Source organism: Pongo pygmaeus, chromosome 15 (assembly GCF_028885625.2).
Source record: "Pongo pygmaeus isolate AG05252 chromosome 15, NHGRI_mPonPyg2-v2.0_pri, whole genome shotgun sequence".
Classification (NCBI taxonomy): Eukaryota; Metazoa; Chordata; class Mammalia; order Primates; family Hominidae; genus Pongo; species Pongo pygmaeus.
This window is the reverse complement of record NC_072388.2, coordinates 73,343,244-73,583,662: the sequence shown is the minus strand read 5'-3', so window position 1 is coordinate 73,583,662 and position 240,419 is coordinate 73,343,244. Positions and strand designations below refer to the sequence as shown.

General features: G+C 49.1%; 3 protein-coding genes and 1 pseudogene across 6 annotated transcripts; 2 read left to right on the top strand and 2 right to left on the bottom strand.

Annotated features, from left to right (window-relative positions):
* Positions 1-40,555: 40,555 nt before the first annotated feature.
* On the top strand, positions 40,556-152,261 carry LTBP2 (latent transforming growth factor beta binding protein 2). Of its 2 annotated transcripts, XM_054447892.2 has the most exons (36): positions 40,556-41,779; positions 49,164-49,234; positions 66,635-66,899; positions 96,626-96,816; positions 99,299-99,469; positions 99,968-100,174; positions 101,006-101,292; positions 102,366-102,468; positions 116,307-116,381; positions 119,483-119,605; positions 122,908-123,072; positions 123,330-123,545; positions 124,660-124,679; positions 125,918-125,957; positions 126,807-126,908; positions 129,112-129,240; positions 129,999-130,127; positions 135,090-135,209; positions 140,697-140,816; positions 141,847-141,969; positions 142,201-142,326; positions 142,700-142,825; positions 143,109-143,231; positions 143,332-143,457; positions 143,925-144,047; positions 144,709-144,840; positions 145,174-145,299; positions 145,806-145,949; positions 146,830-147,021; positions 147,143-147,226; positions 147,951-148,079; positions 148,401-148,538; positions 148,622-148,789; positions 149,076-149,357; positions 150,413-150,562; positions 150,974-152,261. In XM_054447892.2, exons 1-36 carry the CDS (start codon positions 40,650-40,652, stop codon positions 151,117-151,119), a joined length of 6,102 nt encoding a protein of 2,033 aa, XP_054303867.2. In that variant the 5' UTR covers positions 40,556-40,649; the 3' UTR covers positions 151,120-152,261. The 2 variants fall into 2 exon arrangements, with proteins under 2 accessions (XP_054303867.2, XP_054303869.2); XM_054447894.2 differs by lacking the exon at positions 142,700-142,825 and having other exon boundaries at positions 40,573-41,779.
* A 3,105-nt stretch (positions 152,262-155,366) lies between these two features.
* ISCA2 (iron-sulfur cluster assembly 2) lies at positions 155,367-158,297 on the bottom strand. The gene is made up of 4 exons (XM_054447898.2): positions 158,150-158,297; positions 157,843-157,945; positions 157,605-157,720; positions 155,367-157,172 (listed from the first exon to the last, which is right to left on the bottom strand). Exons 1-4 carry the CDS (start codon positions 158,218-158,220, stop codon positions 156,998-157,000), a joined length of 465 nt encoding a protein of 154 aa, XP_054303873.1. The 5' UTR covers positions 158,221-158,297; the 3' UTR covers positions 155,367-156,997.
* Positions 157,816-171,986, top strand: NPC2 (NPC intracellular cholesterol transporter 2). 3 transcript variants are annotated; one of them, XM_054447897.2, is made up of 6 exons: positions 157,816-157,964; positions 158,666-158,810; positions 165,526-165,633; positions 167,378-167,550; positions 171,160-171,237; positions 171,644-171,986. In XM_054447897.2, the coding sequence occupies exons 2-6, from the start codon at positions 158,729-158,731 to the stop codon at positions 171,656-171,658; spliced, it is 456 nt and encodes a 151-aa protein (XP_054303872.1). In that variant the 5' UTR covers positions 157,816-157,964; positions 158,666-158,728; the 3' UTR covers positions 171,659-171,986. The 3 variants fall into 3 exon arrangements, with proteins under 3 accessions (XP_054303872.1, XP_054303871.1, XP_054303870.1); XM_054447896.2 differs by lacking the exon at positions 157,816-157,964 and adding an exon at positions 158,431-158,476; XM_054447895.1 differs by lacking the exons at positions 157,816-157,964; positions 171,644-171,986 and adding an exon at positions 158,441-158,476 and having other exon boundaries at positions 171,160-171,339.
* LOC129013177 (ras-related protein Rap-1A-like) lies at positions 167,972-170,731 on the bottom strand (annotated as a pseudogene).
* Positions 171,987-240,419: the final 68,433 nt, after the last annotated feature.

Genomic DNA, 240,419 nt, shown 5'->3' with positions numbered 1-240,419 from the left:
AAGCTTCTCCAGTGTTTGCCCTAAAATCTCAATCCATTTTAAGTGACAGAAAGTGACAGAAAACACCCCAGAGGAAAATACTGGGGCCTAAGGGAGTAATCTCAGAACTCTTGTAATAATAATAATAATAATAATAATAATAGCAGCCAACATCTAATACATGCTTACTCTGTGCCAGGCCCTATTCTAAGCACTTTGTCTGTGTTAATTCATTTAATATTCACATCATTCTATAAGCTGAAGACAATCATTATTCCCATTTTACAGATGAAGAAACTGAAGTACAGAGAAGTAAGTCGCCCAGGATTACATGTCCAGTGGATGAATGTAGGTGTCAAATTGGCTCTGACATGTTTTCTCACACAAGCTCAAAGGAGGTGGAGTTAGGGGCAGGACAGACAAGTCTGGAGAACACTGGTAAGAGAGTTGCTAGTGTTCTCTTCATCCTCCAACCCAGGGAGACATTGTGTTGGTCTGTGACTTCTGGGACCCCAGGGAGCCAGTCTGGCCAGCACTTCTTTGTCCAGTCCTGCTGCCTGGTGCCTCCTGAGGTTTCTGTTTCCCAATCAGGGTACGGGGTCCATTTTCCACCTCCCTCTCCAGGGCAGGAGGCATCCTCCATCTCTCAATCCAAATAAGCTGGGGGAGATGCCTCAGGGAGTTGGCCAGGCTCCAGGCCCCTGATGGGAAGTAGAAGAAGACACTTACTAAAGGGCAAGATCTGGCCAAGACCTGTGGACTACCAGGAGCCCCATTAAACTTCAAAGCTGAGCGCTGAGGCCGAGCCCATCACTTGACTGGTAACTCAGGAGCTGGTTGGACAGACCAGCTCACCGTGGTGGGCCTCTGTCTTGCAGAGAAGCAACCATGTGGATAGTGACAGGCCACAGGCCTCTTCCAGCTGTTGCTTCCAGGGCTGAGCCAGAGGCCACTTTCTGTGGGCACAGCCCATTTTTACTAAGATGAAAGTTTCTAGGAGGCTTACCTGACCGGGCCAGAGGCCCAAGGACGGCGGCTGTGAAGCACCACCAGCTCTCGGTGAACATGGTCTGAACCATCTCAGCTCGTGCCTGCCTTTGTTCCTTTACTTGTTCTGTGCACTCTGCAAGGAATGAGGCCCATCCCGTCCTTCCTCCCTGCTACCTCCCCATCCTTCAAACCTGGCTCGTGCCAGAGGATGTGAGGATTAAATAAGAGAACTCATGAAAAGTGCCAGTACTGTGTCTGACACATACTAAGTGTAAAAAAAAAAATTAGTAGTTAGCAATAGTAAACCACTATCCACAGTTGTCTTTCGTTATGTTGTGGATTTGAATTTGGAAGATCTGGTTTCAAATTTCTGACTTGTCACTGCCTAGGTGCATACTCTGCATAAATTGCTTAGTCGCTCTTAACTTTAACTGGGAAATGGTGATTCTAACAACGTACAAGTGTACCCGACAGAGGGCACGTAAAGCTCAAATGAGACAATGGATGTGAATAGTGTTTTGTAAATCACAAAACATCCTCTCAATTCCAACATTGCCTCTCCCACGTCCACTGGTACTGACCTTGGCCTGACCTGGGTATAGCTAAATTCCTTTGCTCTTCCATTCAGCAAAGATAAACCAAGAATTTTTTCAGAAGAAACTTTGATTTAAAAAATTAAAGGACTAAACTAAAGGAAAATGCAAAAGAAGAGGAGCGATTGGGCTTTTGGAATACTGATGTCTCCTTCTATTAAGTCCAACCTCAGGGGCCAAACTCACTGTCAGTTATGGCCATAGTTACCATTTGCTCTCCCTCCTCAGTCTTGCCAGGGTCTTCCTGACATGGATTCAGGGTTGAGGGGCACTGAGGAAAAGAAGAACCCAGAACAATTCTGAGCCACCCTCCTCCATTACACACACACACCCCGGATGTGGCTAAAACTTACAGACCTTAAAATATTATGTGCCCAAGCCTCACAGCAAGTCCAGCTACCAGAGGCCAGTTTTCTGAGAAGCTAATGAGGCTTACACTGAGGGCCCCTCACCTACAGGAGTTCCTTCCAAGGTCTTATATGTTTTTCAAAGTCAAAGTATTTGCTAAGGTAAAAACAAACAAACAAACAAAAAAAACAAACTATAGCTAGGTGTGGTGGTATGCACCTGTAGTCTCAGCACTTGGGAGGCTGAGGCAGGTGGATCATTTGAGCCCAGGAGTTTGAGGCAGTAGTGCACTATGATCACACCTGTGAATAGCCACCACACTCCAGCCTGGGCAACATAGCAAGACCCTGTCTCCTCCCAAAAAAATTTAACTGTAGTCAGTCTCCACCCTGATTTCTTCTCTGTCACACCTCCCTTCATGTCAGGCTGTGGTGAGGTGGCTGTGGCATTTGGGAGTATGACTAAAGGAATTTGAGTTGGGAATCTACTCAGTTGGGCCTTCTGTAATATGTTCATTTGGTTATGTTGGGAAAACATTCCGTTGGGTTGTATGTAATATGCCTATGTCATGTAGTATATTTATTGCTAGCTGTCCTGATTATAAATGGCTTGCAGAAATAATTCCACCATACACTGTGCTGATTCACCTGACACAGTGGCAGGTGCAGGATCAGCAGCTGTCACACTGGGACCAGAAGTATGAAGACAGGAGAGGAAAAACAAGAGTTGAAATGTATGGAGCCAGGTGGGGTGTGGTGGCTCCTGCCTGTAATCCCAGCACTTTGGGAGGCTGAGGCGGGCAGATCACTTGAGCCCAGGAGTTCGAGACCAGCCTGGGCAACATGGTGAAACCCTGTCTTTACAAAAATACAAAAATTAGATGGGCGTGGTGGCAGGCGCCTGTAATCCCAGCTACTCATGAGGCTGAGGTGGGAGGATCACCTGTCACCTGAGCTTGGGAGGTTGAGGCTGCAGTGAGCTGTGCTTGTGCCACTGCACTCCAGCCTGGGTGACAGAGCGAGACCCTGTATAAAAAAAAAAAAAGTATGGAGCTAGAAGCTAGTCTCTGAAAAAGTCTCTCAGTTCTCAGATGCTCAAAGCCTACTGAGGTCTTCTGTTGTCTAAAGCTTACATAATTTTGGGATCCCTTTAAAAAAAAAACAAAAACAAAATTAGGTATGAAGGAAAATTTTATTTGAAATAAGAAAAAAAAAATCGCAACAAATCCTAAAACTTAAAAAGCTGGCAAATACCACAAACATCATAAAGTCTAGACAAATAATCCAGACCTGCATCTTGGATGTGCCCTATTGGCCGCCTGTGTGTCTGCCTCACCAGTCCACCATTTCATGGGAGGAGAGATGCTAAAGAATCAGCTTCAGGATGACTGGAGTTTCCAGGAATAGAGAAGAATAACAATAATGAAATATGAATTTTATGCCCTTGTTTTGGCCTCCCTGTGCAGGTTCCTGGAGGGAGGACACAGTCCCGAAGGCAGCAGCTCAGACAGTTTCCTGAGTTGAGAGCCGAGAACTACATGCCAGGGGCCATCTGGGGTTCCCATGGTGCTGGCCTTTGCCATGTTCAAATACAAGGAGCACAGATTTCCTGAGTTAGAAGGCTATCTTGTTGTGACTAATTCCTTAGAAACTTGGGAGGACTTGCCTTGGCCCGAGGGCAGCTCTGCAGGAAGACAGGGTCACACAGCTTAGGAGACACCTCCTAATGTTTAGCATTTCCCAGTGTCTTAAGATGTTTTCCCCAAAAGCAGAACCCGCAAACAAGGATTTGTGTGAAAGTGGTGATTTTTTCCCAAATCTTCCCAGGAGTAGGGGAAGGGGACTGAAAAGAGGAGGCCAAGCAAGGATACAATGTCAAGCAAAAGGCCGTGAAGGGTAAGTGGCTCAGTCTGCAGGAGCTCTGGAGATGGAGGAGATATTTCTACCTCCACACTCAGAGTCACTGGTCAGGGGCTGCCTGTGGGGGCTCAGGGACGAAACCTCCCCGGCACTGGCCTGCCCTCCATGCTGGTGGCCAAAGCAGGTTCCAACAGCCTGAGGGCAGCCCGCTGACAAACAGGCAGGTGTGGGCTGTTGGGAGTGAACCATGTGTCCTGAAGTGATAGGGGAACGGAAGACATGGGGGCAGCGTGCTGACTGCGTCTGCTATCCTCCTGCCCTGTCTGCTCCTAACTGCTTTGGTTGTATGGTCCTCATTAGTGGCTTGTTTTGACTAGGAGTTATCCTGTAATGATTATCTCATTGAATCCTCAAAGTAGCACTGTTAGCACCCCCATTTTATGGGTGAAGAAACTGAAGCCCAGAGGCAGCTGCTGTGACCTGCCTGAGATCTCCCTCAGCTGCAAGCTGCTCTCTTCAGTCTTCCTGAAAGTTACTCCAGGTCTCAGCACCCTGTTTGTTTCTTGCACGAGCGGAGGCTCCCTGTCTGGTTTGTTCGCCATTCACACTCACTGCCTAACACAGCATCAGGCACGTATGAAAAAGATGCTCAATGCATAAAGGAACCTAGAACCAAGAGCTTAGCCTCCACACTAAATGCCAAACCTCCTGGGATCATGCCTTACGGTATGGTGCCACAGTGATATCCCCTCAGTGCCGCCCAGTGCTGGGGACCACAAGGTGCCTGTGGATCCTGGAATGAGTGCCTGCCGGAAAGGGAAAGCCCCCGAGCAGAGACGCGAGAGTGCCAGGGAGATGGGTCCCAGCTGCATTCCGACAGCAGCCTCCTTCACATCTGCAGAAGCGTTTGTGAAATTGTCCTCTAAATGATTCCAGTCTCCTGGGAATGGCAACATTCTATTTTTGGATGGTTTTTGGTGTGTCCCTCAAGTCCCCCCTAAAAGTTGTATAGCATTCACAGCCTGTGTCCAAGTTTAGAATTAATTTGTGAGATTGCTAGTGACCTCTGGAATGTGCCACAAATGGTCCCGAAATCCTGCCTGAGAGCTCAGAGAGCTGTGGACAGACCCAAAAAGGAAAATAAGACAACTGGATATAGAGCCCGTATCAATTGGATAAAGTATTTAGACTGTATACAAGCCAAAGAAAAAGCACATTTGCCTTTGGAGGCTGTCTGGGGCCCTGCAGGGGTTGAAAGGGAAGGGCTGCTCCTAGCTCTCTGGAGAGCAGTGGAGGATACAAAACATGCTCCATCCTGTCCTGCCTAGCCTTCACCTGGGCCCGTGTCCTTGGGGGTAACTGTGACCATGGTACCCAGCTGTGCTGCCTCTTCCTGGTGCTGGAGAGGGCTGGGTCCAGGCCAGGAAGGAGAGAAGGTCCCACTGAATGAAACCTAAAGCTGAGTAGGGGCTGGGGCAGAGCTGCTCTTGCAGGCTTGGGAGCTCCAGGCTGGTTGCCACCTGCCCTCCCCAACTCAAACTAAATATCCAGCCCTGCGGGTAAGTGAGCAGTTCTTGGCCTCATGCTGCCCAGGCCTCTCTGGCTTGAAATCACCTTCCTTCATGGAACTGGGGCTGCCGTCTGCCCTTGGACTGTTCTTCCTGTTCTTCACCCCAGGGGTTCAAGCTGATTGGCAGACTTATCCAAGCATGAAGGGTAGGGGCACTGGCCTTGGGCAGCAGCCAGGAAAAGGGAGGGAGGGAGAGGCACAGACCAAGGACAGACATGGAGTCAGAGAACGCCTGAGAGCAAGAGACAGTAAGACAGGCAGTGATATGAAGACGGAGGGAGAGGGAGGCAGGGAAAAGAGGTATATCCTCCAAGAATGGAAGAGAAGGAGTGCTTCATTGCCTAGAGGGAGGGGAAGAAGGAGAAGGCGACAGCTGAGCAGACTGGGCTCTTAGCTGGGGCTCCCACAGTGTCTGAGCTGCCTCGCCCATCTGCATTTTTCAGTGGAAGGCATGTGTTCTCCAAGGTGGGCCTTAGGTGCTGGAGCGGGGGCTTTCAACATCCCCACATCTGCTTCCCATCTGCATCCCCACTCATGGCGGATTTACATCCCAAGGCTTTCTTGCCAGAGCCACAATCCATTCAAAACAAACCGTGGTTTTTCATTTGTAGCTGCAAATCCATGGAGTCATCTTCAGCTCTCTTGGGTTGCCTGAGGCCCCACAGGACTCCCGGCGGTGCCAGTGTGGAATCAGGATGGAGAGCCAATGGCAGAGGAAGGAGAAGGGAGTCTGGGGGGAAGAAAGAGGCCCTCTGGCTGTGACCTGCAGAGAACTTGAGTCCTTGCTGAAGGGCTTTGGGAGGCACCCCAAGTCCACTGGATCTCCCAGGCCCTTCCCCCGAGGCTGCACCTGGCGTGCTGTCGGCATGGCCAATTGGTCCTTCCTGTATCTGAGAAGTGGGGTGCTGAGGCAGAGCCACAACCGGCCACGTCATTGCAAGATGTGCAATGGCCTTGAAAATGGCATTTGTATTTTTATTTATTTATTTATTTTTTTTTTTAGACTGAGTCTCGCTCTGTCACCCAGGCTGGAGAGCAGTGGCATGATCTCGGCTCACTGCAACCTCTACCTCCTGGGTTCAAGCAACTCTTCTGCCTCAGCCTGCCGAGTAGCCGGGATTACAGGCACGTGCCACCATACCCACGTAATTTTTTATGTTTTTGGTAGAGATGGGGTTTTACTATGTTGGCCAGGCTGGTCTCAAACTCCTGACCTCAAGTGATCCACCCCCCTTGGCCTCCCAAAGTGCTGGGATTACAGGCGTGAGCCACCGCACCGACATGGCCACCACACCTGGCCATGTGTTTTTTAAAAAAGTTTTAAAAAGCTAATAAATGGGTTCGATAAAACAACCCAGGCCCAAACTCCAGTTTTTTATGTAAACACAAGGCTGAGAGACTTGACGACATCTGTCTCCCTCCTGCCACTCTGCCATGGTGACTGCCCCATCTTCCCTTCCCTGGGCTCAGGACCTATCCCCTCCAGGGTTATTTTGACCCTTCTGCCACTCCATCCCAGGCCTTTTACTACCTCTCCTCATTAGTCTATTCATTTATTTATTCATTCACTTACTATTTTCACCACCCATTCAATAATTCATTTATTCAACCACTCATTTCTTCATTCAGTGTTTATTGAGCATTGTGCTAGGCTTACGGCAAATAAGAGGCAAATCTAGTGAATGAAAGGTAGCTTGAGGGGAGAGAACAGCACAAGCAACATCGTGAGTCAACGTATAATTAAGGGGCTTACGCAGTACATTCCCTAGGATTTTGGAAAAGGGAAATGGAAATCTTCCCAAAGGAAGTGGGAGTTTGGTGTCTCCCCGTCTGCTCTGAGGACATGGCTCTCTAACAGAACATAGAGGTGGGAGAACTCAAACATCCTTGAGTCTACTCTGAAGCCGCTCAGGCCTGGAGTTACAGGAAGACGTGAGAGGCAGGAGATGAGGTAATAAAAAGGGGACCCTCCGCAGTGTGAGCTTCGGTGGGACTCCTGAGGTTGGGGGTAGCATTCTGCTGGCCATCTGAAACCACGCATCAGCCCCTCAGGCCTCTGGAGAGGAGGAGGCCAGACCACGAGGCAAAACAGAGAGCTGGGGATTCAGCCAGACTTGCCTGGGAAGAAGAGGCTTGGGCAGAAGAGTATGGGAGGGAAGCCAGGTAAGCAGGAGGGAGAGGCTCCAGCTCTGTGGAGGATGGGGCAGGAATCTCCTTGAGAGGAAGTAAGGGGGTGGCCCGAGGTGGGCAGTGGGGTGGTGGTGGTGTGTATGTTAGGGGAAGGCAGGAAACTGAGAAGTACTAGAGCAAGACCAGGGGCTCAGGACACAGGCACAGTGGGGGAATCAGGACAAGCTCCTGCTTCCTGCTCAGCTGTCAGCTTTCTGAGGGATTGAAGTAAGCTCAGAACTCTCTCAGTAACAAGTAGTAGAAGGGAATTGACTGTCTCGTGTAACTGAGAAGTCAAGCCTGGGATGAACTTCGGCCCATTCTTGATTCAGGGGCTTGTACAACCCATCAGGACTTTCCCCTCCACTCCCGGCTCTGCCTTCAGGGGTGTTGGCTTTATTCTCAAGCCACAAGCTCTTAGCTCACTGGTTTTACCATGAAAAGCCCCAGCTGCAAAATTCTCTCTAGGGCTGATTAGGTCATGTGTCCTTGCCTGAACCAATCACTGTGGCTAGGGCAATACAGTTATTTGATTGACCAACGCATGAATCACATGATACCAGGGTGTGGGTCTACAGAGGAAAATGGATACTTACGCCAAGAGGGGTGAATGGTTTTGCTAGATGACAAAAATGTAGCTGTTCCTATCCCCCTGTACTGTCTTAAAAAGTAGTGTAGTCTGTGGCCGGGCACATTGGCTCACGCCTGTAATCCCAGCACTTTGGGAGGCCGAGGCGGGCGGATCATGAGGTCAGGAGATTGAGACCATCCTGGCTAACACGGTGAAACCCCATCTTTACTAAAAATACAAAAAAAAATTAGCTGGGCATGGTGGCAGGCACCTGTAGTCCCAGCTACTTAGGAGGCTGAGGCAGGAGAATGGTGTGAACCCAGGAGGCGGAGCTTGCAGTGAGCTGAGATGGTGCCACTGCACTCCAGCCTGGGCAACAGAGTGAGACTCCATCTCAAAAAAAAAAAAAAAAAGTAGTGTAGTCTGTTATATGGTTAGATTATTTTTATTCCAGAAGAATGTATGCTCTGTGAGAGCAGTGATGTCACTTTTGTTCACTGCTGAGATCCCAGGACTCACTCACAACAGTGTGTACTATAATGTAGACTCCTAACTAATGGTTATTAAATGTTTACATGTACCACGGGCTGTTCTAAGCAATCTATATATGTAAACTCAGTAATTACACAAATCCATGGCCAGGACTGTCATTATCACCTGCACTTTACTGATGGGGAAACTGAGGCACAAGGTGGTTACACAGTAAGTAGCTATAAGGATTTAGACCAAGGCATCTGGCTGCAGCACACCCACTCTTAAGCACGATCTCATACTGCTTGGTAGATGTGCCAAGTCCATGAGTCGGACTTTCAGGGCAAGCCAATTTTCCAGCCTACAGTTTCCACGGATACAGTTTCCTTTGTCTTTAGGTTAAAAGTTTCTCCAGCTTTCCTCGAGGCTCACAGAACAGTGGAGGTGAGTGATTCTGTTGTTTTTTGTTTGTTATTATTTTTTAAATACAGGGTCTTTCTCTGTCGCCCAGGCTGGAGTGCAATGGCATGATCTTGGCTCACTGCAATCTCTGCCTCCTGGGCTCAAGCGATTCTCCTGCCTCAGCCTTCTGAGTAGCTGGGACTACAGGTGCATGCCACCATGCCCAGCTATTTATTTATTTATTTATTTTTGTATTTTTAGTAGAGATGGGGTTTCACTATGTTGGCAAGGCTGGTCTCCAACTCCTGACCTCAGGTGATCCACCTGCCTCAGCCTCTCAAACTGCTGGGATTACAGGTGTGAGCTACCATGTCCAGCTGGAGGTGAGTGATTCTATGGGGCATCTGAACATGCGTTCTTCCTCCCAGCTGAGAATTGAATTAGATACAGCTTCTTAGTTGGGGAATCACAGGAAGGCTGAGTTTATACATACAGCCTACTTTTTCATTCTCCCATTCATTCATTCAAACTATATGGAACAAGATGGGTCTGAAACATATTGTGGTACCAGAGAATAAGGAAGTACTCAGAAAATGATGGGCATGTTGAAAGGACACAACAGCCAACTTGTAGGAGCTCCCAGTGGCTGGAACAGTTTAAGCAAGAACATAAAATAACGATAACATTGAATTATAACCCCTGGGATACAATAAATACCTGAGAGCCCCTACTGAAATAAGCAATTGAATTAAAAAAATGGGGAAGAAGTAACAACTCTTCTTGGCAGAAGAATTTCAATTAATAAATGTAGAAGAAAGGAGGGAAATACAGAATCACCACTACGCAGACACAATAGTAATAATTGTCGGCCAGTAACAAAAAACAAAAACAAAAAAAAAGTTGTCGATAAGATCCACCAGTGATGGCCACCAAAATCAGTGGGAGAATCAGGATATTTGCACAGTCCCAAATTATCTTCCCCAATATACTTATTAACTAAAGAGGGAAGTATAGTAGTAATTTTAGAGTGGAGAAACAGTGGAGAAATCCGGCAGATATGAACTTAACTAAGAGATCAAGATTAACATCACCAGGAATAAGATACGTTGACATTACGTATCCCCTGAGATGATGCCTTGAGGTCACAGCATCACCTCTATTCTGTGTGTAACCTCAATCTAATCACAAGAAGACAGCAGACATACCCAAGTTGAAAGATAGACTACAAAATAACTGAGGGGTACTCATTAAAAGAGTCAAGGTCATGAAAGACAAGGATAGACTAGAGAGCTGCCATAGGTTAGAGGAGACCAAGGAGACCCAACAACTAAATACCTTGAGCGATCTGAGAGCAGAAAAGGGACATGGGGAAAACAGAGGAAATTAGAAAAGGCCCTGTAGTTTGGTTAATGATACCTATGTTAATTTCCCATGTTAATTTCGTAATTGTACTCTGGTTATGTAAACTGTTAGTATTAGTGGTTCACATACATCACTGTACTATTTTTGCAACTTTCCTCTAAGTCTATAATTATTTCAAAATGAAATGTTAAAACATGTATTTATTGGGCACCTAATTACCACCAAGCATCTGGGATACAAAAGCTTAGTTGTACAAAGATCACCATGACAAGGTTCACTCCTGCTTTCAAGTAGCAGTGTTTCTCAAACTTTAATGTGCATTCAAATCACTGGGGTTCTTGTTAATATACAGATTGTGATCTGATATGTCTGTGATGGGCCCCCAGATTCTGTGTTTCTAACAAGCTCCTGGTTGACGCTGATGCTGTGGGCCCACGGACCACACATTGAGTAACAATGGCTTGAAGTGCAGTAGGAGAGCAAAACATGCACACACGTGGCCACGATAAAAGAAAGTGAGCTGTGTGGTGACAGCTGAGAACATATGTGACAGGAGCCCCAGGCTTCTCACATGGGATCCTGAGCAGAGAGGAATCCTTCAGGCTTTGCGTGCCTTCTGGCCTCAGCCTGGTTCTCGAAAGTGTTGGCCAGTTCTTTCCAGGCTACCTCTGGCTGCAGACTTGCTGGGCCAGGCCAGGCTGGGGCTAAGTGTAAAGGGACAGGTGCAGAGTAACTGATGCACTCAGAAATTCCACCAGTGCTTGTGAGAGCCAGGCGTGGGCTTGGGGTGCACACATGTTCTATCTCAGACCTCAGCTGGTCAACACCAGCCCAGCTTTCCCTGGAACAATCCCTCTGACCAGCTCTCAGGCAAGAAATGCTTGTGTGATGTATTGCTCCCCAGGGCTCTCTGGGATCCAAGAATGTACACAAACAGAGCCAGTCAACCCAGACAGTGCATTATTTCTACTGATAAACATATGTGTTCTTACAAATATGCTCACAAAATTGCCGAACTGTGCTCAGCACCCAACTAGTAGCTTCAGCCACATTCTGCCTAGTGATACCGTTTTGTTCGGATTCTCAGGCCTCCTAAGTGTACCTGTGACGTCCCTTCCCCAGCAAGTCTCAGCTTGGCAAGCTCTCATAACACCTCACCCTCACAGCATCTCAATCCATGCAAAGTCATTCTAGACTTTAAGTCCAGGGAGGCCATACTGTGGGCCGCTGGGACCCGAACAGATAGAATCTTCTCAATTTAATTCTGCTTCATGGAGAGGTTTGTAACACATATTCACACAGGGGACTGTGCAGGAAGATGTGTGTGTTCACCAACAGGTAGCAGGTGGCATCTGGGAGTCTGGTTGACAGATTTGTAATCCACAGCCGAGCAAGTGAGCTTTGAAAGATGGGGCCTGGAGAAGGTTGCTGAATCTTTTTTTTTTTTTGGCAGAGTCTTGCTGTATCACCCAGGCTGGAGTGCAGTGGTGCAATCTCGGTTCACTGCAACCTCCACTTCCCGAATTCAAGTGATTCTCCCATCTCAGCCTCCCAAGCAGCTGGTATTACAGGCATGCACCACAACACCCAGCTAAATTTTGTATTTTTAGTAAAGATGGGGTTTCATTATGTTGGCCAGGCTGGTCTCAAACTCAGGTGACCTCAGGTGATCCGCCTGCCTCAGCCTCCCAAAGTGCTGGGATTACAGGTGTGAGCCACCACGCCCAGCTGGTTGCTGAACCTTTAAGGGCACTTGCCACGTGCCAGGTGTGTCTCATTTGGCCCTCGCAGACATGCCTTTGGCGGGTGGTGGGCCGGAAAACTCTAACATGGCTGTCAACTGGGACCCTGCCTAGCCTGGAATTTAATTCTTCCCCAGCCCCCAATATTTTTGTGGCTTAAGTGAAGTTGAAGCTTCTCTCTAAGATTTCTGTGAACTCCTACAGACTTGTGGGTCCTTGAGCCCCTCTGCATCCATACGTGCTGGGGCAACCCTACTGTGGTCACAGCAAACCAAACACAACTTCCTCTAAGCAAATCTTGTGATCAGTATGGAGATGGCAGGGAGTTGATCTAACCCTGGCCCTATCCCCAGGGCCTCCCAGGAGATCTATTGCTGTCCTTCTCCTCTATTTTGATGCTAGAGACCCAGTGCAGACCCCACAGGTTCCTGATAAGCTCTGAGTCCTTTCTTGGACTGACAAGTTGGCCAAATGACACTGCTTCAGAGGAGAAGCAATCCCTCATGTTCCAAAGATGAGAGCTCTCCTGATGTCCCATTTTTGGGTCCCATGAGACTTCAGGATCATCTTCCAGCCTAAAATTGATCTCTGTTTTGCTTCACTTATCTTGTCCTTCTTTCAAGTCCAATAGAGCCCATTCCCTCCAGGGAACTTCCCCCAACTCCCCCAGCACACAAGGACATCTTCTTTCTTTGACCCTCTGTGTCCTATTGTCAAACCCATCATGGGAGGCAGGAAAGGAAAGAGGTTACTGGTGCAGGTTCTGAACTTAGCTGTCTGGGTTCAAATCCCACTCCCGCCATCTGGGTGTTGTGTGACCACAAGCAAATTATTTAGTACTTCCAGGCCTTAGTTTCATTGTCTTTAAAAGAGAGATAGTAACAATAATTCCTATCTCATGGGGTTGTTATAAAGATTAAAAGAGATAATGCGTGTAAAGCTATATAGACTAAAATCTGGCATGCAGTAGCTGCTCAATAAATATTACTTATCAATAGCTATTGATATCAACCATTCAATTAGTACTTAATTTCATACTGCTTTATTCCAAGGGTATCAGGGATGACTTGCTGATGTGAACACAGGAAGAGATCTCTTAATGATAATTGCAGCAACAATGCATGTCATGCCAGGCACTGGGTTACAGGCTTACTCACATTATCTCCGGGCTTGAAGAACCATCAGTTAACCAATGAAATAGTGTGGAAATTGTAGCATGTTATGAGGGTCATTTGGTGTTCTTTCTGTTTGTTTTTTGTTGTTGTTGTTGTTGTTTTTGTTTGTTTTTCGAGACAAAGTCTCACTTTGTTGCCCAGGCTGGAATGCAGTGGTGCAATCTCAGCTCACTGCAACCTCCATCTCCTGGGTTCAAGCGATTCTCTGCCGCAGCCTCCCGGGTAGCTGGGATTACAGGTGCCTGCCACCACACCCAGCTAAATTTTTTTGTATTTTTAGTAGAGACGGGGTTTCACCATCTTGGCCAGGCTGGTCTTGGACTCCTGACCTCATGATTCACCCGCCTTGGCCTCCCAAAGTGCTGGGATTACAGGCGTGAGCCACTGCGCCTGGCCGTGAGGCGTGTATTTCATTTGAAATGAAGCGCAAGTGCAAATACAGGGTTTTAATTTATTGGGGTGTTTTGGGTTTTGTTTGTTTGTTTGTTTTGTTTTGGCCTGTGTAAATGGGGACTAGGAGAACTGGAGGGTACAGATTTGCCAAGGTTTTTTCCAGACTTGTGCAGTAGGAAAAGTGTTCTGATTATTTCCTGAGCAAGATCTGAAAATCTGTCAGATGGAGGATCAGCAGGGCTATCCTGAAAACCTTCCATTTAGGATCCAGGTTGTTTAGTCAAATCTCTCCATTAGACCTAAATGGGGCCTGGAAGCAAGAGGCCTGTCTGGTTGTCAGCTGGTTGTACTCACCATGCCTGTCTCCTTTATTTAAATTGTTAAAAGCAAAGGCAAGCTTGACTCCTAGCTCTCTATTCCTTACAAGCTATGTGACCTGGACAAGTTGCTTAACCTCTCTGAACATCTGTTCCCTTATTTGTGAAATGAGGACGATAATGCTTGTCTAATACTTGAGTCCCCTTGAGGATTAAACAAAATAACATATATCAAGAGCATAGCACAGTGTCTGATACTTGGCACACCAATAGCTATTATTATTTTCCTCATCTTGGGACATGAAAACTGCCTCATAAGCTGCTCTCTTCCCAGAGTATTTGCTTTTTATATTATTTTGTTCTGTCCTCTTCTAAGTTTCCTAGATAAACTTCTTTTGACAAATTCTGCCTTGGCTGAACTTTGGGAAAATGAGCATGTCCATCCCTAGAACAGTGATTGGAGGCTGCCCTTTGAGCTCAGCCACCATGGTGGTAGCTGGAAATCTGGGGAAACTGAGGCAGACAGTGATGCAAAACTGAGGACAGGGCCGCTTGGGATGGTGAGAAACAGCTCAGATTTTGTTCTCTTCTCACATGGGGGTATTAACCTATGTTCTTGACTCCCCAACAAATTATAAGCCCCTGAGGCACTCTGCCTCAGTTCCTGTGCCTATAAAATAGGAATAATAATGCTATCAACTTCGTAGGGTTGCTATGGGGATTAAATGAGATAATAAACATATGTGCTTAGCACCAAAGCTTGGCAAATAGTGTGTGCCCAACAAATACTAGCTTTTACCATTTTACGTGTCCACGATGCCTAACATCGCTGGGCACACAGTGAGGTTCCCGAATCCTGGACTCCACCCCTCAGAGTTGGTGCTCTTCTGCCCTGACTCCCTGCAGTCCACCTGAATTCAGCCCCACCTTGTTGATTCCATCGGGAGGTGACATTGAAAGCCGCAGATGCCATCTGTTGGGGATTCTGAATTGTTTCTGGCCCTTATCAGCAGTGTAAGGGGGGGCAGGTTGCAGACAGCTTAATGAGGAAAACAGGAGCTTAGTGGCTGCCAGAGGGCAACAGAGCGCCAGAGCACCAGCCCTTCCTCTGGAGGAGACACTGTCTGCCCAGGCTCTTGGCTGACGTGCGTCGTGAGATCTGACTTCCTCTCTCTGTTTTCTTTTCAATACAGAATAACTTTCCCTACCTCAGGCCCTCACCACCCACTCTCTGGCCCAGCCTCTACCTTGGAAACAGGGTTGAAACATTTGGGAGCTGCCCCATTCATCAAGCATCCCATTTGGATCATTCAACGATCCCCAGTACTTCCCCACTTCCCCCTTTTCTATCTCTTGTCCCATGAGGAATATCCATGGCAAACTCAATAAGAACTAAGATCTTTACCTTCATTTTCTCATTCAATCATTTCTACAGTCCTATGACATAGCTCTTATCCATCCCATTTTTGCAGAAGCAGGAGCAGAGTCTCAGAGGTTCAGATGTTTGCCAAAGGTCACACGGCTAGAATAGGGAGCAGCTAGACTTGAATTCAGGCCTTCTGGCACCTGCTCCCTTGTTCCTCTGTACCTGCCTTCCCCTGGGGGAGGATGGCAGGATGGCAAGTGCCCAGTGCTCACAGAGCAGTGTGCTAGATGAGGGGCAGAAGATAGACGAGAGAAGAAGGGAGGCTGCTGTTGCATAGTTTGCCTTAGGACAGCCTTGACTGATGAAACCACCTTCCAAGCTCCAAGAGATTTCTGTCTCCGTAGCTGCTCCTGATCCGGCCTAGAGACAATTGCCTCTGCCTTCTTTATCTCTGAAGCCTTCCCCCCAGCCCCACCTACTTGGCTTTTGACTCCTTGCAGGGTTGCAAAGGGGCCTGCAATGCCTGCACTGCCTGTCTCCTGCTGGGGGGCTCTGGGTTCAGCTGCTGTCTCTAAGCTGGTGGCTGCTTTTGGCTTCTGCTCCAGGAGCTGCAGACAGGCCAGCAGGGGGTCTCCAGAGAGGCCAGACCCTGGAGTTAGTTAAATGAGGACCAGCTGGGTTGAAGCAGGAACGTTTTAGCCTTCCTGAGGCAGGTGGAGCCTCAGCCTCAGACCCCTGCCATGCAAGCCCTTTTCCCATCACCCACTCTCTACTCTACTTCTTGGGGCTGAAGTTGTTGATATATTTCAGGCCCTACCGCCCCAGACCCTTCCCCCTGCAGCCCTGCCTAGAGGGCCAGCTGACTGCTCTCCTGTCCTGCCTGTCTGCCCTGGTAGTTGCCTTTCAAGCTGGGTAGTAGCTGTAGATATCAGGAGGTGCTGCTGTTCTCCAGGGCTTGGGAAAATATCCTACACTTGACCTTTCCCCCCGGTGGGGAGAGGAATGTTGAGGCCAGAGCTGAGTGGGATCTGCTGTCCTGGCAGGCAGCCTGCCTGCGCCTCTGGATGAATGATGGGGATGGGCTAAGAGGGTCAGAGACTCTCCCAGCACAGGCAGAAAAGACTGAGGGCCCCAGACTGGGCCAAGCTCTCATCTTTGGGGTCCATTCCCCATGCCAGAGCCCTGGGCTGGCTCTCGAGGCTGTCCCCATCCTTCCTGAAACACTGAGCTGTGCTCAGTGTCCTCAGAGTCTGTCACCGCATCACACTCTCTCCAGGGAGGCTGGGTTAGCTGCCCAGAGTTAACAGAGGGGGCACTGGGAGGGGGCGATTGTTGATTCTCAGTCTTCACATCTGAAAATGGCAATAGGGCTGGATTCGTGGTTTTCAAGCTGTATTCGGACAAGCCCCAACGTTCCTCCAGATGCCTCAGAGGCTATAAGGCAAAGGGAAGTATGTGTGTTGGGGTGTTTGGGGAGAGATCAAGGGTGGGCCCCTTTCCAGCCACAGGAGCTCCCCAGTGTCCTGTTCACATCTTGGATCTGACTCCTGAACCCCTGGCAGTCTGGTCCCTGAATCCCTGCCCCTGCATCCCACACTACTCTGCTTGCCTTGCCTGTGAGTTCCTCCAGCACAAGAGCCTTCCTACCTCCAGGATTCTTATGACACCTCCTGACCGTCCTCCTCTATACCTCCTTTCTGAGTTCTGCGCACCCTTCAGATCTCAGCTCCAATGTCATTCCTTTGGGGATACCTTCCCCAAATCCCCTCCCAAGTCTGTATTAGGTCATCTAGCTGCATACGTCTCTTTCTTAGCTCTACTTCAATTGCAACTCACTATTGATCTACTTATCTAATTATTTTCCCAGTGTCTGTCTCCACCACTACACTGTATGCTCACAAGGGCTGGAATCAGGTCTGGATTGCATGCTGCTGTATCCCCTAGCACAGCACCTGGGACAGAGTTGGCATTCGGTAAATATTTGTTGAATGCTGAAACACTGCACAAAGGTTTTGCTGAAGAAAAAAAAAAAAAAGGTTGAAAACCACTGGCCTAGAGGCTCTCTCAGTCCCCTTCCAATTCCATTTTTTTGTTTGTTTGTTTGAGACAGAGTCTTACTCAGTTGCCCAGGCTGGAGTGCAGTGGTGTGATCTTGGCTCACTGCAACCTCTGCCTCATGGGTTCACGCTCTTCTCCTGCCTCAGTCTCCCGAGTAGCTGGGATTACAGGTGTGTGCCACCATGCCCGGTTAATTTTTGTTTTTAGTAGAGATGGGGTTTCACCATGTTGGCCAGGCTGGTCTCGAACTTCTGGTCTCAAGACATCCATTTGCCTTGACCTCCCAAATTGTTGGGATTACAGGCGTGAGCCACTGCGCCCCGCTCCCTTCCAATTCTGCATCCACATCCTTAAAATTTGGATGCAATTACCTTCACCACCAAAATATTTCTGGCCCTCCCCGTTAAAACTTTACCTGGCTTTTTCTTAATTTCCATGGTGTTCAGAAGGGAGTGATGTAAACAGTAATGGGAAGAAAAATAAAGGAACTCCAAGAAAGGCAGGGTATTAGCCCCCTCCACCCACTAGAGAAGCAGATGGGGGTGGGGAAGACAGCCGTGTGCTGGAAGAAGAGGACAGGGCCCAGCACTCAGACCTCCTCTGAGTCTCAGGGGGTTTGTTTGTCTCAGGGCACACCTGCCCCACGTCCATTGAGCTGCCTGGCAGGGGAGGAGTTCGCTGCCACTTAGGCTCCAGTGACCATAGCTCTCAGGCCAGCTGTTTCCTTGCCTTTGAATTAGTGGCTGACCCTGTGTTGTCCCCTGCCTGTTCCAAGCAGTCTGGGAAACTTCCAAGCATGTCTTTTACAGGCCAGATGTGTGTCCACTGGCTGTGAATTCGTGTATGGAGAACAGGTGGGTGGTAATTATTCTAGCAGGAGCTGAGCATGACTGGAAGCTAAGGAGACAATTCTATGGAGCTGTCAAGAACAGAAACAACATTCTTTTCCTGAGCTTGCTTTTATAGGGGGAGAGGGAGATGCAATCCAGGGCTGCGGCAGGAGCCTTGGCCCCTACGGCAGGTTCTGCAGCGTCCTGGAAATTCCCGTCCCCCACCCCATCCATCCCCTGCCTCTCTCAATTGACATACCATGTGTAGAGAACATCTGCTGTGCACATATGCCTAGCACTTCTTCCCTTCCTTGAGTAACAGAAACTCAGTTCTCCTTTGGGAAACTCAAACTCCCCAATTCCATGCATTCCTGGTGGGGCTGCCAGCCATGGGACTCTCCCAACCCTCCATTCTCAAAGGGTGAGCATAGACCCAAGATCTGTCAGACTCTTTCCTGGGGAATTTGAATCTGAGTTGGAGACACTACCCATAATGGAAGGCAGTTGCTTTAGAATCATCCAAAGCCAGACAGCTCATGAGTTCCTGCCACCCAGACCCCCAAAGCTGCCCTGGTCCCTTCTCAGGCCTGAGTGTTGAAGGCCTCCTTCAGTACCATGTATCTTTCCAACAAATTCTCTTTTGCCACTTATGTTTGCCAGAGCCGGCTTCTGTAGCTTGCAGCCAAAGCTGATGTGTATCCCATACGCTTGTATCCCAGCCTTCTTTTTCAGCCCTTTCTCTTTCTCATTTTCTACCTGAAAATCCATTTTTACTTTCCACACCCTGAAAACCTTTATGCCCCCTAACCTTTTTCCCCTGTCAAGACCACTTAGGAAAGAGTCTATACCCAATTTTTTTTTTCTTTTTTTTTGGGAGGGGGTCTCACTCTGTCACCAGGCTGGAGTGCAGTGCCACGTCTCAGCTCACTGCAACCTCTGACTCCTGCGTTCAGGCAGTTCTCCTGCCTCGGCCTCCCGAGTAGCTGGGAGGCGCCTGCCACCACACCCAGCTAATTTTTGTATTTTTAGTAGAGATGGGGTTTCACCATGTTGGCCAGGATGGTCTTGATCCCCTGACCTCATTATCCACCTGCCTTGGCCTCCCAAAGTGCTGGGATTACAGGTGTGAGCCACTGTGCCGGGTCTATACCCATTCTTTATATTTCAGAGTAAATGAAAACATTCTCTCTGCTCTTCTCTCGGGCAGATACATTTCTAAGTGCTGACAGAGTGCCTTAGCATCTTGTTTCAGAAATCAGAAGTATTCATGAAGAGGTGGGAGAGAGATTTCAGGGGACAGAGTAGACTCCCTAAAACGCCCTGCCATGAACCCTGACCCCTTCTCCTCTGCACTTATCCATCACTTGGATGCAGTGGGAATTGCCTTGTCCCAGACCTTGTCTGTTGGGCAGCTGTTTATATCGGTTCTCTGGGAATTATCCCCTGATACTCATTAAGTTTTGTTCCCACTGGAGTTACCTGCCTCAAGCTGTAAGATAATGATTCCGTGCAACTAAGCACCTCCAGTGTGTGTAAGGTTTTCAGTCAGATGTCTGAGATACAGCTGTTCATGTTTGCAGTCTTGTTGAGCAAACAGAGCCAAACCCACCACGTTGACTACATGAACTGAATGCTGTGGGAGAGCTGAGACCATGGCCCTAGGATTGCAAAGCAGGGAGGGCTGGAGTCCACCTAGCCTGTCTCTCTCAGCTGGTGTATAAATTGGAGTTCTTTTTTTTTTTTTTTTTTTTGAGACAGTCTCACTCTGTCACCCAGGCTGGAGTGCAGTGGCACAATCTTACCTCACTGCAACCTCTGCCGCCTGGGTTCAAGTGATTCTCCTGCCTCAGCCTCCTGAGTAGCTGGGACTACAGGTGCCCACCACAATGCCCGGCTAATTTCTTTTGTATTTCTAACAGAGATGATGTTTCACCATGTTGGCCAAGCTGGTCTCAAATTCCTGATCTCAGGTGATCTACCCCTCTTGGCCTCCCAAAGTGCTGGGATTACAGGTGGGAGCCACTGTGCCCGGCTAGAGTTCTTTTCTTACAAGCAACAAGGATTCTAATTTTTATTTTTTGTTATTTATTAATTTATTTTTTGAGACAGGGCCTCACTCTGTCACCCAGGCTGGACCGTGTGCCGAGATCATGGCTCATGGCAGACTTCAACTCCCACACTTGAGCAATTCTCCAGCCTCAGCTTCCCAAGTAGCTGAGACCACAGTTATGTGCTAGGACGCCTGGATAGTATTTTGATTTTTTGTAGAGATGGAATCTCACCATCTTGCCAAGGCTGATCTCAAACTCCTGGGCCCAGTGATCCCCCAACCTTGGCCTCCCAAAGTGCTGGGATTACAGGTGTGAGCCACTGCACCTGGCCAGGACTCTCATTTGTGCATTAAAAAAGAGTAAGGTTACCACAAAGATTTTAGGAGCAAACAGAATAGAAATAAGAACTGAACAAGTAGATAGGAAGAAGGCCAGGAATCTAGGCAGTAATGAGGCTCCCAGCCCCAGGAACTTTTTGGGGAGCTGCAATTGGATGGTTTAGTTATAACTGTGTGTCTCTGCTTCAGGGTCAAATCATGGGAGAGAATCTGATTGGGCCAGTTTGGGTTGTTTGCCCCATTGCAAATATTGCAATTGGCTGTTCCATCAGACAGCCTAGAAAAGGGAAGAGCAGTTCCCTAAAGGAAAATGGATGCTGGTAGGAGAATAAGAGAGGAAGGATGCTGGGCAGACAGAGCCCGTGATAGTCACAGGCTGGAGGGTGCCATCCTGTCTGCGGGGTGCACTATTCCCCTGTGCTGTTCCCATAGCAACCATAGGCCGAGCAAAAGGCTGGAACCAATGAAAATCACTGGGTGCAAAGAGGGTTCAGTCCTCTTGTGTTATAGGTGGATAAACTGAGGCCCCAAGGGGAGAGGCCACTTGTCTGTGGTCACAGCCTTAGGTTTTCACTTGCAGCCAATGTTGATACTGAACCAGGAGTGCACAGGGTCAAACTGGATCCACAGGCTCTGCTTCTGGTAGGAATTTTCTGTACCAGAGGTGGGGTGGGGGTGAGGGTCCATATGGAAGCCACTGGGAGGGGCCACCCTGCCTGTGAAAGGTTAATGCAGATGTTCTGTAAATATTTATCCACCTGCGTTGGGCCCACTGGAGCTGGGAGGCAGAGTCAGCATCCCTCCACTTCTAACACCATGCCCAGGATGCAGGCAGAAAGGCCACTCTCGAGTCCCTGGATCCTGGACCTCGGAGAGGAAAAACTACCTGCTGGGGTGATCTGCCCCCTGCATGCACACAAAAGACAGCCCCTGCTGTCTGTCTAGAGCTGTGTCTAGCTCCTGGCTCCAGTGAGGCTTTGTGAGTGATCCTTGGGGCTCCCAAAGTGACCCTCCTCCTGGGTCTCAGGACAGTCCACTGCAGAAGTCACCAGGCTCAGGCCTCCTTCCAGCCCCCGGCTCTCCCCTGCCAGGCCTAGCCAGATCTTCCCAGTCCCAGACAAGCCCTGCCTTAGTGTTTACAGTCTGTGAATACTTGTGGCCATTTCTGCTGCCCTGATGGGGCAGGATGGACTCGCCCATTCTGTCTGCCCTTTTAAGTCAGTCAACTGTCCAGCCTTTGGCTCAGTCCAGCTGTTCTCCTCAGGGCCGGTGCCTGCAGCTGACAACCCCTCTGGGGCCTCCTCCCTCCCCAGGGTTGGCAGGGTGCCTCTGTAGCCCCTTGGCTTTCTCTCCCCCATGCCACAGTCCCTTGGCATCTTTCTAATCCCCTTTCCCCCAGGAGGTCTTGTTTCAGCCTCATCTGATCAGCCCTCACCTCCCAGCCCCTTCTCCTGGCTGTTCCAGCCTCTAGCTTGAGATTCCAGGGGATGGGGAGGGGACAGGCCCTGTTTCCACCACGCTCGGTCTTTTCCCGTCCAGCTGGCATGGGGAGGATCTTCCCTTGCTGGCCTTCACACGCTGTGCCGTTTCCGTCTGCTTCCAGCTCATTAGTGCAGGTATGATGGGAGCCAGACTTGTCTCTTGCCCAACACTGACCTCACGGCTCCTGCTCAGCGACCCCTTCCCGTTCCCTGCCCCAGCTCCCAGTGCTTCCCACCCAGTCTGGAACACTTGGATACAGCACACAGTGTGCAGCCTCCTCCCTACACCTGGCCCCTCCACAGGTTCTCGTTCTCTTTCTCTTTCTCTCTCTCTCTCTCTCTCTCAGATTTTCCCTGGCCTGGTTCCCTTTCAGGGTCTGGAAATTGGGAGGCCTTTCTGCCTGGGCAGCCTGTGGATCTAGCCAAACCTTCCTCAGCCAACCCCAAGCCAGGGTGAAAGTCCACTGGCAGGTTTTGTTGGGGCGAGCTAAAGAGGTAATGAACCCCCAGGGCTGGACGGGACCCCCTCAATCATCTTAGCCCTTCCAGTGTCTTCTGGGAAACATCACAACCATCCCAGATTGCTGAGCATTTACCAGTTTTCTAGGACAACTGACTTCCCCACTTCGCCTTACCTTTAATAAGAAGAAACGTCACATGAACCGTTTTTTGTTTTGTTTTGTTTTGTTTTGAGACAGGGTCTCACTCTGTTGCCCAGGCTGGGGTGCAGTGGTGCAATCTCAGCTCACTGCAACCTCCGCCTCCCCTGCTTAAGCGATCCCTACCACCTCAGCCTCCCGAATAGCTGGGACTACAGGGCATGCACCACCATGCTCAGCTAATTTTTTGTATTTTTGGTGGAGACAGGGTCTTGCTGTGTTGTAAAGGCTGGTCTCAAACTCCTGAGCTCAAGTGATCCACCTGCTTCAGCCTTCCAAAGTGCTGGGATTATAGGTGTGAGCCACTGCACCTGGCCACAAACCTTTTTTAATGTGTAGAATCTCTTGCTGCCCTCACTCCCTGCACAAACTCACCCACCCAGCCTGTGTTGCACTGACTTATTTTCCACTGCAGTTTTTGTCAACTCCCCTTTTCTTGTGCTCAGTGTGAAGAATACCGCTCACTGTCCTCTATATGGGACAAACAAGCAAACGAAGAAAACGCCTTGGTATAGGTGAAGACCTAACGGAGCCTGCCCTTGGCCTCCTTTTTCTCTGGGCTGAGGGGTTTCAAAGCCTTTCTTCTGGGGACATATAAACTGCCCACCCTGCTGCTCCTTCATGCCTTGCCCTCTTGGTTTGCCCTTCGTTATCCCCACCTCTGTTAAGGACTCCGGCAGCTGAGCCTGTACCTCTAGCCCAGGTGGGCATTGAAATGCACATGTGGGTTGTGAAATCACCATAGTGAGTCACAACTGGCATTAAAAACAAAACAGGGCCAGGCATGGTGGCTCACGTCTGTAATCCCAGCACTTTGGGAGGCCAAGGCAGGTGGATCACCTGAGGTCAGAAGTTCAAGACCAGCCTGGCCAACGTGGTGAAAACCCGTCTCTACTAAAAATACAAAAATTAGCTGGGTGTGGTGGTGGGTGCCTGTAATCCCAGCTACTAGGGAGGCTGAGGCAGGAGAATTACTTGAACCTGGGAGGCAGAAGTTGCAGTGAGCTGAGGTGGTGCCATTGCACTCTAGCCTGGGCAACAAGAGCGAAACTCTGTCTCAAAAAAAAAAAAAAAAAAGTAATTAGCATGAGTTGTGGTTAAAAGGTTTGAAAGCTACTGCTCCCAGCTGACATGTGCTGCTGGTACCATTTGGTGTGGAAGTGGGGACACAGTCATCTGTGAGCCTGATGGGCCCCAGTGTTTCCTTAGATTCAGGCATGTGGAAGAAAAGACCAGAGAAGGCAAAACCTGGGACACTCTGTCTCCTGGAACCCAGGGAAGCAATATGGGCTATGGGATGGTTGTTGGTGGAATGGGGGCTGGAGGTGGAAGGGCTGCAGGTCAGATGGTCCCCGGAGTTCCTTTTGGCTCTGAGGTTCTGCTGAGGCCCACTTCACACTACCTTTACCTTTCCCCTCCCACATGCTGGGAGAGTAACCCGAGGTCCCTTGGTTCTGACTCCTCCTGCCATGAAATATAATATTAGGAAGCAGTGTAGTTCTAATTCCTTGTCACATGGGATGTCCCCTGTGGCTGGGCATGCAGCAGTTCGGAGATCAAGATTGCCATCTGTACAATGGGAAGCACGTACTGTTGCTGTCACCTCCTCCTTCCTCCCCAGCTGGAGTTCTTGTACAGAGACAAGAAAGAAAGATGTGTGACTTGACTTCATGAGGCAGGCTCAAACCATGCACTTGGCTCTTCTTCCTTCAGCTCTGTTACCTAGCCTGGCTGGCATTTTCCTTGCAGTTTTGGGGCAGTTTCCTCGTATTAATGAATGAGCAGAATGAATGACTACAAGCTCTGTGAGGGGGCCTGGCACATAGAAGATGCCCAAGAAATGTTGGCTGGGAGAATGGATTGCCTCTTGTGTGTCCTTTTTGGTGACCAGGCAGCACCATAGCTTGTCAGACCCACTCTGGGAGTTGTCAAGGATTCCTTCCCCTTTGCCATGGGTTCAAAGTTCATGTTGGGACAATGCCAGCTGACACAGACCTGACCATCAGCAGCTCAAGCAGTACAGAAGCTCCACACAGCTTTCAAGTTTTTTGTTTTTTAAAAACAGAGTCTTGCTATGTTGACCAGTTCTCAAACTCCTGGGCTCAAGCAATCCTTTCACCTTAGCCTCCCGAGTAGCTGGGACTACAGGTGCACACCACCATGCCTGGCTAGATATTTGTGCTTTATATCCTCCTCCTCTTCCTATCTCAGGAACCCTCCACACAGTTACCATGAACCTCATCTTGTAGCCTCTCCTTCCCACGTCTTATCCTTGGGGAAATGTTGTGTGAGGGTGAGGCAGAGATGCAAAGACAGCTGGCCCCACATATTTAAAAAGGAGGACCAGTCCTCCCGTGCCATCTCCCTTGCCCTTCAGTCTCTTTCTCCTGGTCTGCCAGGATTACTCAGTCCTCTCCACTGACTTTGGGAAAACCTGCTGTTGTGTGATCACCGACCCCTGGGCTAGCTCATTACTCAAGGGAGCCATCAAAGGTTGAAGGACCCCTACCCAACAACAGTGAGGTCCCTGGGGCTTCAGGAGGCTGGGACATTCTGCCTTCCCACAGGTCAAGCTCTCAATGCCTGAGATGAGGAGCCCAAGGCCACGGGTGGAGAAGAGGTCTTGGGCAAAGAGAAGTCATGAAATCTTAGGAAAACCCTGGGTCTTTCACAGACTCATACTCCTTAAAGATCTTCCTTCCATGTAGAAATCCCTTCTACAATGCCTCATCCAGGCTCTCTTTGAATACTACCAGTGTCAGAGAGCTCATGCATTACTCAGCAGTGGGATCTGTCCTGCCGTTGGAGAGCTCCAGGTGCTGCATTTACTAGAGCGGAAATCTGTATTTCCATGTTTTTTGCTGTTCCTAGTCCTGAATCTGAAACTCTATTGTGAACTCCACTGTGATAAATAAAGTACTAGTGCGATCTTGGTTCACTGCAACCTCCGCTTCCCAGGTTCAAGTGATTCTTGTGCCTCAGCCTTCCAAGTAGCTGGGATTACAGGTGTACACCACTATGCCTGGCTAATTTTTGCATTTTTAGAAGAGACAGGGTTTTGCCATGTTGCCCAGGCTGGTCTCGAATTCCTGGGGTCAAGCATCAGCCTGCCTTCACCTCCCAAAGTGCTGGGATTGTAGGGGTGAGCCATCACGCCTGGTTAATGGAAACTATTAAGTTTCCATTTTATGTGACACCTCGGTAGCTTTGCCTAGAGTTGGCCACAGTTTTCTTCTTTAAAACATCTCTTTCATTGGGTTCTATGGCACTTCCCCTTTCCACTTTGGACTTTTCCTCATTATCTCCTTTTCAGGATATTCTCCTTTCCCCAACCTTGAAGTACAAAACTCCTGTCTCTTTTTTTTTTTTTTTTTTTTTTGAGACATAGTTTCACTCTTGTCACTCAGGCTGGAGTGCAATGGCACGATCTCAGCTCACTGCAACCTCTGCCTCCCAGGTTCAAGCCATTCTCCTGCCTCAGCCTCCCAGGTAGCTGGGATTACAGGTGTGCACCACCACACCCTGCTAATTTTTGTATTTTTTTTTTTTTAGTAGAGACAGGGTTTTGCCATGGTGGCCAGGCTGGTCTGGAACTCCTGACCTCAGGTGATCCATCTGCCTCGGCCTCCCAAAGTGCTGAGATTACAGGCATAAGCCAACTCCTCGCCTGCCCAAAATTCTTTTTTTTAAATTTTTTGAGACAGAGTTTCGCTTTTGTTGCCCAGGCTGGAGTGCAATAGCTCTATCTTGGCTCACTGCAACCTCCGCCTCCTGGGTTCAAGCAATTTTCCTGCCTCAGCGTCCCAAGTAGCTGGGATTACAGGCATGTGCCACCACGCCCAGCTAATTTTGTATTTTTAGTAGAGATGGGGTTTCTCCACGTTGGTCAGGCTGTTCTCCTGACCTCAGGTGATCTGCCTGCCTTGGCCTCCCAAAGCGCTAGGATTACAGGCATAAGCCACCACACCTGGCCCAAAACTCTTAACTCTTAAAAAAAATTATAGAGGCATATATTGTATATCATATAATTTACCATTTTCAAGTGCATAATTCAATTTTTAGTAAATTTACCAAGTTTTACAACCATCACTGTAAATCAATATTAGAACATTTTATCATCCCAATAAGATGTGATGCCCATTTACTGTTACCCCTCTCCCTTAAATACACTTTCTCTCTCTCTCTCTCTTTTGGAGACAGAGTCTCTCTGTGTTGCTTAGGCTGGATTTGAACTCCTGGGCTCAAATGATACTCTTGCCTCAGCCTCCTGAATAGCTGAGACTACAGGTGTGCACCACACCCAGCTAATTTTTAATTTTTTTTGTAGAGATAGGATCTTGCCAGAACCTTTTGTAGAGACAGAGTCTTGCTATGTTGCCCAGGCTGGTCTTGAACTCCGGGCCTCAAGTGATCCTCCCCGCTCAGCCTCCCAAAGTGCTGGTATTACAGACATGAGCCACCGCACCTGGCTTCTGAGCCCTGGATTCTATCCCAGATGGCACTAGACCTTTAAGGAGGTTGTATTGTTAGTTTATTTTGAACCAGTGGCTACCTAGGCTCTCCCTATTCACTGCTGAATAGTTTGCACCACTGTCTCCCCCAAATTTGGGTCATTTCTTTTTTCTTTTTTGAGATGGAGTCTCTCTCTGTCGCCCAGGCTGGAGTACAATGGCGTGATCCTGGCTCACTGCAACCTCCGCCTCCCGGGTTCAAGTGATTCTCCCGCCTCAGCCTCCTGAGTAGCTGGGGGTCTCGAACTCCTGACCTCATGTGATCCACCCACCTCAGCCTCCCAAAGTGCTGGGATTACAGGCTTGAGCCACCGCGCCTGGCCCAAAGCAAGTATCTCTTATCCTTAAGTTAATTATTTATTTATCTGGACCAAGATGTAAGACTTTTTTACTTATCTCTATTAAATTTCTAGATAAGATCAGTTTATATTTTGCTTCTATCATCCAGTTTTATCATTTATTCTTCTAGTTCTATGTCATGTGAAAATTTTATAAAAATTATTTTTCTTTTCTTTTTCTTTTTTTTTTTGAGATGGAGTTTTGCTCTTCTTGCCCAGGCTGGAGTGCAATGGCGTGATCTCGGCTCACCGCAACCTCCGCCTCCCAGGTTCAAGCAATTCTTCTGACTCAGCCTCCCGAGTAGCCGGGATTACAGGCAAGCATTACCACACCTGGCTAATTTTTTTGTATTTTTAGTAGAGACAGGGTTTCTCCATGCTGGTCAGGCTGGTCTGGAACTCCCAACCTCAGGTGATCTGCCCGCCTCAGCCTCCCAAAGTGCTGGGATTACAGGTGTGGGCCACCGCGCCCGGCCTGAAAATTATTTTTCTGATCTCAAATTGTGAGAAGTTTTGTGTAGGTTACATCCCTGTCTCATGCATGTTTATAGATCTCAATGACCTCCATTCATTCATCAATGTGGGGAATGGTTGTTTAAACATCTACATGTATGCCTAATTGCATTACCATGAGCTCCACATTTTCTCAGCCTATCCACATTGAATATCATTTCCATTTCATTTGAATATCATTAAAAATAGGACAACATTTCTCTGGTCAGGAACCCCATTGAAAAAGGAACTGGGACTGGGTGCTGTGGCTGACGTTTGTAATCCTAGCACTTTGGGAGGCCAAGGCGGGAGGACTGCTTAAGACCTGGAGTTTGAGACCAGCCCTGGGTAACATGGCAAGACCCTGTCTCTACAAAAAATACAAAAATTAGCCGAGCGTGGTGGCACGCACCTGTAGTCCCAGCTGCTTGGGAGGCTGAGGTGGGAGGATCGCTTGAGCCTGGGAGGCAGAGGTTGCAATGAACCAAGATTGGGCCACATCAGTCTAGTAGAGTGAGACTCTGTCTTAAAAAAAAAAAAAAAGAAACGGGGTTGAATGGGGTGTGGTTTAGTTTGTGTGAACCTGGCTCTGGTAATCACAGCTTTGCCTTCTCTTCCTCAGCCTTTTCACCTTCTCCTGGCTGAGACATGCCCAGCCTTCCAGCCCCAGCTCAGACAGCATCTTCTCTAGGACCTTCCCTGACCATCCTATGCTCCCAGCCTGGATTAGGTACCCTGTCCTTGTATTCACATTGTACCCTGATCTTATCTCGCTCACAGCACTTACCATGATATGTACTGTCTGCTTTTCCTACTATACTGGCAGCTGCTTGAGGGTAGGGACCGTCCTTAGCCTTATTCTTCTTGGCAACTCTGATGCCTGACAAAGGGATACTCAAGAAATAATGGCTGAAATGCACCAGGCACTCCTCAGGTATCTGTTTGATGTCAAGCGCATAAGGCTTCTCTATCTATGAAGGAAAGCTATGAGGGAGGCTGAAGAGCAGGTGGGCTTCGAGATGTATATTGTGACACCTGGCATGATATAACTTCAACATGAGCTTGTGGGATCAGAGAAGAACCTGAGGCCCAGCAAGAATGAGTGACTGGGGACAACAGCCTGACTGAGGCTGAGTCCCCAGAGGAACCCGGGGGGTCCAAAGGGAGTAGGAACTTCAGAGAGGGTTTAGAAAAGTGGAGGTAGCTGGGGCAAGGAAGAGACACAGTATGGCTGGTGGGTCATGGCGGCAGGAGCCCAGGGGCCAGGCCAGACCTGCTGCACTGGCAGCTCCTCACTTTCTAGCAAAGAGGAGCCACAGGGGGATGCAGTTCTGGGAAGCAGGACTGGGCATTGTTTTAAGCATGGCAAATACCTGTCTGGCATCTGTATGGCTTTATGTTTAGATGTTTATTTTTGGGTGGCTTTAGTGGGGGTTGATGAGATTAAGATCATGCTGCTTCCTCCTTACCCAAGTGACTCCTCCCTGTTAACCAGAAGACATCAGTTTCAGAATTCCAGGTAATAGTCTGCCCCCTCTGGGGCCAGCTGGTGGCTTGGATGTGGGGAAAAGATTCTTTTTCCCTTTTCTTTTTTTTTTTTTGAAACTGAGTTTTGCTCTTGTTTTTCCCAGGCTGGAGTGCAATGGTGTGATCTCAGCTCACTGCAACCTCCACCTCCCGGATTCAAGTGATTCTCCTGCCTCAGCCTCCTGAGTAGCTGGGATTACAGGTGCACGCCACCATGCCCAGCTAATTTTTTGTATTTTTAGTAGAGACAGGGTTTTGCCATGTTGGCCAGGCTGGTCTCAAACTTCTGACCTCAGGTGATCCACCCGCCTTGGCCTCCCAAAGTGCTGGGATTACAGGCATGAGCCACCGCGCCTGGCCAGATTCCTTTTTCTGAGCGAAGGAGCTCGTTAGAGCTAAGCTCCACATGTATTGGCCCCAGCATTCCCCTCCAGCCTCCTCCCTTTCCATAACTTCTTTCTATGGCAACTTCAGCCATACAGGCTTCTTGCAATCCTTCCAGTCACTCAGGCTTTGCACGTTCACTGCCTTTGCCTTGGCATGCCCCACCCTTCCCCATATGCTGAACTGCTTCTTAGACTTTAAGATTTAAGTCAGAGGCTGGGCACAGTGACTCACATTTATATTCCCAGTACTTTGGGAGGCCAAGGTGGGTGGATCACTTGAGCTCAGGAGTTTGAGACAAGCCTGGGTAACATGGTGAAACCCTGTCTCTATAAAAAAGACAAAAAGTAGCCAGGCATGGTGGTGTGTGCCTGTGGTTCCAGCTACTTGGGAGGTTGAGGTGGGAGGATCGTTTGAGCCCGGGAGGCAGAGGTTGCAGTGAGCCAAGATTGCGCCACTGCACTCCAGCCTGGGTGAAAGTAAGACCCTGTCTCCAGAAAAAAAAAAAAAAAGGTTTAAGTCAGAGACCAGGCGTGGTGGCTCATGCCTGTAATCCTAGAGCTTTGGGAGGCCGAGGAGGGTGGATTACTTGAGCTCAGGAGTTCAGAACCAGCCCAGGGAACATGGTGAAACCCTGTCTCTACAAAAAATACAAAAATTAGCTGAGTGTGCTGGTGCATGCCAGTAGTCCCAGCTGCTTGGGAGGCTGAGGTGGGAGGATCTCTTGAGCCTTGGAGTTTGAGGCTGCAGTGAACTGTGATTGTGCCACTGCACTCCAGCCTGGATGACACAGCAAAACCCTGTCTCAAAAAAGATTTAAGTCAGAGTCATGACTTTCTGAGAAATGTTCCCCAACCAAGCCCCTCCTCGCACAATTAGCAGTTTTTCAGTGAGTCCAAAAGACTGTGTCAATTCCCCTATGGAAACACTTAACATCATGAAGGGAGCGAAGTTGTCCCTGTGCCTAGCACAGTGCCTGACACATATTAGGTGCTCAAAAAATGTCTGTGGAATGGGAGGGCATCATGATCCCAGCCAAACAGGCTGAATTTTAGAAACGGGTGCTTGGAAGCATCTCAGGCAGTGAAAGGAATTCCAGGCTTCACAAAATAGCGTGCCTGAGGATACCAATACACAACCTGAGACGGAGGTTGCGGGTGGGAAGTCTCAGCAGCCAGGCAGGGGTGGATAGTGTGTGTGTGAGTTGCGGGGGGCACTCCATGGAGCAGTGGCTTCATCAGAAATGGGGACTGTTTCCCTTCAACCATCATGGACCCTTCCCTGTTTCTTCTTGTCAGCCAGAGGAGGGAAGCTGCTGACAACTCATCTCCAATATGCCCTCTGGGACCCTCGAGCCACCCCTCTCCACCAGCAGCTTAGGCACGTGCACTCACCATCAGAGATGTTCCCAAGCCCCGAGGCCCTGCCCTGACATGCATAGTGACTCTTGGCTTCCCTGGCCCAGATGGCCAGATAGCTCCCAGCTTCTTGCAGCAGCTGAAAGGGTTGAAAGGCCTGGGAGTCAGGAGGCCCTGGTTCAAGTGCTGGCCAATAACCAGTCACATGACCTTGGGCCAGCATCTCTCCCTCTTTGGGCTTCAGTTTCCCCTGCTGTAAATTGAAGAAATGGGATGGCCTATCTCGGGGAGTCCCCTCCACATGCACATTCTGTGGACCCTGCAGTTCCTTGGATCCACATGCTCTCCTTATCTGTCTGCTCCTCAAATCAAAATCTTAGTGTTGACAGGGAATTTGTAAAAATCTTCTTTTTGTAGATGAGGAATCTGAGGCCCAGGGAGGGGAAGGGGTGTGATCAGAAAGATGTACTAAGGGCAGACGCAGAATTCCAACCGGAGTCTGTGCTCCCAGACATGATCTGACTTTGGTTTTAACAACTGCTTGGAATGGAAGAATTCTTTGCACCAAAGCTGCCCATGTGCCTAGCATAGGTTCACATAGGGTATGGCTGGTGCCTCTTCAGCCTTCTGTAGGCAATCAGTTCAGGGTCCATACCTTTTGATCCTGTAGCAGGAGCCAACCAACCTAGACCAAGCCCTGGTGGGGAGACCTGAGCTCTAGCCTTCTCTGTGTAACTGACTAGCTGTGTGACCCTGGGCAAGTCACTCCACCTCTCTGGCTTTATTGCTTTGTGGTTATACGAGCTCCATTGGGCTATAAGCTCTAGGGAACATGGACTTATCTGTTTTAATCCCAGGGCTTGGCTTTCAAAGTAAAGTTTCTTAGTTGAAATTTCAGAGAGAATCTCATTTGTTCAGCAACCAATGATGTCTGTATTTAAGTCAGCCCACAGAAATCTTAGGTCACTGACTGGCCAGTGAAAGGGCTGCCTGTGGGTTAGGTGCTCATCTTTGGTTCAATCCATTGTGGCCTGGAGTGTTATGTCACTGATAAGTACAGTTGCTTTTTCTAGGCATTGTTTAGAAAGGTATCTATTGGATCTCTATTTTCTTGGTGAGGAAACTGGCTCGATGAGTCACTTAGCCCAGGCCACATAACTGGTAAATGATGGTGCTGAGGTTAGAACCACAAAGCCCCATGTTCTTCCCACTACTGCAGGACCCATAGCTATGGACTAGTCATGCAGAGCAGAGTGCAGTACGTTGAGGGCTACAGGGATTTGGTGGAAGCAGCAAACTTTCCAGATGGAGGGAGGTGCCCAGGAAGTCTTCATGGAAGAGGTGGCCTTTAAAATGGGAGTTTAAACAAACAGGCAGGGGTGGTGAAGAACATTCCAGATCAAGGAAATAATGTCAGCCAAGGTGTTTGTGTGAGGGGATGGGGGAGAGGAAACTGGGCAGGATTCTGAGAGGGTGAGACTGTGCGGAGTGTCAGCATACATGGCTGGGAGGGTTATGAGACAAGCTTGTGTGTCAAACCCAGTAAGAAGTTTGGGATTGATTTGTGAAGTAGTGGGGATCCATTGAAGGTTGTTGAGCAGGTGAGTGACTTGATCAGAATTGGGCTGCCAGAAAATGTATGGTTAGTTCCCTATAAGTCTGTTCCTCCTGGGAGGCACAGGCTGTTTCACCTTTGCTGTTGTCTTCAGTCAGAGATGGGGAGGAACGGAGCAGAGCTGAGGAGATGCTGCTGGCACCACCACCGTTAGGCGGAGGACCAGAGCGGGAGTAAGAAGAGAGTGGGCAGGGCCAGGCCTTCACGGCAGGTCATCGGGGGTGAAGAGGAGGAGGAGGAGCTGGAGACAACTTTCCTCCCTCCCTTGGCCATCAGCCTCCTCTGGCCTGAGGTCTGGTCTGGTGAGGCAGAGTACAGAGCATGCTTGTGCTGTCTGTGTGAGTTCCTGAGGAGTGAGATCTTTAATTTTTGTCTGCTGAGCCCTGATGGGCGAGAGGCCAGCTGTGTTACAACCTCTGGGGGCCCCTGGGCCAAGGCACTCAGACCACAGTGGACGGAAACAAGGAATGAGTCATTCAGACTAGGACTAGCCAGGGCCCACTGGGATCTGCCGCACCTCGCCTGCCCCCTCAGCCTGGTGTCTGTGCCCTTTCCTGGGGATTTGCCAAGTCTGGGTCTGTTCCTGAGGGACTGGGGCCCTAGAGAAGGTATTGGGGGCACCAGGGCAAACATCATTGAGCCCCCACTCTCCATGGATGATCCAGGGAAAACGGACTCAGGGGATGATGGCAGAAGGCATCCTCTTCCTCTCTTTGTCTTGACAATGGAGAGTGAGAGGGAGCTGGCTTGCAGGCCTCCCTTGGGAGAGCTTGTTTTAGGAAAGACCCTACTGTAGACCTTCCTCTCTGCTCCTGCAACCCTCATCCCTCAGGGTGTGAGGAGAGTTACTATGACCCAGCTCAAGGCCAAGGTGGGCACAGGCTGGAAGATGCCAGCGACAGCCAAGGGAAACTGCTTCTTGTCCTTTTTTGTCCTCAAATTCCTGCACAGCCATTCTAGAAGCCTAGATAGGCCTGCACAATCTCCCAGCCCACAGGGTTTTCTTCCTGGGGATTTTGAAAGAATAATCCAGGTACATGAGCTCTCCCCATCTGGGTAACTCTCTCCACCTCCAGCAGAGCATATGAAGTCCCCTTGGTCTCACTGGGAGGAATTACAGGGAGGAGGTCTTCCAGCTGCTCACACTGTTGTCCTGCTCAGGTCTTCAGAGACTGTGCTTGAGGAGAAGTTATGCTTCAGGCCCCCCCGGGGGTTTAGAAGATTCCTCCACCCCTCCACCCCTAGCCAGGGACTGAAGGAATTTGTGCAGGTAAATAGGAAATGACATCTCAGCTTATAGTGAAAGGCACCGAGCTTTCAAATCAGCCCACCCATGCGCCAGAGACTGGAAATGAAGGGAAGCAAAGTGAACTAAGTGATTTGAAAGAGCTGCCCATTTCCCATCATTGCAGGACACCCTGGCGTGAGTGCAGTGTGCTGCAGGGAAAACAGCATGGACTTTGGAGTTGTTCAGACTTTTTAGTTGAATCCTGGCTCAACTCCTAGCTGTGTGGCCTTGAGCAAGCGACTACCCCTCTGGGCTTGTGAAATGGGAATGGCAACACCTCTACCACACAGAGCTAAATAGACACTGTATGTATGTCATTTCTCTTTCCCAAAGAGAAAAGCTACGAGTTGAGATGAGCTCTATTCAGCAACTGCAGACTACTTGATGGAGGTCGGGTGAGTGTGGCTGTGAATTCCTTCCTTCTCCTCTGTGGGTGCGAATCAGATTCACCGCCCTGACTCAGAGTGGACCCCTAGCTGGTAAACAGGCCTGAGGAGAATGGGGGATGCTTGGTGGGGGCTGACCTGTGACCACAGTCCCATGCAGCCATTAGCACCCCCACCACACCACAAACAGCTGTGCATGCTTCCAGCTCTGAGAAAAATGCAGCTGTAGGTGGTCTCCCTTCCCCTGGAAGCTGGCATTGGTTTAGCATCTGGGACCAGACAAACCAGGAGTGAATCCCAGCGCAGCCACCTACTCGCTTGTGACTGTGGATGAGTCATTTACTTCCCCGAGCCTTCATTTCCTCATCTGCTATGTGGGGAAATAATAGCGCTTCCTTCATCAATAGCGCTTCTCATTAAATGAGAAAGTGACTATAAGATGACTTGGCACAGTGCCTGGTATCTTTTGAGTGCTCAAGAAATATCAAGGCTGGATATGGTGGCTCACGCCTGTAATCCCAACACTTTAGGAGGCCGAGATGGGCGGATCACTTGAGTCCAGGAGTTCAAGACCAGCCTGGGCAAAATGGCAAAACCCCATCTCTACAAAAAATACAAATTAGCCAGGCTTGGTGGCGTGCACCTATAGTCCCAGCTACTTGGGGGGCTGAAGCTGGACGATTGCTTGAACCCAGGAGGTGGATGCTGCGGTGAGCCGAGATCGTGCCACTGCACTCCAGCCTGGGTGACAGAGTGAGACCCCATCTCAAACAAACAAACAAACAAACAATAAATGAAATATCAGTTGGTAAATGGAGGAGTAGTAATTGACACCTGCCCCTAGCCCCATGACAGGGTAAACAGGGCTGGCTAGCTAGTTTGTCCTGAAGAGAAAAATGGCAAGAAGAGCATCATTATCTCAACTTTCAGATAAGAAAGTAGAAGCCAAGTGAAGCTCAGAACTGTGCTGCATTCACAGAAGACGGAAATGAGCTCAGAACTGCGCTCCGCTCACGGAAGAGGGAAATGAGCTCAGAACTGCGCTCCATTCACAGAAGACAGAAATGTTCACCACATGTTTGTGGGAGGGCCTTTCCAGCACACTCTGAAATACAGGCCAGCTCACCTTACCTTTGCAGGAACATCCATACCATGGCTATCACCAGCAGCCAGCATGTCATGCCCACTTGGAGGAGACAGGCACCGGCAGACCGGGGCAGGGTGGTTGTGAATTCTTGAGGGGGTGCCAGGTCATGGCACCTAAGGTGGAATGGTTCTGGCAGCCTTTGCGGGCCTTAACAACCTCACACAGGAGGGAGTCGGCACCTCTCTGTATGGCCTGCACCTTCCAAACTGGAGGCTGAGGCTGCGCAGTGCTGGGGTCCCAGCTGCCCAGTGTCTGGAGCAGAACATCCAAGCCCATGAGCGGCTCCCATCTGGAAGGCTGGGGGCCCAATCAAACTTTCCTTCAGTGATTCTGCCCTCTGATTAACCAGGAAATGTGTTATTTGTTCTGAGCAGGGGAACAAGCTCTCCTGGGGAGAGGAATTCAGGGCTGGAGGTCCAGTTACTTCCAAGCAAGAAAAATCCCTGGAATTCTGTCAGGAGTCTAGGTCTCAGCAAAGGGGGCCGAAATGTGGCCCTCATTTTTGGTCCTTATTTACCAAATTAGCTCAGGTTCTGGTAGACCTCTGGCTGCCAACATTATTCCAGCGAGACATGGAAAAGCAGTGAGTATGCCCTGGGAGTCCAGGAGACTGCTGTCCCTTGCATGGGGCATGTGTCTGGGCAAACCTTTCCCTGCTGGAATCTCTTTATCAACCCTTTAGACTCTCTCTGCAGGGTTTTCCAGAGATGATTTTCCTCTCCAGACCCAAGAGATGGGTGAGTAGGCTTAGCAGCGATCTAATGAGGGAGAAAGCTTTAATCAGGGGGTGGGGAAGTGACACACGGTGAGTCAGGGGCCATGCTGAAAACAGCTTCCCTTCTTTCACTGGGCCAAGAGGATTGAGGGTGGCAGAAAGTTCTGATAACTCCACATCTCCAGGGAATTAAACAGTGGGCTGGCAGGCAGGGAAGAGGGCATTTGGGGATATGCCCTAGAGCTCCTTTGGTGGTGATAGTGGTGGGGTGGTTGGAAAGGTCATGATTCAATTGTGAAGAGGGCACCAGGCTTACAAGCCCGGGGTGGAGGCAAGGCGGTGTAACCTTAAAAGCTTGGGCTCAGATGGAAAATGATCCAGGTTTGAATCCTGCCTCTGCTATTTATCAGCTGTGCCATCTTGGGCAAGCCAGTAGCCATTGCCAGCCTCAGTTTCCTCCTTTGTATGCGTGGAAATCATAATGCCTCCTTTGGTTGGTTAAATCAGCCAATTGATGTAACATGCTTAGCATGGCGTTTGGACTGAAGTAGGCTCTATCGATTTTGACAGGTTAAAAAAAAAAAGCAAAACTCAAGTGTCTGTGGGATTGGAGATTCTGAAGAGCTGCAATCAGTCCCAGCAGTTACAGGGTAAGGGAGATATGGGCAGTAAGTAGGTGGCAGGACAGAGTATGGCGCTGGGATGGGGTAGAAGATGCCAGTCTTTGGAGTAGATGAACCGGGTTATGGTCCCCAGGCGAACAGGGTGGGAACGTCCAAGGACCACTTGTACTCACTGAGGAGTGGAAGGGGCGCCTGATGGTGAGGGAAAGTTTGTCTGCGTGAAGGTTTTGGCGGAGGCGAAGTGTGAGGGATGAATGGGCGGCAGACTTCCAGAAATGCAGACGGAGGAGATGGAGCAGTAATAATGACTTGGACACACAGGAGGAAAAAATAGCTCAGGGACGAAGATGATGCCAAGGTTTCTGGCTTTCAGAGGCCCACGGGGATCTGAGGTGGGTCTTGAGAGATCTAGAGGGGAGCATCTGAAGGAAGTGGGTAGGTGCCGGTGAGAGAAGGGAGCCCAGAACTACAAAGGTGGGTGGATATCTGGGCAAGGAGAGGTAAGTGTGGACCTGGGGCTTCCACAGCTGTGAAGGAGCAGCATCCCAGGAACAGAACGCAGCATTCTGGGAACTAAGGGGCATTCATGGTCAAATGCAAGGGGTAGGGTTCAAGGAGATCTTTAGAGCCAGCCCCAAAGGCAGCAAGCACATGAACCTGGATCAGGAGCTGCCACCCAGAATTCAGTTCCTCTCTCTTAAAATGGGTCTAATGATACCAGCCCTCCCCACTTGATGGGATTACTGTGTCCTTCATTCAGTTAGCTATCCATTTCACACATACTTCTTGGCTGTTCTAGGTTCTGCAGAAACAGTGGTGAGCAATGCAGACAAGATATCTATTGCTTTAGAGATATCATTGTGGTTTGGGAAGTCAGACAAGAAATGATTTTATAGGTTGTTGAATAGGACTTTTCCTCTGCTCTTGGAATATCTGCTGAAGCCACAAAGAACAATGAAGGCTAAATATTCTTGCATTCTGAAGAGAAGTGCTAGACACCTTACTAAAGGCAGAACAGGTTCAACAACAATCAAACTACATCCCTCAATTCCAGTCTACAAATGAAAGGGATTGAAGAAAGTCACTGAAGCATAACACTGCTGCATTTGTGGGCAGGGCTGAGATTTCCCCTGAGGGAACTCCCCAACTCAAACCAAATGAAGGGAGCTCCCAGAGAGAACCAGTCATCTGCAAGAAGAGGAGGCTCTGTCCCTATAACTGTCCCCCCACTGACGCTGACTATGTTGCTGGATGTTGCAGGCACCTCGGTGCATTAAACTACAGCAAGATAGTTCATGGGAGAACCCAACATATGTGTTTAGGAATTGAGGACGTACATAAATGAAGAGACTTGTGTGCACTTCTTGTCTGGAGAATTCTGATCGTGGAGCCTCGCTGGAGTGGCCTGTGTGGCAAGGTGAGAAGTGGGCAGGGTGAGGAGCGGCCAACCCACCATTGTTTTGCTTGGCATAGGTGGGACAGTCCTATGACAGACAGAGGATGCAGGGGTCTGCGAGAGGTTGGCCAGAGAGTAATTTGCTATGGCAACTCAGGGTGGAGGTCCTGTAGAGAACCTCCCAAAAACCCACATATGTGCCCATGAAAAAGCCAGCGCTTGGCACCTGCCAACCAAGGGTACCTGTCACATAAGACTTGGCTACTTTTCCTCTAACACCTGTCCCCCAGCCTTGACAAAGAGGAGCCACAGCAGAAAAGCGAGGTCAGGAAAACAGACCACACCCCACTCTCGCCACTGCAGGATCTCTAGCAAAGGGACAGGGGAGAGGAGGACTATTAAATGGGATGTGATATTGATTAACTTGGATGAGATTTTGATCTGGACAGGAGCAGACGTTTTGTGCCTGAAAATGGGTCTTAATTATATTAATAGAACAGTTCTCGTGTCTGGTAGGGATGACCTCTCAAGCCAAGGACTCTGCCTGAGATGTCATTAAGGGTGGGAAAGGGAAATTTACCATAATATGGTTGAAGGTAGTAGTGGAGTAGTTTCCGGATAGTCCCTCTTTAGGTTCAGCCCATTAAAAAAGTCAGTTACACGAACAAACATATCAATAACAAGATGATGTCAACTGTTTCATGAAGATGAAACAGGGTGGTGTGTTAGAGAGTCATGACTGGGGTGAGGGAGGGCTGCTCTAGATTGGAGGTCAGGGATGGCTACTCCAGGAGCTGATATTTAATCTGAGAGGAGCAGTGATGAGGAACTACCCTCTAACATCCTGGAGAGGAACCTTCCAGTAGAGGGAAGGGGGCATTCACTTGGCTTGTTCAAGGAGCAGAGAGAGGGCCAAGGCAGCACAGTGTGGTGGGTGAGGGAGAGCAAGAGGCCAGATGAAATCAGAGCGGGGGCAGCCAGCTAGGGTTTGTAGGCCAAGGCCAGGGGTCGAGGCTTTATTTCAACAGTAGGTATTACCTGGGCCTGTCTTTTGTGTGGTGTGGGAGGTTGTGAACTGGTGCCCACCAGCCAGCTCCTTCACTCTGCCTCTCTGGAAGGTAGGCTGTACAAATGTGCCAGGGGCAGCCCTGTTGATCCAAGCCTTTAGGCTGCAGGGAGGGGGCATGGGTGAGAATGGTGTGCTGATTACTGGGGACACGCAGACGGTGGCAGTCAGCATTCCCACACCCCTGCCTGCCTCCCTGCTAACACAAGATGTGAATGCACACACTGGGTCAATCAGGGGTCACCGAATCCCCCTCTGGGAAATTCCCGAGAGAGTGAAGGGCTGGGGTGGGATTCCGGGAATGGACTCAGCCAGAGGCCGGAGGCCTAGATTCCACTCCGCTCTTTCACATGCGCTGTCTCCTTGAGTGACTTACTCAAGAGGCTCCGTGTCTTTGCCTCTGTGAAAAAGAGGACCCCTTGGCCGGGCGTGGTGGCTCACGCCTTTAATCCCAGCACTTTGGGAGGCCGAGGCAGGCAGATCACCTGAGGTCGGGAGTTCGAGACCAGCCTGACCAACATGGAGAAACCCCGTCTGTACTAAAAAATAAAATAAAATAAAATACAAAATTAGTCGGACTTGGTGGCGCATGCCTGTAATCCCAGCTACTAGGGAGGCTGAGGCAGGGGAATCGCTTGAACCCGGGAGGCGGAGGTTGCGGGGAGCTGAGATCGCGCCATTGCCCTCCAGCCTGGGCCACAAGAGCGAAACTCTGTCTCAAAAAAAAAAAAAAAGAAAGAAAAGAAAAAGAGGACCCCTCTTCTAGCTGCAGCCATCACCGCGCCAGGTTTAGGCGTGACCTTCACGCCAGTGGAAGGGGATTGAGATCCAGAGCATAGGCGGCGGCGCCAGGGCTGTGCAGCCACGGAGCGCCGGGGCCGCCAGCTCCGCCAGGGGGCGCGCCCGGGACCTCCCTGCGCTCCGCGCGCCGCGCCCCGCCCCGCGTCACCCCCGCTCAGGCCGGCCCTGCGGAGGGCGCCCCCAGCGGCCAGGGCGCAAGCGGAGGGGGCGGTGGCCCTGTTCCCCTACGCGGGCCTCGGCGCCCCTCCCGGCCTCCTTCAGACCTGCGAGGCTGCAGCATGGGTCACCCGATCCAAAGACGGTCCCTGAAGCGAGGGGCGGGAGAACGATTCGGGGCAGGTCTGCAGTTCGAACTTGCCCAGGGCAGGAGAAAGGCGGCCCGGTGTCCCGGTCGTGGCAGGCGCCATCTGCCCGACCAGCGCCCGGGTCAGCCCCGCGCCGCCCCCTGCTCCTCACGGGTTAATCCCCCTCGCCGCCCGCTCGCCGCCCGCTCGCTTCCCGGTGCCAAAGTGGGTGTTGCTGGAATTCCTCGCTCCCTCTCCCGTAATGAGGGGGCTGAGCTGTCCCTCCGAGGAGGGGGCCTGGTGTGGATAAAAGAGACGAAAAAGCCGGGGGAGGTTTCCAAAAATAAAACCGTCCGGGTCTCCTTCAGACGGCTGCAGGCACGGGGAGGAGGCGCGAAGGTGCAGCAGCAGTGCGAGCCCAGCTGGAGTAGGAGCGCGGACTCGAGGCTTGGGGCGCGCAGCCCCGGTTCCGCCGAGAGCCGGGCCCCCAGTCGGCCGCTTCAGGGCCCCGTAGACTCAGAGAAGCGGGCCGCCGGGCGGGGCCGGGAGAACAGCCCGCGGGCGTCCAGCGTGCCGACCACAAAGCTCTTCGCGGTGCCCTCGCGCACCACTCTCCAGCCTCCCCACGCCATGAGGCCGCGGACCAAAGCCCGCAGCCTGGGGCGCGCCCTGCGGAACCCCTGGAGAGGCTTCCTGCCGCTCACCCTGGCTCTCTTCGTGGGCGCTGGTCATGCCCAAAGGGACCCCGTAGGAAGATACGAGCCGGCTGGCGGAGACGCGAATCGACTGCGGCGCCCTGGGGGCAGCTACCCGGCAGCGGCTGCAGCCAAGGTGTACAGTCTGTTCCGGGAGCAGGACGCGCCTGTCGCGGGCTTGCAGCCCGTGGAGCGGGCCCAGCCGGGCTGGGGGAGCCCCAGGAGGCCCACCGAGGCGGAGGCCAGAAGGCCTTCCCGCGCGCCGCAGTCGCGGCGTGTCCAGCCACCTGCGCAGACCCGGAGAAGCACTCCCCTGGGCCAGCAGCAACCAGCACCACGGGCCCGGGCCGCGCCGGCTCTCCCACGCCTGGGGACCCCACAGCGGTCTGGGGCTGCGCCCCCAACCCCGCCGCGAGGGCGGCTCACGGGGTGAGCATGGGAGAGGGAAGTTTGGAGGGTGCAGAGGGGAGCCAGGGCTCATTTGTGGAGAGGCGTGCAGGCGAGAGGAGAGGGCGCCGCACTCATGCCCTCGTCCCTCTGTCTTTAATACTTTGGGAAACAGCCCCGAGGTTCCAAAGTCGGGACTGGAAGATTTGATCCTCTTTCGAAGAGTTGAAGGCAAAGATAGATCATCATCCTCATCCTTTCTTACCAACTCGCCCGGAGCCCCGACGTTAAATCCTTTCGCAAGGCGCCTCTCCACTCGCCCGCGCTCCTCCTGCCTGCAACTAACGGGCTCTTGTAGACGCTTGCAGCGCTGCCGGGATCCGAGAGGCAGCGGGGAGAGGGCAGTGGGGTGGGCGCTCCAGGCTCTCGAGGCCCAGGGGAGGTTGAGCCGGCTCAGGGCGCGGGTTGGCGGAGGTGTCGGGGGCCCCATGGAGAGAAGGTAGATGCGTCTCCAGGAGGGGAGCTGGCAGCGAAGCTGGTGCGTCGGGACAAGTGTCGTGGGGCGTGGGTCGGCCTGCGCACGCTGAGGGCTGGATGCGGGCGTGGGCGTGAGCTCTGGGCACTTTGGGCGGGAAGCGTGTCCCGATGAGGCTGCGTCACAGTGGGCGCGTGGAGAATTGGATCAGTGTGCTCTCGTGCATCTAGGTGTAAGCGCAACTTGGGTGCGTTGCAGGGCTAAGCCACCCCACAACACTGCAATTTACTTTTTTGCTCCCCCTGGGCACCACCCCCTGCCCGCCGCGGGCGCCGTCGCAGAGTGAGAAGACGCCCCAGTAATCCCCATCCCCAATCGGATCATCATGGCTGCGGGCGCGCTCCGCCTTGCCTGGGTATGACAGGTGCCTCTGGAATGGAGGGCACTGAGCCCAGGGCAGTGAGGGGCTGGGTGGGGGCACCATCGGGAAGTCTGGGAAGGGCTTTGGCAGCCTCTCTTTGCCTGGGCCCGATTTGCCAGTTGGGTTTAGTCCTGGGGAACAGCATGAAAGACACTTGTACCCCGAGTCCTACTCCAAGGACCTTGCGCTTCGCAGCCTTGGCGCTCTCTGTTTTCCTTGGCTGGAGCGCTTTTCTCATATTTCAGCAGGATTCATGCTCTGTCTCTTTCAGATTTCTGCTCAGAGTGGCCTTTGGCCACCCTGCCCCATCCTCTTTCTCCTTTCACCCTGCTTTATGTTTCTTCATAGTACTTATTCTATCTGATATGTTCTATTCCTATTTGTGTGTTTATGGCCTGGCCTCCCAGCCCACACTAATGCAAGCTCTATGCAAACAGGGACTTCGTTGTGTCCATTTCTGTGTCTCTTGTGCCTAGAATAGTGCCTGCACTGGTTGGTATTCTCTAGGTATCTGTTGAATGAGTGGATGAACTCCCTGCTGCCCATGGAAGGCCCAGCTTCAAGCAGGCAAAGAGTAGACCCATGCACTGCCAAGTCGCTTACACATAGGATCATTCAACAAGTATTAGTGGAAAGCACCTGCTGTGTTTCAGCGTTTTCCTTTCCTGATCTGTGCAAGTGAATGCGTGCTTCCAAGGATCCTGCGTGCAGAGCATGGGAAAGGGGATGGAGGCCCAGAGTCCAAGGCATTGTTCCTGCTGGGAGAGCAACCCAATGACTTAATATCACGTTGAAGAAATGAACAGATGCTTTCTAGTACTGGAAGCTTCCTGTTAAGTGCAAAGGAGTGGGGCAGCTGTAGCTGAAGAGCTGAGTAGAGGGGACCTGTGACCTGGGGCCCCTAGGGCTCTGTGGGCAGCATGTGGGGAAGCAGAGGGAGGTGGCAGGAGGGGGGCCTGGAGGTGAGGGTGGCGTGCAGGTGTAGCACTGCCCAAGGACAAGGGCTTTTTACTGTTGGCACTGGCCCAGGGGTAGCACTGCAGCTCTGGTGTAGGGGAACCCAGAGGCATAGCTTGGGCTGGAGCAGGGAGGAGCTTGTACTGCAGGCATTTAGGTGCAGGTGAGGTGCGGGGGAAGGTGGGGAAGTGGAGCATGGGGGCTGGAGGATGCACTATTAGAAGTCATGAAATAAAGCAAATTGTCACTACAACAAGGCTGGTGGATGTGAACAGGCATGTGAAGACATGGGCTGGGTGCCACCTGCTGTACACAGGTGCACACATCACATGACACACTGGTCAGGCTCCTCCCCCACATTGTCTTCTGCAGCTTTGATAAAGAGTGGGTTCCCTGACACTCCAGTCAGCCACTCCATGTCAGCTGGGGAGGACCTGAGGGATCATCTTGTTTATTCTCTTCCTCCACCCTGGTCCATTGTGGCTAATGGCTTCTAGGCAGGCTGATCAGGTTGGCCATTCATTGCCTTGTGAGCTGCAGACAGCCAGGGACCAAGTGCCACCTGCTGGTGAATCTTGGAACTGCACCACTGCTACTGGAGCTTCTTCATTCATTCAACAAATATTTTGGAAGGACTTCTATACCCAGGCCCTATACTGGATCCTGAGGATATAGCAGTGACCAAGACAGGCAGACTCTGTCCTCATGGAACTTTCAATGTAGAAAAGATTTATTGCACATAACAAAGACTTATTAAGTTTGTGCCAGGCTTGATGCTAGGTATCTGGGATACAGCAGTGACGAGAGTGGACACCGTCCCTACACTAATGAAATTTACAGTCTACAGGGTTTCTTTTTCATTTCATTTCATTTCTTTTCTTTTCTTTATTCTTTCTTTTTTCTTTTTTTCTTTCTTTCTTTTTTTTTTTTTTTTTTTTTTTTTGAGATAGAGTCTCTTGCCCTGTCACCCAGGCTGGAGTGACATGATTTCGGTTCACTGCAACCTCCACCCCCGAGGCTCAAGCCTCCCGAGTAACTGGGATTATGGGCACGCATCACCACACCCGGCTAATTTTTTGTATTTTTAGTAGAGATGGGGTTTCGCCATGTTGGCCAGGCTGGTCTCAAACTCCTGAGCTTAAGCACTACACCCGCCTTGGCCTCCCAAAGTGCTGGGATTACAGGTGTGAGCCACCACGCCTGGCCTCTACAGGGTTTTTTGAACCGCCTCACAGCATACCACCTGTATAATATTTTTCTCTACCTCTCCCTCTTGTTCTGTTATTATTTTTCTTTAACTTTATATTCTGTTAAAATAACAGGATTTTGTGTTTTATCTGTTTTAAAGTATATTATGAAGTTTTATAAATGCACTAAAAGGTATTGAAAATAATATAACTGTATAGTCTAGTTTTATCCAACCTTAATATTTTGGCATATTTTGATTCCAGTTTTTTAGTTGAAATTTCCTCTATAAATTTGCCTCCTTCCCTCCCCAGAGTTAACCACTACCCTGAATTTAATTAATTCCAATAGATGTTTTTACAATATTACTATAGATACATGTATCCACAAAATATACAATGTTGTTTTGCATATTTTAAACTTAGACAAGTGATACCATATTTCATTATTCTTCTGCAATTTGTTTTTCCCCTCCTCATTAGATTTTTGAGATTTAACCATGTTAATATAATTAGCCCAAGTTTATTCATTTTAACTGTTGCATATTATTCCTTTGTCTGAATATTACCACAGTTTATCCACCCTCCTGTTTTTGGACATTTAGATGAATTACATTTTTTTGCTATTACAGACAGTGCTTGACTCATTTTTCTCCATAAATAAATTCATAACTGAAAGGAAACTTTGTATCATTATCATAAGTTGAAAGCAGTACCACTTGTTATAAAGAGAAGGTAACTGTAGGAAAATTGAAATGAAAACAAAATGTTCTTAAGTTCTAGTCAGACATCATTCATTATCTTAGGAAGCTCAACTCTGTGGCAAGTTCCCTCTATTGGAAGGGGGGACTAGCGTGTGTTGAGGGGAGGATGTGGTCTTTTTCACTGACATAATTAGGTTAGAAGGATCACCAAAAAGAGAATCACTTTCTCACCGTGTAACTCAGATTGTTGAATGTTGTGATCTGTAAACCTAAAATGCCTTTCCTACCATCAGTGTGGCTCATCCCACTTTTTGTGAAACTCCAGATTAAATGAAACAAAGAAGTATCAATTGTATACCACGTGTTGGGCACTGTGTTAGACTCTAGAGGCACAAGGAGAAATAAGAAATAAACCTTGAGGTACCCAAGACCGAGATACAACCAATGACCTGAGACAGGCAGTACTAAATGATCCTAGCAGATGCAGATGGAGAATGAGGGAAGGCTGGGTAGATGTCGGAGGAAGTTGGTTTTTTTTGTTTTGTTTTGTTTTTTGAGATGGAGTCTCGGTCTGTCGCCAAACTGTAGTGCAGTGGCACAATCTCTACTCACTGCAACCTCCACCTCCAGGCAAGCGATTCTCCTGCCTCAACCTCCTGAGTGAGTAGCTGGGACTACAGGTGCTTACCACCATGCCTAGCTAATTTTTAGTAGAGACGGGGTTTCACCATGTTGGCCAGGATGGTCTCGATTTCCTGATCTCGTGATCTGCCTGCCTCAGACTCCTAAAGTGCTGGGATTACAGGTGTGAGCCACCTTGCCTGGCCCAGGGGAGGTTTTATACAAAGAAGGCAATATCTGATCTGGGAGTCTTGGAGTATGCAAAGGATTTTAATCAGTAGACCAGAGAGGGAAGGCATTCTAGGCAGAGAGAGCAGCCCAGGCAAAGGCATCGAAGTGAAATCCATAGGGCAACTGGGGAGCAACAAACCTTGTATCCTTGGAGGAGCAAAGCCTTGGCTGTGGATGGTTGTGGAGACAAGGTGGGGGTGATGGGGGCAATTAGACTGCACAGGCAAGTAGGCACATGGGTGCCAGGGGGCCTTGTAGAGGCCGGTGGAGAGCTGTGGGAGGTTTTTAACAAAGGGCTAGTGTGATCAGATTTGGCCCAGGTGGAATAACAGCTCTCCCAGACTCTAGCCAGATGTTTTCCCTACAGTGATGCTGGATACTGGGCTAATGTGTGCTGAGTGGTATCAACTGGAAGACTGGACTCAGATGATCTCTGAGAGGTACCTTCTAGGGAGTCAGAGCGATTGAATTGTATATCCCAGCTGTTCAGGCTCATTTACTCTCTCTGCTAGCCGGAGCCCACTGAACTGACAATTCCCAGCTGGTCACCTCCCGGGGCCTGCACCCAAAACTTTAATATTGGCCTGTAGGGATCCTCAGAGTCTCTCCTTGGGGACCTGAATCTCTCTCGAGTGCCCTACCAGCCCCAGCCTGGCCTCTCTGCCTGGCAGCCTTTGATTCTGGCCAATCCTCATGTGGCCCTACATCCCTTAGGGCCTACTCTGCGCAGGCAGAGCAAGGCTGGCCCCTGCCCTCCCACAGTCAGCTGCAAAGCCATCCTGAGGGCAGCTGGGGTGACGGCTGGCTCAGCGGGCCTCCTTGGGCTGGGCTCCATGCCATGACTTCCCAGCCAGGCAGGCTCCTGTGACCGTGCTGTCTGGGTTCCCACAGGCCCTAATTCTTAGAAAATTCCCAGGGCACAGAATCTGTTTCCTCTCAGAGCCCTCCTAGCCCCACGAGAGGTCTTGTCACCACCACAAGGGGTGGTGACATACAAGTGGGTACGTACTTTCCCCTTCCACTGGGGCGCACCCCCAGAAACTCTGGGTCTGACAAGCAGCCCTTTCCCCGACCCCCACGACATGGGCCCTGATGCAGCCAGGAAGCTGCTAAAGGTGGTCGTCCAGAGAGGCTTTGAGGTGGCCCGAGTGGCACAACTCTTGGCTGGTGGGACATTCTGGGAGCTCCCTGGGAGGGAGGCAGTGCCCACAACTTTGGGCCAAAGGGCCAGGAATGGGCCTCCGCTTTTTCAAGCTGCAGGAATTTATTTTGAATTCTTCATAAGACTCCAAAAACCACATAAGCTTTGGGGTCCACTCAAATGTCAAACAAACTCCTAAGTGGGACCAGATGTCGCCATGCTGGCCACAGGGATCACAGGAGCGGCCGCCCTGCTCTGTCCTTCGCCTGTCCAGCCTCGGCACTTCTCCCTCCCCTCTTACCCTCCAGTTCCAGTGCCCAGTGATGATTTCTGATGATAAGGATGGAAGCCAGAGCCCGGCCCAGCCTGCCAAGGAGTCAGTCCCTAGAGATCTCCAGGAGAAGCCCTTCTAGGGAGACGCCCTGGTCTAGGCATGTGGGTCTTTAGCTGCAGAGTCAGGGCCGGGTGGAAACTGCTGGTGCTGCTGGAGTGCGCCAGACACCTGGAAGCAAAGTTTGGGGAGCTAAGTGAGTGCCCCAGCACTGTAGGTCAGCGTCTCATGGGGGTGGCCTCAGAGCCAACATCAAGGAGTAGCTGAAGGTCTGGGCGCAGTGGCTCACACCTATAATCCCAGCACTTTGGGAGGCCAAGGTGGGCGGATCACCTAAGGTCAGGAGTTTGAGACCACCCTGGCCAACATGGTGAAACCCCGTCTCTATTAAGAATATTTTTAAAATCAACCAAGCATGGTGGCAGGACCGAGGTTGCCATGAGCCAAGATCACGACATTGCACTCCAGCCTGGGCCATATAGTGAGACTCAAAAAAAAAAAAAAAAAAGGAGTAGCCGAGGGAAGAACACTATTTCCCTATAGAGTAAGTCCTGTTTGCCTCTCAAATAAAAATTGTGCCTCCAAATAAAAATTGTGCAGAGGCAGCTTAACCCACATCCCCAGCCCCATCCTCCTACCAGCTTGCCATCTCATAAGCACCTCTTAACCAGGCATTCTAGAGCCCTGTTCCTTCAGTGCCTACCCAGGGCTCAGCCTTCCCACGCATCAGACTGCCGGGGACTGAGACTCCTCAGTGTGCATTCGTTGGCAGGTAACACCTCGTATGACCTTGAGACTGTTTTATGTGTGTCTTCCAGCTTCCCTTGGATCATCAGCATTTGTAGGGCAAGGACCATGGTGTTTTGTTTTGTTTTGTTTTGTTTTGTTTTGTTTTTTTGGTGAGAGGCAATGTAGAGTTGGAGCATGGCTTAGAGCTGGGCCAACCCAGGTTTGAATCAGGCTCTGGCACTTACCTGCTGTGTGGAATTGGCAAGTCACTGAACCTCTCTGAACTGGCTTGTTTATTAGCTTTAGGATCACTGTCATTGTTGCCCCAGTGGACTGCCTTCTTCACGTCAAATGTTAAATATTCTCACCTCATTTAACCATCATAACAACCCAATTAAGCAGCTATTGTTATCTCCATTGTACAGATGGAGAGAGTGAGGTTTCCCAGGGACGTGCAAAGAATGGCAGAGTCAGGATTCAAACTTAGATTTGCATATAGAATAAGGACAGCCTTCCCAGCCTCTCCGTGTTCCTCCAGGCCCTGCCTGTAGAAGGTGGGACTGTCGGAGGGGCTGTGAATAGTCCCCAGCTCTGAGCATCTTTGTGTTGACTCTGTTTTGGTGACCCCACAGGAGGAACGTCTGCGGGGGACAGTGCTGCCCAGGATGGACAACAGCAAACAGCACCAACCACTGTATCAAACGTGAGTGCCTCCACCAGTAGCAGACACTCTGCTGTATCAAACATGAAGTGCCATTCCCCACCCTACTCCCGGGGCAGGTCAAGCTTAGGGACGCCAGAACCTGGAGCAGAAGCATCTTTCCTAGTCTGCATCCTGAAGATGCAGCCCCTCTTTAAAATGGAGGCAATATCCAGTGGAAGGGAGGAGGTTAAAAAATGCCTCCAGCTGGGGCTGGGAGTGGTGGCTCATGCCTGTAATCCCAGTACTTTGGGAGGCAAAGGTGGGTGGATCACTGGAGGTCGAGAGTTGGAGACCAGCCTGGTCAAGATGGCAAAACCCTGTCTCTTCTAAAAATACAAAATTAGCCAGGCGTGGTGATGGGCGCCTGTAATCCCAGCTACTCGGGAGGCTGAGGCAGGAGAATCGCTTGAACCTAGGAGGCAGAGTTTGCCGTGAGCCAAGATCGCACCACTGCACTCCAGACTGGGCGACAGAGCGAGACTCCTTCTCAAAAAGAAAAAAAAATGCCTCCATCTGGACACAGCTTCTCAAATCAAATCACTGCTTGTATTTTCAAAGCTTCCTGCATTCCCTCCTGCTGTCCTACTGTGTTGGCCCCACTCACACTGCCGGCAGGGTCTCAGGAGCCTGCATGCACCTGTGTTTTGCAGAACATGCTTGGCCCAGAGCCTCTGCATCCCATATTTTCAAGGGCACCATTCATGTAGCATGTGATGATAATCCATCTCTGCCCTGGCCTCTGTTAGCCACTCTACCAGGATGGTCAGATGACACTGTGACCCGTGCCTGGAGCCGTCTCCCCTTGGACTGCTCTGATGCCTGGCAGGCTGGCTCGAAGGAGAGAAAACCATCTTATTTTGTGGAAACCAAGGAGTGAGTTGGGAAGAGCTAGAGCCTCCACACCTGAGCCTCTTCCACTGATGGTATCAGGAGCATTAACAACAACAAGAGCCAGTACCTTCATAGCACTCACTTTGTGCAGGGTGCACTTTAAACATCCTCTGTGGCGGGTGGATGAGGAACGTGAAGCACAATCAGGTAACTTGTCCAAGGTCCTGTAGTCAGGAAGTGCAGAGCTAGGATTTGAATCCAGACAACCTGACTCCAGGGTCCCTCTTCTTAATACCTGTACCCTACTGCCAGGTATCTTACCTTCATTTCTGGGCCTCACTTTCTGCGTCTGTGAACTGGAGGTGATGGTACTATTGCTGTCACTGCTACTGCTACTATTAGCTAACAACTGAGTATGTACTAGTGCCCCACATTGTGCTAAGCTCTTCACATGCATTATCTTAGTTCGACCTGTCAATCATCTTATGAAGTAGGTGTATGCTTATCATCGTGGCTTACAGATGAGGAAACTGAGGCTCGGGTTGCTTGGGAAACACGGCCAAGCTCCGCTGCTGCAAGTGCTGAGCTCGGGCTGGATCCGGGCAGACTGACTCCAGAACTCCAGGCTCCGATCTCCTGGGCTTCATTCACTCCTGACACCAGCGGGGGCTGGGCATTCCAGAGTGTGGAATCCCCACAGACCATAGCAGATATGGGAGTTTGAGGGAGCCCCTTGGATCTTTCTCCTTCCTCCCACCGGCCCCTCTTGGGTCCACATCAGCTCCCCAGGAACTCCACCTGTCTATCCTTCAGGTGACTGCCCCTGTCTCTGCCAGTCCCCAGCCTGGCTGCAAAGCCTCAGTCTCAACAGCTCCCTTCCTTCAAGGACCAGCCCCAGGCCCTTCTCGGTAGGAGGGCTTCACAGTTAATAGTCCAGGTGTGTGAAAAAACGTATGATGTTCCCAGCATGATGGATGCCTTCATCTGGGAACATCATACGTTGTTCTATGATAACGTATGATAACATGGTTGTCCTAACACCCCACTTGATGAGATGCGATGGGGTTGCTCCTATTCCCGCGAGGCTGGAGATGTGGGTTCACCAAGCTCTTGGCTTCTGCCTCAGGCCTCGTGGCCCTGACCCTCTGCCTGTTTGAAGATGCAGCTCAGGCAGAATCTTGGGTCCCTCCTAGGACCTCCAAATAACAGAACCAGAGCCAAAAACTCAAAAACAAACAACGAAGCAGATCTGCTTGAACACCCTTTCCTTTTCAGGGAATGTGGATGCCTGAGGGCGCTCAGAGGTCAGGCCCTCAGTGGTCAGGGGCACCGGTGGGGGAGAAACACTTGTCCCTCATTATTTTTATTTATTTATTTAATTAATTAATTAATTTATTTTTTGTAGAGACAAGGTTTTACCATGTTGGCTAGGCTGGTCTCGAACTCCTGGCCTCAAGTGATCCTCCTACCTCACCCTGCCAAAGTGCTGGGCTTACAGGTGTGAGCCACCACGCCCAGCCCCTCATAATTTTAAAAAAGAAAGTGAGCCTCAGAGAGGTGGTGACTTGCTCAAGTCCACACAGCTTATTGGAAAAGAACCTGAGACTCAAAATCAGCTCTGAGCAACTCCTCTGGGTAGAGAAGCCAGGGATGTGGGCGGCCAGGTGGCTTTATGCTAAGTAGAAGCTCTGGGGCTGGGGCCTGGCACTGTTATTTTTTTAACAGCATCCCAGGTGATTCTAGGTGTGGTCAAAAATCACTGAGCAGAGTTGGGGGTCAGTCATAGGAAGATCTGCCTTGGGGGCCCTCCTCAAACTTGAATGTTCCCCCAACCCTCTGGGAATCACATCAAAGAGAAGATTCTGATTCAGCAGATCTGGGGTGGGCCGGATATTCTATGTTCTAACCAGCTCCCAGGAACGCTGACGCTGCTGGCCCAGGGACCACACTTTGAGTAGCAGGGCCTTCCAGGACTCAGGAGGCCTGGGCAGGAGGGATTGGGACTTGGAAGTGGGGAAGAGGGGAAGAGGGTTGGTATGTTTGAGAGAGCTTAGCCTTTGCTGGGAGGCAGCATTGGCTGACGGAGAATGTTGCTGAGGTTTGAGCTGAAGCTGCAGTGGATGGCTTCATAGGGGGTGGGCTTTTCCCCAGCTGCCTGAGGGGTCTGGGCATAGGTCTCACTTGGGCCCTCCAGCCCTGGAGGTTCTCAGTTTCCTAACTTGCTAGTGATGTTCCAGTGTTATTCTCTGCCAAACTGGAGTTTCAACCCTAGAAACTCAAGGTTGAGTGAGTTTGCATACTGTTACAGTACCAGCGCATGTGTGTGGGGGCATCCTTGTGCCCCAGTGGGTGCTGCACCAGGATGCTGAAGTAGGATGCTGCCAGTACCTTCTCCCCTGGTATTTCTCTCCCTGGCCCTCTCACCCTGCTGCCCCCGGTCACCAACCCTGACCCAGGCATGCAGGCCAGCAGCTCTCCTGGAGGGGGTTGCCAGTGGGCAACAGCCTCTCCCACTTGAAGTTGGCTCGCCCGCTGTAGGGCTGTGTGTTCATTAACTGGTCCCTGTGCTGTTTGCTTGTTGCTATTTGGCTGCTAATAAGCCTAATGAGAACCACGCAGGCGGGCGGTGGGGTGTTGGCACTGGATGGCTTCACCCAGAGCTCCGCAGAAGGTGGGGCTCTTGGCTCCACACCCCGTCAGCTGGCTCTCCCCGACGCCTGTGGCTCCGCACCTCCCTCCCCACTCCCAACAGCTGCCCTCCTGGCTGGGGCAGAGACTGCCAATGTCGGGGAATGTTCATGATTCTGTCCTAGCAGTTTCACACATGAGGGGATGCCTTCCTGGGCTGGTGAGAGATGGGGGCCGACATCCCCCACTGCCAAGAGTAAGGTCTAGTGCCAGAACCACGGGGAGACTCAGTCTCTCTCGGATATCTGCGGGCCCAACCCACTGCCCATGCTCGGAGAGTGCTCACTCCTGCTCAGTTGCCCTCTCTTGCCTCTGGCAGAATCAATCCCAGGTCACTGTCACACACCAGTCCATCTCCCGGGCCTGCCCTCCTTCCACCCTGTTCTGCAGGTGCCCATTGCTGGAAGTCCAGCCCCTCCTTCCACCTTGCGGGGGGGCTAGAGCTGGGCCGCCGTCTCCTCCTCCAGTCTTGGCATCTGCCTTTCCTTCTGTAGCTTTGCCAGCTCTCTCTCGGGACTTATGTGTTTATGTATTTGTGGAGGCAGCTGACTGCGGCCTGCCGGGCCCTGCCCAGCAGAGGGGAAGAACTGGAGGGTGTGGAGTGACAGTGTCCTGTTTATAGTTGCAGCTTTTGGAAGACTGTCCATTCTTCCCAGACTGGCTCCCGCCCAACCCCACCCCAACTGGGGAAGGGGATTTGAATACTCCCTAGACTTCTCATTTTATCTCAGCCTGGACGCACAGGGGCTGGGGCTGCTTTGGGGAGGACAGAAGAGAATCCCTGCAGTTGTCGAGGAGGGGGCAGGCAAGTTACTCTCCCACTCCTGCCCCCAGCAGCAAGGCTCGAGATTAAGAGCATGTACTTTGGATTCTGGCACCAAATCCCTGGAGACGTGTTTGAGTCCCAGCTCTGTGTCCTGGGGCAAGTGACTGGCCCTTTTCTAGCCACAGGGCCTTGTCCATAAAATGGGCATAACAATCTATATAGAGTTGGTTTTGGGGATGAATGATATGAACGCGATAGCTCTTACTGTGCGCCAGGTACCATTCTAAGCACTTCATATTGTTAATTTTTAATCCTCACAACAGCCCTATAAGCTAGACTGGATTTTTATCCCCATTTACAAATGAGGTTGGCTTTCTGTCCGAGTCATGCCGCTGAGACTCATCAGAGCCCAGACATGAATCCAGGTAGCCTGGTTCCAGAGTGCAAGGGCTTAGCTCTGTGCTTTCTGATAAATGAGTAAATGTGTGTAGACAGCCTGGCGCAGGCTAAGTTTAGCTGGTATTTTAATGCTAGATCAGGAGACCGTGCTGGACTGCCTGGGTTTAAATGTCAGCTCTCAGCTCCACCACGTGGCTGAGGGGCTATGGGCAGGCTGCTTAAAGTCTTTATGTCTCGGTTTCCTCTTCTGTAAACTGGGATCAGCATTGGGCCCTGTCTCCCAGAGTTGTAAGGAACAAACGAGGTCACTTAGGTCAGATGTCTAGTTCAAGGCCTGGCATGTGCGATGCACTCTATACATGTTTGGCCTTGATTTTGAGGGCAGGGACTGTGTCTTACCACCCTCTGCAGGCAGCACGCTGGGTACAAGGTAAAAGGTCCGTAAGTGTATACTGAATAATACAGGGCCTATCCCAGCCCTGTGCTGAGAGAGCCCTTTCTGCTGCCCAAGTTCTATCAGCCCTTCCAGAAACTCGCCACGGTGTTCGGGGGATCCTGGGGATGGAGACGCTGGAGTGGGCCTGAGCATTTCTCTGCGTGTATCACGTGGGCAATGGAATGGCATTTCCCTAAGTCCCCATCTCAGTCCTACGAGAACCCTGGCTCTCCTGATCTGAGCTCCTCCTTGGCTTCCCTGAGGGAGCCTGTTTGCCCCATTCATGCCAACCACATCCCAAAGTGGAAGACTGTGGCAAGGTGGCTAAGAGCCCCAGCTTTGGAGTCAGACTCCCTGAGTTCAAACCCTTGCTCTATCACTTACTAGCATGGTGATCTTGGGCAAGTTGTTGATGGTTCTGCCTCAGTTTCTCCATATGTCAGATGGGGACGAGAGTAGTACCTAGTGTAGTTATAAGAATGAGATGTTTATGTGAGGTAATACATGTAAAGCGGTGAGTGCAGCACCTTGCTGTGGGAAATGCTTAACAAGCCTTAGGAAAAGGAGTAAGGGCAAGGGTAGGATTTTCATCTTCACTGACTGGTTAGCACCCACCAGGAGCCAGGAAAGTCTCATCTCCAGATGAACCATCCAGTGGGGACTCCGAAGTTGGCAGGGAGTGGTGGAGAGGAAGGTGGGAGGTGGTGGAAGGGAATAATTATATGACCTCAGTGGAACCCAGCTGATATGTAGGGTGCACTCTCATCAAGAGACCCTGTCCATTTCTTACTCCTGCATGGGGGTACCCTTCCTGGGGAGATCTTCCTGGGGAGCAGGTTACCCTGAGGCTCTTTGTCCAACAAGGTGATTAGGAGATGTCCTTGACTGGGAGCTTCCTGAAGCCAGGTGCTGTGTCCTGCTGACACCAGTGGAGTGCCTGGCCTTCTCTCCACACCTGTGTCCTTTGTACGTGCTTGGGACCTGTTTATCAAAGAGCTGAGTGGGGAAATGATGGCATGGGTGGCTGGAAGTTTCCTCCCTCCATCCCCAGCTGCCTCTTCTCAGTCTCCTTCGCTGGCTTCGCCCTCTCTACCTGACATCTTAATGTTGGGCTTCCCCAGGACTTTCCCCAGACCTTCCAAATCCCTCACCCCAAAGAGGGGGGCCATAGGAGCCAAGCAGAGCATGAACTGCCCCTGGGTATTGAGTGCCAGCAGGCACTGTGCCCAACAATTGATATGCAATATTAACAGTAATGCCTGGGGCTCACTCTGCCTGGATGTGCCAAATGCTGCCATCTTCCTTCAAACCCTCATGGTGTTCTCTGTCCTGGTCCCCTCTTGTGTCCCTGGCTGCTGCTTCTCCTCTGCTCACTACTAAACTGTGGGTTTCCCAGGACTTAGTCTGGGATCTTCTTCTTTTTTTGTCTTTGCATTGCTCCCGGAATGATCTGCTGCCTTCTCATGGATGTAAACATCGTCTCTGGGCCAATGACGCCCAGATTCATATGAATCCTCTGCCAGGCCTCTCGTCTGACCTTCAGTCTTTCGCATCTGCTGCCTGCTCAACATCTGCGCTTGATGCCTCCCAGACATCCTCATCCCAACTTGTCTAAAATGAACTCGTGACTTCCCTTCCTCTGAGCTAACTCCCCCGTGCAGGTCTTACTCACTCTGTTAACTGGCACCCTCATCGACCTGACTGCTCCAGCCAGCCACCCAGGGGCTACAGGGACACCTTCCTCTCACTCAGGCTTTGACATCAACCCATTACCAAGCCCTGTTTGTTTTACTTCCTCAGTCCCTCGTGGACCTGCCTGCTTCCCTGCTGCCTCTCTGGGCCAGGGCCCTGTCACGGCTCTCCTGGGTGACACCGCAGCCTGCTGCCCGCTCTCCCTGCCGGCCTCAACACATCCCACCTGAACCTTCCTGCGGCGGCATCTCCACACTCACCCAGCTCCCTGAGTGCAGCCTGGGCCGCTGGCCTCTAGGGCAGGTGCACACGCTGCTGCCTCTGTGTCTGCTCCCCGTCATCTCTCTGTGTGGCCGGCCCTTGTCATCTACCCAGTCTCTGTTTTGAGGTGTCCTCCTCAGAGGGGCTGCCCTGGCCACTCTTGCTTGAGTGGCCCCCACCGGCCTTGTTCTTCTGGATCTTGGGCCCTCGACTGTCTCCTCCATCCCTCACGTACCAAGTTCTGCTCCACTTCTTTGTTTTTTCTATTTTTATTTATTTATTTATTTATTTTTGAAACAGAGTCTGGCTCTGTCACCCAGGCTGGAGTGCAGTGGCGCAATCTCGGCTCACTGTAACCTCGGCCTCCTAGGTTCAAGCAGTTCTCCTCCCTCAGCCTCTCAAGTAGCTGGGATTACAGGTGTGTGCTACCACGCCTGACTAATTTTTGTATTTTTGTAGAGACGTTTCATCATCTTGGCCAGGCTGGTCTTGAACTCCTGACCTCAGGTGATCCGCCCGCCTCGGCCTCCCAAAGTGCTGGGATTACAGGCATGAGCCACCATGCCTATCCTGCTCCACTTCTTTGTTTACCTATTGAGTGACAGTCCCTCTGACTAAATTATAAGCCCCAAAAGGACAGTCTCTCTTGTTTGCCATCCTGGCAAATTGTGCATTTGAATACATTACTATTTTTTAGAGAAGAACACTGAGGCTCACAGAGGTGATGAAACTGGCCCCAGGTGAGGTCCCACAGTCAGAACTCAAACATGGGTCTCCGACTGCAGGGCCACACTGTCCTTCATGCCCCTGCCCTGGCCTCTCTGATTTGTCAGTGTTTGGGGTGGTGTTTTCATCCTTCCCAACCATCCTGGGCCTGGGTGCGGGGCTGGTGCTGTTGTGGGAGGGTGGCTGGCTCCACTCCAGCCTAGAACTGTCTCCCCTGGAAGCTGCTTCTCTGGAAGACTCATCCCCAGGGACCCCTCCCAGCCTGTCTCACCTCTGGGGCCCCTCTGGCACTGAGGCTTCCTCCCAGACAAGCCTTGGGACTGCGGGGATGGACAAGCAACTCTTCTCTGCTTTGGGGCAGCAGCTGGAGAGGAGCCTAGGCCTCTCAGCCCTGGCGGTGAGCCAGGCCCAGAGTCTTCCTCCTCTTGCCTGCTGGAGCCAGTGGGATTGGGGCTGCTCTCTGCCCCAGCCCCTGGCCCCGCGGCTCCCCGGCCCCCACCTGGCCCAGCGTTGCAGCGTTTGTTAATGCAATTAACAGGGCGGTCCATGCTGAAGGGCTGGGGGCCAAGGTCTGACTCACACCTCCCCTTCCTCCCCTCCAGCCGCCAAACGGTAGAGGCCCGCTTGGTCTGCCAGACAGCGTCTGCAGAGAGCAAGTGAGGGGCCAAGAACGGCATCTTTCTCTCATTAGGAGCTTTTATGCGAACACAACTGCTATTTTGGAGCTGGGCACTTGGCCGGCCCCGGAGCCCCAGTGCAGTTTCCAGCCGTCCTGAGCCGTGGCCCCGGCACAGCTGTGTGGGAGCTGGGTGAGCCCCTGAGGCCCTGACTTCTCCCACAGCCTGGGGGCTCGGGCCCTCAGTCAGGGCCTGGGAGACACAGCCCCTGGGCAGAGCGTGAGAGTGGAGAGAGCGATTCTGAGGTGGATTCCAAAGGTGGATTCCGAGGGTGCGTGTGAGCCAGACAGGGATTCCCTGGGCTAGAGGATCTCTGACATCTGGGTCCCTCTCCTTCCTGTGGAAACCAGAAGTCAAGGTTGTGGAGAAACAGCTCAGGGCCACAGGTGGACCCCCCAGTAAGCAGATTGCAGGGGCAAACTGAGGTCTCCAGGTGAGGGTCCCAAGTCGGATGCCTAGAGGGGACTGAGGTAAATACTGTGGATGAGGTGCAAACTGTCCTGTCTGCGAAGGCCTCTAGCTGTGAAAGGGGACAGGGCCCTGGCCTGAGGAGGGGATCGGGTGGCTCAGTGGATAGGGTCTTAGCATCCCACTGGCACAGATTTTAGGGAAAATGGAGGTTTAACCTGGGAAGCAGCTGAGCTTCAGGAATGGGGGGCTGGGCCCAGAGTCTGGAGTTGAAGTTCCTGCCCCAGACCAGAGCAGGTGGCACTGGAAGCCACCGAGGAAGGGAGAGGCTAGAGGGGCCCACCCTGAAGTTGGTGCCTCCTCTATCTAACGGGTCATAGATGGAGGGCGAAGGTGTCTCTGGGGCCCAGGAGAGAGAGCCGATGACAAACGCCTTGCGCGGGGGGTAGGGTGGCAGTGGGGAGGGGCCTGGCTATATTTGACACCTAGAAAGCAGTCCCCACCCAGCACCACAGCCCTTGGTTGTTCATCTCTGTAACCAGGGCCTGAACCCTGGAGACGTGTTTGAGTCCCAGCTCTGTGTCGTGGGGCAAGCGACTGGCCCTTTTCTAGCCACAGGGCCTCATCCATAAAATGGGCATAACAATCTATATAGAGTTGGTTTTGGGGATGAATGATATGAACTCGATAGCTCTTACTGTGCACCATGTACCATTCTAAGCACTTCATATTGTTAATTTTTAATCCTCACAACAACCCTATAAGCTAGATTGGATTTTTATCCTGAGGGCCTGAGTTGACATTGCCCTTTCCTGGGGAAAGGGTCATAGCAGAGAAGCTCAGAGTCCATCTTGCCTCTAGGGGAGTGGTTTGTTTTGTTGTTGTTTTAAGCTTTGCTGTGCTGGCCAGTGGAACTTCCTGTGATGATGGAAATGTTCTATATCTTGCTGTCCAGTGTGGTAGCTGTGAGCCACATGTGGTTATCGAGCACTTGAAATATGGCTTGTGAGACTGAAGGAACTGAATTTTAAATTTTATTTAATCTGAATCCATTTAAATTTAAATAACCACATACAGTTCGTGGCTGCAGTGTAAGACTCTCTTGAACAGCACAGCTTTAGAGAGTACAAAGCACACCCACGTCCAGGTGCTCTGCTGAGACTCACAACAGCTCTTTGAGGCGGGAATTATCAGCCCCATATTGTGGATGAGGCCACTGGCACACTAGTGGAGACATCTCAGTGAGACGACATGTGTCCAGGGTCATGCAGCTGAGATGTAGCAGAGCTGGGGTCAAACCAAACCAATCCTCCTGCCCCCCCACCCCATGTTCTTGCTACTACTCAGCAGCTAATGAGCAGGGGCTCTGAGCAGATGGTAGGAGCAGCCTACATGGGGTGGTCGCGGGGGGGTGCTGTTTCTAGAATCTCTCCCAGGCCTGCCCATTCTGAGTTTGGTCCCTTCCCAAAAGTAGGGGTTTTGTGTGGAAAATCTGAGCAAACCTCTGTTGACTATTCTGGGGTGGAGTGAAGGGAGAAGGGGCTCACCTAGGAACATGGGGGGATGGGGGATTAGGGGAACAATGCCTTTTATTTATTGCTTTTAAAGCAATTTCAGGAGTTTTCTTCCTCTTTTGGCGTCCTGCTGACTCCACAGAGCCAAACACCCAAAGCTGGGACTTTCCACCTCTCTAATGCTCAGTGAAGAGCGGGCCAGGGGTGTGTGGAAAAGAAAGGGTCCCGGAGGAGCCCAAATTATGAATGGCTAAAGACTGGCATTGGCAAGCGAGCATGAGGAGGCTTCGTCAGTGTAGTCTTCCGGTTGTCCGAGGGTACTGTCCCAGGGGCTGGGGGGTATTCCGTCTTCTGCAGATCAACTCCTGCAGGCTAAATGTGGACATCGCGGTATCATGCTTGATAAATGGACCAATAATCAAGTGGAGATTCATTAGAACCACATAATCCATACTAGGTGGATTTCTCAAGTATAAGGCCTGGTCTGTTGCCCAGGCTGGAGTGCACTGGCACCATCATGGCTCACTGCAGCCTCAAACTCCTGAGCCCAAGCGATCCCTCCCACCTCAGCCTCACAAGTAGCTAAGACTAGAGGTGTGCACCATCACACCCAGCTAATTTTTAAAGTTTTTTTGTAGAGATGGGGTCCCACTATGTTGCCCAGGCTGGGCAATCCCTGGACTGAGGCAGTCCTCCGGCCTCAGCCTCCTAAAGTGCTGGGATTACAGGCGTGAGCCACCGCACCTGCCTCTAGGATCTCTACTGTTGAGGAAAAATTGGAGGCATCAAACTCCAAGGGCAAAACATGAAGACTCACTGGCCCACCGTGGATGGAGGTTTTCTCTCTTAAAATTCCCACAGCACCGCATGGAACTGCCTCTCCTGGGACCTCAGCATTTCCTTCTTTGCTCTAAGCAATAGCCTCTGCCACTGGAGATTCTGAGATGGCCGATTTCCTTTTGAATATTTAAGTTTTGAAATCGTGCTCATTTGGCATAGGAATGTTTCACTTCAGTCTCCTTTAAACAAAAGGACACACGACCACGATTGCCCCTCCCTCCCAAAGGGTCACTGGACTTCATGCACCAGTAATGTTTCCAAAAATATCTTAAGTACCAACATACAGTGGCCAGCTTTTCATTTTTCCAAGTGAGGCCATCAGGAAAAAACAAAAAACTAATTACCACTTGTCATCACCTTTAATTAAAAAGAACACTTTAACTCCAAAAATGTAGAAACGACATTATCTCAAAAGACACTCTTTAGATGGGAAAAATATAGCCTATGAAAAAGAAACAACCCAGGAAAGTGTTTCTTTTCCTGACTTTATGGTAGACCAGTAGAAACTGTCAGAACAGTCCTGTTCATAGACAGGCACTGGAAGCCACCATCATGGACCATTTAGGGGTGACTTTTGGGGGAGTGGAGAGAGAGGAGAGGAGTCTACATACTCCAATCCCGTAATGCAAACACTCAGCTCAAAACACAATGCTTGATTTCCGTGAGGAAGCCGGGTAGTTCCAGGCATCTTGCTGAGATTTGTGAAAACAAGAGAGGATGTGAGTGAAGCCAGCTAGAGCTGGTTCTAAACCTCCAAAAACCTGAAACTTGTTGGAGGCTCTGCCTCAGCAGATCGGGCCTCTGCACAGCATCCTACATGGTTACCTTCCTGAGGTGATTTTTCCCATCAACACGTCTGGCTGGTTTGGAAGCCTTTTAGAACTTGATTTACTAGGCTATTATATACTAAATGCTATTTCCACAGTTCCCCGCTAACCACTCATTTCCAATGAGCTGTTTGTTCATTGTACCAACCAAAGTTTGCCAGCCCTAACCCTCACTGAGGACCTAATTCCCTGCTTGGAAAATGGTTTCTAGGAATGTGGGAACCCCCACTGGCCAGGGCTTCTTCCTCTGCAGGGCCCAGTCTTGTTCACGTTTCTGCCCTTGGCACCCAGTCTGATCAAGATAAGGTGCTCACTAAATGTTTTCGGAATGTATTATTAGCAAGCGAGGCAGAACCAGAGTTAAGTGTGTCGTGGCGAGCCGTAGGGGCTTGGCTTACAGGGGTTGGGGTCTTGGATTTCTAGACAGTGAAAGATCTTATTTTATATATATATTTAATTTCAATAGCTTTTGGAGTACAAATGGTTTTTGGTTACATGGATAAATTGTTTAGTGGTGAAGTCTAAGATTTTAGTGCACCCATCACTGGAGTAGTGTACATTTTACCCAATATGTAGTTTTTTATTCCACAACCCTTCCCACTCTTTCCCTTCTGAGTCTCTAAAGTCCATTGTATCACTCTGTATGCCTTTTCATACCCATAGCTTAGCTCCCACTTGTAAGTGATGACGTGTATTTGGTTTTCCATTCCTGAGCTACTTCACTTAGAATAATGGCCTCCAGCTCCATCCAAGTTGCTGCAAAAAGACATTATTTCATTCTTTTCTATGAGTGAGTAATATTCCATGGTGTATATATATCACATTTTCTTTTTCTTTTTTTGAGGCGGAGTCTCACTTTGTCGCCCAGGCTGCAGTGCAGTAGCACGATCTCGGCTTACTCCTGGGTTTAAGCGGTTCTCCTGCCTCAGCCTCCCGAGTAGCTGGGATTACAGGCACCTGCCACCACCCCTGGTTAATTTTTTATATTTTTAGTAGAGATGGGGTTTCACCACATTTTCTTTATCTGCTCATTGGTTGATGGGCACTTAAGTTGGTTCCAAATCTTTGCAATCGTGAATTGTGCTGCGATAGACATACACGTGCGGGTGTCTTTTTGATAGAATGACTTCTTTGCCTTTACTCAGTAGTGGGATTGCTGGATTGAATGGTTGACCTACTTTTGGTTCTTTGAGAAATCTCCGTACTGTTTTCCATAGGGGTGGTACTAATTTATATTCCCACCAGTAGTGTATAAGTGTTCCCTTTTCACCATGTCTGTGCCAACATCGATTGTTTTGTGACTTTTTGGTAATGGCCATTCTGGCTGGGATAAGGTGGTATCTCATTGTGATTTTAATTTGCATTTCCCTGATGATGAGTGATGTTGAACATTTTTTTATATATTTGTTGGCCATTTGTATGAAGGATCTTATTGTTAATGTGAAGGATGGGCTGTTCTCAGGGCTCAGGAGGGGAAGGATGGAAGCTAGACTGTTTTCAAAAGGCCATCCTCAGGGCAAGGACCACACACTCAGAGGTGGAAGCTGCATGACCTTCCTCTCACCCACGCCAGGCTTTGGGTCTCTGTGGCAGAGAGGTGTGGGTCCATGTGGGAGATCACTCAGGCCTTCCCATTCTATTCCCTCCCTAAAAAAACCCCAAGGCCGAGACCTGCCCTGGGCACATCTGCTTCCTCCATGTTCACTAGCACTGGCGTGGCTGCTGGGCTGGCCCCAGCTGACCATGTTTCCAGTGGTGGTGGTGACAGGGGCCTGGCAGGTGGTCAGGTGGGGACTAAGTATGCTTGGGCAGATGGAGGGGTGGCCAGGCCAAAATCCTGCCGTGGTGGCAGTTTGTGTTTGGGGAAGTGCTCTGGGTTACAATTCTCTAACATGGTTTTACCTAGAGGCCTGAAGCCTGCCAGGAAGAGGTGCCTGGGCATGAAGAAAAATGCTCTGGCCTCAGAGCCCAACTTGTGGTTGGAATGCTATTAAAACCTGTTATTTCCCACACTCTCTGCTGATAGACTGGTCTTGAGTGCCCTTGGTGCACAATGTCCAATTTTTTCATCCTTTGTGTCTCTGGTCAGCATCACCTCCTCCAAGAAGCCTTCCCTGACTTTCCCTACTCCCTGCCTCAGCCTGGGTTAGAGCCTGGGTTAGAGGGTCCAGCTGACATAGCACTTGTCATATAACCTGTGTGTTCTACTTTCCGTGTCAGACAGTGTGCTGGAGACACTATCACAAGCTTCACACCCAGTGAGTGCTCTACGAATGCTCATTAGATAAGCCCATGAGCTGACATGCATCCTCTATCATTATTTAAAAATTCTGTGTGGGCTTTGGAAGGGTGTGTGGTCCTGGGGTCTCCACTGTCAGGGCCAATTGGGATGTGCAGTTTCTCAGGGCAGGGTTCCCAGGGGTGCATTTGGTGGCTGACTTGAAGCCAACAGATCCCGTTTGTTTCCTTATCAGCTCTGGGCCAAGGCTCAGAGACAGTAGAGAGGAAGAGGAAGAACCATGCCCACCCTTCTGGGAGTCAGTGGGGGTGGAAAGAGCCTGGGCTTCTCAGTCACACAGAACTGGATTTGAATCCTGGCTCCACCATGAACTAGCTGGGTGACCTCAGGCAAGTCTCTTAACCTCTCTGAGCTTCAGCAGCATTATCTGTAAAATGGGAATCATAGTCACACCTGCTGCATAGACTTGTTGAGAGGCTTCAGTGAGAGTGCGTATGCAGAGCATGGTGCCAGGCCTGTTGTCACACTCATCAGATAGTGCTGCCATAATAAAAATAATAATAATTGTGTTATTGTTAGGCATATGTTAGGAGCTAAAGTTACAAAGAGGTGTAAGAGACAGTCACTACACTTCAAGGGGCTTACTATATGAGTCAGGAATTGAGACACATGCATAAAAAAACTAATGGCAGCAGCCTTGCGCGGTGGCTCACGCCTGTAATCCCAGCACTTTGGGAGGCCGAGGCAGGCGGATCACCTGAGGTCGGGAGTTTCAGACCAGCCTGACCAACATGGAGAAACTCTGTCTCTGCTAAAAATACAAAATTAGCAGGGCATGGTGGCAGGCGCCTGTAATCCCAGCTACTCAGGAGGCTGAGGCAGGAGAATCACTTGAATCTGGGAGGCGGAGGTTGTGGTGAGCCGAGATCGCGCCATTGCATCCAGCCTGGGCAACAAGAGTGAAACTCCGTCTCACAACAAAAACCCAAAAAACAAAAACAACAACAACAAAAACTAATGGCAGTATGCAGGGCATGCCCAGTGAATGGCAAACATGACAAGTGTTTTTCCTGTTAATCAAAGGAAGGAGCAGCTGCTGAGAGGTGGGTGTCCAGCATGGGGAAGTGGGTCTTGAGGGAACAGAAGGAGCCAGGTAAATGGAGAGCAAGTGGGAAAGAAGAGAGGACATAGCACATGCAAAGACAGAGAGAAGACAGAGCAGAGGCTACCTGGGGCCACAGCCAGCAGGCCAGCTCGGCTGGAGCACGTTGGCTTAGAGGAGTGTTAGAGGGGATGAGACCAGGAGGGTCTTCAGTGCTTGTCTATGGACTTGAATCCTGAAGACATCAGGGAGCCATTGAAGGTCTCTGTGACATGGGCCAGGTGGAATTTTGGAGGTGTTTATCCCGGCCAGCCCCTGGTTTGGATTCTGGTACTCTTCTCAGAAAGGAGAGTTCATCTCACAAAACCCAGGCACCTGCTCTGGGTAGCTGTGCCTGGTAGTTTCACAGGTGCCCTTAGGATCCCTGAGATGACAGGGTCTGTGTATCTGCCTCCTCTTCCTCACTGACCTTGCCTACACCCCCTCCGCCACCAGACCCTGGCCTCCCTGGGTCTCTGGCGGCTCCTCGAGTACACCACGTTCCTTCCAGCCTCCAGAGCCTGGTCTTTGCCTCGCCCTCCGCTTGGGAGACTGCCCGGGTCTTTGGGGGTTCACTTCCTTTGCACGCTCCTATCTCTCTCTGCAGAGAGGTGCCCTGGCTGCCCCATCTGAGTCTCCTGGTTGGGCCTGGACCCCTGCATCACCTGGGTTGTCTTCACAGCCCTTGAAACTGCCTGAGGCCACATCATGCTATTGTTTTCTTGCTTCCTGTTGGTGTCCTTTACTCGACTGCAAGCCCCAGGCGGACAAGGACTTTGTCCCAATGCCTGGGATTCACTAGGGCTCAACAGCTATTTGATGAATGAATGAGCGACAGATGGATGAAGCGTTGGGTTTCGAGTGTGCGGTGTGAGCCAGACCATGCTTCCGGGGCTCACATATGTTCCCCAGTGGAGGTCCTGGCGGGGGAGGGGCAGGACTCCATATCCCAGTGTGTGCCTCTGCGTGGAGTGTTCCCTTGGCCATTAATCACGGGATGTGGCTCTGGACTTTGCAAGGGGATGAAGGACAGTGAAGAGAGGAGTCAGCCTGGGGAGCTGGTGGCTAATGCTGTATAGGGCTAACCAGGAGGAGGGCCTGGTTTCAGTTCCACCTTGCCTCCGGCTGGACCCACAGCCCAGGAGGCAGAATCCAGAGAGAGCCTGAGCCCTGAATGGAGGCCCCACAGAGCGGGGCACTTACCTGGCCGGCAGTGGCTGTGGTGCCGGCAGCTGTGTTCTGGCCACCGTGCTTTCTCTGGCCACAGTCGGGAGTTCTGCCTTGCTAAGGAGGGCGGGAGATGGAGAACAATGGGAAGGAGAGGAGAGATTGTCGAGCTGAAGATGCCTTTGAAGGACCCTTAGAGTCCTCCAACCTCCTTAGTTCACCTCTCCCGTGATTTAGGCGCAAATAGAGGCTCAGTGAAGCCAAGACCATGCAGCTCACAAGTGACAGGAAAACCCCAGCAACTCAAACCGCTTGAATTTCAGGCCAGTGTTGGGCCCTTTCCCACAAAAGAGACTGATTCATTCATTCATTCACTCCATGTTTACTGAGAATCTACTCTGTGGCAATCCCTATTCTAAGTTCCGGGGCCGCTGTCTGTCCTCAGGGGGCTTCCAGTCTGGTGGGAGTGAACATTTCAGTATAGACACAGTGTCAGGCAGTACACTTCCTCTTCAGGGTGTGCTGTGGGACGTGGTGGTGTGAGCCACTCTGCAGCTGGCCATATAGTCTTTGGTTGTCCAAAGATCAGAGGTGAACAAGTCCTGGGGGTCTGTGGATGGAGGTGGGAGAGACATGGGTCAGGGAGCCCCCTGAGGCCAGGAGAGTGGCTTCCTGCTTGAGCGACAGGGTTGCAGCACTCGGGAGGGTCCTTCTGACTGGAGGGTGTGGGCAGCTGTGGTCTCAGCACCCTATGGCCACTGCTGTCACCTCTCTCCCTGTGTCCTCAGCCGTTTGTGAGCCACCGTGCCAGAACCGGGGCTCCTGCAGCCGCCCTCAGCTCTGTGTCTGCCGCTCTGGTTTCCGTGGAGCCCGCTGTGAGGAGGTCATTCCCGATGAGGAATTTGACCCCCAGAACTCCAGGCTGGCACCTCGACACTGGGCCGAGCGTTCACCCAACCTGCGCAGGAGCAGTGCGGCCGGAGAGGGCACCTTGGCCAGAGCACAGCCGCCAGCACAACAGTCGCCGCCCGCACCACAGTCGCCACCAGCTGGGTAAGTCCCCTTCTCCATGGGGCTCGGGGTCTGGGGCTCAGTCTCTTTTTGGAGGGGCTTCTTCCTTTGGACCGTTTGGTGAAGGCTGGTGGAGAAGGCTGCAGAGTCCTCCCTTCTCTCCTCCCCACCCTCCTCGGCTTTCCCTGGCATGGCCAGAGATATGAGCAGGAGAGTTAGTGTTGGGGCTGGCATGGGCTTTGCCAGCCTGGGGTGGAAAGAGGAGTAGGGAAGCGAAGTCTTTGCCCTTGAGTGCCTGAAAGAAAGCTGAGGAGGGCGTGTACCTGGGACCACGGCTTCTTGGTTCACAGCCTGGCTTTGCCATTTCCCAGGTGGGCCACCCTAGGCGAGTCACTTACCTCTCTGTGCCTCGGATTCTGCATCAGTAAAGTGGGACAATGATAATACCTGTGTTATGAATTGTCATAAAGATTAAATTAGTCAATATAAAGAAAGTGTTTAGAACAGTGCCGGGCACATATGGAAGCTCTTTATACATGTTCTCCCACACCCCATCCTGACCTCCTCCTCCTCTGCCTGTGGTCCCTGTGATGTAGGAAGGACTCCTCTGCCAGAAGAAGACCCTTCGGTTTCCTCAGCACCCAGCTTCAGCCTCTCTCCTTGGGAGAAGAAGGAGCATGTGGGAGAAGGGAGTAGAAAGAAAAATGAACAAGGGGAGTGTTCATGGGCAGGATTCCCTGGCCTGCTTGCCAGCCCATCTGGCTAGACTTTTTCTAGCTCAGGACAGGAAATCTGAACTTTATAAACGAGTCCATTTCTAGGGGACTGTGTTTTCCTTTTCGTTTTTCAGGTTAGTTTTTCCGTTCGCTTCCTGCTTAAGAAGTTCTTTCTGAAATGTTGCAACCTTGCCTTGCTGAACTAAAGGGAAAGAGGATTTGCTCTTTCAGAGCCCAGGAGAACCAGGGAGAGGAGGCTGACCTTGAGGTTAGGTTCCAGCAGGAAAGGTTAGGAGAGACTGGCTGAGTTGGAGGGAGAGCAAAGAAAGGAGGTTAAGGGTGTCCAGGGACTCTGAGAGCGGGTGAGGTCAGGCAGACCAGGATCTTGGTGAGCTGGGTTCCAGGGCCCTGGGCACCCAGCAGATGTTTTTCAAGGGCAGCTAGGAGCAGGAAGAAAGAAAGGATGGACTCAGGTCAAAGGCCTAGGGAACTCCAAGGTCAAGAGCAAAAGAGCCAAACCCTGCAGCCAAGGCCCAGGGGTGCTGTGGCAGAAACAAGGAGCAGAGCTAAGGGGTCCCAGGTGGATAACAGTGAGGGCCTGGGATTGGCAGTGAGCAGGTGGGCAGTGCCAGTGCCTTGTTCTGATCGGTCCTGGCTGAGGGTCCTAGGTGGTAAGCCTGGTGTAAGGCACCTGGAGGAATACTAGAGGTGCCAGTTCAAGGGCCAGCCAGGGCCGGGGTGGGCACAGAGTCCTTCCAGCGGAGCTTCCCCTATCTCTTTTGGCTTGTGGGATTCATTTATTTATGATGCACTGATCCCATGTGGGTGTGTGCTAGGAGCGGGAGTTGCTGGGCGAGTCACTCTGCCTCTCACACTCTTGAGTCTTGAGTCAGAGCCGTTTGAAGTCCCCTACTGCATCTTCCCACCTGTCTGACTCCTCCCCATTCTTCAAGGTGAATCACATTCACTAGGCTCTCTGGCCCCCACAGCACTTACTCTCTGGCATGCATCCTGTGCATCTGCGCCCTGCACCCCCAGCCGCTTGTAGACCCAACGGCCTGTGCTCTGGATTTCTCTACAGCCCCCCTGCATAGTGCCTGGCCCATCAAAAATGCTCAGTGCATATTTGCTCTGACAACTACAACTGTCCAAACTACAGTTAGCCTAACAAAAGGGCCCACTTGGCCCCCTCAGCCTGTACCTGCAGCCAAGGGCACCACCCCATGTGTTGCTCAAAGGGCAGGAGGAGGTGAGGCCCCTGCTGGTTCCCATGGTGGGTTCTCCATCTTTCCCTAGCGCAGCACTTTTCACCCTGCCTTCAAATGGTCTGTCCATTTGCTCACTGGACTGGAAGCTACCCGGGAGCTCACAGGGACTGTGTCCTGCTCATTCACCAATGTGTCCCTGGTACCTAACACCATGCCTGGCACACTTCTGTGCTCAATCAGTGTAAGTTACATGGATAAATAAATGAGGCTAGGTGATGGGGAGAAGGGAGGCTGCAAGGCCAGGAGGATGGGCAGTGTGAGCCTTCCATCCCCCAGTGAAGGTTTCCTGTGTGTGACAGGCAGTGGAGGGCCGAGGTCCTGGGTGAGGTCTCTGGCCCACAGCAGGGCTGTCCTCTTTGAATTTCACAGGCTCCCTGGCCAGGGGCTACTGTGATGTTCTTAATGAGCTGCAGCCTCCAGGCCAGCCTAGTCTCTCTGTGCCCTGGGTCCTCAATGCCATGAAATCTGGGAGTGCCCTACTGTTGGCCCAGCTGCTGGCCCAGCTGTGTTTTGCTTTAGGAGGCCAAATCCTGCTTGCCTGGTGGTGTCAGACATTTCCTGTAACCTTGGCCAGGTTTCTCAAGCAGTCGCTGGCCTCTCTCCTGATAGCAACTTGGACAGGCCCTGTGTGTCCAGATAGAGGTGGTGACATGACACAGGGGGCATTCTAGGAGTTGGGGAGGGAAATGTCTGGGGAGGGGAACACTGCAGGGATTGGTGATGGCCAGAGGCCCTCTTTAGGAGAGCAGGCAGAGACCGAGAGACTTGTGTCCTGGAGGAAGACCAGAGGGAGAGGCCAGGAGTATCTCAGGCAGCAGGCAGGGTGCCCTACAGAGGGCCAGATGTGGACTGATGCTGTCCAGCTGTTGTCTGGGCTGGCTGGAGGGGCCTGGAGACTCCCTTGAGCCTCATGTCCTGGCTTCTTCCCCAGGGCTGGGCAGAGTGCCTGCCTCACCTGGAGATCAAAAGCTAGGCAGCTGGGAAGGGCCTGGGGAGATGGGGAGAGGGCTGGTTACAGGAACCTGCAACCAGCAGGCTTTGGAAAGCAGTGATTCAGACCAGCACTTCTCAAACTGAAACCAGTAGGTGAGTCACCTGGGAACTCGTCAACATGCAGGTTCTGATTCGGCAGGTCTGGGATGAGCAGCTCTAATGTGGTCCCACAGGATGCTGATGCTACTGGGCCACGGACCATATTTTGAGTAGTGAGGGTTAGAGCCCGGGCTTTGGTGCGTTCTAATTCTGGATTTAGCACTCACCAGCTGTGTGTCAACAGGCACTCATCCTAACCTCTCTGAGCCAATAGTGTCCACCTGATAGGATGACAGGAAAGATTAAATGAGACCATGTGAGTAGAACACTTAGTGTTGTGCCTGATATGAGTTAGTGTTCAATACACGATAGCTGTCAATGGGCAGGATCTCTTTGCTGTGAGGACTTGGGTGGATGGGAGAAGGTGGCAACGAGCAGAGAGAGGAAACTGGAGTGTGTGTGTGTGTGTGTGTGCGTGTGCATGTACACAGAACAGGTGTAGACCTGTTCTGGGAAGAAATCAGAGCCCAGACTCAGCCTCAGTGGTCAGCAGGTCCAGTAGTGGCTTTGGCTGGCTTGGGATACAGTTATTCCACCAGGACCATTGTCACCAGCCCTAGGGAAGAGGAGGTTAAGGGGAGGTGTCAAGAATGGGAGGGACCTCCGCTGGGTTTGCTCTATACCTGAGGACCTAGAGGCTGAGCCCTGGAGACATCCTACACAGGCTTGAGAAGAATCACTTGAACCCAGGAGGTGGAAGTTGCAGTGAGCTGAGATGGCACCGTTGCACTCCAGCTGGGGTGACAAGAGTGAAACTCCATCTCAAAAAAAACAACAACAACAACCCTAAGCAGGCTTGGTCACAACATGGGCAACAAAGGGCCTGAAGGCAGTGCTGAGCCCTGAGTGGGGTGGCTGGGGTGTGTCTGGGGAGCTGTGACTCCGTGGTGGTGGCTTCCAGCAGGCTGCTCCTGCCTGGTCGCTCCCTCTCTGGATCTCTTCTTCTCTGCACACCCCACCTCTTTATCCACTCTGTTCATTTTCGACGGCTGCCATGACACACAATCGCAAAATTAGCAGGTTAAAACAACACACATTTATTTCTTCAGTTGTATAGGTCACACATCTGAAACAGGTCTCACCAGGCTGAAATCAAGGTGTCAGCAGGCTCCTGGGGCTCTAGGGGGGCTCGGTTTCCTCGCTCATTCAGGTTATCTGCAGAATTCAGTCCCTTGCAGTTGTAAGACTGAGGCCGCATTTCCTTGCTAGCTGTCACTTGAGGGCCGTATCAGGAGCTGCTCTCATTCCTTGGCTTGAGGCCACCTTCCTCCATCTTCAAAGCCAGCAGCAGCAGGTGGACTCCGTGTTTGGATCTCCCCTCTGCCTGCCTCTTTGGCTGTCTGTCTCCCTGACTCACTCTCTTGCCTCCCTCTTCTACTTTTAGGGGCCCATGTCATGACCCTGGGCCCACCGAGATAATCCAGGACCATCTCTCTATTTTAAGGTCAACTGATTAGCAACCTTAACTCTATTGGTAACCCTAATTTCCTTTTGCCATTTAATATAACATATTCAAATGCATAACCCCAGGGACGGAGATCATGGGGGCCAACCACACCCACTCACTACAGCACATTCCAACTGGGACCCTTGTCGAAAGTGGAAGAGCTCCCTCTTATCAAGGGCTTGCCACAAGGGTGGCCCTACGTGATCTGGCCCCAAAGCCTTTCTGACATCCCCAGTGTCCACCCTCACCACTCACAGACTGTGTTCATCCTGCTTCTGCTCCGCCAGCTGACTGTATCTTCCTCAAACATGCTGGAGATGCTCCCACCTCAGGGCCTTGGCACTTGCTATCCCCCTCCCTGGAGGTCTGGAATTATTATTACTTTTGTTTTGAGACAGGATCTCACTCTGTCACCCAGGCTGGAGTGTAGTGTCACAGCTCACTGCAGCCTCGACCTCCTGGGCTCAAGCAATCCTCCCATCTCAGCCTCCCAACTAGCTGAGACTACAGGTATGCAACACCATACCTGGCTAATTTTTATATTTTTTTATAGACGCGGTTTCACCATGTTGCCCAGGCTGGTCTCCAACTCCTGGGTTCAAGCGATCCTCCCGCCTTGGCCTAAGTGCTGGGATTACAGGTGTGAGCCACTGCACCTGGCCCCTGTGTTAGTTTTCTAAGGCTTCCATAACAAACTGAGTGGCTTAAAACAGCAGAAATTTATGCTCTTATAGCTCAGGAGCTGGAAGTCCAAAAATCAAGGTGGCAGGACTGGTTCCCTCTGAGACTCTGAGGGAGAAGGTTCTGTGCCTCTCTGCTAGCATATCTGTTGGCAATCCTTGGCCTTCCTTGGCTTGTAGCTGCATGACCTTGACCCCGCCTCAGTTGTCACGTGGCCTTCTTCCTTGTGTGTGTCTGTGTGTCTCTGTGTTGTCTTCTTCCTATAAGGGTTCAGTCATTGGATTTAGGGTTCTCCCTAATCCAGTGTGACCTCATCTAAACCTAACTACATCTACAAAGACTCTATTTCCAAATGAGGTCACATTCATAGGTCCGGGGTTAGGACTCACGTCTTCGTGGAGACACAATTCAGCCCGCATCAAAACACTCTTCCCCTCACACTCCCGTGGCTTCTTCTCCCCTTTCCTTTGTAGTGGGGCCCTCTCTGTCCACCACATCTAAAACCACGCCCTCCACACCCTCCCCACCTCCTACCTGGCTGTTTTTCTCTGCAACACTAACGTCTTAGGTATTTTACCTATTTATTTGAATTCTTCTTCTTCTTACCCCAAGAAAGTGTCAGATGTGGGAGGACAGGGGTTTTTCTCTCTTTTCTTGGCTGATATCTCTTCAGCACCTCGAGCATGACTCAGCCCGTTGTAGCATTGAGTAAATACATGCCCAGAGTAGGGTTGAGTCAATTAGCTGTCTACACCCATTTTGCTTTACGTCTACAATTGGCTGTCTACACCCATTTTATTTTACATCTCACAGCTCCCTACAACAGGTGGCCAGTGTTGCCATTCCGTTGGTGAGGAGAGGCTCAGAGAGGGGAGGTAGCCTGTCCCTACCCCTTCCTAGCCTGGTGTCTCCAGCACCTGTCATCTGCCTGCACTAATCTCTCTGAGTTTTTTTTGTCTGTGGGGAGACAGGGAAGGGCCAGGGCACCAGGGCAGCTCTTGTTGGAGGTCCAACCTCAGGTGGTGAGTGCCAGGACTGCTGGGCGCATGTGGCAGCATGTGCCTGCATGTGGGTAGTCACCCGGGCAGAGGCTTCCTACCTCAGAGCAGAACCCTGCCTTGCCTCGGCCTCCACGGCTCCACAGGGGCCCTGATGGCACTTTTTGGCATGACCTTTAACCTACTGATGCTGAGAGTGATTGGTATGACCTTTAACCTACTGCTACTGAGAGTGAGCCCACGAGTTTCCCGTGGCAGTGCTGCCCACCTCCACCCAAGACCTTGACTAACTTTCCTGTTGGGAGCACAGGGACTCTGCTCCCAAGTAGGTGGTCTCTCTAAGTCCGAGGGAACGGAGGGAACTATCAAAAGATTGCTGCCCCAGAGCCACTGCCGGGGAGACCCAGGCAGCCCTTCCTAGGGGCAAAGGTGAGGGGAAGGCAGCACCCCCTGGTTGACAAAATGGCAAGGGATTTTCCCAGTGACGAGGCAGAATCAGAAACTAGGTGCTGGGGCCGGGTGCAGTGGCTCATGCCTGTAATCCCAGCACTTTGGGAGGCAGAGGTGGGTGGATCACCTGAGGTCAGGAGTTCGAGACCAGCCTGGCCAACGTGGCGAAACCACTTCTCCACTAAAAATACAAAAAATTAGCCAGGCATGGTGGCAGGCGCCTGTAATCCCAGCTACTTGGGAGGCTGAGACAGGAGAATCGCTTGAACCCGGGGGGCAGAGGTTGCAGTGAGCCAAGATCACGACATTGCACTCCAGTCTGGGCAACAGGGGCGAAACTCTGTCTCAAAAACAAACAAACAAAAAACCTAGGTGCCAGGAACAGGGTGGCTGGGAACAGACATCCAGCCTGGGGACCTCAGTGTGGCAGCTTGTAAATTGTGTCCCCTTCCCCCAGTGCCAGCAGCAAAGGGGTGGGGGTCAGGGAGGACACAGGACAAGGCTCCCTGCAGGGCTGCTGTGGACGGGTCTCCTGATGATATCATGAACCTAGAGGCGGGTTCAGGCTTGGCTGGCAGGAAGGAGGCCGTGTGGCACTGTTATGGGGGAGTGCAGACTAGTTCCTGACTGGGGCAGTGCTGGGCGCCCTGAGGATTGGAGTCTGGTGGCTGGAGGAGGGGACATGAGGAGGGTGCCTGGTGGCCCAGTGTGTGTGTCAAGGGAGCCCGGGGCAGGGGGGTTAAATTTGGTGTTAGGCAGAATGTAAATCCTGATGCCCTCACAAACTTTGCAAACCCCTTTACCTCCCTGAAACTCAATTTCTTTGACCTTGATGTGGGAAAATGAATGCCCATCTTCTACGATGGTTGGGAGAATTTACTGAAATAATGTAGCATGATTCGCGGGGTGTCTGCCACACAGTCGGTCCAATAAACCTGAAATCTCTTGGCCTACCTGCCTACTCCATGTGCTTATGACAAATCAGTGTGGAACACCTCATTTGCCAGGATGAGTTTTTCTGCACCCCACTGTCTGGGCTTATAGCTGGGGAAACTGAGGCAGGATGCAGGTTGGCCACTAGGTTGTGGGCCCGCCTGAAGGCCTGCCCTGGCCTTCTGAGCCTGGCTTCTGCTCCAGCCCCTCCCACTGCTGCCACGCTCCCCTCTGGGCTTCTGTGTGCTGCTGCAGGCCTTCTGCTTGTTCCTTTGGGCTACGTGGCCCCCTCTTTGTCTTTCTTCCTTCTCATTCAAGTCCCTTGGACCCAAGATTGTTCTCTGATTCAGCTGTGACGTGCCAGGAGACCAACGTGTGCTTGGAGACCTTGGGAAAATCTTCTGCCCTTCCTGGGCTTGTTCCCACATTTGTAAATCATAGGGCTAGTGTGCATCTCTTCTAAACTCAAGAGCTAATGGTCAGCTGGGCGCGGTGGCTCATGCCTGTAATCCCAGCACTTTGGGAGGCTGAGGCAGGCGGATCACTGGAGATCAGGAGTGCAAGACCAGCCTGATCAATATGGAAACCCCGTTCCTACTAAAGATACAAAAATTAGTTGGGCGTGGTGGTGGACGTCTGTAATCCCAGCTACTTGGGAGGCTGAGGTGGGAGAATGGCTTGAACCTGGAGGGTAGAGGTTGCAGTGAGCTGAGATTGCGCCACTGTACTCCAGCATGGGCAACAGAGTGAGACTCTTGTTTCAAGAAAAAAAAAAAGAGCTAATGGTCTAGGATTCCGGCCAGCCTGGCCATTTTCCATCCCTAATGGTGAAATGTGCTCATTCTCCCCTTTGCCTGTTTCCAAAGTTGTGACAAGAACATGTGAGCCTCTCACCAGGGCAGACCTTCGCTGTCCCTGACACCTTGGCAAGCCTGCAGAGAGCTAAGCAGCCTGCATCTTCTGTGCTGTGTCACCCATTTCCTCATGGCCACTGAGTTCTGTTTCTCTGTGGGGTTAACTCAAACCTACAAATTTGTGGTGGCCTCCGAGGGTTGAGCCCTTCTCTCTTTCTTTTCTTTTTTTAGCCTTTTTTCTTTCTTTTTCCTGACCTGTTTGTATAACTCTGATTCCCAAAATTGCTCCTTGGGTTTTTCTGGAATTCCCCCAACACTTAGGACCTTGAAAACTATTTTGAATAGACTCGGAATCAGTAAACGCAATTTTGGTCTCTTAGTTACTAACTGGCCTTGTGACCTTGGGCAAGCCACTTAACATCACTAAGCATTAATGTCCCTATCTGTAAAATGAGAGGGTTAATTCTCCCCTCACTGGGATGTTGTGAGAATTAACGAAGACGTGTGTGAAAGATTGCTTTGTGAGTTTTAACATGCCTTGCAAATGCTTGTTATTACTTTTTAGCTGTCCTGACACTGGGCTTGGGTATTTGCTCATGCCTGGTATATGTACAGAAGCCACTTTTAGGAAGAAGCTCCTTAATGAGGCCCTTGAGGAAATAGTTTAGAGGAAATCTTTTAATTTTAAGCTTAGGGAAGGACATTCCCTGTTGTGTCCATCTTAACACAACAACAGGGGACGTCCTTCCATCATATCATACTCTCTGTGACAGGTACCCCAAGAGTTGTACAGTGTACAGCCTATGCAGCTGTATGTGCCAGGACGAAGACCTGGCTTCTTCCCAAGAGGGAGATGTCTCCCATTTTTCCAATATTTAATATTTTCAAACCTCAACTTGAGAGTCCTTTCCTCTGGCTCACTTTTTATTTCCACAGTACTTTCTATTTTCCACTTTCTAACATAGCATATAATTTACTTATTTATTACATTTGTATATAATCCATTTTTCCCAGTTACTATATTCCTCAAGAGCAGGGATCTTTGTTTTGTTCACTGACATATCCCAAGCTCCTAGAATGGTGCCCAGCATATAGCAGGCCCTCACTAACTAAATATCCACTGAATGGACAACCCGTCCTAATGCATCTTCTGTTGCTTACTAGAGCAGAGAGATGGTCTCGGGGCCATTTCCTTCTGAGCTGATGCTCAGGCCATCCGCTAGCTTGTCACTGACATGGAGGGGCTCTCCCAGCCCTCCCAACAGGTGGTGCTTCCTCACCCTGTGCCCCTTGGCCTTGGGAGTCTGAAGCCAGGCAAACTGAGGGCAATGCCTCTCCCCCTGAGGGCAGGGAGAGTGGGCTTGACAGACACTCAGGAGTGCTGAGAGTCTGGACAGGGGGTTGTGGCAGCTGTAAAGGAATCTCCTCCTGGTTTCTTCCATCTCTTGGGCCTTAGAAGAGCCCCCATGACTCCCCTTCCCTGGGGCTGTGGGTTTGGAAGAGGGATGGCTCAGAGGGGTTAGGAAGAAGGGAATGCTCACTGTAGGCCTCCAGCCAGATCCAATGGAAGAGATTTTATTTTCCCAAGTCTGAGGATGCAGAAGCCCTGCTCATGCTTTTTGAGGAGAGTGGGAAGAGACCTTTGTCTCAGCCAAGAACTTCCTTCACCACCCACGCCCTGTCTCCCTGCTGTTGCGGAGGGTAAGTTCTAGAAATGTGGATGGGCCACACTAAGGTTTGTGGAGGGTCCCTTGGCACTCAACCTCTGCCAGCCCCAGTGCATCCCTGCCCAGCAGAGACTACTTGGAGTGGCCAGATGGGTCTGAAGCACTGTGTTCCAGCCAGGCAGAGGAGGGACGCCTGCTGTTCTGCATTGGACCTTTCAGCTGTTGGACACAACACCAGGGGTTTTCCTTCACATTACGGTGTCTCTGTGACAGGTAACCCAAGAGTTGTGCAGTGCACAGCCTGTGCAGCTATATGTGGTGATACTAGACCTGGCTTCTTTCTGGGAAGAAGAGAGATGTCTTCTAGTTCCCTTGCAAAGCGTATTGCTTCAAGGCAGTCCTTTCCAGCTGGGTTTGGCTGTTGAGGTCCCTTCGAGGTTCCCCTGAAAGGGGGATGGATCTCTGGGCCTTTGCAGTGTTAACGTGCATCTCTCCAACCCACACAAATACCTGAGACCCATGGAGGTCAGGCCCTGAGCAGGCCATGGCTGGCCTTGGGGGGTACAGGTGTGGGATGATAAAAAGACTCCGGCTCTGGGCAGATGTAGCCCAGAGCACACGGTCTAGCTACGCTTTGATCCAGAGCCTAGAAGTCCCAGGAGAGGTTGTGAGGAAGGTGGGGGCCAGTGTGCCTTCCTTCTTCTGCATGGTAAAGCCGGCAACGTCTTCCTTTTCTCGTGCTGGGCGCAGAGCAGACATCTCTGGGTTGGTGAGGATGCCGAGCTCAGGCCTCTGAGTGCTCAGGGGAGGAGGCCCCTCCTTCTCCCCACATGGGGCACTGCACAGATTCAAGGGAAATGGTGTCTGCTTTCTACACACTTCCTCCTACCTTCCCCCTTCTCCCATTTGAGCCTGAAGGCGGACATCTGGCCCAAGAAGATCTCAAACTCTCTGATGACAACCTACTGACTCCCTTTTTTAGTATTCTTCCAGAGCTGAGGAATATATGGACCGCATCCTGGGTTTAGTTTCAGGAGAGGACTCCTCCCAGCCCCGTCCCAGGTGCAGCCCTTAACAAATCTCTGAGATAGGAGCTATTCACCTTCTGTCCTCCCAGAGCCTACAATTCGGTGATGGGGAAAGCTACATCTTCCAGTTCATCATCATCATCTTCATCATCAGTAGGATTTATTGCACCCTGCTATGTTTCAGGCATTGTGCTAGATTCCTACCCTATTCTTTTCCTCCTTGCTGTCCCCACTTTAGAGTCACCAGTTCAGTGACATGCAGGACATGGATGTTGTACAAATGTCTTTTGGTCAATTGTGTCGTGTCCAAATAGTGGAGTATAAATGGCATAGCACAGGGACCAGCACCCAGGAGCACAGGGGCGCAGAGGTTCCCCAGAGCTCATCATGGCCTTAGTGGTGTGCTTAGAATTATGGTTACCATGGTAGAAGTTTGGGTTAAGATTGACTAGTACTAAGGTTGTGGTTAGGGTGACATTCTATTTAACAATACGGTAGTGGTTTTAGAGGAATAACTTTAGCAGTGCAGCATTAGGGTGAGGTTTTAATCTTAGGGTTGTGGTCAGGGTTGGGTTAGGGTTATGCTAAAGTAACATTTAGGACTGTGGGTGTTTTCGATTGTATGTGTGGTTGTTGCTTTAAGCCACCATTGATGGAGCCTCATTGAATAAGCTGACAGTTTACGGGCACCACCTAATTTAATACTGGGGACAGCTCAGCACAGTGGCTAAGAGCATGGGCCACAAGTCAGACAGATCCTGGTTCCACTTGACTCGGTTACTCCCCAGTCGTGCTATCAAGTGTGTTCTTTCACCTCCCCAAGTCTCAGTGTGAAAGACTGATGATACCAATACTGGCTGCGCAGAGCTGTGGTCAGAATAACACAAAGGAATGTGGATAAAGTGCCGGGTCACATAGGTAAGTGCTCAGTACTCGATAGCAAATACTTTTTCTTGTCTGGGTCAGTTAGAGTTCCAGCAGGAAAGGGATGGCACACTCGATGTATTTATTTACAAAAGCACCGGCAGGGTCAAGAGAAAACAATGAAGAATGGTGGAGTATCCCAGGGTAGCTATGTAGGCAAGCCCTCACCCTCCAGGTCTAAAGGGGCAACGGACCAGCAGTCATAAGAACCCAGGGTAGCTCAGGCTATAGGAGAGGGCCATGGACAGGGCTGTGGCCTCTGGTGGAGGAATGCAGCCACTGCTCACCCTCAGTACCTGTCACGAGGGAGCTGGGAGGATCTGCACCTCTACTCACCCTTCTCCTGCCCTCTGACCTCCTGCCGGAGTTCCCCACTGACGGAACTGGACCAGAAGGCAGAGGGCAAAGGAATCTCCCAGGACCCAGAGTGCGATGGAGAGGAATCCAGGGGTGAGTGGAAGATCTTCAGCACATTTGCCAGTCCTTGCCGTGACCTTGTGAGGAGGGTATTCCCATGACTCCCACTTTGCAATGAGGACACTGAGGGTAAGGGCGATTCCAGCCTAGCTCTGCTCGACTTCAGAACTTGTGATTATAGTCATTGTGCGAACCAGCCTCCAGGGCATGTGAGCATAGGCAAGTGCGGGAACATCCAGCTTGGCTTGGAAACTGCAGAGTACTGGGTTAGGCAAGGTATCCAGCGTCTTTTCAGAAAACTACAGAAGTCAGTGAGAGCCTGGAGTAGCATTCAGCCTCATTAAAATGTTAATGTATACAGTTTCCAGCACCAGACTTAAAAAAAATAGTGACAATAAACATTTCAAGCTTGTAGCTATGTTCATAGCATCTAGCCGACTTAAATCCTGTAGGATTTTTGTTTGAAAGGAAGAGGCTGGGAGCAATGAAGCAAGAAAAGAGAGGAAAGACTGGCAAAGCTCTTTTTCAGATGGCCCAGGGAAGGTTCGCCCCATCTGGCTGCTTTTTACAGAATTGGCTGCTCACTCAGTGAGGGTCTCCCTCTAGGGGGATATGTGTGTGTATGTGTGTGTGTGTGGCGGGGTGTGGGTGGAAGCTGTGGAGAGAACATGCCTCAAAAGTCATAATGGAGATTTTTTCAGGCTCTGTGAATTCTCCTTTTGAGCTCAAGGTTTTCAAATATGTATCAGGTTTCACCTCTTGTCCAGGACATAAAGGAAGTTTCTGATTTATGGGTCCAGTAGTTTTTCCAGTTACTCCATCTTTAAATCTGCCATCAGTTAATTAATTTGCCACTGTCAGAAAAGGCACTGTGAGCTTCCCAGGTGAAAATAACTTTAGCAAAGTATGATCACAGTTTAAAAAAAAAAAAAAAAGGGAGGGACTCTGAAACATACACTTGTTTCCACTTGTGAAATTAACTGAATCAGTGTCTCGGCACTCCTCTTCCTCCCCCTGTCATGGTGCATGCACACACACACACTCACACTCTTACACACACACACACACACACACACATATACACCACCTCTGCAGAACGGCTAAAGGGGAAGATTTAAACCTGGCAGGATAATTTCCCAGAAAAGGATTAGAAGGGGAAAATAGGTTAACTGCAAAGTCATCTGATGACTGTGTTGTATGAGGCTGCTTGGGACCCAGAGGGGTGTGTCTGTCTGTCTGTGTCTATCTGTCTGCAGATGACACAGGGAAGATTGCTAAATGATTCCCAATAATGAAATGTGAAAACACATAGTTCCTTTGCTAGCCACATAGCTGTGGTTTTGTGTCTGTGATTCATGGTGGAAGTGAGTAGCTGCAACAGGCATTCTGTGGGTTTTTTTTCTCCTTATTTCTCCTAAAAAAATATTTGTGAAAGGTCTAAAGGGAAGTGGAGTACTTTTTGACAAGAAAAAAAATCCCTGTTCCTTGCAAAACAAAGATTACAGATGAAAACTTCTGGAGCTACCACATTTCTGCTTCCAGATGTCGCCTACGCTGCATTTTCCTCCTGGAGCCTCAGCCCTGCCCACAATATGACATGTCCACCCGTGAGTGCCCGCAGCAGAGGCCGCTTGAGGGAGTCTGCATCTGCAGGGGGCTGGTGGTATCCTCTCAAGACCCCAGCCAGGCCACGCCCTTCCAGGGGAGAAAAATTAATTCCACATTTCTTTCTTTTTTGATGTTCTTGGGACAAGGTCAGAGGCTCCACAAAATGCAGTAGCGTGTGAGGGCAGAATTGTGAAATAATTTATGTCTTAAACCTGGGTTTGAATCTCAGCTCCACCACTTAGCTATGTAGCCTACAGTGAGTGATTTAACCTTGTGAGCCTCAGTATTCTCATCTGTAGGCTGGGGATGATCATTGCTACCTTATGGAATTGTCAGAAGGATTGACTAATCCACGTAAGTGCATCTGGCACCTTTTTGGTCCTCTATAAATGACACCCACTCTTTTTTGGTGGGGAGGGGGATGGAGTCTCGCTCTGTCATCCAGGCTGGAGTGCAGTGGCATGACCTCGGCTCACTGCAACCTCTGCCTCCCAGGTTCAAGCAATTCTCCTGCCTCAGCCTCCCAAGTAACTGGAATTACAGGCACCCGCCACCATGACCAGCTAATTTTTGTATTTTTAGTAGAGACGGGGTTTCGCTATGTTGGCCAGGCTGGTATCGAACTCCTGACCTCAAGTGATCCGCCCATGTCAGCCTCCCAAAGGGCTGGGATTGCAGGCATGAGCCACCGTGCCCACTCTTTTTTTTTTTTTTTAATAAAGAAAGGTGATTTATTTGGTTCATGGTTCTGTACATTTTTTCAAAGTCTCACCGTGCCCACTCTTACTTGTCCCCTGCCTCGGGGGTTATCTGAGCCTTTCAGAAATGCAGCGGCAGTCATCAGAAACTTTGAGAGTTTGCCCAGAGCACTTGAAGGTGTTTCCAGACCTGGGAGGTTTCTGGTCACAGCCAAGGGTGAGCAGCAGGGTGGGGAAGGGAATCTCATCCCCCAGAGGCAGACAGAGCTCAGCCTGAAGACCCTGGCCCAGCACTTACTTCCCTGCTGGGGATGACCCGGGCAGGTTAACAGGCTCCCTGTACTTCAGTTTTCTCTTCTGTAAAATGGGGACACTAGTTCCTCTATCATAGGGTTGCTGTACTAATCAAGTAAATAAAAAAAATAAAATGCCTTAGCAGAGGCCTGGCACATCATAGGTTGACAGGTTTGGGCTGCTAGATTGCTAAATGGAAGCTTTCCAGGTTGGGGCCCTAGTTCCCATAGAAATCTCCTTTTGTTTATGGCCCCGGGGTAAATTTCCAGCCCCTGTGAGAGCGGAAAGGGCAGGCTGGGACTTTGGCCAGCTCCCGAAAGTGTATCTTTGACCCAGGTCCCTAGCTGCCTTAGTCTGCAGTGGGCTTGTCGGGGCAGGCCCACGAGTGGGGTAAACACATCTGGAGTCAGGCCTGTGTTTGCTGTTCAATAAGCCAGACCTGCTAAGCTTGTGCATGTGCATGTGTGGGGGCGCGTCATGGAGGGTGGAAGGGTCCCGAAAGGCCATGAGCTGAGAACTCAAGGGTTCAGGAGGTGAGCATCTCATGGCCAGTTAGTGGTGGTGAGATGTTTGTATACCAGGTTTGCTGTGGCTTTGGGAAGGGGTCCTAGCTCAATCCCCTCAGCCTAGATGTCTCTCCTCCTCTTCCTCCAGCCCCTACTCCAATCTCCTGTAGCACTTGCCAGGTCCCTAGGCCCTGCCTTGTATTTTCATTCCCTTTTCATGGCTGCAGCTCTGCAGCCTCTTCTGGTTTTCATACACTTCTTTGTACTTAATGCATCACCATGGCAGCTTGTGGAGGGAGTTTGGCTGCAGTGATGGGAGGGGTGAGATGAGCTTTAGAGCCTGGCAGTCCTGAGCTTTAGGATTGTGGGTTTTGCCGTTCATGAGATATGTGAGCTCGGGCCAGCTACCTTCCTCCTTCATGCCGCAATTTCTCATGGGTCGTAGTGGGGCAGAGACACCTATGTCTTAGGTTCTTGTTAGGGGACCTTTATAAGTTCGTGTGTGTTTGGTGCCTGGTGCTCAGACCGTGTTTAGTAAGTATAGCAATTATTTCATCAAGACAGGTTGTGTGGGGAGGACTCTGACCCCCCAGCAGATACCCAGAGGAAGAGATCCCAGTGGACAAATCTCATTACAGTCTGATCTCTGCCCCTCAGCACAGCTGGCTTCTGTCATTGGACCTGGGAGGAGTAACCCGCTTTTGGCATGAGCAGATGCCCTGTTCTAATAGCCAGGGGAAACCCAGGCCTTGATCTGAGCTCCAGCAGCACGTCTGTACACAACTTTAGTCCTTCAGTTCAACATTCCCAGTGTCTGCCCACCCAAGGAACCTGTGCTAAGAGGGGGTCTCCTGCAATTAGACCCCATAACACATTCCAAGTGGTAAGCCAGGAATAAATAACCTTCTCCTGTGTGAATCTCATACTTCCTATTAATCGTTCTTCCATTCATTCAGGCCAGTTGGAAGAAAGGATGCTGAAAAGAGGGATGTTCTCTGAGTCAGGCAACTGACAAGGATTTTGTTCAGACTTGGCCACCCTTCTTTCCCTCCCTCCCTCCCTCCCTCCCTCCCTGCTTCCCTCCTTCCCTCCTTCCCTCCATCTCTATCTTCATTCCAGGCACTAGATGACTTGGACCCATGCCTCGCCTCTAAGAGCTCACATCCAGCGGTTTGACATGCTCAAGCAGCTAAAGCACACCCAGCCCTTGGGAAGCTTTTGCAAGTGCTCTAGGAGACAAGCAGGGGAGCATCCCTGGGCAGTGTGGGTAATAGGGGTAGGTAGGGGGCCTCCAAGGGGAGTTTTCCATGACTATTTTTAACCTTGTTACTTTCTGGTGAAAACACTTTTTTCAAGGCTTCCTTTTCAAGCATGAGGTTCATAGGATGAGGCCCAGGCTGTTGGCCTTCTATACTCAGTCCTGAAGCATAGTTCTCAAGGTGGTGCAAAGATTCGTGGTATAGGCTCTGGAACTAGAGTATCTGCAGAATGCCTGTGTTTGATTCCTAGTCATTGACTATGTGACCTTAAGTAAGTTACCTAGCTTCTTTATGCCTCATCTGGAAAAAGGGGATAATAATAATACCTACTTCCTAATTTTAATGGTGGTTAACTGAATTAATATATGTAAAGTGCTTAGCACGGTGCCTGGCATATGATTAGCACTATGTAACTGTTGGCTATTATTATTCTCATCCTTGACTCCTCCTATTTCTCTTTAGTCAGACAGGCCTAGTTATCCCTGAACACCATGCCAGCACATTCCTGAATATGTCCCTTTATGCTTGTGGCTCTGTCTGCGCTCCGCACCCCTTCCTCCGGCTCATGTCTCCCACCCTCTGGAAAGCATTCCCCAGTGATCCAGCCCCACGGCCGCGCTGGAACATGTTGGCTGAACAGCTTACCTGGCCATAAGACTCCTGGCTTCTGCCCCTCTCCTCCTTCTCCGCTCTGGGATTGTTATGAAATGCTCGCATGCAGGGGGTTGGCCTGGGGCTGCTGTATATAGTGTACCTGCTGTGTCCTGCACAAGGGTGCCAGGCAGGAGATGAACCCTGGGGCCAAAATCTAGCCTGTGTTCTGCTCACCCAGCACCGGGACCATGCTGCGTCAGCCTGAAGGAAGTAGGGCAACTTCTGTAAACTGGATGCCCAGAGAGGCCTCTTGTGATTTGTGTGAAGGCACCAGGTATGCTAGGCCTCTCCCTACCCCCTGCCTCACAGTCTGGGTGACAAGCTCTTGGTGGGCAAAATGCCCTTTGCATAATGCCTGATGGGACGGTGCACCTTGGCAGTGGTTGAAGGACGAATTCCTGAAATCCAGGTTCACCGTGTGCTGACAAGTCTTCCCGAGGGAACTCGGAGCCAGAGGTCTCAGACTGCCTGCTGGCCCTGGGTGGCTGAGGAATGGGGCCCAGCTAGGGCTGGGGAGATGGTTCCAGTGAGGCAGGAGGACTGGGAGAAGCCATGGAGAAGTCTCAAGTTGAGTGTGAGAAATATTTTCAGGGCAGCAGCTGTGTGCCCAGCGCTGTGACGACTCCATGGAAGATATGAAGAGGGTAAGACTCAGTCCCTTCCCTCCTGGGGGTCTGTGTCCCCCGCCGAGCTGCAACCCTTTGGGTGGTCCAGCTGGGCCCAGAAGGAGGCAGGGAAGCACTTAGAGGGGCTCTTTTTCCTGGTGGGAAGAAGAGGGCTATTGCTGCAGCAGCTGGACGCATGGGCAAGCTAGGGAGAAAATGGGCATTTCCTGGAGCCCTGAGAACCTCTCAGGGCCACCCCCACCCCGCCTCTGCCCCTGAGATGGCCTGGGTGTGAGCCCAGTGCCCAGGCAGCCCTCTCTGGCTCTCTTGCCTGGCTCTCTTACCCCGCCAGGAGGGGACAAAGGCCGCACAGGATCTCGAGGGGCCAGGGCTTGGCAGCCTGGCAGCCTAAAGGCTGGCTGCTCGGTGGAAAAGTGTTCACAGTGGACCAACACATGAGGGGGCTGGAGGGTGGAGGGGAGGGATGTGGCTCCTAGGAGTCTCTGGACCCTTTAGAAACTGAGGCAGCACTTACTTCAGGGCTGCCCTTGATGGGGGAACGGGCTGCAGGCAAGGGCTGGGTGCCCCTCTCTGACATTCCCCCTGACACGCAGAGCTCATGCCTCCCTCCATCTCCTTGCCTGAAACAGGAATGCTGTGTTCCCTTTAGCTGTCTGGGAAGCAGGGCAGGGTGCGGTCTGGGCAGGAGAGACTCCCCTAGGGCTCTACCTCCTCCCCAGCCACAGCCTGGCAGAGGCATCCCCTGGGGTCTGTGTGCTGGGGGATCCAGTCCTTTCAGACCTAGATGTGGCCATAGGAAGAGGTAGAGGCCCAGAGCCTCAGAGCAGTGGGGATGTGACTCATGGCAGCCAGGTGGGGTGAGTGGGGTGCCTGGAGCTGACTGGTGAGGGCAAAGAGGTTGGGTGGGTACGCCAAGCAGACACAGCAGCAGGAGTGATCTTGAGACACCTTGGGGACACCGGGGAGAGGGCTGGCTCTCGACCCTTTAGGAATACACCAGGGAATGTTGACAATGCCCTATGAGCGTGCCAGGCAACAAGAAGGTACAGATTCCAATCCAGGCTCTGGGCCCATTGAACATGCTGTCCCCACTCGTCTCCCTATCTTAGGTCCCCAGGGGTTTGGCAGCCAAGGGCCTGCCTGGCCAGACAGGAGGAGAAAGGAGCAGAGCTCTGCAAGGGCCTTCTTCTGCCTTGCCAGCACCCAGATCCTCAGGGGAGACGGAGCCGCCAGGGAAACACAGGGCATGTTAAGCTGAAGTGAGCTGCACCTGCAGCCTCAGGAAGGCGCAGGTTCTGCGATTTGGCAGGCAGCAGAGAGAGTTCTGGGAACGCCTTCCTCTCTTGGAGTTTTCTCCTAGATCCTTCCTACTCCTCTGGCTGCTCCCTTTCAGATGCCTTCAGAGCCTCTCCCTCTGTCTGCGCCTAAGTGTTGGTGTTCCCTAGGCCCCCTCTGCCCTTCTTTGTTCTCTCTTTCCTCTTACATTTCTCAAACTGTTTAGGTGTCAGAACACCTGGAAGTCATAAGGAGTACCACGAAATATCAATATACTTAATTCCATGATTAGAGCTGGGAACAGTTTTATTAGCAGAAACTATGACGATCGTCTATGTGTGCATAAAAAAATTTTTTTAAAAAAAACCAGCTATAGGCACACGCACGTGTCCGTGAAAAGCGCAAACTGTGGGATGAAGTATGATAGGCTGTTGCCACATTTTTCCATTAATATTAATTTACGGCTTGTTCGTTTGTTTAATCGTGTGCTAGCAGACAAGTGGTAGCGGGCGCCAGAGGTTGGAGAAGAATTTATGGGAGCAAGACTTAGAACTGAGACCATTCTTTTCATTAATACATTTTCCCCTTTTAAATTGGAAAACGTTGGCAGAGTTAACACCCCAGTCAGGCAGTGGCACTCTGAAGCATGGTTTGTTCTGCCTGCTTTCCTCAAATGATATCATCCTTCCCTCTTAACTCTACAGCTACCACCTCTACTCTTACAACCTCCTCCCAGCCCCAACTGTGTCTACAGCCCCAGAACTCTCTCCCAAGTTCTGCCTCCTGGGTGTTTCCATCTCGAGGTACCAAGCACTCATTATATCCAAAACTGAGCCCATCATTCACTTCTTGGATTTCTCATGTTGAGATCTTGGCTCTTGGAACTCCCTCCACCTATTAGTCCAAGCCATAGCTGGGAATTATCTGTCTCTACATCTGAAATAGCCCTTGCATCCATGCCTTCTTCTTGGTTCTTTCCTCGGCCACTGATAGCCTAGACCACAGCCAAAGCCTTCTAGCTGGCCTCCAGCTCTCCTCTCTTTAGTTCACTCTCTACCAGGTGGTCTTTCACTGCAATAATCATCGTTTAAGAATGCCCATCCCAACATGTCCTAGGCCTGCTTGAGGACCACGAGTGACTTGAGGCTAGCATGTGGCTTCCCCTGTGCCCCCTCACCTTTGCTAGTGTACTAGTCCCTTTGTCCAGCCCCCATTGGAGCTTAGGGGGCAAAAGACTTCACCCAAGGTTGGAGTCTTTGCCATCCCTGGGGTCAGTGCATGGCCTGTAACAGGCACTCAGGACTTGCCCTTTGAATGAGTGAAAAAGTGTAGCTGTTCTTCGGACCAGGTCATTTCCCTGCTTCAGAATCTCAGGGCACTCCCCTTCACCCACTCAGTACAGCCCAGACACCTCCCTGAATATTTCAAGACCTTCACCATAAGGGCACAGACCTATTCTTTAATCCCTCAAAGCCTCAATGTCCCCATTTGTAAAATGGCAATAAAGAAACGATTAATGGTGGGTGGATTTAGGATGAAGTTACCTGGTTTGGTAACCTGGCCTCAGCACTTAGGAGTTCAGCCACCTTCTGCAAGGCGTAGAACCCCCATAGCCTTGTTTTCTTGACTATAAAATGGGGATGATGAGTATCTAAGTCTTGGGTTATGGAGAGGCCTATGTGAGAGGATGCACGTGATGGGTATTATTGGCACAGAATGTGGCACAGAGAAAGTGTCATTAAATTATAGCACCAGTTGGCCGGGCCTGGTGGCTCACACCTGTAATCCCAGCACTTTGGGAGGCCGAGGTGGGCGGATCACGAGGTCAAGAGTTCAAGACCAGCCTGGCCAATATGGTGAAACGAAAACAAAAAAAAAATTAGCCTGGCATGGTGGCGAGCACCTGTAGTCCCAGCTACTCAGGAGGCTGAGGCAGAAGAATTGCTTGAACCTGGGAGACGGAGGTTGCAGTGAGCTGAGACTGCGTCACTGCACTCCAGCCTGGGCAACAGAGTGAGACTCTGTCTCAAAATAATATATATATATAAATATATATATAGCACCAGTTTATTCCCTACCCACCCACTTCCCACTCCCTGTTCTCCACCCTGCCACATACATAGGTAACCACTGTTATTAATATTCCAGGGTATCCTTCCAAGGTTGCTTTATGAATATGCAAATAACTGCAACATATATCCTTATTTTCTGTATGTTACCCAGAAGTTCACATGCCCTACACCAGGAGCCAGCACACTTCCATAAATGGCCAGACAGTAAATATTTTAGATTTGCTATGACATACAGTTTCTGCAACTACTCAGCGGTGCCATTGGAGAGCAAAACCAGTCACAGACGAGGAGGGCAGCTGTGTTCCAGTTAAACTTTATAGATGCTTAAATTTGAATGTCATATCATTTTCTCATGTCTTGAGGTATTATTCTTCTTTTGAGTTCTTTTCAGCCATTTAAACATGTGAAAACCATTGTTAGGTCATAGTCTGTACAAGAACAGTCAGTGGTGGGATTGGGCTGTTGTGCTTTCACTTTTCAGTGTATCTTGGAAAGCTTAACTTATTGATGTAAAGGAGCTGCGGCTGTGTTTCCAGGGCCTATTACCCCATTCTGTGGGCAGATCCTTGTTTGTTCAACCAATCCCCTACTGAAGGACACTTAAGTTGTTTTCATTCTGTACAAACTATTTTGCTATTACCAAATAGTGCTTCTGTAAATAGTCTTGTTCATATATCGTTTTGGACATTTACGAGTATCTTAGGTCGGGTCCCCTAGAGGTGGGATTCCAGTGTGTGTGATTTTGGGGGGGAAATGTGAAAGGAGAGAAGAAAGCAGTGTGGGAAAGGGGAGAGAGCCAAGTAAAGATGTGGTCCCAGGTAAATCAAGCTTTGACCTGACTGAGGATAGAGCTTACAAGGTTGTTTCTCCTTAAGGCCTGGAGGCCCAGGCTTTTGAACTTGCCTTTCAGGCAGTCATTGGCTGTGTGGTCATGGTTGTGGGAGGGGCTTCTCAGGTGGTTCCCATCAGCCAAGAGCATGGCTCGGAAGAAATCACAGGTATAAGCCTTTAGCTACTACACTTGCAGGTACACGAGCCAGAAAGGGGACCAGGGCAGGGCAGCAACACCTACCACAGAAGGTTTATCTGCAGTATAGTCTTGGAGGTGGAGCGGCAGGGTCAAAGCACGGATGCATTGGGATGTGGATAGACATTGCCAAATTGCTTTCCAGAAGGGTCGTGCCAATTTACATTCCTGCCAGCAGCATCCGAGAGCGTCTGTTTCTGCGTAGTCTCACAAATGAGTATGTTATTAAACCTTTGGGTTTTTTTCTAATCTGATGGATTAAAAAATGCTACCTCAGCATAGTTTTCATTTGCACATCCCTTACAAGGAGAAAGGTTAAGCATATTTTTCTGGGTTCAAGAAATATTTGTATTTTTTTTTTCTGTGACCTGTTCATATTCTTTGCTGATTTTTCTTTTAAGGCTGTTGGTCTCTGACATTTCTGTTTCTAGGAACTCTGATATTATGGAGATTCATCTTTTCTTTATGATACGAGTTGCACATATTTTTCCCACCATGTCATTTGTCTTTTTACTTGAAGGTGGTTTTGGCCAAGGAGGGGTTTTTGATCATAGAATTGTTTGGACAAGTAAATGATATATTAGCTAAAACACTTAGCATGATACCTGCCACCTGATAGGCATTGAATTGGAATGATTTCCCTTCGCCCCTCTCCCCTCTAATCTGTGCTTTATCCAAATGGTGCTTATTCTTCTTCAAACATGGCCTGTGCTTCCCATCTCCATGCATTTCTTATGTTATTTTTCTTTTCTTTTTTTTTTTTTTTTGAGACGGAGTCTCACTCTTGTCACCCAGGCTGCAGTGCAGTGGTGCGATCTCGGTTCACTGTAACCTCCACCTCCCAGGTTCAAGTAATTCTCCTGCCTCAGCCTCCCAAGTAGCTGGGATTATGGGTTCCTGCCATCACGCCCAGCTAATTTTTGTATTTTTAGTAGAGACAGGGTTTCACTATGTTGGCCAGGCTGGTCTCGAACTCCTGACCTCAAGTGATCCACCCGCCTCGGCCTCCCAAAGTGCTGAGATTACAGGCTTGAGCCACCGCGCCTGGCCCTTATGTTGTTTTTCTAATATGGAATGTCTGCCTCCTCATTTTGGGGCTGTTAAAATCCTACCTATCCCTGAAGCTCCCTGGATCCTTCTCCTAGATATGGTCTGTATTCTATCTGAACTCCTTTACCTCTGCTCACTAACATAGTCCATCGTGGTCCTAGTTATGTGTACACATTTACCATGCTTTTTCTGAGCCTCAGTTTCCTTATCTATAAAATGGAGTTGCTGGGAAGAATAGAGATTTATTTTGATTACAAAACAAATACATATTTATTCCATGTGATGCATATTTATTGTAAAAATTTCAAAAATATTGAAATTATAAAGTTTAAAATGGGAGGTACACAGACACAAACACTCTCATTCTTAAAGAGTAGCCACTATTTACAGATCTTCTGGCCTTTTCCTATGCTTATATAAACATCTGTAGGGGAAGAGAGAGAGAAAAGTTTTTTCTTAAAACACAAAACTAGACGCATACTATCTGTATATTCTGCAACTTAGTTTTTTCATTCACTAAAATAACATAGATAAGATGATGTATATAAAATATCTGGCTTCATGTTCATAATAATTACAACTATTCTATGCATCTTTTTTTTTTTTTTTTTTTTTTTTTTTGAGAGTGAGTCTCGCTCTGTCACCCAGGCTGGAATGCAATGGCGTGATCTCGGCTCACTGCAACCTCTGCCTCCCGGGTTCAAGTGATTCTCCTGCCTCAGCCTCCCAAGTAGCTGAGACTACAGGTGCCCACCACCATGCCCAGCTAATTTTTGTATTTTTAGTAGAGATGGGGTTTCACCACATGTTGGCCAGGCTGGTCTCGAACTCCTGACCTCAAGTGATCCGCCTGCCTCAGCCTCCCAAAGTGCTGGGATTACAGGCATATTCTCTGCATCTTTAGCAACACTCTTAAACTTTCTTTTAGCAGCAAGACCCTTTCCAAACAAAATAGTACAGTCATCCCTCGGTATCCACAGGGGATTTGTTCCAGGACCCCCGTGAATACCAAAATTCATGGATGTTCAAGTCCCTGATATAAAATGACATAATGTTTGCATATAACCTACACACATGCTCCCATATACTTTAAATCATCTCTAGATTACTTATAATACCTAATACAGTGCAAATGCTAAGTAAATAGTTGTCATATCATTTTTATTTGTATTATTTTTCATTGTTGATTGCTATTTTGGGGGGTTTTTCCCCCCAAATATTTTCCATTCACAGTTGGTTGAATCTGCAGAGGCAGAACTCATGGATATGATGGGCCAGCTGTTTTTGGAAGCCCAAATTATGAAGTAAATAGAGGAGAGCTGCCAGGCTAGGGTGAGGGTGAATGGGGTAGAGGGCACAGAGCTCCTCGCCCACTTGTCTTCCCATCGCTGTTGGGAAACCTTAGTGTGTCGGGCAGGGTGTGGGCACACCTTGCACATTTCAGTAAGTGGCATCATTATGGGTACAGACTGCCTAGGCAGCTTTCATGTGGGTCTGAAGACCCCGGCCACTGGGATGAGAATTTTTCCTCATCTTGGTTGAAAAGCCCAGAGTCCACAGGTGAGAGCAGACTGTGGTGGATCTGGTGGCTGTCTCTTGGCTCTGTGCTGGCCTGTGATGGGGATTTCATGGTCCATAAAGAAATGAAGAAAATAAAGTCATTTGGCGAGATTTCCATGAAGTTAGGCTTATTCAAACATTTCTTTTTTGGCTCTGAAATGTCTTTTCTTTCATGAAATTATGGTGGTAGTGATTGGCAGTTTTGTGCGTGTTTGTCTTAAAGTCTTAGCAACCTAAATAAAAAGCGACTTTATGTTGTTCCCCCAAATTTGTTCCAAAATTTTACGGATTCATGAAATCCTGAAGTCTAGAGATGACTATTTGGTCCATTGTGGAGGCTTGGCCAGGACTTCCCTGGAACAGTCCCAGAAAGATAGCAAGTTCCATTCCTGTGCTGGGTGAGTTTGGGAACTTCTGTCCTTTGATGAAATTGCAGCGGTTCTTCCAAGGCTGATAGTAGATGGAGCGTCTCCTGGGGGCCGTGGTCACCTTCTCATTGAGACCTGCCTTCTTCTGTTACCAAACCTCTACTGTCCTTAATCGGAGGAATACTGCTTCTTTGGACCAGCCTGGGGCAAACATGGCACCAGACCCTTCTTTTGATGTCCCACAACCTGAGACTAGGAAAGAACATGCAAACAGGATTTGGCTAAAGGCTTGCGATTTGCTTAAAGGAAATGAGTGCAAAGATAACACAAGGCTAGACAGTGGGGTTTGCAAACTCCACAGCTCACAGTCTCCACTCCATCCTAGCTGCCTGTGCCCTTCTATGTGGTGATGGCAGTGGCAACCAGTTGGAGACCACCGGGGAGCCAGAGTTGAGCCAAGAACCTGCAGCCCTCCACACAGCTTGAGCCTCTCTCGCTGCTCACCTCTGAGGCCTAGGCTGGGACTTATAAAGGGAGATATCAACCTCCTTAAATGGATCCTTTAGGAATAAGAGGCAGGACCTATTAAAAAAACTGGGAGCTTCTTCCTTTACTCCACTATGAGCCTCTCAGAATGCAGGGCTTTTTTATTTCTGTCGTTTAACCCCAAATCCCCATTAGAGCAGTAGGTGACAATGAATTGGGCTCAGAGGACTCCGGTTGTTAAAAATGTGTTGACACCAGATTAGACACTTGGCCCTGTGTATATATAAGGACACTTGGACAGCAATAACACTTTTTTCTGGAGTCTTTTTATTTCCCATAAAGAAGAATTTTAAGTGGCCCAGTCATGTTTTCTTATTTGCCTGGGGAGAGGTATTTAGTCCAAACTGTAGCTAACTCCTTTTTCCCTCCTTGTTTCTACAATTTAAAAATTCTGGCGTATTTTTCTACTTTGACCATTTACTTGTATTTGTGAAATAATTGCATGGTCTCACTGTTCTCGTCATCCTCACACCAGCCCTATGAGGTGGGCATTGCTATTCTTGTTTCAGTGATGAGGATTCTGAGGCTCAGGGGAGCTAAGTAACTTGCTCAAGGCTGTGCTGCTAGTAAGAAGCAGAACCAACATCTGTCTGGCCCAGTCCCAACCCCTCTCCTCTGTACAGCCAGGTCCTGTCTATGACTAGGGAACACATGGTTTGTTTATTTGGTTTTCTTCTCTGCAAAACTACCCAACTGGCCCTTAAGGGATTTGAACCCTGGGATCTTGGTGCCATGAGCTCTGAGCACCAATTAGATAAAAAACTGACAGCAGCAATAACATAACAATGACAACAAACCACCAAGAAAGAACACTTTGAGTTTCCATCGTCACCAGACTGGAGAGCTCTTTGTCAGGGTCAAGTTCAGAAAAGTGGCAGTGGTCTGGGCAGAACATGAGCTACTCTTCTCACCTCTCTGGGATGCTCTGTGGCGCTGCCACTAACCTGAGCATGGTACCAGCCTGGTACCCAGGACGAGGCTCCTAGTGAGCCAGCAGCTCAGCCACCTCTCTCTCCCAGGCACTTTCTTGGAAGCCCTCGGAGGGAGTTTGCTTTCTTTTTTGTTTTGTTTTTTTGAGATTGAGTCTCACTCTGTCGCCCAGGCTGGAGTGCAGTGGGGTGATCTTGGCTCACTGCAACCTCCACCTCCTGGGTTCAAGCGATTCTCATGCCTCAGCCTCCCCAGTAGCTGGGACTACAGGCATGTGCCACCAAGCCCGGCTAATTTTTGTATTTTTTGATGGGGTGTGTCTCTGTTGGTCAGGCTGGTCTCGAACTCCTGACCTCAGGTGGTCAGCCTGTCTCAACCTCCCAAAGTGCTGGGATTATAGGCGTGAACAATTTGCCAGGCCAGTCCTAGTTTGCCTTCTGCCAGGAAAGCATAAAGAGTTTGCTCATGGCCTGGTCACCGAGGGCTAACGGAACTGGGGTGGAGATTGGGGAGGGAGAGAATCCCAGGGCCTTATCCCACTTGGGCAAGGAAACCAGTGGGGAGGCTTGGCATGGGACCTACTGGGGGAAAGGATGCCCCCGAGGCCTGAGCAGAGGCTTCCAGGCTGAGCTCCCACTGGGGTCTGGGCTGGTTGTCGGCTGGCGCAGGACACAGGCTGTGGATCAGGCCCTGGGTTGGCATCCTGGTGTCCCGATTTAGCTCTTGTATAACCTTGGGCAAGGACTGAGCCTCTCTCTGCTTTGATGTCTGCAATACGCTTACACCCACCACAGTCCAGACACTGTCGTATACACAGTGGTTCATAGACATTGTGACAATGACAGAGTATTTACAACAGAGGCTGCCTTTTAGAACAGCCTGCCCAATAATAAACATCAAGAGAATGTGTCCAAATGTATGAGACAATTCAAGCAGTTAAGATGTCAAAGGACATGAGCAGAGGATTTTCACAAGTGGTAAATAAATACCTGAAATATTTTAACCTCAAAAATAATTTTTTAAAGGAGAGGAGGGAGGTGAAAAGAACATTGAAGTACCACTTTGTGCTTATTCAAAGCTAGCAAAGTATTAAAAATTAATAATATGCTGTGCTGGCAAGATTGTGCTCTAAGTGGTTCATTTATATATTTGGATGCAACCCTTTCAGAAAGCAATACACCAGTGTGTGCCTACAGACATAAATGTTTGTAACCTTTGATACAGTCATTCTAGCCCCAGGAATTCATCCTAAAGTTTTTGTTTTGTTTTGCTTTTTTGAGATGGAGTCTCCCTCTGTTGCCCAGGCTGGAGTGCAGTGGCACAATCTCGGCTCACTGCATCCTCCACTTCCTAGGTTCAAGTGATTCTCAGCCTCAGCCTCCCAAGTACCTGGGACTACAGGCATGCACCACCACACCCAGCTAATTTTTGTATTTTTAGTAGCGATGGGGTTTCACCATGTTGACCAGGGTGATCTCGAACTCCTGGCCTCAAGTGATCCGCCTGCATCGACCTCCCAAAGTGCTGGGATTACAGGCGTGAGCCACCACGCCCAGCCTCATCCTAAAGTTTTAATCCTTTCAAGATGTTTCCTATAACATTTTTTCAAACATACAAAATAAAATAGAATAGTACAACAAATCTCCCTGTACTAAAGGAATATTTTAACAAAAGACAAAGTCATATAGGTAAGGATATACACATTTAAAACTTAAAAACAGGCCAGGTGCAGTGGCTCACGCCTGTAATCCCAACACTTTGGGAGGCCAAGGTGGGCGGATCACCTGAGGCCAGGAGTTCAAGACAAGCCTGGCCAACATGGCAAAATCTTGTCTCTACTAAAAATATAAAAAATTAACCAGGAGTGGTGGAGGGCTCCTGTAATCCTAGCTACTGGGGAGGCTGAGGCAGGAGAATTGCTTGAACCCAGGAGGCAGAGGCCTCAGTGAGCTGAGATCGCACCATTGCACTCCAGCTTGGGCAACGAGAGCAAAACTCGGTCTCAAAACCAAAAACAAGCAAAAAACTTTTTAAAAAATCTGAATATGTAACAGGTAAATGTCTAAATATGTTGTGATTCATCTTTAGCTGGACTATCATGTAGCGATGAACATGACAAATATGACAAATTGAATTGTGTAAAGTGTGATCTAATGTTAAGTGAAAAACGGAATTTAAAATTATATCTCTAGGTGATGACAATAGTGTAAAATCATATATGTGAGCAAAGGTTGAAAGAAAATATGCAAAAGTATTTGCTGTGTTAGGATGGGAGATGATGAATTCATGTTTTTCTCCTTGAATATTGTTGTTACATTATTCTTACAATAAAAATAAATGAGAGGGTGTGTTGAAGGTGTGTTTGTTGGGCATCTCTTCTACAGGTAATTCATATTAAGGGATATATTAAGAAGTGGTAGGTCGTAGGTACAGGACTTGGTTTTAGGGCAGGGGCTGGTCCATAGTGGGTTCTCAAAGACTCCTGGAATGTCAGAGCTATGTGAGGACCGTCTAACACCCCCATTTTGCAGTTAAGGGTCCTGGGGCCCAGAGGAGCTAAGTGATTTGCCCGGAATAACCCACCAAAAGCCTGGTGATTCCACATAGGGGTTGGTATTTCTATAAAACTAGCTGGCAGGCCTTAGATCAGTCCTTCTGCCTCGGGGCACCTTCGTGTCCGGGAGTCAGCCATACATGGGTGAGAAGGCAGCCAGAGAGCATTGTTCTTGTGCAAAGGCAGAGAGTGGGTGGCTGGATGAGGAGTGGCACAGGCACACTGTTCCCAGGGTGCAAACCCCCTTGCCGCGGTTGTCTCCACAGGACCCTGAGTGGCCTCAGCCAGACCCACCCTTCCCAGCAGCACGTGGGGTTGTCCCGCACTGTCCGACTTCACCCGACTGCCACGGCCAGTAGCCAGCTCTCTTCCAACGCCCTGCCCCCGGGACCAGGCCTTGAGCAGAGAGATGGCACCCAACAGGCGGTACCTCTGGAGCACCCCTCATCCCCCTGGGGTAAGGATACCCTGTCTTGGGTCCTAGAAGAGCAGGGCCTCTAGAACTCTCTTCTCCCACCTTGGCTTCCCCTTCTGCTCTCACAGAGGGGCTGAGTTGTCACCTTGTCCCTCATTCTTTCAGCCAATCAACAAACGCTTGTTGAGCACCTGCTTTGTGCCGGGGTCCAGGGGTCCTAAACCAGTGGACCTGGACTTCACCCCGTTGCAACCCTTAGACCTAGACTGCTCTATTTCTGCCCAATCTATCATCCCCTCCAGACTTTGCTTCCCTCATATCCCACTGTGAACCTCAATTCCCTGGTCCCGGTCCTTCCACCTCATCCCTCCTGCAAACCCCAACCCTCCTGGATCAACTCAACCAGTTGTTTCCTCAGCACCTACAGCCGCACCTCTGCTTCCCACAGGAGGAAACAGAATCTCTGTGGATTCACGCCATGGCACACTCTTTGTTATTGCCTGACAACCCCTCCCTGTGTGCCTGGACATTTTCTCCCTCCATTTCTCAGAGCAGCTACTCCAGGCCTCCCTTCCCCTCCCCTCCTTTCCCGAGGCCCCATCCGTCAGCCCACAGACATGCCCCCACCTCCCAGAGAGCTCCTCAACTTCCTGCCTGTCACGCCCACCACTCCCCTGTTTACATCTGTGCCTGAGCTCACCTCCTTCCTTTTTTTCCATTTTAAAAATCAAAGTGGAATTCACATGACATAAAATTAACCATTTTAAAGGCCACACTTCAGTGGCTTTTAGTATATTTATAATTGTGTGCAACCATCACCACTATTTCATTCCACAACATTTTTATCACTCCAAATAGAAACCTTGTACCCACTAAGCAGCAGTCACTCCTTATCTCCCCTCCTATCCCTGGCAACCACTCACCTATTTCCCGTCTCTATAGATTTGCATATCCTCGACATTTTACATGAATGGAGTCATACAATGTACCATCTTTTGTGTCTGGCTTCTTTCACTTAGCATTACATTTTCTTTTCTTTTCTTTTTCTTTTTTAAGAGACAGAGTCTTGCTCTGTTGCCCAGGCTGGAGTGTGGTGGCATGATAACAACTCACTATAATCTCAAACTCCTGAGCTCAAGTGATCCTCCCACCTCAGCCTCCGGAGTAGCTGGGGCTATAGGCATGCACCACCATGCCCGGCTAATTTTTAACTGTTTTGTAGAGATAGGGTCTTGCATGTTGCCCAGGCTGGTCTCAAACTCCTGGCCTCAAGTGATCCTCTTGCCTCGGCCTCAAGTGATCCTCCTGCCTCAGCCTCCCAAAGTACTGGGATTGCAGGCATGAGTTCTTGTGCCTGGCTTAGCATAACGTTTCTGAGGTTTATCCATGTTGCAGTGTGTATCAGTGCTTCATTCCTTTTCATGGTTGACGATTCCTTTTATGCCATCTTGAGGGGGAGGTGTCCCTCTTATCTAAGGCACATTCTGGCACCCTTTCTCATTTCCTCTGGAACGCTGGCATCACTTGTCCCCCCTCTTCTGTATCTTCACCCTCTCCCACCCTCTCAGCCCTTTCCCCTCAACGTGTACAATTGCTTACAGCTCTCTCATACCACACACACACACACACACACACACACACACACACACACACACTTGTTTCTCCACTTCCTTCCTATCTCCTCCCTTCACAGTCAAGCTTCTCAAACCCATGGTCAACACATATTTTTTCAGCTTCCTCCCCTCCCATTTCTCCCTCAACCTTCTGCCTCTGGCTTCTGTCCCCAGGCTCCCCGTACTGAATTAATACCCCAATTTCATTGCCACCACTCTTGGAAAATGAAGCGGCCTCAGCTTGCACTGCTGCCATGACCTCCCAAGTGGTCACCCTGCCTCCGGACCCCCCGGCACATCACAGCCAGCATGATGTCTTGCTTAAAAGTCTTCTGCGGCTTCCCCACCACCCACCAAATAAAGTGCCTGATCCTTGTTCTGGTAATCAGGTCCCCCATGAAACCTGACTCTAATCCTCTCAGGCTTTATCTTCTTCTCTTCTCTTAGAAAATTCTCCTCTCTGGCAAGCAGGGGCCGCATTCTGTTCCCTGCCCTTGGGTTCAAAGCCCAGCTGCATCACTTGCTAGCTGCGTCACTTGAGCACCTAAACTTCTCTGGGCCTCAGTTTTCTTAGCTGTAAAATGGACATAGTAGGTTGGATATATGAAAAATACCAACACTCAGCCATAGGAACCTACAAAAATGGCAATTTCTAATGGTTCAACCTAACATACCACCCACTCAAGAGGGTTGATGTGCGTGAAGTATGAGCTTGGTGGCTGGCACATCTGCGAGCTTCTCAAAGGTATCATCACCTTGCCCCTACGATGGGACCCTGCGTCCAGTAGGTACTCAGCAAATGCCCTTGAGATGAATGCAGCCCTAGTCCCATGGGGCTTTCTAACCAGACTCTGGAGGTCACAGCTGTGCCTCTCAGCCCTGCCCCCTGGACCCAAGCCCTCTCTCTGCAGGGCTGAACCTCACGGAGAAAATCAAGAAGATCAAGATCGTTTTCACTCCCACCATCTGCAAGCAGACCTGTGCCCGTGGACACTGTGCCAACAGCTGTGAGAAGGGCGACACCACCACCCTGTACAGCCAGGGTGGCCATGGGCACGATCCCAAGTCTGGCTTCCGCATCTGTGAGTCCCTTTCCCGCTCAGATGGTTCCCAGCTGGCCCTGGAGGGTGGATGGCCAGAGAGCTAGGCCTGCCTTGGACTGGAACCCGCTGCTCCCAAACTGTGGCTCCACAAGTTGTCCCAAATCACATGGGGAGCTGAGTCCTCACTTGGCAGCCTAGCTGTGTGACTCTAGGAGTCACATAACCTCTCTGAGTCCAAGTTTCCTCAACAGAGAAGAGACAGACTTCATGATAATGCCAACTCCCCATCTCCCAGGTTATTGTGGGGTACAGGGAAAGGCCTAAACAGGCTTTTTAGGAAGGCAGGGGCTGGTTATTATCCACTCTTCTTCACTCTACATGAATGAAGTGGAAAGTCCCTACATTTCAGGGGGCTCTGGGCTACAGGAGCCATCTAAGGTCAGGGTTCTGCCACCTGTTTCTCTGTGGTGGTCACCGGCCACAGAGCGGGTGCTGCTGTTCTTCCACCGCTGGTTACCTTGAGGGTCGATGTTACAGATTTCTGCCAGATCCCCTGCCTGAACGGAGGCCGCTGCATCGGCAGGGACGAGTGCTGGTGCCCCGCCAACTCCACCGGGAAGTTCTGCCACCTGCCTATCCCGCAGCCGGACAGGGAGCCTCCAGGGAGGGGGTCCCGCCCTAGGGCCCTGCTGGAAGCCCCCCTGAAGCAGTCCACTTTCACACTGCCGCTCTCCAACCAGCTGGGTGAGTGCTGGCACAGCTGGGCCAGCGGGACCCTGGGAGGAGTGCCAGTTGGGTGGAGGCTGTCACCATGGCTGTGACAGGGATAGGGAAGCTGCCTGTAGTCCTTCCTTTACGATCAAACCTCCCTCTTTCTCCTGGCCCTCAGCGCTGAGTTTCATTCCCTCAACTTCTCGGCCCCCTCCCATCAGAATTTATCCACTTGTTTTTGCCCTTTCCCCGTGCTGGGTACCTTGGGGAAGACAAAGCAGTGTAAGGGCAGGGTGCTGCCCTCAAGGAACCCATGGGCCTGGGTAATAGAAGGAGAATGGATGGGAAATAGAATATCAGCATAAAACATTTCATTTTCCCTGCCTTCCATTATTAGGTGCCAAAAAAATACAGAATGCTTTAGGGGATCAGGGGATGGAGAGGCTCCTAAGCCCAGAGTGCTCTGGGACAGCTGTGTGGAGGGGATGGACTGCAGTTAGGCCTGAAACAATGGGTAGCATCTGGTTAAGCAGAGGGACTGGCATGAGCAAAGGCACGGAGGTGGGGCCATGCAGGAGACGGGGCTGGAGTTCCAGGGTTGGCCAGGATTGTGGGGGAGGTAGAATCAGGAAGGTAGCTTGGAATGTGATAATAAGGCTCCTTCAGTGACGGAGTTTGCACTTCATCCCGTCCCCACAAGGGATCATTCTGGGGTTCTAACTTGGGAGCAAAGAAATGGGAAAGTTTTGGGGTGACACATAGCCAGTGGCCTGCCTGGCCCAGGGGTGGTGGATACCCTTCAGAGGGTTGGAAATGAGGGTGGGGCCCTGCTTCCCTGGCTCTGACTCCAGCCCCTGTGCCCAGCCTCCGTGAACCCCTCCCTGGTGAAGGTGCACATTCACCACCCGCCTGAGGCCTCAGTGCAGATCCACCAGGTGGCCCAGGTGCGGGGCGGGGTGGAGGAGGCCCTAGTGGAGAACAGCGTGGAGACCAGACCCCCGCCCTGGCTGCCTGCCAGCCCTGGCCACAGCCTCTGGGACAGCAACAACATCCCTGCTCGGTCTGGAGAGCCCCCTCGGCCACTGCCCCCAGCAGCACCTAGGCCTCGAGGACTGCTGGGCCGGTGTTACCTGAACACTGTGAACGGACAGGTGAGAACAGAGCTCTGGCCTCAGCCCTGGATGCTTCCAGGACAGCAGTTGTCCCCAGCCTGCCCTTCTCCTCCTCTCTGTCCTCTTTATTCTTATGGAATGTGAGTGTCTGCAGAGTCTCCCATTTCCCAGATGGGAAAACCCAAGGCATGAAATTGCCCATGTATGGAGAGGCTGGGCCTCCTTCCTGGGCTCTACTTGGTGCTTGTCAATACCAGGCACACAGAAGAGGACCCAAGGAAGTTCCCCTCAGGTGAAGGCAGCCTAGAGTTGCTCATCCTATGACCCCTGGCACATGGACCAGTGGGGCTGTTAGGATCTGGCCAGGAGTTTTGTATCCAGTTGAGGCTACAGTTGGGGTCACAGAGGTGTGGAATTAACAAATGGAGGTTAACCCCAAAGCCCTGGTGGTACAAAGATGAGAGATACTCCTATTGCCCCCTGGAACCATCCTCAGCTCATAATGGGAAATCAGGGAAGCTTTTCTGAGGCCAGGCACCCAAGAATAGGGGTTAGACCAGACCCAGTATGGTTTTTCTTGGGGTTGCCAGGAAACCACTTAGTTTCCAGAAACTAAGGTATTTCCAGAAACCTTATCTGAGATTAGGGAACTGGAGGAGGTGGGACAGCCAAGGGGTAAACACCCTGAATTCCCAGATCATCCCTGGCCTCTCACCTTGGGGTGTCCCTGAGCCTGGGGCTCTGGTCACAAGGCCCACACTGTGGGTGACCCTGTGGTTCCCTGGAGGTAGGCAAAGGAAGCTCTTCCTTTAGGACCCTTTGTCAGTGGTTGGGGCCATGGAGGGTGGTGGTTTGCAGCCCCGCACAGGGCAGATCTTGTGTGTGGGGTGTCCCATCCACACACAAGGTTCAGGGTTGGGAGAGTGCACGGCAGGTTTCTCTGCTTCCTTCTGGGATATGGGCTGACTCCCTTCTGCCCTTCTTTGGCTGGGGACATCCTCTGGCAGAATGTGGAGAGTGAGCTCTGTGTCCTAGGCTTTCCCAGGACATCTCTGTGCACAGCCTTGGAGGGAAGAGGGGGTGGTCACGGGTGTCCATGGCCTCTCTTCCAGTGTGCCAACCCTCTGCTGGAGCTGACTACGCAGGAGGATTGCTGTGGCAGTGTGGGAGCCTTCTGGGGGGTGACTTTGTGTGCCCCATGCCCACCCAGACCAGGTGAGTGCTGGAGTCCAAGGTCACATGTTGTGGGGGAAGCTCTCCCTGGGCCTGCCCTCTCCTGCCAGGGTTTCCCCTCTAGGGTGTCAGAGGCCAGGCAGGTAGAACAGGCTGGTAAACTGCAGACTTCCCAGACCTGCCTTGAAGGTGTTTCTGGCCAGCACTGAGGCTCCTGGCAGCCCTCTGCTGGTGCAGTCTGTCCTGCCTGCTCCATCTGATTGCCTGCAAGGGCCTGCTCTCTCTTGCAGAGATTCTTGATCAGATTTTAGGGATTTCATTCAGTGTTCCCCTGCACACCCCTGCCCAGACGCCAGGGGTCCAGAGGTCTTGATTCAGTGATTCAGTGTTTTCTTTATTCTCTCCCTGATGGGAACCCCAGGCCTCCTCTTTATCTCCTTACCTCCTGTTCCAGCCTCCCTGACTTTGAATTAGGGTTGAATGTCTGTCCTAGATGTCCTCATCCTTGGGGTATGGGAACCCTAGTTCCTTGCCCTCTTTTGGATGATGGGAAAAACCCAACATGTGTTCATTCATTTATTCATTCATTCATTCAGCAAATACTCACTGGGCGCCTTGTATATGCCAAGGACTGCGATTTCAGGAGTGAGCAAGATGCCTGTTCACGATGCTCTCCCCAGTCTTAGTTGCGCAATTGGGAGAAGGGTGACCAGATGCCTGTGCCTGAGTGTGGCTTCTGCCCACTTGGTCTGTCTTCTCCCTCCAGGCTTCCTTCCTGGGCCTGGGCCTGGGCCTGGTGTGTATTTCCTTTGCCTGTCAGCAGTCAGCTTGGTCAATCAGCTTTGTCAGGAGGCTGGACAGGAGCCCAAAGATGGGAGGGGCACAGACTCAGCTGTGGAGCAGTGACTATATTTTCCAAACTAAAAATAAGTGTAGACGGTTTTACAGTGTGATAGAATTTTTGGCGAAGTAGCAAAGGGTAGTATTCAGCTCCCAGGCTTAAATGTCTAACACATACTACGTACCAGTCCCAGCTCTTCCTGATCACCTCTCTCTGCGTCAGTCTCCTGATCTGTAAAATGGAGATAGTAATAGTGCCAGCCTCGTAGGCTGCTGTAGAGATTAAATGAAATGATGCACGTGCTTAGTGTTAGGTCAATAAACCATGGCTATTACAATCATTATCATTATTGTAATTAGAAAGTATCCCTCAAGAAAGCGAGAAAGGAATGGACCCACTGCCCTACCAGGAGATGTGCATCAAACTGCCCAGGTCTCCCCTGTAGGCCAGAGATGTTTTTGCCACTTTTCTTCTTTCCTTATTTTCTTTTCTCTTTCCTATCAGGTGTTGAACCGTTGAAACTTCTATATCCCACATTCTAATCAGTTGACAAATATTTACATTGACTAAGCCCCCATTTGAAGAGGCCATGGCATGCAGGCCCTGGACAGAGAGTAGAGAAGGTGGTAAAAACCGCACCTTCCTCTCCAAGCTTACAATTTAGTGGGTAGTCATAGATGGCTGGTGGGCATCAGAAATGAAGTGGTTTGAGCAGTGTCTGGTCAAGTGCTAAGTGCCGTGCAAACACAGGCAGTGGAACCCAGGCCCCTCATAGGTCCAGTAGCACCTTTGTGCAAATTAGAAAAACCTTCCCTTCCATTTGTTCAAGATCATCTTCATAAATATGCCAATCTAGGATGCCAATGATTCCCTTAGAGATGGTGCTTTTGTGCAGCACACAACCTGCACATCTGTACACTATGGGATGGGGGCCCTATGGATCAGGGAAAGCTTCTCAGAGAAGGTGATTTCCAGGATGAGATTTGAAGAATAATTAGGGGTAGGACAGTTAAATAGTGGGGAAGAGTTTAACAACCCAAGGAAATTGCATGTGCAGGTAAGACCAAGAGAATGAGCAACATTTTCTGGAGCACAGTGTGTCTCTTGCTGAGCCCTGCTCAGCCCTGGCTCTCCTGTAGAAAGGCAGGCATGTCAGAAGGGTTAGGTGGGGCCAGGGCTCCCAAGTCCCTGCTCTGGGCAGGTTCTGGTTCCCAAGAGCTGGCTCATTCAGACAAGTGGGTGGGGGTCTCTCACCCTTTATCCCATCAGCCCTCTGAGGGGCATGCAGTACCTGCTGCGCTGACCGAGGTGCTGACCTGCCCTGGGACCTCCTGACCCAGTAGGGCTGTCCTAGGAGGGAGCTAGCTTTTCTAGGTGGTGGGAACAGTGAGATTTCATCCAAATGGCAATTCAGGGGCAGCCTTAGAAGTTTCCCCTCCTTGTCTCAGGGCTCAGAAGTTGTCACACTGTTGCCTCTGGAATCTGAGAAATAATGAAGGGGAAGAGTGGGCTCAGCTGCCAACAGCGTGAGTGTAAAGGAGTGGAGTGGTGCAGCTGATAAACAGGCTTCCAGAAGGGCCTTCCCAGAATCCCGCTTCACTGCTGGGGTTCTCCTACCAGCTGAGGTCTACGCCCCTCTCAGAGCCTTCCTCTGGGCAAGTCTTCAGGCCTTAAGGTGTCCTTGATTTGGGTACCAAGCATAATCCTGAGCTCTTGAGATGCAGCCCTCTGGGTAGGGTGTCAGCAATCAGGGCCCCACAGGGTTCTTGGGTCAGTATCTCTTCTCTAATTCACTAAGCCAATCTGACAGTGATGTTAGTAGCCACAGACCTATCAGGTAACATTAGTGAAAATGAAAATAGAGCCGCTCTGCATTCTTCAATTATATGTCACATCTGCCGCTTATAGGATTGGAGGGGAGAGTGGGAGCACAGGGCCTGCCTATCCCAAGCTCTGGAGCCCATCAGGGATGCAGAGATGCAGGCTGTGAGGTCCATGCCAGGGCTGGCTGCTGCCAATGGAGGATTCTAGGCCTGTTGCCCTCAGCCAGGGCTGACGGGCACCATGACCACATCCCCAGATCTTGGAAGCACTTCTGAGAGTCGGGGAGCCCTCCGCTGGAAGGGTGGGGAGCAGGAGAAAAAGGCCAGCGTCTATACTGAAGCAGCTACCTGCTCGCCCACTTGCTGCACTCCTGGTTCCACCTGTGTGCCAGCCTTGAGAGCTCAGCCCATCTGATGCCCAAGGACCCTGCTCCAAATACAGCTGGTGAGCTCGGTTCAGACAGGGCTAGAGCCCAGTGGCAGTGGGCATGGGAGCAGAGCTCTGTGGATCAGGTACGTGCAGAACACCAATTGTACCCCTCCCCCAACACACCCAACGCTCAGCCCTTGCCCTCGCTCCGCCCCATCCCAGATGGTGGCCTCCCCCACTGTGTTCAGAACATCTCAGCACACTGGGCACCAGGGTACAGACCCTGGAATGTCAAGCATTCCAGCACACTGAGCAAGAAATAACAAAGACCAGGGCAACATAAACATCAAAAACACATGAAAGTGCAGTTGGGCATTGTATAGAGAAGGGGCAAGACGTTGGGGAGCCTTGTTTGTGTTGACAGAGTGCCAGGCACCTCGCTTCATGCCTGAGCCTGGGGCTGGGGTGGGCACATTTCTTTAAGTGGGGATGACAAGGAAGCTTCTGTACAAGAAGCGGAGGAAGAAAAGACAAGCTGCCAGGGCAGGTTTGGGGAAGATTGGCAAGAAAGACAGGACTTCTGGATCCTAGATCATCTCTGGCACTAGTGGCTTTGCCTCTCTGAGCCCCTATTTCTCCTCTGATAAAATAGGCTTATGCTTCTGGGGGAAGCCTTTGTCATCCCCAGTAAGGTGTTCTAGCAAATCAGGCAGTGGTGGGAGTGATAGGGTGAGCAGCCTGGGAGTGGCTTCATGGCTTTCCTTCAGCCACATTTTGGCTTTGAGGCTCTGTGCTGGACTGTTGAAGAAGGTCCCAGCAGAATGCCACTATTCCTGACATGGAAAAGGACTGCCTTGAAGTCTTAATTGCATGGCATAGGTAAATCCCTTTTGTTCCAGAATGCCACAGAGCTTGCATGGAGAGCTGGCCCGGGAGTCAGTCTAGACCAGCCCACAGTTCCCCTCTGCTCCCTTCACTCTGAGTGGTAGAGGTAATGTGTACCCAGCTGAACTCCCAGGACTTAGCCTGAGCCAGGTCTTCCTGACCCCTTGGGATTTATCAAAGGGTCCCAGCTCATAGTTCTCTTCAATCCTGCCAGAGTCTGGAGAACACACGGTTCTCAAAAACCACTTTGATTGAGGCCACATTTTTGAGTTTTCATCTGAGAAAGACAGACATCTGGGCTGACTGGAAAGTTGGCCACTGCCCCATCTGGCTTGGCACTGGCTGTGTCAACCCCAAGGCCCCTTTGTTGGGACAGGCGGGGCTGGCACATGGCTCAGGGCCTACAGTGGTGGGCTCCAGCTGTTTGCCACGAGATTGTCTTGCCATTTGCCTGGGGCGGGTTGAGTTCACCTCTGAACCCAGGGTACCCTGTATCTCCAGGGAGAACAAATTCTCTTGCTCTGTCCTTTCAAGGAACTCTGCACCTTTCTCTCTTAAACCAAGAATAGCTGCCAGTTCCTGAACTTTCACACTACACTGGGCCATTCACATGTTTTATCTCACTGAATTTGTACAGCCACCTGCAAGCCCAGGATTTTTAACCCCATTTGATGGATGAGGAAAATGGAGCTCCAAGAAGGCTGAGGAACTTGTCCAAGGTCACACATCTAGGGCAGGTAGAGCCAGGATTCCAACCACAGTATGTCTGACTCTCAGCTGAGCAAGATCTCCCTAATCATTCTGGGAAGACCTGAGCTTCCCTGAAGGAAACAAAGATCAGGATACTAGACTGGAATTCTGCAGCCAAGAGGATGCGCATCAAGATTGGGTTTTGTGAGTTACTTGTGCTATATCCGTCAAGAAGATTTGGGTTGGATAGAGGGGCAGGTTAGCAACATGTAGCCCCGGCCTGCGTGAAGAGAAATAATTGCTCTAGGGAGAAGGGTGTAGGCTTTCCCCCACGTGGTTCTCAAGAGAAATATCCAATGTGTGGTGTTTCTGGTAACCAGAGCTCGACTTGAAACTGATCACAAGGGACAACTTATTAAAAACTGCAGGTGCCCAGCCATAAAATGGGTTGTGCCTAAAAGTAGTGGGTTCCAGATCACAGGGAGAATGCCTACCAAGAACAGGTTTTTCATAGGAGTTGACAAAGAAAATTGATTTTTGAGGAAATGGGGGCTTTTAGAAATGTTTGAAAATTTATTTGAAACTTCCAACAGAAAGAAGGCTTTGCTTTGGTCCTGACCCTTGCCCATGATGAGAGTTTTAGGTGTAGCTCTGTGATGCCAGCCCCTGGGGAGGATGGGTATGTGAGGGTGCTGGGGGCATGAGGGGCAGAGAGCCTTAGGGCAGGTCACAGCAGCAACACCATTATTATCACCCTCGTCGTCATTCACAACCATTTATTCAGAGTACTTATAAGTGCCAGGCACGGTGCTAAGTGCTTTTTCATTTTCTTGCATCCTAACAATATTTCTAGATGTTGGGTGCTATCATCCCCATTTTACAGAAGAGAAAATTGGGCCTGAAACTCCCGGCCTATCTGACTCCAGATGCGCGCTTCCAGCCACTCTGTAAGTGGCCTCTCTGCGCTGCTTCTTGCACCGGGCACAAGCATTTGCTAAACTAGAGGACCCCGGCTTGGGGAACAGCTGTGCTGGGGTGAGGCTCCTGTTCTCTGGGATTCTGGATGAGATGCCCCGTCCCCTACTCTAAAGAAATGGGATTTTCAGAATTCCAGTTGTCAGCTGAAAAGGCAGTGTCTCTTTGGCTCAGACATATTCTGAGAGCTTCTTCCAAGGGACTTGAAGCCTGCTGGGAATGAATTGTGCCTCAGGCTTAAGTGAGCACCCTCCCTACCCAGCAGGGGTGGGTGTCACTGACATGTGGCACCTCTAGCCTGGAGAGCGGAGGAAGGGCTGGGGCAGGGGTGGCTAGGTGGCACCTGCCTGAGCCAGGGGTCTGACCAGACTCTTTTTCGACCTCACTCTTTGTGGTGACTTTGGTTCTATCTTGCTCTGAGGAGGCAGTCAGAGGCCATCTTTGGGCAGAATGTCCATAATCACTGGGGGGCCCCACTGGTCCTTCACCAAAGAGGGAAATCTGAATAATGGACATTATGAGAATTCCTAAAATGGGACAAGTATTGTGCTCAGAGTTGTACATGCTTATTTCGTGTTCATAATAACCCCATGAAGAGGGACTTGTCATCTCCAGTTTACTGATAAGAAGACCCAGGCTCAAAGAGGTTGTGTAACCTGCCCAAATACACCCAGCTAGTGAGGCACAGTGGGCCAGCATGCCAACCTTGAGACTGTGAGGAAGGGAGGAAGGGAGGGAGGGAGAAAGGGAGGGAGGGAGGGAGTGAGGGAGGAACGAAGGAAGGAAGGAAGGAAAGGAGGAAAGAAAAAGGAAGGGAAGGAAGGAAGGAAGAAGGGAGGGAGGGAAGGAAGGCAGGCAGGCAGGAAGGCTGGCTCTATAGGGATTGTGTCACGCATCTGCGAGGTTCAGTCTGATATTCATTGTTTCAGCAAAGCTAATCCTTACAATGACTCCACAAGCTGAGTCTTTGTCCCCACTTCTTTTTTTTTTTTTTTTTTTTTTTTTTTTTGAGATGAAGTCTCGCTCTGTCACCCAGGCTGGAGTGCAGTGGTGCGATTTCGGCTCACTGCAAGCTCTGCCTCCCAGGTTCATGCCATTCTCCTGCCTCAGCCTCCCAAGTAGCTGGGATTACAGGTGCCCGCCACCACGCCCAGCTAATTTTTTGTATTTTTAGGAGAGACGGAGTTTCACTGTGTTAGCTGGGATGGTCTCGATCTCCTGACCTTGTGATCTGCCTGCCTTGGCCTCCCAAAGTGCTAGGATTACAGACGTGAACCACCGCGCCCAGCCCAGTCCCCACTTCTACAGATGAAAAAATTCAACCAGGCATGGTGGCTCACGCCTGTAATCCCAACACTTTGGGAGACCGAGATGGGCAGATCACGAGGTCAGGAGTTTGAGACCATCCTGGCCAACATGGTGAAACTCCGTCTCTACTAAAAATACAAAAATTAGCTGGGTGTGGCAGTGCGTGCCTGTAATCCTGTTTACTCGGGAGGCTGAGGCAGGAGAATTGCTTGAACCCAGGAGGCAGAGATTGCAGTGAGCCGAGATTGCGCCGCTGCACTCCAGCCTGGTGACAGAGCTAGACTCGGTCTCAAAAAAAAAAAAAATCAGGCTGAGAGGTTAAGAAATGTGTGCCAGGTCACACAGCTAGTCAGAGTGGAGCCTGGGATTAGATGTGGGTCTGGCTGCACCAGCACATGCACTCCTACTGGGGGAGTAGAATTTTCTCTCCAGCTTGCCCATCTGAGGTTTGCAAATCAAAGGGGCAAGGCTCCAGCCTGCTCACACATCCCTGTGGCACTGAGCTTGGCCTTGCCAGGCATGTATGTGTCTGTCCCTGGGCAGAGGGGCTGTGTGGTAGGGACCTTTCACATCTCCCTGCTGCAGGCACCTGTCATCGCAGGCTGAGATTGGCACAGCTTGTAAACAGCCGTGTGGCCAGACACGTCTTCACCTTTTCTTCCACAGCTCTACTCATGGAGTCAGTGCCAAAACTGTCTCGAGAAATTAGTTTGCCTTTACTGAGGCCTCCTTTGGAGTCCCAGCAGCCGAGGGGGAGCATTAGCAGGGCAGGGGCAGGCTGCAGCCATTGGCCCATCTGCTTCTTTCTTCAGTTTGTGAGCAACCGAGGCACAGCAGAGGGTGGACAGGGCCGAGGCCAGGGAATCAGAAGACCATATGTCCCAGTGTCCTTACCTGGAAGGTTCCCCACATCCACCCTGCATGCTTCATGGGCATTTGTGATGTGAACTCCTTGGAGTTCAGGTCGGTCCCCACTGATCCTGGGCAGCTGCTTTGGCTTTCCCAAGTCTAAGAGTCCCAAAGGCAAGGACACTGCAGCCCTGCAGGGCCTCCTTGAAGCATCCGTGGGAGTCACAGCTTAGCCACTCTCTCTCCCCAGGTCTCACAGATTCTCTTCTTTCTACTCTCTGGCCCCTTACCCCTTGTGATAACCTTGATCTGGCTGAGGAGCCACAAGGGGTAGGATGGGTTCTACACCATTTCCTTTGTCAGTTCCGCCTGGCACTTTGGTTATGCACATCGTGGAGCACTTATCAGCCATCTGATCAGTTTTTCTGACTTCCTTCTGAGTATCCCTACTTTTTTTTTTTTCTTATTCCCTCTCCTGATCCCTTATTTAAAAACAGGGTAGAGGTTTCCTAGGAAGGGTGCTAGGTTTTCTGCTGGGCAGGTACCTCCATTGGTCCCTAGGGTTGTCTGCCTAGACACCCCTAAGGCTTTTCATAAATTTATTTATTTGGAGGCAGTGGGGAGAATGGTTCAGAATGTCTCCTCTGGAGCTAGACTGCCTGAGTTCATAATCCCAGCTCTGTCCACCAGCGGGGTGACCTTGGGTTTGTTTCATAACCTCATCCATTTTATGGATGAACCTCGGTTTGCTCATCCATAAAATGGGAATAATATTAGTAAGACTCTTCAAGGGCTCTTATGAGCATTAACTAAGTTAATTCGTGTAAAGCCTTTATAATAGGGCCTGGCCCATAGTGAGTGCCATTTGAGTGTTTGCTCTTCTTATTTGTTCCTATTTTGACTGCGTGCCTACACAGCTGTAGGTGCCATGCTTGGCACTAGAGACATAGCAGTGATGAAGAAGAAGAAGACAAGGTCCTTGTCCTCACGTAGCTTATGCTTTGTAGAGAGATGGAAAAGTAAACAGGTAGCCACGACACACCACGAACTGAGTTTTTCAGCTCAAAAGCTAGTGCTATGACTTGGGCAGGCCTATTTGTATTGGGAGCATGCAAGAGGGACACCTGGTGTGGGTGGCAGGCACGGTGACAGGTGTCACCTGCCTTCACCTGTCACAAAGCTCACTGGCTGCTGAATTCTCACCCTGAGCCATATGGCCATCTAAACTTCCACTTTCTCCCAAGGAAATTTAACCTGAATTTAACCTATATATATATATATAAAAAATATATATATAACCTATATATTTTTTAAATATATATTTTTTAACGTATATATATATATTTTTTTGTTTGTTTGTTTGTTTGTTTGTTTTTGAGATGGAGTCTCGTTCTGTTGCCCAGGCTAGAGTGCAGTGGTGCAATCTCGGCCCACTGCAAGCTCCGCCTCCTGGGTTCATGCCATTCTCCTGCCTCAGCCTCCCAAGTAGCTGGGACTACAGGCACCCGCCACCACACCTGGCTAATTTTTTGTATTTTTACTAGAGACTGGGTTTCATCGTGTTAGCCAGGATGGTCTCGATCTCCTGACCTCATGATCCGCCCGCCTTGGCCTCCCAAAGTGCTGGGATTACAGGCGTGAGCCACTGCGCCTTATTTATTTATTTTTAAGACATGGTCTCACTCTGTTGCCCAGCATGGAGTACAGAGGCATGATCTCGACTAACTGCCACCTCTACCTCCTAGGGTCAAAGAATTCTCCCACCTCAGCCTCCTGAGTAGCGAGGACCACAGGCTCATGCCACCACGCCCACTGACTTTTTGTATTTTTGGTAGAGACAGGGTTTTGCCATGTTGCCCAGGCTGGTCTCGAGTTCCAGAGCTCAGGTGATTCACTCGCCTCAGCCTCTGAAAGTGCTGGGATTACAGGCATGAGCCACCATGCCCGGCCTTAATCTGATTTTTTGGATTCAATGCTGTACTTGGTCTTAGAGAAGCTAGGAACTAGCCCCTTATAGACTGTCTCTGAGAGGTTCGAGGAGGGGTGCTAAGGGCCCTGGTTTTGGGGTGGAGGTTGTTGGCAAAAATGGGAGTTTCCCCAGAGACAGTGGCTTGGCATTTATTTCCCTCTAGAAGCCTGCCTTCACGAAGAATTGCCCACGCAACACACTCCCTTCAGGCCAGCGGGGGGGGGGGGGGGCAGGTTCCCCTTATTAAGGAGGAGATCACTTTATATAAAAAGCACATACATGTATCCAGACTAATGGGTGGACCCAGCTCCTCTCAGCTTCACTCATTCCTCGGGTTCTCACAGTTTTCCGCAGGTGCCAGCAGCTGGTTCCACTCTTGCTTCCTGCTCTAATCCAAGCTCTCTGCTGCACCCCTTCTGATCACTAAAGAAGCAGGGGCCTCTGCTTCCTCCCCCTCCCCCTCCTCCCCCCCCCCCCCCCCCATCTCCCTCTGTTGCCCAGGCTGGAGTGTAACAGTACAATCACAGCTCACTGCAGCCCTGACCTCCCAGGCTCAAGTGATCCTCCTACCTCAGCCTCCAGAGTAGCTGGAACCACAGGCATGAACCACCATGCCCAGTTAATCTTTGTATTTTTTTTGTAGAGACGGGGTTTTGCCGTGTTGCCCAGGCTGGTCTCGATCTCCTGGACTCAAGCGATACTCCTGCCTCAGCCTCCTAAAGTGTTGGGATTACAGGTGTGAGCCACCATGCCCAGCATCATTTCTCCCTCTTGACATCTAGAGAGTTGATATCATCCTGGCCTGCTGGCTCACCCAGCTCTTCCTGATCTCTCTGTCTTAGAGAAGCACAGTGGAAGGTCGGAGAAAGGATGTGGCCTTCACAGCTAGAGGCCCAATTGCAACCCTGCCTCTGCTCCAGCAACTTTGTTACCTGGGTCAGTTACTTACCCCTCACTGAGCCTTGCTTTCGTAATCTGTAAAATGGGGATGATGGTCCCTGCCTTAGGGTGTAATTGTTGTGAGAAACAGACAGGACCATGTGTACCCATGGCCTTGCAGTTCTGAAGCACTGGACAAATGTGCACTTGGTCTCTTTCCTCAGCCCTCTGGCGGCAGCCTTGCATCGTTCTTTCCCACCTTCTGCTCCTCATAATGTTCATGGGTTGCATCTAATCAGCCTGCCTTCTGAGTTTCCCCAAATGACTTCTCTTTCTTCCCTCCTCTCTGTCCTCAGTTTACACCACCAGGCCCCACGCCAGGGACGTGCACATTTCCCAGCCTCACTCCCATCTTTCCATCTCCTTCTCATCGTTTTCAGAATCCCCGTGTGTCTTCACAAGAGTGGCCTTCTAGGCTGGACGTGCAAACACGGAACGTGCAAACCCGGAGTGGGCCAGTCCTGGCAGGAAAACATTTTTGAACTTCAGTTTACATTTTTTAATCTTAAAAAAGTTAAGCGTTACTAATTTATGTCCTCACTTGGTCTGTCCCTATGTCAGGCTGTCACATGTCATGCTTGGCACACAGTGTGTCCTCAGGGAAGAGTGGGGCTTCCAAGAAAATGTGGCGCCTCCTTCTATTTGTCTTTGGCATATTACAACACAGTGCGGTTCACAGTGCTGTGTTTACTGGATTTTTTAGTTATGTATTCTGGTGTTAACTGAACTAACCCATACAAAATGGAGAGGTGGCTCTTAAAAGCTCCTGCAAAGAAACTGTGGATGCAAAATAATGCTAGTCCCATAATCATAAGCAATCATTAAAAAACGCAATGCTGACCCTTCTCAGGGGGTCTTACTGTGTCATCAGCCTTATTACAAAGTAAAAATTGTGATGACCTATCAGATGTGGCCTCCAAGTACCCCAGGATCCAAATGATCAAGAAGACTATATGAAATACAGATTGATATAGGCCATTACTAATAACAAACCTTGCGCTAAGTGTGTAAGTGCCCAGAGAGAGCCGCTAATGGTGAAATAATAGCTATCTTGATTAGAAAAACATTTTAAACCACCAAGACACTCAAACATTGCTGTACAATTGGATAAAGGATTAATATCTCTAACATGCCTCTTGGTATTTGCAAGAATTCATTTCAACAATAAAAATATGTGAAAGGCTGGGTGCAGTGGCTCACACCTATAATTCCAGCACTTTGGGAGGCCGAGGCAGGTGGATCACCTGAGGTCAGGAGTTTGAAACCAGCCTGGCCAACATGGTGAAACCCTGTCTCTACTAAAGATACAAAAGGTAGCCGGCCCTGGTGGCACATGCCTGTAATCCTAGCTACTCGGGAGGCTGAGGCAGGAGAATTGCTTGAACCCAGGAGGTGAAGATTGCAGTGAGCCGAGATCGCGCCACTGCATTCCAGCCTGTGCGACAGAGCAAGACTCCATCTCAAAAAAAAAAAAAAAAAAAAAAAAGAAGAAAAAAAATATGAAGAACTCTCTTTTTGTAAACCACTAAAGGATGAACCAGTGAACATATATTCTCAACAGTAAATGACTTCCTGGATGCCAATAAGCTTTAGCAAACAACACTGAAAGTGCAGCTGCTGATGTTATAACTGGGAGAAAAAGGAATTGGGATAAGGTAACAGAGATGGAGGGTGCAGCATTCAGAGACAAGCTATTGCCACAAAGGAATCAAAGCTAGAAGATGGCAAATTGCTACAGGAAGCCATCATGCAGCTACCTTTATAGAGCAAGACCTTTGAAATATCGTGGTATATTTATGGAACTTTATATGGAATAAGGTCTGTGGCAATTGCTCATGCCTGCTTAGAATTGCTGGCTATCTATAGGCAAAAGAATTATCAAACTTATAGCTGAGTTCTCTTTTTGTTCCACAAAACATAGTATTCCCCTGCCTTTTCCTGTGAAGACAGGTGGCAATCAGAAGTATGCCTCCTGCTAGAGCTTTTCAAGAGGGTTGGCACACTAGTCTGTTCCTCCAAAGTAATGGAGATTTTTTTTCCCTGTTTTTATTTAATGTCAACTGTTTGTTTGTTTTATCTGTAAAGTAAGGGGGAATGTTTTGATATCAAGGCAGGATGTATATCAGCATAAAAATACTGAGAATAATTTCCTTGTTGGTCAATCTGCAATCGGACATCTTCTGTGTATCTTTAGTATTTCAAAATAAAAAGCAAAAACTAATAACAATAAAACCCATGTTATATATATAACATGCATGTAGTATGGTAGATACTATATGTAATAACTATGTATGTGAAGTATATAATACATTTTTCTTAGTATTAACAAAATTTTAATTGACAAAAATTGTATATATTTGTGGTGCACAACTATTTGTTTGTTTGTTGGTTTTGAGATGGAGTCTTGCTCTGTCACCCAGTGCAGTGGTGCAACCTGGGCTCACTGCAACCTCCCCCTCCTGGGTTCAAGCGAGTCTCCTGCCTCAGCCTCCTGAGTAGCTGGGATTACAGGCATGTGCCGCCATGCCCAGCTAATTTTCATATTTTTAATAGAGACGGGGTTTCACCATGTTAGCCAGGCTGGTCTCGAACTCCTGACCTGAGGTGATCCGCCCACCTCGGCCTCCCAAAGCACTGGGATTAAGGCATGAGCCACTGCGCCTGGCTGGTGCACAATTGTTGTTCTGAAATAGGTATACATTGTAAAGTGGCTAAATTGCACCCATGTGTATTACCTCACATATTTATTTTTTGTGGTGAGAACACTTAAAATCTACTCTCTTAGCAATTTTCAAGAATACAAGACACTGTTATTAACCATAGTGACTATGTCATACAACAGATCTTTTGAACTTATTCCTCCTGTATCTAACCGAAATGTTGTACCATTTGATCAATATCTCCCCTCTCCCCCAGGCCCTGGTAACCACCATTCTACTCTGCTTCTATGGGTTTGCTTTTCTTAGGTCCCATATATAAGTGAGATCATGTGATATTTGTCTTTCTGCGCTTGTCTTATTTCACTTAGTACTGCTTTTAATAAAAGCAAGGTGGGCTGAGAGGAGTCTGGTGAGAACCAGGAAGCACAGCTGCCCAGGGCGATGGCTTCGGGGGCTGGGGCTCACTGCTGCCGGGTGGGCTGGACATCCAGACTGCACCCGCTTCCCAGCATGGGTGACAGAGGAGCCCAGGGGCCGTCCAGTGAGACCTGTCTGTATCTCCACTCTTCAGCCTTCCCGGTGATTGAGAATGGCCAGCTGGAGTGTCCTCGGGGGTACAAGAGACTGAACCTCACTCACTGCCAAGGTAGGACCCCCAGGGCCAGGGCTGGGCTCAGGGATGCCAGGGCACACTCCCAGCACCAGACAGGAGGAGTGTCTGTCACTGGCCGAGTGGTCTCCACTGAGTCCCTCTAAGCCCCAGCTTTGGGGAGTGGTGGGGGGCTGCTGATTCCAGGGGCCTAAGGAAATCCAGGGACTTGCTTGAGAGTGACAGAGGAAGCCAAGGGGGCTGACCCCTCCCCTTGTCCCCATCTCCACCCACATCCACCTGGAACACAGGCTAGGGGCTCTAGGCTATGCGGGGCTGTGTCTGAAGGGGCCACCCCAGTCCGTGCACTTCCACTTTTCTCCTGAGCTGGTCTCCCTGGAATGGGAAGAATTTCAGCTCTAGGGTGGGAAATCAAGTCAGCCTGAGTTGTTGGGGCCTCTGTGGGCTTTTCCCAACTAAAAACCTTTAGCTACTCAGGCCCTCCCTCCCACTTGCTTCAACCCATAGCCAGAAAAGGGGACGGGGAGCACAGGGGCTTCCTGCTAGGGACAGGCTCCTGGGGCTGGCAGAGGCCAGTGGGGAACAAGGTGGCTTCCCTATGGGGAGCTTTGACATCCACTGTCAAGCAGACAGTGGATGTAGGGAGAAATACGTATTTTTCCCTTTGGAGGGTACATCGGGGCTGTTCATATCTAAACGGTCACCAGTTGCTTTTCCTCCTGGTAGGTTTCCCAATCTGGAGCTTTAAGGTTATTCTCAGGATCTCAAATGGGCTCTCTGCCCTCCCTCCACTGAGCCCCAAGATTCAGGACACCAAAGGACCTTCCCTCAGGAGGCCCTGCCCCTGAAACCTCCCCTTCCCATGTATGTGGCTGTGGTCTCTGTGTCTGCGAAGGGACCTGCTCACCTCTGCACCTGCATGCGTCATCGCTCCTCTCTCTCCATCCTTCCCTCCTACTTCCACAGAGTATTGGAGGGGAGGTTACTGTGGGCTACATACACTGTGCTAGGAGCTGAGTACACAGTGATGGAGAAGACACAGTCCTGCCCCAGGTGCAGACAGACCCCTGAACAATCATGTCTAATGAGCGGGGCGTTCTTGAGAGAAAGCAGCAGTCGCTGAGTGCTACAGGATCCCATGGTGGGGGCCCCTTCCCAGAATGGGAGGATCAGGGAAGGCTTCCTGGAAAAGGTGATACCTAAGCCAAGACTTTAAAAATGAGTACACGTTGGCCAACTAAGAGGATGCAAGCTCTCCAGGCAATGTGAACACCATAAGCAAAAGAACAGTTTGTGCTGTCTGGAGTGTCCCAGAAAGTACTGTGTACATGGCCTGTGTACACACGGGAGATGCCACAGGTCTGCCAGTGTCTCATCAGAGCCACCTGTTTACCCACAGGCTTTGGGGAAATGGTAGAGGGCCTTGGATACCATGTTAGGGTTTAGAGCCTCCCTCTAAGAAGTGACAGGGAACCCAGAAGCAGAGGGAAGCAAGTCAGATTTGGGTTTGGAGGCCCACATCCCACTGTGGCCACAGTCTGGATGCATATGGATCACTGCCCCTTCCCGTTTCTCAGTAGCACCTTCCCAGCTCTTACTGGCACCCTGTCACAATGGGGCATCCTACCAAGGAGTAGTGCCCCTTGGTGCTCAGGCTGGGTCACCTTTCAGTCCCTTGTTCCTGTGCCCAGTGCCAATTTCCCCAAACCAGTGGGTGACCTGGCTCTGAGACACAGGGCTGCCCGTGTTATCGCCTGGCCTGGAGGCAGGTGCCTCTCACAAGCAATTCATGCTCATCATCTCTGCTGCCATCACCACCATCAATAGAAGTGCTACCATCAAGATGGCCCCCGACTCCTCATATCTTAGATTGTGAGGGCTGAGACTTCCCCTTGGCAGGGAGAAGTTTGCAGCAGGAAAAGAGGTTTCCCTCTTTGAGGTCACAGAGGAAACCAGTGCACCTCCCTTATTTGGAGAACAGCATGAGCCTCCACGGGTCTCTGGGGGGATGCGTGCAGCCTGCACAAGGAAGGGCGTTCAGGAGGACCAGAAGATGTGCGCTTCTAACCCTCAACCTCTGCACACCCTTACTGTGACTGCTGTCCCCCTTCAGTGCCTTCCTCCAGCCTCTGCCTGCTTTTCCTTACCAGGGTCCTCCCTCCTCCAGCTCACTGCAGACATGCTCCCAGGGTCTTGGGGCCTGCAGAGGTGCTTCAGGGACCTCTGGAGGAAGGCTGAATAGGAGGGACTTGGCTGCCCCTTCTCCACCTTCCAACCCACACAGTCCCCTTGATCTGTTTCCTGTCTGCATCTCAACATGCCACTTGCCAGCTGAGTGACTCTGTGCCTAGTGCCAATTTCCCCAAATCAGTGGGTGACCTGGCTATTCCTGGGACCTCAGTTTCTTCTCCTGTAAAATGAGAACATGTGGGCCTATTTGATAAACTTGTTTGTGAGAATTAAATGGGGTATTGTATGTTAATACCCAGCAGAGTACGTAGCATGTAATAGGTGCTCAATAAACACTAGCGCTTGAGGTCTGGCGAGGTGGCTCATGCTTGTAATCTCAGCACTTCGGGAGGCCAAGGCAGGCGGATTGCTTGAGGCCCAGAGTTTGAGACCAGCCATGGGCAACATGGCGAAAACACATCCTACAAAAAATACAATACAAAAATTAGCTGGATGTGGTGATATGCGCCTGTTGTTCCAGCTACTCAGGAGGCTGAGGCATGAGAATTGCTTGAACCTGGGAGGCGGAGGCTGCAGTGAGCTGAGATCACACCCCTGCACTCCAGTCTGGGTGGCAAAACGAGACTCTGTCTCAAAAAATAGATAAATAAATAAATAAACATTAGCTCTTAATATTATGATCATTGTTACATGCCACTTATTGGACTAAGTGGTTTGCAATTTGATCTTATTTTATCCATTTAACAACACCGTCTGCTTGTTACTATCATTATCCTCATTTTACAAATGAGGAAACTGAGGCACAGGGAGAGGAATCCCACTGAATACATAGCAGCTCTTTTGTTGTTGTTTTATCTGGAGAGAGTATTTGAAGATCTCTGCCCAGCCCCTCCCCTCCATCAGGCCTCCGTGGGGCGGGCACTTGGTCATCTCCTCCAACCCTGCAGATATCAATGAGTGCTTGACCCTGGGCCTATGCAAGGATGCGGAGTGTGTGAACACCAGGGGCAGCTACCTGTGCACATGCAGACCTGGCCTCATGCTGGATCCATCATGGAGCCGCTGTGTGTGTAAGTGCTGGCAGGGATGGGGTGGGGGTGGACAGTGGGAGGCAAGATGGGACCCTTCAGGTCTACAGGCCAGGCCCGGGGCAGCAATTTTCCCCAGACCTGATCATGCCATGCTCAGGGCCTGTATCGGCTATTCAACCTGGAGTTGGGCCCAATGTGAAAAACCTGATCAGCCCATCCTGCTGGCATAGAGAAGGTTACTATTTCACTTTTTACACTAGGCATTTTTTCCAGGCCTTTGCAGTTTGGAATTCATCTTTTCTATTTCTTATTTTTTTTTCTTTCTAGTCATTTCTGTTCCATGTGTAGCCTCATTTTCTTTGGTGGCGGGGGGTGGTGGGGGTGGCCTCTGCTGTGATGTCTGGCTAAGCCTTGGCTGCTGAGTGACCTTTCCAGAAGGGCTGTCCATAGCATTCATGGAGCTGCTGCCCGACCCGAGGGCTTTTCCACAATCCTGTGGCCCCTTGTGGTTCTGAAGTTTCTCCTCATCCGTGAACACATAGTGGGCATTAGCGTTGTGTCCAGGTATGTACATGCATGTATGCCAGGCAGCCCTGTTTCCAGAGACCTCTGTGGTTTCCAGGGGGAGAGGCCCAGGCTGGCAGCAGCCCCCAGTGGCAGAACTGACACCACGGCTGATAGGGCTTTCCCTAGGCCGGAAGGCCTGACCAGAGCTGAATAAAACCAGTCCCAACTGGCCTCTGGGAGGCAGCAGCCGAGGTTGGATGGGCCACGCCCAGCTCAGCAGAGCTCCCTGCAACCGGCCAAGCCCTCAGTCTGCAAACTTTCTGGTACTGGGTTTGGGAGGGCCATGGGGTTGGACAAGACTCCAGTGCCACCCAGAGACTGAACCCAGTGGCTCTAGGGAGAGAAGACAGCAAGAGCTATAGGAGGGGGGTGCCCAGAGAGTGAGGGTCCCAGAGTGGGGAGAACATGTCAGACAGCTCTCAAGAAACCTTCGTGGTGGCAGTGGCAGGTGATCAAGGCCTTGAGAGGCTTACAACCCTTCCTTCTACTCCACATCACTTAAGATCCCTTTACCAGAGAGGTGTGTTTGACATCCAAGGCGACTTATTTATTAGTCCCAGAAAGAGGCCCTTAATACAGGGAAGCAGAGATGGCTCTCGAGTGTCCTTTTTTCCCTCTCTGTCCCTGGTGTTACTCCCTCCAGCCTCCCATAGCGATTCACCTCCCTGTAAGTGGGAGGGTTGGCACGAAGTTTCTCTTCCCCTTGTTTCTGAGTTCTGCCTCCTTCCCTCCCTGCCACCTGACCAGGTCCAGTGGAGCAGTCTACAGGGCTGCCCCAGCCTCCTGATATTCCCACCTGGGTCATCTCCACCCTGGGGTTCAAAGGGACAGAGCCCTTCCTTAGAGTGTCCCATTGGAAGTGGCTGCTAGAAGCAGAGATTGCACCTGGAGATCCAGGTCTCACAGACTGGCTGATGATTTACCTGTGGCGAGCACATGACCTTTAACAAGCCATTCTCACACACCTCACTCTATTTAATCTCCACGACAATACCACAAAGAAAGTTTATTAATCAGGAGTTTTTGGATTGCAAGTGACGGAAACCAAACTCAAACTGCCTTAAGCAAAAAAGAATTCTCTGGGGCTGGGCACAGTGGCTCACACCTGTAATCCAAGCACTTTGGGAGGCTGAGGCAGGCGGATCACTTGAGTTCAGGAGTTCAAAACCAGCCTAGGCAACATGGTGAGACCCTGTCTTTACAAAAAATTAAAAATTAGCCAGGCGTGGTGGCGCACACCTGTAGTCCCAGCTACTTGAGAGGCTGAAGCGGAAGGATGGCTTGAGCCCCAGAGGCAAAGGTTGCAGTGAGCCGAGATCATGCCACTATACTGCAGCCTGGGCAATAGAGCAAGACTCTTCTCAAAAAAAACCAAAAGCATTGGTTCACACAACTAGGAAGTGCAGACGTGGTATGGCCTCAGGCTGGCTGACCTAGGCAGCCACAGTGTTTGCAGGGCATGTCCTGCTCTTTCCTCTGTGTGAGTTTCATGGTTCCTTCAAAGGTGGTCACCAGATGCTCTAGGCCTATGCCCTCTCAGCCTTGCAAACTCAATAAAAAATGAGCCCCTTTTCCCCAATAACCCAGGAATAGTCTCAAAGCTGATTATCACTGGGCCTCCTTGGTTAGGTGCCCATCCCTGACCCAATCACTGTAACCAGGGGTATGGACCACAAGCCTTCAGCCAGAAAGGCGTCAGCCTCCACTCCAGTCATATGGACCAAGGGTTGGAAAGGGGTGGTTCCCGTAGGAGAACCAGAGTGATTATACCAGAATATGGTGCATAGACTCTGGGCAGGCAGAAATACAGGTGTCTCCTGCCATGGAATGATCATTCTCATCTTCATTTTACACATGAAGAAGCTAAGGCCCAGGGACGTCTGTAGTTCATGGTGGAGCAGGGATTTGAACTTTGTCTGCTGCGTCCTGGGCCTGACCAGGACTTCCCCAGAATCATTCATTCCTAAACTTTGATTGATGTCCTCTTCACCCCACTCTCCTCCTCTTAGAATCCAGTCAGCCCTCTATGGATTCCAGGCTTTTCCAACCTGACATGGCCTCCTCGTCTTCCATTGAGATAACATACAGAAACTATTCTTTAATATTTATGTTCAAAGTACAAGAAAGGAGATAAGGGTGGTGGCATTGCTATGACCTAAGCCCAGCATAGCTCAAACTCACAGTGACCCTCAGTATTTTGATTGGCTGGTTGATTCCGTGTTTGATTGGTTCATTGACCTAGCCATCCACGCATAGCTTCAACAAGCATTAGTAAGCATTTGCATGCACCAGGCACTATGGAAGGTGCCTGGGTGACAGAGATGACCCAAGATAGGGTCCCTGTCTTCCGAGCTCCCCATCGGGCCTTAGCTCCTTACCTTGCCTCATCTTCCCAGGGAGGCTGTGGTCCTCAGGACATACTGCTACCCACTCAACCCTAGGGACATGTGGGGCCTTCAGTAAACACTTCTAAACTCAGCACTGGAGACAAGCAGCTGCATCCTCATTCCCTGCTCTCAGGTTCTCCACATGCAGGTGGGGAGTCACGAGTCTCATCAAGCATACGACATGGGCAGGTGCTGAAACATTCCACTACGCCTCTTCCTCCTAAAGCTCTTGTGAGCATTTGCAGGGCTCCAAACTTCCCAATTGAGATATGGGCCAGGCCAGTCTGAGTGCATGTGGCCAGCCACACCTCCATCCACTGCCCTCCCAGCTGTGCGTTCCCCTCCCACTGGCCACCTGCCCACCTCCACGTGCTGTGTCTGTTGCAGCGGACAAGGCAATCTCCATGCTACAGGGACTGTGCTACCGGTTGCTGGGGCCTGGCACCTGCACCCTGCCTTTGGCCCAGCGGATCACCAAGCAGATATGCTGCTGCAGCCGCGTGGGCAAAGCATGGGGCAGCGAGTGTGAGAAATGCCCTCTGCCTGGCACAGGTAACCTCCTGTTCCCATCCCAGCTTTCACTGCCCAGGGGCTCAAGGCCAGTGACCATGTTGCCAGGCCTGGGTAGTCGTCCCTCAATCTGGAAGACAAGTAGTCTTCCCTGCCTGCTCACGTGCTTATCCTAACCTGGGGCTCCCTCCCTCCTTGCTGCCACAATTGCCATGTCTCCCAAAGGGAGGAAAAGGAAGGCCCTGGTTTCCTGCAGGAACAGCACCTCTCAGTTTGTCCTCCGGCTGTTGGCTTTGCAGAGGCCTTCAGAGAGATCTGCCCTGCTGGCCACGGCTACACCTACGCGAGCTCCGACATCCGCCTGTCCATGAGGAAAGCCGAGGAGGAGGAACTGGCAAGGCCCCCAAGGGAGCAAGGGCAGAGGAGCAGCGGGGCACTGCCCGGGCCAGCAGAGAGGCAGCCCCTCCGGGTCGTCACAGACACCTGGCTCGAGGCCGGGACCATCCCTGACAAGGGTATCTGAGCTGGGGGAGATGCCTGAGGGATTTTCCTTTCCCCTAAGTTTCCAGCACCTCAGAGAAGTGTGGGTGTTAATCCTGGGTCCCTGGGCATCCCATCTCTGTGGCATTAGGAAAGGGAGCTTGGAGCGGCAGCACCCAACCCTGGCAGCCTTCTCTCATGGCCTGGCCCCACCCACTTCCTCTTCCATATGGGGTCAAGAGGTGCCCACGCCCCAGGGAGTTGCTTGTGGAGGTGGGAAAGATCAGCCGCAGCCCGACCCCAGCGATCAGGCCTCTCCATCTCCTGCCCTCTGGCCATGCAGCTTCTGGGGCCAGTGCTTGCTGCAGGCCTGAATAACTGGCAGGTGGGTCCTGGGGACCTGCATGCCAGACCCCTGGCCCGGCCTTGGAGTCAGAGTGCTAACTCCAGCTCAACGGCCTTGGACCCTGGGGCACGGGGCTGGAGGGAGGCTGGGTATGAGGCTCTCCTTGCAAGTGCCCTGAAGTCCATGGAGAAGTCATGCCCGGGTGACTGGTAACGCTGAGTGCAGGAGGCCTGGAACATCATAGCGCCAGCAAACTATATGATTGGTCAAATTGCTCTAGGAATCTGGAATAGCCAGGGGAGTGAGGACAGAGCCCCAGTTGTTGTGGACACAGGACACCGGCCAAGCCAGGAGCAACTCTACTCCTTCCTCAAACTGTTCCCCTGGCCCAAAGCCCAGGGCAGGGGGCTGCATGACCCAGCCTGGCTGGGAGGCATGGGAGGGAGGAGGTAGCAGTGCACGGAGGTGACTCCAGAGTGGATGGGGAGGACAGGCCCAGGAGCAGGTGGGACTCCTGTCACCCGAGGCCTTATAGGAAAGCAGGGGCTTCCGCTTACCAAGTGAGAGGCTGCACTAAGCTATCTTCAGGCCCTCCAGACCTGGGGTTCTGGAATTTTGTGGTGGCCAGTCCCTACAGGGGTGATGGGGCAGAGGCAGGTAAGAAGAGTCCATGTTTTCTGTGCTGCTGACCCTGCTGGGGACGTGGTCTGGGGCACAGACTGTGAAGCCGCCCAGGTGGCGGTGAGGGGAGGAGGCAGCCAGACCCTCCTCCCTGAGCTCACGCTGTTACCTTTCCCTTCCAGGTGACTCTCAGGCTGGCCAGGTGAGTGCGTCCTCCCACTAGGGGGCCGGGCAAGCATGGCAGAGAGCAGGACCTGGTAGCAGCTCAGGCCCCAGGGCAGTGTCTCATGAGGGAGGAGAGGGAGAAAGATGGAGTATCTATTGGATTTGACTTGAAGAGATGACCAAGTGGGAGGATTGATCCAAAGACCCAGTTTTACCCTAAAGGAAGTGATAACAACAGCTCCTGTTTACGGAGCAGCCATTGTGCAAGCATTTTCCCATTTGGGATGGGCTGGGGTCCCTTCAGAAAGGAAGTAGGAACATGTCCTGTTATGCCTGGCTGTCACTCAAGCTTTAAGCATTGCAGATGAGGTGTGGAGCTGCTTCCAGTTCATTCTGGGTCTGGCACTTTCTGCGCCGGTTTAGTTGAACCTCCAGGTCCCTCTGGGAGCGGTGTACGGGGAAGTGTGGGCACAGCTGTGAACAGCCTCAAACCACCTCACGGAGAAAGGCGCATCCAACTCCCTTCCCTGTGCCCAAGATTCCCCTGGGAAAACCTGGGTGTCCTCCCAGGAAAACATTCCAGAAGAGGGGATCTGCTTCTTCCCTCATCAGCCTCAGTCCCTACTCTGTTGCCTGCCCCTCCAGCCTGCATACCTGACTGTTCCCAAATACAGTTTCTTCCGGGGGGCTTGTTCTCTCCCTGGGCCACCATATGATGTCCCCCCAGGCCAAAGCTCTAACTCTGGTCCCCACAGATGCAGCCAGCCTCCAGGGCCTTTTTCACCCTCTGCCCGCTCTTCCCCTGTTACGTTCCCACCTCTCAGCAACTTCTGTCCACTGGCTGTGTTGAGGGACACCAGGTGTAACCTGCGGTCCCGGCTTCCCCACTCTGGCCCTGTGGCTCCAGGCACTCTAGTGAACCTCCGGAGCTTGAGCTTCTGTTACTGTGTTGAGATGCGAGGGTTATAGCTGACACCAAACTTACTGATTTTCTACCATGGACCAAACACTGAGCTGGCATAGTATGTACATCAGCTCATTTAATCATTTCAACTTCCCATCATAAGATAGTTGAGAAGGTTAATGAAGTGAGTGGGTACAAAGTGCCTGGAAGAATGCCCAGTATAGAGTAAGAACTCATCAATACCTGGAATGAATGAAAACATGAATGAGCTCCTGGTAGGAAGCCCGGAGGTGGGGGTGAGTGTGATGGAAGGTGGCACATCACAGGGACGACAGAGGAGCCAAAAGTGACCTTCTCCTGTTTCTGTGCAGGTCACCACCAGTGTCACCCATGCACCTGCCTGGGTCACAGGTGAGTCCCTCTTCCTGGCGGCTCCTAGGCAAAAGAGAAGGGAGGGAAAGAGTCCTTAATCAGGAGTGGAGTTACTATGTGTGAGCTGGTTCATGCTCACACACACATCAGAGGAGGGTGAGAAAGACGTGGCCTGTGAATGCTGTTTCTGGGAGCTCTCTGCACACCTAAGGTGCTGTGAAGTCAGCGAGAGACCCCATGACACTTCACAGATAGTTTTCTAGCCACAGAACTCTTTGCAAATTTCATGGCACCACTTAGCACATAAATCAGAATGAAGAGACAGCACTAGCTAAAACAGGTGGTTGGCTGGGTCGCTAGACTCTTTCCCCCAAGAGGCCTTGTCTTGAAACCACTACTTGCCTGTCACTGGTGTTGGGTTCAGACATTGGAAGGCTGAGCTCATGCTTCTTATAAAACGGTAGAAGACACTGATGCCTGTCTTGCGGCCTCTCAAGGCAAATAACATGTTGGTATTGGTGGCAGAGCTCTGTAAACTGTGAAATGCTTTGTAAGCAGAAGGGAAAGAATGTTGAAGTGGGAATTAGGAAACCCAGGTGTCAGCTGTGCCTCCAACAAGCTGGCTGGTCTTGGACAAGTGGCCATTTCTGTAAGCCTCAGTCTCCCGGCCCTGAAATGGAGGATTAGACTGGATGTGCTCCAAGGCCTGTTAGAGCTCTCAGATTCTCTAAGTGGGGCCAGATCAACTTTCAGGAGACTGGAAGGCATGGGAGTGACCCACCCCAGGCTTCATCCTTCGTTCTTGGGAGCCTGAGCACCAGGGAAGAGGGAGGGGCCACGGCCAGCCAAGGGGCCATGACCCCACCTCTTCCCCTCTCTCCTCCGCAGGGAATGCCACAACCCCACCAATGCCTGAACAGCGGATTCCAGAGATACAGGAAGAACAAGTGACCCCCTCCACCGATGTGCTGGTGACCCTGAGCACCCCAGGTAGCTGCAGCCAGACCTCTGGGGCTCCCTGCACCCTGCCCTGTGAGCTGTGTCTGTCCAGAGCCAACTCCAGGGCAGGGGCATGAGTGGAATGCCCCCTCGCCTTTCCAACTAGGTAAAGTCTCCAGCAGGCTCCCAGCTGGGCTCTGCATCCCTGGCCTCATCTTACAAAGAACACAGGGTCCCTCTTGTGAAAACAAGAGCCCTGTCTGGAGCACTGCCCAAGCCCAGAAGGGGGAAGAGAAGGGACACCATGGGAGAGGGAAGCCAGGGGTCTTCCAGGAGAATCTGGGGGTCCCTCTCGAGGAAGGGGAGCATGGGGAGTGAGGGCCGCTGGGGTCCTGGCTCTTCCAGGCTGCTCCCCTGAGTCAGCAGAGTGCCCTGGCAGCGAGCAGCTGCCTGCCCACGGGGAGGGCTGATTTTCGGGAAGGAACATCATTCTATTTCTCAAGGTTGTTTAACCAAGCCTGCATTCCTCTCCCTCTGGTCAGCTACAGTGATGGGGGCGAGGGGCGGGTGTGGGGGCGATCCTGGCAAATCCACCTTGCTCTGGAATGTGCCCTCCTTAAAGGCTCATTGTCTGGGGACTTGGTGCAGGAGAAGCAAGGCGGGTGTTGTTGCCGCTGCTCCCTGTACACGTGTGTGCCCACTCCTGGGGCTCCTGCTCTCTTAACCTCATGACTGGGTCCAGAGACCCAGTCACCTTGTGTTGAGGGTGAGGGTGGTGAAGGGGTTCTGGATTTCCTTCAGCAAAGGGGAAGCCCCTGCGCCTGGTGGAACAGTCCAGAGAATGGGGAGCGGGGGTCCAGCCTTCCCAGGTACACCCCACTGACCTCTCCCGGGACCTCTCTCCTCTGGGCTCAAAGCGATGCTCCAGGGAGCATCCCCTTCTGGCCTCTGCTCAGCAGGCAGAGTGTGCAGAGGAGTGCTGAATTTCTGACAAGGAAAATGGACCTGGAGGAAGGGATGGGAAGCAGGGGGCAGGGGGCAGGCCAAGCTCAGCAGCAGCTCTTGGCATGTGGATGAGTGTCCCCACCGCAACCACCAGCCTCAGCCTTTTGCCCTATCCCCCTTCTCCTCTGCCATTCTGTAACCTCACCCCTCTGGGTAGACATTTAGGACCCAGCTGAAGGCCCCCACAACCCCCAAGGCTGATATAAACTTGGAGCCAGGCCCGGGGAGAGGGTAGCCTTGGGTGCACATTCAATTCAGTACAATCTGGCAGACTGTTAAGCCCCACTGTATATCCACGTACAGACCACTCCTCAACCCATTCCCTTGGGTCTTCAGCTTCTCCCAAGCTATGGGGGCAGGGCAGGGACCCCTGAGCATGTGGGCTTCAGGCAAAGACTTCAGGGTAGACACAAAGGCAAAAGCATCATTCATTCATTCATTCATTTGGCATGTTCTAAGTGCCAGGTACTTTTCTAGTATTAGGGATACCATTCAGAAAGCCAAAGTATCTGCTGTCTACACAGCCTCAGCCCTGAGTCCCAGTGAGTCTGCCTCCAAACTGTTTCTCAATTCTGCACCTGTCTCCCCACTTCTCACCCCATCACCACCCCCCAAGGCAGACCCTCATTTAAATTATTTCAACAGGTTTTAAGGGCCCACTATACCTCCCTTACTAGTTCATCCATCATCTCGTTGCCTGAGTGGCCTTTCTAGGACTGCTCTGACCCACCCCCACCTTTCACGAAATCCCTGTTACAGGCCAGTCTCAATGTGGCTTTCAAGGCTCTGCTCAGTTGACTCCAGCCCACCCCTCCCATTTTCCCCTGGCAGTTTTCCCCAAGCACCTTACTCACCAGGTCTGTCTGTCTGTCCAGGGAAAACTGGGCAGGAGTTGCAGGGAGGGATGGCACTGGGCACTGGGCACTGGGTGTCGGGCCCATTTTCGGGGTGGGGCTACGATGGAGGGGTTTTGCTGGAAATTTGCTGGAAATATGGGTTACCTATTAGATCGCGGTGAGGGGGATGCCCTACTGTGACCTCCATCCTAGGTAGGGCTCGGGGTGCTGGGCAGAGGTCCCCTAGTGTCTTATGCAAGGCCAAACTGTGCATGGGTATGGGAGGGAGGGCCTGGCTAAGGTTGGCCTTCTGAGGCCCCTAGACCGTGGCCACTGACTGTCCCCACCCCGCTCCACTGCCTTTGTCCAGCACCCACCCTGCCATAACCTCTGTTTTGCTCTGTGTCCCACAGGCATTGACAGATGTGCTGCCGGAGCCACCAACGTCTGTGGCCCTGGAACCTGCGTGAACCTCCCAGATGGATACAGATGTGTTTGCAGCCCCGGCTACCAGCTGCACCCCAGCCAGGCCTACTGCACAGGTATTCACCTGGGTGCCCTGGGCTTACTTGGTGGCTGGGGTAGATGGGAGCAGGGGCTAGGAGGCCGAGTTGAGAGTCCAGGAAGAAGCAGAAGGTCCAAGCAGTGCTGGGTGGTTGATGAGTTTAGGAGGAGCACAGTCCCTGTGGACAAAGCTAACTTTAACCTTCAGGGGAAGACCAGTCTCAGTGAGCCCCATCTGATGAGTCTCCAGGATTCCAGGAGCATGGAAGCCAGCCCATTGCATGCATCCTGGCCTGTGCCTGGCAGCCCTCTTCTCTGAGATCAGCCCACCCCTCAAACTGCCCATTTTGTTGCCTGGAGAGCGGACCAAGGACTGCCCCAGTTGCAAATGTCTCCACCAGGGTCATCCCTGGGGGGAGGTCTGAGGCTAAGATAAATCATCAAGTGTGGACCTCATTCCTCCTCCCCCCAATATTTTCAAATAAGGGAGAAATATCCACTGTGGTTTCAAAGGAGAAAGGAATCATGAAGCTACCGGGGGAAGGAGTCAAGGGGCAGAGAGGCGGGGCTGGTAGTCACCCCAGGCTTCTGGTGCCTGAATGGGCCCGCTGGGCTGACTTTATGGCTTCCAGCCTTAGAGATTTTCATCTCTCCAGCCTCCTCCGCTCCCTCACCCCTTCCTTGCCACACAGCACCATCCCCTGCCTAGCCCCTAGTGTGGGCAGGTTGCTGGTAGGTACCCAAAGAACGGCACCGCTGGCCCCCCTGACCTCCCTCCCTGCCTCATTCTGGTCAGATGACAACGAGTGTCTGAGGGACCCCTGCAAGGGAAAAGGGCGCTGCATCAACCGCGTGGGGTCCTACTCCTGCTTCTGCTATCCTGGCTACACGTTGGCCACCTCGGGGGCAACACAGGAGTGTCAAGGTAAGCCAAGCCTACCCTTGCCCTTGGCCAGGCCCCACAGTCTTGAGGGGGTGAAAGAGGAACCAGGGGTTCACACCCCCAAACACCATGTTGCAGAATGGGGAGTGGGCAGCTGAAGGAGTGAAGGAGGAGAGACCAGAACTCCGGCCTGGATCTGGGAGGAGGCTGATTCTATGCCAGTGGCAAGGAGGGGTGGAAATCCAAAAACCCACAATCTCTGCCAAGGCCCTAAGGAATTGTGGGTGGAACCAAGAGTGTCAAAGGGTCAGGAGACATGGCTGGAGATGAGGATTATACACCAGGCCCCCAAACTCCGAGTGACAAGGAGCTGGTTTCATATTAGGGAAGGAGGGAGACCCATGAGGATGCCAGGCTAGGACTATTGGCAGACCAGGGAGTAGGTGTGCCTTTGAACGAGGAGCACGGCTTCCCAGCAGCTTGGAGGCACTTGTAGGGCTTTGAACTTCCCTGGGAAGATGTGGCCCACTGCCAGGGGACCCTTGATAAATACGCTTCCAACGCAAACCCTTTAATGATGCAAAACACCCCACATACATTTTTTTCACATACATTTTTATGATTAAGTTCACAAATAATATAATGCAGCACTTTCTAAGCAACACCTTAAGATTCATAATCCAGTTGTAAATCCTTCACCTCAAGAGGGGCCCTGCCTGTGCTTGGGGCTCATATTGCTGGTTCTGGCCAGACCCCCAGGGAGGCCAGGGAAGCTGTGTACCCTCCTGCTGCCAGGATCCCCTCAGGTTCCAATCCCCCAAGGGTCCAGTCTACAGAAACCAAAGCCATCCAGGTCCAATCACTTGATTATGGAGGGAAGGGAAGTAGAAGGGGCAGACCTGCTAACTTAACAGAGGAGCAGGAGAATCACGGGTAGTGTTCATTGTGCTCTCATGCGTTGGCACCACCTATGTGCCAGGCACTGTGCCAAGCTCTGAGGATGCTGAGGTGAGTGAGGTGTGAATGGTGACACTGTAGGATCCAGATGAGGAGCAAGTTGTTCTGTATGAGATTATTCGGGTGCTCAAGATGGAGCAGAATAAAAATAGCTACCATTCATTCATTCATTCATTCATTCATTCATTTATGATGGAGTCTCGCTCTGTCACCCAGGCTGGAGTGCAGTGGCACAATCTCGGCTCACTGTAACCTCTGCCTCCCGGGTTCACGCCATTCTCCTGCCTCAGCCTCCCGAGTAGCTGGGACTACAGGCACCCGCCACCACGCTCGGCTAATTTTTGTATTTTTAATGGAGACAAGGTTTTACCATATTGGCCAGGCTGGTCTCGAACTCCTGACCTTGTGATCCACCCGCCTCGGCCTCCCAAAGTGCTGGGATTACAGGTGTGAGCCACCGCACCTGACCAAGAATAGCTACCATTTAATGAGCACTTAATATATGCTGGCACTGTCCCAAGCATTTTGTTATATGAAGCTCATCATCCCAACTCCATGTTGTGGAAATCCTTAGTCCTGTTTAATAGTTTAGCAAACTGAGGCTCAGAGGTGAATTGAAATACCCAGAGGCCTCATACCTAGTGGTGACAGAGCTAGAAACAGAATCAAATCACTCTCCAAATCAAATAGCTCCAAAGCATGGTTTGCTTCCAAAGACACACTCCCTTATACACAGGGTGTTGGAGCATGAATAGGAATGGAGGGAGCAGAGGGTATTCCAGGTAGAGAGAAGCGTCTCTGCAGAGACCTGAATAGTGAACATTCCCTGGCATGCTCTGGGAATAATCATGAATGCAGTATGACTGGAGCAGGGCTACCTGGAGGAAGAGGCCAGTGTGGGAAATGTCTTGAGTGCCAGGCTGAAGCATTTGGACACTGTCTCACAGGCAGGGGTAGCCAGTAGAAGTCTGTGAGCAGAACGGTGGTGACTGGGTCAGCTGACTTCTGGGGAGCTGACTCAAGGGGCAGGGCTCAGAACAGGCTGGAGGAGCCAGGAGAGAGGCTAAGGGAAGGAGGCTTTTCTGGGCTCCAATGGTCTAGGTGGGTGTTGTGGGCCAGAGGCACTGCTCTTTGCAGACCCAGCCTGGGGAGCTGGCCTGGGATAAGCAGCAGCTGCTGCAGAGAATGGTGTCACCAGGACTGGTGCAGACACAAGTTTCTGCCACGTACCAGCCCAGGTGTCCAAGATGTCTCTGCCAGCCCCATCAGCTGGGGAACAGGGGGTGGGGCTCAAGGCTGGCTGTAAGTACTTCTCCTAGTGGGGCTTGGCTACCACTGGAAGAGCCCTTGTTCAGAATAACACCCACTTTCTGAAGCTTCCCAGTCTCAAAGTAATATCTCATTACCTCAATGATTTGATATTTATATCGATTTATAGATTAAATAATGTATATAATTAATATAAATCATTATAATTTATATTATCAATAAGATAAATTGTTTACATATTAAATATCTAAGTAAATGTTTACCAGTAAATGTAAGCATCTCTTCATACATTGGCCTGTGGGTTCCCTCATCTGTAAACTGCTGGCTCCCATTTTTGCTCAGTTTTCCGATGGTGGATGCTGCTTTTTCCTGGGGCTCTTTAGGAGTCCGTTATATATTCTAGATTCTTGGCTGGGTTTAGAAATTGCAATGCTCCCATTTTGTCCTCTATCCTTTAAGCTTATCCACATTTCTTGGAACAGAAATCCTTAATTTTGATGTACTGAAATTCACAATTTTGCCTTATTTTTGTGTGTTTTGGGGGCTTTGTTTAAGAAATCCTTCCATATCCTGAAGTCACAAAGATATTCTCCTACACCTTAACTGAGTTCTAGTTTTCCCTTTTATGGTATGCTTTGATTCGTCTGGAGTCCATCTTCGTATGGCTGTTAAGAACCTGGTCTTTCTCTATTCACGTCTCCATTTTTCTCCATGGAGTGAGGGAGTTTTCCAGTACCATCTATCAGACAGTCGTCCTGACCTCAGGGGATAATGAGTTCTTCATCCAGTTCCCACATATGGCTCTGTCTAGGAGTTCCCTTCTCTCTTCCATTGGGATTAGAGCTTCTCACAGTGAACACCAGTTATTCCAGAATTGCCTGAAGAGCTATAACAACGTGGGTTCCTGGGCCCACCAGTACGGCAGCATCAGAATCTCTGGCTGTGGGCCTAGGAGTGTGCATTTCCCACCTTCTGGCACAGACTTTGCTGTGCACTGGAGTTTTATGAAGTATTGCTCAAGTGAAGACACTGTCCTTGAGCAAATGGTTATTATTCAATTCCTTCAGTAAGCACTTATTGGGGTTCTGTGCTGGGCACTGGAGATGCTGAGACAATAAGGCATGTTCCCATTAGTCAGGGAGAAGCAAGTAAATGAACAGGTACACTGAGAGCTGGGCCCTCAGGGGACGCTGGGTTGGAGATAAGTGGGAGGCAGTCACGCTGGTGTGTAGGAAGCTGTTCCAGGCAAGGGGACAGTGTGGGCAGAGGCTCAGGAACAGGTCCTGAGGTTAGGCGAGGGTAGGAGAGGTGCGGGCGGCAGGAAACAGATGAGAAGCAGGCTGGGGCCGGTCATGCAAGATCTCACATGCCAGGCTTGAGGAGCTGGGATTTTATGGGGTTTAACACTAGGATAATAATAGCTAACATTTCTGCAGTGCTTACCTTATGCCAGGTGAGCACAGTGCTCAACCCCTCACCTGGATTATTGTATTTAATCTGCACAAGGACTCTGTGAAGTGTTTGTATCAGTCCCAGTTTAAGGGGGAGAGTGGGAAGGTGAGGCCTTGATTAATTTGACTGTGGGGACAGGGGATGGGGACCCACAGGACCCAGAGGTGATGCATTAAACCATCTTTGAAGTGGGGGCAGGGATTTGCTGGCCATCATGAGGAAAGAGACTCCAGGCGGAAGCATTTGTGTGAACAAAGGCTTGGAGGTTGGACCACTGATATCCACAATAGCTGAGGCTATACCAAGGGACTTGTGTGAAAGAATTAGCAAATACAGCAGAGCTGGGCCAGGTGGCAAAGGCCTTGTGAGCCAGGCTGCAAACAGAACTGGAGGTAGCAGGGGTCTCTGGTAGGAGTTTAAGCAGGGGAGGGGCGTGAGTGGGGTTGGGCTTTAGAGCCATGATGGGACACCAATATACTTTGGAAAAATGACAGAAACCACACCCTACAGATCCATGGTTACCTAAAACGTGATCCCTCACTGGCTGCTTGGTTCCTAACCTTTATGAAGGTCCTTAGGAAGGACTCCAGGAGGCCAGGCGCAGTGGTTCATGCCTATAATCCCAGCACTTTGGGAGGCCGAGGAGTCTGGATCACTTGAGGTCAGGAGTTCAAGACCAGGCTGGTCAACATAGTAAAACCTCATCTCTACTAAAAATACAAAAAAATTAGCCAGGCGTGGTAGCGGGCACCCGTAATCCCAGCTACTCGGGAGGCTGAGGCAGGAGAATCGCTTGAACCAGGGAGGCAGAGGTTGCAGTGAGCCGGAGGTTGCAGTGAGTCAAGATGGCGCCATTGCACTCCAGCCTGGGCAACAAGAGCGAAACTCCGTCTCAATAAATAAATAAAGGAAGGAAGGAAGGAAAGAAGGACTCCAGGAGCAGACCCAAAGGGGATATAGTGGGGCCAGGAGCGGGGTGGGAGTCCTTTTGGCCTCTGCAGGTTATACCGTATGGACTGCTACCCCACCTCCAGACCAGCCCTTGCATGAGGGTGAGGAAACAGTTGTAAGGATCCCCATGGGTCCCCAGAGTAGACTCCCCTGAGAGAAAGGAACTCAGGTTTATCAGGAGCCTGAGCTAGATCATTTCAGACCTGGCCCAGGAGCCCCTCCAGGCAATTGTGGCTGCAGCAAGCATGCCTTCCCTGCCCAGGCCTCAGCGTGGCATCCTTTGTCCTTGGCCTCAGAAGGAATGCTCCAGGACCCCGCCCCCTCTACCATCCTCCAGGACTGGCTGTGACTCAGGGCTTTTCTGTGTGTTCACAGATATCAATGAGTGTGAGCAGCCAGGGGTGTGCAGCGGGGGGCAGTGCACCAACACCGAGGGCTCATACCACTGCGAGTGTGATCAGGGCTACATCATGGTCAGGAAAGGACACTGCCAAGGTAAGGAATGGGAAGGAGGGAGGCGCCCTGCCACCCCACCACCCACCTGTCCCTCCCCACGCACTGCCCACCACCAACACGCCTTCTAGCTTGTCCCTGCCCCGGCCCGTTGATGCTGAGCCCACGTCTATGGACAGAGACACCTATGAGAATTCCTGAGCCCTTCCATCCCCTCAGTGACATTCTGGCATCCTGTCTGCCACCTGCAGCAGGGGAGCACGAACAACTTTATCCACATGACACCTTAGGAACATCTCCTCTGTAACCTCTGCCCTCTTGCCTTGAAAAATGTGCTCTCCTCATGGGGCAGAGGAAGAGTCGGTGTGTCTGGGAGTGTCAGCCTTCTTATTAAGCTTGTTAGATTGTGAGCTCCTGAGGGCTGGGCCATATCTTTAGATGGCCCATACATGGACACCTGATAAGCACCCAATAAATGCTAGAGGAAGGAAGGAAGGAAGGGAGGGAGGGAGGGAGGGAGGGATCCCAGATCCTTCTGTCTTTCCCAGACCCAGCCAAAAGGCGCTGTGACATTGCTAACTGGTCTCCTCACAGACCCTTGCCTGTCTCGTGCCAGCTTTGAAGACCCCTGGAAGCTCTGCTGCCACCACGTCCCTGTCAGGCTAGGGTGTCACAGACTTATAGGAGTCCCAGGGCATTTGCTCTCGAGACTGGCTGGGACAGGAAGAAATGAGGGTAAATCCAGGCGCAGTCCAAGAAGAACCTGGCCCTGGGTCTGAGCTTAGGCTGAGACTCCTCCCAGCCTCCAGGTTTCCCTGGCTGGGACTTGCCTGCTTTCAGAAGGGCCTGGAAGTCAGAGAAGAGCTTGTGTACTTTGTGAAAGGACAGCCTCTCTTCCCAATGCCACTACCGTGGAAGCAAAGTCCAGAGAAGCAAAGGGGAGAGGTTGCGGCAGGTGCAGGACAGACAGCTCTGCCTTCAGCCCCAGTGTGTCACCTCCCAATACCTCCCTCTTGGTCCTCCCCCTTTAAAACTCAGGCCTACCCATAACCAAAGCCGGAACCTACCTGCCTTGTCCTCCTTAGCACGATGGAGATAAGACAGCCTGGCATCTTCAGGAGAAAGGAGAATGATGGCACCCACCACTGACAGGTGCTTCCTTTGTCCCAGGTGTCTGGGTTAGGTCCTCGATAGATTACCTCATTTAAGCAACACAATGATGCTGTGAATTTAACATTAGACTTTATCAAAAAGAAAAGTAAAATGAGAGGAAATGAACCAAGAAAATACCAGAACATTAAAAACATCAGGTTTAGACTGGGCGTGGTGGCTCACACCTGTAATCCCAGCACTTTGGGAGGCCGAGGCAGGTGGGTCACTGGAGATCAGCAGTTCAAGACTAGCCTGGCCAACATGGTGAAACCCCGTCTCTACTAAAAATACAAAAATTAGCACATGCCTGTAATCCTACTCACTTGCGAGGCTGAGGCAGGAGAATCACTTGAACCCAGGACGTGGAGGTTGCAGTGAGCCGAGATTGCGCCACTGCACTCCAGCCTGGGCAATAGAGTGAGACTGTGTCTCAAAAAAAAAAAAAGAAAAAGAAAAAAAAACCCATCAGATTTATATTAACCAGTCTGTGTTAAGGGCACAGGCTCTGGTGCAGACAGGCTTGGGTTTGGCCTTTGACGCGATGTCTGGAAATGGAACTGTAATGCCCATCTCAGAGATGTTTATGAGCACCGGATAAGCTAATGTATACAAAGTGCTAGGTACTGTCTGGCATATACAGACGCTGAATAAGTAAAGGGAAACGTTACTGTCAGAGGGTAGTTCTTTTTCATGTCCAGGCTCCCCCATACCCCAGCCCTCTCCTTCCCTTCCCAAGGAAAGGTTCTAGACACACACCACATCTGGGAGGTCAGGCAGAGTTCCTGGCCCAGGGCAGACACTCCGAGTCTGTTGAAAGGAAGAATGATGTAGCCCGCACACTTCTCCAGGTTTCCACTGGTAACCACAAGCCCGGCCCATCACCCTGGGAGCCCAGTCAATTTCCTCGCCCTCTTTCTTCTTTCTCCAACTCAGAAACCACTCTCTCCACTGAAACTGAAAGTCTCTGGTGAAAGGCTGAGTGGTCTGGACAGAGGCCCGTCCAGCAGTCTCAACAGCATTTCCGTCGTACCGGGACTCCAGGTTCCCACAGACAGGGGATAGACTTCCCTGCAGACTGCCAGGGCCTTTGGTGTCGCCCAGCCATAACCAAGGTCACCTGAGCTTCTGGTCCCTGCCTGAGTGCCTTCCCCACCCCCACCCCATGCTCTCACAAGCATCAGAGGTGAATGCCTTTATATTTCCTCATCCAAAGTCTGATCTGTGGTTAGAGAAGCTCCAGGATTCTCCCAGCGAACCGACAGAAGCTTGGCAAGCTGGTCTCTGGAGTCATTGTTGCCATGGGCCCTTTGGGGTCTCTTCAGCAGCCTTATACCAAAAAGATGAAGGGTGAAGTTTGAGGCATACTCTCCCACTCTTTGGTCAGCAAACATTTGTTGAGCACCAGCTGTGTTGGCCATGGGCTGGGAACACAGGAAGAAGACAGATGGCTCCTGGCTTCAAAGACAGAATATTAAATAAAACCCTCCAAAACACACCGTAATCTCAGATTAACATTCATACCCTAGGCCAGGCAGAAAAACTGGAATATTTCTGCATCCAGTGACTAGTTCCAGTCTAGGCACCAAGATGCTGGTGGGACAGCCTCAGGGTAGCTGGTGATAGAATCTGCTTCATTCAGAGTCTTCCTCTGGCTCCTTTGGATTGGCTTGGCTAATGGTTCAGTTATATTCACTTCCACCCAGGAGAGCCCTTCCCTGGCTTGGGTGGAGAATGAGGGGCTGCTTTCATCATCTGGCCTCCCCATCCCATTCACGTGTGATAATCACTGGCTGGGGCTCTGGTCTGAGGAAGGAAGCCAGCAGTGGCATGCCAAGATAGACAAGGTTATGCTGCGTTAACAAACAACCCCTATCTTATTGACATAGCAGCCAAGTTTGTTTGTTTGTTTGTTTGTTTATTTTGAGACAGAGTTCTGTCACCCAGGCTGGAGTGCAGTGGCGTGATCTTGGCTCACTGCAACCTCCTCCCCCACTGGGTTCAAGCGATTCTCCTGCCTCAGCCTCCCGAGTGGCTGGGACTACAGGTGCCTGCCACCACACCTGGCTAATTTTTGTATTTTTAGTAGAGATGGGGTTTCACCATTTTGGCCAGGCTGGTCTTGAACTCCTGACCTCAGATGATCCACCTGTCTTGGCCTCCCAAAGTGCTGAGATTACAGGCGCAAGCCACCATGCCCAGCAGCAGCCAAGTTTCTATCTCATCAGTGCCACATGTCCATCAAGGGTCAGCTGGGGGCTCTGCCCCATGTTTCCTCATTGGAGATGTAGGCTAAAGGAATAGCCAGTCTCTGTGGAAGAATAAAAGAGCACTCTGGAGGGTTGCACACATTAAATGATTTGGTCCATAAATTATCCGTATCATACCCACTCACAGTTCATTGGCCCTCACTAGTCTCATGGTGCCACCCAACCACTAGGACACTAGGAGGCACCAGATTACCATGGTGCAGAAAGTGGAGAGCTGGAATGCCACGCATGTGGCATTCCAGCATTAAGACACTATGCACACCACCTCCAAGAGATGTGCCCAGCATGTTTGGGGCAGGACAGACTTCAGGGCCCTTTGCTCCTGGCAAACCTTATCTCCTTCTCACAATGCCTGATCCCTGCAGGAAAGGTCCAAAGACTTCATTTTTCCTGGCATGGATTTAGGAGGAGCTTTGCCTCAATCTTGTTCTCTTCATCTGGAAGAGATCATCTGGCATCCCTGAAACAGGGATTGCTGCTCATTCTCAGTGGCTTTGCCCATCCTCCTTCAAGTACCTCGGCCGAGGCCAACAGGTCATGGCACTGGCCTCTGTCTCTTGGGTGGCCAAAGTTAGTCACCTTAGATCCTTCATTTTATCCATCTCTGTCTTTACAGAAGCCCTTAGAATAGTTAAGGCTGGTGTCACCACAACTCAAGTAGGGGCCGGGGCACCCCCAGCCCCTACTTGTGGCTACCCTCTTGCCAGAGATGAGCCTTATCTCAGTGTCCCCAAGATTATATGGGAGTTGTGGGACTCTCCTTGCAGAGACCCACCTGAAAAACCACCTGCCCTGTGGCGATATCCCCGTCTTCTGGACCCTCAGGCAGAAGCTTTAGGCTTGAGAGGGTCCCAGTCCTCTGGGACAGAGGGCTTCGATGTGTCCTGACTTCTGGAAACCAAACAACCTCAGAAAGGACTCACTTTCACCCTCCACTTTAGGGTCCATGTCCTCTCCTCTCCATGTCCAGCAGCAGTGACAGCTGCTGGCTTTAGTCCCTCTGCAGAAAGCCTGTGTTCAGACCCTAGGCCTGCCTCCCATACTTCCTCCATAGGTGCTGAGTAGGTCTTCCTCTTGGGCAGTAGGGCCTCTAAATCTGCATAAGCTGGTGGACTTCCTCTAGGAGAGTGACAATTACCCATTTAGGAAGAAGAACCCCTCCTCTTTCCTTGGCCAGTGGACCTGTTGTGAAGAGTGGGCCAGAGCCTTGATATGGGGTCAGAGGGGCATAATGTCCTCTTGCAGTGCTGACTCAGAGTTCAGTCCCTGTGACAGGACCTCCCTCACTCAGTCCAGGTCCCCTGGGTGCCTTGATGATGAAGCCCACGATATGCCAGGTTACATGGGGGAAGAGCCCTCTCCTCGGCTCCGGGGAGAACTAGCTCCCTCCTCTTCCTGTTGCCACTCTCCCTTCCTGGGTCCCCTCGTCCCCTGGGTGTCCAGTTGGTGTCCAGGCTTACCCCTTCTGGCTGACTTTCCTGGATCTCACCAGAGTGGGTGCCAGGATCCCTACGTGATTCTTGGCTGGAAGAAATGTCTGACAGCTCTCCAGCAGAGAAGCTTTGCCAGCTCTACCCTATAGTCTGCACTCAGCCTCAGAGCTGGTCTTGGCCATATCCAAGATTGGGGGTTCCTCCATGGTCCTCATTTCCTGGTGCAAGGAAGCCCAAGTTGCCTTCACTGCCCCTCTGATGATCTGCTCTGGAGCCTCTGGCAATCCAGTTAGCTGCTGTGCCAAGCACATCCCAGTAATGGTCACTGCTTATAAAGGATTAAGAATTCACCAGGGGAGAGATGAAAGCCCATCCCAAACAGCCCAGCTCACAAAGTGGAGCCTCTGACCCTCCCACAGCTGGTGGTAACCATAGCCTACTGCGCCCACCCAGGAAGTCTCCCTTTCTAATTTTTAAGTTCTTCCATCTCCCTCTTTTGTCCCAGACAGTGGGTGAGAGGTGGAGTTGGGAACACAGGGCAGCTCTCATTCTTTCCTAGTTTCCCTCTGTCCATCCCTCTCCCCAACCAAAGGCAGGGACAAGGATTTGCTGTGTCACAGACCTACCCATTTGCTATGTTCCCAGGGATGACCAAGGGAGGGGCTGCTGTTTTGCAGATATCAACGAATGCCGTCACCCCGGTACCTGCCCTGATGGGAGATGCGTCAATTCCCCCGGCTCCTACACTTGTCTGGCCTGCGAGGAGGGCTACCGGGGCCAGAGTGGGAGCTGTGTAGGTGAGGGCTGCTAGCCAAGGCACTGAGCAGGCCATTCGGCCATGGGACCTCTGGTTGAGCCCACACACGGAAAGGGAAAGAGGCGGGCAGAGGGAGGTGGCTTGGAGGCTGTTGTCCTGCATGATCTAGCTGGGTTCCCAGATGACGCTGGGCATGAGTCGCCAGGGCTCTGCCCTCTGAATCAGCTAGGGTGGGGCCCTTTACTCCTCTTTGGCCATATGCATTCTGGAGTGACTGCCCAAAGTGTCAGCAGCTTCTGTACCTGGATCCTGTGGTGGATCGAGGAGCCTAAGGGTCTTAGGATGGGGCCAGGCCCTTCTGCAGTTCCCAGGGAGGAGGGGTCTCCTGCTCTTCTGCATCTCAAAAGCAGCGTCTAAACAGCACGCCCACCGCACAGCAGGGCACTCCTCCCTCAGAAGGGCAGCAGGTCTGCAAGAGGAGGCGTGTGCTCTTTTCCTGCAGCCCCCTCAGGAAGAAAGCCTTGGGGTTCAGAATGCCAGGAGGGACTGGGTGTTGAATAGACGCTTTGAGGCTCTGGAGAGGGCAGACGTTTCCCAGGCCCTCGAGGCTGCCACTCAGCCACCTCGGTATGACTGGCCTCTCCACGCTGCCCGCCCACCCGCAGAAGCTGCTTGTTGGGTTGGGATCGTGGGTTGTTTGGTTGGCAGGTAGGAGGTCATGTAGGGTTCCTGGCACACACAATGAGGGGAGTCAAAGGTCTTGGACACCTCATTCCAAGTATCCTCAGATGAGCCAAACCAGCCCCAGGGCTGGGGGACCTGGCCCCCTGCGTGGATACATGCAGAGTGCTCTGAGTTACTAGATAGGGCTGAAGTTAACCCCGGGGGATGGGACGCCCTGCCCTGCCTAGGTGGGAGGAGGGAGCATGGCCTCATGGCCTCCCCAGGTGGCCTGCAGCCCCTCTGAAGGCTGGTTCCCTGGCCTCAAAACTGAGACGCTCGGAGCCTGCCAGCGGGGGCTGCAGGATGGGGAGGACGCCAGCCCACTATCTTGGACTTCTCTCCCACAGATGTGAATGAGTGTCTGACCCCCGGGGTCTGTGCCCATGGAAAGTGCACCAACCTAGAAGGCTCTTTCAGATGCTCTTGTGATCAGGGCTATGAGGTCACCTCAGATGAGAAGGGCTGCCAAGGTACAGAGATGCTGAAGCACCCCTTCTCCGCAGGCCAATCCAGCTTGCGGCTCCCTCCCCTCTGCATACCACCCTTGGCCCCCTGAATCCGCCCGTGGCCTTGCATCCCTATTCACACTGACCCAACACATCCCTGTCCAGACCTGTCCTTCTCCCACCCCTGCCTACCTGCCAGTGTCCTGGCCTGTCTGTCCTGCAGAGTCCCACACAGAATGCAATGCCCTATTTCAGATGTGGATGAGTGTGCCAGCCGGGCCTCATGCCCCACAGGCCTCTGCCTCAACACGGAGGGCTCCTTCGCCTGCTCTGCCTGTGAGGACGGGTACTGGGTGAATGAAGACGGCACTGCCTGTGAAGGTAACCCTGGGGAGGCAGTGGTGGAAGGGGACAGAATATAGGCTGTCTTACCTCCCAAAGAACACTCAATTTGTCCCCAGTTTGGGGCTGATGCCGAGGGGCTCCAGGCTAGGCTGGAAGACTCCATAAATGCACCTGGCCCCAACAAGAGCTTCTATTGTCATAATCCCCAAGTTCAGAGTGAGGACAGGAGGAAAAGCCAGTCACAGAGACAAGAGGGAAGCTGAGGGCAGGGCTGCCCAGGGAGCGTTCTAGGGAGGGGGTTTTAGGAAACCCCCCAGGGGCTCAGAGAGGGAGGCCACGGTGAGGTTCCTGCATTGCCCAGGGAGTGGGAGCCCTCCTAGGTCCCCGGGCGAGCACTGTCTGTCTGCAGACCTAGATGAGTGTGCCTTCCCGGGAGTCTGCCCCTCGGGAGTCTGCACCAACACAGCTGGCTCCTTCTCCTGCAAGGACTGCGATGGGGGCTACCGGCCCAGCCCCCTGGGTGACTCCTGTGAAGGTATGAGCCTCCATGTGGGAGAGGACACAAATGGGATGCCCCTCTGTCAGGGCCATGGTGAAGTCCAGCAGGTTGGGGGCTGCTGAGGCTGGAGGAGCTGCATCATCCTGCTCCCCAAGAGTCGCTCACAAGCTTGTCCCAGCTGTGCTGCCTCATGAGGGGATGATCCCCCGTGGGTCCAGCTCTGCAGGCAGGTGACAGGTCCTCTGGACACTTCCCCCTTGGCTTCTGTCCTTGGGAGGTGCTGCCATCGGCTGTCTTCCTCCCCTGTGTGGTCCTGCAGATGTGGATGAATGTGAAGACCCCCAGAGCAGCTGCCTGGGAGGCGAGTGCAAGAACACGGTGGGCTCCTACCAGTGCCTCTGTCCCCAGGGCTTCCAGCTGGCCAATGGCACCGTGTGTGAGGGTGAGTGACCCTGGTCGCCCTACTGGGGGTGGGGGACATGAGTGTGTGGGGAGGCAGGCACATCCCCAGCAGACACCCACTCCCCATCTTTTCCCTGCAGATGTGAACGAGTGCATGGGGGAGGAGCACTGCGCACCCCATGGCGAGTGCCTCAACAGCCACGGGTCTTTCTTCTGTCTGTGTGCACCTGGCTTCGTCAGCACAGAGGGGGGTACCAGATGCCAGGGTGAGAAGCCAGCACAGCTACCTCTACTGGCCAGGAGCATGGGCGCTAGAGGCTAAGACTAGAGTGGTGTCCCTTTTAATACCAGTACTAAGAGCAAGTGCTCATGGCCCTGCCCAGGGAGAAGATGGGAGCAAGGAGTGATGTGAGGGAGCCCGGGGCTCAGGGAGGGAGGGACTCAGTCTCTCACCAGGGCCTCTTCACGACATTGACAGCAGGCATGCACCCACTCCAAACTCCAGGTATCACTTCTCCCCTTTACAGAGCTCCAGTTCCAGGGACCCCGCCTCACCCCTCACCCCCACCCCGGTGCCCACCTCCCGCAGCCTGGCCTCTGGCTTCCAGCCATTTCCTACATAAGCCACTCTCTGACTCTCCTATGGGCTACTCAGGGCCCAGAGGATGCTACACAGGACCCTAACAGGGAAGGGACCCATGGCTGGGTCTGCTGACAGCCATCTCTACTCTAGATGTGGACGAGTGTGCCGCCACAGACCCGTGTCTGGGAGGGCACTGTGTCAACACCGAGGGCTCCTTCAACTGTGTGTGTGAAACTGGCTTCCAGCCCTCCCCAGAGAGTGGAGAGTGTGTGGGTAAGGGCTCTGGGGGGAGGGGACAGGGCTCTGCCCACGTCTGCCATCTCTACCCTGCCTGGTCCTCAGCTCCCGTGGAGCAGAGCACTTTCCACAGATGAAATGTCCAACAAATAGTGTATGTATTGAGACTCAGGGCTCAGGGGCTGTCCAAGGATGACAAAATGAAGACAATCATCGTCTTCGTGCTGGCAGAGCACACAATCTAGTTTTAAAGGCCAAATTGATTCAATAGACATTAAACACCTGCTATGCTCAATGTCTTTTGCTAGGACAAATAGACAGTTATGGATGATCTTGAAATTGAGCAAGGGAGACAGATATGAAGACAACTCTCTGTAATACACTATGCTGAAGGCTTCGTGTAAAGAGAAGTACAGTGCTCTGCTGGTAGGGATGGGAGACGGGGGCGGCGGAGAAAAAGGAGTGTCACAGAAGGCTAAGAGCTCACTGCTTCCTAAATAGCATACGGTTCTCTTCCCAGAGGCTCAGCCCTGCAGGGTCAGGGGAAATCGTCCTGACCTTGATGTGCTGGGGTTGGGATGAGCACAGTAATTTGGAACAGATCAAGAACCCTAGAGGTTGTGGGGCATGACCCTGTGGGACCAGAGCAGTGACCTGGCCACCTCTGTCCTCTCTCATGGCATGGCTCTGGGGACAGATATCGATGAGTGTGAGGACTACGGAGACCCGGTGTGTGGCACCTGGAAGTGTGAAAACAGCCCTGGCTCCTACCGCTGTGTTCTGGACTGCCAGCCTGGCTTCCACATGGCCCCGAACGGAGACTGCATTGGTGAGTAGGGAGGGAGGAGAGAGAGGAGAGAGGGCTGAGAAAACCTATTTTTCACGTATTGAGCGAGACACGATTTTCTCCTGAGGACATGATTTTTTGCAGCTGAGTGTAGCTTGTATATTTTCCATCCAGCAGAGCTTACGAAAGATGCCACAGGACTGTGAATGTTAGAGTTTTCTTATCCTGGGTTGAGAGGCTGCTTTTCACAGGTCTTGGTGCTAATAAGCCAAATAAGTATTCTCAGCATAGAACGATAGAGTGTGCATGTGTGTGAGAGAGTGCACACGTGCACACACACACACACCCTCTACCCTGGTTCCCACTGTCCCACAGACATAGACGAGTGCACCAACGACACCATGTGTGGCAGCCATGGCTTCTGTGACAACACTGACGGCTCCTTCCGCTGCCTCTGTGACCAGGGCTTTGAGATCTCTCCGTCAGGCTGGGACTGTGTGGGTGAGGAGCCTGTGGGCTACCCAAGGTCTGGGCCAGGAAAGGGAAGGCCCTGGGGTCCTCCTCCTCAACTGGTCCTGGTCACGTGGCTCCATCATGGGTCCCCAGAGCGTGGGTAAGGGAGGCTTCAAAGAAGAGGGGGACTTCAACTCCTCACCCAGGGGCATGTGGGCTGGGCGGGTAAGGGGAAGCACAGCCATGCTCTGCCAGCAGGGCAGCAGGTGTCCTCAAGCCTCAGGGCCTCAGGAGGCAGGAGGTTTGGAGAATGTGCACTGAGGGGTAACCCTTCCTCTTTGTGCACTTCTGTGACCGTTTGCTGCCACTTCTCTCCTTCTCTCTTCTTTCCCATGCCCTCTGTCTATCGGTTCCTCCTCCCTGCAAATCTATACTTACTCTTGTTTCTTCCCCAAGGCCTAGCCTGCTTCTTTTGGGAGCAGTGGGCTGGAGTCAGGGGCAGGGGGCACGGGCTGCCTCTTTTCTGCCCACGAGCCTCTTCTCACACCTGGCAGATGTGAACGAGTGTGAGCTTATGCTGGCGGTGTGTGGGGCCGCGCTCTGTGAGAACGTGGAGGGCTCCTTCCTGTGCCTCTGCGCCAGTGACCTGGAGGAGTACGATGCCCAGGAGGGGCACTGCCGCCCGCGGGGGGCTGGAGGTGAGGCCTGGGAGATGCATTATCCATGGTGACTCAGAGGTTTACAGAGAGCGTGTTCCTCTGCATCCCTCTTCTAGCCTCTAGCCACTGAGGGAGACACTGGGCCAGGGCCTGGGGCAGCACAGGGAGGTGCAGGTGGGGCCTGGTGCATGAAGGGGTGAGGAGGCTGAGGGCCGCGCACAGCGAAACCAGGAGCTACACGGTGGCGACGATCCTAGAGGAGGCTCAGGAAACCCTGATGCTGACTTAGGGTGGGCCCAGGGACCACAGATTGAGCCTTGAAGGGACCCTGAATCCATCTAATCCCTGGGAACCTTCTGGATGAGAGAGGACTTGGAGCTGAACTAAACCGGGCTCTCCCTTTCCCACTTCCCACTCCACCCGAGAGCTACTGGGTTCAGCCTCTCACGCCAGACTGGACTAGGACTCAGCTGGTCTTCACTGCCTTGCGGGAAAGTGAGGGAGACAAGGAAGGGTGGAAGGGGCTGGGGTACACGTGAAGCAGAATGGACCAGAGGGCTGCCCATATGGCATGCCAGGGACTGGGGGCAGCCCATCACAGGGAGGCAGGTAGGGTGGTATACCGCAAAGAGCAGGGGCTTCGGTGAGGAGGAACTGGGGTCAGATCCCTGCTGCACTGCTTAATAGCTTAATCGCACAGCGGTGGCAAGGCCCCAGCCTCTCTAAGCCTCTGTTTCTTGAGATGATGATTAGGCCACTTCTTAGGGTTGTGGAGAGCATCAGTGAGGTAATACAGGTAACAGAATTTTTTCCACTGTAAAGTGCTACACAAATGTTAAATTTAAGAAATAAAGTCAAGGACTATTGACCCCCCTCAGAGGGTCATGAACAGACAGTAATGAGCATCTGTCACGCACAGGTCAGAGTATCTCTGAGGCCCCAACAGGGGACCATGCCCTGGCCCCCACCCGCATGGACTGCTACTCTGGGCAGAACGGCCATGTGCCCTGCTCCAGTGTCCTGGGCCGGAACACCACACAGGCAGAATGCTGCTGCACCCAGGGCGCTAGCTGGGGAGACGCCTGTGACCTGTGCCCGTCTGAGGACTCAGGTAAGACCCCAAGGGTTCCAGATCCTCGAAGGGTCAGCTCTGCAAGGTGACACTGAAAGAAGGGGAGAGAGGAAGGGGGCAGGGCCCTCCCCACTCTGAGCTGAAACGCCTCTCTACATAGCTGAATTCAGCGAGATCTGCCCTAGTGGAAAAGGCTACATTCCTGTGGAAGGAGCCTGGACATTTGGACAGACCATGTACACAGGTAGCCTGCTCCATCCTCTGACCCAAACTCCATTCACCTAAGTGGGCCCTAGCCTGCTCCTCCACAGGGTCCCTGGGGAAGTTCTGCATCCAGCCCTGGCCTCCCAGGTTGCCTCCACCTTTTCTGTCCCAGGGCTGACTCCCTGCAGAGTGTTAGCTGGAAGTTCTGACTCAAGCTGCTCTTGGAGTGTCCACATGAGCCTCACCTCAGTTTCCCTGCTCTCCCAAGGCTGCACCTCCAGAAACAAACTATGATGCCTTGACTAACTCTCACCCCCAGCCACATTTGGGCACAGGGACAGAGTGGAGAGCACTGCTCTAGAGGCCAGAGGCTGCGCTCATCTCCCTGGCTGCACTGATGAGGCCAGAAACTCTGGGGAACCCACACTCACAGTAGGATGGTCCAGGTACTGCGCCCTCAGCACCCTAGTCCTGAAGCTAGTCTTGAGAAGGAAATGATGGAGACAGAGATCGCTTTTCTTGGGTGCTGGCTACGCGCTGTGCACTTTTTTGAGCACCTCACACATATTAACACCTTTTCATCCTTATAACAACTCTAAGAGCATGTAGGAACCGGAGGCAAGGCAAACTTAAGCAACTTGCCCAAAGCCACCTAGTAAGTGGCAGAGCTGGGATTCAAACCTAGCCTGGCTTTGGATTCCCTGCTCTAGGTACCTCTCATACTGCCTCTCACCTTCCTCTCACCTCAGCTCTGCCTTCCACAGATGCGGATGAGTGTGTGATATTCGGGCCTGGTCTCTGCCCGAACGGCCGGTGCCTCAACACCGTGCCTGGCTATGTCTGCCTGTGCAATCCCGGCTTCCACTACGATGCTTCCCACAAGAAGTGTGAGGGTGAGGACACACATGATCCCTGCCCCCACCCCAGGCCCACAGCTGAATAATGGCCCACCCAGCCCCTGCCAGCCAGTCCCATTATTGCTGAGAGTCCCCCGTCCTAGGGAGACCGCCCACTGCAGCAGGCTGGTCCCAGGTGAAGGAGCTCTGGGCTGTCAGAGATTGTCCCCAGGGAGGGGTCTTCCAGGCTGGGCTGGGTTGAGGGGAGGGAGGCAGGGCACTAACTCTTCATTATCAGTGATAGGAAAACCCCCTTCCCTGAGGGTGGTCAGTGGACAGGCCACCTTGGCAATGCCCCACCCTTTCCTGCCTCCCCAGATCATGATGAGTGCCAGGACCTGGCCTGTGAGAATGGCGAGTGTGTCAACACGGAGGGCTCCTTCCACTGCTTCTGCAGCCCCCCGCTCACCCTGGACCTCAGCCAGCAGCGCTGCATGAACAGCACCAGCAGCATGGGTGAGTGGGCCTGAGCGTGGGGCAGCAGGAGAAGGGGACCTGGGCTGGGGGGGCTCATGTGCCTCCGTGCCCTGTGCCACCAGAGGACCTCCCTGACCACGACATCCACACGGACGTCTGCTGGAAAAAAGTCACCAATGATGTATGCAGCGAACCCCTGCGTGGGCACCGCACCACCTACACGGAATGCTGCTGCCAGGATGGCGAGGCCTGGAGCCGGCAGTGTGCTCTGTGTCCCCCCAGGAGCTCTGGTGAGGGGGAGCAAAGGGGAGACCCTGCAGGGCTGTGCCAGGCCCCAGGGAGGGGGATGCCCTCACCTTGGAAGGGGGGATCTAGAAAGAAGGAGCAGAGCAATCCGGCCCTGTCTTCCATACCTGCTGTTTGGGGACAAAGTAGGGCAGGGGAGAGGTGGGGAGAAGAATGCTGCCAGGATCTCCCAGAGGGTACCAGTCCTTGCATGCTCCCAGAGACAAAGCCAGCCAGGCTTTAGTTGGCAGGAGCTGGAACCCAGATCCCTCTCTCCCTCCTCCCTGACAGAGGTCTACGCTCAGCTGTGCAATGTGGCTCGCATCGAGGCAGAGCGCGAGGCCGGGGTCCACTTCCGGCCAGGCTATGAGTATGGCCCTGGGCCCGATGACCTGCACTACAGCATCTATGGCCCAGATGGGGCCCCCTTCTACAACTACCTGGGCCCCGAGGACACCGTCCCTGAGCCTGCCTTCGCCAACACAGCCGGCCACCCAGGGGACCGCACACCCATCCTCGAGTCTCCTTTGCAGCCCTCAGAACTCCAGCCCCACTATGTGGCCAGCCATCCAGGTCTGTGTTGCTGCAAAACTGGGGAAGAAGTGGGCACCAAAGCTGTTTCACTTCCATCTCCTCCACCTGCTAGTCATATTGCCAGCAGGGTGAGGACTGGGAAGGGGAAAGACACACCAAGCCAGAGGTCTCCGTTCACGGCTTGCTCGAGACAAGTACATACGCCCAGGTCCAACCCTAACAACTCCGTCATAAACTATCACAGGGACACAAAAAGGTACAGGACACTGCCCCTGTCCCAACCTACAAGCTTCCTGTGGGGACCAAGAGAGAGAGAAAGCTGTTCACTGCAGTCTTTTTCTCCCTCCACGCCACCTACAGGCTGCAGAATAACCTGCTCTAAGGACACCCAGCATTCACACTTGTGACCTGAAGTGTGGATTAAGGTTTTCTAAGGACTTTAAAGGCCCACTGTGATGACTCGGTTTGTGAATGGTGCGATCCAAACACTCAGGCCTTAGAGTCTAATGAGGAAGTCAGGCCTAGCACTGTGCAATGCACACGGTACCCACCACAGGCAAAGCTACCACATCAGACTAAAACCATACTGCTGGGTAGGGTGGGGCCTTTTCCATGGGGTGGAGGGGTGCTTAGAGAGTGAAGAGGGTTAGGTAGATCTGGTCGACGTTTTGCTTTGTGTTGAGTGAGGCCCCTCTGCTACCAATTGTTCCCCACTTCCCAAAAACACGATGTGAAGGTTTAAACAAAACACCTCACCCCATCCCCACGCCCAAACCCAAAAACTACGTAGCAACACACTCCCCCACCCCACAAACCCCAGCAGGAGCTGGGCATTGTGGAAGCAGTGAGTCTCAGCCTCCCTGGAGCCCTCATTTAAAGCCGAGAACACCTCTCCCCATCTAAAATGACACACACTTTTCAAGAGTACTGCCTTTTGTTCTAGCATCTTTCCACGAGAATTTTATGATCCTCTCTGCCCCCACCCCCACAGTTCCACAGGGGCACCCTTTGTCCAGGAGGGCGAGGGTCCCAGCATTAGGGAGAGTCTGGACACAGCCCTCAGCCTCCTCCTCTCTCCAATTTCCTCCTCCCAGAGACCCCAGCCGGCTTCGAAGGGCTTCAGGCGGAGGAGTGCGGCATCCTGAACGGCTGTGAGAACGGTCGCTGTGTGCGCGTGCGGGAGGGCTACACCTGTGACTGTTTTGAGGGCTTCCAGCTGGATGCAGCCCACATGGCCTGCGTAGGTGAGTGTAGAATTCTGATGGAGGAGTCAGGCTGGCCCACTGCCCACAGAGACGCCTGAACTCAGGAAGGCTGGGAGAGCCACTGCTGCCTCCTAGTGGGGCTGTCTGCATCAGGCTGGGAGGGAAGAAAGTGCCAAAGGAAGGTCTAATTATGTGCTTTAGAAAGCCCCTTCCGTGCAGTTTCCCAGACAACAGACAAGGACAAGAGAGCACAGTCTTGGGCATGGTATGAGCTTGCTGCCCCCTGCTTTGTCCTTGAGTTGCTTGGTTTTGGGAAGTGACTTCAGCCTCTGGCTGTCACACTTACGGTTTCACTCTAGGGCAAAGGCCAGGGCTTAGTAACCAGAGGGGTAGAGGCAGCCAGCAGAGGCACTTGGGCTCCCTACAGCTCTCTCCTTTGTTTCCTCTTAGATGTGAATGAGTGTGATGACTTGAACGGGCCTGCTGTGCTCTGTGTCCACGGTTACTGCGAGAACACAGAGGGCTCCTACCGCTGCCACTGCTCCCCGGGATATGTGGCTGAGGCAGGCCCCCCCCACTGTACTGCCAAGGAGTAGCAGTCAGGGGTCAGTGTGGCAACTACCTGGAGATGGCCTCCAGTCACAGGCAGGGGCCTTGAGGATGATTTCCTAGCTGGGAAGACACCGCGACATCAGGCCAGAGGTTCCCAATCAGCCTTGCCTGCTTTCATCTCTCCCAGCTTAGCCTCTGGCTGTAAGCTTCGGTCACTGCCTCCGTGCCCTTGCTTGGCTCAAGCACCACCAATCGCTTTAATGCTTCAGCCACCGCATGAGGCCCTGTCCACCACCTCTCCTGGCCTTGCTATGGGATGCTTACCAAAGGATGGCCCTCATCCACCCTCCCAAGCTGTGCAAGCATGCAAGGCTCCGTGGCCTCACACTGCAGACACCCCTTTCCAGCCACAATCCACCATCATCCTGATGATCCCACAACTGGGACAGAGGCTACATCTGCCCTAGGGAGGTCCTTCAGAATCTGTGGAGCAAGAAAGGATTTGGGGAAGCTTGGGGACTGACTCCAGAACCCCCTCCTAAGAACCATCACCACCACTCAGCCAATCTGTTCTGGGCCCTGATTTTGCCACACCTCCATCCTGTAGCCCATTCTCTGACCCCAAGGAGTGGCAGAAGATCCCTTCACTCAGAGAAGCAAGACTGATATTAGCTTGTTGAGTGTAAGAGACACAAATGAAGAAGAACAAAGAGCCTGAGAAAGCAGCAAGAAGACATGATGAAAAATATGTGGAGTTGATGAGAAAGGGGAGCCAAGGCTTTATATGTCTAAAGAAAATATTCAGTAGCTGTAAACATTCAAAATCCGCCCAGCGATAGCCCGTGGGCACCAGCAGCAAGAGCTGCCACAGGATAGAGTACCCATCTACAAAGACCTCTATTACATAAACACTGCTTCTTACAGGAAACAAACCTCTTCTGGGCTCTCCTTTTGTGAAAAAACCAGTTTGATGTGCTAAAAGTAAAAAGTCTATTTTCCAGTGTGGTCTTGTTCAGAAGAAGCCAGATTTCCAATGTTGTTTTTCCCCTCCACTCAGAAGCCCCTGCCCTTTCCCTTCAGAAAACGATGGCAGGCATTCCTCTGAGTTTACAAGCAGAGACTCACTCCAACCCAAACTAGCTGGGAGTTCAGAACCATGGTGGAATAAAGAAATGTACATCTGGTCTCTTCTGTTGTTTTTATTTCATATCAGATTAAATTTCTTTACCATGTTGGCTAAGTCTAAATATTAGAGATGAGGCTGTGCCTACTCCCTGGCCAGCTCTGCTGATTGATAGCCTATGATGGGTTCCAATGGGAAATGACTGTTTACTATTAAAAGACAAGGAAAGCTCTGACTTCGCACTTCTCTGATGAATGGCAATGTAAACGAACAAGGCTCCATGTGACTGGAGCATGGAAGTGAATGCTACTTTCTTAATCTGCCCTGTCCTACCTACCTGCTCCTCTTATTGTTAGCCATCACATAACTTATTGAATGCTTGCCATGTGCCAGGCACTATGCTGAGTGCCATACATACATTTCATTTAATTATCCAATAATCCTACTTACTATTGTTTATTCTCAATTTACAGGTGAGGAAACTGAGACATAGAAAGCTTAAATAATTTGCTCTAGGTCCCTATACTAATTGAGATGTTTTCAGCAGACAAAAATAAGTCACTCTTACGCATGTAAAAATATCCTTTCACTCATAATAAAAGAAATGCAACTTAAAACCATACTGAGATCCTTTTTAAAACTGTCAGATTGGCAAAGATCAAAAAGCTTGTTAAGACTCCTAGCTGGCAAGCATGTGAGAAATAATAGGCACTCTCATAATAGCTGACAGAAGTACATACTGAGAACAATATGGTAATGTCCTTCAAAATTATAAAAGCACTAACTCTTTTATCCAGTAGTTTCCACTTCTAGGAACTTAACCTTCAGATATATTTTCACCAGATATGACATATGTAAGAAGTTATTACTGCATCATTTGTAATAGCTAAAGATTAGAAACAATTAATTGCTATGGAACCCTTAAAAAAGGTGGCTCTAAATTCCTTCAGAAAGATATCCAAAACAAATTAAGGGAAAAAGGGAGGGTTGCATAACAGCGTGTAATATAACACTATTTGTCTAAAGAATGGGGAAAGAGAAGCGGTTGTCTGTTCACCTCATCCTTGCCACTCCGCCTTATACCTCACCATCAGAGAACTTACCATCCCCCAGTTATATCCTGCTGGCACTACACCTTCGTAACTGCTGTTCCCACTGCCCCCACAACACTCCAATCTCCGCCTTCCTGCCAACCTTGAGATATTGCATGCATATATACATATTTCCTTTGTTTAAAACACAAATAGCATACTTTGCATTCTGTTCTGCACTTTGCTTTTTTTTTTTATACTTGCAATTAGAGCTGCCTCATTTCATTTTACAGCTGTATACTATTCCATTGAATGGATAAATCATAATTTATTTAATCAGTCCCTCACTGACAGATGTTTCCATTGTTTCCTATCTTTTGCTATAAATAATGCTGTAATGAATATTCTTGTGCATATTTCACATTAATTTATGGGATTACATCTGCAGGAAAAATTCTTAGAAACAATGGTGGTTTGTGGGGAGGGTGACAGGGTGGATAGGTACAGGATTGGGAGACTTTTCACTGTATCTCCTTTTGTTTTTTTTTGAATTTTGTACCATATGTATCACCTATTCAAAAAAAATAAAATATTTTTAAATACAGTTGCTGGCCAAAGATTGCTTAAATGCTCCCTCTCTTTATATATTTATCTGACTATAATTTACAACTAAAGCCAGGTGCTAATTACGTCAAAATTCCTTAATGCAAATTTGTTGGGCAGCCCTGTGGCATTTTTATGAAGAGTGGAAAATACGGATTTTAAAAGAGCGATCATAAACATCAATGCTAGATAGGAAGAAAAATAGAAGCGATCCCTTCCTTTCAGACAAAACATGCAGTGAACAGTGTTAGGCCCTGCCCAAAGCCAGCTGCACAACATTAGCTTGGGTCCAGATTTCAAGGGAGAGCTGTACCATCATGACCAGTGCTGCCCACTTCCCTATACCAGGTTGATCCTGCCAAATGCCACCCCTGCACTCTAATGCTTTATAACAAATGACAAAAGAACAGAGCTCGATTCTCAGAAGTTACAGAAAGGTCTCTTCTCTTACACCTACTTTAGTAGTCTTTCCTAATCTTTTACTTCTCAACTTCTTTCCTCCTATCCCTTGTAATCAGTCAACATTCCCATACGAAGAAACTATGGGTGGGCCAGGCATGGTGGCTCATGCCTGTAATACCAGCACTTTGGGAGGCTGAGGCAGGAGGATTGCTTGAGCCCAGGAGTTCGAGACTCCTGTGCAACATGGTGAAACCCCATCTTTACAAAAAATACAAAAAGTAGCTGGGCTTGGTGGTGTGCACCTGTAGTCCTAGCTACTTGCGGGGGCTCAGGTGGGAAGATTGAGCCTGGGAGGTAGAGGCTGCACCTCTGCACTCCAGCCTAGGAGACAGATTGAGACCCTGCCTCAAAAAAAAGAAAGAAACTAAGAGTGGATGGGACACATAATTTACATACCATTGGTCACTGTCATCACATAACTGAAGTATGGTACCACAATAAGATCTGGGCATTGACCAAGAGACCTTCTCTTTGAAAAACAACATAAAGTCTCCACCAATGGAGACTTCTTGCTGCCACTTCTGGTTTCCCCATGAAGCTTTCTCAGTGTGAAGTAACATGATTTTCCCAAATCCGCCTTTTTTTTTTTTTTTTTTTTTTTGAGACAGTCTCACTCTGCTGCCCAGGCTAGAGTCCAGTGGTGCAATCTTGGCCCACTACAATCTCCGCCTCCCGGGTTCAAGTGATTCTCCTGCCTCAGTCTCCCGAGTAGCTGGGATTACAGGTGTCCACCATGCAGTTAATTTTTGTATTTTTAGTAGAGATGGGGTTTCACCATGTTGCCCAGGCTGGTCTCAAACTCCTGACCTCAGGTGATCTGCCTGCCTTGGCCTCCCAAAGTGCTGGGATGACAGGCGTCAGCCATCGTGCCCAGCCCCAAATCTGCCTTTTTCTAAACATAAAATTCCAATTCTCCCATTAACAGTAGATACTCACATATAAGCTTCTGCATTCTAAGGGACTCTGTTTCTGTCTAGTGCACCACTGTAATTTGATTGATGTAGTAACAAAAGCTGTTCTGCTCGTGCTCAAGAGTTTTAAAACCACAAAATCAATAAATAACCCACAAAAATATTCTTAAAGAATATATTCTAATGTTTAAAATGTAGCAAAATCTTTTTAAGGAGGATGAAAGGACAGGTAGTCTGAACTGAAACCCTATCAGGCGCAGGTACTGGCGGCACTGTCTTGGTCATGTGTGCACACAGATGCTCCCATCGTATGCTGCTTTCTGCCTCCTTCCATCAGCTCTAAGAAATGTGCTCAGGTTTCTGAGTGTCCCCTTCTCTCCTCTAACCGCACGGGTTTGTTTTCTCTAAGTCCTAGGTTTTGCCATGTCAGAAATGTATCTAAGTTGCTGTCTCAGATATTTTCTAAACTCTATTTCCATTTTTTTAAATAGTAAATTCTTACAAAATGACCGTAATTCCAATCCAGTGCAGAAATGCAAGTCTTTGCTGTAACAAACTTCTAGGCTCCCAAGCAAAAGATGGATTTAACCAGTAACTCTTCCAGAATCAACTTGGTTGTAGTTTCTCCAACATCAGTATTAATAAATCATTCAGTGTGGTGATGGTGGTAGATTTTCTTTCACTGTCTGTCCACACGGCTCCACAGCACTGTAACAGGATTATTTCAAGCTCCGAAGCCTATTTAAGTGCCACACCTACACAAGTACTTTAATTCACTGGAATTTGTGATTTTAAAAGCTTTCTGTTCGGTGACCCTAAAGTAGAGTTGCCAAGGTCAGCAAATAAAAATATACGAGTTAAATTTGAATTTCAAATAATTTTTAGTATATGCCATATTTGAGACATGAGCATACTAAAAAATTATTTACCTGAAATTCAAATTTAACTGGGCATCCTACATTTCATCTGGTAACCCAATCTAAAAAAAGGTTCCTAAGAATCTATTACCTATAACAATAAAGGGATCACTTCCTGCTGTGCATGAGACCACAGCCATTTTACAACAGACGGCAGGTGAAGCAACATATCCTAAAAAGATTCAGTCATTAAATTGTCACAGAATCTTAAAATGTCTGTACGAGTAGGGAGGCTATTTTTGAAATAATTCAGTATCAGTGAGGGTTTGGTCCAAGTTTTCTGGGTAACGGGCTCTCGGTTTTATGACTCCTAGCAGATCCACGAGTATGAGTGTAAAATCTATCAGGAAGTGGCAAATGGGCTGCATAGACAATAAAGATAAGTCAAGTGGCACATTCTGGCAGGGTGAAATGAAAAAGAGAACATTTCATTTACTTTTCTCATCCTCTAATAACTGGTGTCCAAGCTACCCAATCTGTGATCCTGATCCATAACACAATAAGAACTTTCTTTAAAATGAAGCTTTTATACATAGCTATCCACATATGTACAAGCAGCTCTTAAGGCAAGAGAATTCCAAATTTTAGAGCCATGGAGGCTCTACAGATTATACGGAGTTTCAACCAGTGATTAAATCTGAGGTAACAGCATCTGGAGGCTCAGCCTTAGCACTGAGTGGAGTTGGAGGGAAAAATTAAGCCAAGAATAAAATCTTCACGTTCTGAAAATAATAGTGGCAAAACACAACACTCCTGGACTGCGGGAAATAAAATTGAGAGGGACATGATTAGAAAGAAACCTCTAGAATTCTACTAATTCCAGGTTCTTCAAATTGGTACAACTGGTGACAATCTCAGAGTCACCAGTCATCGCATCAAAGTTTGATAGAGAAGGATGACCCACAGGAGCAGCCTTGCTGTGCTTGAGGATTGTTCAACACTTGAAATGAGCTTCGGATCAGTTCTTGGCTGAAGTCCACCTGGGCCCCTTTCACGAAGGCCAAGCTATCAGAGTCAACCACCACTCTTGCCCCACCCTGTTCAAATACCCTGAAAAGGCAGGAGGAAGGCATTAATGAGTATCGCAAACACAAAAAAGACACCCCCTAAGCCCAGAGGTGCACATCCTCTGTTTTCTAAAGTACAGAGGGAGCTTCCCGATTACCTTTAATAGGTGCTGATTTTCTTTGAGGCAAAATGATTCAATGGAATAAATACTGGGAAACGTTTAGGGACTTAAGCCTGGAATCTAGTCCAGCCTGACTTTCTACCGACTAACCAATGGACCTGGGCAGGTCAATTTTGCTCCTGTAACTGTTATTTTGATTCAGGACAACAAACCTTTACTGCATCCTCACTGTGAGACGGGCGGTGTTAACCATCCCAGGTAAACCCTTTAAATTTGGAATAAAAGTGCACCTCAAACTGGAGACACTTTTGTCCCTCCCGTACCTCCTTTGGGACCCACCCCTTCCTCCTTGCCTGTCGTCGGGGTTGATAACTGTATCCAGTGAAAATTTGTATTGGAATCCGGAGCATCCACCTCCCTCCACTTGCAGCCTGAGGAATTCTGACCCTTCGGTGATTTCCAGAAGCCTCTGAAATGCAGGAAGGGGGATCAAGAATAGCGGGCAACGGGACTTAAAGGGCTGAGTGAAGAGCAGTTCCCGCTGCTCCCGCCAATCGCCTGGGTACCGCCGCCCCGCGTCCGGCCTCCTACCTGGACGCAACTGTCTGTGAGGCGGATCTGCCCTTCGCCGGCCTCGGGGCTGGAGGACGACGCTTCCCGACGCGCCTGGGGTCCCAGGGAGGCCGCGAGGAGCCTGCGCGCAAGGGAGGAGGGTGAGCCCGGGAGCAGAAGGGGCACCTTGCAATCCTCGACCTGGAGCGCCTCACGCTAAACCTGGCGACCCCCACCTGGACGGCCTCCCACCAAACCCTCGCCTCCCCCACAGGCCTTAGTTTCCCATTTGTCCTAGAGGCGCAGAACCAAACACCCTTTCCAGGTGCCTTTCTAGTCTTGGTACCTGCCCCTCGGCCAAGGAGTGACCGCTTTCTGCGTCGCGGCCGTTAGGGACAACCCCCGGGCGGCAGCCATCTTCCTCCACAAGCTCCGCCCCTCGCGTCTCCTCCGTTTCTCACCCGGGGCCTCGGGAGGCGGAGAGAACGAACAGGAGGCCGGGACTTCACGGAGGCCCCGCCCCCAACATGCCTATTGGGTACTGCGGGAGGAGAAGGTGCCTGATTGGCTAGAAATGCTCCCGACAGCAGCGGCGGGGACGCACCCAGGAAGCGGGGAGTTGCTCTTAAGGGAAGGAACGGGGCGGGGAGGAGTGAGGCGGGGCGGGGCGGAGGTGGGTCCGGGCGGGTCAGGCGTCTGAGGGGATGGCATGGGCGGAGACTGCAGGCTTCTGGGCCCGAGAGGGCTGGAGCTGGCTTCCCGGAGTCGGAGGCGGGGCGCGGGCGGGGCGCGGGCGGGCCTCAGCAGTGGTTACTGGTGACAGGTCGCCTGACTGGGCTCCTCCCCGGGCCCGCCCCCACAGGTTTGTCTTGTGACCGCGGGCGGCCGCTGCTTCTTTCCCGAGCTTGGAACTTCGTTAGCCGCGATGCGTTTCCTGGCCGCTGCATTCCTGCTCCTGGCGCTCAGCACCGCTGCCCAGGCCGAACCGGTGAAGTTCAAGGACTGCGGTGAGCCCCAGGCCCGCCCAAGGTTCCCGCGCCCTCTGTGGAAGGCCCCGCCGGACCCCCGCGCTGAGACCCCCGGGGCTGGGGTGGGCGGATTCCCTTGGGCGGCCGGGCTGAGCCTTGGACCCTACCTAACTGGAATGGGCTGGGTCGGGGGAGAAGGCTCCGGCCTCCATGAAACCCGACCGCACACAACTTTGTTTCTTTCCTTAGAACGCGTGTTTTGGGGTTCCTGGGAACTCCAGGAGGTGGGCCTTTTGCTGAAGTTTCCTAAAGTTTGTAGGGCGGATAACAGAACGGCTGTATCCAGCGCTGGTGGAGGGGTGGAGCACAGAACTTCCTTTTATTTATGCTTTGTATCTTGGAATCCCGCCTCCCCCTTCCAACTCCCTTTGCTTTTCTTTTAATTTCCTTTTTGCTGACAAGTCAAAGGTCAATTCCCCTTTTTCATCATTTATTGTTACAAATAGGACTTCCTTTGGGCTTTGGAATCTTGTGATTCTTAATCAGTTTTTCCTTGTATAAATCTCATTGTTTCTCTAATCACAGCTTGTGACACATAACTCCCTCTCGCCGCTGTGGTTGGAATCTGTTGGAAAATAACAACAGGTGGTAGAAATTCTGAGTGCCTTCATTGAGTCGAGTCTATAGAATTGTCGGAACAGAAGTCGAGCAATTTTGTTCAGAGGTGGAGGTAGAGAGATACAACTGTCAATGAAAGAGGCATGAAACTGACTTTGTAAGATCTATGAGTGGAAAGGAAGCACGGAGATCGTATAATCAATAATTGAATTCCAGGGATGTTGAGTAGCCTACCTAAAGTCACGCAGCAGAATGGGGAACCAGAGTAAGTGTAACCGCCCAAGGAGTTCACCTTGCCCACTGCCTAGACAGAGCGGATTTATCAAGATGGGATTTGCAATGGCGAAAAGAGTAATTCACACAGAGCCGGCTGTGCGGGAGACCAGAGTTTTATTGTTATTCAGATCAGTCTCCCCGAGCATTCGGGGATCACAGTTTTTAAGGATAATTTGGCGGGTATGGGCTCGGAAAGTGGGGAGTGCTGATTGGTCAGGTTGAAGATAAAATCATAGGAGGATCAAAGTGAGTTCTTCTTGCTGACCTCTAGGTGGTGTCATTTGCTGCATCGGAATGCAGGATCTGCAACATATCTCAAGCGCTGACCTTAGGTTTTTTACCAGGAGCAATTTGGGGAGGTTCAGACTCTTACAGCCAGAGGCTGCGTGGCCCCTAAACTCTTAGTTAATTTGTTAGTCCTACAAAGGCAGACTGGTCCCCAGGCAAGAAGGGGTTTTTCAGGAAAGGGCTATTATCCATTTCGTTTCAGAGTTTAAACTATAAATTCCTCTCCAAGACTACTAGTTCAGCCTACACCCAGGAATGAACAAAGACAGTTTAGAGGTTAGAAGGAAGATGGGTAGGTGAGTTCTGATCTCTTTCACTGACTTAATTTCCTCAGGATTTTTGCAAAGGCGGTTTCATAAGTTTGCTGCTTTATATCCAGTGCCCAGGTAATAGTAACTGCTCGATGAAATGTGTTGAAAACATAGATGGAAATCTTTTTCCCCTATGTCATAAAAATTCATGTTGAGACAAAAGCAAAGTTGGGGATTAAGGGACAGGATTGATTAAGGAATGGAGTGCTGGCCGATTAACACTTCAATGCTATTCCATTGATTTAGGAGACTGGCACTTGAAAGCTATTATCGCTTCAAATTACTGCCTTTCCCTCCATTAAACTTAGTAGCCAGCGTTTGGATGAAGACACTATTAATTTTAATAACTCATTCCGGCCAGGCACAGTGGCTCACACCTGTAATCCCAGCACTTTGGGAGGCCGAGACGGGCAGATCACGAGGTCAGGAGATTGAGACCATCCTGGCCAACATGGTGAAACCCCATCTCTACTAAAAATACAAAAATTAGCTGGGCATGGTAGCGTGCACCTGTAGTCCCAGCTACTCGGGAGGCTGAGGCAGGAGAATCGCTTGAACCCAGGAGGTGGAGGTTACAGTGAGCCAAGATCATGCCACTGCACTCCAGCCTGGCGACAGAGCGAGACTCCGTCTCAAAAAAATAAAATAAAATAACTCATTCCATCCTCACAAGCTGTCTTACAGATGACGAAAGTGAAGCACGTAGAGTAACTTGCCCAAGATCTCACACCCAGTAAGTGGTAGGAAACAGTGGGTCTTTGTGAGCCACTTTGGGTTTCCAAAAAAAGAAAGGAAATAAATCCAGAAATTATTCTACTTATTTGAAAAAGCAGGAGTACACCTATGGGAAGAAGTTTTTAAAGGGAAGAAGGGTTTCAGTTACAGATTTTTAATTTACTTTTGAATTGGGAAATATGATATGAAGACTTCAGTGCCCACATCAAAAGATTTTTGTGTTCCACTCTACACCCACCTTCCCTGGCGTGGGATTTCCTCAAGTGAGAAAGTGGACCAAGCAAACTAATTTTGTAATGTTTGCTGGTTACAACAGAGGAGTTTGTTCTATTGACACTGGAAGTCTAAGAACCTCTTGTCATCAGAAAACTGGATGAAAGAGCTATAAGTACTACCCTTTACTTACTTCCTACTAGATTATGTGACTCCGCCTTGAAAGAAGCAGGTGGAAGCTGGACATTGAAAGCCTTAACATTAGCACTGATTTTCAATAGATTGTTGATTGAAGTTCGGGATTTCTTTTTTCCCTGTTCACCGAAAATGGGTTGCAGTGGAAGAGAGTGTTTCTCAAACTGTTTTGGATGCTTAAGAGCATGTGCAGTTTGAGAACTTTGCAATGATGGAGAAGCAAGCTGAGGGGTAAAGGACTGCAAGGTACTATTTACCGACCTAGCTGGAGCAGTGTTGGTCAATGTGATGATAGTTAAAGAGACTTTTCCACCCAAGGGCAGGTACAGGCAGCAAAGAACATCTACTTAGATTTCTCAGTTCATATCATACTTTTATAGTACTGAGCTAATCTGGTGACTGAATGCATAGCAGATAATATACTCTCAACCTGCAGTTTGCCTCTGTCTTCATGCATTCTACTTTTGAGACAGAAAGAGTCCATCCTAAGTATATTTGAGGTGAGAGGTCCAGTTTTTGTGTCAGAAGGGAACTTGCTAACTACCCAGAGCAGCTATTCTAGATTAAACTCATGGACTAAATCCAGATATGATAATAATAATAAATATATGTATCACTATGTTCCAAACACTTACCTAAGATCTGTATTTGTGTTAGCTCAGCTACACCATTATCCCCAGAGAGGTAAAGTATCTTGCCTTGAGGCTATACAGTAAGTAGCAGAGATAGTGAGATTTCAAACCCAGGCATTGGGCACCAGAGTCTGCCTCTCAGCAATGATGGCTGAATGGCAGAACTTAACTTACCCTGTTGCAGGCACTGTTATCAGGCAGTTCACTTGCATTCTCTCCCATTCAACTGCCCAGTCTCTGGGGCAGAAGGAAATGGGATTTTTAAAGACTTTATTTAAACCTTTTTTGGTCAAGCATTTATTGTATACAAGTACTTTTGTCCTTGGTTAGACTGAGATTAAAATACATACATACACACACAGACACACACATACACACTTATTTTAAGAACGCAGGTTCCCAAAATCGAGTATACATCTGTAGATTGCAGATGTGTGCTTAAAATCCGTTTTTGAAACTACTTAGAAACAACCTGGACAAGTCAGATGAATCCAATTTCTCTTCTTAAATTTTTTAATTTTGAAAAATGTGTATTTGTTTTGAGGATTCCCAGGGATAAATCCTATTTCTGACTCTTTCTAGTACCTTCTTACATCTCATCCTTATGTTTTTAACATATGCAGTATTTGCAAGTGTATCATTCCCAGCAGCTATATAGACCCACGCCAAGTTAATATTGCAGAGGAAATGAAACCCAGACTCAGGTAGCAGTATTCTTCTTTAATGCAGCTGGCACTTCTGCCATCTTGGCTGTGTGAGTCAGTGCTATTTGGAGTTAAGTTTAACTTGTGCCCTAAGCTTATATTGAAACTGTAAAGACCTTAACCTCTGTACTCCTCTTCATCCCCTTGATTCTTGGAAAAAATCCAGATCTTAACAACCTTAGTCAAGGTTTAAGGTACTTCATGTTGTTTTTGGAGCCAAAATATTTCATGACTCATAAGTGGGCCTTAAGAGGACTAAATGATTGAAGAAACTGCAGAAGTGCAGTGAAAATGGTGCAGTTTCCAATTCAGAAGTAGGAGGTAGTTCCTCTCTTAAGGGTCATTCCTAGTTCAGAGATGGTAGGTGGTTCTTCTGTTTAGGGTCACTCCTCTGTTCAGTGTTAAGTGGTAGTTCCTCTTAAATTCCATAGTCTGCTTACTCGGAAGTGAGTAGGCTTCTGGAATCAGTCTTATTTTATTTTATTTTATTTTTTGAGACGGAGTCTTACTCTGTCACCCAGGCTGGAGTGCAGTGGCGCAATCTCGGCTCACTGCAACCTCCGCCTCCCAGGTTCAAGCGAGTCTCCTGCCTCAGCCTCCTGAGTAGCTGGGATTACAGGCAAGCACCACCATACCTGGCTAATTTTTGTATTTTTATTAGAGACGAGGTTTCACCATGTTGGTCAGGCTGGTCTCGAACTCTTAACCTCGTGATCCACCTGCCTTGGCCTCCCAAAGTGCTGGGATTACAGGATTACAGGCATGAGCCACCATGCACATCCTTGAATCAGCCTAATTTTAAAAGCCAAGACTGATATTGTGACACTTTTCATTGTTTTACCTATACCTTTAATAGTGCTGCTTATTTCTCTAGGAAGTCAAGTTGAGGTGAAAGAATGAAGGGATTCCAGGAAGACAAAATACTGGGCAAAGGATTTACCAGCAGTTTGGGAGAAAGGGTACAAAATCTGGATAGAAGATACTTCATCACTGAAAATCACAGAGGATATAGGGGTTGAACCTCTACGATAGAAAGAGAATCATGGTGAGGGGCAAAGAGGTGATGCTGAATTAAGAAACCTGAAAAGTTGAGTTTGAGACAGACCTTCATCCAGAGTCCTCAAGTAGTTCTCAGATGCGAATTTCCTTGGGGTGTCCTTCCATTTGTCAACATGGCTATGTATTTAAAGCTTCTTTCAGGTTCCGGTGACAAGGGCTTCCAAGTCAGGCCCACCCATTGAGTCTTCAATCTGCCCCTTCCAGGCAATGTGACCTTGGACAAATCTCAGTAATCTTTGCTGTTCTGGTTTCTAACCCCCAAAACAAGGATGATAAATCCCATTGTTGTGAGATGTTTTCTTCAGATGCCTCTGCTTTCCTTCATCCTTGCTACTCAAGGTACAATCTCCATAGGGTCTAAAAATGAATGATTCAGGAACTAAAAACTCTTGAAGCCAGATTCAAGGAAGGTTCAGTCTGTTCTGGGATCTGGCAGACTTTCCAAGCAATAATAGCAGACTCCCTCAATCAGTGTTTGCTCATGTAGAACTTGAGGTAGAAAGATGGTGTAATTCATTTCTGATCTTCCTCCGTGGAGTTTCAGGCTCTACATTTGCTTTCTAGCTGTTTCTGCATAAAGTGCGGTTTTTGGCCATGTGCAGTGGCTCATGCCTGTAATCCCAGGACTTTGGGAGGCCAAGGTGGGCAAATTGCTTGAGCCTAGGAGTTTGAGACCAGCCTGGGCAACATGGTGAAACCCTGTCTCTACAAAACACAAGAATTAGCCGGGTGTGGTGGTGCATGCCTATTGTTCTAGCTACTCAGGAGGATGAGGTAGGAGGATCACTTGAGCCTGGGACGGTTGAGGCTGCAGTGAGCTGAGATTGTGCCATTGCATCTAGCCTGGGTGACAGAGTGAGACCCTGTCTCAAAAAAAAAAACAAAAAACAAAAAACAAACAAACAAAAAAAACAGGCTCACGCCCGTAATCCCAACACTCTGGGAGGCCTAGGCGGGCAGATCACGAGGTCAGGAGATCAAGACCATCCTGGCCAACATGGTGAAACCCCGTCTCTACTAAAATACAAAAACTTAGCCGGGCATGGTGGCACATGCCTGTAGTCCCGGCTACTCGGGAGGCTGAGGCAGGGAATGGCTTGAACCCAGGGGGTGGAGGTTGCAGTGAGCTGAGATTGTGCCACTGCACTCCAACCTGGTGACAGAGCAAGACTCCATCTCAAAGAAAAAAAAAAAAAAATGTAGTTTTTCCTTTCCTGTAGTGAACAACTTTCATCAAATTTACATGCTAATCTATATGCTAGAAAAAGAAAGGGAAAATAGGAATATTTTCATCCAAAGGAAGGTTGAAGCAAACGTCTTCAAGGTTTAAGTTTAAACTGTGACCCTTACCGTTAAGAATGCAAGACAAGACTCTAGGAATGTTTGGAATTTCTCTGATTGAAGTTTAATTCCTTTAATATGATCATTTATGGATATGGTCTTGATATTATTTAGTATGACAAATATTAACTTTCTCTTGATCAAAAAACCAACTAGCTTCTTTATCATCTGAATTAGAGGCTATGATTTTAGCAGCAAGATGAATCAAGATTCTGACTTCTAATTGGGCGTTATTCTTAAAGATTCCATCCTGGGAAACAGTCCGAGGAGAATAAGTTGACCCTAAATGGGAGAGCAGAGCACCTTCTCATTAGGTGGTGGGCAGCCTAGCTAGCTTATTTCTCCTCCTATTCTCCTATTCCAATTTATTTTTCTTTTGCAGGTTCTGTGGATGGAGTTATAAAGGAAGTGAATGTGAGCCCATGCCCCACCCAACCCTGCCAACTGAGCAAAGGACAGTCTTACAGCGTCAATGTCACCTTCACCAGCAGTGCGTAAAAGTGGCTCTTACCTCAAATTCATGTTAAAGCATAACCTAAATATCAAGTGTTGGAATAAGCATGGGAATGGAGGGGAGGGGAATTGGCAGTCATGAATTTTATGATTTCCTTTGCACCTCGTGCAAAGCTGGGGTTCACTGTGTCCTTAGACATCCTTCTCATGCAGGGTCCGTGGCTGCCAGACTCCCTTTAAGCAAACAGGGAGATGTCCATGTGTTCACAGGTTAGAGAAGATGGCTTGGCTTTTCTCTGTCCTGTCTTGACCCATATTACATAGCAGGCTTTGATGGGAATGTCAGCTCTGTTTAGCTACAGACTGCAGAGTATTAGTATGGACCCCAATTCTTTAAGCTTTGGAACTCCTCCAAAATGTTGTTTTAAGCAGTAATGCCTTTCAGCTATTAAGTCTACATCCCACCTGAAAATAAAGGTACAACTAATACTTAACAGCCTCCTTAAGATTTAGGGAACCCACTGGGGACCCAAGAAACAGCCAAGAAATCTGAGCTTTCTTCTCCAATATTCAAGAAATATCATTGGAACTTTTTGCTTTCTTGTACCACATCACTTTGAGATTTTTAAGAATCTAGACAAATGTAAAATCTTTTATTACTAATCAGGGCATGTTCCTTGAATCCTTTCCTCATTTTCTGTCCTGTGAAACTAGACTAGACAGTGTAATAAGAAACCTCAAAGTTCCTGTCATCTTTTGTTCATAAGCCCAAAGACAGCTCTAATTACTAGCTCCCTGTTTCCTCTCTGGACTATACCCTGGCCTCTCTATTGTTCCAAACCAAAAAAAAAAAAGCCTTCTGAACAAGTCATCCCCGACCCAGACAGAAAGAAAGAAACAGAACCAATTTTCTGGGTCTCCAAAATACCCTAATAACTCATAAGTCTGATTGCCCTCATTTTATAATACCTTTATTCCTCCTGGCCATCTTGTGATGTGGAGGGTAAAGTTTATAAAGAAATGCATGTCTTTCTAATCTTACCCAATTTCTTTCTCTCTCTCTCTCTTTTTTTTTTTTTTGAGACAGAGTCTCACTCTGTCACCCAGGTTGGAGTGCAGTGGCGCAATCTCAGCGCACTGCAACCTCCACCTCCTGGGCTCAAGCGATTCTCCCGCCTCAGCCTCTTGAGTAGCTGAGATGACAGGCGTGCGCCACCACACCTGGCTAATTTTTGTATTTTTAGTAGAGATGGGGTTTCTCCATGTTGGCCAGGCTGGTCTCAAACTCCTGACCTCAGATGATCCACCCGCCTCAGCCTCCCAAAGTGCTGGGATTACAGGTGTGAGCTACCGTGATCCAGCCTAATCTTACCCCGCTAAAGGGTTACCTCTTTCACTGTTGTTACAGACCATGACATTTAAGACACACAATATACTTGGACAGAAGCTGATATAAATAGCAAACAGAAAGTTTACTGCCAAAAATCAGTTGCCTCATTAGATAAGGTTGTTTATCCAGGTATCTCTGATTCTCCTAAGAAACTATGAAGGGCCATGAAGAGCAAGGTTAAGAGCAAAGAAAACTTCTGCTGATTGCTTCTTTTTTTTTTTTTGCATAATTACGTTTGGAATGAATGCTTGTACCGTGCTAGTACCGAGCACCACTACCAAGAGAAATAGACCCTAGGAATGCTGTTGCTTGGGATTATTTCTGAATTTTTGATTTAGAGTTTGAAAACAGGTTATTTTCTTTGCCATCTGATTCTCTTTTTTTCTCTTAGATATTCAATCTAAAAGCAGCAAGGCCGTGGTGCATGGCATCCTGATGGGCGTCCCAATTCCCTTTCCCATTCCTGAGCCTGATGGTTGTAAGAGTGGAATTAACTGCCCCATCCAAAAAGACAAGACCTATAGCTACCTGAATAAACTACCAGTGAAAAGCGAATATCCCTCTGTAAGTGATACCATTATTGAGGACATGGGAGGCCTTGGGACTGGATTAGAGTTCTGAGGGCAGTGGGCAAGAAGCAGAGACGGGGGTAAAGGGCCCCTTATCTCTATGATGAAGAAGCAGAAGCCCGAGGGAAAGGAGATAGGTGCGGTGTTAGGCGTCAGGAGGTAGGGCAGGTCTTTTTCTTTGTGTCTCTTCATTCTTTCACTATGACCTGATAGTTAGCCTGGGCCTAATGATGCCATTTGTTTTTTAATGTACTAAAATTTAATCATACATAAGAGCTGTAATTTAATCTGACAGTAAAACACAAGAAGCAATATTAGAGTTGGTTTAGTATATTGTGTATTTTAGCTTTGAAAGCCATAGAAATCAGTTATCCCAGTTTTTTTCCTATAAAAGACCCATTTTTCCAAAGCATTATGCACAATTTTAATTAGAGTATAATGACAGAGGATATTCCATAATTTTTAAAATATAAAATGAAGTCATTGACTCAAAAAAGTTATCTACTGCAATATCAATATCATCACAGATATAAAGTATGATGATTCAACTTTTTAGTGCTTGATAGGGAGGAATCATGATAAAAAGGTCAATATGAAATCATTTGATTATAGTAGCAATATCTAACATTTGAAATGCATCCATGCTCTTTTGTATAATCATATTAGAGTCAAGTATATTTTCACATCTGTTATGTCTTATTTTCCAAGAGATATACACAGAGCAATTTTTTTTCTCCAGGGAACTTGTACAAACCAATATAAGATCTAAATTCTTCACATAATGTATAAAACAGGAGAAGCCTCTTCAAATTTATTTTTTGAAGTCTGGAACGCTGGCACTTTCCAATTAGGCAATAGTTCTTCATTCCTGTAACCTAGCTCAGAGCTGCTGCTGACTATGGGCCTAGGGCAGCAGGCATGATTTCTTTTTAGGCTGTTTCTTTTCCACTGGTGTTTTTCTATTTATCTGTCTGACCAGGTCATAAAATATTTCGTTAACATTGACCTTTGACTTTGCAGATTATTCTAAAATGGCACAGTTCCATCACTGTCATTCTAAATTCTGGCCCTGTTCTTTGCCGAGTACTCACTCATCTTCCAGGTCACATTTATTGCCAACCAAAATCATTGGAACATCTTCTGTGTCCTTAACCAGTAAAATCTGTTCCCTCAGGTCCTGTAAGTCAAACGTGGACTGAATATACTAGTGCAAAACCTTGGCCATTCTTCATATACAAATCCCTCATTGCTGTAAATTGCCCTGTCCCTGCAGTATCTAGGATTATAAGCATACACTGTTGGCAGTCGACTTCACCTTGCTTTCTGTGGGAATCTTCTATCGTTGGGTCATATTTTTCAACAAAAATTCCCTGAACAAACTGAACCATCAGAGCAGACTTCCCAACACCTCCTGAACCAAGGACCACTAGCTCACCCGTGATGTGGTCTGTTTAAATATTGACGATTCCCCTGGTCTGGCACCTCCTCCACCTCCTCCTCCCTCCTCCTCTCCCGGCTGTGGCTCCTGCTTCGGCTCTGCACGGCAACGGCTGATGCCATTTTTATATACAATATTTCACTTGGTTCTCATGACCATCCTATGTAGAGGTGATCTTATCTCTATTTTACAGCTGAAGAAATTTGAGCCTCTGAAGTTATGCAATATGAACAGAGTCCACTCCACTAAGAAGTAGTAGAGCCCAGGTTTCGAGCTGGGTCTTGTAACTCCAAAGCCTGTGCAATGTTAAAAGATTTTAGCCAGGTACCAAATAGTTAAAGATCCAAGTTGTCTTAACATTGTCATCAGAAAATCCTGGTTTCTCCATTAGTCTCTTAACAAAACAAGAGAGCAGTAGTTTGTTAGCTCCATGGCAGAGAGGTAGCTTTTTCTAGCCTCCTTTCTCCCCTCCAATCCCCACCTTCACCTCATCCCTGCTGCACCTACCTCTTTTTCTACCAAGCACTCGTAAGGTAGATCCTGCTGCAGTGGACCTGTATTAAAGATATGTATCTTGATAAGAATGGAGGAAATAGAGGGATGGCCTTTTTCCATGAAGAAAAAGAGCCGCATTTCTTGAAATCAAGTAGAACTCAGGAGCAATATCTGGCCATTTATTTTTTAGGAAAGGTAAGTAATTAAAGAACATTCTAAAGAGACTCAAATATAGGGTGTCTGTGCTTAAGGGCTGTTGGAGACCTTAGAGGTCAGGGACAGATTAGTAGATGAATATCCATATAACCATGGGCATGTCTGAACCTCAGTTACGTATGCAGTGACTAGTCAGAGCCTGGTACGTAGTAGGTACTTAATGTATGGTAGTTATTGTCTGTTAAATGAGTTACATTTAATTTGAAAAATAGCTCAAACTGTTTAAGCACTAAATGAAGCAGTAGTTAATGTATCCTAGTCTGGAAAAACTCACAAAGCAAGTTTCAAGAACCTGAATATCATTGCCACTCACATGTTCCATTATGAAGAAATATTAGAGTACAAAAGAGAGGTAGTAACTAGTGACAAGTAAGCTAATGTCCACATAAGAAAGGACCTACAGAGTGTCAGTGAGTTATCAAGAATTGGAAGGGACCACTCACATGATATCAGTGTAACAAGTCAAGGCAGGGATTTCTGATGAAGTACATTATTAGAAAGCAGTTTAAGGGCGTTAACTGAAAGTATATTGCTACAAAAGGTTGTCATCCTTGAAATTATTCATACAGCTACAGACTTCTCTGGGCCATCCTTTGTGCTTTGACATTTCCATTTCTAGCTAACAAGAATATTTCCTTATACCTAAGAATCTAAATTTTTTTTACTCTCTGCTCTTCATGGTTACATTGGGAAAAAGCTGGATCAGACAGCCAAATACTTGAGAAATTGCTTAAATGTGAAATTATTCATGTAAGCCTTCATGTGTTAGTCCATTTGCCTTGTTGTAAAGGAATACCTAAGACTGGGTAACTTGAAAAGAGGTTAGATCAGCTCACGGTTCGGCAAGCTGTACATGAAGCATAGTGCCACCACCTGCTTCTGGTGAGGCTTCAGGAAGCTTACTGTTAGGACAGAAGGCAAAGGGGAGCCAGCGTGTCACATGGCCAGCACCAAAGCAAGAAAGAGAAGGGGGAGGTCCCAGACTCTTTTAAACAGCCAGACCTCAAGTCAGTGAGAACTCACTCATCACCAAGGGGACGGTGCTAAGCCATTCATGAGGGATCTTCCTCCATGATCCAGTACTTCCCACTGGGCCCACCTCCAACATTGGAGGTCACATTTCAACATGAAATTTCAAAGGGACGAATAACCAAACCATATCACTTCATTTATGTGCCATTGATCTAAGAGAGAAGAGAAGGCTTTAGAAATTACTTGATAAATTAACCAAGTTAGTATGTGGTGCTGCTAGCATCAAATCACAAGTATAACTTAGTTCACTCTCTTAAGGCTGTAAGCTGTGCCCACATGCTAAGCAGCCCTCATGATTTAAGAAAAAAAGTATGAGGAGTTAGGAAGTTTGCTACTGTACATCTAGGATTCATAGTTAAGCCAATTATGGATAGAAGTCAGGTCCTATTTTCATTTTTCTCAATTATTTTTCTCTTTCTCCAGATAAAACTGGTGGTGGAGTGGCAGCTTCAGGATGACAAAAACCAAAGTCTCTTCTGCTGGGAAATCCCAGTACAGATCGTAAGTCTATCTGGGGGTGAGAGGGCATGGGTGGAGGGAAGAAAGAAGTGGAGGAGAAATCAGACTGAAACTAAATCAGTGCCATAAGATAAAAGGAATTTCAAGACTGCTGTTTTATGCCTCTCAACCTCTAAAAGCATCTAAGACTCTATTTCCTGAGAGCTCAGAACTGTTGCCTTTGTAATATCCTTTGTAAAAAAAAGGTTGAAGGAAAGAAGAGAGAGTGAGACTGTAGAGATTAACTGTCTTCATTGGTTTTTTTCTGTTGTAATAAGGAAGGTCCAGCCAGACAGGACCTGAAGGAGGTTGCTTGGGAATGTCTGATAACTTGCCCTAGGGTTATTGCCCTCACAGTGGAGGAAAGGTTCCAAACCACTTCCACTGAGCTGGGACATTACATCCACAGGTTTCTCATCTCTAAGTGCCTCATTGAGCTCGGTGCATCTGGCCAATGAGTCTGCTGAGACTCTTGACGGCACCTCCAGCTCTGCTGCTTCAACAACAGTGACTTGCTCTCCAATGGTATCCAGTGATTCGTTGAAGAGGAGGTGCTCTGTGGCAGAAATTCAGCTCTGGGTGGCTAGTTCTCAGTGGTTGTCTCATGTCTCTTTTTCTGTCTTAGGTGGTTTTCATTAAATGCAGCACTTGGTTAGCAGATGTTTAATTATTTTTTTTTAACAACATTAACTTGTGGCCTCTTTCTACACCTGGAAATGTGCCCTTGAATAAATAAAAACTCGTTTGTCTTATCTTCTGCATGTGGGCTGTGGTCTTCTCCTGCTCCTTTCAGGGTATGTTCTGCTAGAACCGTGGAAGGCAGGCCCCCAGTTCCGTGGTCCCAGAGTGCACTGAAGACATGACTTTTTCAGAAACTCCTTTTCCTCCTTTTTGTTCAGTAAGACCATATCTATTTTATATAAAATGGCCTTGTTTTGCTTTATTTGACACAATCTTATACCACCAAGCATGCTTGAAAGAAGCAGTGAAAGTAAAAATCACCTAGTTGAATAATAACGCCTGAAAGGTTGAAGGAACTGAATTTGGTGGGGAGGGCAGGTAGGGGTTAGGGATTATAGGTTAGGATGAGGCATGGTGATCTTTTGGGAACCCTCTGCTGTGAAGAAAGCCTAGAAGCTTACAAATGAAATGTGAAGTTGCAGCAAGTAGTGGCTAAATTAATTAAATCTTGGAGTTTCCTACTCTTAAAGTATAAGTATAATCATGGGCATATATTTTGCCACCTATTTTGATTCAGTATACTAGCAGTCAGCTCTTAGGTGGTACAGGGATTACAACCCCATTCACAATTGAGTTGAATAACATGGACCTTAGGTCATCCATTGTTAGGGCAAAAGGAAGGAACATTCATACGAAGTGCTTGTGAGCAAGTAATTGATTTGATCCAGTTCTTTTCATCCCACTAATTTTGCTAGACCCTTGGATTTCTTTGTCTGTGAGTTTCCCAGGAAAACCACCAGGGGACAGTGATGGATCAGCAATACAGTTATCAACAGCCAAGCTTTCCTAGTTAATGCCAGGAGCCAGTCAACCAGTGTACTTTTCACCTAAGATCTTTTGTGTATCCTGTCACATTGAGTCTAGAGCGACAGTCCACCCTGTCCCCCATGCCAGACTCTAGATGTATCAGAATTGTGTGAATTCCTGAGGCTGTTAACTGTTGTGCGGGTCTCTGGCTTCAGACTGCCTGTGGTTGAATCCTGGCACCAACAATTAACGGGACTACCAGTATGATCTTGAAATCACTTCATCTCTCTGTGTGTCAGTTTCCTTATCTGTTAAATAGGACTAATAATAATAGGGCTGTGAAGACTAAATGAGATGAGGCATGTAAAACACTTAGAATGACCCTGGCTATAGTATATACTCTCTAAATGTTAGCTGTCACTGTAGGAGATAGACATTGTTCTTTGTCTACAAATAGCAGGAAAATCAGAAGGTTCAATCTGAGATTTGATGATGTCTCCTCAGAAGGACGAGGCTATCCTCTGTGCACAGGAACTTTCTGAAAGGCCTAGAAAAGCTCAATTCTCATATGTCCATTGTCTCCCTATTCCCAGAAGATTTCTCATGCCATTTAGCTCCTTTGAAGTTAACAGCTACCCGCCCTGCATATTCTTCTGCCCTTGTGTTAAAAGAAGACAGGACTCACAATACCATGCAAAATGAGTACTTGCCTCTATCTAGGAACAGTGCCTACTTCAGGGAGAATTGATTTTGATACAGCTGACTAGTTTGAGTGTTAAACTATTTTGGAAATAATTTACATATCTAAGTTCTAAAATATATTTTTCTTTCCTCCACTTATTCTTCAAATTTGAAACAATGTTTTAATACTGTATATCTTTCATTGTTTATACCTTGCATTCTTTGTGAAAATTTGTTCTTAGGGACAAAAAAAAATCTTATTCTTTTTATGTGTAAAGCAGGAATGGACAGATAATACATAAACAGATACATATTATATCTGCGGTATTAAAATTTGGTGGGGTGGTCAATTAGAATTAAAAGGTCCACAAAAGCTCCTGTAAGGAGTGATAATGAAAAGGGTGGGGAAGCACTAAAGACAAAGTATAAGTAGATATTTCAGAAGTCGAAATTAAAAAGTATTTCGGCTAGTTTATACCCTTCCATCAGAGCAAAAGGGGAACACAACAGCTTGTGACTGTTTGCCAGCCATCGTGAGGCTACATGAAGCCTGCAGCCGTGAGCTAGGTAGGGCTCCCGTGGGGGGATTAGTTTGAAAGGTCGTCTTCTACAGACAGTTCACAGACGCCCCCGTGAGTCATTAAAACATTGAGAAGCACTGAATCTTAGGTATATCAAAAAGGTCATCCTCTTTCCAATGACCGTCTCATGCTTTTCTAGTCCACGGAGCAGGTCTTGGAGGCGCTCAGCTCTTACATGAATTCCAGGACAGATAAATCCCAGATTCTAACTGTTAAAATAATAATGAGGGGCACCCCTGATTATAGAATAAAGGGAACCCAACACCTCATATCTCTAGTTTGGGAAAAGGTTAAATATGAAGACTGGTATTCAGTCAACTCTTCATACTAATAAAAAGCAACAAGCATGGAGTAATTTTAAATCCTGCATGTTTGGTTTTTAAATCTTAGTTGACTTTTTTTAAAAGGAACAGAGTGATCTTTTTTTTTTTTAACACAAAATCTTTCAGAAAAGAAACCGAGTGATCTTGATTATGCTTTGGAAAGGTTGATGAAAACAGCTTGTTCTCTGAGAACACCCTCCAGACATAGGAAGAGTGGCTTGAAATAGGTGAGGTCAACTAAGAGAAAATGATCTGGGATCAGCCATTCACTTCAGATAATCCAAAAAGCAATGGTTAAATGGGTTGGTACAAGGACAGGGTCACAGTACATAAGAAAAGCATTAGCACAGAAAAAGGAGTTGTATAAGAAAGTCGCCAAGGTGAGAGTCACATTAAACAAGTGTTTTTCCCAAAGAAGAGACAGAACAGGAAATAGAGGTTGGGGTATGCCTTATTTAAAGGCCTGGAACACTCAGGCGAGGGTGTGTGTGTGTGTGTGTGTGTGTGTGTGTGTGTGTGTGTGTGTGTGTTGGGAATGGAGCTGGGGGGGGAGAAAGGGTTGAGTGACCCAAAGTAGAAAGTGGCTCTAGATCTCCACAGATGTTGCCTGAAAGTCTTTGAAGGATTTGAGTCATTTTGGGTGGTTGTGTCTTTTTCTCTGAAGAGAATTCCTCAGCCTATCCCTAGATTCTAAACTGAATCCGATTCACTTACAGCTGTCAGTTGACTAGCAACTAAATGGTCTGGGTGTTGGTTGCCATGGAAACAGCTAAAAGGCCCATTGCTATGGGAACCTACCAGGCTCTCCAAACCAGGGGTTTGATTCCTAAAAAGGGGTGGAGGGGAGGGTAGAGACCAGGAGATGGCCTGCATAGGTGGCTCGAGGGTCCTGGAAGAGGGTGGGCAATGTGGGTGTGTGGATCCGGCCAGCTCCTCTCGACTGGGGCAGAAGAACTGTGACCTCTTCTATTTTCTGCAGGTGTTCCCCTGCCTGTTCTCTGCTCACCGCCCAATGCTAGCCACAGAGCACAGGTGTTTGCAGTTGCAAATGGAGACTAAGAGCCTGAGATTCTGGAGCAGACGTGGCATGTCAGTGCAGCTCCCCTCACCTGCAGGGGCTTGGAGAAGGACGGCTCCCTTCTAGCAGGCCCTCCTCCACAAATCATATGTCCCAGATAAGCAGCCAGCAGGCAGAAAGATCAGCTTAGCTCTGACTGCCAGTGGGTAAGGCCAAGAAGGAGCCTGGCAGACAAATGGATGGCTGCTGGCCTTGAACATGGCAGAGCTGCTGGGTGTGCCAGATCAAAAAGCAGAGCAGGCCAGAAGCAGCAGACTGTTCTCAGTGCTGGAGAAATGCATTGCTCTGCCTACTACACCCTCAACCACCCATATGCCTCTGCCACAAAGGGGGGTACTGCAAATGGATCAACATAGGAAAGATGAGGTTTGATGGAGATTCTCAGTGTACACACACAATGGTTGTAAGATTCTTTTCTGTTTTGCAATCAAAGTAACTCTCACATTAGTGTTTAGTGGTAAGATTTTTTTTTACTAAAACAAAGAGAAAACATCCCAGAAGCTCTTCCATTAACCACTGTTAATGTGTAATGTACGAATTGAAGGGATTGGACTAATCACTAAAGCCTCTGTCAGGACTAACAGCTTATGATGCATTGAGACGCTGAAAGGAAGTCGAAGAACCACTGGCAAATGGACACAGACGAATCGCTTTCTAGTTACTCATATTGCGAGGGCGGGGAAAATCTCTGAACTCCAGAGAGGCTTAGGATGGAGACTAAGGCCAAGACATTTGCTTTAGAGACCATTTCAGATATGTTTGGCCCAGGAGACTTTCACTTGGTTCTCCAGAATTCTGACATGTGTGATGCTGATTTTTTTTCTCCTAATCTTGCCTTTTTCCTGCCTGGAATTGTTAGTCTCAGACCCTCCCAGGAGCTTCAGAGTCTAAGAGCCTGGCACCAGAGAAAGAGAGAGAGAGAGAGAGAGAGATGCCACTAGAACTTGGACTGCTCCACAGGACAATTGAGCACTTCCCCAGAATCTGTGGGGAGGTTTTCACTTTTGGAAGCAGTAGTTGTTTACAGATTTCTGTAACATTTAAAATGTTAAATACAAGCTGGGTTTATATCTCACCTCCAACTTTTTCCAGCTGCTTGACTTTGGATGAGTTCCTTAACCTCTTAGGGCCTTAATTTCCTCAGCTGTAAAACAGGAGGATAAGAATATACCCACCTCAGGTGGTTCTAATGATGACATGAGGTGGGGGATGCAAAGTGCTCAGTGCAGTACCTGATGCATAATAAGTACCTGAGAAAGGTCGTTAGTATTATTATTATCATCCTAGATAAAAAAGGAAGGTTGCAGCCATGGAAACTGCTCAGTGGCCTAGAATCATAGGCATTTGCCGTGCATTTGTCTTCCAAATTTAATTCCAGGTGCCTTTCAAGACTGATGGTCTCTCTGATGCCACACTCTGGTTTGCCTTCATTAAGCCAGATTCTAACCCTCTCTTTTTAAGACACTGAACCACATTCTTTTTCATGTATGATTTTTATGTGTCTGCTTACCTTCCTACTAGACTGTAAACATCTTGAGAATAGAGACTACCCTTTCATCTTTCAATAAATGCCTAGAACTCAGCAATTGTTTAATGAATTTTTTTAATAGTGAAAAATGTCTTTTTTCTGTAGGTCTTGGATCAGACCATTTAACCCTGTAGCAGCCTAGTCTCCAAAGGGGAGAAAAGAGTAACAGTGGGCTAGGCTTCATTCTCCTGAAGAATGGCATGGCGTTGCCCCATCCTGAGTGGGCAGCTCCAGAGCAGGGCCAGGGTGCACATCTTCTAGAAGCCAGCTGTCATTTTTCCCTAGGATTCATTGACACCAGCTTGTCTCCAGCCTGAAGGCTCCCTGCCCCTGGGCTCAGGCGGAAATGGCTCCTCCTCCCCTGGCTGCTGTCTGTCTTCAGTTCAGCCTGCCTCTCCCTCCTGATCACTCCGGCTGAAGCAAGAAGCCATGAAGATGGCTCTGTAGCGGCAAGTTGCATCAGGTTGCCTCTGGGAGAAAGAGAGAAAGACCTGGCTTATGCAACTCTCTCTTCCCATACACTGAATCTCTGAAGTTCCTGGCCAACCCCCTCATCTTCCCACCAGAGCTTGCCAAGGCTTAACTCGGCAGGAACAAAGCCCAAAGAGCTACACAGAGCATCTCCCAGACAGTGGCCACTGAGAACCATCTCCTTTCAAGGTGGGTAACAGAGAAAGTTCTGGGGTAGGGAGTAAGGCAGGGGAATGTAGGAGAAAAAGCCTCCGGGCCTGACTGACTTGCCATGGGACCATGGATCAACGATTTAACCTCTTTCAGCTAAATACCTCGTAGAGGTGTTGTGTAGACAAAAGGAAACAATGGATGTGCATGTGTAGCTTGGAAATACAAAGGCTATTCATACTGGGAATATTAATATCATTGGCTAGTGCAGAGGACTAGCAGTTAATCCGTTGGATTTTCCTACTTAGATCCCATTGGCTTGATGAGTTGTCTGGGCACACCCACAGAAAACCTCACAAGGAAAACAAGGTCCCGGATTTGGTCACCAGAAGAACAAGGTTGAGACTGACTCAGTGAATGCCTTTCTTTGACTACAAAACAGGCCTGTAATGCAGCTGACTCTCCTGAAATGTTGGCTTCTAGTTCCGAGGGTATAGGAGGCCTAGGCAGCTGTACACTTGTGTCATCCTGATCATCATGAAGTCTGGTGGAATTTATATGGACAGGACAGTATGCATTCCTTCAACCAATACTTACCGAGCACCTATTAAGTGCCAGGCACTGTGCTGGGCACTGGGAATGAAAAAATGAGTAAGGCATGGTCCTTGCCTTCAAGGAGCTTAGAGTCTAATGAGAGAAGCTAGCAGCAAACCATCACTGCAATCCAGTGGGACAAAGCCATGATAGTCACATGTACAGAATGCCATGGCAACAAAAAGGAAGAGTACTGAGGTGATTTGCTCTGGAAGAGGCAGAGCCAGGTCAGGCCTCTGCATAGAAAGTGGCTGGAAATGAAGACACGTAATCATGTACTAGGTCTTTATTTATCCATTATTCATTCAGCCAATATATCTTCTGAGATTTTTCGGAGTATTTATGTATTTATTTACATAATACATGTAATGTATTATGAGATGGAGTCTCACTCTGTCGCCCAGGCTAGAGTGCAGTGGCATGATCTCATCTCACTGCAACCTCCGCCTTCCGAGTTCAAGTGATTCTCCTGCCTCAGCCTCGCGAGTAGCTAGGATTACAGGCACCTGCCACCACACCCGGCTAATTTTTGCATTTCAGTAGAGACGGGGTATCACTATATTGGTCAGGCTAGTCTTAAACTCCTGACCTCAAGCGATCCACCCGCCTCGGGCTCCCAAAGTGCTGAGATTACAAGCATGAGCCACCGCGTCCAGCCTGGAGTATTTCTTACGGTGAATTTACCTCCTCCTGAATTACTGGTCTTGATTAATTTAGTTTTATTTAAAGTTCCTCCTACTTAATTTACTCTGGACCTGAGTAAGCACACTTGGTGATGTCCCGACCCTAGTGTATACCCAGCTCTCATGATCTATTTGGATTTTAGAATTCTGCCCCCCTCCTCTGACTCTCCAGCCCACATTACACCACTTCTTTCTCTGTCTATGCTCTAGCCACGTCAGTCTCCTTTCAATTCCTCAAATTGGCTGTACTTCCTTCCTCCAGCCACAGGACTCTTACACATGCTGCTCCGCTGCCTGAAATGCTGCCCCACAACCCGTTTTCATTTAGTTAACTCCTACTCATCCTCATTTCTCCTGCAATGTCTCTTCCTCCAGGAAGCCTTCCCTGACCACCTCCCCCAGATCAGATCAAACACTTTGCTATACATTTTCATAGCACTCTGTTCTCTCCCTTCATGGCACAACTCAACACTATCTACTGGTATAATTATTTGATCAATGTCTGGCTTTCCCAGTCCCTTGAAGGCATCTTTGGGAGAGACAACATTTCCATTTTGCTCATCACTGTATTCCCACTGTCCAGCACAGCTATTAGTCCAAGGAGCAGACCTATATGTGGTTTTTGAGAGAATTAATTAATGGAAGGATTAACTATCTTTTTTGGGCCACCATTTGCCTTGGGCCTAAATGGTTCTGTGTTCAAAACTAAAACAATGCCAAATGCAAAAACAAGGACCAGAACCAAACAGGGAGCCCCTGTAAGAAATGTGCAGAAAGAAGGTAAAAGCCAGGGGAGGGGTGTCCCAGACCAGAAGGCGTGAAGGACTAGAGGGTGGAGAAAGGAAAAATGTACAGGGAGAGAGGGAGAATTCCAAGGCCCTGGTGTCTTACGCCTCTCTGGGTTTCGAAATCAATAAATAGGTATTGAGTATCTATAACTCTGATTCTCAGGGGAACTTGTGTTCCTCGGGTGTAAGATAGTATGCCAGGGATATAAAAGATGGGATACAATTAGTCTGTTTTCCTGCTGCTTCAGTGTTATAAGTAGAACTTGAGAAGTATGAGGTTGGGGAAGAGGAGGATCATTTTATATCGAAACCAATACCAATATAGAGTAGATAATAAATTTCATATGATTATAAAAATTCATCTGAGATTTTAAATATGTTAATGCTATGACTTCAGTGGTAGTTCAGGAAGAGAGTCAGAGAACCACGGGTACCTCCAAAGGATACTGTATGAATTGAAGTTTTGGAAATCAAATAATATTAGAAACACATGGAGGACACACTCTTTAGAGACAAAACTCTTGCTCATTTTTGTACCACCCACCATTCCTATAGTGCACAATGCCCTGGGTGCACTATAGTTGCACATTAAATGTTGAATCCATAGCAAACAACTCACTCTTAGTTCGGTCTGTAAATTGTGAGGATTGTTGTGTGTGTCTGTGTGTGTGTGTGAGATAGGGTCTCACGTTGTCACCCAGGCTGCAGTGCAGTGGTGTGAACACAGCTCACTGCAGCCTCAACCTCCCAAGCTCAAGCAATCCTCCAGCCTCAGTCCCCCAAGTAGCTGAGACTTCAGGTGTGCTCCACCACACCTGGCTAATTTTTGTATTTTTTTGTAGAGACGGAGTTTTGCCACGTTGCTCAGGCTGATCTTGAACTCCTGGGCTCAAGTGATCCACCCGCTTCAGCCTCACAAAGTGTTGTATTACAGGTATGAGCCACCATGCCTGGCCTGTTAATTAGACTTTATTATCAAGATTCCTCTGCCGGCCACTCCTCCAGAGAGAGTTGGAGCTACTTCCGTGTCTCTCTGCAGAGGATCAAGAGGATCAAGCTCTGCAGGGGGTTGTATCTAAACTACTCCAGGATGGAATTGTGAGGGAGGCGATGGGGAGGTTACCAAGAGTAAGATGAAAGCAGAAAGTACGAAGAACATTTAGCTTCCAGCGATTGCCTAAAGGAAATTATTCTCTAGTTTCTCTGCAGGTTTCCACTGTTATCTGTGTTTATCTTGACTCCAGGAGCAACTGTGAGCTCCTCGAAGATGGGGCTGTGTCGGTTTTTAACACTAGGCACCTTGAAACCATGCACAACAAATACTTGCTCACTGTCCGGCCCAGGGAACCCCTGAGATCAGCGCAGATAAAGTCTTCGGAAAGATAAGCATCCAAACTGCAAAGCCCTAAACAGTGAAGTTCTCAGAGGCAGGCAGTAGAAGCAGGATGTTGGAAAAGCTGGTGTCTGAGGAAGACCAGTGGGTCCTTTCTCTTCTCTCCTAATCTACCTAACAAACTATTGCGCTGAGCCTTGAAGAGCAGCAGTGGTGATAGAAGTAGTGATTACAAGGATTGATTTTCAGCAGGGGCTGAGATGGAGGAGACAACGTTCTCAGACTCAATCACTGCTTTTAACTCACCCAACATAATCTCTAATGGTCCCTGGCTGGTGCCACTCAGAGCCTCCACCCCCAAACCCGTGCCACTTTTCCTACCTGAGCAAATCCTTCCAGCTTCTCAGCAAGTCTGTGTCTCAGCTCTATGCCTACCCCCTTCATTTCCAATGCATCGTGTCCCTATTCATTCAGTATCTAGGGAAGGAGAAGGAGTGAGGTTGCTTCTGCAGTCTGGGTTGTTTCTAGAGTGTATCCAGTCAACCACCCCAGAAGCAGCTCTTAGATGAAGGGACCAGACCCACAGGCAAAATGTAGCAAGCCAAGGGTTCTGGGTGACAAATGCTTTTGAGATGCCATCAGGCAGGGATGTGGCTTGGAAGCAGGGGCCAGGCTGCACCCATGTCAGGAAAGGGCTGGAAATAAGTCAAATAGAACAGAGTGAAAAACAAGAATCATCAGCAATTTAAAAAAAAAAAAAAAAAAAAAAGGGAAAGTAGAAGGCCAAGGGCACAGAGACTTGTTGCCAGAGAAGTTAGAGATGAGTACAAGAACTCCTAGACAATGCCTTTCTCCACTTCCTCCTGACTGCGTTTTCTCCTTTCCTGACTGCATTTTCTCCTTTTCTCATAACCTTCTCGACAAATCACCTGCAGGTTGTAACCATGTTGGCTGCACCCACTTGAAATTGCAATCTGGCAGCTCTAAGATTGGCATTCCGGGACTGTCTTTGTCACGAAAAGCAGAAATCCTGTTTATTTCTGTGAATTAATTGCTGGCAGAGAGGGTTTTCATTTTCCACCCAGAACAATAAGCAAAGACATTCCAGGGTTGGAAAGCACCTAAAGGTTACTGTGGGTTAAGTTGCCAGACTTAGCAGCAAAAACACAGTGTTCTTGGCATCTCTGAATTTAAAGCCACAAAATAGGTCAGGACTGTGTGCTGAGCCCAGTCTGTGAGCATAAGTAGCCCCTGAGCCTTTATCCCTTAGCAATGAGCAGGGAACACAAACAATCAAAACCACCCTTCAGGCGACAGGTGACGACCTCTGCACCTCATCTACAACTTCAGGCGATGCCTGCTCTAGTCTAGGGTTAGAGGAGAAAGCCATGTGGCCACATTTTCTTCTTCTTTTTTTTTTTTTTTATTATACTGTAAGTTCTAGGGTACATGTGCACAATTTGCAGGTTTGTTACATATGTATACATGTGCCGTGTTGGTGTGCTGCACCCATTAACTCATCATTTACATTAGGTATATCTCCTAATGCTATCCCTCCCACCTCCCTCCACCCCACGACAGGCCCCGGTGTGTGATGTTCCCCACCCTGTGTCCAAGTGTTCTCATTGTTCAATTCCCACCTATGAGTGAGAACATGCAGAGTTTGGTTTTTTGTCCTTGCGACAGTTTGCTCAGAATGATGGTTTCCAGCTTCATCCATGTCCCTACAAAGGACATGAAATGGCTCTGGGATGTGTCACTGTCATAAAGGTTACTGCAGCCACTGCACTGGATGCTGTCCTGCCATCTTCTAGATACCAAACCTGACCTGGTCCTCTTCCTACACAATGAGGCTGCAGTTGGTCTGCAGCCCATATAACCTCACCATGGGGAGCCAGTGGGTATGGCCCCTTTGGGAAGGATGACCCCCAAGGACCTTGACAGGATGCACAGACACACTTCACACTGCAGAGATACCAATCCTGTCATAGACCAGAAGGTGTCCAAGCGAAGGGAAGACAAGATACAGTGAGGTTATTTGGGGAAGGTTTCCTGGAGGGGAGGAGATAGACAATTATTCAAAGGCTAGTTACTTGATTTAGCACAGATAAAGGGTAGGACATTGAGGGTGGTGGGTGAGGCGATGGTTTGGAAGCAGGAGGGGGTAAAGCTGACTATCTACAGAAAGGCCATGTCCTACAAGACTGGTGCGTGGGGTGGTTGGGTCAGTGGAAGGTGAGTGGGCCCACGCAAGTCCTCGATGAGTAACTCAGGCACGATGTGGGATGCACACCTGAGCACACAGCAGCAGGTTTCCAAGCAGGGGGATCGTGATCCCACCACAGTGTGTTGGGGGGAAGAGCTGGGCCTGAGAGGCTGGAACACAGGGTCCATGCAGGAACATTTGCCCTATTGGGAGTTCATTGTCAGAGGGTTGCCAGGATAAAGGTTGAGGGAAAAAGGAGTGGGAGGAGAAAGTCCCCGAGAAGGGAGGTAGGAAGGTAAAGGGAAGGTCAAATAAGGGAGAGACAGAGGCCCTGGCCTTCCCAGGTGCAAATCCATAAGAGCAGGAAGAAGAGAGCCCAAAGGTAGCAAAGAGCAGGCCACTAGACCCCAGCCTTCTGGCCATGAGTAATGCCTGTGAAGCAGTTCTACTATTTCAAAAGAAAAACCTTCATGTCTGTCATCAGATTGGATTAGAACATCTTTGTGATGGGGGCAAAGTCAAGGGTTGGCTTTTTGTGATGGAGGCAGAGTCTCCACCTAACAAGGGAGGAAATGGAGGCACAGGAGGCTAAAGTAACTCGCCCAAGGTCTAGTCACACCCCATTCCTTTCATAGGTCAGGCCAAGAGAAAGAACGAGGAGTTCGGTGGGCCCAGCTTCCCTCTGCACAGGGAGACTTCCTGCCTTGTCAATGGCCTCTTTCCCTGGGCTCCATGGATCTTACTCTAAGCTGCATCCAGATCCCCAGGACCCGACCTTGGGCCTCAGACAAAGGCCTGCTGTGCCGTGGGGTCCTGCCACCTTAGGATGGACAGGGGATGGATGGATCTGACTCCACTTCCCTCTCCTGGCACCTTTCTCTGAACTGTGTCTGCCTGGAGTCTCCTCTCCAGCTCCACGTCAGTTCCACTCACTTCTCTCCTGGGCCTGGCTGGGGGTTTGGGTCACACCCCGCATCAGCCCCTTTCAATCCATGCTCCTACTGCCCTGCCAGGGCTTCCCCCTAATCCCTCCTCATCCTTTCTTGGGCACTTCACTTTCTCTTATTGGAAAAAATATTTGGCTGAATGGGAGCTTGCCAGTGTTTTATTGCTCAGATAAGGGATTTTCCTATCAGTCCTGGTGAGAAGCAGTTGATGGACTAGTCTTGCCACCTCCTGCAAAAGGCAATTTCATTTGGCCAAGTCTGAATGCACTTGGGAAACTGAGCTGCTCTGGGGGTGGAGGGAAACTTCATAATCTGAGCCCCCTGCCCCCTCTCCTGGGGCTGAAAAGGTACTGAGCTTCTGCCTAAGGTAGATGGGAGCACAACTGACTTGGACATTGCCCCTTCTCAGCCCTCATTTTAGGACCTGACTCCTCACTCCACCCCCAACCAGGACCCTCATACTGGAGAGGACAGGGTAGGCGACACTCAAGCTTCTGAAAGGAAATAACAGGCTGGGCGCAGTGGCTCACACCCGTAATCCCAGCACTTTGGGAGACCAAGGTGGGAGGATCACTTGAGCCAAGGAGTTTAAGACCAGCCTGGGCAAAATAGCAAGACCCTGTCTCTACTAAAAATTTAAATTTAAAAAAATTTTAAAGGAAATAACATGGTGAGCCATTAATGAGAAAAGTGTGAGAAAACTGCATTTACACAGAATCCCACCTCTTTACCCAAAGCCAGTAACCTGGAAACATTCTGCAGTCAACATGGCCCAGGGAATTCCCCCTTGTGAAGTGTGAGGGGTTTCTGAGGGAGAGGAAAGAAGGGTAAAATCCGGGGGTCTTCATTATTCCTGTCTCCAGGAAAACTTGCGTTAATTCTGGTGTCGCCCCTGGAGCCATCCATAGCAACCCAAACATTTCCAATGTGTGATTGAGCAATGGCTTCCGAGGGGCTCCAGAAGTCAGAAGAAACCTTTAAGTTTGTTTAACCCAGTGGTTATCACACTGTTTAGCCACTGGACCTTTTGTCTAACAGAATTTTTTCCAGGAAGCTCGATGTTCAGGGTTGATACCAATGAGCAGCCGTGATGGAAGCAGGAGGAGAGCCCTGTGGAGCCATCACTTCCCTTCCTCCCAGCTCAAGCCCAGCAGCAGCCCCTTGTTCATGAAGAGGGAGGGTGGGGAGGAGACGCGGTGGTGGAGGCAGTGGTGATGGCCCTTGGGGGCAGCCTGAAAACCACTTATCTCGTCCCCTCTTACAAATGAAGAAACTGAGACCAGGAGGGGAAGTCATTTGCCTAATATCATGCAGAGTTCCTTCAGGGTCCATGCCTTGGTCAATGGACCAATTGGCCCTGTTCTCATCCTTTCCCTGGGGCCTCTGCTCCATCTATGCATGGATGCATCCATTTATCCATCCATCCATCTATCCACCCACCCAACCAGTATCCGTGGAGTTCTGTGCTTTCCATTGCACTGGTCACAGATGATTCTGTGATTATGACATGGGCCCTGCTCCTTGCAATCAATGCCACCTTCTCAGGAAACCTGGTAGCTGCTAATTTTTCCCACCCCCAGCACAAGCCCCCACCTGCCTGTCACTCAGGCTCCCGCAGCCAGAGCTAAAGATAGAATTGAGGGCAGCATTTTAAGTCAGGAGCGCACAGACCTGGCTGGCTGAATGGGAAGGGGGAGCTAAGTAGAGTTAGGAGAACTCCTCAAAGCAGTCAAGCTGCGTTTCTCTGAGAATGGACCGTTCCTATGAGACTGGCAGTAGCTGCTGCTGGCCCTCGTCCTGTGGAGAGATCCTTGGACTGGACTGGTGGAGCTTTGGTCTGACACCTCACTCCAGGCTCCAGCCTTCCCTGACCTGCAGATAGATTCTGCTGGCTTTTTTAGATTCTGCTGGCTTTTTTAGATTCTGCTGGCTTTTTCTCCTCTGTACCCACTGCTCTGCTGACCCTAGGGCTTTGATTATTCCCAAAGCCTGAAGACCCCACTTCTACGGATCTGTTTGGCCCTCATGTTGATGTTCACAGGTTAGGGTGAGGGTCAACGTGAGCTGAAAGATGAGGCCCAAGGTTGGGGAGATCAGGGCCTCCACTGGGAGTCCTGGGGCTTTTACCCTGGGGGATTCTGCTGGTTGTCAGAACCTGGATGTTGCCTCCAGGGCTTTATGGAAGATGGGGTCACCCATCACCCACCCACCTATCTGATTTTCTCCTCCTTTCTCTGGGATACTTCTATCTCTCTGCTGCTCCCTGGTGTGTGCCAACTGATGTTCACAAGCATCACACTCGCATGGCAAGGAAGTGAGAGATGTTGGGGAGGAGAAACATCTGGATCTGTTCCTACTCCTGCCCAGAGCTCTCCACTCTCCAGGCAATGGTGGGGCCATTGGAAGAAAAGAAGGAGGAGAGGTAGGATGAGGCAACTCGAGCTGCTCACTTAGAAATGTGCAATCGGCATGAAAGCTGCTTCCTTTCATGCCTGGGCCTAACTGAACTCTGAATCAAGTGGGTCTAAAGAAGGTGGATCAGAGGTCCCCAGGAAGACAGCTTGCCCCAGGATTTAGCCCAAGTGATGAGACTTGTCCTGACCACTCTAGGGGCTCCCCTCAGCACCTCACCAGCACCACTACTGCACCAAATGAAGTGACAGAGACAGACGCCATCTGAAGCCCTCCAGATGGGTGGTGGGCCAGGGTCGGCCACGCCTCCTGAATCACAGGGTTTAGGGAGAGAGCCCAGGGAGGAGCAGGCTGGAGAGCCAGTGGAGGCAGGTCTGCCCGGCATCCACCCTCTTCCCCACACGGGGAAGATCCCTCCAAGAACCTGCTTTCCAGGTACAGAAATAGTATGGAAGGGTGGGGTGCGGGGGCTGGGGCTGCCACATGCTGCTTTGCCATGGGCATTCTGGGTAAGAATAATAATGAGGCTATTAATAACTCCTTACCTCTGTGTAACTCTTAAAGACCTTTCTCAAGATGTTTTCACTGCCTGCACACCCATGATCTCATTCCATTTTCAAGACGACCCTGTGAATCTGTGGGACCATGGCTCCCATTTGGTGGAGGAGGAAACCGAGGGACAGGGAGGGGATTGTTACGTGCTAACCAGGCCATACTGCTAATAAGTGGGTGAGCAGGGACAGGAGCCCAGATTTCCTGGGGTCATCTCTTTGGTTGTCCCATTGAAATGTGTGGTTCCAGAAAGCCGGAGCTTTCTGCTGGGTTATTCTGAAGCTGCCTCTGGGGATAATGTAGTACAGTCTCCCAGAGCAATGCATTTATTCCCTAGGTCAATTAGTTAAGACCCGTCTACCCAGCACTTCCACAACCTATACCCTGTGCCAGACCCGAAACAGCCATCAATGAAATATAGTTCTTGCCATCAAAGAGCTCACGGTTTGGTGAGGACTAACTGAAATCCTTAGATCATCTCAATACCATAGGATTCATTTAGGGACCAAGGTAGCACAGGGGTGTGGGAACACAGAGGAGGAGCCCTAAGCCAGCATGGGCGCATCAGGGAGGGCATCCTGAAGGAGGTGATATACCAACCAGCTCCTTAGCCAAGGTTATTCCCCCTGATTGTGCCACTCTTCTAAATGCCAACCTACACCCTTTTTCACTCCCTACCCACAACCCTACCCTCTGGCCTCTTTCAGGGCAGGTATAACCAAGCAGGAGTAGCTAGACTGCTTTGACCCTACAGGCCAGAACAAACCCATTCTGCAGCCCAGGGGTTGCCACTGTCAGATCCCATTGCTGGAAATGGACAAGGAATTGGTCTCTGAGCCCAGCTCTACCTCAGACTTGCTGCTCATGCAGCAGTGTAGATCCCAAGGCTTGGTGAGTTGCCCGGTTCATCAGCCTACCCTTAGTTCAGTCTACCCAGCAATCATCTCAGATGTGCAGAAACCTAGCCTACTTCCTAAAGCAGGCTGATCAGATTGCACGTTGCTCTAGCTAATTTCTGGCATTTAATGCTTCTCTTCCCTAACCTGGATCTGTCATTTCTGTCATGACTAAAACTTAACCTTTTTCTATTTTGTCTTTAAAGGAGACAGAGCAGTCGGTCATATTTCTTAAGGCAAAGGGCCCCCTTAGGCTTGAAAACCATAATCAAATCACCCCTTAGGCTTCTCCATCTGAGGTTGATGGATCTCAGTTGCTTTCCTCATTAATTACAGCTGTATCCTTATTTCTTCTTAAGGCCTCTCCCCTCGTCTTTTAGCTGAGGAATCCAAGACTGGACAAAGAGTAGCCTCAAAGTGCTGATCTGAACTGATAACAGTGGGAAGAGGGCAGGAACCATGGGACAGTCTATGGGGTTGGCATGGAGAGTTTGGTGTGCAGGAGTGGCAGAAGACAAGGTTAGCAGAGGCCAAATCATGCCAGCCTCATCCACCGTAGGCAAAGAAGGGACACTCTGCAGAACCCGGAGCTGCTCCAACCCTTCGGGGATGGACAGATAGTAAAGAGAAGCTTGTGACTACAGCCGTGGAGGGGCAAAAGGCAAAGGAACTCCAGGAGTCTGTGAGGGCACAGGAGCCAAGGAAGATGTGTTTAGCTAGGGAGGGAGTGCCCACTGTGGAGTGTTGTAGGGAAGCCACATATGATAAGGACTGAGAAGTGGCCATTGGATTTCAAAACAAGGAAGTTTTTGGAGACCCAGGGAGAGCAGTCTGAATGAAGAGAGCAAAATGTGGAGGCAGGCAATGTGCACGACTCTCTCAAGAAGTCTGGCTGTGAAGGAAAGCATGGTTGCCAGCCTCCAAATGGCCCCTGTGATCCGACATCTTGGTATTCTCAGCCTTGTTAGTTCCCTGCCACATTGTTTTGGAGTTGGTCTGTGTGCCCAACGGAAAACAGCAGAAGGGATGGACTGTCACTTCCAAGATTCAAGTACAGTTGCTCCTTGACTCATGAGGGGGTTACATTCCAATAAACCCATCATAAGTGGAAAATATCATAAGACAAAAATGCATTTAGGCTAGGAATAATGGCTCATACCTGTAATCGCAGCACTTTGGGAGGCTGAGGTGGGAGGATTGCTTGAGTTCAGGAGTTCGAGACCAGCCTGGGCAACATAGTAAAACACTGTCTCTGTAGAAAATACAAAAATTAGCCAGGCATGGTGGCACACACCTATAGTCCTATCTACTTGGGAAGCTGAGGCAGGAGGATCACTGGAACCCAGGAGCTCAGGGCTGCAGTGAGCCATGATCATACCACTGCACTCCAGCCTGGGCATTGAACACACCTAACCTACCAAACTCATAGCTTAGCCTAGCCTACTTTTTTTTTTTTTTTCTTTTGAGATAGAGTCTCATTCTGTCATTCAGGCTGGAGTGCAGTGGCGTGATCACAGCTCACTGCAACGTCCGCCTCCCGGATTCGAGTGATTATCCTGCCTCAGCTTCCCAAGTAGCTGGAACTACAGGCGTGCACCACGACACTTGGCTAACTTTTGTATTTTTAGTAGAGATGGAGTTTCACTATGTTGGCCAGGCTGGTCTCGAACTCCTGACCTCAGGTGATCTACCCACCTCAGCCTCCCAAAGTGCTGGGATTACAGGAGTAAGCCATGTGCCTGGCCAACGTAGCCTACATTAAACATGCTTAGAACACTTATGTTAGCCTACAGTTAGGCAAAATCATCCTGCAACACAGCACACCACAGAGTATTGATTGTTTTTTGTTTTGTTTTGTTTTTGAGACAGAGTCTCGCTCTGTCCCCAGGCTGGAGTGCAGTGGTGTGAACGCGGCTCACTGCAACCTCCACCTCCCAAGTTCAAGCAATTCTAGTACTTCAGCCACCCGAGTAGCTGGGATTACAGGTTTGTGCCACCACACCTGGCTGGTTTTTGTATTTTTAGTAGAGACAGGGTTTCTCCATGTTGCTCAGGCTGGTCTCGAACTCCTGGCCTCAAGTGATCCGCCTGCCTCGGCCTCCCAAAGTGCTGGGATTATAGGTGTGAGCCACCGGCGCCTGGCCGAGTATTGGCTGTTTACCCTTGTGATTGCATGGCTGACTGGGAGCTAGCACTTACTACTACTGTCCAGCATCACAAGAGAGTATCATACTGTATATTGCCAGCCTATGAAAAGATCAAAATTCAAAATTCGAAGTATGGTTTCTACTTAATGCATATTATTTTTGCACCATTGTAAAGTTGAAAATTTTAAGTGCAACCATTGTAAGTCAGGGATCATCTGCATAAAATACATTGTAGCGGCCGGGCGCAGTGGCTCACGCCTGTAATCCCAGCACTTCGGGAGGCCAAGGCGGGCGGATCACCTGAGATCGGGAGTTCGAGACCAGCCTGGCCAACATGGAGAAACCCCATCTCTACTAAAAATACAAAATTAGCCGGGCATGGTGTCGGGTGCCTGTAATCCCAGCTACTCGGGAGGCTGAGGCAGGAGAATCGCTTGAACCTGGGAGACGGAGGTTGCAGTGAGCCGAGATCACACCATTGCACTCCAGGCTTGGTGACAAGGGCGAGACTTCGTCTCAAAAAAAAAAAAAAAAAAAAATACATTGTAGCTTCCATTTTAGCCTCTTTCTGTCTGATCAGTCACTCTACAGGAAGCTTGCTGCATGTGATAAGGCCCACATGGCGAGGAATTAAGTCTTACTGCCAATAGCCACATGAGTGAACCATGTTGGAAACAGATCTTCCAGCTCCAGTCAAACCTTCAGGAAACTGCAGCCCCCTCTTGACTGCAGCCTCATGAAAGGGACCTGAGCCATCTTGCCTAGCTACTTCCTGATGCCTGACCCCCAGAATTTTTTTTTTCTTTTGAGACATGGTCTCACTCTGTCACCCAGACTGTAGTGCAGTGGTGTGACCATGGCCCACTGTAGCCTTGATCTTCCAGGCTCAAGCAATCCTCCTGCCTCAGCCTTCCAAGTAGCTAGGACTACAGGCATGTGCCACCAAGACCAGCTAAATTTTTTTTGTATTTTTTGTTGAGATAGGGTTTCGCCATGTTGCCCAGGCTGGCCTCGAACTCCTGAGCTCAAGCAATCTTGCCCACTTCAGTCTCCCAAAGTGCTGGCATTACAGACATGAGCCACTGCACCCGGACTTGTTTATTGTTTTATGTTTGTTGTTTTATGCTGCTAAATTTTGGGGTAATATGTTACATAAGCAACAGAGAATGAAGGCAGGGAGACTGAGATAAGGATATGAGGACAAGGGAGAGGATTTTTGTTTTGTTTTTAAAGAGTGAATCTCAAACATGTTTAAATGCTAATGAGAAGAAGCCAGTAGACAGGGGAAAGTGGAAGATTAGAGAGAAGGGCATGAAAAATCAATTGAATGAGGTTTTCAGGCAGGTGGAAAGAGAGAGGGCCTAGTGTACTTGAAGGTGTTAGTCTAAGTTTCTAGGAGGGACACCTGGATCCTCTCCCATTGCGACCAGAGAGCAAAGGAGGAAAGGACAAAATCTGTTTGGCTGCAGGATATTGATGCAATTTCTGCCAAATGTCTTATTTTCTCGTGATGTTATCCACTGAGAATATGAAGGGAGACGCTGGGGAAGGTGCTGTATTGAAAAAAGTAGAGAAGTCCGAAAGAGCTAACGGCGAGCTCTAGAGAGAGAGCTAAGGAAAGAGAAAATTCTGGGCCACGTTGAAAACTTGGTGTGATGGAGGCCCTGACTGTGTAGTCCCCTCAGTCTCTGCAGCTGTGTAATTTTTCTCCAGTGGTGCCCAGAATGCTAGATATGGGTGCAGAAAAAGCAAATAATTGAATTACCTTTGAGCTGGGGCTTATGCCAAAGGGAAGTCATGAAAAGACAAGGGGGCCACCGAGATGAGGCTGTTCGTATAAGAGCGATTAAAAGAGGCCAGGCACAGTGGCTCACTCCTGTAATCCCAGCACTTTGGGACACCAAGGCGGGCAGATCACTTTGAGCTCAGGAGTTCAAGACCAGCCTGGCCAACATGGTGAAACCCCGTCTCTATTAAAAATACAAAAATTAGCCCAGCATTGTTGGCTGGCACCTGTGATCCCAGCTATAGCTATTAATACATGGGAGGCTGAGGTGGAAGAATGACTTGAACCCAGGAGGCAGAGTTTGCAGTGAGCCGAGACCACACCACTGCACTCCAGCCTGGGAGCCGAAGCAAGAGTGATTAGAAGAAATGGAACATGGACCCAGGCGGCTGGCCCAGGATGGAAGGGAAAACAGGAAGGGCCAATACGAGGAGAAAAGAAAAAGCCAAGGGTTTCTCAGTGGACCAGCGCTGTCACAGGCAGTTGTAGTTTGAAAGGCTGGGGAGAGTACAAAGCACGTGGGGTTGTAGCCCACCCGCAGGAAATTTGGATCTAACATTCCAGAGGTGGAGCAGCTCTGAAATGACCAGGTTCAGGGGGTGGCTGTGGAATGGGGTACAGTAGAGTGACCAAGCTGGTGGGAGGGTGGTCCCTGGGGATGTGACATCATCCCAGATGATGATGACATTTAAGTTTGCAGCTGTTAATAGGGAGAGCGAGGTCTTCTGTGAACAAGACGGATCCATGGCAGCACCGAGAAGAACAGGGTGTAGAGTAGGTGGCAGGAGCCCCACTGGAACAGGGCTGAGACGGTGAGACAGGGCAGGGCTTAATAATGGCTTGCTGATCTGGAGGCTGCCATCTGCTTCCTGAGCTTAAAGTCTGAGAGGAAAGGGCAGCTTCCACCTGAGAAGGCACAAAGGGAAGCCGTGTCTTTAGGAGAGAGCCGGGCCATCAGGCCACCGAGATGAGAGGGAGGAAGAGCCGGGGGTCCCTGGAGGTCCAGGGGAAATTTTGAATGGACGGGCGGCCATGGAAGGAGGGAAGGGGAATCCTAGAAGCGTCTGGGAGGAGAGCAGAAGCCTGGCTGGCAGAAGGGGCTACTTCCTGGGGACAGTAGATCTGGCTGGCTGCAATTTTTAAAGAAATCCATCTGGGCAGTGAGTTATTGGGGCCTCTCTGAAGGAGTCAGCAACAGCCCTGGACCACGTGCCCAGGCTGGCACCATGATTCTGCCTGGGTTGGAATTATCAGTGGCCTCTGGTGGCTGGTGGCGGTAGTGGGGGGCTTTGGCCAACTAATGTAGAGGTAGCCAAGGCCTGGATGTTACAGACCTGAAAGGGGCTGCATGTCCCCCCACAGGCTCCTGGACCAGAGTCTGGCCCTGTGTCCTGAAGATGCAGGGTACCAAGCATGGTTTGGAAAGTGATCTGTTTGGCCTGAGCTTAGCAGCAACTAAGGACAAGTCCTCAGAACTTCAGTCACATGATTCCCGAGAACTGTTCTGTTTTGTTTTGAGACAGGGTCTCACACTGTCGCCCAGGCTGGAGTGCAGTGGCACAATCTGGGTTCACTGCAACCTCCGCCTCCCAATCTCAAGGGATCCTCCCACCTCAGACTCCAGAGTAGCTGGGACTGTAGGCTTGCACCACCACGCTCAGCTAATATCTTGTATTTTTTATGGAGACAGGGTTTCGCCATGTTGCTGGAAGTCCTGGGCTCAAGCGATCCGCCTGCCTCAGCCTCCCAAAGTGCTGGGATTACAGGTGTGAGCCACCACACCCAGACACCTGTTTTTATGCATCCCCGTTTCCTGCTGGTTTTTGAGGCACGGCCAGCTTGCCAACACAATGAGCCGGGGACTTTCCCCACTGTGCCCTCTCCCCTCCAGAGACAGAGACAGTGCTGCTTGCTCCCCCTGGCCTGCTGGGTGCATGCTGTTGCTCTCAGAGCTCCAAGCTGTCTGCTCTAGATAACTTCTCCACTTGGCGTCTCATCCCAACCTCCGAGATGCTGTGCGGGTCCTGCCACAGGCTCTCACACACAGTGCCCACACCCCCGACACCATCACACGAAACAGGCACACTTCCCTGTCCACTGCAGACGGTGGATGGCAGGGAGTTCCAGAGGGTGCAGGGAAAATTGGAGACAGCAGACAGAGTTCCCCAGACCCAGGGCTTGGTATCCTTACCCACAGAATGGGGTTAATCATATCTGCCTGACTCCTTCACAGCAGTCATGTCAAGGTGTGTATAAAATGTTTGCTGACAAAACTGTTCAAAAGTGCCCATTTAATTATTTTCTAGGTACAAAAAATATTTTCTGGGCGATGCTATAATAGCTCTCTGGACTTGTCTGTAATAACTAGTATTTGCACAGCACTTTTTTTTTTTTTTTTTTTTTTGAGATGGAGTCTCGCTCTGTCACCCGGGCTGGAGTGCAATGGTGCGATCTTGGCTCACTGCAACCTCCGCCTCCTGGGTTCAAGCAATTCTTCTGCCTCAGCCTCCCTAGTAGCTGGGATTACAGGCACCTGCCACCACGCCCGGCTAATTTTTGTATTTTTTTTAGTAGACACAGGGTTTCCACCATGTTGGCCAGGCTGGTTTTGAACTCCTGAGCTCAGGTGATCCACCCGCCTCAGCTTCCCAAAGTGCTGAGGTTACACGCCAAAGTGCTGGGATTATAGGTGTGAGCCTCCACTCCTGGCCTGCACAGCACTTTCTAACCTGCAAAGCACATTCACAAACTTGCTTAGGGGCAATCAGATTTGAAAGGGCCTAGCATAGAGCCTGACATACAGACTACACTCAGTAAATGAGTTATTATTTTCTCACTCAGTCCTCACAGCTCCATTTTATAAATGAAAAAACTGAGGTTTAAAGGGGTTAATAGACCTACCCAAGTTTCTCTCAGAAATTGTTCCAAGCCGGGTGCAGTGGCTCTCCTGGAATCCCAGCACTTTGGGAGGTCGAGGCGGGAGGATCACTTGAGCCCAGGAGTTCGAGAGCAACCTGGGCAACATAGTGAGACCTCATCTCTACAAAAAATAAAAAAAATTAGCTAGGCATGGTGGCACTTGGCTGTAGTTCCAGCTACTCAGGAGGCTGGGGTGGGAGAATCACTTGAGCTCACAAGATTGAGGCTGCAGTGAGTTGTGACTGCACCACTGCAGCTCCAAAACTGAAGGCTTCTGATTCCAAATCTCGAGCCCTTTAAATTGCATCACCTGCCTCTGTGGGAAACAGCAGGCCCCTTTTTAATGATCCTAATAAGCTTTGGAGAGAGGCAGGAGTCCCCTGGGAGAGGAAATGGAGCGTATGGCTTTGGGCCTCTTTGTTGCCCCCCTTCTATAGGACAATCCTGAGGAGCAACCTACAGAAATCCTGCATCCAGGAACAAGTGGAGAAAAAGGGAATAGGAAGCAGGGAGAGGAAGAATATAAACAACCAAGCTGAAGACAGCCAGAGAAAGTAAATGTGACCAGCGAGGCAGAGAGCTGATGGATGGCAGCGTCTCTGGAGGAAGAAACGTGGCTGCAGAACATGGAAGGAGGGTGCGGGAGGCCCAGGGAAGCAGGGCGGGAGAGTGGCTCTTGGTGAATCAGGTGTGCAAGGAGCTGTTGTTTCTCCTCGGTGCAGGATATTGATGGCTTATTGACCCAAAGCATGGGAGAGGGTGCCTGCTAGGGGAGAAGGAGCTCAGCCCGGGGCTGGCTAGGGGAGGCAGGGGCTGTGGGAAAGGAGGCCTGGGAGCAAGGACCAGTGTGAGGGAGGGAGAGGGATGGAGGAGGCAGGTGGGGTGACTCCTTGTGCAGCAGGAGAGGGCATAGACCCAGCACCTGACCTGGTTTTCTGAGGTTGCCTAGGGTCCCTTGAGTGCTGGAAACCACTAGCTACTTTGCCCAGCCTTCCCGGCTGTCAAATCTCTTTGAAGGCCTTGGGCATCCTGGCCCCCAGATGCTTAGCATGCATCGGATAACACTCAGACGGTTGCGACAAAATTAGCCAATTTCCAAAACCCATTAAATACGCCTCCTGATAGCATCTCTCTCAGGGCCATTTTCAAAAGTGTGAACTGCCTGGGAAGCCTTCACCATGACTAGTTCTAGGCGGCCTTCTCCTCCCATGTGGCCTGACTCCATGAACTGAGTGACTTCCCTCCATGGATCCTGCAGGGGCACAGCTGTTGCTCCTAGAATCCTGCCGCCGAGACCCAAGGTGGCCCTACTAGGAAGACCTATTGCATACGTCCAGCCCCAACTAAAGGACAACACACCAGGCTCCTGGACAGTGGTTTCCAGCTCCAGCTTGGAACGAAATTGGCTGCATAACCCCCACCCCCAGCTCCAGTGACCCCTCTTTTATAAGATGGAAACAAAATGCATTTATACCTCATTGGGAAAAGGAAATGGAAATTTAAAAGTCAGAGAATTGAAAAGGATCTTTATTTTATTTTATTTTATTTTATGGGTTTTTGTTTTGTTTTGTTTTGAGATGGAGTTTTGCTCTTGTTGCCCAGGCTGGGGTGAATGGCACAATCTCAGCTCACTGCAACCTCCCCCTCCCAGGTTCAAGTGATTCTCCTGCCTCAGCCTCATATATAGCTGGGATTACAGGCATGCGCCACCAGGCCCGGCTAATTGTTTTGTATTTAGTAGAGATGGGGTTTCACCGTGTTAGTCAGGCTGGTCTCAAACTCCTGACCTCAGGTGATCCACCTGCCTCGGCCTCCCAAAGTGCTGGGATTACAGGCATGAGGCACTGCACCCAGCAAAGGATCTTAAATATGACCTACCTACCTCCTTCATTTTATGTGTAAGAAAACCAACACCCAGAGAGGGGATGAGACCACCTAGTGGCACACAGCTGCTGGCAGCAAGAGCAGGACAAGAAGCCAGGCCCTTACTCTTTCCTTGGCTCAATCTGGTGAAGAGAGCTGAGCAATATAACCATCAGACTCCTACAGAAATCACTGGATTTGGAATCTAAAGACCTGGGTTCAAATCTTGACTTTGTCCCTTAATACCTAAATAACCTTAGGCAAGTTATTTCACCTTGTTTGCTTTGTGGGGCTGGGGGCAGCCAGGGGGTCCATTGAAAGGAGTCTCATCTCTCTCCAGAGAAAGAGGAACACCATTCAGCCACCAACCCAGGAGGGAGAACAGCACAGTTGGAGGGAGGAACACCCAGAAGCGGGGTCAGAACTGCGGTAAAGAAGGCCTTGGGAGTCTGGAAGGGAGAGGATGGGAGGCTGAAGAGTGAGCAGGAAGGCTTAGAAGCCAGGTCGGATTGGGTAAATGGGAGCTGGGCACCGTGGCTCACGCCTGTAATCCCAGCCTTTGGGAGGCCGAGGCAGGCAGATGGCCTGAGGTCAGGAGTTTGAGAGCACCCTGGCCAACATGGCGAAATCCCGTCTCTACTAAAAATACAAAAATTAGCCAGACATGGGGGCAGGCACCTGTAATCCCAGCTACTCAGGAGACTGAGGCAGGAGAATCACTTGAACTTGGGAGGGGAGAATTGCTTGAACTTGGGAGGAGGAGGTTGCAGTGAGCCAAGATCACACCACTGCACTCCAGCCTGGGCAACAGGGCAAGACTCTGTCTCAAAAAAAAAAAAAAAAAAAAAAAAGACTGGGGAAGAAGGAAGGGTACTGGCATCTTCTGCTCCAGCCAGGCACAGCTCCAGACAAGAGTGGAGCCAGGTGAGGCATGCAGGACTCCAGGGTGGTACAGGGACATGAAAGCTGTCCTCAGCCAGGCTGGCCTCCCCTGGTTCTTTCAGCCCCTTCTAGGCAGAGCACAAGGAGTAATGAGAATGGAAAGAGATTTATTTCAAGCAATTGGTTCACGCGGTTGTGAAGGCTGCAAGTCTGAAATCTCCAGGACAGGCCTGCAGGCTGGAAACTCTCAGGCAGGAGCTGACGCTGCAGTCTTGAGGCAGAATTTTTTCTTTCTCAGGGAAACCTCAGTTTTGTTTTGGAGGCCTTCCAGTTGATTGGATGAGGCTCACCAACATTATCAAGAATAATCTCCTTCACTGAAAGGCAGCTGTAGACTTACAGTCACAGACAACTGCTAACCACATCTATAAACTACCTTCATGGCAACACCTCAATTAGTGTTTGATTGAGTAACTATAACCTAGCCAGGTTGACACATACAATTAACCCTCACAATAGGTGAATTTGTTTTCTGTGGGAGATCGATCAGAATGGTGGGAAAAACTATAGGGAAAGGATGCAAGCCTTCTGAAAGGTCGGAAGGTTCTGCGGAGCCCTGGGGGAGAATAGCTGAAGGCAGCTGTTCTATAACCCTGAGGCAGAGGGCAAGGAGTAGGTACAAGGGAGTGTGGGGGAATTTATCTTAAACAGGCTTGTTTACTTATGTTGACCAGGAACTGACCCACATTCCCTGAAAGGGGAACAATAAATGTGAATTACCTACAGGTTGTGTTCGCTCCAGGTTTTCGGCATTGTGCCTATAATGAATAAAAGGAAGCAGCTCCAGCTTCTCAGGGCTGCTCTCTGACCACTAGAGCCAGGCAGTCACCTAGCTGCTCTTACACTGCATACCTGTGTCTGAGTACTCATTTCATTCATCGGCCAGGGTCTGCGGGACAGACTCGGCAGTTCTCCTTTGAACTGATATTTACATTTCCTAATATGTGTTAGGAACATTCTAACTGCTTATCAAAACCTTGATTTCATAGCTGTTATTGCCTAAGATGAGGTTAAGTTTTAAAAGTGAGCTAATTTAAAGAAAAATACGAAGTAAACAATAGTGGGTAGTACTTGAGAGGACAAAAATCATGAAGATAATAATACTTTGCAACTGAAATTTGGAAAACGGTGAAGATGTTTAACTTCTGTAAAGAACATAGGCTTCAGAGTCAGAAAAATCTGAATTTGGGCCAGTTCTGCCATTCTCTAACTGTGTGACTTTGGACAATCTACTTAATTTGTTTCATTAACTTCTGCTGTCTTGATCTTTCCTATTTCCTTCTTTCTTTGTATTTTTATTCAGTTTTTTTGTTTATTTTGTTTTTGTTTTTGTTTTTTGAGACAGAATCTCACTTTGTTCTCCAGGCTGGAGTGTGGTAGCACAATCTCAGCTCACTGCAACCTCCGCCGCCCCAGGTTCAAGCAATTCTCCTCCTCAGCCTCCCAAGTAGCTGGGATTACAGGTGTGCACCACCACACCCGGCTAATTTTTCTTTTGTTTTGTTTTGTTTTTTGTAGAGACGGAGTTTCACCATGTTGGCCAGGCTGGTCTCGAACTCCTGACCTCAAGTGATCTGCCCACCTTGGCTTCCCAAAGTGCTAGGATTACAGGTGTGAGCCACCATTCCTGGCCTGTATTTTTATTCAGATCTTTTTCTAACTTCTTTTTTAAAAACAGCTTTATTGCAGTATCATTGACATACAATAAGTGTCATATATTTAAGGTGTACGATGTGCTAAGTTTTGACTTATGTATCTATATACCCATGAAACTATCACCATAATAACAAACACACTCATCATTCCCCAAAATTTCCTCATGCTCCTTTGTAAACACTCCTTCCTGTTCCCCTGTTCCTCACTTTACTCCTCCTCTCCCTGCCCAAACAACTGATCTTCTTCTTCTCTTTTTTTTTTTTTTTTTTTTTTGAGACTCACTCTATTGCCCAAGCTAGAGTGCAATGGTGTGATCTTGGCTCACTGCAACTTCTGCCTCCTGGGTTCAAGTGATTCTCATACCTCAGCCTCCCAAGTAGCTGTGATTACAGGCATGTGCCACCACGCCTGGCTAATTTTTGTACTTTCAGTAGAGATAGGGTTTCTCCATGTTGGTCAGGCTGGTCTTGAACTCCTGACCTTAGGTGATCCACCTGCCTCGGGCTCCCAAAGGGCTGGGATTACAGGCATGAGCCACTGCACCTGGCCAACAACTGATCTTCTTTGTGTCACTATAGATTAGTTGCATTCTCTAGAATTTTATAAAAATGGAATAATACTGTATGTACACTTTTCTGGTCTGGCTCTTGAGTTCTGTGTAATTATTCTGAAATTCATCCATGTTATGTGTATCAATACCTCATTCTATTTTGTTGCTGAGTAGTATTCCATTCTATGGATATATCATATTTTATTCACCCATCTATCAGTTGATGAATATTTGGGTTGTTTCTAGTTTTTGGCTATGAGAAATAGAGCTGCTTTGAACATTCATGTACAAATCTTTGTACAGACTTATGCTTTCTTTTCCCATGGGTAAATACTTAGGAATGTAATGGCTAGATTATGTGGCAAGTTTATATTTAACTTTTGAGAAATGGACAAACTGTTTTCTAAAGTGTTTGTGCCACTGTATTAGTACATTTTCATGCTGCTGATAAAGACATACCCAAGACTGGGCAGTTTACAAAAGAAAGAGGTTTAATGGACTTACAGTTCCACGTGGCTGGGGAGGCCTCACAATCATGGCGGAAGGCAAGGAGGAGCAAAGTCACATCTTACATGGATGGCAGCAAAGAGAGAGAACTTGTGCAGGAGAACTCCTCTTTATAAAACCATCAGATCTCATGAGAACTCATATACTATCACACAGGAAAGACTCACCCCCATAATTCAATCATCCCCTACCAGGTTCCTCCCATGACATGTGAAAATTGTGGGAGTTACAATTCAAGATGAGATTTGGGTGGGGACACAGCCAAACCATATCAGCCACTTTACAATCCCACCAATAGTGTATGAGGTTTCAGTTCATGCATGTCGTCGTCAATACTTGGTATGGTCAATCTTTATAATTTTAATCATTTTAGGAGGAATATAGTGGTATCTCATTGTGGTTTCAATTTGTGCTTCCCTAATGACTAATGATGTTAAGTATCTTTTCATGTGTTTACTTGCCATTTCTATATCTTCTTTAGTAAAATGTTAAAAGTCTTTTGCCCATTTAAAAAACATGAGTTGTTTGTTTTCTTATTTTCTTATTATTCAGTTACAGGGGTTCTTTTTTTTTTTTTTTTAATTTTTTTCTTTTTTTTTTTTGAGACAAAGTCTCTGTTACCCAGGCTGGAGTGCAATGGCTTGGTCTCAGCTCACTGCAACCTCCGCCTCCTGGGTTCAAGTGATTCTCCCACTTCAGCCTCCCGAGTAGCTGGGACTATAGATGCGTGCCACCACATCCAGCTAATTTTTGTATTTTTAGTAGAGACAGGGTTTCACTGTGTTGGCCAGGCTAGTCTCGAACTCCTGACCTCGTGATCCACCCACCTTGGCCTCCCAAAGTGCTGGGATTACAGGCATGAGCCACTGTGCCCGGCCTACAGAAGTTCTTTATATTGCATATAGAAGTACTTTATCAGACATGATTTGAAAACATTTTCTCCCAAAAAATGGCTTATCTTTTTGTTCTCTTTAAAACGTCTTTCGAAGAGCAGAAGGTTTACTTTTGATGAAGTAAATTTATCCTTTTTTCTTCTATGGATTGTGTTTTGGTGTTATATCTGAGAAATCTTTGCCTAGGACAAGTTACAAAGATTTTTTTCCAATGTCATCTTCTACAAGTTTTACAGTTTCAGGTTTTACAAATTAGCTCCATGATCAACATTGAATTAATTTTTGTATAAAGTATAAGGTATGGATTGAACATTTGTATGTCTTTATTTTACAAATGGACATCCAATTGTTTCAGCACTGTTTCTTGAAAAGGCTATTCTTTCTCCACTTAATTGTTTTCTGCACCTTTGTCAAAAACCAGTTGTTCATATATGTATTTATTAACTCTGAATTCTGGTTAACTGACTATTTTTCTATCTTGATGCCAACAACTTACTGTCTTGATTACTGTAGCTTTTTAAGTTTTGAAATCAGGTAGTGTCAGCCATCTAAATTTGTTCCTTTTTTTCAAAGTTGTTTTGGCTATTCTATGCCTTTTGTATTTTCATATGAATTTTAGAAATTTGTCCATTTCTTTTAAAAAAAGCCTGCTGGAGTTTTCATTGGAATTACAATGAATCCATAGATCAATCTGGGGGATACTGACATCTAAACAACGAGTCCCCTGACCCATGAACAAGGTATAGCTTTCCACTCTAATTTCTTTTGGTAACATTTTACAGTTTTCTATTCCTAGTTTTCTGGGAATATGTTTTCATGTGTTTACTTGTCATTTCTATATCTTATTTGGTAAAGTGTTAAAAATAGTTTGCCCATTTAAATCATATGAGTTGTTTGTTTTCTTGTTATTTAATTACAAGAGTTCTTTATATTGCATGTACAAGTACTTCATCAGATATATGATTTGAAAATATTTTCTCCCAAACAGTGGCTTATCTTTTCATTGTCTTTACAATGAATGTCTGGAATTGTTATGTTCTCTTGAGACCTTATCAGAAATGGTGTTAGATTTTGTCAAATGTTTTTTCTGCATCTATTGAGAAGATCTTATAATTTTTATTTTTAGGTTATTAACAAGATGAATTACACTGATTGAATTTTTAAAGTTAAACCCCCTTTGCATCCCTGGAATAAACTCTACTTAGTCATGATGTATTATCCTGTTTATATCTTGTTGAATTCAACTTGCTAAAACTTTAGAATTTTTTATGCATATTCATGCAGGATATTGTTCTGTACTTTTCTTATAATGTCTATGTTTGATTTTGGTATTATGGTAATACTGGCCTCCTCTTCCATTTTCTGGAAGGGTTTAGGTAGAATTGGTATTGCTTCATCATTAAATATTTGATAAAGTTCACCAGAGAAGCCATCTGGGCCTGGAGTCTTCTTTGTGGGAAGATTTTTAACTACAAATTCAATTTCTCTAATAGATACAGGAATATTCACGTTATCTATTACTTTTCATGTGAGCTTTGGTACTTGTGTCTTTTAAGGAAATTATCCATTTCACCTAAGTTATTAAATTTATTGGTATAACATTATTCATAGTATTTCTTTACTATCTTTGTAATTTTGTAGAATTTATAGTGATGTTACATCTCTCACTCCTGATGTTAGCAATTTGTGTCTTCTCTCTTTTTTTCCTACTCAGTCTGTCTAGAGATTTATCACTTTTGTGATAAAGAACTATCATTTAGTTTTATTAATTTTCTTCTTTTTCTGTTTCCTATTCCATGAATTTCTGCTCTGACTTTTATTATTTCCTTTCTTCTCTTTATTTTGGGTTTAATTTGCTCCTCTTTTTGTAGGTGGAATTTGAGATCATCATTTTGAGACTTTTGTTCGTTTCTAAGTGTTTAATGCTATAAATTTGCTTTTAAGAACTGCTTTATTACAGAATCATGGTGTGGAGAAAAAAAATTTTTAACTGCTCTGGTGGCATTCCACAAACTTTTTATTCTTTGCTTTCTTTCTTTTCTTTTTCTTTTTCTTTTTTCTTTTCTTTTTCTTTTTTTTAAGACAGAGTCTTGCTCTGTCACCCAGGCTAAAATACAGTGGCACAATCATAGCTCACTGCAGCCTCAAACTCCTGGGTTCAAGCAATCCTTCCATGTCAGCCTCCTGAGTAGTTAGGACTATGGGTACATGCCATTATGCCTGGCTTTTTTTTTTTTTTTTTTTTTGTAAAGACAGGATTTTGCTATATTGCCTAGGCTAGTCCTGAACTCCTAGCCTCAAATAATCCTCCCACCTCAGCGTCCCAAAGTGCTGGGATTATGGGCATGAGCCACCATGCCCAGCCACATTACACGGGTTTCGATATGTTGTATTGCCATTTTCATCCAATTCAAAATACTTTCTTTTTTTTTTTCTTTTTTTCTTTTTTTGTGAGACAGGGTCTTGCTCTGTCACCCAAGCTGGACTGCAGTGGCATGATCTTGACTCCCTGCAGCCTTGACCTCCAGGGCTCAAGTGATCCTCCCACTTCAGCCTTCCAAGTAGCTGAGACTATAGGCACACACCACCATGCCAGGCTAATTTTTGTATTTTCTTATAGAGATGAGACCTCACCTTGTTGCCCAGTCTAGACTTGAACTCCTGGCCTCAAGTGAGCCTTCTGTCTCAGCCTCCCAAAGTGTTGGAATTACAGGTGTTGAGCCACTGCACCTAGCCCTAATTTTCCTATTTCTTTTTTTTTTTTTTTTCCAATTTTTAAAAATAGCAACAATGTCTCACTATGTTGCCCAGGCTGGTCTTAAACTCTTGAACTCAAGTGATCTTCCTGCCTCAGCCTCCCAAAGTGCTTTCTATTTCTGTTTTTGACTCCTGGATCATTTAGAAGTGTATTGTTTAGTTTTTAAATATTTGGTGATTTTCTAGATATATTTCTCTTGATTTATAATATTCCATTTCATAATAATAATTCCATTATGATCAGAGAACACACTTTATATGACTTGAATCCTTTTAAATTTATGGAGATTGATTTATGGCCCAGAATGTGGTCTATCTTGGTAAATGGTCTCTGTGTACTTAAAAAGCATGGATATAGAAGAGGTTACTGTATTAAAAATTTTCAGCTATAATTACGAATCTGTCTGTTTCTTCTTGCAATACTATCAGTTTTTTCTTTATGTGTTTTGAAGCTATTATTAGGTATATAACTGTATAGATTGTTATGTTCTCTTGATTAACCTTTTCATCACTATAAAATAAACTTCTTTATCTCTAGTAATAGTCTTTGCTCTGAAATCTGCTTAATAGATTTCAGCTCCAGCTTTCTTTTGACTAATGGGAGCATAGTATATCTTTTTTCATCTTTTTGCTTTTAACCTATATGTGCCTTTATAGTCCAAGTGTGTTTCTTGTAAGCAGCATATAGTTAGGTCTTGGTTTTTGTTTATACTAATTTAACAGTCTCTGCCTTTTAGTTGGATTATTTAAATTATTTATAGTTAATATGATTATGATATAGTTAGGTTTAAACTATCATCCTAGTATTTGTTTTCTACTTGTCTCAACTCTTCTGTGTTCCCTTTTCTTCTTTTCTGCCTTCTTTAGACTTAATTAAATCTTGTTCTGACCCTATTTTATCTCCTTGTTGGCTTATTAGTTGTAACTCTTTGTTTTGTCACTTTAGTACTTACTTAGGGGTTTATAGTATACATTTTTTACTATCATGGTTTACCTCAAAGTGATATTTTACCACTTTACATGGAGTATAAGAATATTATGATACTTCTATTTCTCCACTCCTGGCCTTTATGCTATTGTTGTCATACATTTTATGTAGGTGTATATATGTTATACATCACACAATACATCTTTATTACATTTGTATTCTCCACTTTGGGGTGCAATGTTCTATATTTTACCATTAGACCAAGACTGTTACTTGCGTTTTTCAAGTATCCTACACTTTCCTGACTTTAATTTGCCAGCTTAATTTATCAATTGTTGTAAAAAGTATTAAAATCTGCCACTATGAGAGTGGATTTGTCTAGTTTTTCACCGTAATTTTGTAATTTTTTTTTTTTTTTTTTGAGACAGAGTTTTGCTCTTTTGCCCAGACTGGAGTGAAGTGGTGCAATCTTGGCTCACTGCAACCTCCACCTCCCAGGTGCAAGCAATTCTCCAGCCTCAGCCTCTCGAGTAGCTGGGATTACAGGTGTGTGCCACCACGCTTGGCTAATTTTTGTAATTTTATTAGAGATGGGGTTTCACCATGTTGGCCAGGGTCTGGAACTCCTGACCTCAGGTGATCCACCCACCTTGGCCTCCCAAAGTGCTACCTCATCTGGCTAATTTTGTAATTTTTGGGGGGCTATGTTACTAGAAACATGTAAGTTTCCAATCTTTGCTATTATTGTTTGACTAGTGAATTAAACTTTTTTCATTATGCAGAGACTCCCTTTATCTATGATTTTGCTTATTTTTTACCTTACAGTTTAACTGTTATTAGTACAGTTGTAACAGAGGTTTTTGGTTCGTATTTGCCTAGCATATTATTTTTATTTCTTTTTGAATTTTATGGTTTAAAAAAATATTTTTTAATAGAGACAGAGTCTCAATATGTTGCCCATGCTAGTCTCAAACTCCTTAGCTCAAGCTATCTTCCTGCTTTGGCCTCCCAAAATGCTGGAATCACAAGCATGAGCCACTGTGCCCAGCCTCATATCTTAGGTTTTGAATGCATGTCTTAAAACGGCACACAGGCTGGGTGCAGTGGCTCACGCCTGTAATCCTAGCACTTTGGGAGGATGAGGCAGGCAGATCACCTGAGGTCAGGAGTTCGAGACCAGCCTGACCAACATGGTAAAACCCTGTCTCTACTAAAAATACAAAAATTAGCCGGGCGTGGTGGCATGCGCCTGTAATCCCAGCTACTCGGGAGGCAGAGGCAGGAGAATTGCTTGAGCCGGGAAGGCAGAGGTTGCAGTGAGCTGAGATCATGGCACTGCACTCCAGCCTGGGAAAGAGTGAGACTCCATCTCAAAAAGAAAAAAAAAAAGCCAGCACATAACTGGGTTTTGTTTTTTAATCTAGTTTGAGAATTCTTTACCATAGCACTTAATTCATTTACATTTGTTGTAATAGCAATAAACAATGTATGGATTAATTGCTGCATAGTATTTTGTATAGTCCATTTGTCTCATTCTTTTTATGTTTCCTTCTTCTCTTTTCTTGGCTTCTTTTGCATTAATTGAATTTTTCTCACTCCATTTGTTTCTGATACTTATTTAGAAGACATATTCTCTATCATTAATTTTTTTGGTGCTTATTTTAGAAAATTTCTGTAGGCTTAAATTATTGAAATCTCACATTAGTTAATTTTTTACCCTCTTTCAAACATTACAGGGACCTTGGAATATTTAGGCTGTTTCTCTTGAGTCTTGGTAGTCTACAAAATCACAAACTTAAATTTACTAAGATTGAGAAGGCATCTTCAGGGTGATAGCCAACTTTAGTGGTTTGCTCAATTATTTGAGTTGCTTCTTTCGTTCTTTAAATTCCTTACTTTCTTGCTTGATCACTAAAAATATTTTATCCAGAATTTTTAGTTGTTTTCCATGGAAGGCTTGTTTAATGTAACTAGACTTTCATATTTCCAGAAATAGAAGTCTACCTAATCTCTCTGTGCCTCAATTTTCTTTTACATTAAATGGGGATAATAATAACTACCTCATAGGGTTATTTTGAGGGATAAATTTTAAAAGGTAATAAAGCAGCTTATACAATGATTGTAAAATAGTTTAAATCAAATGTATATATAGACATATTTGTACAAACACACTCATATATATCTCTTTATAAAGAGACTACATGCATATTCAAATATGTGTTAGAGGCCGGGCACGGTAGCTCATGCCTGTAACCCAGCACTTTGGGAGGCCAAGGCAGGCAGATCAATTGAGATCAGGAGTTCAAGACCAGCCTGGCCAACATAGTGAAACCCTGTCTCTATTTAAAATACAAAAAAATTAGCCGGGCATGGTGATGCATGTCTGTAATCCCAACTACTAGGAGGCTGAGGCAGGAGAATCGCTTGGACCCAGGAGGCAGAGGTTGCAGTGAGCCAAGATTGCACCACTGCACTACAGCCTAGACAACAGAGTGAGACTCCGTCTCAAAACACACACACACACACACACACAAAAACAAATTTTAATACATTGTAAGGAAGCTTGCAATATGCTAATGTGGCTAGCTCATTTTTGTGCAGACATTAGAATAAATGTCTGTTAGTGTGTTCACATTGCTATAAAGGAATACCAAAGACTGGGTAATTTATATATATATTAAAAAAAGACATTTATTTGGCTCAAAGTTCTGCAGTCTGTACACAAAGCATAATGCTGGCATCTGCTTCTGGTGAGGGCCTCAGGAAGCTTACAATCATGGCAGAAGGTGAAGAGAATCCCGCATACCACATGTGAGAGAGGGAGCGTGCGAGAGGGAGCAAGGGAGAGAAAGGAGATGCCAGGCCCTTTAAAACAACCAGGTCTCATATGAACTCTTAGAGTGAGAAGAGAGTTACCACAAGGACAGTGGCATGCCATTCATTAGGGATCTGCCTCATGGCCCAGACACCTCCCACCAGAACCCACCTCCAACATTGGGGATCACATTTCAGTGTGAGATTTGGAGGGAATAAGCATCCAAACTATATACACGTTCTTTTGCCATTGCTGATTAATTAGAGAATATACTGAAATTAGAAGGAAAAACTGTTATTATTTGTAACTACTGATCTGAATGAATCAGGATTTGAGGATTCTTTTACAATCAAAGCAAAATAAAGAAGTTGGTTTCTGAGGTCAATAGAACTCCTGTTTTTTGGGTTTTTTTGTCTTGTTTTGTTTTGTTTTTTTGAGACAGGGTTTCACTCTATCACTCAGGCTGGAGTACAGTGGCACAATCTTGACTCGCTGCAATCTCCGCCTCCCAGGCTCCAGTGATCCTCCCACCTCAGCCTCCCAGGTAGCTAGGACCAGAGGTGGGCACTACCATACCCAGCTCTTTTGGATTTTTTTTGTAGAAACAGGGTTTTGCCATGTTGCTCAGCCTTAATCTCGAACTCCTGGGCTCAAGCAATCTGCCCATCTCGGCCTCCCAAAGTGCTGGGATTACAGGCATGAGCCACCATGCCCAGCCTTATTTTGTTTTTCTACATTATCGGAGCAGTCTCATTTTTCTCATTTACTGATCTTATAATAACTAGATATTGTAAAAATTGAACTTATAAAATAAATTCATGAAGCATGGCTTGGATGCAGCGGCTCACGCCTGTAATCTCAGCACTTTGGGAGGCCGAGGTGGGCAGATCACCTGAGGTCAGGAGTTTGAGACTAGCCTGGCCAACATGGTGAAACCCCATTTCTACTAAAAGTACAAAAATTAGCCAGGTGTGGTGGCAGGTGCCTGTAATCCCAGCTACTTGGGAGACTGAGGCCTCTTGAACCCGGGAGGCAGAGGTTGCAGTAAACTGAGATCACGCCATTACACTCCAGCCTGGGCAACAAGAATGAGACTCCATCTAAAAAAAATAAAATAAATTCCTTCAAATGAATATTATTTTATCTGCTTCATTTATTAGTTAGAGTCTCAAATAAACAATTGCTAAATTACACAGGGCTCTAAGAGCTGCAAGAGTTGCGAGAGATCTGTGAGTTGAAATAGTTGATGAATGCTTCATGAAATGTAACTGAAATATGCTCAGAGATTCCGTGGAGGTTTGGACCTTCCTAGGGAAGTCATCCCCCTGACCCCTCACTCCTAACCTAATGACAGTTATTGGCCAGCCTGTCCTTCTTTACCCCAGTACCAAGTGATTCCTGAAGAAAGTAGCTTCAATCTCTTCCCTTTTCAGCCATCCTCCAGGTCTCCCTTTCAAGAGAGCTTAGTCCATTTTGTGGTTGTAGAATGTAAGTCTCATTAATGTCATATGGAAGCACTTACATCAGGTACCTGGGTCTTTCAAAGAATTCATATCATTTTCTCTAAGGCAAACACACTCAGCTCCAGTTTTCTCTGGGTAAAGCACCATCCTAAGCGTATTGTACACATCATGTTCTTTAAGCGTCTCAAGACTCTCAGGATACTGCCTGGTCTTTCTCTTCTCCTTCAAAGTTGTGGAGAATAGCTCTATACTGTGGTCATTTCCTCTCTTCTCACTGAATCCTCAGCCTTGGCTTCCACCCTGTCACTCCTCATCCACAGTTCTCTCTAAGGTCACCAGTGATTTCTGTGTTGTTAAATGCACTGAGCATCTCTCAGTCCTCATTTCACTTGACCTTTTATCATTGTTCCACACAACTGAGCACTCCCTCTTTCACGAATTGCTTTCATGAATTCCTTCACTTCCGTGACGCAGGGTTTCTTGGCTTGGTTTTAGCTCTCCCTCCCCCTTGTCTCCTTTTCAGGTTCATTCTTCTCAACCAGCAATTAAATGTTGTATTTCTAGGAGGTTGAGACTCAAGCCCTGCCCCTCTTTACACTATGCTTAATTCCTGGGGCATCTCATGCATATGTATAGGGTTGATGACTGTCTGTGCTAATTTTCCCCAAATTTGTATTTCCAGTTCAAACCCACAATCTAGCTGCCTGTTATACAACTCAGCTTGAATGTTTCAGAGGCACCATAAGCCAACAGGTCCAAAGTCACTCAGGCTCATTGACCCATACCTGCTGCTCCTCTGGGAGTCCCTCTTTTAGCAAACTGTGCCATCAGCCATTCAATTATTCAAACCAGAAACCCAGGAATCATTCAGGACAAATTCCTCTCTTAATATCTCCCACTCCAACCCATCTAATCTCTTACAAAGTCCTGTCAATTTTATCTCCTAATCTGTCCACTTCTAACTTCCTCCATTCCTAATCCATTCTAGGCTACCATATTATTTCATTTGAACCGTAGTAGTGGCCTCCTAGCCATTGTGCCTAAACTCATTTTACCACCCTCCCAAAACCTATTGTTAGCTTTAGAGATCTCTTCTAAGAGCAAATCTGATAATATTAACCTCCTGCTTAAACCCTCAGTGGCCTCCTGCTGATTTTAGAATAAAAACAAAACATGGCCTAGACGTTGTTTATCTCTCCACCCTCGCTTTGTGACATGTTTTCTTTTATTCTCTTCCTACCTCACTGGCCTTCTTTCTTATCTTTCACTACAGAAACATCCTGTTTCTCCTTTTATCTAGTTAGCTATCCTCATTCTTCAGTGCTCAATGCAAGTATCACCTTCCCAGGAAAACCTTAGAACATCAGGTTCCTCGGAAATAGTTTCTTATAAGACCATATTGCCATTTGTAGTAGCACTTGTCACAGTTACCATCTTAATTTTGTTAATATTATTATTCAGGTATTGTTTGTGTTCTGCATTAGGCTGTTAAGTTTCATTTAGTTTTTCTCATAATTGTATGACAATGCCTAGCACAGTGCCTGGCTCATGGTGAACATTCAACAAATATTTGTAGAATGAATGGATCAAAAAAAGGTACTATTTTAAGGAAAGGTACTATTATTAACCCCATGTTACATCATGAAGAAATTAAGGTTCAGAGAGGTTAAGTCATGTACCCAGCTAAGAAGTGGCTGAGTCAAAATCTGAACCTGCTTTTCTGATTCTAGACCCTGCAATGCTTAAGCAGCACTCTGCTTTTCCAGGTGAACCAAACACCAAAACCAGACCTACTCACAGCTTTCTAAGGACACCAGTTCCCTGCAGCTACATCTGCATACTCTTGGAATTTTTTTTTTTTTTTAAGCAGAATCTTGAAAATCAGAACAAAACCCTAGAATCAGCCAGGCACAGTGGCTCACGCCTGTAATCCCAGCACTTTGGGAGGCCGAGATGGGAGGATTACTTAAGGCCAGAAGTTCAAAACCAGTCTGAGAAATATACTGAGACTCTATCTCTACAAAAAAAAAATGTTTAAAAAATAATTAGCCAAGCATGGTGGCACTCACCTGTAGTCCTAGGTACTTGGGAGCCTGAGGCGGGAGGATCACTTGAGCCCAAGAATTTGAGGCTACAGTGAGCTAAAAAGGTGCCACTGCACTGCAGCCTGGGCAACAGAGCAAAGCCCTGCCTCTAATATGTATATAAAAACAAAATTTATTTTTAAAAAATTCTAGAATCCTGAATCTATCCAAGTCACACAGCAAGGTCGTAACAGATTTAGGGTTAGAACTCCTAGCCCCAAACTCAATGCTTTGCACCCTGAATTCTATATACCCAACCTACCTCCACTCCCAGGGCAGGAGCTCAGTGTCCGAGGTACAAAGTTCAATCTGCCAAGAGCAGTGCGTCCAAACTTTTTTGAGTGTGGTTAATTTGTAATTGGTGAAGCAGGGTGTGCAGGAGAGCAAGAGATTCCTGGATCCACCTATTCCAACTTTCCAGGATTAAAAACAAAACAAAACAAAGCTCAATGTTATCAACTAAGGGCTATCCAACAAGCAAATTTAGGAGGACTCTTATATATCTATTCTAGCAGTAACAGTGTGGCTGCTTCCGACTTGAGCCATAATAACTTTCTTTGTCCCCGGCAGGCACGGTACTAAACCCATTAACTGCCTTATCTTTTCTTGTTTATACAGTTCCATGAGGGAAGTTCCATGATTAGTCCCACTTTACAGATAAAAAAACTGAGGTTCAGAGACATTGAGATTTATCCAAAATTACAAGGTCCATGAGGGACAGACTGGGGACTTATCTCCAAATGCTCTATGCTCTTAACCACTGTGCTGTGCTTCCTCAAAAACAAACAGCTATATCTATGTGCCTTAAAGCCTAGTAATTAGAAATGTATCCCTTTCACTGCTGTTTGCCTGGTACATTTATCACATCTTTAAAAAAATTAGTGTAATAAAAACAAACATGAGGTATTCTATATGTTTAGATATTGAGAGATACTTTTTTTTTTTTTTTTAAGACGGAGTCTTGCTCTGTCCCCCAGGCTGGAGTGCAGTGGCGTGATCTCAGCTTACTGCAAGCTCTGCCTCCTGGGTTCACGCCATTCTCCTGCCTTAGCTTCCCGGGTAGCTGGGACTACAGGCGCCTGCCACCACGCCGGCTAATTTTTTTTTTTTTTTTTTAATGAGACGGAGTCTCACTCTGTCACCCACGCTGGAGTGCAGTGGCGCGATCTTGGCTCACTGCAAGCTCCACCTCCCTGGGTTCACGCCATTCTCCTGTCTCAGCCTCCCCAGTAGCTGGAACTACAGGCGCCTGCAACCATGCCCGGCTAATTTTTGTATTTTTAGTAGAGACGGGGTTTCACCGTATTGGCCAGGATGGTCTTGATCTCCTGACTTCGTGATCCGCCCGCCTCGGCCTCCCAAAGTGCTGGGATTACAGTCGTTGAGCCACCGCGCCCGGCCTTAATTTTTTGTATTTTTAGTAAAGATGGGGTTTCACCGTGTTAGCCAGGATGGTCTCGATCTCCTGACCTCGTGATCCGCCCGCCTCGGCCTCCCAAAGTGCTGGGATTACAGGCATGAGCCACCGCGCCCGGCCTTAATTTTTTGTATTTTTAGTAGAGACGGGGTTTCACCATGTTAGCCAGGATGGTCTCGATTTCCTGACCTCGTGATCTGCCCACCTCGGCCTCCCAAAGTGGTGGGATTACAGATGTGAGCCACCGCGCCCAGCCCGAGATACATTATTAAGGCCAAAAATAATGCCATGGTAGACTATGTGTAATCTCCTATTGTACTGAAAAGTACACATGAACTTCTGGAAGGATATACAATACATAGTTAATCAGTTGGAAGTAGGCTTGGAGAAGCCATAAGCAGGGAGCACCCTTATACCATTGACTTCTCCACTTCATAAGCAATTATTACTTGTATAATTTTTTTTTTTTTTTTTTTTGAGATGGAGTTTCGCTCTTGTTGCCCAGGCTGGAGTGTAATGGCACGATCTTGGCTCACCACAACCTCTGCCTCCCGGGTTCAAGCGATTCTCCTGCCTCAGCCTCCCGAGTTGCTGAGATTACAGGCATGCGCCACCACACCCAGCTAATTTTGTATTTTTAGTAGAGACAGGGTTTCTCCAATTGGTCAGGCTGGTCTGGAACTCCCGACCTCAGGTGATCCGCCCGCCTCAGCCTCCCAAAGTGCTGGGATTACAGGCATGAGCCACTGCGCCTGGCCTACTAGTATAATTTTTTAAGCTGAACAATATATTGTAAATGTAAATATACATCATTTCACAGCATAGTTAACTAAAAGCCCACCAAAAAGTAAATTGATCCAAGACTAGCAGCAATTTAATTCCCTGTTCACACTCAAGCCAAGACTCATGACAGTGAGACTGTACAGGTAAGAGAGAAGCAATGCAGGCACTGAGGTCAGACTGATCAGGGCTCAAATCCCCGTTTCCACCACTTACCAGCTTTATGACTTAACATGTGTTGTTTAACCTCTGAACCTCCCCCAACCTCCTCCCAGAAACTCAGAGTCAAGTGAAGGAGAGACAAGTAAGATGTAAAAGTACAACACTCTGAGCACTATGGGAGGGAAAATACGAGCTATTACAGGAAGCCAGAGAGGGGGCATCCAGCCCAGGCAGAGGAGTCTGGGAAAAGACACCAAGGAGAAAACCCCTGAGCTGAGCCTTTTTTTTTTTTTTTTTTTTTGAGATAGAGTTTCCCTCTTGTCACCCAAGCTGGAGTGCAATGGCACAATCTCGGCTCACTGCAACCTCCGCCTCCCGGGTTCAAGCGATTTTCCTGCCTCAGCCTCCCAAGTAGCTGGGATTACAGGCGCATGCCACCACGCCCGACTAATTTTTTGTATTTTTAGTAGAAACTTGGTTTCATGATGTTGGCCAGGCTGGTCTTGAACGCCTGACTTCAGAAAAACCTCAGTTTCCTCACCTGCAAAATGGGATAGTACTGCCTTACAAAGCAGTGATAAGGATAAGAGTACTAATGCATGTCAAGTACTTTGTACAGAACGTGGCAGGTAGTGAGCAGTCACTAGGGCTAGTAGCCATTTTTAGGCACTGATAATAGAACATTCTTCCCCCCCATTACAGGAATTCCAACTATGCTCATGGTTGGGTGTCAGGAAATGTAAGATTGCCCAGGGTCAAGGGACAGTCAGGCTTCTGAGTAGTAAAAAAAGGGCTAATGGCCTTTTAATTTTTCAGTCTGTGTGTCACCCATGAGGCTTCCAGGATCTGTAGCTATTCCTCAATAATTATTAGCAATTTGACCTGAGGAGAAAGTTTTCTGCCCGTGAACCTTTGGGGGGAGGTGAGTTTGAGAAATAGATGGCCCAAGCTTTAGTTTCATTCCCATCCATCCCCTGCCGCCAACTCCCTGCCAGGAAATTTACAAGCCTAGAAAGTTTAATCAATCACAGGAATTTTTACAGGTGAGTTTACCTAAGGTGGAGTTGGAACCGCTGTGAGCTCACAATTCCTTAACCCAAATTCTGAAATCTAAAACACTCTGAAACCAAAAGTTTTTTTGTAAGCCTAAAGAGAACTCATTAAGAGGAAGACTCTGACCTAAATCACCATAAGATTATTTAATATCTTTATTGATCACACTTAGGATGACTAGTCATACATTTTACTGAAGAGATATTGATGTGCTTGGTCATGTAGTGCTGCCCCAGACCTCACTAAGGATTTTATATAACATATAGTAGGTGCACCATATTTCCTTGTTAAAATCTGAAAAAATCCGAATTCTGGAAAACATCTGGTGCCAAGAGTTTCAGATAATAGTCTGACTGTGAACCTTTATTTCTAGACACGACTTCAGGTTTTCTTTGTCCACATCCCAGCTTCTTTCTATCATTCATCACAGGGTCATCTGTGGGGGCAGAAGAACCTGGCTAAAGATTCAGAGGTTTGGGGGCTCTATAGGGCTGTCAGCACCATGGATAGCAAAACAGCCCCTGAGCGGCTGCCAAACAAATTTGCTGACATCTTGGACTCAGTTTTTCCTACTAAAGAGAGATTGACACAATGAAGCTTGCCTGAGAAATACAACCAATTGTTTGCTAATAGTAAAACACAAGGTATAGGGGTGGGAGCTGGGGGATAGTTGATGTGGTCCAGGCAGAGGAAATAAATGTGTTTCTTATCTTTTTCCTCCAGCTGGTTCCAGGCTCTTCTCCTCTGACATTATTAAAAGCCTGGCAGGTACTTTGAATGTTTGTTTCCATCTAGTTTCCTTGCCATTCTAATCTGCAAATACTCTTAGCTAGTTTCCTTTCTTGCATGTTCTGTGTTGTCTAGCCACTGAATTTTCCCAGCCTCACCTGCCTGGCAACCAGGTACACGAGTAACACCTTGTTAGAAGTGGACAGCAAGTTTCTGCTGGACTTCTTCCAGCCCTGGTCATTCTAACAAAAGAGATGTGAAGTAAGCCACAAGTCCCCACTGTTGTTCATGATCGATTTATCATTAAGTACTTGAGGAGGAAAAGAGGGGGTACAGTGAGGTGGTTTCCTTTACTACTAAGTGAAGTCGTGCCCTGCCTCAATGAATTCAGTCCTCTGTCACTGAAATCCATGCTTCAAACAGCAGGCATGAGGTCCCAGGACATCAGAGCTGCAAGGGCCTTAGAGCTTATATGCTGGAGGCAGTAGAGGCAGAATGGTTGCTTTTCTTTATTCAGCAAACATCTATTAAGTGTTTACTTATGTCAGGCATAAGCTAGGTACAAGGGATAGAAATACACCCCCAACCTCCTCCCAGAAACTCAGAGTCAAGTGAAGGAGAGACAAGTAAGATGTAAAAGTACAACACTCTGAGTGCTATGGGAGGGAAAATACGAGCTATTACAGGAAGCCAGAGAGGGGACATCCAGCCCAGGCGGAGGAGTCTGGGAAAAGACACCAAGGAGGAAACCCCTGAGCTGGGCATTTTTTTTTGAGACGAGTTTCGCTCTTGTCGCCCAAGCTGGAGTGCAATGGCACGATCTCGGCTCACTGCAACCTCTGCCTCCCAGGTTCAAGTGATTTTTCCCGCCTCAGCCTCCCAAGTAGCTGGGATTGCAGGCGCATGCCACCATGCCCGACTAATTTTTTGTATTATTAGTAGAAACGGGGTTTCATGATGTTGGCCAGGCTGGTCTTGAGTGCCTGACTTCAGAAGATCCGCCCGCCTAGGCCTCCCAAAGTGCTGGGATTATAGGTGTGAGCCACTGCACCCAGCTGAGCTGAGCTTTTAATGATGAGTGGGTTGGCCAGACGTGGTGGCTCACACCTGTAATCCCAGCACTTTGGGAGGCTGAGGCAGGAGGATCACTTGAAGCCAGGAGTTTGAGACCAGCCTGGGAAACAAAGTGAGACCCTGTCCCTACAAAAATAAATAATAAATAAATAAATTAGCCAGGTATGCTGGCACATGCCTATAATTTCAGCACTTTGGGAGGCTAAGGCAGGAGGATTGCTTGAGCCAAGGATGTCAAGGCTGCAGTGAGATATGACGGCGCCTCTGCACTCCAGCCTGGGTGACAGAGCAAGACACTATCTCTTAAAAATAAAAAATAAAATGAGTGGGGTAAGAGATTTCAAGGAAGCAGAATGGCACATGCAAAGGGAGTACTCTGTGGAGAACCCAGACTTGTTATCTCTTTGTACATGTATGTATTTGTCCTTATTCCACAGCTAAAATCATCCCGTCTTTGCTGGCCAGAGCAATCTCTCATATCTCTTTGTATCCCCAGAACTTACCCTGTTTTCTGTATATAGTAAATGCTTTCTCAATGGCTGTCAGTGATAATGGGTTTGAGGCCTCACACTATCAGAACTGCAGCCAAGTAGAGGATTTTACAGCAGAAACCAGAAAATTATGGTAGAAACTTGGACATACTCACTGTATGCCTCTAACACCTGCTGTGCTGCACCAAGGAGAAACTCCCGCGGGCCCAGCAAACTGCAGAAATCAAAACTGCTCCTCACTTTCCATGGCTGAAAGTTCCTCTGGAGAGTGTGTGGCCTCGCAAAAAGCCCCCCATACATGTTCCCAAGAAGATTTAGTGCGAGCCTCAGTTCCAGCAGTCGTCAGCTCAGTGATGCTGGGAGAATATTCCACGACCTGTCTGAGCTGCTGACTTTCTACCTACAAAAATAGAACTTATTACTGGGTTACCTACCCCAATGCATATTATGAAGGTAAAAAGAAGAGTAGTCAGATTCACAGCAAGCACTTTGAAAACACAAAACATCACTACTATCAGAAGCTATCATTCTACTAGGTAAGGAATCACAAAGCCCAGACTCCCCTGCCAACCAGCTGTTGGCCCTGGCCAACTCTTCTCTCTGGGCCTCATTTCTTTCCCTGTGGTTGAATTCTACAGAAGATTCTTGAAGATCTCACATTGTTCCACGATTTGGTTTGCAAACTGGAAGCTTTAAGCAGCCTTTGTACACTGTGCTCTGGAACAGCTGAGCTTTAATCCTGTGTTTATGTCCTGATGCTCATCCATTGGTACCAAAACTCCCAGTATTGGCTGATAGAATTGAAGCAGGGATAGGCCTGGTTGTCCCTGGAAGACTGCAATGGCTACAGTCCAAAGACGTACTCTTGGCTGGAGCCTTGAGGATGGGGGGCAAGGCCAGGCAGGGAGAGAGATTCAAGTTGCAAACCCAAGAAAAGGCTTCCCCTAGATTTTTTTTTTTTCTTTTTCTATTTTTGAGACAGAGTCTCGCTCTGTTGCCCAGGCTGGAGTGCAGTGGCACAATCTCGGCTCACTGCAAGCTCCGCCTCCCGGGTTCACTCCATTCTCCTGCCTCAGCCTCCCGAGTAGCTGGGACTACAGGCACCCACCACCACACCCGGCTAATTTTTTTTTGTTTTTAGTAGAGATGGGGTTTCACCGTGTTAGCCAGGATGGTCTCGATCTGCTGACCTCGTGATCCACCTGCCTCGGCCTCCCAAAGTGCTGGGATTACAGGTATGAGCCACCGCGCCCAGCCTGCTGGCTTCCCCTAGATTTTCAGTGTTTAACTGAAGAAAATGGTTTCTGTAACATTGGAGAAAAACATTGCAGCTTAGCAGAATGAAATGAATTAAATCCCTTACCAGTTTGCTGTGTAGAAACCCTCTCTCTCTCTCTCTCTCTCTCTCTCATATCTGCCCTCTCTTTATCATGCCTCATCACTCATTCACTTTCCCCTCCCAGTTTCCTGACCCTTCTGGATGTTCCAGCTTGCCTTGATCCCTTCCCCTTTCCTCCCCAAGTCATCTCCTCTACCACCTCTTTCTCCCACTCCATTGTGTTTCCCACTCCCTGCATCCTCCCCGCTGCTTTTTTATTTGCCTTCCTTTTTTCTGTGAGGATCACTAGGGCTGTAAGGAGAACATAATCCTTTAGAAATGTGACCTCATTTACTATTATTCTCCTACCGAGGCAGGCCAGGGGTAGAGGTCACTCCCCAATCCCACCACTGTTCCTGCTGGGAGTAAAGATTTTGAGAGAGAGGATGAGTCTTCAAAGGGTACCCAATGCAGAAATCATTCACCCAATGGATATTTATTTTTATTTAAGCTTTAAAATAATTTTAAGGTAGTGCACGTATATTGCAGAGAGTTAGAAAATACAAAAGCAGAATGAAGAGGAATGTTTAAATGAACCATAGTTACCTCCATCAAGGGACAACCCTTAATAGCATTTTGTTTTAATTCCTCCTAAGATTTTTATGGGCTTTTTGGCATACTTGTGGTTATATTATATGTGCAATTTTGTAACCTGCTTTTTTCCACTTCATTTCATAACATAAGCATTTCTCCCATGATATTGCAAACTCTTAAAATATCATTTAAATTTGTGTACCCATTGCCCTATTTTTTGGACATTTATATATGTTCTAATTTTTCTGTAATGATAATACTGTGACGGCTAGTTTCGTGTGCAAAGCTTACACAGTTAGTATGGTATTAAGGTTAAGAGTGAGGCCTTGAAGCCAGGCTGCCTGGGTTGGAATCTGGGCTCTGTCCTTACAAGCCATAAAACCTTGGGTAAATTATATGTCCCAGTTTTCACATCTGCATAATAGGGATGATAATGGTACCTACCTTGTGGGGTTGTTAGAATTAAATCAGATTGCCAGGCACAGTGGCTCCCGCCTGTAATCCCAGCAGTTTGAGAGGCTGAGGTGGGCGGATCACCTGAGTTCAGGAGTTCAAGACTGCCCTGAGCAACATGGTGAAACCCCGCCTCTACTAAAATACAAAAAATTAGCCAGGTGTGGTGGGTGCGTGCCTATAATCTCAGCTACTTGAGAGGCTGAGGCACGAGAATCACTTGAGCCCAGGAGGGGGAGGTTGCTGCGGGCCAAGATTGCACGACTGCACTCCAGCCTGGGTGACAGAGCAAGACTCCGTCTCAAAAAAAAGGAATTAAATCAGATTATTTATCTAAACCAGTGCCTGGCATGTAGTAGTTACTCAAAAAATATTACCTATTAATATTGTCTTAGGATGGTTTCCCAGTAGTGAACTTACTCTGTCCCTTGATACAGGGTACCAAATTGCTTTCCAAAGAAGAGCAAACATGTATTGACAAACCTACCATGATTTGAACCTAGGTGTGCCTGATGCAAAGAATCCTGCTCATTCCACCAGCCCCCCACAGCATCTCCTCAGGCAAGGGTTAGAGATCACCACAATGATTGTTCTCCTAGAGCCAAAGAAGTGAAGTATTGTTAAGATGAAATGAAACAGTGTATAGAGCATCTGCACAAGACCTGGCACTTATTAAATTATTTAAGAATCAATACAAATCATATTTTATAATAAATGTTTACATCATAGATTTAATAGATAATTCATTGAGATAGTACATTTTTAAAAACTCTTAACACTCCTGGCACATGGCAGGAGCTCAAAAAAGTTTACCATCCATCCGTCTCTCCTTCTGTCTCTTTTTTTTTTTTTTTTTTGAGACAGAATCTCCCTCTGTCACCCAGGCTGGAGAGCAGTGGCGCAATCTCGACTCACTGCAACCTCCACCTCCCGGGTTCAAGCAATTCTCCTGCCTCAACCTTCTGAGTAGCTGAGACTACAGGCATGCCACCATGCCCAGCTAACTTTTGTATTTTTAGTAGAATCAGGATTTCACCATGTTAGCCAGGCTGGTCTCGAACTCCTGACCTCAAACAATCCACCTGCCTTGGCCTCCCAAAGTGTGGGGATTACAGGCATGAGCCACCTCACCCAGCCTTCTCCTTCTACCTCTATTGTACCTCTCTCTCAATAGCTCTCCAGTGCCCAACCTGGCTCAGTGTGCCTTCACTACTCTAGCTGTTAACATTCTCATTGACATTACAGAGCTCTGCCATCATAGTACAGTTAGGGCCCACAGTTTGTGCTGGAATAACAGGCTTGGGAGCCAGAGGGAGAGGATTATATACCAGGGTGTGAAGGAGAGCTGGGATGAAGGCTTCAGCGAAACCAAATATGTGCTTGCTGTAATGCACAGCCTTACATGGATGCCCCAACCACTGCTTGCTGCTGGGACCATGGGCGACCAGAGATCAAGAAGCTGATATCAAGAAGCTGATAACTGCAAGTAGTGTGGCCTCATTGGCTTATCCCTTCTTCTCCCTTTCTCTCTCTCTCTCACACACACACACACACACACACACACACACACCTTCGAAGGCATAAGAAGAGGAGAGTCCTTGGGAGTGGGTGTTCTGGCAAAAGGGAAACAGTAGCCTGAGTGTTTCCCCTTCTCTCTGGGCATTTTTTCACTTTCCCCTCTGCTTGCAGACCCTGCTAGCCCCCAGGGTGATGCTCCCAATGCTCCTCCCTCCCTCACCTATTCACTCTTGGGTTCCCTTAACCCAGCTGAATTAGGCTGCAATCTTCAAAATGAACATCAGAAAAATTAAGATAAAACAAAAAAGAAATGAACAGAGCATATTGAAAGGCTCAGCCTTTGAGTTCAGCAAGTCCAGGTTCCTGATCTAGCAGAGAAGTTGGGGCCTTGCATCGTCACATTCCACCTGAGGCGGGGGCATGTCCAGAGACTCTCTGTACATTTTGAAGTTATTTCCTCTTGTTTCTCTTTCTGCTCCCTCATTAAAGGTCACAATTCCTTGGACAATGATGCAGGTGAGTAAGGATGCTGGGGTAGACAGTGGGGAAAAAAATCAGCTTTGGCATCACACAGACCTGGCTTCAAATCTTGCCCAGTCATTTGCTGAGTGTATGAATCTAGTATATTAATTTAACTTCGATGAGCCTTTATTAAAAACCAAATTAATGAATTATTTTGAGGATTAAAAGATAAAACTGTCTAATACAGAGTAGACAGTCAAAATGGACTCTTTTTCATGTCCTGGACCAAAGAGTATAACAAGTTCTCCAGCTTCTCCAGGGATGTTTTCTTAGTACCAATAACCTTTTGCCTTCCAGTGCCCTGCCTCCCCAGACCCTCAGGAAGGCACAAGGAAAGTTCTTCCCTTTACACAGAGGGAGAAAGGCTCACTTTCCTAGCTCAGAAAGCCATTCTTGGGGCAAACACACCCTACCTTACATATACACACACACACGCACATGCAAAAATACACACATGCACAAAGATGGGAGCAGTCCTGGGTCCTGGTTTTAGTTCTTTTTTTTTTTTTTTTTTTTTTTTTTTTGAGATGGAGTCTCGCTCTGTTGCCCAGGCTGCAGTGCAGTGGCACAATCTCGGCTCACTGTGAGCTCTGCCTCCCGGATTCATGCCATTCTCCCTCCTCAGCCTCCCCAGTAGCTGGGACTACAGGCGCCCGCCACCACGCCCAGCTAATTTTTTGTATTTTTGGTAGAGACAGAGTTTCACCATTCACAGGATGGTCTCGATCTCCTGACCTCATGATCCGCCCGCCTCGGCCTCCCAAAGTGCTGAGATTACAGGCATGAGCCACTGCGCCCAGCCGGTCTTAGCTCTTTAAAGGGCTCCAGTCAGGGATTTGTAGGAGCTTGGGGCCCACTCTGCATTGTCCCAGTTCAGGGTGAAGGCAAAGAAGGCCTCTTTCTGCAACTCTCCCAGCCCCATCACACTGGCTCTGGCTTCAAGGGCAGGAAGAAGGCAGGATTATGCATCAGTTTCATTTTTTTTCTTTTGGCTTGGTATTGATCTCTGACTATTTTTTCCAAGTTGGAAGTTACTTAGCTTCTCTGGTTACTTAGCTTCTAGTTTTCCTCATCTGTAAACTGGGAATTATACATGTTTATAAGAATGAAATGAGTTAATGGCAAAGCAGATGCTTCAAAAATTGCTGTGTGTTGAGCCGCAATTGCACCACTGCACTCTAGTCTGGGTGACAGAGTAAGATCCTGTCTCAAAAAAAAATTGTAGTGTGCAAGCAAATATAAAGAATGCTAGGCCAGGCACGGTGGCTTACGCCTGCAATCCCAACACTTTGGGAGGCCAAAGCAGGTGGATCACTTGAGGTCAGGAGTTCAAGGCCAGCCTGGCCAACACGGTGAACCCCATCTCTACTAAAAATACGAAAATTAGCTAGGTATGGTAGCACACACCTGTAATCCCAGCTACTTGAGAGGCTGAGGCAGGAGAATCGCTCGAACCTGGGAGGCAGAGGTTGCAGTGAGCCAAGATCATGCCATTGCACTCTAGCCTGGGTGACAGAGTGAGACTCTCTCTCAAAAAAAAAGAATGCGTATTCTTCTGCTCATTTTCATTTTGTCACCATATCAGGTGAAAGAACCCTGCCATCTGCTTGCCACTGTTGATAAGCCCCACCCTGGCACCCCCAACCTCTCACACATATACACTCACTCATCCTTGCTCCAGCAAAGTGGGGAAGTGCCAAGAGTGCAGGTTTCTCTGCCAGGGTGCAAATGCTCACATGCCCCGAGCAGCCTGTGGATGCCAGAGTTAGTGCTGGACTTCAGAGCTGTGCAGTCTGCGGTGGCTGGATTCCTTCACTTTATGCTCTGGTTCTGCCTCTCAAATTTGCAGTAACTCACCCACTCTGCTCCCCAGGCTTGAGTGAGTTGTGTGCCTGGCAGGAAAGCAGGGAATCGGGCGGGACTGGTGCTAAGAACTCTCCTCATCTTCTTTCCTGCATGAATCAGTGTGTTTCTAAAGAAATGGCTTCTTCAGTTTTGCAGTCTTCTATGGAAAAAAGAAGTGAGCAGCTGTGGCAATGTACTTCCAAAGCCCCCCAGATGAGAAGTTTAAAAGACAGATGACTCTAGACTTCATTGCTGGGGGTCTGCCTCGAACCAAAGGGCCTGACTCAGAAGCAGTGAGGGTTTCCAGGGTTCTCTCTAGCATTAAGGGTCAAGAATTTGTTCCCGCTATTTGCTTACAGCCACATATGCACCCTTGCTTGGAACTGTGTCATCCTGGAGCCATATCCATGAGTGCATGATTTGGCTGATGGGCAGTCCAAAGGCCCACCTGTCCCTGTCCTCTGCCAGACGATTCCTCCTTTAGCCAGAGCTTTGTGGGTCACAGCCATATGGCCTTGGCCGTGAGCTCAACTCCGAGGTATAGGGCTCACTAGGCCAGGGGTGGGGCTCATGTGTCCTCTTAAGGGAAGCATCTCTTCCAGTGTGTGGCCTATTGAAGTAGTAGTGGGGCAGATCTCTCTATGCTTGGTGCTGATTTACATTCCCTAGAGAACACTGTGAGGCAATCAACCCCTTGTAAAAAGAACTAAGAGTTTATGCATGAAAAAGCTTACGAAGGGAAGTCCCCAGGTGGGAAGAGATTAGCAGCCGGAGCTGACTCCAACTAAAACAGAACCCTCTAGGGTTGGATTTCACTTAAGGAATGTCAGAGAGGTGGGAAGAGAAGAGGACACGAGGGCATCCCCTCCCAGGTTTTCAGCCAGTGCCTACTCTGTCCCTTACCTGTGGTCCTCACCCTGGTCCCAGCGAGGATGCCTGCTGCCTCCAGGTGAGCTTCCAGGGCTGCTCTGCCCCAGTCAGCTCTCCTGGCCCAAGCCTGGGCCTTTCCCTTTTCCATTCAGATAATCAAGATAAGATGGGAGGAGCCCTTTTGGCTGAAGAAAATTTTCTAGGAACCAAAGGGAAAATAAAATTTAAAAAAAAGAGAGTGTGCCTAGAAACTGAGGGGCTATGGCGCTAAGCAGCATTACCCAGGGTAAGCAGTTTGCTCCCCTCCTGATGCCCTCTGGTAAATAGCATTAGCTTCCCAGCAGCAGGTGCCCCCAGCGTTACCCTTCTGGACTTGCTCCCTTCCCCACAACCAATCTTTCCTCTCTGTTTTCACCCAGAAGTGTCTTAAATCCCTTCCCTGCTCCCGTCCTGTTGACTCTGCCTTGCTCAAGTTCTCACCACCTCTTTCCTGGGCTCTGGTAGAGCTTCCTCATCAGTCCTCCAGGCTCATCTGTTCACTCCGGCCTTCCTACCAACAATTCCCTCCTCCCATGGCCTTCCTGGTGACTGTCTCATCCTTTAATAAAACTCAGAGCTTCTCCAGGAAGCCTCCTGGGACTTCCCCAGGCAGGGTGAGTTGTTTTCTTCTCTGGCACTCTTCACTTACTCCATGACAGCATTTATCACAATGTGTTGGAATTGCTGGTCAACATGTCTATCGACCACATCCCCTTCACTGCAGCTCCTTCAAAGGCCTGGACAATGGTTTTTACTTTCCATTCTTGTTGTCTAACAGAGCGGTTGATTTTCATTACATGGCAGGAAATGCTTGATGGAAAAAGGAAGGGAGGGATAAAGAGAGAATGGAAAAAGAATGGACACTTTGCATGGTTATAGATTCTTCAGTCCCTAAGCCACCCCGTACCTTGTGAGAGGTAAAGGTTAGTTTCCCAGGAAGAAATTCTTATCACTGCATTACACACTATTCTCTGTCACAAGCATCATACATTGCTGATTGCACTTATAGTTTCTTCAGAGCTATTGAATTATAAGAAAGCAAAGGCCCAGGAAGATTAGGCGACTGCCTAAGGTCGCACAGCCAATTAATGACAAAGGCGAGACTAGAACCTGGGTCTCCTGGCACCAGGCCAGGGCCCTTGATACAACACCAACAGCCTCTCTTTGAGTTTTCCCTCCAGGCAGCAGCATATAATTATCAACATTAGTATTTAGAATTTATATGCGGCTTTTGCTTCACTGGCTTTTTTATTATCCTTTCAATTAGTATTTCAGTATGCAGCCCAGGCATGGAGCACAGCCAGGGGAGGGAGGGGAGCAGCAGAGGGAAGCCGAGGCCAAGTAGGGGGCCATGAGCCCCTGTGAGAGGAAGGCCAGAGAAAGCAAAGGTACAGGAGGGTGGCCTGACAGCAGAGACAATGTCTTTTGTGTGTGTGTCTGTGTGTGTCTATGTGTGTCTGTGTTGTGTGTATGTCTGTATGTCTGTGTTTTGAGGAGGAGGGTGTCTGTGAAGATGATGTATGGGCCTCAGATGAGTGGTCCAAGAGCCTCGCTGGCCTCAGGGGACTTATCACTGCATTATCCACTAATGGGGCAGAGACAGGAAGAGCAATAATATATTTAGCACCCAACAAGTTAAACACCAATACCAGCCCTGAGACAGACCCCAGGATAAGGTAGTTCTCTGTCCTGCCTTGAAGGGAAGAAGACCCAAGCCCCATGATGTGGACTTGCTCTTGGCTCCTACTGTGCACTCTAGGAGCTACACCGAACTGTGCCAGATGCCCACATCCTGTGGGAGTGAGGGAGTCCTGGAGTCCACCATGCCACGTGCTATAGCATCCTCAGCTGGATGCTAGGAGACTAGGGGATGCTAGTGGAATCCCACCGCCAGACCCTGGTTCCTTGTGTCTTCCAGCCCCAGTTGCAGCCTGCTCTGTGGTTTACTTTGCAAACCCACGCTTACCTTCAGAAAATGAGAATACTCTCTCCTCCTGACCTCCTGGGACTTTGGTGAGACTCAAGACCTTGTGAAGGCGCTCGAAGAATAGATTCATCCACTGGTAACACTCAAGATAGGGCATCCCCATGCAAAAAAAAAAAAAGAAACTGAGGTGGAGGAGGATAAAGAGCAGCACAGGGTGGAGACAAAGCAGCCAAAAGGCCTGCATTCGGATCTCAGGGCTCTTGCTGGGAAAACTCAGGGGGACGCTCACTCACTGAGGGCCTATTGAGTGCCAATGTGTCACATATGTCATCTCATTTTGTCCTCATATGACCCCTCACTTTGTCCATGAGAAACCTGAGGCTTTAAGAGGTTAGGTAACTTGCTCAAGGTTATACAGCAAGTGGGACCCTAAGACCAAAACTTAGGTCCACAAGCTTTAAAACCTGTGCCCTTCCCAGCACAGCACTGAATCTCCAAATCACGGGATTTCATCCTTGTGAGCCCAGCGTCCTGGTCTGCAAAATTGGAGGGGGGAGGGAGGCAGGGGGAGGGGAAGAGGGGAAGAGGGGGACTATATTGCCTAATAGAGCTGTTAAGAAAATTAAATGAGCTTATGTTGATTAAACACATTGTGGGGCTTGGTGTCTGGTATGTAGTAAGTGCTCAATAAATGCTTTCTGTTTGTTTTTCTTTTTAGGGCAGATCAATGTTAAAAACTCAGGGCTGGCTTTGGAGCCTAGGAGCTCCAAAATGCTTCAAGAAGCCCAAGGGCCTCCCATCGCTCTGGGGGGCGCGGGAGGAGGGGAGAGAAGGGCTGGGAAAGAGGGCTCGGCTCCAGGAAGCGGGTACGCGGGTTCCAGCTGCGCGCCCCTCGCTTCGCCGCCTCCTCCGGGCTCCCCCGACTTCCCGCCCCGCCCCGCCCCGGAGCCGGGTCCGGAGTGCCTGGTGGGCTGATTCCGGAGCGTGGAAGGGAGCACGGAGCACGGAAGCGAGAGGGAGGCGGCGGCAGCGGGAGGCGGGGAGGAAGGGGACCCTCCTCGCTGCTCTCCCAAGTCGGCGCGGAGCCGCCTCGGGCCGGGCCGAGGGCTGCGCGGCGGCGGCGGCGGCGGCGGGGCCCGGCCAGGATGCGGGGCTCCCGGGACCGCGCGGGGCGGGGCGGGCGGCGGCGGCGGGCTGCGGGCGGGAGCTGTCCGCGGTGCTGAAGCGGCGGCAGCTCAGGGACGCGGGGCCGGGAGGAGGGGAGCCCTCCTGGGAGTTCCACCGCGACCGCGAGGCGGGGGCGCCGTCGCTCACCGGCCCATGCCGAGCCCCCGAGCCCCGCGGAGGAGGCGGGACCGTCCGCGGCGGGACAGGTAAGGGGCGGTCTGGGGGCGCCGCGGGAGCGCAGAGCTAGGCGCGGAACCGGGAGTGAGCTGGGGAGGGCACGGGAGCCCTCTCGGGGCTGGGGGCTCTGACTCCCTGCTTGGCCGCACCTTGCGCTCCGCCAAGGCTTGCACTTCGTCCCTCCCTACCCCTCACCCTGCAGGCTGGGGGTGCTGGGAGGGGGCTGAGGAACTGGGGTCAAGACACCATAACCTCACAACATCAGGCCTTGACCCTGACCTCAGGCAGCTCCTAGACATCCTGCCTACTGACGGCAAGAAATACAGATTAGAGCCTCAGACTCCCTGGTACCCCAGTCCCCACCAAGGTTTTGTGACACCAGCAAAATCTGAGCAGGCTTCACTAAGCTCCCCTCTTCTCTCACCCAAACCTGTTCACCCGGCTGACTGAGGTGTCTGTGGTACCCCCTGCTCTGAGATTTCTCTGCCCTGGAAATGGCTCTTGGGCCAAGGGATTGGCTCTTGGGCCAAGGCCCCTTAGGATGGATTAACCCATTTCTTCAGGGAAGGAAGGAGGTCCTGGAAGATACCTCAATTTTTTTTTTTCCTATGACACTCTTGACGCTCACAGAAGCAGGCAGGATTTGCATCACATCTCTTGGCGCACGAGGGCAAAGAGTCAGGGAACCTGGGTCCTGTTTTCTATTATGTGCTGGTGACCCTAGACAGAGCCTCCATTAGGAGTTCTCTCTTTTTGGCAAGAGTGTGCTGAATGAGCTCATTCAGGCCTGCAAAGTGCTTCTAGTTCTTCAGAGCATAGTTCTCTATGACTGGCAGAATGTAGCGATCAAAATAAAACTGCGTGGAGGAAGACTTGGCCTACCCTTGTGGCTGACCACTTCTTTCTACTGCTTTATCCCCACCCTCCAACCCAACACAACTTCCCTACCCCCAGTGGTAGAAAGAGCACTAGAGTAGGAGTTCCTGGGTGGACGCTGGCATTTACTGGCTTTAGCTAGCTCCCTAAGCTCTCTCAACCTCATCCTCTTCACCCCTAGAGTGGGGATAAGGTCACTGCTCTGCTCACCTCAGGGAACTGCCTTGGGACCCAATGAAAAACAATGCACCTGATTGGAGGCTTGCCACCTGTACATCTCCATACCAGTGTGCGCTGCTGTCACTGTTCCCAACCCCTAGCCAGGCCTGCTGGCAGTGACCTGATTATTGTCACCCCTACCCCCTCTTCTCCTAGCGTGGCCATGTCTCCCTTTGTCCTTGGCCACCCTGGGGTCCCAGAATCAGTGAAACCAAACTTATAAATCTTAAGGAGAAAAAAGTGTGCCCTCCCTTCTTCTCCTCTTCCATCATCACCTATAGGAGATAATATAAGGTGAGAGTCTGACTCACCGGTTTTTATTTTTTCTTCCTAAGAACCACAGATCTAGGGAAACAGCTCCCTGAAGGCAGGAATTGTGTTGTTTTCATCTCTTTGTCCCCCATCATGACCCCCTCCCCAACAGCACCTGGAAGATAGCAAGGACTAGGTAATCGGGTGTAAAATGAGGGAATGAAATGTTAAAATGTATCAGAATAAAAGCATTTAACCAGGAGTCAGAAGTTCTGTGTTCTGGTCACAGATCTGCCACTGTCTCAGGCAGGTCCATTCCCCTCTGGGGGTTCATTTTTCTCATCTGTAAAAGAAGAGAGTTGGGCTAGATGAGTTAAGATTTCAAGCCCTGATATTCTGTAGGGCTGGCTCTCTGAGGCTGTCCTAAACCCATAAACCCCTCAGTTCTGCTTGAATACAGGATGCCGGCTTTATCAACCTGGTTTGACAACAAAGTTAATGACCTTTTAGTAATGAACTGGATTTTATGAATGGAGTGAAAGTGAGCAATAGGAACCAGAAAAAGCCATTTATATTTCTGATGTTTTCTTAAGAACCCCCTCTCTTTCTTATTTCTCTGGGAAAGCCATAAGTGTGACTCAGAATGACTGAACTGAGAGGGGCTCCTGCCTCCAAACTCAGAGGCCAGGAACCACCACCCCATTATCCCTGCCACCACCATCACCACCACCATCTCTTGTGAGTAACAAAGGGCCAGGGACCCCACCCTTGGCCATCTCCTACCAGGGACCCTGCCTGGCTATGATCTCCCTCCTAGGAAGACCAGAGGAGGGGACAAGCAGGAAATGTCCATCCCTACAGAGAATTTATATATGTGGGGTGTGTGTGTGTGTGTGTGTGTGTATATATATATATATATATATATATATATATATATATATATATGAATGAGTTTCTCTGACAATAATTTCCCTCAACTGTGGCAGGCCCAGCCGATGCTCAGAAAAACCTTAGCTAATTGGCATTTCGGTAGAGCTGAGTAAGCCATGCCAGTGACCTCGCCGAATTACTCTGTGAGTGCCCAGCTAGGGTGGGGGACCAGTCCCCGCTCCTCACGTCATTGCTTTCTGGCTCCCAGCTGTTGGTGCAGCACTGGCAAGAATCAGCTCTCTGGAGTTAATGGACAGTCACTAACCCTCATAACAAAGTGATGGCAGCAGCAGCAACAGCAAGCTAGTGAGGTGCTTTCTTTTCTGCAAGGCTGGTCTGCAGGGGAGCTGGCCTGCTACTGTGGTGAGGACAATACACTAGCCTTCCTTCTGCAGCTGTTTGGGTGGACACCCCACTCCCAGAGGTGTCAGGGTGCAGGGCATCTCTGGTCACCCAGGCAGATGACATCTGGCTCCTCTCCTGACCAGGGAAAACTACCCATTGGCTGCTTCCTGTGTTCCCCTCTTGTTCCCTCCTTGCTGAGGCTTTTATTCTGGGCCCTTCTACAAGGCCTCAAAGGGAAGAAGGGAGTCAACCCTGGCACATGGCACATGATTGGGTGATCTTGGGGGCGGGGAGGCTGCTGAGAAAGAGGAAGAATAAATGCAACGTGGTCATTAAGAAATTGTGTGGCCAGGCGCAGTGGCTCACGTCTGTAATCCCAGCACTTTAGAAGGCTGAGGCAGATGGATCACTTGAGGTCAGGAGTTCGAGACCAGCCTGGCCAACATGGCGAAACCTCATCTCTACTAAAAGTACAAAAAGTAGCCGGGCATGTAATTCCAGCTACTCGGGAGGCTGAGGCACGAATCACTTCAGCCTGGGAGGTGCAGGCTGCAGTGAGCCAAGATCGTGCCGTTGTACTCCAGCCTGGATGACAGAGGGAGACCTTGTCTTAAAAAAAAAAAAAAGGAAAGAAAGAAAAGAAAGAAAGAAAAAAAAGAGAGAGAAATTGTATGGGGTGTGTGTGTGTGTGTGTGTGTGTGTGTGTGTGTGAAGAGAGAGATTAAAATGTTGAAGTACACACATGCAGGTCCCTTCCCCTGCGTGATACACACAAAATGGCAGAGGCAGAGAATATTCAGAGATAGCTGCACATCACTGGTTACCTTCAAGTCCAAAAGCCAATCCATCTGTACATCCTAGAGGGGCTTCCAGCTCCAAAGTACACCAGGGAGACAGCAGCAGGAGGAACAGCCTTCAGCCTGGGAGAAGGAACATCCCAGTTCTCTAAACCTGCATTTTCCAACCCCTTTCCCTTCTCCGGGACTCAGCTGGCATCCCACCCCTTTGCTGCAAGCCAGGGGACACTAAAGACTGATCTTCACCCCCGCCCTTTCAAGTCCTCATTTCTCTTACCTCCCACCTTATTCTCTCTTCTCCTTCCTCCCTGCAGCTGCCCCCACCCCCATCACCCAGCAAGCAAACCAAGCAGGGAGTGGGGCCGGATGCTGAAACTCTTCATTAGGTGTGTTATCTTCCGCCATTAGATGTGCTGTTTGCTTCTAAGTGGTTGGCAATGAGCTGCTTCAGCGGAGAGACAGGTTGTTTCAGTAAGAAAAAAGATTTGATTTCCACCTGAAAATGGACTAATTTGAGTAGCGGAGCCACCATCCCAATCCTGTCAGCAATTTTCACCCTTGTCAGCCACAAGCCCATCTCCCAAGCAGGTGGATTATGCTTTAAAGGAGAGGCCAGTCTGGCCCATGGGAGCCCAGGGTGGCAGGGGGTAGAAAGGAGGCAATTGATTCTCCCTGGAAGACAGTGACTAAGAAACCTCCCGTGGGAGCCAAGAAGTGTTCCAGCTGTTTTATCTGTCTTTCCCGGGTTCCCCCATCAGCTTTCTCCTCTCCTTTTCTGTTCTGTCTTCTGCCCTTCTCTTCTCTCTCTCCAAAGGTCCTTCGATGATTCTCAAATATCTTTCCTGCCCTGAACACTACCTAGGGCTTCAACTCCATACATCCAGCTGCCGGGCAGAGTTTCTACTCTTTAACACACTTTAAAACAAAACTCGTCCACTTCTCCCCATCCTGCTCTTCTATGTGTGTGTGTGTCTCATTTTTCCAGCTTGGTACTTGGTGGGCTTTTTAATCTAAATATTCCTTTCTTTTTTTTTTTTTTTTTTGAGTTCAGGAAACACTTGACGTTTCTGCTTCTTTAATTGTTATTTTTCTCCTCTAGTCCTTCTGTCGTGTCTTTCTGAATCTCCTATTAGATTGATGTTGGACCTCCTGGGACTCTCCTTCATGTCCCTTACCTTTCTTTTACCTTTTCCATCTTTCTATCTTTTTGCTCTACGTCTTAGATAATTTCATTTACTTTTTCTTTTACATTGAAAGGTCTTTTAACTTTATCTATGCCTATTTTATTATCCAGTCTTTTCATTGAATTTTTGAAAATTTCGGTGATTATTTTTAATTTCCAAAATGCTCATATTCTTGAATTGCTCCTTTTTCATAGCAGCCTGTTATTGTTTCATAGATGCAGTGCTCTTTTATATTTGCCTGAGGATATGAATTCAAAAATTTTTTTTTCAAAGTTCTTTTCTGTGACTTGAATGATTTGGGATCTTATTGGGTCATTTGTTCTATTTGTTTATTTAATCCTTCTCTTTTATTTTCCTGTAGCTGTTTTTTATTATCTTTTGTTGTCCATTTACACTTAGGAATGAAGGAAGGCATTGACTAGAACAAGCAGCTAGTATGAATTTCCTCTGAAGTTGGCTAAGTTTGTTTCCACAGGAGTCCTCTCTTCTGAATGAGAGTTGTTCTTACCTCTAGTGTTTGGGGCTACAGGTTTCTCTACAGTGATTTCCTCACCAAGGAATTCTCATCTGCTCTTTATCTCCAGGAATTTCTGGCCCACTGATACAATTCTTTTTTGTTTTCCACATTTATTATGATTTTATTCTTTTAAAAGATATACATCCTGTCATTTTAGTAGAAACTTAAGAAGGAAAAGAGGTGGTCATTTGTGTTCAGGCTACCCTCTTGAACTGGCAGCCTCCCCTTAGGTTTTCTGTCTCAAGTGGTTGCATGGCCTTCTATTTGGTTGACAAAGCCAGAAACCTATGAGTCACTTTTGTCGTCTTCCTCTTCCTCTTCCTCACTTCTAGTGTCCCACAGATTCCTGTTCATTTAGCCTCCTAACTGCTCCTTAGGTATGACTTTTCCTCTTTTTCAATTCTGCCACAGATCAGTTTCACGTCCTCATCCTCTTCTGCCTGCATTTTATTTATTTATTTATTTTATTATTATTTTTTTTTGACAGAGTCTCACTCTGTCACACAGGCTGGAGTGGGGTAGCATGATCTTGGCTCACTGCAACCTCCGCCTCCCAGGTTCAAGTGATTCTCCTGCTTCAGCCTCCTGAGTAGCTGGGATTACAGGTGCACACCACCACACCTGGTTAATTTTGTATTTTTAGTAGAGATGGGGTTTCACCATGTTGGCCAGGCTGGTCTCAAACTCCTGACCTCAAGTGATCCACCCGCCTCGACCTTCCAAAGTGCTGGGATTGCAGGCGTAAGCCACCGTGCCTGGCCTTCTGCCTGCATTCCTACAATAGTTTCTTAACAGGACTCCTAGCCTCCATTCTCACCCACCTTAAATCCTTTCTATCCCCTGCCACCCATCAGAGTGCTCTATCTAAAACATAGGCATGACCATAGAACTTCCCTGCTACACCCATCACTGGCTCCCCAAGGCTCCTCTGCATGGCATGGAAGGCCTTCCCACCTCTCCTGCGTCATTCCATCACTACCAAACACCCTGGCTTCCCCTCTATACCACTACCCCATGCCTTTGTGCTATAACCTCTGCTGGAAATGCCCTTCTCTCATTTGCTCACCTAGATGATTCCTATTACTTTTTCCTTCAAGACTGAGTTCAGAAGTCACCTGCTCTGAGAAGCCTCTTCCTAGTTCTCACCATCACCTTCGCTGCCATCTCACGATAGGGGTCCCTTATCAATGCACCCATAGCATTCTGTGTGCTGCTAGCACAACTTACTCCATCTATTGAAACTTTGTGTTTGCTAGTCTGTGTTTCCTACCCTTCCTCACAGCAGGTGCCACTTCTGGTTTATTTTTGCAACCCAATAACTGGCCTGAAGTAATTGTTCAAGAAATGTTTATTGTGCAGAACCAAATGTGCCTCAGCCAGATGTATTCCATCCACCCCAAATCCTGGAAGGTACTTTCTTCCCAGAGAGTCTCAGTACACCTAGCTCACCCATTCACTAATTCATTCATTCATTCATGAGATCCCCTGTCTATTGAGTGCCTAGTATATGCCACGCAAGGGGATGCAGGGAGGAGCAAGACAGACCGTTACCACCCCGCTGGAGCTCACAGTCTGGTGAAGGAGAAAGACACTAATGAATGAATCACACATATATAAATAGAGACTGTGATAAGCACTTTGAAGCAAGGAGCATGGATCCGTGAAGAGCAGATAACCACGGAGGCGAAATCTAGACTGAGGAATTAGGGATGGCCTCTCTAAGGAAGTGACCTTTGAGCTGAGAGCTAGAGCATCCTAATGTGAGTGAAGCTTCTGACAAACAGGGATGGGAAGTGAAGGAGAGAGGAGACAGGAGCTGAAACGGGGAATGGCACTGGGGAATGATGTGCCAGTGATCTGTTGCTGCCTAACTACCCCAAAACCTAGTGGCTTAAAACAACAGGCATTTTATTATACTTCATGACTTCGGAGGGTCAGAAATGCAGGCAGGGTTTAGCTATGTGATCATTCTACTCTGTATGGCATTAACAGAGATCACTTGGTGACAGATGGGCTAATTTGAAGAACCCAAAATGGCTTCACTCACAATGTCTGGCATCTTGGAGATGATGAGGAGGCTGGGCTCAGCAGGTTCCATCGATGAGAGCATCTATACACACATGGCCTTTCCAGCATGGTGGCCTCAGAATCATCCAACTACTTACAGAATGGCTGAAGATTCCAAGAGTGAGTGTTCCAGTGAGCAAGGTGAAAGATGGCCTTTTATGGCTTGGCCTCAGAAGTCACATAGCATCACTTTTGCTGTACTCTGTGGTTGAAGCAGTTGCAAGCCCACCCAGATTGGGGAGAAAGGGCATAGACCCCCTAACTCTTCCTAGAAGGAGTGTCAAATTATTTGCAGCCAGGTTTTACAATCATCACAATGATTTTATTTTTTAAGTGAGGGAGACTACAATATGTTTAAGAGCCATTAGGAAGGATCAGGAATTAGGAGCAGTTGGAGACAGAGGTGAGAGAAAGGATAATCAATTGTGTTAGGCTTGCTGAGAAGGCAGACTGAAACAAAGAAAGCTCAGTTCCCCATTTTCTTTGATTCTGCCAACCTCGCCCCCCTCGCCACCCCTGGCTCTTTCTCCCTTTATTCTCAAATGCAGCAAGCTGCAGCTAATGACTCTAAGCTGGCTTGGTGGCTCTCTCGCTTATCACCAGCCAGAAATCTTCAAATCCAGCGCCAAGCCATCAACAAACAGCCACCAGAGTCACAACACTTCACAGTTTACAGTTTATACATGATCTGATTAGAAGATGGTCTAGCGCCTGTTCTAAAAGATGTCACCTTTTCCCTGGATTTTAATCATTTACATTTAATCTTCTGCCCGATTAGGAAGTTCTGGTTTTTATCTCTCAGTTTAAAAGCAATCTCTCTTGTTGCACTGAGAGATAGTGGCCGACATCTCAACTTCTTCACAAAGGTTCGGTATTTATTTGAATCCAGACCTTGGGGTTATCTAGGCAGCCGCCCCAGGCTGCTAAATCACCCTAAATCTCTTAATCTTTTTTTAACGCTCCGATTTCTCATTCCTGTCACTGAGGACTCTGGTTTTAACCCATTCAAAACCAACTCCTCACCATTCTCACCCCTACCACTTATCACAACCCTCCATATACAGGTATGCCCTACTAAATCACTCTAAATCTCTTAATCTTTTTTTAACGCTCCCATTTCTCATTCCTGTCACTTAGGACTCTGGTTTCAACTCATTCAAGATCAACTCCTCACCACTCTCACCCCTACCACATATCACAATCCTCCATATCCGCTTATCACATAGCTCCATACAGTTATGCCCTGAAAGGAGTGGGAAGTCAGAGCCCAGGCTTTGGACTAAATAAAACCTGGGTCAAATCCAGTCTCTGTCACTGTTTAATCATGGACAAGTTCTGAGCCTCAGTTTCCTCATCTAAACAATGGGGAATAATAATAACTGGCTTCATTTGTTGTTGTAAAGTTTTGAGATAAAGTACATGGAACACCTCATGGGAGGATGCAATAAATAGCAGCTGTTACCATTTTACAGGGTTCTGATAAAGGCTGACCCCATCCTAGGGTGTGAGCCAACTCCTGGTCACACACACCACACTGTCCTTTTGGCCTCTCTTTAACAGTGTTCACGATGCCTCCTCCCAATCAGGTCAGAGCCCACCAGGCAGTGCACACAGCAACCCTCCTCAAGGTGTCAGCCCTACAGCAAATCCTGGAGAACGTAGTCCTGTTCAGGCCAGCCCTTTTATCACATTTGCCAGGACATCTGGTCTCCCATCCCTGCATCTGTTTGGTGGCTAAAAGCATGCACTCTGGTCAGAGAGACTTGGGTCAAATAGAGCTCTGCCACTCTCTAGCTGTGTGATCTCAGAAAATCGATTTAATTTCTCTAAACCCCAGTTTCCCCACATGTTAAAGAGGATGGATTAAATGAGATAACCCATTTGAAGTACTTGGCATGGCGTTCAGAACAAAACAAGCACCCAATAATGGTAGCTGATACATAGTGGCATTAGGGTACCATGACTCTGACGTCAGACTTCCAAGGTTCATGTCCAGCTCCCCACTCACCAGCTGTGTGCTGTGGGCACCTACAACTTTCTTACGCCTCAGTGTCTTTTGCTGTAAAATGGAGATGATGATGACATAGACTTCACAGGGCTAGTATAAGGATTAAATGAGATGATACATAGTATTTAGAACAGTGTCTGGAACACAGTAAGAACTTAGTAAGCACGTGGTGTTATTATTATTCCATCCTTTTACTCTCAACCTTTTTGGATTTTCACATTTAAGTTTCATTGCTTATTTGCAACATATTTTTTTTAAGTCCAATCTATCTTTTTTGTTTGGTTGGTTGGTTTGTTTTCATTTTTGAGACAAAGTCTTGCTCTGTTGCCCAGGCTGGAGTGCAGTGGCGCAATTACGGCTCACTGCAGCCTAGACCTCCTGGCCTCAAGCGATCCTCCCGCCTCGGCCTCCCAAGTAGCTGAGACCACAGGTGTGCACCACCACACCTGACTCATTTTTTTATTTTTTGTAGAGATGGGGTTTCATTATATCGCCCAGGCTGGTCTTGAACTCCTAGGCTCAAGTGATCCATCCACCTTGGCCTCCCAAAATACTGATTACAGATGTGAGCCACCATGCCTAGCCTCTTTGTCTTTTTTAAGTCTTCTTTGAGATATAATACACACGACAAAATTCACTAATTTGTTTTGTGAAATATATGTAGTCCTATAATCACTACCACAACCAAGAGATAGAACATTAGAACATTTGGAAAAAGAAAATATAAAGGAAACAATAAATTAAAAATTATAAAACAAAAAAAGAGATACATTTAAAAAAGAGAGAGAACAGTTCGTCTGACATTCCTTAAAGTCCTCAGGCCTCTTTCTAATCAATGCCCTCCTCTGCCCCGACCCCTGAGCAACTACCCATCTGCTTTCTATCACTATAGTTTTGCCTTTCCTAGACTTTCATATAAGTGGAATAAAACACTATATGACTATCTTTGTCTTTTTTTGGGCAATTTTATTCCATTTACATTCATTGTTATTACTGATGTAGTTGGTTATAAGCTTAACATCTTAACTATTTACTTTCTATTTGTCTCACCTATTCTATATTCCTTTTTCTATTTTTTCTTGCCTCCCTTTTTATAGCACTATCCTTTTGGATAGTACTTTGGGAGGCCAAGGTGGGAGGGTTGCTTGAGCCCAGGAGTTTGAGAACAGCCTGGGAAACATGGCAAAACCCTGTCTCTACAAAAAATACAAAAAAATAGCTGGGTGTGGTGGTACATGCCTATAGTCCCAGTTATCTGGGAGGTTGAGATAGGAGAATCCCTTGAGCCCAGGAAGTGGAAGCTGCAGTGAGCTGGAATCACGCCATTACACTCCAATCTGGGAAACAGAGCCAGACCCTGTCTCAAAAAAAAAAAAAAAGTATTTTTATTATTTCATGTTGTACATTTTTTTACTCTTTTGTCAGTGACTATCACAGCAGTGGTTCTTAAAGTGTGGTCCCTCGGCCAGCAGCATCAACATTTCCTGGGAACTTGTTAGAAATGCAAATTCCCAGGCCCCACCCCAGAATTATAAACCGTAAAGGTAAAAATCCAGTAATCCAGGTTTAACAGATCCTCCCTGTGATGTTGATGCATGCTGAAGTTTGAGAACCCCTGCCCTGAGACAACTTTCGCTTCTGGCGGGCAGCTGGGCTGTATGCAGATCGCCTTCATCTGACAAGGGGTGGAGCTGATTCAAAGCCTGGTTTCAGTGCTGTGAGGGCTAGTTTGTTTCTGAGTTGCTCCTACTTCCAGCATGTAGCCCTAAAGAGGTCCCAGTTGAAAACCAGGGTGTTTACTGGGGGCCCTCCTCCTTAACAGGCCCTGACCTCCAATTTTTCACCCCCAGCCCTGAGGTTTCTGGAAGAGCAGCCTCTAAGCTGCCCCTTAGGAATCAGGAAAGGTCTCAAAGGGAAATGCAGTGCCAAGTGTCAGGCTCGCCTCCCTGTGTTTCTCTTTCCTCTGGGATCTTGGCATTCTGACCCTCCAGTTCTTACTCCCTTGGTGATTCCTTGAAGACTTCATATTCCCCACCCACCACACACCGCTTTTCTAGCTGTTATTGGTGGTTTGGCATGACATGACTTAGTCGACCCCAACCGAAAAAGGAAGCCCTCTATCCTGTTGTTATTCTATCACTAGGAATCTAGAGTCAACATGAGCATTTAGAACAGTTCCCAGCACATGGTAAAAAAACTCGGTAAGTGTAAGTTATTCTTCTTCTCCCAATAAAATGCTAGAGTCATATTGAGCTGAGTTGTTAAAAATCAACTCCTCCTAAATCTCTCATACATTTGACAGATAAACAAACCAATGTCACACTGTATGATTGGACTCCAGTGTAATTGGACTCAGCAGGAGGCTGTAATTGGTCTCCAGTGGATTCCTGAATGGTTTCCTGTCCCTGGTCTGGAAGGTGGCAGTGTGCTCTCCATCCCCAAATCAGGGAGCGGGAAACCTTCGGGCCCAGCTAAGTTCTCAGCTCAGAAAAAGACAACCTGGGTGCTGCGGCCTCAGAGCCACCTTCTTTCCCTCTCCCATTGTGGGACCCAGACCCACAGCCCCAGCTGCACAATTTGGAGCAATCTCAGCTTCAGAATTCCAGACCTCTCATATCTTTCTTCTGGAGCAAAGTACACACACACATGCCTACACACACACGTGCACGCGCATGCATACACAAACACACACGCGTGTAGGCACACTCGCCCACAGGTCCTCAGGTAACCACACAGGGTCTGGAAGGCACACACCGTCCAGGGAAGACTAAACCACAACGGTGGTGATGACAATTGCTCTGCTCTGAGTGCCGGTGCCTTACTCCAGTGAACAGGGAGAGGCAGACCCAAGGAATGGGCTGAAAGGCCAGGCCAAGCCAAGGGCAGGAAGGCTGTGTCTGGGGACGTGCCACCCTCTCCTTCTGGTCAGGACTCTGTGCTGGGTCTCCAGGATCAGGTCCGCGAACTCCCCCATGTGGCCCTAGTAGGATATGGGGTGAGTATGAGCTGTGTAGAGAACCGTGACCCTTGGCTGGAGTGTGAGCAGATGCAGCTGCTGCTAATTCAGATTGCTTTATGGAAGCAGAGGTGTGTGTGGGTGTTAGTGTGTGTCTGTGTGTGTGTGTGTGTGTGTGAGTGTATGTGGGGGCAGGCTTTAATGCTGTGCTTAGCCACCAAACCTAGAAAGAACCCTTCAGCCTAAGGAGGTTTTAAACTGATTTTAGATAATTTGGCTCAGAAGAAATCTATGCACTTAATTTTTTTCTGGTTTAAAAGTAGTACATGCTCATTGTAAAAAAAAATAAATGTGGAAAACAGAAAAACCAGAGTGTAAAAAAGAAAATGAAAAGCACCTGTGCTCCCACCCCTGGAGATAATCACTCTTGACATTTTGGCGGAGTTGAGATTACCTGCACTTACCATTTTCTTTTCTTCTTTCTCACCGAATCTGCAATGAGCATTTTCTCACGTCATTACTCTTTGTAAACCTGTTCGAAGGCCTCGTACCACTGTATTGTGCACAGTAATTTATTCAACTTGTTCCCAATTGCTGGACGTTTACATGGCTTCCAGTTTTTCATATCGTGTAAAGCCAGGACCATGTGTCTTTGTGCAAGAAGTGCTGAGAAGCCCTGCTTAAAGGCACCATCAGAGAGCAAGGGAGGAGGAAAGCTGGGAAAGGCTGAGTGTGGCTGGGATTGCGGAGGCTCAGCTAGGTGTACTTTGACCAAGAAAATCTGACAGAAGCAGTGATGGAATAGGGGGAGGAACTGGGATTCAGCTGCCCCTACCTGCTTTGAACAAGCGTCCTTCAAATGCCCCTATGGTCTTCA

Coding starts and splice junctions, on each gene's coding strand:
- ISCA2 (XM_054447898.2), bottom strand. CDS start 158,220: ATGGCTGCCGCCCGGGGGTTGTCCCTAACGGCCGCGACGCAGAAAGCG. Junction 157,946..158,149: donor ACTCCTTGGCCGAGGGGCAG/GTACCAAGACTA, acceptor CCTTGCGCGCAG/GCTCCTCGCGGCCTCCCTGG. Junction 157,173..157,604: donor GTTATCAACCCCGACGACAG/GCAAGGAGGAAG, acceptor CTGCCTTTTCAG/GGTATTTGAACAGGGTGGGG.
- LTBP2 (XM_054447892.2), top strand. CDS start 40,650: ATGGGTCACCCGATCCAAAGACGGTCCCTGAAGCGAGGGGCGGGAGAA. Junction 100,175..101,005: donor GCCGCTCTCCAACCAGCTGG/GTGAGTGCTGGC, acceptor CCCTGTGCCCAG/CCTCCGTGAACCCCTCCCTG. Junction 135,210..140,696: donor CAGGAAAGGACACTGCCAAG/GTAAGGAATGGG, acceptor GCTGTTTTGCAG/ATATCAACGAATGCCGTCAC.
- NPC2 (XM_054447895.1), top strand. CDS start 158,729: ATGCGTTTCCTGGCCGCTGCATTCCTGCTCCTGGCGCTCAGCACCGCT. Junction 165,634..167,377: donor CAATGTCACCTTCACCAGCA/GTGCGTAAAAGT, acceptor TTTTTCTCTTAG/ATATTCAATCTAAAAGCAGC. Junction 167,551..171,159: donor TGAAAAGCGAATATCCCTCT/GTAAGTGATACC, acceptor CTCTTTCTCCAG/ATAAAACTGGTGGTGGAGTG.